Source organism: Pygocentrus nattereri, chromosome 3 (genome assembly GCF_015220715.1).
Source record: "Pygocentrus nattereri isolate fPygNat1 chromosome 3, fPygNat1.pri, whole genome shotgun sequence".
Classification (NCBI taxonomy): domain Eukaryota; kingdom Metazoa; phylum Chordata; class Actinopteri; order Characiformes; family Serrasalmidae; genus Pygocentrus; species Pygocentrus nattereri.
The window spans coordinates 45,081,669-45,370,026 of NC_051213.1; the positions used below are offsets into that span (position 1 = coordinate 45,081,669).

The 288,358-nt window shown below is 40.7% G+C and overlaps 2 protein-coding genes and 2 long non-coding RNA genes across 11 annotated transcripts; 2 read left to right on the forward strand and 2 right to left on the reverse strand.

Annotated features, from left to right (window-relative positions):
• Positions 1 to 15,041: 15,041 nt before the first annotated feature.
• On the reverse strand, positions 15,042 to 220,533 carry LOC108413126. 7 transcript variants are annotated; one of them, XM_037537375.1, is made up of 8 exons: positions 219,681 to 220,533; positions 32,097 to 32,200; positions 18,588 to 18,718; positions 17,610 to 17,729; positions 17,182 to 17,200; positions 16,536 to 16,568; positions 15,710 to 15,788; positions 15,042 to 15,533 (listed from the first exon to the last, which is right to left on the reverse strand). In XM_037537375.1, the coding sequence occupies exons 2-8, from the start codon at positions 32,140 to 32,142 to the stop codon at positions 15,443 to 15,445; spliced, it is 519 nt and encodes a 172-aa protein (XP_037393272.1). In that variant the 5' UTR covers positions 32,143 to 32,200; positions 219,681 to 220,533; the 3' UTR covers positions 15,042 to 15,442. The 7 variants fall into 7 exon arrangements, 6 of the variants coding, with proteins under 6 accessions (XP_037393272.1, XP_037393271.1, XP_037393269.1 ...); XM_037537374.1 differs by lacking the exon at positions 219,681 to 220,533 and adding an exon at positions 32,294 to 32,350; XM_037537372.1 differs by lacking the exons at positions 15,042 to 15,533; positions 15,710 to 15,788; positions 16,536 to 16,568; ... (2 more) ...; positions 18,588 to 18,718; positions 32,097 to 32,200 and adding exons at positions 147,824 to 148,934; positions 149,695 to 149,784; positions 150,483 to 150,644; positions 150,746 to 151,674; positions 152,377 to 152,428 and having other exon boundaries at positions 219,681 to 220,133.
• LOC108414915 lies at positions 48,437 to 50,388 on the forward strand. Its single transcript, XR_001856939.2, has 5 exons — positions 48,437 to 48,503; positions 49,175 to 49,263; positions 49,350 to 49,460; positions 49,545 to 49,653; positions 50,095 to 50,388. It is a non-coding gene; the product is annotated as an uncharacterized LOC108414915 (long non-coding RNA).
• Positions 145,710 to 147,067, reverse strand: LOC119263128. The gene is made up of 2 exons (XR_005130140.1): positions 146,101 to 147,067; positions 145,710 to 145,992 (listed from the first exon to the last, which is right to left on the reverse strand). It is a non-coding gene; the product is annotated as an uncharacterized LOC119263128 (long non-coding RNA).
• On the forward strand, positions 155,845 to 163,587 carry LOC108413128. Of its 2 annotated transcripts, XM_017685498.2 has the most exons (9): positions 155,845 to 155,966; positions 157,669 to 157,716; positions 158,833 to 158,942; positions 159,082 to 159,198; positions 161,221 to 161,245; positions 161,835 to 161,885; positions 162,604 to 162,710; positions 163,164 to 163,206; positions 163,371 to 163,587. In XM_017685498.2, the coding sequence occupies exons 1-9, from the start codon at positions 155,870 to 155,872 to the stop codon at positions 163,373 to 163,375; spliced, it is 603 nt and encodes a 200-aa protein (XP_017540987.1). In that variant the 5' UTR covers positions 155,845 to 155,869; the 3' UTR covers positions 163,376 to 163,587. The 2 variants fall into 2 exon arrangements, with proteins under 2 accessions (XP_017540987.1, XP_017540986.1); XM_017685497.2 differs by having other exon boundaries at positions 163,164 to 163,587.
• Positions 220,534 to 288,358: the final 67,825 nt, after the last annotated feature.

The following is a 288,358-nucleotide window of genomic DNA, read 5'->3' on the forward strand; positions in this document are numbered from 1 at the left end:
TCCAAAACTGCTTTCTCAACTGCTTCATGTCTATTTCTATTAGCTCATTTCTAAATACATTCTAACATTTGGTTGTTGCACGACTAAGTTTGCCAAATTAAAAGTTGGAAACGTTCCATAGGAATTAACTGGAATAAACTAGAAATTTGCAAAGTTGTAGGTTAGCCTTTAACAGGGAACTTATATGTAGTTGAATTCCTCCCCTGCACTGGTCGTTCCTCTATCACATGCATCATTTCTACAATCCTGCTCACTACAATCAGAATACTGGACTTAATATATTTGATCTATGGCATTAAAGTTTAACCAGCAAAAATAACTCAATGTATTTATACCTAGGCTACCTAACAGAGATGTTAAATGAAAGCTAGCTAACGCCATTTTATTGACAGTTTGAGTCTGGTTCTGCTTGAGGTTTCTGCCTTCAAGGTTTGCACAACACTTTATTACATTTAATAAACATTAATTACAGTTAATTTATTTACATTGCAACAAACTCACACACATGCTCTGCTGCCTCCCTTGCCAGTGTTGTGCCAGTTCACAGCTTTTCTGAACTAGTTCAAGTTCAGTTCATACATGCTCAAAGTGAACAGTTCAAGTTCAAAGTTCACAATTTTAATTCTGAACTAGTTCAAAGTTCAGTTCATTTAACTTTTTTCGTGAGATATTCAAATAAATACTTTTTTCACACTACAAGCTAGAAATCACTATACGTTCTTTGAAACTGCTCATTGTAGACATTTGCTCATGACACTGCAATTGTGGGTTTCTTACCAGGTGATGAAACTTGCAGCAGTACAGAGTGTAAAATTGTTTTAAACGTTCATAAGGAGAATCGGTGTCTGTCTCCGTGCCATCACTTCCACTTTTTTTTTAATTGCAGCGCTCTCTCTCTCTCTCTCTCTCTCTCTCTCTCTCTCTCTCTCTCTCTCTCTCTCTCTCTCTCTCTCTCTCCTCCAGCCCTCCACGCTCTCGTCGTTGCCTGCTACGCGGCGTTACTATGCCTACCACGCTCTGCTGCAATTCATCACGGGTAACGTCGTGCAGAAGCCAGTATGTTAACTATTCTCAGCCGGACACTACATTGCCCGCAATGCATTGCGCACACAATGTCAAAACCATTTCTGTCTGGTGATACATGATTTAAGCGGCACCAGCGAGAAGACAGGAGGGAGGAACTTTCTCTCGCTGCGTTTCAAAAGAGAAAACAGATGTCACTCAGTTTTCAATGGAAAACTAATTCCAACGTTCATTTACAGTGATGTCTGCCGTTCATCACACAGAATGTGAACTAATTCACGTTCAAGTTCTTTATTAAAAAATGTGTTGCGTTCAGTTCAACGTTCACGAAAAAATGAGCGAGTTCAATGAGCGCGTTCTTTTGAACTCGTTCACGCACAACACTGTCCCTTGCACACTTTACTCATTTCATAACTACACCTGGAAGTGCTTGGTTGTGGATCTACAGCTTGCACTGGTGATAACTGGGGACTGTGTGGAGGGGTGATGAGGTGTTGTAGAGCTTCTTTCCTGTCCTTGATTCTATGGTATGTTTCTCTCCACTTTTTGTGTTTCCTCTCTCACTTAGGTCATTGATCCTTTTCTTCCTGCCTGATTCTACGTCCTCCCTGTATTCCCTGTAAGTGAAACTGTGAAACTGATTTAAATCTCAACAACTTCAGTAATTTCAACTGTAAAAGTTCAAAAAAGGTGAATAGCATTACATTGATCAATATTTACACTAATAAATTAATAAACCAGAGGTTTATTGTTACTGGCACTCAGTCCTGTTACTGTTTATATGAGTAACAGGACTGAAAGTAACAGGACTGAGTTTTTAGCATAGAATTAGCAAAAACATGAAATATAGCTACATGGCGGGTTATGCTAATAGTATGAAGACACTGAGCACATTCTAGTGATTTTCCCAAAATATGTACTTTAAAAATAAACAAATAACATCTAAGAATTAATTTAGGTAACAGGACAGAACGTTGAGATTGACCTCCTCAGTCATAGTTGCAATATGATCAAATATACAGAAAAATAAAGGAGGGAACTTACTTTTGGTCTTCCCATGGCCTTCAGAAGATCCAACTGATGCAACTTCCTGACTTGTGGAATGTTCCAGATTTTTCAGATGGGTTAATGTGTGTAAACCTAGGGACACAACTAAAATGTGTATTTTAACTTAGATATTATGGATTTCTTATGAAAAAAGTATTTTTGAAGCATAGATGGGATTTGGAGTCACACAACAATGCAAAAAAAATGACATCTCTGAAGGATTTTAATAATTATATTTCATGGTAAAGTGTATAGTAAGAGAGCGGGGACAGGTAACAAATGCTATTTTTTCAGGGTTCTTGGTAGTTTTTATTAATGTTTTTAATTATATAGCTTAAATTTGCAATTAGGTCCAATAAGTACAAGACACTATGCTTAATAATAAAATGTATTTTACAGTTATTTTTTGCACACATTTCGGCGGAATAGCTCTTCTCCCTCCGAGACACCTCCCTCCCAACTCCACCATGCAATCTGTACAAAACCATGCGCTCTGACGACAAACTCTCGCTAGAGACGCTCAAACCACGCGATAAGTCGAGTTTCTTAAAGGGCCGGTGTTCAATTACCCACCACGTTTACACTTACAGAAATGATGCTGATAACAAGAAGGATATTGTTATTTTCCTAACTGAAAGCTCTGAAATAACAATTTTATTTCCCACCTGGCTACATATGGGATTCACTGTATTACGTTAGCACCATGATAATGGGTTGCGATTGACATTTGAGACCAACTTTTAGAGCTTATAGGTTCTTGTAACAGGCATTCAGGCAAGATACATTTGATCGTTTGCACACAGCTCTTTTAAAGAGTCCTTCAGTTAAATCTTATGTTCTGCTCATGTTGCAGTTGATAAACTGTTCTGTTAGCTTGCTACAGCATTAGGTGCACATTAAAATGTACCCGTTTGAGAGGGATCTATAATGAGCTGGACAGCTTATTGTTTTCTGGCTGTGGCTGGAAGGAGCTCTAAAGTTAGCATGTTTTTTTTTTTTCTTTAATGAAGCCTTCATCCATTTTATGACCAGCCACTGCTGACACTGTCCAAAAATGTCTGAACACTTATTGAGACTTGTGAGTGATTGTGTGTTTGTCTGAGTTCATCAGTTGATCAAAAGACAGGACTCCCCACAGCTTCCAACAACGCTAAGCATCCTGCCATCTAGCATACTGCAGACGTTCGGTGTATTTTGCTAGGATAGCTAAGACCCCATGTGCCAGTTTACACAACCTGCATCCAACACCGACAGTACAGGTCAGTAGAGGTATAAATGACCCCAAACTTCTGATTATTGCAATGCTCTGCTTACTAGGCTTCCAAAGAAAAAACATTCATCCTGTACAATGTGTACAAATGCAGCAGCATGGACGCTAACAAAGGCTTTCTGAAAGATCTGCACTGATTACTTGTATGTTTTAAACGTTATTTTGTCTTTAAAGTGGACCCGTCGTGCTGTCAAACAGCCTTGATCAGCTTTTCTGCCGCTTCGTAAACATTCAGAACATAAACTCATTCCATATTTCACAGCACACTTCTAAAGAATCTGAGAACCCATAAAGTTTGATTCCTACATCTCCCAGAGTTCATTTGGACTGTTACAGCAGGTGGGGGTGTGGCTATATTGGCACTGCAGCACATTACCATGCCCCCTGTGTATTTCCCCTTCTCAACAGCAATCAGGTTTGGGCAGCAGGAGGCGGGCTTTACTGCTAGGGCGTGATGATTGATTGGCGAGCGGAGCAGCTCATTGGCTGTTCGCACTCACTGAAGTCATGAACATACATGAGGCGCTGTTTTAAACTTCTATAGCTTGAGTTTAATAAGCTCTTAAAAATATAACAGCAGTGTTAAAATGTTTACCTAGAGGTTTTATTTACGAGTATACCCGTGAATATGCACTACGGAGTGCTTCGATAAGGTAGCGCAGTTCGTCTGAGCAGCGGCTCAGCCTGCCATAGCTTCGAGGAGCTTTGTGACACCAAATTGATGTGCGGTAGCTTTAGCTTGCATGTAGCAATATTAGTATTATAGCTCTTTAGGACCTCTGGACCTTCCGAGAGGAATGTTAACAGGACTAAACGTATCGGGTTCTGAACATTTTTATTTAACACAGGGGGCGATAGAGGCGACTTTTTGAAAAACCCTGTTCATTCTGGCCATAGAGAAATGGGGCTTAGGCCCGGAGTTCCTAATATGGCCATAAGAACATGGCGCTGACTACACAATGATGACACGACTATAGTGAGCTATAAGGTTTGACGTGTGATGTCACTCAGCCCCCCATCAACGTCCCAACTGACCCAAAACTGTCTTATTCATTTGTGCTGTGTTTGTGCTGCTAAAATATATTTTGTGTTATTTTAATTCTTTAGTTATAGGATAAACAGTCCCTGCCGCTGTGCCTGATCACAGCAGCGTTATCTTTATCAGCTTTAATTATTCAGGTTCGTAACTTTTTTGTGAGATTGCACATAGTTTATGGAATAAAACATCAATGCTGGACTTTCAGTGAATCATATGTGCTCATGTTAATGCGTGAGTTCAACGAAAAATGTGCTGGAACCACCAAGAGCACGACAGATTTTAAAAGCGACAAGTGTGGGCTTTATCCTAACTGCTCTGGAATTTCTTGTGGATATTCCCATTTGGTTCCACACCAACCTCACTTTGACCTGTCCAGTCTCAAAGGCTTTCCATTTAAAAAAATAAAATAAAAATAATAATGAATGAAAAAGATTACACTTCAATTGAATCCTTGTAACCATACAAAATTCCAAAGCTGCGCTCCAAATAAGTTCAGTTATGATTCTTTGAAGTTTGCCAAACTCAATGACTCAAATTAGCTGTGTTAAATATAAAAAAAGAAATATCAAATAAAATATAATATAAACAATTCGATGGTTCGACGGAGTCTGAAGACTCTCTACAGCACCCTAACCCGGCACCCTGAGTCTCAACTGTCTGGGTTTTGCAATTGCAGCAGGGGTCTCTGGCACCTCACAATTCAATTCAATTGCGATTCAGGGGTCTGCCATGCGATTATATGCTGAGATTTAAGACGAACATTTGTTAGCAGCGCAGTTGGTTTCCTGGGACGTTAAATCTGCAACAAGAGACTGTCAAACCCTAAAAAGTCACAAAGCAGAAGTCGCCTCGCGCTCAAACTGTCCCGTTCTGCCTTAAATAGTGCTGCATTGACATTCTGGCGCCTCAGGCACAATTTAGTGGAACGGGAAACATCGAACAAGAAGCTGGTGAATGAGAAACGATTTCAGCCTCGTAAAACAGCCGAACATTGAGAGACATTTTACAGGAAACTGATCTAAGTTAGAGGAAAAGGTTTCTGGCGGAGACGGGAGGAAAGCTTAAGGATAGCTGAGCTAAAGCTTAAAGCAGAGCAAAGTAAATCGGTGTTTTCGTTTATATTTTTTTAGCCTTTACTAGGACATCAGCACACACCGAGACATACTGGACATTAAATGTTATGGCTCCCAAGGTGGCTTGACCGTTGAAAGGACAAAATAGCTCGTCTGAACATTTGGGTTGTGACTCCTGATCTAACCTGGCTTTAACGTAGAGCCAGTCAGATTTCTCGCTCATCCAGTTGTGTTCACACTGTCCGGTGTTGCACTTCCGTACTCCCAAGTTCTGCCTTTTACGTTCTATCAACATTGCGGTATACATTTTTAGAAAATCGATTTTTCACACTTATGAATCGATTCAGAATCGTTCACGTCCGCATCGCGATGCATCTAAGAATCGACACCCCTAAATCGCAGTGTGATGTTTTTTGTGGTTGTGATCTCCAGTGAAGGTAAGTAATTTAGTAACTGCTCCTGCTGACTTGAGCCAACGATTTTTTTTTCTCCTCTATGTGTCAGCGGGGAAACTCTATGGACACACATGTGCAAAAACAAGAAAACAGAGAAAGGGGCAGAGAATCAAACTGCTCGACAGTTTATTCAAGCTTTGTTTAATGAATTCGTCACACTAGACACATGCATCGTTTAAAAAAAAAAAAAAACATAAAATGTGCATGCATACAAAGAAATATGAATATATGTGTTTTAATATGCCGTCCGGCCTGGATGTGACGCCTTTTAACGTACCCTTTATAGTAGCAGATTTCTGCACAAGTAAACCAGAGAAATTTCTTTGGCTCCTACTCCTTCTGTCCTATCTGAAGGTTATAAAGCTTACATTAGTCCTTAACTCAGTTAGCATAAGATTACAGAAAGTACCAGGAATTAAAGATAGGTTGATATCAGAAAATGAATCTGATCTAAATCCTGAAACATTAGGATATGACTGCTCCTAACTACCATGCAAGTTTATGAACATGATATTAAACAACAGCAACATGCTCTGTAACTGATGTAATGTTAGTCTAAGATATGCCAACAAAGCAAGTAACGCTGGCTGTTTAATCCACAAATCGTAGTGAATTGTCCTTAAAAAAAAAAGAAGTTGTATAATGTGCTATAGACATGTTGTAAATAAATGCATTTATTGTTTCTAAATAGTCCACCTAATAAAGTGGTTGGGATAGTGTAGTGGTTAACACTGTAGACTGGGGTTCAGTGCCCCGCCTGGGTAAACACCCTACACTATACCAATAAGAGTCCTTGGGCAAGACTCCTAACACCGCCTTGGCCCACCTGTGTAAAATGATCAAATTGTAAGTCTCTCTGGATAAAAGCGTCAGCCAAATGCCGTAAATGTAATAAAGTGGCCAGTGAGTGTTTGTTATAAGGAAGGAAAATGCATTCTTATTTCCCAATCAGGTGGACGTCAAACATGTTTCTGGTAGGGATGCACTGACAGCCACTGAAACGTCGCCAACAATGGTTGAAATGGCACTTTTGGTTTTCGGTTTTATGAGTTTTTTTCTAGTTTTTAGGAAAACAAATGTATTTTTTTATATATCTAACGGAAATAGCTTTGATCAGTGGGATGCAAACACAGTTACATTTTGACAACGTTGTGACAACCTACTGTTTTTGTGCCCACAACATTGTCACCAGGGGCAATTCCAAGATCAAAGCCTTAGGTGTGCTGAGCACCCAATGAGACCAGCACACATTACTCAATAATGCGGTTGGGGGGGGGGGCGCTAGTGAGCACCAGATGGAGTAGACACGTTTTTCTGAGCTCCTGTCCGTATCATAATATAATTGGATATTTAATCAAAAATTTGTCAGTTTACCCGACCCTTTTGTTGATTTAAGCGATTATTAAGAGAAATAGGATGGGAAAATCGAAGGCAGAACGTGGAAAGCAGGATAAAGTTGAGTCGGCAACCCGTGCTTCACCAGAGCTAGCGGGCGCCGAGGGCCTCGCGGACTCCGGAGATACTGATGCAGACGCTAGCAGCATACTTTTGGCAATACAGAGCATGAACAAAACGATGACTGACAGATTTGATGCATTAGAGGCAACCTTGGCATCCACTCAAGCATCTTTGGTGAGTCTTGGTCAAAGAGTAGCCACAATCGAGGAGGCTAATTCCAGTCAAGACATTCGCATCACAAAAGTTGAACAAACTTGCATGGAATTGCAGAAAGAAAACCGCGCATTGCACGCCAAAGTAATCGATCTGGAAGCTCGCTCTAGACGTCAAAATATTAAAATTGTAGGCCTACCTGAGAAAATCGAGGGAGTGCGCCCTGTGGATTTTTTGGAGAAGTTTATCTCTGAACTGTTAGGCGCCAGTAATTTTCCAAAGCCTGTTGTGGTGGATCGTGCGCATCGCTTGGGGAATAGATCTAACGAGGACAGCGAGGCACGGCCGCGCGTCATGATAGCCAAGATCCACCATTTCCAAGTCAAGGAGAAAATACTGCGACTATCTCATCAACAGTTTCCTTTGACATACAAAGGGAGGGCAATTCATATTTTCCCCGATTATCCTGCGGAGGTGATCAAGCAACGCCAGGCGTTTGAAGGAGTTCGTGACAGGCTGAAGCTGGCTGGCGCCAAGGTCGGTTTTCGCTACCCAGCCCGGCTCAGGGTCACAGTGGGTACATCAGAGCAGTTTTCTCCACACCGCAAGAAGCCGAGCAGTTCGCATTGACATTGGCTTGAGTGTATGTGCAGTTCACGCTTTGAATTGATACATTTTCTGGTATGTAGCCTTTTACAATTACAGGTCGGGACAATATTTTTTTTTCTTTTCTCCTAATGGACGCTATTAGATCATTGTTTTTTTGGAGAGAGGGCTTGGGGCTCTTTACTTACGCTAAACTTTTATTTGCAATGGCCCGGCAGCCTCGGTGTTTATTTGAAGGGAACGTGTTTTCACTTTGTTTGGGAAAGTGGAACGAGGGGAGGGGGTGTATACTTGTGTGGTTTTTACATAGTTTGTTTTTATGTTGTGTTCAGTGTTTAAGGGCGCCACTTGTACATTTTACTGTGTTTAGACATACATAGCTCTACTTTAAGAGGTGGTGGCACCGGGATTACTTTTACTAGTTGGAATGTTCGTGGATTGGGGCATGCCATTAAAAGAGCAAAAGTGTTTGTCCTTAGCTGCAGACATTGTGTTTCTGCAGGAAACTCATATAAAGCCAACTAGAGCAAATTTGCTTAAGTGTAGATGGGTCAATCAAATTTTTCAGTCCACATTTTCTAGTAAAGCTCGTGGAGTGGCCATCCTAATTAGTAAAAGTATTCCATTTAGGCATGTTTCCACTATTTGTGACCCTAATGGTAGATTTCTCTTGGTGACAGGACACATTTACACACACCATGTTACACTTTTAAATATATACGGTCCCAACTTTGACAACCCAAATTTCTTTAGCAAGGTCTTTGATTTGCTGCCTAATCTCTCAGACACAAATGTAATTGTTGGGGGTGATTTCAACTGTGTGATTGATAATTATCTGGACAGATCTTCCCAACCAACCCAGTTACCTTCTGCTGCTTCAGCAACTGTAAACAATTTGATGTTATCTACTCATCTAGTTGATATATGGAGACTTCAGCACCCTACAGATAGGGATTATTCTTTTTTCTCACAGCGGCACAAATCTTACTCTAGAATTGACTATTTTTCTGCTTGATTCAAACCTGATATCAAATGTGATCTCCACCAAATATCACAATATACTAATTTCAGATCATTCCCCAACATCATTGGTACTTGACCTCAATCATATGAAACGACAGTATAGTTGGTGCTTCCATCCTTCACTTCTCTCTGACCCCTATTTTTCCCAGACTATCTCTTCTAAAATATCTGAATTTTTGGAAACAAATGATAACCATGAGGTTACAGACTCAACTTTATGGGAAGCTTTCAAGGCTGTGATTAGAGGGCACATTATTTCTTTTGAAAACTCCATGAGAAAAGAAAAGAAACGCCATGCTTTCAGCACTATTACTGGGCTGCAAACCTTAGACCTCTTGCTTATTGGGTTGAAGGTTACAATCCTGGTGTCTCAGCAGAAACTCCAGCCTGGGTGGCCATTGAAAAGGCTGGTGTTAAAAACACTTCACTCCCAGCTCTTCTTTTCTCAACACCTAGTCTTCTCAACTTAAAAGTGAATAACCAAATAATTCGCAACTGTTTGAGAATATGACAGCAAATTAAGAAGTGTTGTGAACTACCTGGTACCTCTGTTTATGCTCCTGTGTGTCATAATCATGCGTTTCCACCCTCACTGTCTGATGCAACTTTTCACAGTTGGAAACTAAAAGGCATAGTTGCTTTAAAAGATTTGTACCTTAATAAGCATTTTGCCTCATTTACTCAACTGCAACATAAGTTCTCCCTCCCAGCAACACATTTCTTCAGGTACTTGCAAGTTAGGAACTATGTACGCCAAAACATACATAATTTTGAAACTCTTCCTGAGGAAAGTAAGATTTATAATCTTTTGCTTGGCCCACCGGATTCAAGACACCTGATTTCAAATTTTGTTAAAATATTTTCTGAACAAGTGGACTGTGCCACCCAGTCTTTGAAGAGTGCCTGGGAAGAAGAGTTGGGTATCCAGATTGATGATATTGTCTGGGGGGAAGGTCTCAGTAGAATACAATATTGCTCCATCAACACTAGACATCACCTTATTCAGTTCAAGGTCATGCATAGGCTCCACTACTCTAAAACTAAACTGCATAAAATATATCCAACTGTCTCCCCTTTGTGCCAGAGATGCAAGTCTGTAGATGGTACCTTAGCCCACCTTTTCTGGTCATGTCCAAAACTGTATGACTTTTGGTGCAGTGTATTCCAATGGTTCTCTGAGATGTACAATTGTGTTTTCAAGCCTGACCCACAGGTGGCACAATTTTTGGGTACTCAATGGTTCTGTTGCCGCAAAGTAAGCGTGTACAACACACCATAATGTACGGAATGGTTGTTGCAAAAAGACTCATTTTAATGCTTTGGAAGTCAGAGGCAGTGCCCCTTTTCAAGATGTGGCTATCTGAGCTAACATCTCTATTGCACATGGAGAAAATCAGGTACAATCTGTCTAATAATCTCAGAGAATTTTATAAGATATGGCGGCCATTCTTGGACCATCTCGAAGAGTTTGATGGAGACCTTGAAACAATGTGATAGGCTAACCGCCTCTTTCCTTTTTTTTTAAATTTTTTTCTGTTAATGCTGGCTTTGCACTAGTGAAGATAAGTCATTGCCTTAGTTTGTACGCCCTGTCTGTTTTGTTTTTGTGTGCGTTTTCACATTTTAAATCTTCTTGTCATTCCTTTTTCTTAAGCATAATGTATAATTTTTTCTGTTGTTTACCTGTCTAGTTGTACATAACACTTTTGAAAAATTGTAATAAACATATTGTTCAAAAAAAATAAAAATGCGGTTGGGACAACGTTGTTCAGGCAACGTAAACAGCACCATCTTTTGATAATGTTGTAGCGTTGTTATAAGCAGTGGTGGACAGTAACTCAGTAAATGTAATTAGTTTCTGTACTTTAGTATTTTTTCGTGTATCTGTACTGAAGTTTTTTCATTCTGGGCGACTTTTTCCTTTCACTCCACTACATTTCAGAGTCTAATATCCGACTTTTTCCTCCTACATTTTGAGAAATCTGTCGTTCCTTTTGGTTTCTGTGTGTATAAAAACGTAACATGTCAAAACGAAAGAAGCGCAAAGCAAGAGCACCAATCAGGGCCCAGCGGTCACTTTGTTTAGAGCTGGTTTTGACCTGTTGGTCATACCGACCCAGTGCAGCACGCGGTTCAACGTCAGCGCAGCAGCGTAAAACTTTGGGAGAGTCTGTTCAACATAACCCTTCCTGGATCAGGGCCTTGTCGTGGCGGAAGGGCTTGTGTGGTCTAGGGATCTTCAGAGCTAAGTCGTCGGGAGCAATATGCTCCTGGTAGGGTCTCCCAGGGCGAACAGGTCTGGAGTGAAGACCCAGACTAACACGATCCAAAGTTTATTCTCCATGAATATGGTACATAAAAAATTGTGTACCCTGCCCGGGAAAGGGTCACCGGGACCTACCCCTGGAGCCAGGCCTGGGGGTAGAGTTCCACGGCGAGCGCCTGGTGGCCGGGCAGCCCACGTAATCCGGCCGGGCTCAGCCTGAAGAGGCAACGTGGGGAGGCCATGTGGGCCCACCTCCCGCAAGGTCCAGCATGGGGGAGCGGTGCAGTGCCATATTGGCAGTGGGAGATGGCGGGGAGGCCCTAGTTGGCCTAGGCCCCTGCAGCAGAAACTAGCTCTTGGTACATGGAACGTAACCTCACTGGGGGGGAAGGAGCCGGAACTTGTGCAGGAGGTTGAGAGGTACCAACTAGATATAGTTGGGCTCACCTCCACCCACAGTGTCGGCTCTGGAACCAAACTCCTGGATAGGGGTTGGTCTCTCTCCTACTCAGGGGTTGCACAGGGTGAGAGGCGCCGGGCGGGTGTGGGGATACTCACAAGTCCCCGGCTGGTGACCAGGCAGTTGGAGTTTGTCCTGGTGGACAAGAGGGTCGCCTCAATGCGAATTAAAATTGCAGAGAGGAAAACTTTGACTGTTGTCTGTGCGTATGCACCAAACAACAGGTCAGAGTATTCGGCCTTCCTGGAGCGAGTGGGCGGGGTTCTGGAAAGGGTCCCGCCTACAGACTCCATAGTCCTACTGGGAGAATTCAATGCACACGTTGGCAATGACTGGGAGACCTGGAGAGGCGTGATTGGGAAGAACGGCCTGCCCGATCTAAACCCGAATGGTGAGTTGTTATTGGACTTCTGTGCCAGACATGGATTGTCCATAACGAACACCAAGTTCGAACACAAGGATGTTCTTAAGTGTACATGGTACCAGAGCTCCTTGGGTCAAAGGTCAATGATCGACTTTGTTGTCGTTTCATCTGACTTGGGACCATATGTTCTGGACACTAGGGTGAAGAGAGGTGCTGAGCTGTCAACTGATCACCATCTGGTGGTGAGTTGGATCAGATGGCAGGGAAGACTGATGGTCAGACCCGGTAGGCCCAAGCGAATAGTGAGGGTGTGCTGGGAACGACTTTCAGAGGCCCCTGTTCGGAATGATTTCAACTCCCACCTCCGGGAGAGCTTTTCTCACGTCCCGGAGGAGGTAGGGGACATGGAGTCTGAATGGACCCTGCTCAAAACCTCCATTGTGGAAGCTGCCAGGCGTAGCTGTGGCCAAAAGCTTGTGGGTGCCTGTCGGGGCGGTAACCCAAGAACCTCCTGGTGGACACCGGTGGTGAGGGAGGCCGTCAAGCTGAAGAAAGAGGCCTTTAGGGACTGGTTGGCCCGAAGGACTCCTGATTCAGCAGATAGGTACCGACAGGCAAAAAAGGTGGCAGCTGCAACTGTGGCAGAAGCAAAATCCAGGGCATGGGAGGAGTTTGGTGAGGCCTTGGAAAAAGACTTTCGTTCGGCCTCAAAGAGGTTCTGGACAACTGTCCGGCGACTCAGGAGGGGTCGGGGTGGCTGCGCCCAAGCTGTATTCGGCAAGGGTGGAGAAACTCTGACTTCAAATGAGGATATTGTCGGTCGGTGGAAGGAGCACTTTGAGGAACTTCTTAATCCGGGAGACGTGCCTCCCTCACGGGAGTCAGGGCCAGAGGCTTCTGGGGTGTCAAGTTCCATTTCCCTGGTGGAGATCACTGAGGTAGTTGGTAAGCTCCTCAGTGGTAAGGCACCGGGGGTGGATGAGATTCGTCCAGAAATGCTTAAGGCTCTGGATATTGTGGGGCTGTCATGGCTAACACGCCTTTGCAATATTGCATGGACCTCGGGAACAGTACCCTTGGACTGGCAGACTGGGGTGGTGGTCCCTATTTTTAAAAAGGGGGACCGGAGGGTGTGTGCCAATTATCGGGGTATCACACTGCTCAGCCTCCCTGGGAAAGTCTATGCAAAGGTGCTGGAAAGGAGACTCCGACCGATAGTTGAACCTCAGATTGAGGAGGAACAATGTGGATTCCGTCCTGGCTGTGGAACAATGGATCAGCTTTTCACCCTCTCACAGATTGTTGAGGGGGCATGGGAGTTTGCCAACCCAGTCTACATGTGTTTTGTGGACTTGGAGAAGGCTTATGACCGTGTTCCTCGAGATATCTTGTGGGAGGTCCTCTGGGAGTATGGGGTGCCGGGGCTACTACTCTGGGCTGTCCAATCTCTGTACTCCCGGAGTGAGAGCTGTGTCCGTATGCTCGGCATTAAGTCAGACTCTTTCAGGGTTAGCGTTGGACTTTGCCAGGGTTGTGCTCTGTTTCCACTCTTGTTCGTGATATTCATGGACAGAGTGTCCGGGCGTAGCCGGGGTCAGGAGGGCATTATGTGTGGAGGCCGGAGGGTGGCGTCTCTGCTATTTGCAGATGATGTTGTTCTTTTGGCGGAATCACATGGATGCCTCCAACGCTCGCTGGAGCGGTTTGCAGCTGAGTGTGAAGCGGTTGGTATGCGGATCAGCACCTCCAAGTCTGAGTCCATGGTCTTGGCCCGGAAAAGGATGGCATGCCCACTCCAGGTAAGGGGAAAGGACCTGCCCCAGGTGGAGGAGTTTCAGTATCTTGGGGTCTTGTTCACGAGTGACGGGAAGAGGGATCGTGAGATCGGCCGTAGGCTGGGACAGGCGGCAGCAGTAATGCGGTCACTGTACCAGACTATATTGGTGAAGAGGGAGTTGAGCCAAAAGGCTAAGCTCTCTGTTTACCGGTCGATCTACATCCCAACCCTCACCTATGGTCATGAGCTGTGGGTAATGACTGAAAGAACAAGATCGCGAGTACAAGCGGCGGAAATGAGCTTTCTTCATCGGGTGGCGGGCTACACGCGCTGCGATAGAGTGAGAAGCTCGGTCATCCGGAAGGAGCTCAGAGTAGAGCCGCTACTCCTCCGCATTGAGAGGAGCCAGTTGAGGTGGTTCGGGCATCTGATCCGGATGCCCCCTGGACGCCTCCCGGTGGGGGTGTTCCAGGCACGGCCTACCGGGACAAGACCCCGGGGCCGCCCTAGGACCCGCTGGAGAGATTATGTTGGCCTGGGAGCGGCTTGGGGTCCCCGGGAATGAGCTGGAGGAAGTTGCGGGGGACAGGGTCATCTGGGATTCTCTGCTCTCCCAACTGCTACCGCGACCCTGTTTGGACTAAGCGGGCAACGATGATGATGATGATGATGATGTTCAACATAAATGATGAACTAACCTAACTTTGTGTAAATAGAGCACAATATAGAAATATGTCCACATATGCAGTCGAGACTGACGCGGCTTTTTTCTGAATTTCTACAAACACCATTTCATTTTATAGTAAATTAGTTTGGGCTGGTTTATGTTTATGAACAGAGGCCTACAGATCAACATAGTAAAGGGGCTCATCTGTGATCCTGAGTTTAAAGCCAGTTTTTATTCAGCTTAAACTTGGAACTAAGTTGCATTAAGTTATTTGATCTTTTAGTACTTTTACTTTATACTTAAGTACATCTGAAGGCAAATACTTTGTACTTTTTCACAAGTGGAGGTCTAAAGGGAGGAACTTCTACCGTTACTGGATGAATATTTTACTTTGGGTGTCTCTACTTTAGCTCAAGTACATGATCTGTGTATTTTGTCCACCACTGGTTATAAGAAAGCAGACAACGTTTTGACAATGTTATGTGTCTGCTGGGATTACTGCTCCTGAGCGCTGACTGGTTGATGAAGGTCTTGTTAAAAAGTCCTATAACTTGATTTGAAAAAAGAATTAAAAATATGGCTGCAGGACTGCAACATTTCATGGTGTGCTGAGAAAAGGAGCACATTTGCGTGTTGAAACAAAACGATTAGTCCAAATGTGCGTGGAATGTCTTTTTTTGGCATATTGGTATAGACGTAGTCAAACATCCTAATTCTAATGCGTAGCAACACAACAATGCTTTGCAAGTCGACGCCAAGCACTAGCTAACATTAGAACATTTCTCTTTCATCTTCATGAGCATTTTGGTGTAGGGTTGCTTCTGGCAGGTTCCCCTCCTACACTGGAACCATCTGCACACACAAAATGAGAAGATTTGGCTGAACCCAGAATGTTCATAGATCCACCACTGAGCCAGCAAGAATTAGTGCTACAACAAATGATCATATTTGCAAATGAAGGGAAACTGACTGTGCTGGGCACGACTAGATATTAAGATAATAAGTGACTGTTGTGACTTCAGACTTACACTTTAATCTCCAAGCCAAGAAGATGAACATGATGACCAGCACCAGAACAGCGCCAAAAACAGCAGTGAGCAGAGAGGCCTACAAGACAAGACACAAATTTCACATCAATAAAAAGAAATATATACTGGTATAGGGAGCATCATAAACAAACAACTGACAGAAGAAGCATCCCAGACATAGGCTCATATAAGCCATTAGACATCTCTTGTTTGCCAATCCCCCCCCCCCCCCCCAATCAAGGTCCACTCAAAAATTGTGTGTGGATTTATTTACCAAAAAATAATTCATAATTCATTTTTCAAACCTCTCTTTATCCCTTAAGATGTTACTGTGCCAGTAACACTGACATAAATGGCCTCATTTAAAAAAAGCACCCTGAGCTGAAACACTCCTTATAACTTCAGTGAGTGGGTGGAGCTAAACTGCTATATGGGGTGGATATATGTAAATGAGTTCTTGTGACATCACAAAAGCAATTAATTCAAAACAGATGGTGTTTTTGCAGCGTAGTTGGGTAGAGAATGGTACTTTTTTTAAGACAAGACAAAACATCTCATTTATGGTTAGTGGTTAAAATGCAAGTTTGATTGGTCAATGGCAAAAATGTGAAAAGAAATTTAGCAAGTTCATTGTGTTCTGTGGCGTATTTAAAAGTAAGATTTTAATATTGAAAATGTTTGAAGTTCTTATCAACAGTCATTTTGGGTTGGCCTAGGCTTACTCATACTGGTCAAAGGCCTCACTCGGAAGCAGTTGCTATGCATCATATAAATATACCGCATTAATATCTGAACTTCGTTAAAACACAATAATGTTCACTTTTACCGAAAGAGCTCCAGGGGCTTTGGCAGTAGGTATCTGTTGGACAGAAAAAAAAGAATTGATCTCTGGTTACTATGAAGACAATCATGCGTTGCCTATATGGACGGCTGAACATTCTGATTAAATTTCCACATTAACTTTAATATATGTCAATAAATAGTCATCACTAAGGAGGGGCATTTGGGGCATTTGGGACCCTCCTCCACTGCAGTCCCCAAAGGACTCTCTGATAAAGTGGATTTATTTTTCAAAGAAATATAAACATTTAATGGATAAAATCATTTCATTTTCACTCATGTTGTCACGCTTCCGGGTTCTCCTCCCTTGCCTAGCACGCTCCAGGACTCCATTTCCCATGATTCCAATCCTGATGATGTCACCTTTTCCTCCAATCACACGTATCTGCCTCATTACATCATTTACAACCCCAATTCCAAAAACACTGTCCTGTCTTTGTACTGCTTTTGTTTAAATAGAGGTCAAAATATTTGCCTGTCCCACCTGTTTTCAGGAATTGGGTTTGTAATTTATCATAATTTCTCTGAGCAATATCGGTCTTGCTATTTACGTAACAACTGTTTGATTTTTAACGACTTTGCACATAGTTAATTAAAATTGAACAGATTATTTTAAATTGGATTTTACTCACAGGAGCAGTTGGTCAGTACCTGGAGATAAAAACAGAGGTTATAGCTTCACAGATCTCCAAACCACAAGCCTGATACAAAGAGAGTACAGAGGCTTTACATCAGTGCTTCCTAATTCTAGCCTGGTCCAAAAAATGGGAAGTACTAATAATCAAGTATGATAAAGTAGGTTTCAGACATATCATCAGTAATAAACACCTTAAATGGCCAAAGATTTATTACACAATTCTATAACTATAAGTAGCTCAACCACTTTGCATTGTAGTCCGTGGAGTAAAACAATAAGCTGTAGTATGTAATAAGCCTGGGATTTTAAGGGGTTAAAGAACAATGAAGTTCTTCATTCATCATAAATAAAAAAGAAATTTACAGCTTGTAAACAACAACAACGACCAGTATTTGTTTAGTAAATTACAGGTTCGTTACTTACCCCTTTACAGACATTCTTATGTGTAACGTCTTTATGACAGCCAGTCAAAGTGATCCTTTGAAACTGACACTTTAACACAAGGCTTCGGTTCAAGCTTGCTTCATAGGCCACCACAGTACCCTAAAAATACACAGACACCATACAACACTGTTTGAATTTAACTTTGTATGAATAAAATTCCAGATCTGTTCCACCTGTTCCAGCACCTTCCCTCAGGCCAGCACTTCAGCCAGATGAGGATCAGGTGGCACTACATTAAAAACAGACATGACTCTGTAGTGAAAAGCATTGCATAGACTCAGGAACACTTCCAGAAACCTCTGTCTGTGAACACAGTTTGTTGCTGCCACCACAAATGCAAGTTAAACTCTTCCATGCAGAGAAGAAACCATATGCATACACATAATCCAGAAATGCTACTGCCTTCTCCGGGCCTGAGCTCATTTAAAATGGACTGAGTTAAAGTGGAACAGCATCCTGCACTTCAACAAGTAAACATTTGAAATTCTTTTTGAAAATCACGGATGCCGTGCCCTCGGGGCTAAAGAGGAGAGGGACCATCTGGCTTGTTATCCGTGCACGATTCAAAAGCCAGCATCCGTGATTATGCAGGGGTGCATCAGTTCGCATGGCATGGGTGACTTGAACATCTGTGAAGGCACCATTAATGCTGAATGATATATACAGATTTTGGAGCAACATATGCTGCCATCCAGATGACGTCTTTTTCAGGGAAGGTGTTGCTTATTTCGGCAAGACAATGACAAACCACATTCTGCATGTATTACAACATTATTATTAGTATATATTATTATATGATTATATAATATAATAATTAATATAATTAACTGTGACTGATAAAGGACTAGAGAATAAACAACACAAACTGTCCATCAACAGAACAATCATGTCTAACTTTACATCTAGTAGGAGAACCAAATACTATCAATAACGTTTACAGACAAAACAAATACTCACATTGACACACCAATAATACATCTTACACTCGGGAATGCTCTCATCCAGGATGTAAGTAGTGCCATTGGAATGTTCCTCAGCACGGCAAAGAGCTTCAACCCCACATGACTTCAGCAAGGCGATGCTGATGACTGTGTAATACAAAGATCACAGTACAAACGTGGTGCTCAGTCCACAATAAAAACATCCTGACAAATTATGATGACCCAAAGCCCCAAGACAATCAGGAGACAAGTTTCTGAGTATCAACAGCTGGGCTCAAAGGACAACACCGTAACACCGGTTGAAATAAGAAAGGCCCAGGCCCAATCCCATTTCTTATTTTTACCCATATGCCTTGTTTTCGAGTGTCTGTTTGCCCCTTGGAATTACAAGGGGTGGTGGTTGAAATGTTCCCCTTAAATAAAAACAGCATCACTTCATTATCAGCTACTAGCGCTGCTCTGTAGGCGACCCTGCCCATCTGCAGTGACAGCAGAGGAGGGTGAAGTTCAGCTCCACACTGCTGGGCTTTAGTTACATTTAGGGCATCATGTGCCTTCAAAGAGGGGGGCAATTATTTATTATCACCCACCCCTAATTCTTCAGTGATGTGAAGCTGAATTTTCGCAATGCATCTTAAGTGGAGCAGCAGTTCTGATGCCTGAGTTGCCAGAATCTAACTAGTTAGCTGCTGAGACATGAGCATACAACTAGTGATTCTTTAAAGCTTCTTATAAAGAAAACAACTATAATACACTGCAATTACATTAACCTAAGTGTGTGTAACTCGTGTGTGTGTGTGTGTGTATATATATATATTATACACATATTAATATATGCTCCGCATATTAAATGTGGTAGTAACTTCAGGCTGCAGGTGGCATTACACAAGGATGATTGGGCTGTAAACACCAGCTGGACATGCAACAGGATTCATACATTGAGTAGAGGTGATACAGTGCAGTGAACATGGCCTGTGCACTCATTGTGGAAAATGGGTTACCAGTTGGAAAAAAGGAGTCACCACATTTAGCCGTGCCAAAAGCTGCAGGTTTCAAAAGCTGCAGGCACTCTTGCATGAAAGATTTGAGCAGTTCGCCAGATTTAGTGGATGCCTTCCCTGGCATCTTACCCATTGTTCCAAGTCGTCCCACAGACTTTTAAAAGAATTTGAATCTGGGGATTTGCGGGCTAGTCCAGATGTGTGAACGCTCTTTAATGTTCACCATGCCGATCAGTCACATCTGCAGCCCTGTAAACGTGAGAACAATCATCTTGGAACACAGTATAGAAATGTTATGTTCCTGTAAAATCATGAGCAAAAGGCAAAACCTGGGTGGTCAGCAGCTCAATGTAGACACTGTGGTTCAAAATGACAGTGACCCTAAGCAAAGCTGAAGGATGTGTCACAAGAATAGTGTTTCTGATGGAGGCTAATCACTTTAGTTTTGTTAACCCTGTTTGGGTCACTCACTCACTCACTACATCTTTGACTCACTCACTCACTCACTACATCTTTGACTCACTCACTCACTCACTCACTACATCTTTGACTCACTCACTCACTCACTACATCTTTGACTCACTCACTCACTCACTACATCTTTGACTCACTCACTTACTCACTCACTCCCTACATCTTTGACTCACTCGCTACATCTTTGACGCACTCACTACATCTTTGACTCACTCACTACATCTTTGACGCACTCACTACATCTTTGACTCACTCACTACATCTTTGACGCACTCACTACATCTTTGACTCACTCACTTACTCACTCACTCTCTACATCTTTGACTCACTCACTCACTCACTCACTACATCTTTGACTCACTCACTACATCTTTGACTCACTCACTACATCTTTGACGCACTCACTTACTCACTATATCTTTCACTAACTATGTCTTTCACTCACTTACTCACTATATCTTTCACTAACTATGTCTTTCACTCACTTACTCACTATATCTTTCACTAACTATGTCTTTCACTCACTCACTCACTATATCTTTCACTAACTATGTCTTTCACTCACTCACTCACTCACTATATCTTTCACTATGTCTTTCACTCACTCACTCACTATGTCTTTCACTAACTATATCTTTCACTCACTCACTCACTATATCTTTCACTCACTCACTCACTCACTCACTCACTCACTATATCTTTCACTAACTATGTCTTTCACTCACTCACTCACTCACTCACTATATCTTTCACTCACTCACTATGTCTTTCACTCACTCACTCACTCACTCACTCACTCACTCACTCACTCACTCACTATGTCTTTCACTCACTCACTCACTCACTCACTATATCTTTCACTCACTCACTCACTCACTATATCTTTCACTAACTATGTCTTTCACTCACTCACTAACTATATCTTTCACTTACTAACTATATCTTTCACTAACTATATCATTCACTCACTCACTCACTCACTCACTATGTCTTTTGTCCCATTCCTCATCGCAGCTGTGAGATGATGGTGGCTTTTTTTTGCATGTCATCTCAGTGGGATTAAGATCTGGGTTTTCAGCCAGTCCTTGGTGGATTTACTGGTATGTTCATGTTTCTCTTAGAGAGCATCTCCCATGAAAGTTAAACGTGTGCAGTCTTTTTCTGATTGTAGACATGCACTTTCACATCAACAGCAGCAAGAGCCTGCTGTAGGTCCTGTGGTGACATTTGAGTCTTTTGAGACTTCTTTTAGCGTCTTGCTGCTCTCAGGGTGAACTTGCTTGGATGCCCAGACCTGGGCATGTTGGCAGTTGTTAATTTATTCCTCACCAGAAATAGCATTTTTTTTTTAATGACACTTTACATGTTTTAAAAAACATTTCTTCATTTTTAATTGTTTAGTTGCATCACTCAAATATCTCAATATTGTTAATGTCCAAATATGTAAAAAAAGGCTTTCAATGGGTTTTCCTAATTTTTTCACATGACTGTATAAACCCCTTTGTTTGGCCTCTGTGCTTTGCAAAGTCTCCATGTTGTTTACTTGAGTTCTAAACCAGTTTTCATTTCTTTTGTTCCTGTGTTTTGACCCTCTCTTTGCCTTCTAGTTTAGTGAATATAGATCTGTCTTTGCTATTGCTTGCTTGTGTTTTGACCCCTGCCTGTTGTATGGATTCTGAGTATTGACTGCTCCAAATAAAGCGTCTTCAAATTTGGAATCTGCTTCAGCCCCAATGTTACACAAGACTTCGCCAATTATGGCTGCAGCCAGAGCAGTGTTGGGACTTCATTGATGGGAGCCTCCCTTATTTGGTAGACTTTAGTGAGTCTTTTTCAATCTGAGGACTCTAAAGTGGCCTGTGTGGGTTTATTACTCTGAGGGCCTGCTACAGACCAGACAGGTCATGCTTGGATGTCCCTTAGCCAGATAGTTCACTCACTGGAGAAGTCCTGGAGCCTCTTCTGGAGGGGGTTGGATCTGTACCAGAACACAGCTGCTGTGTTCCGGCGCCAGCTTCCCAAATGGGCTCCACTTCCAGCCTCCCAGGGCCCTACTCAGACAGTCCAATTGCCATTATTATAATGTTTATTTGTTTGAAAGCAAGTATAAACTGAAGTTCAAGGAAAGGTAGACGTGTGCTTATCTTGAAATTAGTCTGAAAGGTCAGATGGCACCAGCCACCTAAAATAGCCTAATAAAGGCTCTGATAACACTGACTATATTTGAGATATAAAATGCACATAGACCTAAATGCAAATGTATATGTAAATATAAAAAACACTGACAAAAATAAGAGAACCCTGTCATTGACCCTACTGTTAATTAAAAATAGTTGATTTCCATTCCACACTCTCAGAAAAAACCATCACTAAACGGTCACTGGGGTGGTACCTTCAATCTAGTTAGGAAATAATTGTACCACATTCCATTAAAACCATGTTGTATTTATATTGTTTTGGCTCCACATACACAGACTTTATTTCATTGTTCTGTTTTAAAACATTAGGCTATGAGAAACTACGATTATGTATCTGCTGACTTGAAACAACTGCGTGTTTGAGGAGGAAACTGTGCAGGACTCTGGATCTCCAAGTTTCCACTGCTCAGTTAGAGGATTCACACAGCTTGTGTAAATACACTAAGGCCCACACACTCACTGCCAGAGTTCCTCAGGGGACTGCGGAAAAAGGCACACATTTTTCATAGGACAGAGGGTGTGGGGGGAGCCGCAGGAAGGCTTCAGGGTCAGTGCGAGAGCAGAATGAAGGAGGTGACGACTTCAATTTGGCTGGGAACTTTTTGGACAATCTGGCTACAGAAAACTCCAGATTTATGCATACAGTAATACAGGGCAGGGAAGAAGGAGGAATGACATGCATTTATAATAGTGACTTTAACTGCAAAATTACTATTGTAGGTGAATTTATGTCTTAGTATGTTGCGACCAACCTTTTTAGCAACACTACTGTCATTAATTATAATGTATAGACCTCCTAAATGAAATAGTATGTGACTGAAGTGCCCTTGAGCAAGGCACCTAACCCCCAACTGCTCCCCGGGTGCTGTGGATAGGGCTGCCCACCACTCTGGGCGAGTGTGCTCACTGCCCCCTTGTGTCGTCACTAGTGTGTATGTGATGTGGTGTTTCACTGTTCCTCAGAGATTTTGGTTGGTTATTTGAGTTCCTGTTGCATTTCTATCATCTGGAACCAGTCACTTAAACCACCACCAAAGTGGGGATCCCAAAATCATACATCATACAGTCATCTTGCTGTACATTAAAGCTGTGGAATATTTTGAAATAAAATGAATCCACATCTAACGCTCCACACTAGCTTTTGATCAGATGCAAAGAAATATGAGATTAAAAGTCATTGACTTGTCAGTTTTCAAGTGTTGCTTTGTTATGTAAGCTGTTGTAGCCCAACTGGTAGCCATTCACACTGAACAGGTCTTGAATTTGTCTGCTGAATACAAAATTCTTTCCACCCTGGCTGCTGGCCTGCTTACACCCCCTCCCCTTCCCTCCACACCCTTTGCCCAGAATTAGGGACGTGACTTTGAACATGTTGTCGGTGTCGGTGCCAGACGGGCTGGTCTGAGTATTTCAGAAACGGCTGATCTGCTGGGATTTTCACACACAACCATCTCTAGGGTTCACAGAGAACGAAAAAGAGGAAATATCCAGTGAGTGGTCAGTTGTGTGCATGAAAATGCCTTGTTGATGTGAGAGGTCAGAGGAGAATGGGCAGACTGGTTCCAGATGATAGAAAGGCAGCAGTAACTCAAATAACCAACCAGAATCTCTGAGGAACGTTTCCAACACCTTGTTAAAAGTCTGCCATGAAGAATTAAAGCAGTTCTGAAGGCAAAAGGGGGTCCAACCTTTTACTAGCAAGGGGTACCTAATAAAGTGGCCGATGCGTGTAGAACCATACAATCTTAAAAAACATAGTTCTTCTTGGTGGCTTTAGTAAAGGGAAATGAATCTATTTAGAACAATGAGTTCTATATAGAAGCATCTCATGCTCAAATGGTTCTTTGCATGTTGAAATGATTCTTCTTACCATGTCAAACAGAACCCTTTAGTGCTATATAGAACCATTTTCAAAACCATGCATAAGCAGAGTTGAAATGTAATGGAACACAGTTATTCAGAACATGTATCAGAATACAGAAATTAAGTATCTGTATTCAATCCAAGTTACATTTTGTAATGGCAGTATTCAGAATACAGTTACCTTTTACATTTTTAGGGGAATACTTTTAGAATACGTCCTAAATTTGAAAAATATATACCATCTATAAAATCCCCATCAAACTTGTTTATTAACTACTTTAAAGTCTGTGCAGATTGTGTAGTCATTGGCTTAATTACAAAAACTAAAAAAGGTCATGCTAGAGCCTGAGTAGACTGATAAATCAATGTGATCAGTTATTAATCTCTTATCAGTCTACTCAGGCTTTAGCAGAGCTCAGTAACACTGAGATTAATAACTGATCACATTGATTTATCAGTCTACTCAGGCTTTAGCAGAGCTCAGTAACACTGAGATTAATAACTGATCACGTTGATTTATCAGTCTACTCAGGCTTTAGCAGAGCTCAGTAACTCTGAGATTAATAACTGATCCTCACATTGATTTATCAGTCTAATCAGGCTTTAGCAGAGCTCAGTAACACTGACATTAATAACTGATCACATTGATTTATCAGTCTACTCAGGCTTTAGCAGAGCTCAGTAACACTGAGATTAATAACTGATCACATTGATTTATCAGTCTACTCAGGCTTTAGCAGAGCTCAGTAACACCAACATTTTGGCTGGATTTGCCAGGTGGTGAGAGAGAAAAGAAAAAAAAGTTAGGAATTTTCAGAAAATTAATTTACATTAAAAGTGAATTTTTCTTTTTTTTTTGTAAATTACTTTTTATTGGGAAATTCTGTTCAAGACAAAGGAAATACAGTGACATTCAAACATTCATATATCCTAAATAATGATCAGATAGATAAATAAACAGCTAAAACAAATACAAATCTTATCAAGAATTAGACTTCCATGAGATCACATTTATTCCACAAAGTAACATTAAAGTCACTGATTTGTCCCTAAATTTAGTTCCCCTTTTAATAATTTATTATTATTTATTTAACAATTTTTTTGTTATTTATTTATTCTGAGGTAAAAACTATTTACATAAAGATGGGGAGGCTTACTCTTTAGTAAAAAGAAGAGAGAAGGACGGGAGGTCCTTATAGGGTGAGTAGGCGAGTTTCTCCATAATAAAAATGTCCCGGTTCCGTCGCGGTCCGGCAACGGCAGCTTAATTCGTCTTCCCCCCGACATTTTGGTAAAACAACCCCTAAAACAACAACGAATATCTATATTTAAGTGTATTTCCAAAATTATGCAAAAGGGGGCTGTAACGAGGCGTAGGACCGTCATGTCAACGACCGAGGGTGCCGAAGAGGCAACTGAGCAGCGACGTCGGAGCAGCTCTCCTAGGCAAGACCATGGCGAAGCCGAACCAGAGGTTAGCTTGCTAAGAATACTGAACGAGCTCAAGGACTTTAGACGTGATAATAAGCAACAGCTCGCTGACATAAAGCAAGAACTGAGCAGAACTAACACAAGACACATTGTGGAGCCGGTTCCAATCGTTCACTTCAAAGAGCCGGATCGTTCGCGAACGACACATCACTACATGTTTAAGTGTCAGTGGCGAAGCCCTTCACCGATTCGCTCCAAGAAGAGGTCCAACTTTTGGCGGAATGGCACGTGGTCACGCGACGCTCAGATCACCGGGGCCAGGTTGTGGCTAAAGCACCCACACAGGTAGAGAAGACTGTCTTACTGACGTAGAGCGTCTTCGGAGGATTGAAATATGAACAGACGTCTCGATTCAGTCACCGGGAGTAGATGAGTTGCCCGTATCTTCGGCTCATTATCATTATCGGTCATTTAAGATTTTACTTGCAGTAGAGTTGAGTTGAGTTCGCGACTTTCATAACAGTCAGGGGGACATGTAGGAGTTCAACTTTGAATCAGAGACGTGAGGAAATTTTGAGAAAGTGTGGTAATTATTGTACGAACCATGAACGACCAAGACCTTAAAGTAATTTCATTTAATGTAAACGGGATATTACACCCAGTAAAGAGAAGTAAGATTCTATTAAAGATGAAGAAAGAAAAAGGCACATATTGTTCTCTTGCAGGAAACACATCTCGGCTCCTCTGAACATGAGAAACTTAAAAGAATGGGTTTTTCAAAAATGTATTACTCATCTTATAAATCAGGCCGCAGGAGGGGGGTTGCAATATTATTATTAATATTTATCTCCAATAAAATACCGTTTGAACAAATATCTGAAACAAAAGATAAGGAGGGAAGATACATTTTGGTTTCAGGGCACTTTAATAACAGTATTGAATGTTTACGCTCCACCTGGTAGTGACTTGGCATTCTATAGAAAAATGTTTGATTTGATGGTAAAAGCGGGAGGTATATTAATTTGTGGGGGAGATTTGAATATTCGTCTTAATCCAAAGTTAGACTCTACAAAAGAAACCTCTGTGAAAGCACTACATAAAAAATTAAGTGTATTAATGATAGAGTTGGGCATAATAGATCTTTGGAGAGATTTTAATCCAACAAGACGTGACTACACATATTATTCTTCACCCCATAATGCTTACTCAAGAATTGATTATTTTTTCATATTTAAAAGGGACCGACATAGAATACGCCGTATTGATATAGGAATGATTGACCTGTCTGACCATGCACCCATTTCATTAGTTATGCAAATGAATAGAGCCCCTGTAAATACATTATGGAGGCTTAATTTGAATATTTAAATTTAAAACACAAATGGCTGAAGAAATAAAAATATTTATGCAACAGAATGACAATGGGGAAGTGGGCTCAGAGATAGTGTGGGACACATTGAAAGCGGTTATGCGGGGGAAAATAATAGCCCATTGCGCTTTTCAGACTAAAATAAGACAATCAAGATTGTTGGATTTAAATAAAGAATTAATAGAGCTTGAATTTGAACACAAAATCAAACAAAACCCAAATCTCATTTCAAAGATAAAGGCGATTAGGAATGAAATAGATCTAATATATACACAAGAAATTGAAAAAAAGATGTTATTCACAAAACAAAAATATTATGAGTCAGGGTCAAGAGCCACCAAACTACTGGCAAGAAGATTACAAAAACAGCAAACAGGAAACATGATTTACAAAATCAGAGATAAAGACTCTAACATTTTATTATATGATAGGGATGGAATACAAGAAGCTTTTAAAAAATACTATGAACATTTATACTCTCAGCCACACCTAGAGGACGATCAAAAAATTGATAGTTTTTTGGGATCTCTTCATTTGCCTGCCCTTTCAGAAGAGCAAAACAAAGAATTGACGGCGGAAATAACAGAAGAGGAATTGAACAAGGCCATTTCTAGGCTAAAGGCAAATAAGTCCCCGGGTACAGATGGTTTTCCTTCAGAATGGTACAGGACGTTTAGATCAGAATTAATACCGGGTCTTCTTCAAGCATGTAATACAGCTCTTTTGGAAGGGAAGATACCACCTTCATGGAGGGAGGCTATAATTTCTGTCATTCCCAAGGAAGGAAAGGATAAAACAGATTGTGCGTCATATAGACCCATTTCAGTTCTAAATGTAGATTATAAGCTGTACACAGCTATTCTTGCCAAAAGAAAGAAAGGTAGAAAGGTAGAAAGGTTCCTTCCTCAGCTCTTACACAATGATCAAACAGGATTTATCCCACAAAGACAAACTCATGATAATATTAGACACACACTACATATATTAAGCCATATTGAACAGTGTAATTTGGAAGCTTGCTTAGTGAGTTTGGACGCTGAAAAGGCTTTTGACTCTTAAGTTGGATCTTTCTATATAGAGTCCTTAAATGATTTGGGTTTCATGACCAATTCATTAAAGGAATTCAGACCTTATATGATAAACCAAAAGCACGAATAAAGGTAAACGGACATCTCTCAGACACGATCATATTAAAACGTGGTACAAGACAAGGGTGCTCAATTTCACCCCTGCTCTTTTCCCTCTATATAGAACCACTTGCTCAATGGATATGCCAAACAGATGAGATTAAAGGTGTCTCCATACAGGGGGAGCAACATAAGATTGCACTCTATGCAGATGATGTTTTGATGTATTTGGAAGAACCCTCAAACTCTTTTCCTAAACTTATGGAACTTTTGGATTGTTTTGGGAGATATTCTGGATATAAACTAAATGTACAAAAGACCCAAATACTGGCTTATAATTATACACCCCAAAGGATAATATTAGATAGTTTTAATTTGAATTGGAGCCAGAATTCATTAAAATATCTTGGAGTAAATTTACCAAGAGACATTTTGAGACTGGCAGAGATTAATTATGGACCCCTTTTAACAAAAGTTAAAGCAGATATACAGAGATGGAATTCAATCTCCTTTTTAAACCTTAGTCATAGAGTAGATTCCATAAAAATGAATATTCTTCCAAGATTCCTCTTTTTGTTCCAGGCTCTTCCAGTTGAAATTAATTCAAAACAATTTTCAGAATGGAATAAAATGATATCTAGATTTATATGGCAGGGGAAGAGACCCAGGATTAGATTAAAATCTTATAGATTACTTTTACACAGCCCAAATAAAATTCTTGATTAGTTTGTGTAATCCAGATTTTCATGCTAGATGGAAAGACATCGAATTGTCATTGATGAAAGATCCCCCTGTATATGCTGTATTAGGAGAAAATGACTGGAGAAGATATGTGGACAAAATTCAAAACCCATGGATGAAGGCAGAATTAAAAATTTGGTGTAAGGTTAAGGAGGAATACAAATTAAATGAAAAATTGAGAATATTTAGATGGTGTGCGTATGATAGAGATTTTAAGCCTAACGAGATGGATGATAGATTTAAAACCTGGATAGCTACAGGAGTAACAACATTCTATTCATTAACAGAAAAAGGTCAACTGCAAGATTTCCAGACCTTGAGAGAAAAGTATGGACTGGAAAAACAAGATTTTTTTAGATATCTTCAGATACGCCATTACTTTGACCACAAAATTAAACAGAAAAATTTAGACATGAATAAACCAATAATACAATTGCTGAAGCATACTTAACAGAACCAAGTAAAGGCATCATTTCTAGATTGTACAAGGGTTTTATAATGGAAAAATCTTATTCTACACAATATATTAAAAACAAATGGGAAAAAGAGGGTAATCTTGTTATCTCAGATGAGGAGTGGTCCAAAGTTTGTGATTTTCAGTGGAAATATATCAATTCATATGCATGGTGGGAGTTTGGATGGAAGTGCCTGATTTGTTTCTTTATTACTCCACAACAAAAGGTACACTTTACAGGGAATGTAGCAGAATGTTGGAGGTTATGTGGGAATCAAACAGCCATTCATTGGCATATATTCTGGAAGTGTCCAGTGATACAAAGCTACTGGTTGAAGGTTCATAAAGCATTGATGGAAATATTCCGTACCGAAATACCCTGTCAATTTGAAGTTTTGTACCTGGGGAATTGGAAATGGGAAGGGTCAGATAAATATTTATTTGGGGTTTTGATATCTGCTTGTAAAAAAAATATAACAAGGTGCTGGGGTACTCCGGAGCCTCCTATAATAGACAATTGGATAGATCTAGTGAATGAAATATATATTATGGAAAAAATAAATTTCTCACTCCGTTTGCAAATGAATAAATTTGTTAAGTCTTGGTCGAAGTGGGTTACTTATATAAAACCATTACGACCACATTTCATGGAAGTATCCAATGAGTAAGAATTACTGTTTATAATATTGTGTTGATAAATATATTTTGAAAGTCACCATATAATTTCATGTAAAGGTATCTACTTCTGACATTTGTTTATGTATGTATGTACTTCCCCACTCCCAACATGGACTGTATATTGCTCTCTGACTGAATGTACATAGTTGAAAGGTTTTTTTTTTATTTTTATTTTATTTTTTTATTTTCCCCTTCATTGTAGTTGACTGTGTTAAAAATGAAAAAAAAAGCTATTAAGAGACAAAATTGACCTGGAAAGTGGCTAAAAGTGGAAAAGTGATTGTCTCTCAAAATAAAGGATTTAAAAAATAATAATAAAAATGTCATAAACGACATCGTACCACTCTTGAATTTGGGGAGGTTCAGAGGACAACCATCTTCGAGTGATTGCCTTTTTACTTGTGGCTAACAAGGCACTCAGTAGTTTATCACTTTGACACATATCCAAAGAAAGATTTCCCAAATAGAGAAAAGTGAAGTCAAAAGGTATGTTTAGTTGGAATATCTTACAGACGGCCTGATGGATATCCCTAAAAAAAATCCAGACAGCGCAGTACATTCCCAAAAATGATGGAAATGGTTTGCGCCATCCGAGCCACACATTCTCCAGCAGCTAGACCCTGAGCCCTGATGCCGTTTCTGCACAGGGGTAATAAAAAATCTAAGAATATTTTTCCAACAAAATTCTTTCCATAGTAGAGAACTTGTTGTTGCCCACAAATATTTACATATTTCCCCCCCAATTATCCTCAGATAGTGACACATTCCCCTCTTTTTCCCATTTTTCTTTAATATATAATGTTTTATTGTGTATGTTTAATGTTCATCTCTTTAGAAAGCCTCGAAATGAGTTTAGGACATGAGCCTGTTTTAGTAGTGGCCCAAATAAATGGAAGAATTCATGTCTCATGGGCTTATGGGTTTACATGTCTAGACAGTTCGTTAAAATAGGATCGTACTTGAAAATATCTACAAAGATCCTTCTGTTCCAATCCGTATATTTCTTTTAGAGATTCCAATGATTGAAATACCCCCTTTTGTAAAAAGGTCAAATATGTTGTTAGACCCCTCTTAGCCCACCTTTTAAAAGTATTAGGGGAGAAGTCACTATCATAGGCACACCATCTCAACAATTTTACAGAATCATGTATCCCACTCAATGTAATGATCTTTTCCCAAATCTTCATAGTTAGGTTAATCCATGGATTCTCCATGTCCAAAAGGTGTTTCATTAATGTTCTATCAGCTATCATTGCTTCCCAGGGAAAATTTGCTGCCATTGCATCTTGCTGTATAATATTTATTGCACCAACATATTAAAGGTCTTATTTGGGAGGCATAAAAATAAACACGAAGGCAAGGGAGGGCAATTCCTCCATTCTCCTTTTCCTGCTGTAATGTGGTAGATCTTATTCTAGGTTTCCTTCCCTGCCATATAAGCCATTTGTCCTACTCCCCAAATTGTTGATCTGATATTTCTATTGGTAGGGTCTGAAAAAGATAGAGTAATCGTGGTAATACATTCATTTGAATTGTCTCTACTCTCTTCATTAGTGTGAGGCATGGGATATGATTCCATCTTTGCACATCTGCTTTTATTTTACCATTTAAGGGACCATAATTTACTTGAAATAGCTCAGACAGATCTTTTGGTAAAACCACTCCTAAGTATTTTATATTTTTTTGCCTGCCAATTAAATGGATATGCATCTGTGAGTGTTTTTGGTGGGTTATAATTTACTGTAATCACCTGGGTCTTTTGAATATTAAGTTTATATCCCGAAAGAAACCCAAATTCTTCCAGTGTGTTCCTCAGTGCCATGAATGAGTGAGTGGGTCGCCCTAAGTACATTAAAACATCATCTGCAAATAGTGCGATTTTTTGTTCAACACCATAGACCTCAGTTCCCTTAATATCTTGTTTTTGTCTAAAAGTGAATTTTTCATGAAACATATTTCAATATATCCAGTTTGCATTTCCAAGATGTGTTGTAATGGGACACATGCAGGGCGGTGTATTCAGTATTCAGCCATCACTACTTTGTAAAGTATTCTGCCCAACCCTGAACACATATTTAACCACGAGGTTCATTGTGTAGCTCATCCTATTCTGGTCAGGGAATCACTCTCCAGTCCCTGTTACAGAGGTCAGTGTCGTTAGGAAGCGTATAAAACACAAATGTACTTACACAACACTGCTACCGCCCGAGGAGCAGCACCAGCCTTCGGGTTCATGCTGAGGAGGCTGAGGAAGCTCGCCCAGACGCTGGTCAAACGTGGCTTTCTTGCTCGGCTGTAATATGACAATATGAAGAAAGAATACATTTAAATTGAAAACAGTAACACGAACAGAATAACCTCTACATTTCCAGCTCGTAAGACTCACCACAGCAGCGTCCACAACTGAGCACAAACTCAAACTACATGCTACAGCTTAAAATACCCTCTGCGCGGAATGATACACCGGCACGAGTTCCTTCATAGAGATGGACTCATATAAAACATCGGCCCACGCGCTCTTACCGGCTGATATTTTACCGTAGAGCATGTAGGTGTATTTGATGCTTTGAAAAAAAAAAATAACGTTTGCCAAAGCAAATTGCATAGGATCTATTTTTTTATGAGGAGGCATCCATTCTATGCTCCTAGTGCGGCTCTTTAGCCAGCCGTTCTTCTTCTTGAGGGAACTAATAAATATTCATAAAGCGCTAGACACGATTGGTCCAGCAGAGGCGAGCCCCTCCACTTTATTCCCGCATGATTCTTCTGGGATAGGCTATTTGTTGAATATTCATGACGTGCTTATTAGAATCAGGCGTCTGATTGGTCCAACCCAGTCGAGCCCATTTCAACTCACACGTGTGTGATTTTTTTTCCACCCGCAGAGGATGGAGGACGTCTGGAAAGTGACCGTGGTTCCAAAAAAAAAAAAAAAGAAATCGGCGTCGATGTCCAGGCTGCAGTTTTCCTGGCATTTATTCATTCGTTCATTTTTGCCACTGTGATTCTCTGATTCTCTCTCGATCTGCTGTTTGTGTTTATACGCAGGGTTTTCTCCACTGATTTAGCCTGCTAGCCACTTAAACTCTTGCCCACGTAATTATGCAGAAATTTGGAAAAAAATAAAGTCAAAATGGAATTTTTGGACCGAATCCCATTTCACCCATTTTTACATTTGACTATGTGAAATATGGGTTTAAATGCAGTTATTACAGAATGTGAAGTGGGTATTTGTCTCTGTTTTCCCCCAAATGTAAATGGAGATTTAAGCCAGTTTAAAAAGTTTTAAGAGATGAAAAGTATATTAAATGCGTTTATATAACAGTTCTGCCCACACAATCTATTAAAAAAGCCTTACATGTGTCTTTTTTATCTCACAGCATACTTTTCTTACAGTTGTGGTCAGTTTCCCTGGAAAGGGAGTGACTTCTGTTTTCCATTTAAAGGGAATTACATTCCAAACCTATTCTTAATCCCTCTCCGGGAAACCGTGTATGATTCTGCTGAACGCTGTTTGCTGGTAAAGGTAATAAAGATAATGTTTGCTTTACAGCTATAACTTGTCGTTAATAAACTATCCTTGACGTCACAGTCATGATGCTCTGCAACCCCAACAAACACCACGTGATTTTTCTCATTGTAAAGCATGAACCAGGCGCTAGCGCACTGTATGTGGGATGTAAATATATATATATAATAAGTGTTTAATGAAACATAAAAAGGTTTACACCGAAGTTTAGTTGAGTCACATGATTGTACAGGCTATGTCAGGTAAGGCGTAGTCCAGCGTAACTAATCTGTTTAGCCTGTTAGACTATATTATTATGCATATGTAATGTTCGTATAATTAGACTATACTGACATTGATTATCAGGGAAACAGGAAAAAGTACCGAATTTGCATCAGTGGCAGAACTGAAAAAAAAACGCCCCTACTGCAAGAAGACGACAATCTGCTCGGAAAGACATCTTTGGTCTAAACATTTGAGATTTGCCATATATTATGCAGATAAAAATGAAGGCAAGCATTGAATCACGTTTTTTTGTAATATTTACCTTTATATTGTTTGCTATGAGAGTTACATTAGAGAGGATCTCCAAACATGTAAACCGTTTTACGCCTCATGTTTACGTTGGTGTAAATTTGATTGGTTTATGTGTTAATACACTCTAAGAACAAATGTGTTATTTTTTCTACACATCTACTGTGTTGTGAGCACTGTAACACATTTTTGTGCCAATTCTGGATTCTTTTAACACACACTTGTGTAATATGACCCCTAGAAAATCCACACATTTATCTGTTAACCTCTGAGAAAATACATTTATACAGGAAAAATTGCAATTGAATTTTACTTAACCTCTTAACGTGCCTGCCTACGGGCCAGAAATAGGTCATAATTCATATTTGCCCGTTTGTATGGATAATTATAGGCTCAATATAGACACTCAATATGCCATATTAAAGCTTAGAATATCTGCTTTTCCGTTATCTAGCCAATTTAGCTATATTTCCTTTCAGAAAATAAACATTTAGGGCGAAATATACCTTTTTATTTAAAAATATGATTCCACATTTGCGTTTTTCTTACGTCCGTATTTTATCCAATGTGGGCAATACATTAATCAAACCGTCTGGCTCTCAGAATGACCATGTTGTAGGATGAACAGTTAGTGAATTAGAGCCAGAAGAGTGCGTTACTTCAAACAGGAGATTTTTTTTTGTGTGAGAACAAATTCATTTCGTAAAGGCTTCTAAGAAATGTTAATTCATAAAATTTCCTCTTATTTAATATGAGAGGAAAAAGCCTTAAAATGTGGGTATGTAATTTCAGGCGCAAATTGGTCAAATACATTTGTTTGTTGCATTACATGTAAGGGAAAAAAAATGACCAAGTCTATTCAGTACATTTTTTTTTCAAAGATTTGCCTCAGTCTATTATGCATTGGTGGTCAGGATGGAGGTTCCAGCAATACTGGTAGGCTTTTATTTATTTATTTATTTTTGATAATATGAACTTCTGGGATGAAACAAAAGTTTAATAAGTGGCTTATGTTAGCACCCATGCTTAGGTGAGGGCATTAAACGCTTTTAATGCTAACCTAACAATCTAGCTAATGTTTTAGCTGTACTAGGTTAGCTAACCTAGCTAGCTAACTAACTAACAAGTGCATCAATGCTAGCTAACCTAGGTCAGCTAACATTAAATTAGCCTTAATGCCAGAGTTGGATTATAAACTAGCGTTATATTGAGTTGTAAATTCATGTTAGCTAGCTAGTTAGCTATCCAAATAAGATAACCTAACTAACGCTAGTTAGTGTCACTTTAGCTCAACTGCATTGTTTAGTCAGGAAATGGCGCCAAAAAGATTGTCGTAGCTGCTGCCTCAGCAGCTTCAGCAAGGTGAGGTAAAAAGGGATAATGCTAGCTAGCAAGCTAACCTAGGTAAGATAGCTAACCTAGCTAGTTAGTGTAACTTTACCTCAACTCCATTGTTTAATCAGGAAATGGTGCTAAAAAGTGCCTCAGCAGCTACAGCAAGGTGAAGTAAAAAGGGTCTACTCCTGCACGTCTAACAGCTAAAATTAGCTAGTTTATTTACACCCTGCACAATTTGGCTGTTTTCTTAACATTAACTAGCTGGCTAAATGTGGTGCAGGACTAGTTAACCGCTAGCTAATCTAGGTTAACAGCTAACTAGCTTAGCTAAGTGCCCGGTAAACTCAATAGTTTAGTCCAAAATATTTTCCTATGAGTACTAAAATGCCTAGATAACCTAGCTAGTTGACCTAGTTAGCTAACTAGGTTAGCTATCTGTGAGAGTACAGTGGCGTGCTGGGGACAGAGAGTGGCGTAAGATTTCTCACGTTTCATTTTTTATTTTTTCTTCTCACATTTGTTTTCAGAACCAAGAATCTGCAAACATTTTTTTTTTCAAGTTCTTGCCACCATCTACAGGGATGAGAGAGAATATTCAAGGAAGATCTATGATGTTCGCAACACTGAGCATCTTATTGAAAAAGCATCGGCAGAACAACTTGGATATGTTGTGGTGAGAATTCTGAAATTCAACCCACAGTTTCGGGAATTAATTGACGTAGATAGCAATGTAGTAACTTTGTCATGCAAAGAGACTGAATCATCTCAGCCACTGAGATGGCCACTGCAGTCTGCCAAGCTCAGGTACTTACATTTATATTGTATTATATTTTTTTTGTTTGTTTGTGTTTTTTTAAGATTGTTGTCCGAATTTGTGATGGTAAAGTATATTAGTATATGCTGATTTTCTTTGTGCAGCATACTCAAGTTTCACAAGAGCATGAAAAACTGAGGTCCCTTTTGGAAAAGAAAGCACCAGAGACACTTGATGAACTCAAAACCAAAGGCACTGTGACAGAAAAAGCAAGAATAAAGCTTGTTAAAGTATGCATATCTGACCTGGTGGAAAAGCATGGATTGTGAGTAAAACAAACCACTTAACATATTCAAGAAAAAGTAAATAAAAAAATGCAGCAATTTATAGTGGCTTGTATTATACTGCTGAACTAGAGCAGAGCATATGCTTCATATTTCAGTTTTGACTTGGTTTTGTTGTTCTTCTATTAATTAGTTATCCAACAAGTACTGAAAAAGTGGCTCTAGCAAAGAACATCATCACTGTGTTCCCGTCCATGAGAGTCCAGGTAGATGGAAAAGGGGAAGGATTTGTAAGTACATGCTTTGGTTCTCAGTTGTAGATCGTACAGAGTCATATTAATTACAGGCCTGATAGTTTTCAGGCGCCACGCCGGAATTCCGGCGTACCGACGTGTCTGCGAGAAAGAAAAAAAAAAGGTTCTCCTAGTGCAGGGTCGGCCACCTTTTTGACTCAGAGAGCCATAAAAGCAAAATAATTGGAAATTTATTTCAGTGAGAGCCACATAATATATTAAAACGACGACGTCATCTCACTCTAGGGAACGTGGGGGGGCGGGGGCGGGTGACGACGCCGGATGTCAGTCAAGCGAACCGAAACTAAATACCGGTGTTCTGTCGAAAAGTAATTTGCATTTTAGACATTTGTTAACGCCGCAGAAATGTTAGAAAAGTATGGCACAAGTTTTACTGTTGAAATCATTAGGGTTAGCGCGTACAGTGACAGAAAGCGTAATAAAATAGTACTTACTTATGACATATCATTTATTTGTATTAATTTGTAACGAAGTAGGTGTTTTGAATAGTTTTATTTACTCTGCAATTTATCTGAATTTCTCCGACTTTGTTGTGGGGAGTAAAATCATTTTGCTTACCAACACTGTTCAAAATTATGCCATTTTCTTGTCGACACGACACAAGATGTTTTGATGTCTGTTAAATCAATAATCCTTTCTCATAAGTAACACTCATAATATGAAATGATATTATTTTATCCATGTGCACTGTAAGAACAAGTGGGGCATTGTTTTACAATCTGATATTCCATCTTTATTGAAAAAATACTGTTAGCTCTTTATTCCACTTACACTGTCAGAATAAGGGGAGCATGTTGTTAAACCTATAGTTAAAATCTTTATTAATGTAATCAGGGGTAGGCATATCAACAGATCCATAAAACATGTGTTTTGTAAAGTTCTCCCACCCATACTGTTTTAATTTCTTGCTTATTACATATTATTTCTTCATAAATACACTTAAGTCTGTTTTGAATAGTTTTGTTTACTTGTTTGTTTGTGTTTTACAGTGATGGAGGAGAAGTGGGAAAACGTCTACACACTTCTTTCTGTGGGTTTGTACCCAACAGGGTACAATAAATCACAAAGACAAAATCTTCGAAGATACGCCTCTAAATTTCATTTAAAAGGTTAAACTTTCAGGGATTACTTATTTCTCAGGCCACTAGTTTTGTTTTTTGTTGTTTTAGGTTGGTTTCTGATGTAAATGTGATAAACTTGACAGTTGGCTTTCAAATTACCCCAAAATCAGAGATACAAAGACCTAAGAATTTGATAATTAAGTTAATTAAGAGCTTAACATATATTGTTGCTAATTTATACTTGGATTTACCCTCAAGCTGGAATCATGTAGAGGAATATAACTACTTCATACATGCTTAACCTAAATATAATATTTTAATGAAATAATATAGACATCATCAGAGTAAATATAACACAAACTTTAGATTATATGACTTGGGTAAGCAAATGGGAGATGTAGACACCTCAGAATCATATCATATGCAGCATCACTTGATTGTACCCTTTCTGGTAATATGCATGGTAATATACACAAATTACAGTCACTGTTTACACAGTGTAATAGCAATGTAATTTTGCACATGTGTACATCAGTTACAGTACATGCGTTAACGCTGTCCTGCTGCGGATGCTCTCAATACCACTGATCTTAAAAAGCTTGAAGGAAACACCTGGCATAAAATTGCTGGCTCTGTAATCAGAACTCTCATAAATATGTTATCTGAATACATGCCATTAAAATGTTTTATTTGTCACTGCAGATGGAGAACTCTTTAATGGAAAGAGGAAAGCTATTAAAAACAAAGAGGAAGCCAAGAACTTGTTGAAGGAGTTTCATTCCTCTCCCATGGGTGGACATACTGGCATTATAAAGACGAGAAATGCCATATGTTCCAGATTTTACTGGCAGGGGATGTCAGTTGATATTGATAACTGGGTATGTGTTTCTGTATTTTTCAAACTAAATATAATACAATCTAATACATAATACAATACAATCTAATATAATACAATCTAAATATCTGACACTTGTCATAAAAGGTACTGGAGTGCGACAAATGTCAAAAAGTTGGCAAACCTTTGACTGCTGTTCAGCCATTGCAGTGTATTAAGGTAAACATATGAAACATTAGTTTTTAGCAACTGTACATAGAAAACTAAATACTGAAGGTATGTTTTTTATTTTGTAGGTGTCTGCTGTCTGGGAGCTTCTTGGAATTGACTTCACAGGACCATTACCAAAAACCACAAGTGGCTTCCAGTACATTCTCACAGTCACAGCTTACTTTTCAAAGTGGGTTGAAAGGGCCTTCCCTTTGAGATGTAAATGTGCGGCTGAGGTTGGAAAAAATCTCTGCTTAGTAATATACAGACATGGATGTCCCAAACGTATTCTCTCAGACCAAGGAAGAGAATTTGTTAATGAAGTAAGTGCATATTAATCATATTTTAGTTAGAAGTTAGAATGTTCATTACAAATTTTCATTACATCACTTTTTGTATTTCTTGAAATACTTGGTGTTCATTTCATGTTGTTTAATAAAATACATTTAGAAAGTAAAGATTTGTTGTTTTTTTTTAAGCTAAACCAGAGCCTTTGTGAGTTGCTATCTATTGAAAGAAGTGTGACAGCTGCTTATCATCCGCAAACAAATGGCCTCGATGAAAAGACCAATGACAACATAAAACGGTAACATTATTCATTTTCTTAATATTTACTATACATGAAATGGGAATATAAGTGTTAATAAATGTGTACATTGTAGAGCTCTGAAAAAAATGGTTAATGAGCAGCAAGACAACTGGGACATCTATCTGGATGCTACCTTATTTTCTCTGAGGTCAAAAGTCCACACTACTACAAAACACTCACCATTTCTTCTGATGTATGGAAGAGAAGCAGTTTTCCCAGCAGAAGTTCCTGTTGAGGTTCCAGTAAGTGATTTTGTTGCATGCATTAGCTTAATTTGGCATAGCTATACTTTTTTATGGATATAGTAAATGACTTTTGTAATGAATTTGTAAATTTGTAAATATGCTATATATTTTTTTCTGTTTAACCATCTTGCTACATTTCCATAAACATAAATGGTAGTCTTTAATATGTAAGGTGTTGCTCGAGTGTTGTATTCCTCATAAATAATGTTGTTTTATGATTTTATTAACTTAATGACACCATTCTATTTGAAGTACAATACATTATTTGTCTTATTTTAATGTTTTTGATCACAATAATTTATGCAGCATTTGATATTGTTTTCATTATAGATTTCCACCATTATTTTACCTACAGAATCTAGTTACAGTAAGTATCTAGATTCCAAAATGAAAATGATGGAGGAAATCAAGAAAACAACAGAAGACAACATTCACATGTCCCAGGAGAAACAAAAGGCAGCTTATGCCAGGAAAGTACAGAAGAAGTACTCAAACATTGTTTATAATGTTGGAGATGAAGTCCTTCTTTTAAATATGAGGAAACGTGGAAGAAAAGGAGGAAGAATTGAACCAGACTTCTTTGGACCTTATGTCATTCAAACAATAAGTGGGAAGCTTGTTACTCTTAAGAACACAGAAGGAACATCACTAAAAAATAAATACAATATTGACCACATCAAACCATACAGAAGAAGCTCTGACTCCCAATATTTATCGAGAAGCAAAGATATGCCCAAAGTGTTGAACGACAATCACCCAGTTCATACCCATGAGAAGCATTTAGCTGACAAGATTTCTTCAGATAACAGTAATCTGCAAACAGCCAGCGATAATGACAGTTCTCCACAGGTACCTTCCCATTCTGAAAAACAGAATCCAGTTTTGGAAAGGCCTTCTGTTATTCATTATGCAAAGGAGAAAACGGACCAGAAACATAAAATTGTAAAAGAATTAAACATAACCAAAAGAAACCAAACTGAAGACTCACTCCCCCCTGCCTACTGTTAAGAGAAGTCTACAAGAAGAAGGTTTTAAAGTTGTAATTCACATCATTTGACCGGTTGGTCAAGTTCTTGCCAGTTTAGCTTTTCTTTCCAGTTGGCCTGTTGGCCCTTTCATGTTGGCCCGTTGGCCTTTTCATGTTGGCCCGTTGGCCCTTTCGTGTTGGCCCGTTGGCCCTTTCTTGTTGGCCTGTTGGCCCTTTCTTGTTGGCCCGTTGGCCATACTTTGCACTATTGGACATAACTTTAAAACAGTTGTAATTAATTGATACAACAATCACAATAAACAAATTTATGTTTACTGCACAAAGAAATTGTCATAGTTTTAAAAATCTGGGACAAGAGAAACAGCTAGGCTGTATTACAGAAAGTTCTTGTGTATTCTAAATTAACTTTAAAATTGAATTTTAACACAAACAGCAAATGGAGGTTTGTGTCAGAAATGAACTCTTCAATAATCTTTGCTCACATTTTTAGTTATGTCCACATTCTTTGCTTCCACTTCATTGTTTGCATAATTTATATTAAATTCAGATATTATCTATACACTGTAAAAAATATTTGTTCTGTGTATTTAAAAATAAACATAGGCACAACATGAAATATAAAAATAGTTACCCCAAAAACAAAAAATAGGTTGTACCATCAGCTGCAGCATTTTTACCATGTAACATAGAATTTTATATTCAGTGAATGAACATTTCTGTTTTCAGTCAACATGTTAAGTCCAAAGAAAAAAACTGTTGGGTGAGCAACAGTGAAACTACTGCGCATGCGCACAAGAGGGATGTATTTCTGGCGCTTTCTAGACCAAAACGAAGACCCAGTATTTTACAACCAGCCCAGAAGACCCCAAAGTACCTTGAGAGAAGTTCATGTGAGTTTTATTAACCTAACACAACTAATTTATTGCTGTTTGTTGAGTTCGAACTTTGAATGAGGTTTTCAAACATACTTTCAAACGCAACTCCTATCAAAGCTAGTTAACTAACGTTGCACTCTCCGGACTAGTTCTAGCTAACCAGCCCCTCTGTTAGCTACTCTCCGGACTAGTTCTAGCTAACCAGCCCCTCTGTTAGCTACTCTCCGGACTAGTTCTAGCTAACCAGCCCCTCTGTTAGCTACTCTCCGGACTAGTTCTAGCTAACCAGCCCCCTCTGTTAGCTACTCTCCGGATTAGTTCTAGCTAACCAGCCCCTCTGTTAGCTACTCTAAGACTAGTTCTAGCAAGCCAGCTGTGGTGTGGGTTACTAAATTTATTTGTGTGAACTGTTCACTTCGATTTGAACTTAACACCACTTGGGCAAACTGTTAGAATGCAGACTAATGGTAGGTTGGCTTAGCTGGCTTGTTCTGTGTTTAAATTAAACATTTGTTTAATTATGTATAAATAAGTACTTGGGCTATAGATTGGAAGCATTTTTCAGATTTTTTTTTCAGCCATGTTTTTCTGTGTGCCAAAAAACTTTTGTATTCCCTATACAGACATTATTAACAAAATAATTTATTATTTATTTCCTCTTTATTGTTTGTCTTCATTCACAAGGTCGAAATCCAATGCAGTGCCGTTACTGTAAATTCGCTGCAGAGCAAGACATCCTGTTCAAGCACTACAGACTTCATCATTGGCAGACAGGTAGGGATTGTTTTCCTTGCTTATATCCAGATTGTGTTAATACGTTCAAAACGACAGGAGCATTAAAGACACACTTGTGGAGAATACATTCTAAATTAGACAAATTTAAAGAGAATGGCACATTTTGTTGTGAATTATGTGAATTCAAGGATGTTTGCTCCCAGGCAGCATTTCTTCGCCATTTAGGAAGACATCTTCAAAACCATGAGAGAGTTCAATGTCCATTTTCAAACTGTCTTTTTAGTAGTAACAGTAACGCCACCTTCAGAGCTCACAAGTCCAAAAAGCACCCACACCACACAGTACATGATTTCAAGACATCTGTCTGTACTGCAGGTAATGCAGGTAATACAGGCAATGAGATTGCTACAACTTCAACACAAAGTGTACAAAGTGATTCAGGAGAAATTCATGCTGAAAGGGGCATTTCAGACTTTGAAGCTGTTGATACTGATCAAATAGTTGAACACAAGCTTGCAGCCCTTTTCTTGTGTATGCAAACACAGTTGCATGTGTCCAAAAGTGCCGCTCAACACATAATTGACAGTGTGAATGATATTCTATCAATATCAAATGTAAACACATGTCGTGCAATTGAAGAAGTTCTGCGAAGACACAACTGCAATTTTGATCAGTCAGTTGTTTCAGACATTGGAGATGCTCTTCACATTTCGAATCCATTTTTGAGCAAAACCTCTGAAAATGGTCCTTTATCGACTGACTACAAGAGGAGCAATTACTTTAAATCCAATTTTGATGTGATTGAACCTGTTGAATATGTTTTTAACAGGGCAAAGTAACAGACATTTGTTTATGTCCCTGTTCTCAAGACATTGAAGAATCTTTTGAGTAAGCCTGAAGTACTCGAGAAGACGTTTCCAATCCAAGAGAGCACCCAAGGACTTTACACATCATGTTTTGATGGTAAGTATTTCAAAGAAAATACACTTCTTGGTGGGCAAGATTTCAAACTTTCACTTGGTTTATATATTGATGATTTTGAAGTAGCAAACCCTTTGGGCACCTCTCGAAAAATACACAAAATTACAGCTGTGTATTGGGTCATTTTGAATTGGGCCCCAGAGTTCCGTTCAAGTCTCAATTCGATTCAGTTGGCACTGCTTGGAAAAAGTGCTGAAGTCAAAATTTATGGCTATGAAGCATTTTTTGGACCACTTTTACATGATTTAAAGAGTCTTGAGAATGATGGGGTGTTTGTTGAACAAATGGGTGAGAGTGTTAAGGGAACAGTGCTCACTGTGTCTGCTGACAATCTTGGTGCCCATGGAGTTGCAGGGTTTCAGGAGAGTTTTCATGTGGAGAAATTTAGTAGATTTTGCCTAGCATCATTGAATGACATTCAGACCACAGCTGTGAGTGAGGGACTTTTTCAGCTTAGAAGTCCAGAACAACATAATGACTGCATTGTTGAGCTAGAAAGAAACAAAATATTGACCAATGTGAATGGGGTCACATCTGAATGTGTTCTACAGAAACACCTATCCTTTTTCCACACTATTACTGGCTTTCCTCCAGATTTGCTGCATGACCTCTTGGAAGGGATAGTGCCGTTTGAATTGGCTTTGTGTCTGCAGAAGCTGATTACTGAAAAATGCTTTACCCTTGATAAACTAAACAGCATAATTCAGTGTTTTCCATATCGCTTTTCTGATAGGGTTAACCGTCCTCAAAAAATCCCTAAAACATTCTTCTCAAAGAAAACAATTGGAGGAAATGGTCACGAAAATTGGACCCTCCTGAGATTGATTTCTCTTATGGTAGGGGGTATGGTGCCTGAGGGTGAAAAGGCATGGGAAGTAATTATGGACTTGAAAGACATTGTGGAGTTGGTGGTGTGCTCAAAGTTGTCACATGAGTCCATCTGTTACCTAGAGAGCAAGATTTCAGATCATCGCCAGTTGTTCTCTACGGTGTTTCCAAATGTTAGACTGAGACCAAAACACCATTTTCTTGAACATTATCCACATCTGATTCGTTGTTTCGGTCCATTAGTTGATCTGTGGACAATGCGCTTTGAGGCGAAGCACAGCTTTTTCAAGAAGGTTGTGCATGATGTTCACAATTTTAAAAACCCGCTCAAAACTTTAGCAAGTAAACACCAGCTAATGATTGCTTATGCTTTGGACTCACACAGGTTCTTCAAAGCATCTGTACAAGTTGAAAAGATGAAAGTTGCCAAGGTATCTTCTCTTGAACCAAGGATCCGAACTGTGGTTGAGAACAAATATGCAGATCAGAGTACTGTGTCACTGGCCACAGTTGCAACAATGAAAGGGACTTTATACAGTAGAGGAATGATTCTGTCTGTTGGTGACTGTTGTGGATTTCCAGAGTTTTGCAAAATTCATAGCATTATGATTGTTGGCACAGAGGTCACATTCCTTGTAGAGAAATGTTTCTCATGGTATGTGGAACATTTGCGGGCATATGAGATTGTTGGAAGTCCTTACAGTGATGTTGCCATTGTGAACCCCCAAGATCTCAATGATTTCTATCCTCTTGCAGACTACAAATTTGGAGAAAAAAGTATGGTGTCAGCTAAGAGATTTCTGCTTTGTTGATGTCCTTTTTTTCAGGTTGAAATGTTGCTCCGAGTCATTCTCTCACCTACTGATATCAGGAAGCTCTCTATATTAATCCCATCCTCAGTTGAGGAACTAGTCACCATTCTCTGTGACAAACTGCAAATAGAGAAGGGTTTCTTGATTCAGTATGAGGACCCAGACTTCAACTACGAACTTTGTAATTTGAATGACATCTCAGAGCTGCCACCAGACAAAGCTACTTTGAGACTCCATTGGGAAATAGTCTTAAGTGCAGCGCCATCAGATTCTGATTTGTCAAATTTTACTCTGGATACGGCAAGCAAGTCATCATCCACCCATTCATCTACCTCTGACTCAGCAACTGCCTTTGATTCAGAACAACTTTCTCCATGTACGTCTAGATCGGATCAGTGGCCAAGCCAGTTTCCAATTCCTTTATTTTCCTATGATGTTGAGCTAAGGCTACAGAAAGCCAATGAGGACTTCAAGAAGAATGGCACGACTTTAAATGTGACAAGAGACATTAAAATGCATGTCTTGGAAAAGTTGGCAGAAGCAGTATTCTCCTACAAAGCATACCCCAAGGACTGTGAACTTGAGAAAGTAGCATGTGCTTTGGTAGACAAACATCCCTGCCTTAAAGCTCCAGGAAGTAATGGTGGGTGGGAGGGTTGGAAGCTGAGTCTCAAGTTCAAAATGGCAAATTATCGTCAAAAACTCCGCTATGCTGGATGCCCCGAGATTACAGTGAATTTCAGACAAGGTTCATCTAGACCGTCCCTGAAGAGACCTCAGAAGTCTGAACTAAACTTCCTTCCTGACCATCCTGTTGGTTTCAGTGAAGAAGATCTTGAGAAAGAAAGAGCATTGATGGAGGAGGAGGTGAAGAAAAAAGACATGAGTCTGAGTGTCTTAAACTCAAAGATGGAAGTGACTTTCTCCTTGAGGAGAAAAGAGATTGTGGTGGACCAACCTCTGGTATCAACAGTTAAACAAAGATGGCCAGGACTCTTTATTGAGGAACAGGTGAGTATTTGTTTTAGACCCTTTTATAATGAATGTTTTAAACATAATTATGCTAACTAACTCTCTCTCTCTCTCTCTCTCTCTCTCTCTCTCTCTCTCTCTCTCTCTCTCTCTCTCTCTCTCTCTCTCAGGTGTATGCAGAGTTTCAACGCATTGACTGCATTGACCTTAAGTCAACATTCCTTACATCGTTGGACAATCACACCAGAGGCTTTCTGAAAATGTACAGAGCCAAAGCAAATCAGGGAAGAGGTAGTGACTTGGAGGTGCTTCTGGAGAAACTGGATTCTCAGGTAACTTACCAATTATTTTAGTAAATATAATGTTAGTAAATTTTTTTGCATAATCTGGAGGATTTTATGCAATTAGTTTTGGTCAACATCTTAAGTTGCCACTATTAACCACCTCTCCACTGTTTCTGTTTTTTAATTTATTATTTTGACACAGACCACAAACTTGACGGCACATAGAAGATATACTGTCCTCCGGGGTCTTCCGCTGTACATGAGGGAGAGGCCTTATATATATATACACATACACATATACATATATATACACATATACACACACGCACAGTTTAATCAAGTGATGCATGATATGAAAACATCAGTCAGTCAAGGTTTCTTGTGTTCCACAGGACACTGAAGCATTGGAGGACCACACAAAGAACATGAAAATGGGAATTCTTGAAGTGGTGAAGGAGAGTGCTGATCCGTCGCGATCACTGACCAGTGTGGTCAATGTTGCCGTTGTGCTTGAAGAGGAGGTAGTAATGGATAACCTGCCTGACTACACTAATGCCTTCATTCTGCTCTTTGGACTTTTGTATGCACTAAACATAGAATATCCAAAAGACTTAAAATATACATTTGAAGTGGTCCAAAAAGTGTTCCTCCATCTTGGAAACGAGTGCACAGCCAGAGTGCAGTCTCTATAGAACAAGTTAGTGCACATGTAATCACTACACGCATTTTTTTTGTTTGTTTGTTTGCTTTTTTTTGCGACAACACACAATGCGGTGCTTTTATTTTATGTTGTCCAAGTTCACCTCTGCTTGGAGCAGTTTGCTACTCATTTAAGAGTAACCATCTAAAATGTAGGCTGAGATGACTTGGTTTGATTTGGTTTTGTTCCACTTTAAAAAAAAAAAAGAGACTGTTTTAGTTCTTGTTCGTTCTTGTCTTTGTCGTAAATGCTGCAGTTTTTTTTTTAAACAGCATTGTCGTTGTTTCCTTCTTTGCTAGCTTCAGTGTTAAATATTCATTCCATTTTTAGAAATCGCACACACTTTATGTTCAGTTTTTCTGTTAGCGTAACCTAAAACTTTTGTTAAAATGCTTGCCTCCACCTTTTGCAATCTCTAAAGTACAAGGTATTGTACTAATTTCTGCATGAATGTCACAGATGTTTGACTGCTGTTCTAGCACTAGTGGCAACATTTGTCACAAATGTGTGTATTTAAAGTAAGAGTTTGTTTTATTACTACTTATTTTTGTAAAGTTTTGCTACCTATACCACTGAAATGGACATAAGTGCAATAATGCTGCTATAAAGGAACCATTTCATATTAAAAGTAATTTGTTAGTTTTAAAGTAGCTTTAATATGCCTAGTAGATGTTTTATCACTGTTAACTATAAAAATCTGATGTTTTTAATAATATTTTTGCAAATAAATGCATTTGTTAAAAAGTATGTTTAATTTTCAGTGTTTCCTTTAATTACATTTAGTACATTTTACATTTACTTGATGCAGCATAAAATTGGCAGTTTGGTCAATTTTGATAGTGCTTAATAATTAACTGAACTAAAGAAATGGAGCTGACACAATGCAAAATATGTAGTTGGACCAACTTAGGTGTATTTGGTTCACAGATAATATTTCATTGACTCAACTTATTTTCTTTAATTGGACCAAAATTCTAGGGTTGTCAGCAGAACTTAAAATATGCATCTCACAGAACATAAATTAGACCAACTAAAAAAAATAGGTGCAACGGGTCACTAGAAAATTTTAAGTTGGGGAGAGTTAAAATTTTTTACAGTGTACAGTACTTTACATTTGGCCTGCTGGCTTGTCTTCTAAGCTTATTATTATAATATAATTATTATTCTGTTATATGTACTATTTGTTTTCTAATTTATTTTCAGTAATGAAGCTCTGGTCTTTAAAGGATCATGGACAAGCAGTGGAAGCAGTTGTTAGTCCCTATAAATTATATGACACTTCTTTTCGGTCACTACAGGGAAATGGCTGGCTGTCAGATGAAGTAAGGGTGGCTGTAAGAAGAGTGAAGTAAGAAATTGGCTGTTTGTAATATACAGATTTACATCGATTAACATTTGTTTTAATGCAGGTCATAGATGCATACCTTCAGTCCCTCATTAAAGACAAACAGGCAAGTATAATGTTTTGATTTATGTGTTTACTGGTGTGTTGCTTTACACATGTACATATTATGTTTGTACTCTTGTTGACAGAAGTCTGTTCACCATATGGATGCTGTCATTGCTTCATCTTTGTTTGCTGGACAGTTTAGATGTCTTACAAAGGTAGTTATAATATACAAAAAAGTATTATTGCTGACTTGTAAAACAATCACTAACATGCTTTTAATGTTTTTCATACAGATGAAGTTTGCATTTGAGGACATTTGGTTGTGTCCTGTAAACACTGGTGCACACTGGATTCTAGTGGTGTGTCTGAACTAAGTATCTCTTTACTTACTATAATGTATGTATTGCAAATACTGTACAGTGCATATATAAAAACTTTAGACATTTTTAAGAGTACTTTTTTGTTTCTCAGCCTAAAATCAGTGCTCAATGAAAAATAACAAAATAAATTGTCTACCTTTCTTCAGATATTTGATTTTATTTTATGTAGTACTTGAGCCATTCTATGTATGTAACAAAAATATAGTAAATATAATAAAAAAAAGATTTAATAGCTTAATTTTTCCTGTGAAAATACTACAGATAACCGTAGTCAAATTTTATCCCATTATTTTCCAGGTTGATTCATTTTAATGCCATATGTCAATCTATGGGTTTTTTCCTATGCGAGGAAACAGATGAAGGTGTAATATAACCCATTTCATGTGGTCACTGCATCATCATTTCCCATTTCATTTAATGCTATATATTGGGTTACATTACATTTAACAAAAAAGCATAACTTCAATTACCTCTGTCTCATTAACAACAAATGATTATGCACTTCAAAAAAGTGTACTTTTTGGGCTCTCAGGATGCTTTCAGGGAGTCATTAACAATGTATAATAAATATGTAATAATCACGACAGGTGTGTAATTACATTTCATTTTCTGGGTATGAATTTTATACTCACACTAATTATTTACTCTAGATTATCGACATGTCAGCAAAAACTGTGGTGCTTATTGACCCTCTTGGAAATGAATGTTCATATGAGCGCAAGTTTCTGCGTAACTGGAGGTAACATTGTCACAACTGAAGCTTTATTCTTCTTGAAAATATTGTAATATTGTAAAGTATTGTGTCATGTGTCCATTAATAAACAGGAACTTTCTGAAGACAATGGCACATAACTCGCAGAGAGCTAAGTGGCAAATAAGACCATGCAGCACAACAGACAGAGGGATGGAAGTAGTTGTGGAGTTTTAGTACTGAAGGTTGAGGATTTTAAATGACTGTTTCCTCTGTATGGATTTTTCATGATGATTAATTAATCTTAGTAAGAAATATTTCTTTTATAGTTTGCAGAACATTTCCTTCTGACTGGTAGAATTGATGGAGTTGAAACCACATCGCTTGCTGTGAGTGCTGCACGGATGGACATTGCCTGTTCACTCCTTAAATGTCGAGGTGACTTTCTTAGGAAAACGATTTGTTTTAGTTTGTTTCCTGTCTTATACACACTCAAATTTAATTAGTAGCCGAAGCTCATGAGTACTACAGCAAAAAGTACTGTGATCACATGATTTACCTTGCACATTGTAAAACATCTTGTCTAAAATAATTAGTTGCATGGTGAACAGTGTAGGAATATTATAATCATTCATGTGTCTGAAAAAAATTGCTTTTAGTGAATGCAGAAGATTACTGTGTAATTTGCACGATGTTGCAAGGAGATGCCAACAAGAGCATGGTTGAAATAGTACGTATTAAATAAAATGGGCTTTAGTAAATGCATGGTAGTAAATGTAGAACTTCATATTTGAATGAAACGTAGTAGAAACAAATGTGCGACACTGCAGTATGGTTCATTGTTTTACATTTCTGATTACATTTTGCTTTCTCTTTTAGGTGCAGTGTGACCAGTGTAGTGGTCAAATTGATCGATTCAGTAGGAAATCCCGGGAAATACACGTGCGAATTTTTTTCAAGTGTCAACGCGAAACGTATAAACTCAGCCATGGAACACAACTATATTAGGCCTATATTAAGGGACTAATTCAAAAGCAAAAATTCTTTGACAGTAATGAAGATCAGGGTTATATGAGACGTATATCTGCGCCCAGGGGCCAACAAGTTATGTGTTAAGTGTGTCGCATACATAGCACCCCCACCCTGCTCACCTCCCGAGCAGAGAAAAAAAGTTCAGGCTCAGGAATTTTTCCCACTATCACCCCTGTAATTAATGAAGGAAAAAATGTTGTTTTTTTTACTACATAATATTTTTCATATTGTTTTTAAAATTGAACATGATTCTTGCACATGCATGTTATATTATTTATGTTGTGGTTAACTGATAAGCATCTGCTCAAATTTAAATAGTAATAAAACTGCTTCAGATGTTTTCTCATTTCAATTGTGTATTTGTGTAAATTAATTAAATTTAAAAACTAGACACTAAAATGCTTAAATAAAAAATCCTTAAAAACTTAAAAACTAACAAACGCAACAGTGTCCCTAGCATCTTTTTCAAATGCCTTTTTTTATTTCTTAATGTTGTACTGCAGTTAAATGCCAGAAGTAAAAAGTAATTGAAGTGGCATCTACTTATTTGTATTTTTAATGTGATTTGTTTCGTACATTTGTCTTTAGCTCTAGTATAACATTTTTTTAAAATATTTTTTTCCACAGATGTATGTTACTCTTATGTATCTTTTAACAACATTGTCTTACCAGTAGCTGCTATTACTGTTTTTTTTCTGTTATGCGTTTGACTTATTTTATGCCAGGAGCACTTTTACGATCCAGATTCTCATTCTGGATTTTTGGAAATGAGACTGCGCAACATTCGTCGAAAGCTAGAAGATGGTCAGCGGCGTTATAAGGCACACAAGCGACGCAGTGAAGATGGACCTAATTCAGACAAGGAGGAGGAAGATGGTAGTGGGACAACTGAGTGGATCAACTTGATGAAAAGGCTTAGGCCTTCTACAGACAACATTTCCTCGATCAAAGCAGCAATGCAGAAAACATTCACCTGGCGCAGATCATGGATAGCCAAACATTCCCCCTCCCTGTCTGAAATCTTTGAGGAATACCCACGCTTCTTGGATATGCCAACTCTGGTAGGTACAGTACAGTGCGTTTTGTCTCCTTACTTTTAAATGCTTTTTCAGTAGGGCTCACTGTCAGTTTTGTGCCATGTGTGATGTAAATAACTTAATAATATTATTAAGGGTTATTATATAACACAGCTTAGCTTAATACCATGTGCACTCATGGAGGTGATATGAATTTCTAGAAGTCGGTTAATTTAGTTAATTAACTGTTAGGAACTCAGTTGACCGTGTGTGTTATAGCTGGTAATATCATGTTACTTAAATTAAAATGTCTAATTTTTTTGTTTCCTAAAAGCTTGATACAGAGTTTGGTAAAATGTATGAGGAAAAGGGAGATTTGTTCTTAAGAAGATGGGAGGCTACCATCATTCCCAAGTTGAAGGCAATTGGCATCATGGAGACGGGTGATTTGGCGTGACGACGCCGACATGTCAGTCAAGCGAACCGAAACTAAATACCGGCCGTTTCTGATATTCCGCCCGAACATTTGTTTAAGTCTCAAAAATAATATACGTTAATTAAATTCATTATTTTCAAAAGCTGAGCCGCATCAGAGGGATCAAAGAGCCGCATGCGGCTCCGGAGCCGCGGGTTGCCGACCCCTGGCCTCGTGATCTGACCATAGGATCTGACGCTTCTCTTGATCTGACATGCGCAGGTTTCACTGTAACCAACACCAAGGCCGAGCCTACTAGCCATTAAGCCAGTCAGAAACAGGGGGGGCGGGACTTGCTTTGACCAAACAAATTGATAGATTCAGTAGGAAATCCCGGGAAATACACGTGCGAATTGTTTTCCACTGTCAACGCCAAACGCATAAACTCAGTATTTAAAATACTTAAAATATTTAAAATAAATGCTGCATAGTTTGCTATTATATTTTTAAAAGAAATGAATGTGTCCTTGTTCATGTCATTTAGTCAATGGTTAGGCTACTAATCAATTCCTAGTTTACTTTGGAGTATTGGAGTATTGTTATTGCCACCTGCTGACCGTTCTTGGTATGGCTGTAGTATCTGTAGTCTCCGATGCTGTAGAAGCAATAAGGTATGTGACTAGTTAAAAACAGGTATGGATTCCTGAACAGGCCTGCTAGTCCCAACAGTTCTGGTAATCTGCACAAGCTTCTGAAATATAGGCTTATATTGGGTTTGTTTATCTCATGTCTGAATGTTGTTCATGTATTTCAACAAAATTCAACACAATCTATCATTGAAGGGACTCATTCAAAAGCAAAAACTCTTTGACAGTAATGAAGATCAGGGTTATACATAGACGTATATCTGCGCCCAGGGGCCAACAAGTTATGTGTTAAGTGTGTCGCATGCATAGCACCCCCACCCTGCTCACCTCCCGAGCAGAGAAAAAAAGTTCAGGCTCAGGAATTTTTCCCACTATCACCCCTGATATTTACAGGGTGCCAATCCACCACTAAGGGCTGCAGAAAAGCAGGGACGCTACCGTGCTCGACGTGATGCTGACCCAGAGAGGAGAGAAAGATATTTAGAGAAGGAACGAGAAAAATACAGGGAGGACGTAGAATCAGGCAGGAAGAAAAGGATCAATGACCTAAGTGAGAGAGGAAAGCGCAGACGACACAAAAAGTGGAGAGAAACATACCATAGAATCAAGGACAGGAAAGAAGCTCTACAACACCTCATCACCCCTCCACACAGTCCCCAGTTATCACCAGTGCAAGCTGTAGATCCACAACCAAGCACTTCCAGGTGTAGTTATGAAATGGGTAAAGTGTGCAAGGGAGGCAGCAGAGCATGTGTGTGAGTTTGTTGCAATGTAATAAAGTGTTGTGCAAACCTTGAAGGCAGAAACCTCAAGCAGAACCAGACTCAAACTGTCAATAAAATGGCGTTGGCTAGCTTTCATTTAACATCTCTGTTAGGTAGCCTAGGTATAAATACATTGAGTTATTTTTGCTGGTTAAACTTTAATGCCATAGATCAAATATATTAAGGCCAGTATTCTGATTGTAGTGAGCAGGATTGTAGAAATGATGCATGTGATAGAGGAACGACCAGTGCAGGGAAGGAATTCAACTACATAGAAGTTCCCTGTTAAAGGCTAACCTACAACTTTGCAAATTTCTAGTTTATTCCAGTTAATTCCCATGGAACGTTTCCAACTTTTAATTTGGCAAACTTAGTCGTGCAACAACCAAATGTTAGAATGTATTTAGAAATTAGCTAATAGAAATAGACATGATTGCATTACAGTATGAAATTCTACTTACCAGGTCACAGAGATAGCGTAACAGTACATTTTAACAACTGCAATGTGTTAATTAATGTGATTCACATGTGTGTTTTAGCAACATAATCAAGGGCAGAGAAGAAGACGAAAAACACAAAAGAACCTTCAGAAGCAAATTCAAGAATTACAGGTTCTGTTAAAGAAACAAACCCAAAAAATAGAAAAGAACAAGAAACAAGTCCAGTGCATTAAAAAGAACAATGCTTCTCCACGCACAAAAGTAAAAAGGCAGATGAGACAGCTTCCACGTGCAACCATTCAGAAGACTCTTTTGTTTCATGAGGCTCTGGTAGAGGACATCCGAAACAAATCCAAAGCAGCACAGGGGGAAAGGGAAAGGCAAATAATTTCAAAAATAACAACAGGAAAAGTTCTGAAAAAGTACAGGCTGCAACAATTGGCTCAAAATTCATTGGGCTTTTCAAAGAAAAGTGAAAAATGAGAAGATTAACTGCACCTACCAGCGAAAGCAGAACAACAGGGTTAGAGATAGTTTGTTAAGCAGAGTGAGAGCTTTCTACTCGAGGGATGATGTGAGTCGCATCACAACTGGAAAGAGGCAGACCATCACTTGGAAGAAAAACAAAAAGCAAAAACAGTTCCTTTTGGATACCATGAAAAATTTGCACATGACGTTTTTGGCTGAAGAAGAAAGCTCTATCTCTTACTCACTCTTCTGTTTGCTTCGAACTTTTTGGGTTATTCATCCGACTCTGAGTGACCGGGACACATGCATGTGCAAGATGCATGAGAATCTGTGTTTTATTGTGCAGAAGCTGCACCACTTGAAAGTGATCAGCACAGTCAATCTGCCTGACCTTGTGAAAGTCATCACATGTGACACAGAAAACATTAGGTGCATGTACAGAGAATGTTCTGAATGCAAGGACCTTTCTTGCCCATTCTCCAACCAGTACAATGCAGAGAGTCAAGTGACTTATCTCCAGTGGGCAATAGTGGATAAGGAACACAAGAATGTCATAGCCATTACAGGGCACTGAGACATGGCTTGAAAGCACATGAATGTCTAATTCATGTTGACTTTTCCAAAAATTACCTCTGCAAGTATAGTACAGAAATATTGATATTAAAATATGCTTTATGTACATACATCCCCCCGCCAGATGTCCTTCTGTACAGTGTCCTCCTCAAGACAAAAGGGCCCACCAGCAATTTGGCAGCACTTGTCACCAGTGCTTAATTACGTGCAGAGTGCACATCCAGAGGTCTCCACAATCCATTTTTACAGCGATGGCCCATGCACTCAGTATAGACAGCGAGGGAATTTTTTCACGTTTTGTACTGAGCTGTTCAGACGAGGATTCACTGCTGGGACGTGGAACTTCTTTGAGGCGAGCCATGGGAAGGGTGCTCCAGATGGTGTGGGAGGAGCCCTGAAGAGGAGAGCTGACAGTCTGGTCAGCAAAGGGACAGACATTCCTAATGCTTCAGAGCTGTATGCTGTGTTGCAAAAGGCAGAAACAACAATCAAGTTGTTTTTTGTCACCGAGGAAGCAGTTGAGAAAGCAGTTTTGGAGATGCCCAGTGATGTGCCACCAATTCCATCCACCATGAGGATGCATCAGGCAGTGACCCTAGCCCAAGGAGAACTGACATACAGGGACATCAGCTGCTTGTGCACAACAAAGCAAAACCTGACCTGTGACTGCTTTAATGCAAAGCATTTCACGTTCAGTCATCAACAGACGGCTCCCACAGCCATGGAAGTTCAGTGGCAAAGTGCTGAAGTTGTTGGCAAACGGTGTGTGGTGAAGTATGAGGGTGACCTATACCCTGGCATCATCATAGATACAAGTGAAACACATGTTGAGGTCCGTTGCATGCACAAAATGGGGGTCAACAGATTTTTCTGGCCAGCACGTGAAGACTTGCTTTGGTACCTTTTGAGGATGTTTTGTGTATCATCCCACCCCTGAGGCCAGTCACAGGACGGCTATATGGAAATCGAAAAAGAGCTCTGGGCCACACTAGAGAAGATCTCTTAGAAAAGGCTTGACAAGTTTGTTTTCTCACACACACACACACGCACGCGCACACACACACACACGCACACACACAAGCACACATGTCTCTGTTACCGAGTGTTCAGTCCTGTTACCCATTGTTCAGTCCTGTTACCCATTGTTCATTCCTGTTACCCATTGTTCAGTCCTGTTACCCAGTGTTCATTCCTGTTACCCATTGTTCATTCCTGTTACCCATTATTCAGTCCTGTTACCCAGTGTTCATTCCTGTTACCCAGTGTTCAGTCCTGTTACATGATTATTTTTTCTATAAAAAAAAAACATAAACCACTTTTTCCCAATTATGTTTGGTCCATCATTTATCCATTTGTTTAATAAATTACATGACAAACAATTTGATCAATTTTAGGTTTGGGTCTTCTTGAAAAGATAAAAATGGCTTTGCATGTTTTAGAAAAATACAACGTGCATGCATATATAGTGATTTTTTAGTCATAAATATCAATTATTTGAACATGTAGTCAATCATTTCTTTAAAATAAACACTTTTTTGAGGGAAAAGCAAAGGAATTAGTTGCCAGTCTATTAAATATGCTTTTTAAATGTCACATGAGTTTTGGTAACAGGACTGAGAAAAATGTAACCATCTTCAGCTTAGAAACCTTGTAAAAAATTAAATAAAGCAGCCTGAGATTGACCAGTACATGTTTTGAATAGTTAAATGGTTTCTAACTTTCATTCTGTCTTTCTTTTTAAACAGAATGAGCAACAACTTGCTTTGACCAGTTTACATTTAGTGTTAGTCATTTCTATCAACATTCTTGACTGCAATAGTGCATAGTTATCTTTATAATGCACTTTATAAAGGCAGATGTGTTTTCTAATTCCATTTTAATGGAAATGTTTTTCCCCTCACACTTGGGAGTATTTAGGTCTGCAGATGCTGTGTGACTAAGCTATGTTGTGGAAATGTTTTTGGCAGTCGATTCTATGTGATTGTAAGAGTCACAGGGCTTATGGAGGAATGCTTCTGACTAGGGATAGACAAGTCACAGTCACAGTATGTTACAACATGCTTTTCTGAGCATAACATAGATATCATCATAAAGAACATAATAGGTGGATTTGGTGCACTGTTGTATGTGAAACATTAATCAGTTATATATATATATATATAGCTCCACCTTACAAGGCCGTGATATGCCAGCTGCCTGTACCAGTTAACCTAAGCTTTTATTTGTAATAATGTTGGACCGATTAAGTGAGGATTCTTGCGAGTCTCCATAAAGCTGCCGGCCTTGCATCCAATTCACGTTTCCCTTTAGAATTTGGACCCATGGGCATGACACACTGAACAGAAATAAATGGCAAGCAACACTGGACCTAGGGAAAGCGAAAAAGTTCAGGAAAGGTTAGTGTTAAATGGCCATTGTTACCGCCTGTGTCAGTCTTTCATCCATACAGACTTTCTCAAACTTTTTTCCCTCTTTCTGTAGTTCCAGCATTGCTTGCCTTTGATTTCTGTTCAGTGAGTTTGTGCAACTGAGTGTTCCATTTATAGGGAACATGAATTTGAGTGGGAACTGAATCGGATGTAACATCAGTAAGTGCAATTTAGGACCACTGCAGCAAATGCTGGCTGACCGGTGATGAAGCCTGCGACCTTGATGTCAAACTGAATGAAACAGAGTTCAAAGAAATCCACTTTATTTATTCGGAAGTCAGTGCATCTAAGAAATCAGGACATGGGTTATATTGAATATAGACCTGCTGAACAGATAATTCGATGCTAGCTGTCCTGTTTTTAGGGAATGTTCTACCGTTTGGATGCCTCTGCCACTCAATGCTCATTCTCTGGCACTACGTTAACTCTTCGGCGGCTTGAATCAGAGGCTCATACTGTTAAGCCTCAAGACACGCTGCCTAATCAGAAACACCTTCCCTCGTCGAAGATGGGGGTGGTAGTAGAGGAAAATCGTCAGCGTCGTAAGACTCTCAGCTGCACAAGTGCCATTTGATTCAGTCACTCTACATATTTTCTGGTAGCTAATGTCCGCTATCTCTAAAAACACATCTTCGTCCCCTCTCTCGTGGCTGATGTACTCCTCCTGCCGTCACTCGCATCCGAAGGTTGTGTGCCGTCTTCCACTCACTCGCCGCTCTCTCCTTGCCATCCTCGCTTGGGTTTGCCCTCACTTTTAGTTTGGACCCCACCACCCTGCCAGCTCTAGTGAGTGTCATCGGGCTCCGGGGGACCAGCGCATGCTGTAAGGGATCTGGGGATCTTGCCCTTCCAGCTATATGTTATTTAATGGTTTTAAAAAGAATCAGAAGGGAGTGACAAGGATGGACAAGATTAGAAATGAGCAGATCAGAGGGACAGTGAAGGTGGAGCAGTTTGGAGATAAAGCCAGAGAGGCCAGGTTGAGATGGTTTGGACATGTGTTGAGGAGGAATAGTGGATATATTGGTCAAAGAATGTTGGAGATGGAGCTGCCGGGCAGAAGGAGAAGAGGTAGACCTCAGAGAAGGTTTATGGATGTAGTGAAGGTGGACAAGGAGATGGTTGGTGTGAAAGTAGAGGAGTATAATCATTACAGGAGTTATTTTAAAATGTGCCACTGTGTGGGTTTAGAGTAGTTCTTCTGTGCCTAAAGCTTATCTGTGCAATGTTCAAGGCTGTTGGGCTCAAGGGGAAGATATCAGGACACACTTACACACACATACACACACACACACACACACATATATAAGATGCACAAAACCTACACACAAATAGATTAGAGGGGCGACTATCATTTCAATTGACGACATTTCAACGCTTATTGATGATGAGGGTCTGGGGGTTATAAAATTAGAGAGAGAGAGGGGAAGGGGGTGTGGCTTTGGAGAAGACACAGGACTCAGTTCTTATTGGGAGGAAAAGGCCATGGAAAGGATGGACAGATTGATAGCTCTCTCGATTCTGGGGTGATGGGCGCTCTAAAGGCTCCCAAGTCTTTTTTTATTATTATTTTATTTCACTTTTGTAAAACTTTTCATATTTAGCATGATTTTTCTGTGTTAATTTCTGTTTTTCATATTTCCTTCATTACCATAAAAATGGTTTCATCCTATAAACTGGCAAAACTCCTTTTGGACTCCTTTTGGTTGGGTTTTTTTACACCACAATGGACATTTTTTCCATTTCCGCAATCTTATAATGCCGTATGTGTATTTTCTTTTTAGTGATATATGACCTATTAAATGTGTGTCTTGTCTTGTAGGCCTCTCTGGTTCTGCTGTCGCTTCATTTGTTGGTGCTGTTCTGGTGCTGGTCATTTTTCTGATCATCTTCATTGCCTTGTGTAACTGGAGGAAGCTTAAACGGTAAGTCTGCAGTCACTGTTAGTCACTGTTAGACAACGGTCACTTAATTATCTGAGCCATGTCCAGCACAGTCAGTTTCCGTTCATTTGTGGTCAATTTTTGTAACGTTTATTTTTTGCTGACTCATAAGTGGACCTGTAAATATTCTGGGTTCTTCTCACTTTGTGTGTGCAGATGGTTCCAGGGTAGGAGGGGAACTATGGAGTCAAATTAGGGTCTTTAATGGTGACGAGAAAAAAATATATCGCAAATATAAGATTAGCATTTTGCATTTTACGTTCCTATTTTGTTTTTGCAATACTTTCCCTCTTTTGCGTTTCTTTCTTTTGTTTGCGCGTCTCGCGTTTTACGTTCCTCATTTTTTTTCGCGCTTCTCTCTTTTCTTTGCTCCGGTTTTAACCTCTGTGTGGGGGCGGGGAAAGAGGCGTGGCCAAGATCGAAAGGCGTGCCGTGAACGTTCCGCGTCATCAGTTGGAGCCACCGTCACACAGCACGGCAATTCGGTTTACTGGTATCATGGCAGACGGTCGCCCAGCTGGACCACAGCTATATACACTGATATATACACAGGTATATACACTGATATATATACAGCTATATACACTGATATATATATATACAGGTATATACACTGATATATATACAGCTATATACACTGATATATATACAGGTATGATTGTGACGTTCATTACAAAAGGGATAATGCACACTAAAATAGGGTAATATAAAATTACCCTTTAATCATCGACTACGCCACCCAAGGAATTTCACCTCGGGAAATAATTAGTAATTCTAGCCACAAGAAAAACTCAGGTTCCTTTGTCTAAGACAGAGACATGTTTTCCACAAGTCAGTTTTTTTTTTATGTTCAGAAAATACTTTTATTTCATGTCAACATTCATTTCAAAAACTCCAATAGCTATCTAAAACTATAAAAATACTTAGCTGCAGCTGTTAAATTAAATCAACACTTGTCTAAAAAAGCATGGAAAATGATCCCATATTAGGGACTGGAAACTAGAAAGTTAGCTACCACCGCAATTTATTGAAAAAGAAAAAGCATAGAGAGATTCCTAAACAAAAAAAAACAAAACCAATTAGAGTCACAAGAAAACAGAATAACTAAATAAACAAACCCAAAACTGAAAACATACGCAAATAAACCACTCACATAAGAAAAATAAACTTAAACAGTAGGAAAAACGATACAAATAAGAGCTACAAGCCAAACCAAAATAAGGCCTGCGCTTCAAAGAAAATAAAGAATAATTAAACTAAAAAAAATACACAGATAAATAAAGAAATAATTAACTAAACTAAGCCCAAAATATTAACAAAAATATAATCTAACGAATTTCGAAAAATAGAAACAAAAAACCCAACACAAGAGTCAGAAAAAATAAATAAATAACCTTAACACAAAAAAAACCGGAAATCTCCAAAGGAGATAACCCGCGTCTGGGCAAAAAAAAAAAAAAACAAAAAAAAAAGTAAATAAACAACTACCCAAAAACAAATAAATAACCAAGGGAATAGCAAATTAACAACTAGTCTTCAAGTAGCACCTTAAAAAGATATACCGCTTCCCCAAAATATGGAGCAGAGGAGAAAAAAACGAAACCAAAAACATAAGAAAAACAGCAGCAGAGGGACATTAACCTCCCTTACCCGAGATTTACTCGGCCCACATCAATGATATGAAGCGACATCAATCAAAGAATAGGAGCAGCGGCTGCGGGACAATTCTGAGGTAAAGCCGTGAAACAGCAAAATAGTGGAGATGTAAGGCAACAGAGCAATGAAGAGGCAGAGTAAAAACTAAATGGAGGCCTTGGACCACAGCACCACACCAACACTGCAATCACTGACTTGAATAAAACATGCCAATTGTTGCAGTTGTGCCTCACTGCACCACGTCAAACCACGCAGCAACCCACGGGCCAAACCGACCGGAAGGTCAAATTCACCGGCAAAAAGAGGGGGGGAGGGGCAAGCAGGGCAGAGGACTCCCTAAGCCCTCCTTTTTATAGGGTCACAGTGACGTCCCAATATTAACCCATACCAGTAGTATTAAATGAGAATAAGTGAACAAGAACACCATCTGCCACATTCTGCCCCCATTTCTTTAAATCGGCGCCTGACGATTAGCCGCTAAACTGTTAGTTCCATGGCCTGAAGAGGGTAGACCCCTCACTAGGCACCACTCTTACTAAATTATTAGACCCTGTGCCCGATGGACCCACAGATCTAGGAAGGTGGTGAATATTAGGGTGCTGTCCAGCTGTGGTACGTGTAGTACGCCGCGAAGCCAGCAAACTAAAAGGTTGTTCCCTTGAAGAGGACATGACTGGGAGGGAGCTAGTCACCCCTTGGTCCAACCTTGGTCCAGAAACCACATCTTCACCAACTAACCCCATCTCCACATTGAGGTTTGGTGCAGAGCCTATTGGTGACCCACTCGGGACTGCAGAGACAGCACAAGGAGGAGCCTTAGAAACCCACACACACAAGTCATCATCATCACTGACTGAATCGCCTTCCACTACCACTGGAGTGGGTGAAGGCCCACCCGATGGGGCAGGCAAGGGCACTGAGTGTACCCTGGCCTGTAGCATGCTTCTATGTACATGTCTTACCTGCTGCGGATGTTCCACCGATGCTATGGTATACACAGCCCCCTCCCCAGCTGGTGCCTTCAACACCCGATAGACAACAGAACTCCAAATGTCTTGAATTTTATGACGACCTCTCCAGCTATTATGCCTCAAGTACACCAACTGACCAACCTGCAGGGGTGCCTCACGCACCCTCTGATCATAACGTTCCTTTCGACGTCCAGCTGCTTGCAACAATCTGTCCCGGGCACCCTCAAAGGCAACTTTAAGGTGGGCCTGATGCTCTGACACCCAATCATGCACATCTCCATACACAGGCTCCGACACTCGACCGAGGAGAAAATCCACTGGGAGTCTAGCCTCCCTGCCAAACATTAAAAAGAAGGGTGATTCACCCGTACCCTGGTGAGGAGTGGTATTATAGCAAAAGAGAACTTGAGGTAAACAAGAAGGCCAATCCCGCTTCCTTGTGACAGGGAGGGTGCGCAACAGATTGTGAAGAGTCCTATTGAACCGCTCACACTGCCCATTCCCAGCAGGGTGATATGGGGTAGTCCGGGACTTCTCCACTCCATATAAACTACAAACCTGCTGGATTACAGAGTTCTCAAAACTCTTACCTTGGTCAGAGTGAATCCGACTGGGTATCCCGAATTTGTAAAACCATTCGGCTAAAAGAACCTGCCCCACTGTAGTGGCCCGCTGATCCCGAGTAGGGACTGCCACGGTGTACTTGCTGAACACATCAGTAAGTACCAACACATTCTCCAGACCATTTGCTGCCGGCTCTAAGATGGTAAAATCTATCGCCACAATTTCATTGGGTTTAGAAGCCAACAAATGCCCCATAAAACTATGTGGTCCTGACCCAGAATCCTTAGCCACTTGGCAGCGCTCACATTCTTGACACCACTGCTTCACATCTGAAGCCATTCCAGGCCAGTAACAGCGCTCCCTAACCAATTCCGAGGTCCGCTCTACACCCTGGTGGCCATGCTCCTGGTGTAAGGAGGTCAAAATATCCCCCTTGAGGGCTGCAGGCAGGAGAAGCTGCAAATTCTCCTCACCTCCCTCAGGACGGAACACCCGGCGGAACAATACCCCATCTTGTTCGACCAGACGATCCCACTGACGCAAAAGGGCCAACACTGGCCGAGAAAGCTGTCGTCTCTCTTCTGGAGTGGGTTGCCTTTGTTCCTTCCAGAAGTGCCAGAGGTCCCTCAATACAGGATCTGCCCCTTGAAGTTGGCAAAGGTCTGATGGAGAGGAGCCAGGGAACACTGAAACTAAGGACTGGATGACAGGCACTCTATCCAAACCTGATACCTGCTGCAAAGAGGCCGGGATGACAGTGCCTGGCAAGATCTGCTCCGTCCAATTAGACCCCGGAGCATACTGCCGCGAAAGAGCATCAGCATTCCGGTTACTCCGACCTGACCGATACTTAATTTCAAAGTTAAAAGCAGCGAGCTGAGCCGCCCAACGGTGCTCCATAGCCCCCAATTTCGCGGTTTGAAGATAACTCAAGGGGTTGTTATCCGTAAACACAACACAGCGATGACCCAACAAATACTCCCGAAATTTTTCGGTCATGGCCCACTTCAGAGCCAGAAATTCTAATTTCATGGAGCTATAATTAGTCATGTTGCGCTCTGTAGGACGAAGGCCACGGCTGGCATAGGCCACCGGCCTAAGGCGACCATCCTGTTCCTGGGAAAGGACTGCCCCTAAACCGCTGTAACTAGCATCCACCTCCAAAATAAAGGGACGTGAAAAGTCTGCATAAGCCAACACGGGGGCAGAAACCAATTTTGCCCTCAAGGCCTCAAAGCTTTGCTCACACTCAGGCGTCCAAGCCTCACCCACAGTTTGACCAGACCCCTTCTTGGACTTGGTGCCAGCCAGTTTTGCCACCAATCTATGGAGAGGGCCAGCCAACTGGGCAAAACCCTCCACAAAACGCCGATAATAGCTGGCGAATCCCAGGAAAGAGCGTAACTCTGACACGGTTTGAGGCCGCCGCCACTGAGCCACGGCCTCAACCTTAGCAGGGTCAGTGGAAACCCCCTTGGCAGAAATAACATGCCCCAAATAACTAACCTCCTGCTGAAAGAAGGCACACTTCTCTAATTTAGCTTTTAATCCTTCCCTCTGGAGTCGGTCGAGAACAACCTCCAAACGCTGAATATGTTGAGAGACGGATGAGGAAAATACCACAATATCATCGAGGTACAAAAGCAATGACTGACACTGTTGGTCGCCAAACATCCTCTGCATGAGCCGTTGGAACGTGCTTGGGGCATTACAGAGACCAAAGGGCATACGATTCCACTCAAACAAACCAAAGGGAGTGCAGAAAGCTGTTTTGGGTTTATCCCTCTCAGTCACCGGGACCTGGTTATAGCCACTGGCCAAATCCAGAGTAGAAAACCACCGAGATCCGGACAAGGCATCCAGACTCTCCTCAATACGAGGCAGGGGGAAAGCATCCTTCCTAGTTTTACTATTCAGCTGGCGATAGTCCACGCACATACGCATACTCCCATCCTTCTTCTGTACCAGAACAATGGGAGATGCATATGGGCTACTGCTCTCCCGGATAATCTGAGCCTCAAGCAGCTGATTAATATGGGCTTTCACTACCTCATATTCTGATGGGGGAACCCGCTGATAACGCTGTCGCACTGGAACCTCATCCAGTAAAGGGATATCATGAGAGATGAGATTTGTGCAACCCAGGTCACTCTCATGAGCAGAAAACACTGTCTGAAACTTCTGTAGCAGAGACACAACCTCACTTCGTTCCTTCTCTGACAGCATAGACAAATCCAACGACTCAAGTTGTGTCTGTACAGAACTAGCAACCGCCTGTGAAGACATAGTTGCAGTAGCAAACCTCTGTTCCTCAACCCCAGAAGGAAGGTTAATTACATAGGCAAGACTCAAAGAGCCTAACTGAACACAGGGATGCAGCAGCATCTCTGTGGTGCCTACATTGACCACAGGAACATAAACAGTACCTCTGACCACTGGCAGCAAACAAGGGGAAACCAGCAACCCTGCTGGTAACCCACTCTCAGGGGGTTCCAGCAATACCACCTCACCAGAGAAGTGCTCTGGACAAGTACTGGGCACCAGCTTCATAACACCACCTGGCACACGGATTGCACGGGCACCACGGACCCTGGCTTGGCCAGAAGGATTCCTGGAATTCTGAAAAACAGAGGAATGACATTGTTGCAGTGCATCCAAGACTGGACCTGGGGCCTGAGACACTGAAGGCAAACTGAACATAGAAGAACCATGCACCCCAAACAACTCCTGGTAGCAGCGACTGATAACATTCATGCCCAAAATACCAGGAGCTAACGAAGATGCCCCAGGTGGATCCTTAACCACCAAAATACCACACTGAGGGACAACTTTACCACACAAAACTACATCAAGCTCAAGATAGCCAATATAGGGGATATCAAGCCCATTGGCAGCTCGAAGACGCAGCCAGTGGCAAGACTGAAGACGATCAGGACCCCAAGACTGAAACTGCTCCAAAAATAAACTCTCTGTTATGGTGGACACCATGGACCCAGTATCCACCAAGCAAGTCACAGCTATCCCCCCAATAAAAACTGTAATATTAGGACAGAATGACATCAACCGGTGCACATTGTCCGCCTTTGAGCCCGAAAATGCCCCCTCTGAGCTTTGGCTCCGCAACTCAGTGGGCTTTAGTTTTCCTGCTGTGCAGCAGAAGGAAGTCTAGCCCTATTAAAACGAGCGCCAGATGGAATACTACTACGGGAGCTAACACGCTCCCCCTCACACTCCCTCGCCAAATGGCCAGGCTGTTGGCACCTATGACATACAACACGACCAGAAGGGGGTCGATTAAATCTGGACGATTGCTGCAAGGAAGTAAGGGCTTGAGTCAGCTGATCAATCTGACCTTGCTGCCGCTTCAGAAGTTCCTTCAGTTCCCCTAACTCAGATGCTCGAGGGGTTACTACTGGGGTTGGAGAGATCCCCTGCACACCATACTGCACCCCGTAAGCTGACGGCAAAGAAAAACTACGTCCCCTGGTTCCCCCGGGCAACCCCTCCCTCTCCCAGCGCATAGCCTCCCCTCGCACCTCCAACAAGGTAGCACCAGGGTGCCGACGAACAAACTGTTTAAGTTCCCGACGAAGGGAGACATCCAGCACATGCTCAATAAACTGGTCTCGGAGCAATACTCCGACATCAAGGGTGCCAGCAGGTGCCTGTTGTTCAACCTGCTCCATTAAAGCCATTAAAGCTAAGGAAAACTCCAATAATGTCTCGCCCTCCTGCTGCCGTCTAGAGAAGAAGGCCTGCTGGAGTGTGACATAAGATGAGGCACAACCATACAGCTCTTTTAAAATATCAAATATTATGGTGGGATCACTTCGCTCTGCACTACTCCGATACTTTATCTCTCTACGTGCTTCTCCCTCTAAATGATCAAAGATAAAATATGCTTGGTCAAGAACTGACAGATGTCGAGCCCGCATACATGCCTGTATTTCCTCTATCCATTCAATTACGCTGATGCCGGACTTACCAGCAAACATAGGGCACTTCCTATCCCTAGGAACGACAACCAGTCGTTCAGTAGCAACAGGGCTAGCAACTGCAGAAGGCTCATTAACTAGAGAAGCTGGTAAGCTGACACCTGCCACCAAGGCACCCTTCTCCTGAAGGAGACGCTGGTTATCAGCCTGAAGCTGTGCTACAAGCTCCCGAAGCTGTTGAATTTCCTCGGCCATAACTAACAAAGTGCTTACTCCAAACTACCAGAGGTAGAAGAAAAACTAACCCCACCCACCAAAATATTCAAATCCTTATCTGTGGTGCTGCTGCTTTTTCTCCACCTATACTCAAAAGAAAAAAGAAAAGGAAGAGAATATATTAATAAAAATACAGAGCAACAACAACAAAAATGGAACCACAAGTCTCTGTCAACACAACAAATCCTGCCGACTACGCCAGATTGTGACGTTCATTACAAAAGGGATAATGCACACTAAAATAGGGTTATATAAAATTACCCTTTAATCATCGACTACGCCACCCAAGGAATTTCACCTCGGGAAATAATTAGTAATTCTAGCCACAAGAAAAACTCAGGTTCCTTTGTCTAAGACAGAGACATGTTTTCCACAAGTCAGTTTTTTTTTTTATGTTCAGAAAATACTTTTATTTCATGTCAACATTCATTTCAAAAACTCCAATAGCTATCTAAAACTATAAAAATACTTAGCTGCAGCTGTTAAATTAAATCAACACTTGTCTAAAAAAGCATGGAAAATGATCCCATATTAGGGACTGGAAACTAGAAAGTTAGCTACCACCGCAATTTATTGAAAAAGAAAAAGCATAGAGAGATTCCTAAACAAAAAAAAACAAAACCAATTAGAGTCACAAGAAAACAGAATAACTAAATAAACAAACCCAAAACTGAAAACATACGCAAATAAACCACTCACATAAGAAAAATAAACTTAAACAGTAGGAAAAACGATACAAATAAGAGCTACAAGCCAAACCAAAATAAGGCCTGCGCTTCAAAGAAAATAAAGAATAATTAAACTAAAAAAAATACACAGATAAATAAAGAAATAATTAACTAAACTAAGCCCAAAATATTAACAAAAATATAATCTAACGAATTTCGAAAAATAGAAACAAAAAACCCAACACAAGAGTCAGAAAAAATAAATAAATAACCTTAACACAAAAAAAACCGGAAATCTCCAAAGGAGATAACCCGCCTCTGGGCAAAAAAAACAAAAAACAAAAAAAAAAGTAAATAAACAACTACCCAAAAACAAATAAATAACCAAGGGAATAGCAAATTAACAACTAGTCTTCAAGTAGCACCTTAAAAAGATATACCGCTTCCCCAAAATATGGAGCAGAGGAGAAAAAAACGAAACCAAAAACATAAGAAAAACAGCAGCAGAGGGACATTAACCTCCCTTACCCGAGATTTACTCGGCCCACATCAATGATATGAAGCGACATCAATCAAAGAATAGGAGCAGCGGCTGCGGGACAATTCTGAGGTAAAGCCGTGAAACAGCAAAATAGTGGAGATGTAAGGCAACAGAGCAATGAAGAGGCAGAGTAAAAACTAAATGGAGGCCTTGGACCACAGCACCACACCAACACTGCAATCACTGACTTGAATAAAACATGCCAATTGTTGCAGTTGTGCCTCACTGCACCACGTCAAACCACGCAGCAACCCACGGGCCAAACCGACCGGAAGGTCAAATTCACCGGCAAAAAGAGGGGGGGAGGGGCAAGCAGGGCAGAGGACTCCCTAAGCCCTCCTTTTTATAGGGTCACAGTGACGTCCCAATATTAACCCATACCAGTAGTATTAAATGAGAATAAGTGAACAAGAACACCATCTGCCACATATACACTGATATATATACAGCTATATACACTGATATATATACAGCTATATACACTGATATATATACAGCTATATACACTGATATATATACAGGTATATACAAGCTGAGGGAACTACTGAGGACAAGTTGTAAGCCTTCTGTGCCGAACCATGTCTAGGTAGAAAGTGGTAAATCTGCACGTTCTGGTGTCTCCTTCTGCATCACACACACACACACACACAGTAGTAGGTCAGTAGGTCAGTTGGCAGTAGGTCATCAGGATTGGAGCTGAAAACTACTGGTCTACTGAATCAGGCCAGTGGTTCCCAATCCTGGTCCTGGAGTACTCCTGTCTTGCACATGTTGGTGTTTTGTCAGCACCCGAACTAATTAGATGGTCATGAAGCCTTTACTGTGTTCAAGTGTGTGTGTGTGTGTGTGTGATGCAGAAGGAGACACCAGAACATGCAGATTCCCCCACACCAAAATGAAGATGCACTATAAAAGAGAAAGGTGCTAATGTTAGCTAATGCTTGTAGTCGACTTGCAGTGCTACGCTTTATTGCCAAGCTTTAGAACTGGACTCTTCCACTACATTTATTACAATATGCAGAAATGGAAAACAGCCACTCAGCTCTCAGAAGTAGTAATATCAGCATTCTACTGTTCAAATATTGTGCTGTAGAAATTCAGGATTCATTGAAAATAAGGTTTTTATTTATTTTATTTTATACATGTAAATTACACGAGGCTTTTGCATGAATATGAAAATTCTTGTTTGAAAGCAAAAAATTACCAGACTGCTTCTCATTTTCATTAGCCATCAAATATTTTTAAGCATTAGTTTTATGGCAGAAATGTTGCCTTTATTCTTCTTTTCCAAACAGAGAAAAGCTAAAGGGAAAACAAAAACAAAATGTGCCAATTTTTTACCTAATATTTTCAGTCTTATGTGGGCATTAACTGGATAGGAGATCCAGGTTGACTCAGTGAGTGAAGCTGTTTATAATGAAAGGTTATGGATTGTTGGCTTTCCCGTTATTCTTGTCTTTTATGTGGATCCAAACATCCCATCATCTCTCAAGCTCCTAATTATAAAACCTTTGCTGTGGTCACAGTGGAGGGAAAAGCAACAATAAAGATTCTGTTTAATCATTGTTTTCTATCATATTAACTTACATAACGTTAACATATGCGATAAATCCAGGCCAACTTACAGTGTGATCATGGTGCAGACGTGGGTGAACGTCAGTGTTAGCACTGCCTGGTGGGCCCTGAAGACCAGAGTGGGAACCTGAGGGTTGGCGTGAAGTAACTGTACATATAGGAAATCAAACCACAGTTTGCTGAACGGCAGCTGAGTCACACGGCTGGGTCTCGGGCCATGTCCTAGATGTGTGACTATGAAGTCTCGTGGTCTTGTTTTGGTCTCATGGCTGAGGAAAACGTCTTACCAAACTTACCAAAAATATTTTTCAAGGTGGCAAATGTGTCGGCCACAGGCACAACCACTGGACCCCTTGTAGCTCCACCTTGCTGGTCTACAGCTAGAGCAGAGAGGTACCGTCAGGGCCCTCTACACCCTTGGAGAGGGTCTAAGATATTCTCAAAATGATATTTTAAAATTGAGCAGTTCTAGTTTTATCTGATCATATTTTGACAATCAGCTTCTAAACAAATTACAAATCTAAGTAAATAAATCCTTCAAACCTGCCTATTCAAATTGTGTTGGAATGTGAAGGGTTAAATTAGAGAAGCCCCTTTGTGTTTGCCCCTTTGAACTTTGCTGTATAATAATAATAATAATAATACATTTTATTTAGTAATGGCGCCTTTCAAAGCACTCAAGGACACCTTACAACGGTTAAAAGAAGAATGGTAGAGTATAAAAGAGGATAAAAAACAAATAAACAGATAAACAAATCAACATACATTCAAATACTTTCAACCAGACGAGAAACAAGACAAACAGAGAAAAGTGAAGATGAGGAATCAGGAGTATGCAAGTGTGAATAGATGGGTTTTAAGCCGAGATTTGAAGGTAGTTAGACAATCAATATTGCGAATTTGGGTAGGAAGGGTGTTCCAGAGAGATGGGGCAGAGTGGCTGAAGGCTCTAGTTCCCACGGTGGACAAGCAGACTGGAGGGAGAGTGAGCTGGCCAGCTGACGAGGATCGGAGGGTGCGAGCAGGACTGTATGTCTTAAGGAGATCAGAGATATAAGAGGGAGCAAGTCCATGTAGAGCTTTGAATGTAGTTAGTAAGATTTTATACTGGATCCGGTAGTTGACAGGGAGCCAGTGGAACTCTTTAAGGACAGGGGTGATATGTTCGGTTACAGGCGACCTGGAGATGATCCTAGCTGCTGAATTTTGAACTAACTGGAGTCTATGTAAGTGTTTCTGAGGTAAGCCGAAAAGAATAGAATTACAGTAGTCTAGTCTCGATGTTACTAATGCATGGACCAGAATAGCTGTGCAGGATTGGCTGAGGAATGGACGCAGTCTGTTAATGTTCCTAAGATGGAAGTAGGCTGAGCGTGTAATATTGGAAATGTGTGTTTTGAAGGAGAGATGGCTATCAAGAACAACTCCCAGACTTGTAACCTGGGAGGACGGAGAGACAGTGGAATGATCAAGATTCAGAGTGAAAGACTGACTTTTTGCAAGGATGTTCTTTGTTCCTACTAGGAGAATTTCAGTTTTATTGGTGTTTAGCTGTAGAAAGTTTTCGGAGAACCATTTTTTTGCCTGATCTAAACATTTTAACAGAGAGGAGGGTGGGAAAGTATCGTTGGGTTTAGTGGAGAGGTAAAGCTGGGTGTCGTCAGCATAACAATGAAAATGTATTTTAAATTTCCTAAATATTTGGCCAATTGGGAGAAGATAAATTATGAATAGGAGAGGTCCAAGAACAGACCCCTACAGAATGCCACAAATGACTTTGGACATAGATGACTGGCAGTTCTTGAGGCGGATGAACTGGGAGCGATCATTGATATAGGCAATAAAGGCACTTAAGCACAGTATCGGTGAGCCCAATAGATTTTAGACGATCAAGTAGTATTGGGTGGGAGATAGTGTCGAACGCAGCTTTTAGATCTAAGAGGATGAGAATCGTAAGCCGGCCTGAATCAGCTGCCACTAGAAGATCGTTGGTCACTTTCAGGAGAGCGGTTTCTGTGCTGTGGAGAGGACGAAAGCCAGATTGAAAGGTTTCATATAGGTTATTGTTACTAAGGTAAGTATGAATCTGAGTGTAGACAGTGTTCTCTAAAATTTTTGAAATAAATGGTAGACTTGAAATTGGCCGGAAGTTATTAAAATCAGTCTGATCTAATCCAGGTTTCTTAAGTATGGGAGTAATCATGGCCAGTTTGAGAGAGGCAGGGACAAGACCAGTTGAAAGAGAAGACTGAATGATAGCAGTAATAGGCGCACTTAGAGAGGAAGAGCAAGCTTTGACAAGATTTGTTGGAAGAGGGTCTAGAATACAGGTTGTAGACTTAGCTTTCTTAATAAGATGAGCTATTTCAATAGTTGTAGGGAGTGTAAAAGTAGATAAAGAAGAAGAAGAGCATAGCAGTAGATCGGGAGTACACTTAGGGGTAGCATTAGCTGTGTGGGAAGAGGTTATCTGTTGATGGATGTTTTGGATTTTTGAGTCAAAAAATGACATAAACATATTGCATAGATCAACAGAGTGCATTTGAGTAGATGATGTGGCCGGTGATTGCAGCATATTGTTTACAGAACAGAAAAGGGCACGGGTGTTGCCCTCAGAAGCCATGAACAATGTCCGGTAGTAAGCAGATTTTGCAGCAAAGATAGCTTCCTTGTAGTGCGTTAAGTGGCTGTTGTACATTTCCCTGTGTACTGTAAGTCCACTTTTCTTGAGCAAGCGCTCGAGCTGTCGTCCCCTGGATTTTAGGTGGCGCAATTCGGCGGTGTACCATGGCGCACTACGAGCAAATGAAACTGTCCTTGTTTTTAGTGGGGCGAGTTTATCCATTAGGTCGTGTAGCTCCGTGTTATACTGGGATAAGAGAGTCTCTGGGGAAACAGATCCTGAGTTCCATTGTAGAGAACTCACTTCAGATGATAATAGAGTCTGATCAATGTTCTTTATATTACGGAATGAAATGACTCGGGAACTAGTTTCCACAGCAGGTAGTGTTGCAGTGAATGAAATCAGATGGTGGTCAGAGATGGGAAGTTCCGTGGCTGTACAGTTCGAAGCAGTGATCCCAGAACAGCAGATGAGATCAAGAGTATGCCCTTTGCAGTGGGTTGGAAAATCCACAAGCTGTTGCAGGCCAAATGTGTCGATGCATGACAAAAAGTCCTTGGTAGTTGTATTATCTTTATTATCCATGTGGATATTAAAGTCTCCCAGGACTATTAGGTTCTGAGACATAGAGCAGATAGATGTTAAAAACGTAGAGAAATCATTTAAAAAGGCAGCATTGAACTTTGGTGGACGATAGATTGTGGTTAGGATGGTAGGAGTAGGTCCATTGATTTGGATTGTAGCAGATTCGAAGGAGGGCTGATGAGTTACAGACAGTCTGGACACTCTCCACTTCTCATTATAGAGAATAGCGATACCGCCCCCTCTCCCTGTGACGCGGGCTTCACTGGTAAACACAAACCCGGAAGGGATGCACTGATTTAACTGATAAAACTCACCGGGTTGCTGCCATGTCTCCGTTAAACAGAGAAAATCAAAGTTATGGTCGTGAGTAGATCAGAAACCAGAGGGCTCTTATCAGAGAGAGAGAGCGGATTTTCAGCATTCCGATGTTGACGCGGTTCCCGCTGTGGACGCTGTTAGCTGACCTAGCCAAGGCAGCCAACACGTCCCGGTTAATAGACCGGGCACAGCGGCCACTTACTGGTCGCGGTAAAGAAGTCCACAGAGATCGTATCGGCTTGCTGTCATCGAATGTAAATCTGCGACGAGATCCACGGTGGACATATTTACGGTGTGGGAGACAGGAAATATCCCGATGGAGAGACGGTGGTAGTTCTAAGGACTGAGCCCGAAAGCGTAGCCGTAGAAGTTCTTGAGCTGTATATTTGAAAGTGGGCATATACGTCGCACTAAGCATTGCACTGGATAGAATAAAAGAAAAACAATAAAACGAAAAACAATACACGAAGATTCGATAGAAACACGGTAATGGTAGCGGCAGCCAAACGCGCCAGCGTGCACCACGCATGCTCCTGTATGTATCTGCTGTTGCTGGAAAGAACGTTGGTGACCGGTGGTCCAGCTAGAAATTTGCAGTGGGCCAAGCAATTGTAATTCAGTGAGACAATTTCACATGACAGTAAATTTGACCAATCATATCGTCCCTCTACGGGGGGTGGGCTTTGTTATCGCTAATTTTATGACAAGTTCCGCCCGCTGTGGGGACACGCAGGCTCTGTGGACGAATCTACGTTGTTGGTTCATGATGGAAGCTGAGAGTATCATTACTGCTAGTGAGGAGGACATTGTTACGAATTTATCATCCATACTGTTTTTTGATTAACTTTTAATGAGAAGTTGGAGTTAATCGGTAAAGCACAAACTACATCGGAGCTTAATCTGGTGCAAAAATGCTTTTGAGAGGCATTTCAACTCCAGTAATCACAACGATCAGGCATAACATCATGACCACCACCTTGTTTCTACGCTCATATCAGTTCCACTTACTGTATGGCTGCACTTTGTAGTTCTACAGTTACAGACTGTAGTCCATCTGTTTCTCTGATACTCTGTTACCCTGTTCTTCAGTGGTCAGGACCCCCCATGGACCCTCACAAAGGAGGTACTATTTGGGTGGTGGATCATTCTCAGCACTGCAGTAACACTGATGTGGTGGTGGTGTGTTTGTATGTTGTGCTGGTCTGAGTGGATCAGACACAGCAGTGCTGCTGGAGTTTTTAAACACTGTGTCCACTCACTGTCCACTCTATTAGACACTCCTACCTTGTCAGTCCACCTTGTAGATGTAAAGACAGAGACGATAGCTCATCTGCTGCTGCACAGTTTGTGTTGGCCATCCTCTAGTCCTTCATCAGTGGTCATAGGACGCTGCCCACAGCACACTGTTGGCTGGATATTTTTGGTTGGTGGACTATTCTCAGTCCAGCAGGGACACTGAGGTGTGAGGTACTGCTCCTTCGTGTAAAATGTTTACATAAATGATACAATAACTAATCATTTCTGAAACTTCAGTACATTTAACTGGATAGAAATATATCAAAGATTCCACCTTATAATCATGAGTTTAATGAGGGGTGAAACTCCTCTAAACTTTCTACACTGGTCACACAATGATTAGCGCCAGCTACCAACTAAGCTTTATGAAATCTGGCAAAAATGAGTAAAAGACTTGACAGGAAATGCTGGCTGGCTCTGATTTTTAGACTGCATGGTGTCCCACGATTGGTTCCTGTCTGCTTTCTGACAGGGCAGAAGGACAGAGCCTCACTGAGCACTCACACTAAAAAGTCTTCAACCCCAGAACACTTTTTTTTATTACAATGTCCAGTGTCGTGGTCTCAGAGTAATGTCTGCAGAAACTCAGCAGTCTGTATTCCTGGGACCTTTAACACTCTGTTAGACAGGAAAAGCCATTCACATCTGTGGCAAAATTCACGAGAGGAATATTACGGAGTCTCAAACAGCACACTGACAGATCCAGATGAAGCCTCAATGACTCAGTGAGCTCTGTGTACAGTCAGTTCACCGCTTCCTGTTTTCCTGTCATTACCGTTTGACATTCTGGTTCGGGGGATCCGGCCTGTCCTTCCTCCCACGATGGGCGCGTGGGAGAGGTGGTGAGTCGTATGCCTGGCGGCTCTCTCCGTGGAGGATATTGAGGACGTGTACCTAATCGGAACCATGATCACAGGTGTTTTACTGATTGGAGTAGGCATTGCCCTGGTGTATCGCAAAATTCACGGAATGAGGGCAGCTGTCCACAGCCCCTTAAAGCTGCCTGAGATGATTGATGTGGTGGGCAGAGCTGTCAACACTCAGACTATGACCGTAAGTCGTACCCTGGATAACATCATGGAGAAGTTGGCGGCTTTGCAAGGAAAATGGATCGTTTGAGTGACCAAAATGGACTTGGTGAGCTGCCATAAAGAATACGGCTACTCGCCCGAAGCGTGCAACCCTTTTCTTAATCTGCTTTCGGCTCCCCATATCAGCACTGGCCTTGGTACATCACATCTCCCCCAGACGAACACTGCAGTGAGATGCTCTTTTATCCCTTCCCCCACTTCCCTGGATTCCTGCTGATTGTTGACTCTGTGACCCGATTAAGGTTGTCTCCATGGCAATTTGCTGTGTTATCGCCATTCCACCCTGCGAACTGAGATAACCAGACTGGGATGCCAAGCAGGGCGCCTTCTTCAGGCCCCCCCGCCACCTCACTCCCTCCCGTCCCCCTTCTCAACGCCTTCGCCGCTTTTGCCCCCCCGGTGTGGCATTACGGGTCTGTGATCAGCGCCGAATTATGGCTGCAGAACCGGATGGCCACTTGCTGTGCTGGATTTGTCTGCACCCCTCGCCCCCATCCCCGTTGCAAGTGGGGAGGGGGTTGTCTCCTCCCTTTCCCCATGTATTCTGTTTCTCTGTATTTTCCATCATTCCTGTCTACCTGTCCTGCCCACCCCCCTTGTCATATTGTATGTGCTCGGACGGGTTGATCATAATTTCGCTGGTTACTCTGGTGACTATGTGACAATAAAGGCTTCATATCATATCATATCATCATATCATATATCACATCTTAATATCTGACCCCTTTGCTGATGAGGTGAATTTTAATTACGTTATCCACACTTGTCCATCACACTTGGGCATCAGTTTCTACACTGATTTACCAGTTTTCTGTCCGTTTAGTACAAAGAAAAAGGCAGCCAGCCAAAGGCTACCACACACTGCTTGAGAAGCTTTCCCAGAGCAAAGAAATATTCTAAATGAGATCTCATTTTGATCTCAGGATCTTCTCCAGAAAACAGCTTTGAAATCAGAGTGAGACCAGTTTCTCCTGTTTCTGAAATTTGGCTCCTGAGAAATAACCCTCAGATTCTCACTATCATCAAATTGCTATCACAAGTGACTCAACTCTCACTTATCTCACCCCAGTCTGAGCTGAATAAAATTTCCATAAGAAAAGTGTAAGACCTCGTTTTCTTATACTGATCTGTTCCATATTACAGTGCAGCAGGAGAATTCAGGCTTTTCTCCTTCATCACCAGAACGTCTCACAGAGAAATGCTGAGGTTACTCTCCTTATTCCTCCTAAGGGAGTTTAGGAGAATTCAGAAATCAGACACACAGACTCCACACTGAAAGGACCTGGTCGTCCGGCCAGGAATCGAACCCAGGCCCTTCTTGCTGTGAGGCAACAGCGCCACCCATTGTGCCATGTGAAAACACGTAAATGCTACATGTCTGTTTATCTGAAAGACTCAAATGTCTCAGCATTTCAGATATCAAAAACGGACTGAAATTAAGCATGAAAAACAACTAAAAACGTGGTGCTCTGTTTAATCATTTGTTAGCTACTTCGTAGCTTCTTCCACAGCATGTTTTAGCACGCGTGCTAGCAGAATGAGTGGTTTCTGCTTATATTATTACTCTCAAGATTGTGATTCTGTATACATGAGACATTTGGGGGTGTGCGCCACCAAGTCACCAAGTGAAAAGTTAAAATTCGTGTTTTTTTTCCAAGACCCATGATGTTTCTATAAAGTCTGAGTTTCTGCTTGTGAAAGCCAACAACTAGAAAATAACTTCAGTCAACTTGAAATAACTGTAATAATTGGCCAACTGGGAATATGTCCCGCAAAGCAGTGCTGAATTCATGGTGCCTTGTCTCTCTGCCACCATGACTCACACTTTTGCGTTGACCTCTCTAAACCACAACCAATTTTGTGTGCAGGACCAGCTGACGTTGATAGTGCAGCTTCAGTGAAATTGTGCAATTCAAGCAAAGATTAATGTCTCATTGTGTAACATTGCTTAGTGCAAACCTCAGCTGGCCAGTTTATGAAAGTGGTGGCTATTTCCTTACGTTTCCCGTAAACCTGTGTGTGTCGTGTCCAGTGCTGTCAGCATTGGTACAGTATTGCTGCAAAGTAAGTGCACTAAAAGTGCAATTTATGCACTGTGTACATGAAAAATGTGCATCATATATGATGTTACTGTCCACAAAAAAACTCCAAAGTGGTAGCTTTTACAGGAGAAGCAAAAATGCTCTTACCTGTTAATGTAAGTTGGGTAGCGAGAGTGCATTCAAAGTCATTTTGGGCCATCTATATTGGTCTGCTCTTCATTAAGTGTTCACACTGGGCAGCTCTTTTGGCTCTTTCATTGGGAAAGAACTCGATTTAATTATTTACAATCTTTTCATCACTGAACTGAAATTTCTTTTGGTGCAGTTAGTAGGTGGTCCAATGCACAGTTTACATGCTAGCCATAAAATTAGCAAATGCATTAAGTAAGTTGGCTTGACAAAGCCGAAGATATATTCAAAGATTATTTTTCCCATAGGAAGTGGGGGAATGTTTGTCATTCTGAAACTGAAGCATTCTTGCTTTATAAATGTCTTATTTCACCGCAGTCATTGTATGATACCCTAGGACACAAATACAATAGGAATAGCAAAGCAACCACCTGGGATACAAAAGAAACCACTTAGCAATATCCTGGCAGACCATGCCTTCAACATGTGGTGGTAGTATGAGGGAGAAGTGATTGAGGGAGTGGGGGAGAACTCTTGAGAACATGGGGTGGAACTCTGGGCAGCTTCTAACTGTAGCTAGAAGGCCAGATCCCCTCCTCATAGGTCGAGTAGGACTGAGGCAGGACTGAGGAATGGGGAGGAGATGGGGTGGTCAACCACTAATGTAGATCTGTGCACTCCACTATTCGACCCAGCACAAACTCTTTCTTTCTTGCGGTCTCCATTTTATTTTGGACTACAGCTGGATAACCACCATGCATTTCTCTCTCTCTCAGCGGCCCACATGCATAGTGCATTGGGCCCTCCTGATGGCATGTGAATTCCTGTAATGTAAAAGACATAATTTTTTTTCTTAAAAATAAAACAAGACTAAACACAGCCATAATTTTCGACTAGAAAAGACATCACAGCATACCTGTGTTATCGCCAATGACGATGCTTGTGATGGGGCGTCATAGTAGCCAACTCCAGCGCTCCTCCTCTACAAAATACAGCAAGCCATCAGTTAAGTTCTGCCAGGTTCCAGTCTGAGAAATCAAAACTAAACTAGTGTGCCTTAGTTTTATGAGTATTTGTCAAAAAATGTGCGTTTAAACTCAGTACAGTGATTCCTAAAGCTGCTTGTTAAAATACTATATAACACTAAAATAAATACAAATTAACAAAGTACAGTAAGTTTGAAAACTTCGTTGTTTGAAAAATACAGTCAGAAGACGTTTAGTTACTGACTTCTCATGCTCATGTTTAGTGTCCAAATTTTGCTTCTTTGGTTTAGCACTGGAGCTAATGTGGCTAACAAACACAAAGTCAATAGTCACCCAGATCTTTTCTTCAAATTCATCCACCAAAATGTCTCTCAACTCACCTTAACCAGCTCCTGGTCTTCATTAAGGCCACTCAGAATCATGTGGAGTAGATTATGACTGGGATTTCTGTCGTTTGAGTTTATAATTATAATTTGTAAATCTTCCAAATGTTGGCTCAGCTGCAGCTGTCCGTCTCAATATTTTGATTGGACTGCTTCCAGACCTTTATGCTCACACCAACATTTTCTGTGGCTTCCAACATCTGGTTATGAAAGGTCTGTTTGACCTTAGCTAATTTAATGAGTATGTGAGAATGGAAAAAGAGGCATTTTGCTGACGCTGGTTTGGCAGACTCGTCCACACCCTTTGCTACACATGAAAGTTGATGTGTGTCTTGGAACCCAAACTGTTGTGTCAAGATGTGGAGCAAAAGGCAACTGGCATGCAAGTCTGTGCATAAGTCAATAGTCACCCAGATCTTTTCTTCAAATTCATCCTCCAAAACGCCTCTCAACTCTACCCACATCTAGGTTTTAAGGCCGCTCAGAGTCTGACTCCCCTTCGCGTGCGTGCACGAGGAGTAGATTATGTTTGGGATTTCTGTTGTTTCTGTTTATAAACACATATCTTCAGCTCAAATATTCAGAATTAGCTATTTATAACAAAGATATGTAGCATCCATGTGCATGCATGGGATGGTGCTCGTGTTAAGAGAACAGCTGATCATTCAAAGGAATTGACCTGCAGGCACAAAAAGGCCTCAACAACATGCAGAGCAACCAAAACCTCGAGACGTACATGCAACATTGACTGAAGATTCAGCTGCTGATTTTGCTTTTCGTTATACAGGCCTTCATAAAACCCACCAGGTGTTTAGACAACAGTGCTGGGAACAGTGGCGTAGGCAGAAATACATTTTTGGGTAGGCCTGTCATAAAGTGGGAGGGCTAAGTTGGTAGATACAACCTGCAAACGTGCTGATGCCCCTTAGTGCATCCATCAGCTTCTGCGCCCTGTGGTAATATGTAACACTACGGCTCTCCTGTGGTAATATCACCATATTTTATCAATCAACCTTAATGCGACATTCACAGCAGCACAACCAACACTGCAGGTGTTGAGACAAATAAGGATCTTGGTGGAGAATGTAATCATTTGATCAGTCATAATAAAATGACAGCACTCCCAAAAAATCAACTGGCAGTATCTTGAAAACTGAAAACTATTCTGTGACCAGGTCATTAAGGAGGCCTTAGGGTTGCACTTTATTGACATAAACTGAGGTGTTCGATAAAGCTTTCTACGGAGCCCCGCTGGCAACATCCTGTATAAATAAAAATCATGTGTGGCCACAACTTAGTAAGGCGTGGAAATGAGATGATTAAATCAGGGCCACAGCTTAGTAAAGCATGGGAGCGAGATCCTAATGCCTAATTCCAATGCCTTACTAAGTCATGACCACGACTTAATCATCTCATTCCCATGCCTTACTAAGTAGTGGCCATGCATTACTTTTATTCATATAGGATGTTTCCAACGGGGCTCCGTAGCTTTCAGATATCATGATGATATAAGAGGTAAATTCCTATTAAAATAATGTGTCTCTGGCTGGATGTTACAGAGACCCTAAGAAGTCATGGTTAAAAAAAGCGAATGATATTTCATTCCCTCAGAAATGTTTATTCAGCAGTTGTTCTCTGCAGTGTCTGTAAACGTAGCTTTTACTGTACGAGGACACTCAATGTCTTAGTTGCGCTGTTTTGAGAAGCGACACAATGTCTTTATATTTCAATCCAAGGTCAACGTAAAATTCAATGAGCTGCTTCATGTCGGAACACAATAGTCACATTTACATGCAACCTAATAATCCATTAATAACCTGACTAATAGCTCAATCGGAATAAAATATGTCCATGTAAACGCCTCAATTGGAATAGACTAATCCGATTGAGGCCATTCGGAATACAATTTCTATCCGATTGAATGAGATGGGTAAGCTTCTAAATAATCCGTTAAATAGAAGAATAATATCCGTGTAAACGCCTGATTCCGATTACACTCCAATTGGAACGTGTAAATACGTTCTGCGCATGGGCGCCACGCCATAGCGAAAGATTTATAACGTTCAGTATGGCGGGGCAGAAACTGGTCTGCAGAGGAGACGAAGTTCATGCTCTATAAGCTTTAAAAGACGGTGGTGGGACGGACGTCCAGCTTATGTGTCTCAGAACACAAAGTCTTCCTCTCACCACTTCCTTTATAAGTACATGTTAAGGGTGTTTTTCTGAGTCTGACATCAGTTTAAAGCAGTTAAAAACACAAGCACTGCTCACTGCTGCTCATCTCACTCTGACCGGACCTCACGTGATGCTTGCTGTCATGGTAACGTTGACTCTAAGCGCTGCTCCAGGAAAACAGTGGCCTAAGCAGTCTGTGTGCTTGGCTGGGCTGATTCCCTGGAAACGTGATGTAAATATGATGAGGGAGAGTCTGATATCGACTATTCACTGAACTGTACACGTTCATGAAAGAGCTTTTATGGTTGGTGGTAAGTGGGTAACACCTCTACCTTCTATGCTGTAGACTGGGGTTCAATCTCCCACCTGGGTAACCACCATACACTATACCAATAAGAGTCCTTCGGCAAGACTCCTAACACGACCTTCACCTGCCTGTGTAAAATAATCAAATTGTAAGTCACTCTGGATAAGAGCATCTAATAAAAGAGCATTTTATTAAAAATGTGAGCTGTATTAAAAATATTTCTGGTAACCTGTTTCGATCAATGTTCTAATAAACTAGTCATTTATTAGATAGTTTAGTAGTATTATTAGATAGTTTTGTAGTGTTATTAGATAGATAGTTTAGTAGTACTATTAGATAGTTTAGTAGTATTAGATAGTTTAGTAGTATTATTAGATAGATAGTTTAGTAGTACTATTAGATAGATACTTTAGTAGTACTATTAGATAGTTTAGTAGTATTAGATACTTTAGTAGTATTATTAGATATAGTTTAGTAGTATTATTAGATAGATTAGTAGTACTATTAGATAGTTTAGTAGTACTATTAGATAGTTTAGTAGTATTAGATAGTTTAGTACTATTATTAGATAGTTTAGTAGTACTATTAGATAGATAGTTTAGTAGTACTATTAGATAGTTTAGTAGTATTAGATAGTTTAGTAGTAGTATTAGATATAGTTTAGTAGTACTATTAGATAGTTTAGTAGTATTATTAGATAGATAGTTTAGTAGTATTATTAGATATAGTTTAGTAGTATTAGATAGTTTAGTAGTATTATTAGATAGATAGTTTAGTAGTATTATTAGTTTAGTAGTACTATTAGATAGTTTAGTAGTATTATTAGATAGTTTAGTAGTACTATTAGATAGTTTAGTAGTATTATTAGATATAGTTTAGTAGTATTAGATAGTTTAGTAGTATTATTAGATAGATCGTTTAGTAGTATTATTAGTTTAGTAGTACTATTAGATAGTTTAGTAGTATTATTAGATAGTTTAGTAGTATTATTCTTAGATAGATCGTTTAGTAGTATTATTAGTTTTTTAGTTCTATTAGATAGTTTAGTAGTATTATTAGATAGTTTAGTAGTACTATTAGATATAGTTTTGTAGTATTATTAGATAATTTTGTAGTATTATTAGATTGTTTAGTAGTATTATTAGATAGTTTAGTAGTACTATCAGATAGATAGTTTAGTAGTATTATTAGATAGTTTAGTAGTATTATTAGATAATTTTGTAGTATTATTAGATAGTTTAGTAGTATTATTAGATAATTTTGTAGTATTATTAAATATAGTTTAGTAGTATTATTAGATAGAGTCTGCCTATATTAACTCTTTCAAATCTGTGGCCACACAGGTCTCCACACTTACTGTAACAATTTACTGTACTTTTACTTTTGGCACTTAAAGCTACACTATGTAAAATTGTACATAGGAAGAAGTCAAAGAGAACTCAGTCAAAACTTGGTGAAGGCCATGTCTTCTGAGGATGAACTGTCTTCTTGTGTCATCATATCTTCATCTGTCAGGGTGATTAAAAAAGATTCATCCCATTTCAAAATGATTTATTTCACTTGTAAATTGTTACAGAACAGTGCAGTAAACTGTAAACCGTTTAAATGAGCGCAAAGTTTATTATGTGATTGTACAAGTGCTCAATATGAACCTCCTCCAGCTGTATGGACAACATCAGCGCTATAATCAAATTCATCCCATACTCAATGTTGGGTGTCGCTGCACTCACGGCTCTTTCAGTGCTATTTCAGAGATCATCCAGTGTATTGGAACCAGCGACGACCACTCTGGGCTGTTGGAAATTCACTGCCCACAAAAATCACGTTGTGCAGTTATGACGGATTCACTCTTATTGCAGATTGTCACATCGCCTCACAGACTGAAGGGAGCCATCTTCCACTGACAGTCAGAAACTCTATGACTCCCTGTTTCAATTGGATTATGATTGGTTCCTAGGCACCTCACGGTTGTAAAAATATGGCGCTTTGAAATCTGATTAATCTTATAGAATCACCATGTATATTGTTGATTTTGCATGTTTAACTCAAGTAGAAATACATCAAGGACTTCTTCTTTTACTCAGGCTATATTCTGGCAATATACTTTGTACACCCCTGCTGCAGGCCATGCAGGAAGCCAGAGATGGGGACTCGAGTTTGGGACTCGTACTCGAGTCGCACTTAAGTCGCATATACAGTGACTTCAGACTCGACTTAGACTTGCATTCAAAAGACTTCCAACTCGACTTGGACTCGTGATTTGAGACTCGTGAACAATCTTTTATTTGTAATGTTCTTTTGTGTTTCATTTGACAATCTCTTCTCCGCCTGTCTGTATGCTTTTCACTTCCCGCTGACGTAACGTTACATGACTCAAATGCGCGCGCCGCAAACCATCGCAATCATGACGGCGCCGGTGAGGACGCTTGCTTCTGCTCCTCCTTTTATAATACGTTTTGGGTACAACAACTTCGCACAAGTGGAAAATAAAAGAGCAGCAAACTGCAGCGTCTGTGGAATTAAAATACAGGACGCTGGTTCCACCACATCGAATTTTATTCGCCACCTGAAAACCCACCCGGAAAGGTGAGTCACTGCCTGAAATGTTATTAGCATCTGCTACAAACAAGCTTAGCGTCACAGTTAGTGTGTTACTTATAACAGCCGAATGTTTACGCAGTTAGCTTGGTATTGACTGGAAAAGGAGAGGCATTTAATGTAATGTTTTGGCCTCTACATTCAGATAAAAATAAGCTGTAACGTGCAGTATTTTAAGCTATTCATGTCTGACTAATTTGTTTATCAAGGCTAAGTTGGTACACATTACAAACTAATAAATTTGAGAAGCCTAATTACTATTCCAAATAGATATCCATGTTCATCTACAGGTTTTCTGAATTCTGTAAAGCAAAAAAAATTGGCAAGTGGAGAGGGACAGAGCAGCATTGACTCTTTTCTGACTCACTCAAAAGGAGTGCAAGTGTACAGCCAGGGACATCCCAGACATAAGGCCATCACTGAATCAATAATCCAGGACCTTATTATTTCTTGCAACCTCCCCTTGTCTTTGATTGACAAGCCCAGCTTTATGGCAGTGGTAGAGGAGAAATACTGCCCACCAAGTCGCAGCACAGTAACCAGGCATCTAAGTGAGCTTGCAGCAGACAAAATGTCCAAGATAAAATCCAAGTTAGAGAAGACAGACACTGTTTCTGTGACTGTGGATATCTGGACTGACAGGAGCATGCGTGGCTTTTTAGGTATAACATCTCATTTTATGGAACTTGAGAAGAATGGCCCAAGACTACAGTCAGTCCTTTTAAGTTGTGAGCGTTTCACAGGGTCACACACTGGACAAAGGATAAGTGAAAAGTTTGAAGAGATATGTGACAACTTTAACATAAAACACAAATTAGATTACATCATCTCTGATAATGCTGCTAATATGAAAAAAACTTTCACAGTTTGTTTCCCCTCTACTGTGACTGATCGTGAAGATGGTGACAATGATCTGGAAAATGGCAACTTATGGGAGGAAACGAGTTCCAGGATGATGTGGAATCCATCCAGAGAAATTGCCGGCAGCAGCGCTTACAGTGTTTTGCACATTCCCTGCAACTTGTTGTGCGAGATGGACTGAAAGAAACAAAATGTATAAACAATGCAATGGCAAAATTGACAAAATTTTGCAGTTTGCTGCATTCTACATGTAGCATGAAGGAAGCATTTGAGGCTCAATATGGAGCCAATCACAGCATCCCATCTGCTGTGTCAACAAGATGGAACTCAATGCTTCGCCTTGTGGAGGCAGTCACTGATCTGGATCTCCAAAATCTAAATTTTTTCATTTACCAGTTTAAGCTATTATACATCAGAAGTGTCATAACAGACCATTACAACTATAAAGTGATTTGCGACTGCAGTGTCATTCTAATATTTGGGACTTGACTTGGACTTGAGATCAAAGACTTGAGACTTGACTTGGACTTGAGATCAAAGACTTGAGACTTGACTTGGACTTGAGATCAAAGACTTGAGACTTGACTTGGACTTGCAAAAAATGACTTGTGAGCATCTCTGCAGGAAGCAGCTCACCCTCCCACATATCCACTGTAGGAGAAATTTGGTGGAGTACCACCATCCACGCTCTATTTCTGGACAATAATGAATAGCAGCTGATGAGTCAAATCTACATGGCGCCAAAGTAAGAAAGAGGGTTGCCAAGCAAAGCTGGTCTGCTCTGAGTTTTTTATTTCAAGGCGTCCCATTTGCAACCATGAGTGGTTCCTGTCTGTTTCTCCTCATAAACTAAATGGTGTGTTATCCTTGGATGTTTCACACTGTGTTGGACAGTAGAAACTATTCACTTCTGTAAAGCAGTTCATAGGCGGAACATGCTTATAAACTATATACTATATACAAGCTTTAAACGCTGGAGGCAACAAGCTACAATCCACGTCACTACAGCGGAGCCATTAAGACATGATGAATGGGTTCTGTGGTTTCTTTGGTGGAGGATATGAGAGAAAAATTACTGCAATGTAGCTACTTAACAAATCAAACTACATTCCCTTAAAAGCCGCATCTCTATAAGTATATTGTCACCATTTGATTGGGTAGGCCTGTCTACCTGTGGCTTTGCCCATGCCTAAAATCAGACATTAGATGCTTTTGCTGAGATCCTCAAAGTGGTGAGACAAATTTTATTCCAGAATGAGACCAGGAACATCCATGAATCGACCATGAAGTCGACTTCAACTCGGGCTGAATCAGAAACGCTTATAATGACTTGAATGACGCTTGTAGTTACTCAGGCTTGTAATGAATCAAACAGGTTTAAATTATAATCACAAGCCACATGTGGGCCAAGTGAGAGGTCATTAGAGGAGATGATGAAGTTGTATAAGAACTGGGCAGTAGGAACAGACTCTGAGACAGAGATAAAAGGTGTATTATTAAAGAATGTATGGTACTGATTCCAATACCAATACCTACTAAATCTGTTTCTTTTCATTATCGTATCATCTGTAATGGCCTGCTTTGTGACATTGCGTCCTAGAGTGACTTAACCATTTCAAAAATTGAAAGTAGTAAAACTCAATATGTCTTTCTAAAAGTGAGGATACTGTACAATCCCTTCTATGATTCGTCGTTTTTCTAATATAATATTCCAAAAGGTAGTAGTAGGGACTCTGTATCATTAATAAACGATAAGTCAGTGATTGGCCTATTGACCGCCTACGACATAGGGCCAGGGGTGGCAGGGTGGCACGGTGGCGTGGTGGGTAGCGCTGTCGCCTCACAGTGAGGAGGGCCTGGGGTCGATTCCCCGGCCGGGTGACCAGGGTCCTCTCTGTGTGGAGTTTGCATGTTCTCCCTGTGTCTGCGTGGGTTTCCTCCCAAAGACATGCAGTCAGGATGGATGGACATAGGGCTGGGCATTCAGTCACATTTCACTTTTGATTTGGCTTACGATTATGAAATCAAAGAAAAAAATTTATATTGTTCCATATTTTGCCTTATAATAATGTCTTGTGTTATAGAGCCAGTTCACCCATTTCCTTTGTTTTTATTTTATATTTTTCATTTGAATTCTATTAAATGTCGAGCAAATCCACTGTTCAACACAAGCTTTTTAAAAATTCAATAAATGCATGTTTCCAACGTCAATGAGTAATCGGGTTAAATAAATATTATTTATTAAATATTATTTATTAAATATTATTCATAATATTAATATTGACCACAATAATCGTGATTATGGTTTTTGCCATAATCGAGCAGCCCTACACAACAACTACAGCCTCACTATGTATATTTCACTATATATATATATATATATATATGTGTGTGTGTGTGTGTGTGTGTGTGTGTGTGTGTGTGTGTGTGTGTGTGTGTGTGTAACTTCCTAATTCGTGGCCCCCTTGTAACCTTCGGGACAAGAACCCCTTGTAACCCCCTGGTTGCAGGTCCTTCAGTAAATCACACTTCACGACAAGTTGGTTCTGAGATTTTACTGGAGCTACCACATCCCTTCAGTGGCAGAACCGAACTGAACCAGATACGGTAGGGGGCTGCTTTATAGGATACGCAATACTCTCTCCAACCAGCGAGTGTCGCTGTTTACTCATAGAACAATACATATATACGCACACTCACTCACACACACACACACACACACACACACATATATATATATATATTTATATATGCACGAGTCGTTCATTTATTTGAATCGGTTCTTTTCAGTAACTCGAATCGAGAGTCTAACTCAATCGCTCTTTTTTCAGAGTCGCTATATAAAGTCGGTGTCTCAGGCTGAAGCGCTCGAATGAAACAGTCGAGTCGTTTTATGCTTTAACAGCATTAAATCTCAACAGCACATCGGGCACTGAAACGCAACTCCTATTAACCCACTAAGAAAGGCCTGTTTTGAATCGGCGCGTAGTTTCTCACTGTGAACTGCTGCGTTTAGAGAGGCAGTATCGCATCTGCTATTGAGAAGAACTAACGGGTTTAAGACCCGCACAAAAAATGAGAACGAATTTGACTTGACTCGAGAAAAAAAAACGAATCGCCGAATTTCAAAGTTGGGGACTTTCGAATCGTTTAACGGGCGCCTCGCCTAAAACGCTCAAAGGTATCGGTTCGTTGAATTGAATCAAACAGAACGCTAAGCTCGGGGGCTCGTCGCTCTCTGTCCCGTTTCGGTGAGGATGGAAACGATGGCGAATTCCAGCTTCTCTCACATAGCGACTGCTGTGGCTGTCGCTTGTATCTGGGCTCCGGTGTGCGCAGAAGGTGAGGATTCGAGGTTTGTGGTTTAACTGCTGGCTAGTTGTGTCTACCACCGTCCCGCCGAGCCTTCAGTGGGCTGTGTTATCGCAGGTGCGAGCCGTTGGTAACTCGGGATAAATGACTTGTCCTTTGCGGTTTGCCCGGTGAAGTAAACGTGGGAGAGTTTGGGCTGGAAGCGCGGCTGTCGGCTGCTTCCGAGCGGTGAACACGAATGAATGAAGAGCTTTAAACAGGAAGCGGTGCGAAATGTTCGCCAGTTTAAAGCTAGAAAAGAGGTTTTAGCCCGTTTAAGCCCGTTTTAGGCTGTTTTCGGCACTTCGCCGGGGTTGACAGGCACAGAATGCGGCTGGGCTGCTGAAGCTAAACGCTACAGACCCCCTCCTGAAAACACGAGGTCTCTTTGGTGAAAGTGCCGTTAAACTACAATTAAAGGAAGCGCGCGCTCCTGCTGTGTCTCGCGAGGAACGCCTGCGTCACCGTGTCTGATGAGATGAGTATTTCTGCGTGGATTCCACCCAAATCATCTCATCAGATGATATTACCAGTATTAAAACTACAGATAGGAGGTTTTTATAGCCCAAATCATCTCATCAGATAATATTACCAGTATTAAAACTACAGATAGGAGGTTTTTATGGCCCAAATCATCTCATCAGAAAGTATTACCAGCATTAAAACTACAGATAGGAGGTTTTTATGGCCCAAATCATCTCATCAGAAAGTATTACCAGCATTAAAACTACAGATAGGAGGTTTTTATGGCCCAAATCATCTCATCAGAAAATATTACCAGCATTTAAAACTACAGATAGGAGGTTTTTATGGCCCAAATCATCTCATCAGAAAATATTACCAGCATTAAAACTACAGATAGGAGGTTTTTATGGCCCAAATCATCTCATCAGAAAATATTACCAGCATTAAAACTACAGATAGGAGGTTTTTATGGCCCAAATCATCTCATCAGAAAGTATTACCAGCATTAAAACTACAGATAGGAGGTTTTTATGGCCCAAATCATCTCATCAGAAAGTATTACCAGCATTAAAACTACAGATAGGAGGTTTTTATGGCCCAAATCATCTCATCAGAAATTATTACCAGCATTAAAACTACAGATAGGAGGTTTTTATGGCCCAAATCATCTCATCAGATAATATTACCAGCATTAAAACTACAGATAGGAGGTTTTTATGGCCCAAATCATCTCATCAGAAAGTATTACCAGCATTAAAACTACAGATAGGAGGTTTTTATGGCCCAAATCATCTCATCAGAAAATATTACCAGCATTAAAACTACAGATAGGAGGTTTTTATGGCCCAAATCATCTCATCAGAAAGTATTACCAGCATTAAAACTACAGATAGGAGGTTTTTATGGCCCAAATCATCTCATCAGAAAATATTACCAGCATTAAAACTACAGATAGGAGGTTTTTATGACCCAAATCATCTCATCAGAAATATTCCAGCATTAAAACTACAGATAGGAGGTTTTATGGCCCAAATCATCTCATCAGAAAATATTACCAGCATTAAAACTACAGATAGGAGGTTTTTTTATGGCCCAAATCATCTCATCAGAAAATATTACCAGCATTAAAACTACAGATAGGAGGTTTTTATGGCCCAAATCATCTCATCAGAAAGTATTACCAGCATTAAAACTACAGATAGGAGGTTTTTATGGCCCAAATCATCTCATCAGAAAGTATTACCAGCATTAAAACTACAGATAGGAGGTTTTTATGGCCCAAATCATCTCATCAGAAAATATTACCAGCATTAAAACTACAGATAGGAGGTTTTTATGCCCAAATCATCTCATCAGAAAATATTACCAGCATTAAAACTACAGATAGGAGGTTTTTATGGCCCAATCATCTCATCAGAAAATATTACCAGCATTAAAACTACAGATAGGAGGTTTTTATGGCCCAAATCATCTCATCAGAAAATATTACCAGCATTAAAACTACAGATAGGAGGTTTTTATGACCCAAATCATCTCATCAGAAAATATTTCCAGCATTAAAACTACAGATAGGAGGTTTTTATGGCCCAAATCATCTCATCAGAAAATATTACCAGCATTAAAACTACAGATAGGAGGTTTTTATGGCCCAAATCATCTCATCAGAAAATATTACCAGCATTAAAACTACAGATAGGAGGTTTTTATGGCCCAAATCATCTCATCAGAAAATATTACCAGCATTAAAACTACAGATAGGAGGTTTTTATGGCCCAAATCATCTCATCAGAAATATTACCAGCATTAAAACTACAGATAGGAGGTTTTTATGGCCCAAATCATCTCATCAGAAAATATTACCAGCATTAAAACTACAGATAGGAGGTTTTTATGGCCCAAATCATCTCATCAGAAAATATTACCAGCATTAAAACTACAGATAGGAGGTTTTTATGGCCCAAATCATCTCATCAGAAAATATTACCAGCATTAAAACTACAGATAGGAGGTTTTTATGGCCCAAATCATCTCATCAGAAAATATTACCAGCATTAAAACTACAGATAGGAGGTTTTTATGGCCCAAATCATCTCATCAGAAAATATTACCAGCATTAAAACTACAGATAGGAGGTTTTTTATGGCCCAAATCATCTCATCAGAAAGTATTACCAGCATTAAAACTACAGATAGGAGGTTTTTATGGCCCAAATCATCTCATCAGAAATATTACCAGCATTAAAACTACAGATAGGAGGTTTTTATGGCCCAAATCATCTCATCAGAAAATATTACCAGCATTAAAACTACAGATAGGAGGTTTTTATGGCCCAAATCATCTCATCAGAAAAGTATTACCAGCATTAAAACTACAGATAGGAGGTTTTTATGGCCCAAATCATCTCATCAGAAAATATTACCAGCATTAAAACTACAGATAGGAGGTTTTTATGGCCCAAATCATCTCATCAGAAAATATTACCAGCATTAAAACTACAGATAGGAGGTTTTTATGGCCCAAATCATCTCATCAGAAAATATTACCAGCATTAAAACTACAGATAGGAGGTTTTTATGGCCCAAATCATCTCATCAGAAAATATTACCAGCATTAAAACTACAGATAGGAGGTTTTTATGGCCCAAATCATCTCATCAGAAAATATTACCAGCATTAAAACTACAGATAGGAGGTTTTTATGGCCCAAATCATCTCATCAGAAAATATTACCAGCATTAAAACTACAGATAGGAGGTTTTTATGGCCCAAATCATCTCATCAGAAAATATTACCAGCATTAAAACTACAGATAGGAGGTTTTTATGGCCCAAATCATCTCATCAGAAAATATTACCAGCATTAAAACTACAGATAGGAGGTTTTTATGGCCCAAATCATCTCATCAGAAAATATTACCAGCATTAAAACTACAGATAGGAGGTTTTTATGGCCCAAATCATCTCATCAGAAAATATTACCAGCATTAAAACTACAGATAGGAGGTTTTTATGGCCCAAATCATCTCATCAGAAAATATTACCAGCATTAAAACTACAGATAGGAGGTTTTTATGGCCCAAATCATCTCATCAGAAAATATTACCAGCATTAAAACTACAGATAGGAGGTTTTTATGGCCCAAATCATCTCATCAGAAATATTACCAGCATTAAAACTACAGATAGGAGGTTTTTATGGCCCAAATCATCTCATCAGAAAATATTACCAGCATTAAAACTACAGATAGGAGGTTTTTATGGCCCAAATCATCTCATCAGAAAATATTACCAGCATTAAAACTACAGATAGGAGGTTTTTATGGCCCAAATCATCTCATCAGAAAATATTACCAGCATTAAAACTACAGATAGGAGGTTTTTATGGCCCAAATCATCTCATCAGAAAATATTACCAGCATTAAAACTACAGATAGGAGGTTTTTATGGCCCAAATCATCTCATCAGAAAATATTACCAGCATTAAAACTACAGATAGGAGGTTTTTATGGCCCAAATCATCTCATCAGAAAATATTACCAGCATTAAAACTACAGATAGGAGGTTTTTATGGCCCAAATCATCTCATCAGAAAATATTACCAGCATTAAAACTACAGATAGGAGGTTTTTATGGCCCAAATCATCTCATCAGAAAATATTACCAGCATTAAAACTACAGATAGGAGGTTTTTATGGCCCAAATCATCTCATCAGAAAATATTACCAGCATTAAAACTACAGATAGGAGGTTTTTTATGGCCCAAATCATCTCATCAGAAAATATTACCAGCATTAAAACTACAGATAGGAGGTTTTTATGGCCCAAATCATCTCATCAGAAATATTACCAGCATTAAAACTACAGATAGGAGGTTTTTATGGCCCAAATCATCTCATCAGAAAAGTATTACCAGCATTAAAACTACAGATAGGAGGTTTTTATGGCCCAAATCATCTCATCAGAAAATATTACCAGCATTAAAACTACAGATAGGAGGTTTTTATGGCCCAAATCATCTCATCAGAAAATATTACCAGCATTAAAACTACAGATAGGAGGTTTTTATGGCCCAAATCATCTCATCAGAAAATATTACCAGCATTAAAACTACAGATAGGAGGTTTTTATGGCCCAAATCATCTCATCAGAAAATATTACCAGCATTAAAACTACAGATAGGAGGTTTTTATGGCCCAAATCATCTCATCAGAAAATATTACCAGCATTAAAACTACAGATAGGAGGTTTTTATGGCCCAAATCATCTCATCAGAAAATATTACCAGCATTAAAACTACAGATAGGAGGTTTTTATGGCCCAAATCATCTCATCAGAAAATATTACCAGCATTAAAACTACAGATAGGAGGTTTTTATGGCCCAAATCATCTCATCAGAAAATATTACCAGCATTAAAACTACAGATAGGAGGTTTTTATGGCCCAAATCATCTCATCAGAAAATATTACCAGCATTAAAACTACAGATAGGAGGTTTTTATGGCCCAAATCATCTCATCAGAAAATATTACCAGCATTAAAACTACAGATAGGAGGTTTTTATGGCCCAAATCATCTCATCAGAAAATATTACCAGCATTAAAACTACAGATAGGAGGTTTCTATGGCCCAAATCATCTCATCAGAAAATATTACCAGCATTAAAACTACAGATAGGAGGTTTCTATGGCCCAAATCATCTCATCAGAAAATATTACCAGCATTAAAACTACAGATAGGAGGTTTCTATGGCCCAAATCATCTCATCAGAAAATATTACCAGCATTAAAACTACAGATAGGAGGTTTTTATGGCCCAAATCATCTCATCAGAAAATATTACCAGCATTAAAACTACAGATAGGAGGTTTTTATGGCCCAAATCATCTCATCAGAAAATATTACCAGCATTAAAACTACAGATAGGAGGTTTTTATGGCCCAAATCATCTCATCAGAAAATATTACCAGCATTAAAACTACAGATAGGAGGTTTTTATGGCCCAAATCATCTCATCAGAAAATATTACCAGCATTAAAACTACAGATAGGAGGTTTTTATGGCCCAAATCATCTCATCAGAAAATATTACCAGCATTAAAACTACAGATAGGAGGTTTTTATGGCCCAAATCATCTCATCAGAAAATATTGCCAGCATTAAAACTACAGATAGGAGGTTTTTATGGCCCAAATCATCTCATCAGAAAATATTGCCAGCATTAAAACTACAGATAGGAGGTTTTTATGGCCCAAATCATCTCAGCAGAAAATATTGCCAGCATTAAAACTACAGATAGGAGGTTTTTATGGCCCAAATCATCTCAGCAGAAAATATTGCCAGCATTAAAACTACAGATAGGAGGTTTTTATGGCCCACATCATCTCATCAGAAAATATTACCAGCATTAAAACTACAGATAGGAGGTTTTTATGGCCCACATCATCTCATCAGAAAATATTACCAGCATTAAAACTACAGATTGGAGGTTTTTATGGCCCACATCATCTCATCAGAAAATATTACCAGCATTAAAACTACAGATAGGAGGTTTTTATGGCCCAAATCATCTCATCAGAAAATATTACCAGCATTAAAACTACAGATAGGAGGTTTTTATGGCCCAAATCATCTCATCAGAAAATATTACCAGCATTAAAACTACAGATAGGAGGTTTTTATGGCCCAAATCATCTCATCAGAAAATATTACCAGCATTAAAACTACAGATAGGAGGTTTTTATGGCCCAAATCATCTCATCAGAAAATATTACCAGCATTAAAACTACAGATAGGAGGTTTTTATGGCCCAAATCATCTCATCAGATAATATTACCAGCATTAAAACTACAGATAGGAGGTTTTTATGGCCCAAATCATCTCATCAGACAGTATTACCAGCTTTAAAAATAAAGATAGGAGGTTTTTTGGCCCAAATCATGTCATCAGACAGTATTACCAGTTTTAAAAATAAAGATAGGAGGTTTTTTGGCCCAAATCATGTCATCAGACAGTATTACCAGTTTTAAAAATAAAGATAGGAGGTTTTTATAGCCTAACTCATCTCATGAGAAAATAATACTAGTATTAAAGTATAGATAAAAGGTTTTTATAGCCTTTTATCAGAGAATATTGCCAGTATTAAAAGTTTAAGTAGGAGTTATGACATTTGATACACAATAAAACATGTCATGGGTCTTCCCACTCCCTGCATAGTGCACCAAGTAGGTCTTAAAATGATCACCTGTTGTTGTCACTGGCACCTGATGTAATTATCTTTCAATGAGCTGTTTGTGATTCAGATACAGGTCCCTCCTGGACACATAATGCACCGTTTGGGTGTACAAGGCAAAATTGGGGCAAATTATTAGAACAGCAGTCTTGGGTTCACAATGTTGTAGGGTGTTTCTAACCTGACCCAAGTCATAGCATCAGCAACTAAAAGAACGGGTTTGGCCCTCTATCAGGGATGGGTTGTTTATCAGGCCAATGGGGCCTACCAGAGTCACTCTTGTTTTGTGCCCCTGTAGAGGGTTTGTTATCTGTTTTTCACACAGAAAATCAACCAAAAATATTGCCAGCATTAAAACTACAGATAGGACGTTTTTATGGCCCAAATCATCTCATCAGAAAATATTACCAGCATTAAAACTACAGATAGGAGGTTTTTATGGCCCAAATCATCTCATCAGAAAATATTGCCAGCATTAAAACTACAGATAGGAGGTTTTTATGGCCCAAATCATCTCATCAGAAAATATTACCAGCATTAAAACTACAGATAGGAGGTTTTTATGGCCCAAATCATCTCATCAGAAAATATTGCCAGCATTAAAACTACAGATAGGAGGTTTTTATGGCCCAAATCATCTCATCAGAAAATATTGCCAGCATTAAAACTACAGATAGGAGGTTTTTATGGCCCAAATCATCTCATCAGAAAATATTGCCAGCATTAAAACTACAGATAGGAGGTTTTTATGGCCCAAATCATCTCATCAGAAAATATTGCCAGCATTAAAACTACAGATAGGAGGTTTTTATGGCCCAAATCATCTCATCAGAAAATATTGCCAGCATTAAAACTACAGATAGGAGGTTTTTATGGCCCAAATCATCTCATCAGAAAATATTACCAGCATTAAAACTACAGATAGGAGGTTTTTATGGCCCAAATCATCTCATCAGAAAATATTGCCAGCATTAAAACTACAGATAGGAGGTTTTTATGGCCCAAATCATCTCATCAGAAAATATTGCCAGCATTAAAACTACAGATAGGAGGTTTTTATGGCCCAAATCATCTCAGCAGAAAATATTACCAGCATTAAAACTACAGATAGGAGGTTTTTATGGCCCACATCATCTCATCAGAAAATATTACCAGCATTAAAACTACAGATAGGAGGTTTTTATGGCCCACATCATCTCATCAGAAAATATTACCAGCATTAAAACTACAGATAGGAGGTTTTTATGGCCCAAATCATCTCATCAGAAAATATTACCAGCATTAAAACTACAGATAGGAGGTTTTTATGGCCCAAATCATCTCATCAGAAAATATTACCAGCATTAAAACTACAGATAGGAGGTTTTTATGGCCCAAATCATCTCATCAGAAAATATTACCAGCATTAAAACTACAGATAGGAGGTTTTTATGGCCCAAATCATCTCATCAGAAAATATTACCAGCATTAAAACTACAGATAGGAGGTTTTTATGGCCCAAATCATCTCATCAGATAATATTACCAGCATTAAAACTACAGATAGGAGGTTTTTATGGCCCAAATCATCTCATCAGACAGTATTACCAGCTTTAAAAATAAAGATAGGAGGTTTTTTGGCCCAAATCATGTCATCAGACAGTATTACCAGTTTTAAAAATAAAGATAGGAGGTTTTTATGGCCCAAATCATCTCATCAGACAGTATTACCAGCATTAAAAATAAAGATAGGAGGTTTTTATAGCCTAAATCATCTCATGAGAAAATAATACTAGTATTAAAGTATAGATAAAAGGTTTTTATAGCCTTTTATCAGAGAATATTGCCAGTATTAAAAGTTTAAGTAGGAGTTATGACATTTGATACACAATAAAACATGTCATGGGTCTTCCCACTCCCTGCATAGTGCACCAAGTAGGTCTTAAAATGATCACCTGTTGTTGTCACTGGCACCTGATGTAATTATCTTTCAATGAGCTGTTTGTGATTCAGATACAGGTCCCTCCTGGACACATAATGCACCGTTTGGGTGTACAAGGCAAAATTGGGGCAAATTATTAGAACAGCAGTCTTGGGTTCACAATGTTGTAGGGTGTTTCTAACCTGACCCAAGTCATAGCATCAGCAACTAAAAGAACGGGTTTGGCCCTCTATCAGGGATGGGTTGTTTATCAGGCCAATGGGGCCTACCAGAGTCACTCTTGTTTTGTGCCCCTGTAGAGGGTTTGTTATCTGTTTTTCACACAGAAAATCAACCAAAAATATTGCCAGCATTAAAACTACAGATAGGACGTTTTTATGGCCCAAATCATCTCATCAGAAAATATTGCCAGCATTAAAACTACAGATAGGAGGTTTTTATGGCCCAAATCATCTCATCAGAAAATATTACCAGCATTAAAACTACAGATAGGAGGTTTTTATGGCCCAAATCATCTCATCAGAAAATATTGCCAGCATTAAAACTACAGATAGGAGGTTTTTATGGCCCAAATCATCTCATCAGAAAATATTACCAGCATTAAAACTACAGATAGGAGGTTTTTATGGCCCAAATCATCTCAGCAGAAAATATTACCAGCATTAAAACTACAGATAGGAGGTTTTTATGGCCCACATCATCTCATCAGAAAATATTACCAGCATTAAAACTACAGATAGGAGGTTTTTATGGCCCACATCATCTCATCAGAAAATATTACCAGCATTAAAACTACAGATAGGAGGTTTTTATGGCCCACATCATCTCATCAGAAAATATTACCAGCATTAAAACTACAGATAGGAGGTTTTTATGGCCCAAATCATCTCATCAGAAAATATTACCAGCATTAAAACTACAGATAGGAGGTTTTTATGGCCCAAATCATCTCATCAGAAAATATTACCAGCATTAAAACTACAGATAGGAGGTTTTTATGGCCCAAATCATCTCATCAGATAATATTACCAGCATTAAAACTACAGATAGGAGGTTTTTATGGCCCAAATCATCTCATCAGACAGTATTACCAGTTTTAAAAATAAAGATAGGAGGTTTTTTGGCCCAAATCATGTCATCAGACAGTATTACCAGTTTTAAAAATAAAGATAGGAGGTTTTTTGGCCCAAATCATGTCATCAGACAGTATTACCAGTTTTAAAAATAAAGATAGGAGGTTTTTATAGCCTAACTCATCTCATGAGAAAATAATACTAGTATTAAAGTATAGATAAAAGGTTTTTATAGCCTTTTATCAGAGAATATTGCCAGTATTAAAAGTTTAAGTAGGAGTTATGACATTTGATACACAATAAAACATGTCATGGGTCTTCCCACTCCCTGCATAGTGCACCAAGTAGGTCTTAAAATGATCACCTGTTGTTGTCACTGGCACCTGATGTAATTATCTTTCAATGAGCTGTTTGTGATTCAGATACAGGTCCCTCCTGGACACATAATGCACCGTTTGGGTGTACAAGGCAAAATTGGGGCAAATTATTAGAACAGCAGTCTTGGGTTCACAATGTTGTAGGGTGTTTCTAACCTGACCCAAGTCATAGCATCAGCAACTAAAAGAACGGGTTTGGCCCTCTATCAGGGATGGGTTGTTTATCAGGCCAATGGGGCCTACCAGAGTCACTCTTGTTTTGTGCCCCTGTAGAGGGTTTGTTATCTGTTTTTCACACAGAAAATCAACCAAAAATGTTGACCGAGGTGTTCAAACATGCGCATATGACTGTAGCTTGCAAAATGCATAACATTTTAAACTGAAAATAATATTTTATGAGAGTCAAACGTGAGCAAGTCAGTCAAATTCAGTTAGTCATCATTATATAATATGATAACATGATTCTTATAATTATTTTACTCATTTGACAGCTCTGTTAAAGAATCAGAACAGGATATTTAGGCCTTTTACCTTTTCTAATGAAAGTGTTTAGAGTTCTGGGTTGGAGAATTCTGCCATAGCCTTACTTAGTGCTAATGAGGTGAACCATGATTATCCTTGAGTGTGGAACTGTGTGATTTGTAGCTTGCTCCGTGTTTTTCAACGCTACTTGTGAGAATGGCACCGCCACGCTGGACACTACCATGAACATCACAGAGGACCTGAACGACTGCGAGGGAGGGTTGTATAATATGGTGAATACATTTATGTTCTTATGCGTTCTATGCTGAGATAAATGAGAAGCTGAGACATATAGATTGTTTCCTTTAGATTTTAGTGAGCGTGTTGGATGATGTACTGGCCGCCTGCACTCATTTATGTATTTCTCATCCTGCTGGTCTTGATTTATAGAGTGGAGTGTTGCTTTCTGATGCTTCACCTTTTGGCAAGGCCAAAACGTCGGTGCTAATAAAGAAGGTGACCTTTTGGAACCTGACCATCACATCCTGTCCATCTGAAATTCACTGGAATATAAGCTGTAACACCCCGAAGGTAAGTAGAAAAGTGTGTGTTTGAGTGTACCTATGTTAGTACAGTATTCAGAGACTACCATTTATTTTCCTATCAAAATATCATGACAGAAACTGTGAAAAGCTTTTAAAGTATCATAGTGATGTATTTTCACCCACCCCTAATATACACACTTTCTGTAGTTATGCAACACTTAGTTCCGGCCACGCAAGCTGATTGGTTGAGAGGCGTTCTAAGCATTTTTCACAAACACTGTATCACTCCGCTGAGACACCGTTGCTAAGCAACGACTTTGACAGCTGTAGGAGGCGCTCAAGCCATTTAAACGTTTTTACTTCTTACTTTGCCACAAACAGAAAACGGACACTTTAAAGATCACATTTGACCGACAGCTGATTTGGTCCGACTCAGAAGATGAGACAACATTAAATTCCCAAACTGTCGTCACCCCTGAGCAGCTTTTCAGTCGGCAGCTGTGACAGAAGAACAGCTAAACAACCTGGAATCAGCCAGAAATGAACCCAACACCATTCGCCAAACTAAACGGGCTGTAAGAAGCTTTACAGACCGGCTGGAACAAAACAACATTAATACTGATCTGGACAAACTGACAAAACTGAGCTGAACCTGATATTGCAGCGGTTTTATGGCTCAGTCCCATCTTCAAAAGACGAACAATAAAACATATTAAACGCCACGTTCACAGCCCAATTTAGTTATCTCTTGCTTTATTTATTGAACTGCTGTATAAAAGCAATAGAACACTCAAGGTTGTGTTATCGCAAAATAACATCCGACCAAATCACAGCCGTAGTAACACACTCGCTCTCGTGGTCTGTGACTTAATCATTTCTGCTTTTTGCCATCTATTTGTTTACTTTTGTACACAAGCCTGATAAGCCTGTATCGGTGTTGCTTCACAGCACCTTATATGTTTCTGTTTCAGTATTATACAGTTACGTCCTGTTACAGAAGTAAGTGCTGCTCTTTCTCTTTCATTGTCTTTGATGCACAGTTTAGGGATGAGACAGTGTTTTTCATACGTAGGTGTGTTTTTAGTCTTGCAAAATGATTATTAATTATTTGTTTTTCTGTAGTTACTGAAGAAACCAGCCCTGAACACATTGCACAGCCAAATGATGAAGCGTGTAAGTAGAATCGCACAATTACAGCTTGAATCAAATAATTCATTAAGTAACTTAGTAATTTACAAGATGCAGCTTGCATGAAATTACATAAAAATAGGCAACTGACTTTTTTTTATCTTAAATATATTTAGCACTTTGTGACTTACTTTTTTTAGTTTTTTTTTTTTGTTTGCATGCTCTGACAGCTAACCAAAGACATCGGTTGCTCGTGGTGGTTCCCCTGGCAGTGTTTATGGTTGTGGTGATCGTGATTGGGGGCACTCTGGCAAGAGATGCAAAAAATGTAAGTAAAAAAAGTGTAATTTTATTAGGGATGCTCTGAAATTTCAGCCACTGAAAAATTTCAGCTAAAATTGGTCAAGCAAGGCACTTTTATCTAACACTTAACAAATACTTTGAATAGCATTGAAATGGACAAATAGTCAATAAAAGTACTGTGAGCTTTCTTTGCTTTCCAGCACCAGTCAGCACAAATGTGTTCAAATGGTTTGAGCAGCAGCAGATCAACACTGAAACACAAACACTGTCCACTGCAGAAAGAAAATTCCACTGATGTTTTGATGTTTTGAAATGTTTAAGGTATTAACAAAGTCATTCTGAGTGGTTTGGCATGAAATGCTCCATTCTAGAGAAACATACCCAGTCAGAACTGTTCACAGTGGTGGTGACGGGTACCAGATGTCTGACATGCTTAATGCCTCTAAAACCTTCCTCACAAAAAGTTGTTACATGAATTGGTTATGATTTCATTGCCTGATGTCTGAGACATCAGAGGCTGTTTATGCAGTTTATGATGTCGTTGTGTTATTTCCTTACAGCAAGATGTCTGTACAAGAAACAAAGGTAAGTATATTTATAATACAAATAATTGTTGTGCATCTTATTCTTTTGATTATGTTAAGCCATAAAAATCTTTTTGAAACACAAGTTCTTACTGGAGCTTTAAATTCACTGTAGTTTCTATGTGAATTTCACCAACATTAAGTTTTGTCACATGCAATAATCATTTATGCTCACCAGTTAAATGTTTTACAATTTCAGTTGTTATTGTTACAGCAACAACAATAAAATAATTATAATAGCAATATATAAATACTACATCAGCTGTTAAATTAAGAAACAATATTAACATTTCAGATTTTTCGATTTTATTATCATATCAGAGCTTAGTAAACTGTGAAAGCAGGTAATTTTAATAAAAGTTTTATGTTCCTATGTAATATTTTTAATGTTAAACTGCCTTTTTCAGAAATTCTTAATAATCAATGACTAGAGATGATTGACGTTTTTTTAACATAAGGTGGGCTTCTTACCCCACATGGGCAGGGGGGGGGCATGTTGTCCTGAAAGTGCTTCAAGATGTCCTTTTACTAGACTTTCTATTTTGTGCTCTAAGTTGCTCTTTCAGTTTATTTACATTAAGTGTATGGTGCTTTATGCATCATCATCCTGGACATGATAAATTCATATACAGACAAATGAATTTATAATATATAGCTTTGTAGTAAATGGTCATTTTTCATATGGGGGCGTCCCCTATTTTCTACTTAACAAAATATATGGAATGTAAATAAAACAAGCATTTAGTTAATGTATGAAAGGCATTCGTAGAAAAAGGTTAAAAAACTACTTTTTCCTTTTCTTATTTGATTTTTTAAGTGTGAAGATTTGCCCGCTGGAATGGATTCACCATCACTGCCACTGTCTGTCATTCCTGCATTCTTGTACCATGCTGGAACACACACACACACACACACACACACATCCCCTATATATACACTATACACTTTATTAGAAACCCATCCACCTGTTAGTAGCTCCACCTTGCTGGTGTACAGTTAGAGACAGTTAGAGACTATGCAAACAAGGGTCCTGTGGTGAAGAATGGACCAATGATGAGTGGGGTAGAATGAGCTTTTAGCAGAAACAGAAACTGATAAGCTAAAATGTAAATGTACAGCTATGCATTGGGCCTATATAACAACTTTGGTGTAGCTGAAAGTAATACCTACAGTTTGATTAAGTAGCAAATGCAAGACTCTAAAACCTAAAGAATATTAAAATTCATACACCATAGGCCCAACATAGTGAACATATATAAATACACACTTCTGTTTATACCGCAGCACATTTCTGCAAACCTTAATGCACATTTACTGTAAATTTGCTAAATTTAACATAAACACAAAATATGCCCAGTGTGTAAGTTATGCTACATTTAATATTGGTTGTTTAATTACTTTATTTATTTATTAAGTTCCCTACAGGGCATGCATTAAGTTAATTTTAGCTTTAAGTTCTTTTCCTAAAACGTACACTTCGGCTTACGACTCTGTAAGCATGTATGCATATAATGTGTGTAAATGAAGTTCACTTTGCCTTTATGCTGTTGGTTTGGGAGATAGCATGACTCTGATTAATATCACTGAAAATATCATCCTGTAATTTATTCAAAAAATGAACTATTTTTTACATTATTTACATTATTTTATTTTATTTTTTTACAAAATAACACCAGCTGGCCTTAACATTCTGCAGACAGTTCATGACAAATGCATTAAAAGAAATGGTCAAAGAATGACTTAAAACCATTTTACGTGAATGAAGCTATGAATGTTTGAGGTTTTAATATGATAGCAATAATTTGCATTCAGAATTTACTTTACGAGGTTTTTTCAATGCCACTAATCTGCTTTTGCAATTGTAATTTCTATTGCTTCCTGTTTTTTATCGACCTTCTTTTTTCTTATATATATATATATATATATATATATATATATATATATATATATATATATATATACATGTACTTGAATAAAGTCTGAAACTTGTATGATTTGGTTTCACCTTATAAAAGGAGTGTTTAAAACACTTTTAGCTTGCACGGCAAACAGTGACAGTAAACGTTGCCTGTTAGCATCCGAGGTTGTTGACAGAGGAATGTGAAATTATCAGTGGGCCGTTTTACTGTGTAATAGCATTTGTAAATCCTCAGTATCATTTTGTAGGTGGTAACACAGAATAGTCTTGAACTATGTACAAGGCATTGTTGCATCACCAAATAACACCCAGCTACAGGCAACCGTAGGCCGGTTACACCTCACCATAAGAAAAAAAAACCTGAATCAATGTCGGTGCCTAAGGGACGTCCCCTGTGCTCACAATATCCCCCAAGTCCAGGTGGGTAAAATGAAAAACATGTTGCAAACATGTTTTGCACAACTAATCCGCTGCAGAGGGGAATTCCAGTTGGCTCAATACTAAAATGGGTTAAGCTTTGTAGAGATTGGTAGGTTTACGCTTGTGCCATTTACTATCTAAGCTGGTGCCTATTTATCAAAACCCAGAGAACCCCCTCAAAACCCACCACAGGAGAGAAAGAGAAATTTTCCAATGTTCTTAGCTAGTTAGCCAGCACTATTAGCTAATGTTTAGCTCTTTTGTTTCTTGGGGTGAACATACACATGCTTCATACTTTCTTATAGACATGGATGTCCGTGAAAATGGTTAAGGAGGCTGGTATTAGGAAATCAAATAACGTAAGAGCCGGGAAAACACCCAAAATATCCAGTGCAGCGTGGCTCCACACACTTGAATAGTGTTGCTTAAGCAGGGGAATCACCACCTATCAGCTAAACTCGCCTTTCACCTTGCTTTCTTGAAAACAATCACATTCTATGTTGTTGCTTTCAGTTTGTTAGATCTGAGATGCTTTGTCATCCACTGGATATATTTATTAGAATAAATACAAATAACATTAATACACAAAAAGGAATGATTTTATGTGCCAGTGTGTTCATTTATAACCATTTCCAAACCGCTCCTCAAGGAACCCCGGTATCAGCTGCACACTAAATTAGCTGTATTTTATTGTGAAATCAACTTAAGTTCATTTCTGCAATTACACAGCAAATTTCATCTGTACCTCAAAGCGTGCGAGCTTTTAAAAAATTGTATTGTTTATTTAATACTGCCAAGTGTGAGTTTTTGGACATGCTTGTGCAAATTATAAGCAAATTTGCAATGTATGTATAGAATGTATTTTGCACAGAGATATTTATTGCATACAGTCGTGTGCAAAAGTTTGGGTACCCCTGGTCAAGTGACGCTTTGTTCACTTTCTAAGTGTAACTAGGTTAACATCCTCTACAGAGATAACATATCTGCACATTTCAATGCACAATTTCTGTTCGTTTGCTAAATTGAACACACTGGAAAAAAACCCTGTGCAAAAGGTATAGCACATTTTATATTTTGTGTTTTTTCCCCAATATGTTAAACTAAGTAAATAAGAACTGTGCACTAAAATTAGCACGAAAATGGATATTTAAGTTTGTTCTCTGTAGCCTTGCTAATTAGTAGATGAGCTCAATCAGGTGTGTTTAATGAGGCAGCGTGCTGAAGTGAATTGGGAGGTGTCTTTTATGCACTTTTGTTCCATCACACAAAGGCATCTTGATGAAAAACAGAAAATAGCTGCTATTTTTTATCACCTTTGTATGAAGAATCTGAGTACATGTATTAATAGGCCGAAAAACATAATAATTAATAAAAAAACTAAATGTAAGTGTCAATCCAGAGGGGTAGCCACACGACTACAAGTGGTGGGCCTTTTGTCCCAAAAAGTGGACCATATCATAGAAAATGAATTTTCCTCACTTTTTTGCAAATAAAGGAGTTTGAAGTCATATTTAAAAGTTGGTAAAGCTTAAAAATGTACCGATCGCTACCCAGTGTTAAATTGAATTTAAAAAACTAAAAACATGTGTGTGTAAAATGTTCAGAAGCGTCTAATCTGTAGAGGATTTTTACAATTGTGCACACAACTGCATATGAAATAGTCATCACTGAAACAGTTCATTCAAAATGGGCTAATTTTGCAGCATAACTTCAAGTGTTCTGAACATTTAAATGCATTTTTACTGTTAATTTGTTAATTTAACATATTGAAAAACAAAGCAAAATGTAGCCTCTGCAAAAGTTAAGGCACATTTTTTATATATATTTATTTATTTATTTATTTATTTATTTATTTGTGACAATTTGGTTCGAAATGGCTCCGAAATCTCTTGTCCGTGGCTACATCTTGGCATTCGAATCCTCAAAGAAAAAAGAAATGACTCGGAGACTTGTTGAAATTGAGAATATGCTACAAATATTAGAACAGAAATATAAGTCTTCCCTTTCAATTTCAGATTATAATAAAATTTTACAATTTAGGTATGAATATAATACTATTCACAGTCAGAGAGTTGAACACCTTTTACTTAAACTTAAGAGGAAACAATTTGAGTTAGGAGACAAACCAGAGGGTCTTTTGGCAAGGCAGCTTAGAGGAATTTGTGCGAAACAAGTCATTCATAGGATTCAGTCAAGATCAGGGGATTTAATTACGGATCATAAGGAGATCAATAATAGATTTAGAGATTTTCACCCAGAATTGTACTCTGCCAAATTCTCGGCTTCAGAATCTGATCTGGATTCTTTCTTTAAAGAACTTGCCTTGCCGAGGCTATCTGACTCAGCTAGAGAGTCACTGGATTCCCCTGTTACTCAGTCTGAGATCTTTGAGACCATTAAAAGCTTCCCTTTGGTAAAGCGTCTGTGCCCGATGGTTTTGGCTGTGAATTTTATAATTTTTTTTTTCTTCCAAGCTCTGCCCGTTTCTGCTGAGAATGTTTGACGGAACATGGCCCATTCTGAGTCAATGTCCCCCACCTCCCCCGATATCTGGTCAAAGTTCTGACGGAGGTGTGAGTTGAAGATCAATCTGACAGGTTCTTCTGCCAGACGTTCCCAGCAAACCCTCACTATACGTTTGGGTTTGCCTGGTCTGACTGGCATCTTCCCCCAACACCTGATCCAACTCACCACCAGGTGGTGATCAGTTGACAGCTCAGCTCCTCTCTTTACCCGCGTGTCCAGTACACATGGCCGCAAGTCCGCTGACATGACTACAAAGTCAATCATTGAACTGCGGCCTAGGGTGTCCTGGTGCCATGTGCACTTATGGACATCCTTGTGTTCAAACATGGTGTTCGTTATGGACAAACTGTGGTTTGCACAGAAGTCCAAAAACTGAACACCACTCGGGTTCAGATCAGAGAGGCCATTCCTCCCAATCACACCCCTCCAGGTCTTACTGTCATTGCCCACGTGAGTGTTGAAGTCCCCCAGTAGGACAATCGAGTCTCCAGGAGGAGCACTTTCAAGCACCCCTTCCAAGGACTCTATGAAGGCTGGGTATTCTGAACTGCTGTTCGGTGCATAAGCACAGACAACAGTCAGGACCCGTTCCCCAACCCGAAGGCGTAGGGAAGCTACCCTCTCGTCCACCGGGGAAAACCCCAACATACAGGCGCCGAGTCGAGGGGCTATGAGAAAGCCCACACCTGCCCGCCGCCTCTCACCATGGGCAACTCCAGAAAAGAAAAAAGTCCAGCCCCTCTCAAGGAGATTGGACCCAGAGCCCAAGCTGTGTGTTGAGGTGAGCCCGACTATATCTAGCCGGTATCTCTCAACCTCGCGCACCAACTCAGGCTCCTTCCCCGCCCCGTTCCAAGTTCCAAAAGCCAGTTTCAGCAACCGAGGATCAGAACGCCAAGGCCCACGCCTTCGGACATTGCCCGATACACAATGCACCGCACCCCTACTACTGCCCCTCCCATCGGTGGTGGGTCGATGGGAGGGGGGACTCATGTAGCTCCTTCGGCCTGGCTCCAGGGTGGGGCCCCGGTAACCCTGATCCGGGCAGGGTACACAAGTCCTGCTTTGTTGTCCTCATAGGGGTGGTTATGGATCACACTTTGTCCTCCATTGTTGAAGTGGCTGACTGTAGCTATGGCCGCAATGTAGTTGGTGCCTGTCAGGGCGGTAATCCTCGAACCCGGTGGTGGACACCCCAGGTGAGAGATGCCGTCAAGCTGAAGAAGGAGTCCTACCGGACATGGTTGGCCTGTAGGACACCAGAGCCAGCTGGCAGGTATCGACAGGCCAAGCGATCTGCGGCTTCAATCGTTGCCAAGGCAAAAACCCGAGTGTGGGAAGAGTTCGGTGAGGCCTTGGAAAGTGACTTTAAGTCGGCTCCGAAAAGATTCTGGCAAACCGTCAGGCGACTCAGAAGGGGAAAGCAGTGTGCCACTAGCACTGTATATAGTGGAGATGGTGTGCTGCTGACTTCGACTGAAGACTTCATTGGGCGGTGGAAGGAATAATTTGAGGACCTTCTCAATCCCACCAACACGTTCTCCAGTGAGGAGGCAGAGTCTGGGGACACGGGAATAGGCTTGTCCATTACTGAGGCCGAAGTCGCTAAGGTAGTTAAAAAGCTCCTTGGCGGCAAGGCTCCAGGGGTGGATGAGATCCGTCCCGAGTTCCTCAAGGCTCTGGATGTTGGGGGGCTGTTTTGGCTGACACGCCTTTTCAACATTGCGTGGACATCGGGGGTGGTGCCACTCAATTGGCAGACTGGGGTGGTGGTGCCTCTTTTTAAAAAGGGGGACCGGAGGGTGTGTTCCAACTACAGGGGAATCACACTCCTCAGCCTCCCTGGTAAAGTCTATGCAGGTGTACTGGAGAAGAGAGTCCGGCTTATTGTCGAACCTCGGATTCAGGAGGAGCAGTGCGGGTTCCGCCCTGGTCGTGGAACACTGGACCAACTCTTTACCCTCTCCAGGATTCTGGAGGGTTCATGGGAGTTTGCCCAACCAGTCCACATGTGCTTTGTGGATTTGGAGAAGGCATTCGACTGTGTTCCCCGAGGTATTCTGTGGGAGGTGCTTCGGGAGCACGGGGTACATGGCTCTTTGCTACGAGCCATTCAGGCCTTGTACAAACAAAGCAGGAGTTTGGTTCGCATGGCCGGCAGTAAGTCACTTTTTCCCAGTGAGAGTTGGACTCCGTCAGGGCTGCCCTTTGTCACCGATTCTATTCATAATTTTTATGGATAGAATTTCTAGGCGCAGTCAGGGGATGGAGGGTGTCCGGTTTGGTGACCTCAGGGTCACATCGCTGCTGTTTGCAGATGATGTGGTCCTATTGGGGACATCAGGCCGTGAACTTCAGCTTTCACTGGATCGGTTTGCAGCCGAGTGTGAAGCGGCCGGGATGAGGATCAGTACCCCCAAATCTGAGGCCATGGTTCTCATGCGGGAAAGGGTGGAGAGCCCTCTCTGGGTCGGGGATGAGCTCTTGCCTCAAGTGGAGGAGTTTAAGTATCTTGGGGTCTTGTTCACGAGTGATGGTACAAGGGAGCGGGAGATTGACAGGCGGATTGGTGCTGGGTCAGCAGTGATGCGGGCTCTTTACCGGTCTGTTGTGGTAAAGAAAGAGCTGAGCCATAAGGCAAGGCTCTCGATTTACTGGTCGATCTACGTTCCCACCCTCACCTATGGTCATAAGCTTTGGGTAATGACCGAAAGAACGAGATCGCGAATACAAGCGGCCGAAATGAGTTTCCTCCGCAGGGTGGCTGGACTCTCCCTTAGAGATAGGGTGAGAAGTTCGGTCATCCGGGAAGGACTCGGAGTAGAGCCGCTGCTTCTTCACGTCGAGAGGAGCCAGTTGAGGTGGTTCGGGCATCTTGTTAGGATGCCTCCTGGACGCCTCCCTTGGGAGGTGTCACAGGCAAGTCCACCGGGGAGGAGACCCCGGGGAAGACCCGTGACTATATCGCCCAGCTGGCCTGGGAGCGCCTCAGAATCCCTCCCAGGGAGCTAGTGGAAGTGGCTGGGGAAAGGGAGGTCTGGGCTTCATTGCTCAGGATGCTGCCCCCGCGACCCCGGAGAAGCGGAAGATGATGGATGGATGGATGGATGGATGGATGGATGGATGTTTGACGGATCTATTGTAAAAAAAACAATTCCCTGATTCCTTATATCATGCCAACATTTGTCTTTTGCTGAAAAAGGGGAAGGATGATATAGACCCATTGCCCTGCTTAATTTTGATCAAAAAATAATATATAAGATAATGGCCAACCGATTAGCTAAACACATATCCGAGATCATTCACCCTGATCAGACAGGGTTTATTCCTGGTAGATTTTCCTTTTGTCATGCATGTGGCACAAAAAAGCAATTCTACTGTGCCTGTTGTTTCACTTGATGCACAAAGAGCCCTTGACCAAGTGGAATGTCCCTATATGCTTTATACATTGAGGCAATTTGGATTTGGGGACTTTTTTATTGATCTGGTTAAGGCCACATATTTGCATCCATCATCTTCTATGTTAACCAATGCTGACCGTTCAACTCCTTTCTCACTTCGGCGAAGACAAGGGGATCCCCTCGCCCCACTTCTTTTCAATATTGCATTAGAGCCTCTTGCATTGGGAATACGGAAACATCCAGATATTCGTGGTATTAAAATGTGAGATTTGGAGGCTCTAGTCATTCTTTATGCAGATGATTTGCTCCTATGCATCTCAGATCCTGTATCTTCTATTCCCTCTCTCCTGGAATATCTAAAATTATTTGGTCAGCTGTCAGGATATTCAGTTAACTGGAATAAAAGCGAATTGATGCCACTCTCTCAAAATTTTGATCCAAATCTTTTGGCCTCCTTTCCCTTTAAGCTGGCCAGGGAACACTTAATTTATCTTGGGCTTCAGATTTCCAGCTATCCAAAAACAATATTTAGGCTAAACTTTCAAGCTGCGTTAGAAAAGTTAAGAACAGACGTTGAAAGGTGGAAATTGCTCCCCTTCTCTTTGATTGGTAGAATACATGCAGTTAAAATGATTACACTCCCAAGAATTTGATGTATTTTTCAAAATCTTCTAACTCCTTTTTTCAACAACTGGATGCAATTGTCTCATCCGTTGTCTGGGCTCAGAAGACCCCACGTATTTCCAAAATTCATTTACAGAAAGCTTCAGTCGATGGTGGACTAGGCCTGCCCAACTTTAAACATTATTACTGGGCTGCAAACACCAGAGCAGTTTCCTTTTGGCAACTGGGATCACGTGAGGGACTCATTTTGGATTCTACACCACTGTGGGTTAAATATGAGGCTGTGGGTTACAAAGACATCCTTACCGGTTTTTCTGTTTTCTAAGGTGTCACCTAGCAATACTTTAATAAATAATAATTTCATTATTAAAAACTCACTTAAGATCTTAAACCAGATTAAAAGCTTTACTAATGTACCACTAACTTCGGTTCATACTCCAATTATGTGTAATCATTTTTTTCTACCTGCTAAGATGGATAAAGCCTTTTCTGTTTTCGAAGGCAAAGGACTAAGAACTATAGAGGACTTATATGTAGATGGGACCTTTTATTTCATTTAATCAATTCAAAGATAAATTTAACCTTTCTCATATACATTTTTTCCGTTATTTACAGCTTTGGCATTATGTAAGACAAAATATTTCTCACTTTGAATCAAAGCCAAGTGATCACACATTATTCCGTTTTTTTACGCACAGACCCCACATCTAAACAATTGATTTCACATTTTATTACTGCTCCAGACACAACTAAATTTAGAGAGGCTTGGGCGAGAGAGATTGGTAGCGAAACTACAGAAGAGATGTGGGTGGAGAGTTTGTCTCAGGTATTATGCTGCTCTGTAAACTCTCGATACAGGCTGATTCAGTTTAAGGTGCTTCACCGGCTGCATTATTCCAGGACTAAATTACATAAGATTTTTGAATCCATCTCACCTCTTTGTGAAAGATGCAAACTCTTTAACTCATCTGTTTATAACCTGCCCTGTGCTGCAGACCTTCTGGTCAAGAATTTCTGATTGGCTTTCCAAAATCCTTGAAATAAAATTAGACTTTGATCCCATAATGGTAATATGCGGGTGTTCTGCATTATTATTTACCTTCCCTTACAAGATACAACAGGTGGTGATGGCTGCTATGATTGCGGCTAAGAAGCTGCTTCTTTTAAATTGGAAATCGCCTTCAGCTCCATCGTTCAAGCATTGGCTAGCTGAGATGCTTAATTTTGCTTCTATGGAGCGTTTATGTAGCCGTGGACCAAGTGCACAGAAGTACATTAACCAGATTTGGAATCCAATAATCAGTTATTTTAAGTAAATGTAAGACCACAAATGTAAGTAAATGTAAATGTAAGACCATCATTTGCCTGCCCTTTTTTTTTCTTCTTCTTCTTCAATGCTGCTACTGCTGATGTTACTGTCACTGTTGTTGTTATTTTTATTATTATCACAATATTATTCTGTTGGTTTTATTATTTTTAGTTTTTTGAATGTGCTTGATAGGAGGGGGTTGGGTTAGATTGTCTGATATGTACATTTTTTGTTTGTTTGAACTGATTATACAACCAAAATAAAGTATTCAAAAAAAAAAGTTTACAGAAGAAAATGTTACTTGGTTCTTTTATTTGACACACCTCATCTGGTATCTGCCACATTATTGGCTTATTAATGTGAATAATAATACTCTACAGCTTACAAAATAAGTGTTAGAATCACTCACTTTTTTCATCAAGTATGTTACACATACTTGATAATTGTTAATAAATATAATAAAAATTAAATGACTTTTTCTGCTAATTTTGGCACATAGGTTTAACATATTGTAAAAGAAAATAACATAACATATAAAATGTGCCATATTTAAAGATGTATTTTTTGCAATATGTTAAATTCAGGAATTAAACAGTAATTGTGCAGTAAAACATAAGTTGTGTTGATTAAAAACCTGTAGAGATTGTGTTAACTTATTTTTAAAATCAGCCAAACATTTTATTTTTCCAGGGGTACCCTAACATTTGCATATGACTGTAAGTAGCTCCCTAAATAAAGCTATAGGTAGAATATTTTGATAGCCTAATCACCTCATCAGAAAGCACTACCAGCTTTAAAACTATAGGTACAAGCTTTTGATAGCCCAAATAGTCTTATCAGAGGGTAAACAAACAATCAGTAAGCCAAGTCTATATACTAAACTTGGATTAAGGCTGAATTAACAATAAAACACAATAAAGCATTAGAAAAACTAAGTTACTGTGCAATTATAAAGATATGCTCATACTTTCTAGTGAGGTGATATCAGCTATCAAAATATTCTATAGTTTTAATGCTGGTAGCATTTTTAAAAGGTAATTACCAAACTATCCTGCCTGTAGTTTTAATGCTAGTAGTATTTTCTGGTAGTCTAAATAATGTTATCAGAACCTCCTACATACAGCTTTAATAATAATCTTATTTTCTTAGAAATGGAGTGGAAACCACACCCACGCTGAGTGTGCACACACAGTAAAAGGAAGTGGACGCTACTTCACTGGAGAGAGTGCAGAACGCATGACTTCAGCTTACACACTACCTTCCACTCTTCACCGGGGCCAGATTAGTGTGGGATGAATATGATTTGTAAGTATGTACTTTTTTACCCTTTGTGCTTTGTTCCACCTCCGTCCAGCTGTCTTGTGTCGTTTATGACAATGATAAGGTAGCGGATGGTTAGATACAGTGAGTGTCTCTGTGTGCGCGGATTTCCACATGTTCACCAGCTGATGAGGAAGTCTCTGCTCTGTCGCTGATCTGACAGCATGTTTTATGGTTCAGGAATGTTCCACTTACCAATTCAGTGGTTTTTGGTTTCCACTTGGTACTTTATGATTGCCATTGAGTGCGTATACATGCACTTAATAATCCAGTCATAATTGGATATCTGCAGTTATCTGATTATTCAAATGGTCGTGTAAACACCATACACACCTGATGTAGAACTCTGATTAAGAAATCCAATAAAGAGGCTGGATTTTAGCTCGGTAATCAGACTTCTCAGTGCACGTGAACTCTTACTCTGATTTCTTTCAGATTTCTCAATGCGTGTGAACGCTTACTCTGATTTCTTTCGGAATTCTGTCTGCACATGTACGAGATCAGACGGTGAATGTCCCGAGACGCAGCAAAACACCGTTAGAGCAGCAATGAAAGCAAACACGAAATAAAGAATTTGAATATTCTTCATCTTGTAGATGATGTCAATTCATATTTTCTGGTAAATTGGCGTTATGTTTTAAAAAGCTGCAGTATGAAGTTTGAGATTTACATAATGTTTACGTCACATCTTCTGTGAGTCTATTGGCTGGTTGCAAAGCAGAAATCTGGTTACTGTCTGATTCATATAGACCCAGAGTTTCCCCATTATCTGATTATTTAAGTGCATGTAAACATGTTGATCGGACTACTGCCAAAATTTCATTTAGCAGTTTTCAGATTATTGAGTGCATGTAAACAGATCTTAATCAATAGTCATAATGGTACAAATTTCATACCAAATGAAAGAACATAGTCTCAGACATGTATTCTGCATTCATTATATTTTCATCATTTATTTCAGTACAGAGATATACAAGCAAAAATAAATTGAGTGTACACTTGTGACATGTTACTTGTGGTAAGTTGTCACACTTTGTGAAGTAAGATGTCACGCTGGAATTTGTAACAAATACAAGTGATCAGTTCGTTGTTGTTTTTACCTCAAATGAACTTAATTTTTTACCTTAAACAAAAATACCACAATTTTTAAATTATATATTTATTTATTTATTAACTTATTTTCCATAAATTTATGCTTCCATTTGGCTGTAATCTCTTTTCTCGGCTGGCTTTGTCCTTTCGCTAATAGAAATGTTAACTCCAGCACTACAAACTTGTCCTTGCACGTATGCATATTATTTTATTCCGACTGCGTAACATTGGTATTAAAACTGCTTCTTATTTACTGACCAGCTGTTTGTTTTTAAGATATTTCACAGTATGTGTATTAAAAATATTTTACCTAACTGATTCAAAGTCAGCTGAAAACTGTTAACTGAATTGGGTGTTAGACTAAATAATTTTGCATTATTATGTTCCATTTTGTCACTAACAAAACACAACACTGGCAAAACTTTACCGAATGTTTCCGTAGTGACAGTTTTAGCTAATTTTGAGTAGAATTCAAAAACACTAGCCAGTACAAGAGAAGCGAACACAGTTTTCAAACAGTTTTCAACCCCTCTTGTCACTCGAGTGGGACCCTCAAGGTTACATCTCAGTACCTTTAGTCAGGGACCATAACTGAACTGTAATCAATTGAAATGATCATTTCTAAGCTGTATTGACTCCACACACCCCGTCTCGTCTCCAGGCTTTTTATTTTACTGTTCTTTTTTAAAACATTTGGTTATGAAAAGGTACAAATATGTACTTTTCACCTGGAAAAACTTATTTAAGGTTCAGATTCAGACCTTAAAACCACTGTTGTACCTTTTCAGGGCACATTTACATTGTTTGTGCCTTGGTAAATGAAAAATGTACCTGCACAGAAACTTTATTCCTAACAGTGTCCACGCATAAGTCATCATGTTTTTCATTAAAACACTAAAAGGTTTACTTAACTGCAGAAATAGTAGTTCAACTTTGGGATAAATTTACTTCAGAACAGTGGGATCTAACTGCTCACCATGAGGCCATGAGGGACAGGCATGCAGTCTCACTTGCATGGCTAAAATAAGGCTCTGCCTACAGACTACAACTTTTGGTAGAACTTTTACTTTTACTTAGAAACTCATCATAAATGTAAAAATATATATAAATATATATATCACTACTGTTGGAACAAAACAAAGTATCTCCAAAAGGTAACTTTACAGGAGCAGGAAAAAAACCTACTTTACTTTTAATGTAAGTCATTAACTAATGTAACTAATTTGGTAGAAAGCTCCTTATAGATCTCTGTATGCCCTTGCCTTTTCTTCTGCATATATGGGCTGTTCTCCATTTGGAGTGGGAATTCAGGTGGATACATTTTTTAAAAATTTCTTTCACCCCAAAACTAAATAATCTTAAAATGTCCATTAAACTCTCCTATTATCATACATGCAAAAGGGTCAAACCTGTGTGTGCTAGTGGCCAGGAGCATTGCAGCTGGTACAGAAATATTCAGTAGTCTTTTCATTACTTAATTTAGAAAGAAATAGTTAATCACAATAAATGCCATTCAAAATGCAAATTAAGGTCATCTGTAGTGGTTTGAGATGAAAGGTTCCGCTCTCCTGAAACTCCTGCTGACTCAGAATTGTTCACAGGGGTGGTGAATTGAAAATGTCTGTAAATGCTCCCTCACAGAAAATTATTTTTAAAATGGTATTACATTAAACTATTAAATATGTTGCCTGAGGCTCAGGTCATTGTTTTATAATAGTTTTGAGGTAAAAAAAAAAAAGTCTAGAACTTATTATTTCATGATAATTTTGAGGTAAAAAAGTCTACTTACTGTTTTATGATAGTTTTGAGATAAAAAAAGAATCTAGAACTTATTAAATAAGAACTTACTAAATAACCTTAAAATGTCAGTTAAACTCTTCTATTATCATGTATGCTAAAACGAGAGATTATTTCAAAAAATATTTTACAGTCACCAGTGTTGATGAATACACTGTATGAATACGGTGACTCCAGTGACGTTCTGGTTAAAACCGAGAATTTTGTAAATTGTCTGACTCATTGGTGGTTCAGGTGAGATTGCGTGTTTTGAGAAAAAAGTCTAGACCTTATGGTTTTATGATAATTCTGAGGTAAAAAAAGTTTAAAACTTATTGTTTTATGACAGGTTTGAGATAAAAAAGTCTAGAACTTATTAAATAAGAACTTACTAAATAATCTTAAAACGTCAGTTAAACTCTCCTATTATCATGCATGCAAAAAGGAGAGCTTATTTCCAAACATATTTTACAGTCACCAGTGTTCTATGAATATGGTGTAACGCCAGTGACGGTGACTCCAGTGACGTTCTGGTTAAAACTGAGAGTTTTGTAAATCATCTGAACTCATTGGTGGTTCAGGTGAGATTGCGTGTTTTGAGAAAAAAGTCTAGACCTTATGGTTTTATGATAGTTCTGAGGTAAAAAAAAGTCTAAAATTTATTGTTTTATGACAGGTTTGAGATAAAAATGTCTAGAACTCATTGTTTTATGATAGTTCTGACATAAAAAAAAATCTAGAACTTATTGTTTTATGAGAACTTATTGAAATTATAGGACATCTATGGCTTCACATTGGGCCTGTATTGTTTTTAAATGATTGTTTTTATGCATACCAAGTTATACAAAGCTGGGGTGAATTACCATCACTCAAAACAAGTAATGATGAACGCTGCGGCCAGAGTCCTCACAAGAACCAAAAAATTTGACCATATTAGCCCAGTTTTATCAGCCCTGCACTGGTTACCAGTTAAATTTCGCATTGACTACAAAATTCTATGACTGACCAATAAAGCTCTAAACTGACTCGCCCCTCAGTACCTGAGTGAACTTCTCTCCTACTATGAACCATCACGCCTACTTAGATCACAAGGTGCTGGCTCACTACTTGTACCTAGAATTAATAAAGCTACATAAGGGGGGAGAGTTTTCTCATACAAAGCCCCCCAGCTCTGGAATAATCTTCCTGTTAATGTTCAGGATTCAGACACAGCCTCAGTTTTTAAGTCTAGGCTAAAAACTTACTTGTATAGTCAAAGCCTTTGGTAATTAGTCTTCCCTGTCAGATCTAGACCTGCCAGAGTCTCTGCTGCTCTTTTATACTGTAATCTGTGGTCAACCACTCTTTACTTTCTCTACCACTCTTTAATTTCATAGTAACAATGTTTGCTATCCGGTGTCAACCAGAGGAGGATGGGTTCCCCTTCTGAGTCTTGGTTCCTCTCAAGGTTTCCTCCACTTTTAGGGAGTTTTTCCTTGCCACCGTTGCCGCTGGCTTGCTCATGGGGGCTTGGACCCAGATTTTTCTTTTCTTTTCTTGTAATACTGATTGTTCTGTAAAGCTGCTTTGTGACAACACCTGTTGTAAAAAATGCTATATAAATAAACTTTGCTTGCTTTCTTGATGTACAGTCATATTAAATTTTATATTTAAAATAATAAAAAAAAGACATTTGGCATAATTCAGAAAAAGTTTTAATTACCCGGCCAATGGAGCACATAACCTCTGTGTGTCGCTGGTGTTATGGTATCAATTAATGAAATATAGTGAGCAAGTGTGGACTCACCTTCTCATGCCTTGAGATGTTTCCTCTCTGATGAGCCTCGACCTAAGAAGCAGTTTAATAGAGCTGAAAATACTGTTAAAATGTAATAATTGTAATAGAATTATAATTATAACAAGTGTCCTGATAACACCAGCGACCAAAAGCTCTGTGACAGATGAATTTTTAAATAAACTACATATTTGTTGAAATGTAGTATGAGGTTAAGGATATAAAAGGTAAACATGAATGTTTTATACAAATTCCTAAGGTAAACCTCTTAGAAATATTGTTTCATATTAAAAATGGTTTCTCAAATGTTGGTTTTGTGATGAGCTGTTTTATAGATGCAGAGCTGCTACGAAACAGGATAAAAAAGAAAAATCAGAAATGTGTTATTTATTCTTAGGTCAACTGTGTAAATGTACATACTGATTTTTGAAGCCATGCCTAATATTTTAAGCATCTTTTTAAGCCTTGCACTCTCTGTGACATGGTTTGCCACTACAAATGGAGAATGACCCATATAGTGTTTCTACAGAGAAATGACCTGAGCCTGATCACATGAATTTCAATGTACAAATGTCACAAAAAGGCCCTCTGAAATCGTAACGTAGGCTTTTGCAGTATCTGTTTTACTTCAAAAACAGAATAAATCACTTTTCCTAGAAGCCTAGGCTGATTACCACATGACTGTTCTCGTAACAGAGTCGGCAGTTTCAGTTTATTGAGGAGTGAGGGGAATCAGGACTGGTGTTACCATCTGAAAGTTACCATGGCCTTTTTCGTTCTGAGCCCTATCTAGCAGTTAGTTTGGTTTGGCAGGCTTCCACCACAATTACCTTCCTGTCTTGTGCGCTTGCTTCTCGTACACCGCATTGCTTTAAGCGTTAAAATTAGGGTCAAACCAACGTGTGCAAGTAGCCACGAGTGCTGCAGTTGTTTTAAAAGCAAGGGGGTGAGGAAGTCAGTGGTCAGCATGTTCATATCCATGTTCCACCTAGAAAGTACAGGAAAAATTCACTAGTTATTTTAGTACTTAATTAGAAAGAAACAGTTCATGCTTTTTAAAATGTAAATGAAAGTCATCTGTGGTTGGAAAAGGTGAAATGTTTTATTCTCCAGAAACCTGCTGACTAGTTTGCAGGGGTGGTGAAGGGAAAATGTCAGTTAACACCTCCAAATGCTTTTTTAAGCTATTAAAAATGGTATTACATTATTGAGTATGTTGTCTGAGGCTCAAGACATTGTTTGATGATAGTTCTGAGGTTAAAAAAGTCTAGAACGTATTGTTTTATGATGGGTTTGAGAGAAAAAATTTCTAGAACTTGTTTTTAGATTGTGTTGAGAAACAAATCTAGAACTTATTGTTTTATGGTAGTTCTAAGATAGAAAAAAAGTCTAGAACTTATTGTTTTTAGATAGTGTTGAGAAACAAATCTAGAACTTATTGTTTTATGATGGTTCTAAGGTAAAAAAAAAAAGTCTAGAACTTATTGTTTTATGATAGTTCTGAGACAGAAAAAAAGTCTAGAACTTGTTTTATGATAGTTCTGAGACAGAAAAAAAGGCTAGAACTAGAGAGATAAAAAACATCTAGAACTGATTGTTTTATGATAGGTTTGAGATAAAAAACGTCAGGAACTTATTGACATTATAGGACATCTATGGCTTCACATTAGGTCAGTATTGTTTTTAAATGATCGTTTTTTTATGCATACCAAGGTATCACTCAAAACAAGTAATGATGTACAGTCATATGCAAAAGTTTGATCACCCCTGGTCAAACTACGTAAGTACTAAGGGTAAATAAGTTAACACGTCTTACAGGCATTTAATGTTAATACGGCATTTGTCTGCCATATTTGGTTTACGGGACAATTTTCTGTTTATTTACAGAGTTTAACATTAAACAGTAAAAATGTTGCACATTTAATGTTTTATTTGTCCACAATATGTTAAATTCATTAAATAAGCAGTAATTATGCCTAAGATGTACAGAATTGTGTTCTCTGTACAGGACGTGTCACTTGCATACGGTGTATTTTGTGTATTGTCTAAATTATTTGTACAGTGTTGTCTATTGCATTTAATACAGAGACACCAATGGCTAGAACCAAATTCTTTGTGTGTGTCAACATACTTGGCCAACAAATCTGATTCCGATTCTGACTTAGAAAATCAACCAAACATGTCATTTAAACAGGTGTGCCCAAACTTTTGCATCATACAACTGTATGTACCTGAAGAAAAGAACACTAAAAAGAAGGAACGAATTGAATGAATGCATTTGATTACTTTCTGTCTGACTTACTGACCAAAACTGGCTCATTTCCCCATTTCATAGTCTTCATCATGTTCCTGTGGAGGCTCCTCATGACTGAGGCAGCTCTCACCTGCCAGCAGCTCAACGATGGCACTCTGTACTTTATTGTGAACGACAACCAAACATGTGAAGAGTACAGCTGGAAGATTAACGTGAGTATTTTGCTACATTGCCAATTGCTGCTAGGACTTTTTTATGGTAACATACTGTGTTCACATCATTTTATTGTGAGAACAATTTAAGATCTATTCTGTTATGTCAGCATTATGGGATATGGCAGCAACTGAGAACTAAAAAGGCATAAACATTTTAGGAAAAATAAACAAAGTTTTAAGACGATTCAAGTTTTTGTATTTGTAAGACTTTTAATTTGTCTGTTAATGCTGAAACACTGCTATACAAAAATATTTGTATATGAATACAATATTTTCTTTATAGATATTACCAAATGTGAGGATATAATTATTTGCTTCTGTTTGTGTAAAATTACAATTCAACATATGCATATGGTGAATAAATATGTTAATTGATAGTTTTACTATTCATCTTTTTAAAAATTGTCAAATCAAAAGTCAATTGTAAATGTAAATTAGTGGCTACTGAGTTGTATCAGATTTACAGTAGTTATGTAAAAGTACAGGAGATGACTATTGGAATTATAGCTTATTAATGTAAGTGTACAGTAGATTACAGTAATCTTGTGGTGCAGGTGAGTGTGGAGTAACAGTATACAACTGCTGTTCAACTATTATTTGGCACTAATAGTACTAAATAATAATTCACATTATTCTATTAATACAGTTACTGTGAACGTAATGCTACTTCAGGGGCATCACTAGAGGTTTATGGATGGGCTTTACTGGAGAGTTTTTTTAATGTGCCCAGAACGTCTGTTCATCATTTTGGAGAAATAATAGGCATAAAATTTGATCATTTGGTGAAGTTCACAGGAGATTTGGCTCTTCATAGTTTAAATTAAACACAAATCTAATAGGATTTAAATGCTAATCATCCACTTAATACAGGAATAAGCCATGCATCAGTATTGAAGTCTAGCAATGCTGTCTTCTCTCTGTTATTTAAATAACATGTTATACCTCTATATGTTATTTATATAACTATATGTAGAATATCTCTATTCTTTGAAAATAGACTATAGATTAGAACCTGGTCAGACCTGCTGCTTCAGCTCTATCGATTTCCTTCAGCTTCCTTCTTTCCCGTTCCTCGCCGGTGCTTTAGTGTCACCTTATTTAATGGAGTTTTAATGTGAGGTCATTTTCTTTTTTTTTATCTAAACAGGCAAAAAAACCTCTCATCTGACTGTCCCTCAGTGGAGCTGCTACTTAAATTTCTTAAAGAAGTTTAGAATTTCAATTGCATTGTGATCAACACCATGCGACCTTTTCACTGACGTCAGCTAACAGCGTTTCAAATGCTGAAGAGAAACGTGAAAGTGAAGAATTTACAAAGCTTTTTTATTAACATCATTTGTCGTTCACAATCTCACTATCTGTGAAGTTTCTAAGAAAATCACGCTTAGACTAAAATAGTCAGCTTACGAAGCTAACCTTAAATAAATTTAATGCATGGCCACAACTTAGTAAGGCATGGGAATGCGATAATTAAGTCGCGGCCATAACTTGAGAACAAGATACTCAGGCTTTGACCACAGCTCATTCCCATGCCTTACTAAGTCATGGCCATGACTTAATGATCTCATTCCCACACCTTACTAAGGCCACACGTTATTTTTATTTATATGGGATGTCACTGGCAGGGCTCAGTATTAGCTTGCTCAACAGTTAGTTCACAATGGTGTTACGTAACCTGTCCCCCTTTTCTTTATCGCATGTGAACCTAAAGTTAGCTAGCTAACAAGAAACCAGGTAAAGACTCGAAAGCCAGCTGTACTTACCATAATTTAATATAATATCATAACTCCATTGTGTGTTACTGTGGAACTACTTACTGTTTTACTCTGTAAAAGCAACATACACACCTCTGCTACAAATAAAAACCTTTCTTTTGTTTCCAGTACAACTGGAAGCAGAATAAGTGCAAGGCAGGGTTAACTGGTAGAGGCTCAGGTTGTAATTCAAGATAATTCTATGTTGTTTGAACCAGATGAGCTTTCTAACAATGTATATTTCTTGTGAAATACTGTTGACTGTTTTGAATTTATATGGGAGGATATGGATTTCTTTCATTGTTTACTTTTAGAGGCTTAGTTGTAATACTGTGTTAAAACTAACCCCCTCGTGTGGAGGCTGCACTTTAGACTGGTGCAGTATTACAGACACCAATAAAGTGATGTAAATAATATGCATATGAATTCTGTGACTTCTCTTTAGTGTAAATCTTGGGGAATATTTGTCCAAAGTTAGCAGCTGATGTTGTAAAATAAGTAAAATAAGATGCATGTTTTACTTTTTAACTTTTTACCTCCATAACTTATCCATTTTCCTCCATGTTAATTAGTGTGAGGCTCCCCCCACATAGTCATTTTACAAGATGTGTGTAAAATGAAAGTTGCCAAGTCTTATTTGTATATTCCACTTGCAGGGCAATGTACTATTACTGTAATGCTGTACTTTATCTGTGTTATTAAGGGCAAAGTGGTAGCACATGACCGAGATGTCAACGAGACCTTGGTACTGAACCGTGGGCCATACAACATTAGTTTTAGGACCTGTTTAACAAATGTCACATTTACTTGCAACAAGGTGAGTAATAACATATCAGCAGCTGTTTGAATTAAATGAAACTTTCATTAAGATGGGGAACAGGAGGTCGGCATAACTTGCCTTCAAAAGTACGTAGGGCTGTCCTGATACATGTATAGCATTATAGAATAAAAAAGGGCACCACTGTAAAAAGACACTATATGGCTAAAAGTGTGTGGACACGTGACCACTGCACCAATTTGAGCTTGTTAGACATCCCATTCCAAAGCCGTGGGCATTAATATGGAGCTGTTTCCGTCTTTGTGGCTATAATAGCCTCCACTCTCCTGGGAAGCTTTCCACAAGACTTTAGAGAGTGTCTGTTGGAATGTATGCCTATTCAGTCGAAAGAGCATTTGTGAGGATTGACATCACACTTCACTGGAGTTGGGCTCAACCTTGAAAAACATCCCCAGACCATTATCCCTCCTCCACCAAACTTTATTGTTGGCATTCTGGAATGTAGCATTCTCCAGGCATTTGTCCCCCCAATTTTTACAAGGCTCTTCCATTTCATAATAATAGCACTTACAGTTGTCAATGTAGTGAAGGTGGACATGGAGATGGTTGGTGTGAAAGTAGAGGAGGCAATGGATAGGGCAAGATGGAGGCAGATGATCCGCTGTGGCAACCCCTAAAGGGAGGAGCCGAAAGAAGAAGAAGAAGAAGAAGAAGAAGAAGCACTTACAGTTGTCTGGGGCAGATCTAGCAGGGCAGAAATTTCACAAACTGACTGAAAAAAAAAGTAGCTGAGCTCAATAATTAGGAGGGGTATCTGCATACTTTTGGCCATGCAGAGTATGCTTCATGCATGTGGTATTCAAGTGTTTTCTTTTTCTACAGGACACAAGAGCCATATGTGCCATCTGTAAGTCACTTCCAACATTATTATGTGAAGTTATTGATTCAGTTACTGATGTTTATTATTAGGTTTTATTATTATGTTACTATTAGGCTTTTACTCTCGTAAATCTTTACTGATTCTCCAAAACTGTCATAACCTATTCAATTTTTTTTTCTTTTCTATATTACAGATGACTGCAGCACAAAACATCTTATTTCAGGTGAGCAAAAATGACAGTCCCAGCTGGTGTCGAAACCATTTGCAAGCTGTGATAACTGTCAAAGGGGGTGTTAATAAGTACTTATTTAATTCATCACATATAAATTAACAGTGCATTAACATTTGTAATTTTGCCAACTGCATCATATATACAATGTGTTATGTTCCTTTCTTCTTTTTCTTTTTGGTTATACATGCAGATAAACTCCTTGAAGAAACTGTTGCCATAGTTGGTGGGTTTCTGGCTGTCATCTTTATCTTCATAATCATCATTTCTTGGTGGAAAAGGAATAAGCTTAAAGAGTAAGAGTCTCCAATATTTCTCTAATTGATTATAAATTTTCTGATTCTCCAGTAACACTAAGCACTAAGCAGAATCCATTTACATTATTAACATCTACAAATACACAAAAAAAAGCAAAATATGTATTTTTAGGAATTCTTGGACTGTATCCTTTGTGTGCACAGATGCTGCCAGCCTGAAAGAGATTCTCCCATACAAATACAAGCCAACAAAGCAACTTAAATGAGCAAGAGACATTGCCTCTCTTTCTGAAGCCCACCATGAAGAGGTAACGGTGGAACAGGCGTGATCAGCACAAATGCAGTGGAATGCTGTTTAGGTCACTTTGACAGATGCAGGATGTTATGACTGTGGTGGCAGACAGAGCTAGTGTAGAGTGGAGATTTAACGATGACCAGGAGCCGGTCACACCAACAGGTCTTAACTGAGATGGTCTTAAGTCAGTCGTAGCTAAGACCAGTTATCAGAGAGCACCAACCAAAGTTACACCTAAGCACAACCTAAGACTGGTGCACATTCATCTGAAAACATATGTAACAATGGTTGCTTTACACCAACAGTGAAATTTGCATATTGATTAAAATATATAGTCTGCTTAAAGTCACAGTGATGAATAAACATAGTAGAAAATGTCAGCATGGGAGGGTTTGGGAGAAGAGTGTTCACTAGAATAGCATTTCTCAACCTTTTCAAGCCATGACCCTCCAGATACATATTTTAGGGTTGGTGACCATAGATATACATAGGCTGCATAGATGTTGCATTGTCTGTTGTTCTCAATGTGAGGCAATATGCCATGTTGGAGCAGTCAGGATTCACTTGTAAACAAATACTTTACAAGGTCTTAAAATCACATCTAAAAAAATCACAACCGACTTAGCTTGCAACCAGGCATAAATCCTGTTGATGTAACTGGCTCCTTGTGATCAAAATGTGTAAATACAGTAGTTTGCGATCATAAATGCTAGTACACTACATTTAAATTAAAGTTTCCACCTTTCACTGTGTAAGCAAGGGTTATTAACCCTTTGATGTCTATCAAACCTATGTGGTAATGTAAAACAATTCCATCAGCATCTTTAATCATTCAGGCTGTAAACCTTTAATTAAAACTATCCTCGGTAGTTTGACTTGAGGAGGAGCCTTAGTGGTTCCTGGGAGCCTGGGGGTTTTTACATTCATGTTAAAACTCTGTCTTTACTGGAATTCTGTGAAGCTGCTTTGTGATAAAATCAGTTGTAAAAAGTGCTACAAATAAATAAATCGACAGATTCAAAATGGGCATATATATGTAAAAAAACAATAAAATGTCTAATCTGATATTTTGTCTTTGTTCTATTTTCAGTTAAATATAGGGTTTAAATTATTTTCACATTATTGCATTCTGACTGTAGCCTGAAAAAAATCTGACAAACCCAACTGTAGCCCGACAAAATTCTGTCTGGATGGGACTGTTGCCCACTAAAATTCTGTCTGGACGCAACTGTAGCCTATCAAAAATTCTGTCTGGACGGGACTGTAGCCCACTAAAATTCTGTCTGGACACGACTGTAGCCTATCAAAAATTCTGTCTGGACGGGACTGTAGCCCACTAAAATTCTGTCTGGATGGGACTGTAGACCACTAAAATTCTGTCTGGGCGCGACCTTAGCCACTAAAATTCTGTCTGGACGCGACCGTAGCCCACTAAAATTCTGTCTGGACGCGACCTTAGCCACTAAAATTCTGTCTGGACGCGACCGTAGCCCACTAAAATTCTGTCTGGACGCGACCGTAGCCCACTAAAATTCTGTCTGGACGCGACCGTAGCCCACTAAAATTCTGTCTGGACGTGACCGTAGCCCACTAAAATTCTGTCTGGACATGACTGTAGCCCACTAAAATTCTGTCTGAAACCGACTGTAGCCCACTAAAATTCTGTCTGGACGCGACTGTAGCCCACTAAAATTCTGTCTGAAACCGACTGTAGCCCACTAAAATTCTGTCTAAACGTGACTGTAGCCCACTAAAATTCTGTCTGAAACCGACTGTAGCCCACTAAAATTCTGTCTGGACGCGACTGTAGCCCACTAAAATTCTGTCTGGATGCGACTGTAGCCCACTAAATTTCTGTCTGGACGCAACTGTAGCCCACTAAATTTCTGTCTGGACGCAACTGTAGCCCACTAAAATTCTGTCTGGACGTGACTGTAGCTCACAAAAATTCTGTCTGGACGCGACCGTAGCCCAATAAAATTCTGTCTGGACGCGACCGTAGCCCACTAAAATTCTGTCTGGACGCGACCATAGCCCACTAAAATTCTGTCTGGACGTGACTGTAGCTCACTAAAATTCTGTCTGGACGCGACCGTAGCCCACTAAAATTCTGTCTGGATGGGACTGTAGCCCTCTAAAATTCTGTCTGGACGCGACTGTAGCCCACTAAAATTCTGTCTGGACGCGACTGTAGCCCACTAAAATTCTGTCTGGACGCAACCGTAGCCCACTAAAATTCTGTCTGGATGGGACTGTAGCCCTCTAAAATTCTGTCTGGACGCGACTGTAGCCCACTAAAATTCTGTCTGGATGGGACTGTAGCCCACTAAAATTCTGTCTGGACGGGACTGTTGCCCACTAAAATTCTGTCTGGATGGGACTGTAGCCCACTAAAATTCTGTCTGGACGCGACTGTTGCCCACTAAAATTCTGTCTGGATGGGACTGTAGCCCACTAAAATTCTGTCTGGACGTGACTGTAGCCCATTAAAATTCTGTCTGGACGCGACTGTAGCCCACTAAAATTCTGTCTGGACGCGACTGTAGCCCACTAAAATTCTGTCTGGACGCGACTGTAGCCCACTAAAACTCTGTCTGGACGTGACCGTAGCCCACTAAAATTCTGTCTGGACGCGACTGTAGCCCACTAAAATTCTGCCTGGACGCAACTGTAGCCCACTAAAATTCTGTCTGGATGGGACTGTAGCCCTCTAAAATTCTGTCTGGACACGACTGTAGCGCACTAAAATTCTGTCTGGACGCGACTGTAGCCCACTGAAATTCTGCCTGAATGCGACTGTAACCTGACAAAATTTTGTGTCTGGCTGAAACATTACTTTATCTGCTGTACACAGTTGGGCTGAACAGTTCAGGAAAAGTATCCAATTGCAATTTTTCTAAGCAATATTGTGACTGCAGTTGAATTTACTTCCTTTAAATCAGTGGTCACTTTGCCCAAGATGACCAGAATACACATTTTTTTCTGACTTGAGGCCTGGATAAAGTACACTAGTCTGCTACCTATTTTACTATGATAACAAAATTCAACACAATAAAATAAAATATGGTCATATTGTTCCCCTCTATATGGGTATGTGGTTGTTTTTGTTTGGCCTAACTCATTAACAGGCAGATCAACAAGTCCATGTTTTTTAAAGCTTAAAACCCAATAATCAATAACAATGTCAATAATATAGGCTACAATTAAAATTCCAGCTCTTTATTTAATAATTCCACTTTATTAAACTGCGATTCGCAGTTCTTAGAGGTTGTGTGGGCGATGGTTGAGAGAAAGTTGAGACAGATCATGTTAAATCAAAGGAGTGCTGCTGTAGTGTAGTGGTTAACACTTCTGCCTTTAACATTGTAGACTGGGGTTCAGTCCTCACCTGAGTAAGCACCCTACACTACACCAATAAGAGTCCTTGGGCAAGACTCCTAACGCCGCCTTGGCCTTCCTGTGTAAAATGATCAAATTGTAAGTCGCTCTGGATAAGAGCGTCTGCCAAATGCCATAAATGTAAATGAATGCTAAAAAACCACAAAGTTGTGAAACTAGACAGAAGTGTAGTCTGGAACAGAATATTGACATGGCTGAAAAGGTCCAGGACATAATACATAATGGTCTAACCTCCAAAATAATCCCATAGTTCTGTACTAACCAGATAAAACGGTCTAATTTATCTCCAGAATAATCCCCAAGTTATATTTTAACCAGACCAGAACAGTCTAACCTACAAAACCATACCAGAGTTCCATAACGAACAGTCTAATTAACATCTAGTCTGATCCCACAATGCCATGTTAACCAAACCTAAACAACCTAATCAACCTACAAAATAATCCCAAAGTTGTATACTAACCAGACTAAAATAGTCTTATTAACCTACACAATAATGTTTTAACAAGACTAAACAGCCTAATTAACATCCAAAATAATATCAAACTTCTATACTAACCAGACAAAACAGTTTAATTAACCTACAGAATAATCTCATAGAGCTATACTGACCAGACCAGTGACCTCACTCATCTAGCGGTCAAGCTATCTTGGAGGAATTCTTCCCATAAGTGTATCCTGTATCCACTTCCATTCATTCCTTCCTTTATTCTCATATCATTTTCTTCCCACTCTGCCTCTATAACACAGTTTCCACTGCTTTGTTTTAGTCCACAGGGAGTGAGAGGGAAAAAAACTTTCTTGTTTGCTCTTGTTTTTCTTTTCCCAGATGTGAAAGGGCTGGAATGTGTGGGGCATACATAGTATTTTTGGCACCCTCAGTAAAGATCAGCTAAAACTGCCCATGATAAATGCATTTCTTGTTCGTTTGACAAATGTCTTTGTTGCTCAAACTCACAATGAACATATTTGAAAAACCTAACCATCACAACTTCTTGGCCTTCTTACCAATCTTGACCACTGCATCAATTGACTTTTTACACCAGACCTCCAGTGTTTGCCAGAATGTTCTTTTTTTTTGCCTCATCTCACAAGAGAATCTAGTTCCAGTCCATGTTCTAATAGTGAAATCCTTTTTTTATGGATGAATAATTGCAGACCGCTTGCTGGCAGAGAGGTACTGTAGCAGATTTGGCTGCAACACTTTAATTTATATATAATTTATATCTGATATCAAAGAAAAATGGTGCTGGTGTCCAGCACAGCTTAGAGGTTTCAAAAAGCTTAGAGGACCAAAAACATGAAAAGTAATGTTGGGGAGTCAAAAAAAGCAAAGAGAGGAAAGGCAACTGGAAGGCAGCTTGCAAATGCTTTAAGGATGCTAAGTTAATATGAGAATGTGTTAGCAGGCCAGACTTGCTCTCTGAGCAGGCTAGCTAGCTTGCATCATAGCTAGCCACCAGCTAGAATTATGGTAGCCAACTCCAGTCCAAAAGGCCGGCTAGAAGAATAGAAATCAAAGGAAATGTTGACTAATGTGGCACGTAAAGTCGAGGAACCAAAAAACAGAGGGAGGGGAAAAAATCCATGTAAATGACCATGAACAGAAACCTTCACAATGTAGAGATACAATGGATTGAAGACTAACATCAGAGAAGGGAATTTAGCATATGGTGCTGTAATGCATGGTCAGTGACTGTATATAATAATTTGGATGTGTTTTATCGTGCACACCCCTCTGACTCTACACTCAGAAGCCAAAGTCAAGAGACCACAGCTGGCAAGAGGAAAGGATAGGGCCCATTTAGAAGTGGAAGACTTGGAGGAAAATCAAAGCACAGTCCAGCCTGCTGAACCAGTGAAGGCCTGGTCATACTCACACTGAAGAGCACCGCTCAGCAACTTCCTGTGGGGAATTCCCTGAGGCACACGGAGCTGTTCGGAGAGGCCTTGCAGACAGGGAGCGTAGGGATTCCCCTGATAGAAAGCCTAACGAAAGCTGTTAATATGAAATAATATCCAATACGTTCCAAAAAATGTGTTGCATTTACATTAGCTTAAGCTCTAGCTTTCCTGTATGGGGAAAACTGAAGGGAGTTTTTGATACTATTTGCTACTAACATTGTGGTCTTTCAGCAGCTAAAACACAGTCCTACATTCATGCTTGCAAGCCGACTCTCCTGCAACATCATGCATTTCTAATCGATCTGCTAACTGCTCACTTTCATCTCTTACACTTTACCTTCTCCAGTCATCCTCTTTCCTTTGGAACTTTAACCTCACTCACTTTAGATGTATATTAAGAGAGTGAGGTTATATAAACTTATATATATATATATATATATATATATATATATATATATATATATATATATATATATACATAGTCACTTTAGTTTGCACATTTTCTATGTGGTTTCATTACTAAAGTACAGTTGGTAATTATCGGTGCACTGATAAAACCATGCACAGCTATCACTGACTGCGGACAAACTGCTGGTCTATTTTCTCTATTGTCTATTCTCTATGGGCTAAATGGTTATATACACTGTTCAGGCATAACATTATGCCTACCTCCTTGTTTCTACACTCATTGTCCATTATCAGCTCCAATGACCATCACTGCTGTGTCTGATCCACTCAGACCAGCGCAACACACACTAACACACCACCACCACGTCAGTGTTACTGCATTGCTGAGAATGATCCACCACCCAAATGGTACCTGCCCTTTGAGGGTCCATGGAGGTCCTGACCACTGAAAAACAGGGTAACAGAGTATCAGAGAAAAAGATGGACTACAGTCTATAACTGTAGAACTACAAAGTGCAACTATACAGTAAGTGGAGCTGATAAGATGGAGAAAGAGTGTATTTGTAGGTATTAACAAATGAATCGCCATTGCAAAAAAGTGTTAATTTATGGATCAAAAGCTGTAATCTGACACACGTTTAAATGGGCCTATATTATGGGGAAAGAATTCCTGGTATTATGGTATTTATGCTGTAATCCTACAGAAATATGTAAGAAATGAATAAGAAAACATTATAGTACAGCGTCATTTCCATAAGAAATCTTTGCATTTTCGGAATGATGACTTATAAAAGAGGATAAAAATCATTAACTTTAATATACAATAATGTAACCAGATCTTAATCTTAGTAACTCTTCACCATTTCTATTAGTCAGTTTATCGTGAAATGTCCCAACAATATAAAAGACACCAAACATTTTCAAATGGTGAGAAAAAAAGATTTAATGCAGCTTTGATATGGCGATGATGATGTATAGTGTATGTATATGTACTTAATTTTGACTTTCTGAAAATGTCAAGTCTGATTTTTTTTATACTTCTTTGGAAGATGCATGTAAATATAAGCAAGACCTGAATCAGAACTAGGTCAAAATCATAATGGAACCGTCTAAGGAATGACTGGCAGAAGAGACCTTCAAAATTTTCAAATCCATTTTACTCAAAAAGTGGGTAACTGTTGACATATAGATCCTTCAAACACTGACTTTTTATGATGAGATAACACAATCAAATCAAATTTATTTGTAGCGCTTTTTACAACTGATGTTGTCACAAAGCAGCTTCTCAGAATTCCAGTAAAGACAAAGTTTTAACATGAATATAAAACCCCCAGGTGAGCAAACCAGGGGCGACAGGGGCAAGGAAAAACTCCCTCAGAGCTGAGGAAGAAACCTTGGGAGGAACCAAGGCTCACAAGGGGTGACCCATCCTCCTCTGGTCAAACTATTATACTACTAATATTAATAGCAATATTAATAGTAGTAGTAATGGTAGTAGTAATAGCTAGGAGTCCATGAGAAATGTCAATATAGGATGGGCAGCTAGTCCAAAGTAAGTGGCGGTAGCTGTGGTGTGGGCAGCTGGTCAGACTAAAACTGGTTAAACTTAAGGTTTTGTTCAGATTGTCTTTACATCATGATGATGTTTGCGTAACAACACTGGACAGTGGATCTGAGTCTCACTATTCTCATGCCAGATTCCGATTATTGGTAATGATGTGGGTGTTTTGCTTTGCAGAAATACATACCAAAAAGTAAGTAGTTCTTTCAGAGATGATCTTTCAAATCTTGTGTTGACTTCATGTTCTTCCTAGCGTCCATTACTTAATGGCATTTCAGAGAGTGGAAATTGGAAGTCGGAGTTATTTAGATATCTTTTATAGTCTTCTCTTGCTTTGCAAGTGTCGGTTATCCCAGTTCCTCAGTCAGTAGAAGTTTTAAAGGATCACAGAATACATTACACTCTGGAAACCAATTCCAGACTGTAATTAAATTCTTTAATCCAAGTCTCCAGCCGACTTGGGTTAAAGAATAATTAGTCAAATAAGCTCTGAAAGGGTGCCTGACCTTATGCACAGGCCAAATTTTATGTTTTATTTTTATGTTAAATTCAGCCAACAAATAATAATTAGAAATCAAATTTCGTAGAAACATATGATACTTAAGTTTGTTCCATGCAGAGGTGGTTTTAACTTCTTTTCACTTAGAAAATCAACAAAATGTGTAATTTGACCAGTGGTGTCCAAACTTTCTCATACTACTGTACATCTGAAGACATTAAGGGAAATAAGATACATAGGAATACTGTACACTGTATATTGCTGCTGTGGTTGCTACCAGAGTGACTGCTATGCTCATATATGCTAGGGTATCTGCTAAGCTGCAAATATGGCATAGTATGTTACATCCTTCTTTGCACAGCTCCACACACTCTCAGTAGCCTATACTGCCTGTATTTATTCTAAGTCTTTCATATTTATTTACTGTACTGTATTGTCTGCACTGTGTTTATTGTATTATCTCACGCTTGTGTTCCTGTGTTGGTCCTGGAGGAACGTTGTTTTCGTTTCTCTGTGTACTTGTATACAGCTGAAATGACAATAATGCTTGACTTGACTTGAACTTTTGTAAGCATGCACCAATGTATGGCTGGTGTTTTAGATGTTTTACAGAATAAAAATATGTTTATCTTTAACTGTTTAAACTGCAGTAGATTATGACTACTATCTAACACCTGCCCATATTTAGTTGTTTAGTGGAAAAACCTGTTAATGGGGCAGGCACAATGGGTAGCACTGTTGCCTCACAGCAAGAAGGGCCTGGGTTTGATTCCCCTGTAATTGCCCCAGTGATTTCTTTGGCTGGTTTCCCAGACCCTGGCTTAGACTAAACAAGCAGAACACAATTGGAAATGCTTTTTATGTCCAAGAAACCAGCCTCCTGAGTTACACTATCCAAGCTGCAGACTACTAGGCTACTTCAAAGGTGTAAGATATAGATGTACTAAAGTCAAAACCAGAATAAATGTCTTTAAAAGTTTGAACTTCACAGATTCTAAAAGTGTACGTAATCAAGTAAAATGCAAACGTTTGAAAAGCTGAGTATTTGTTGCCACAGTTCCGTCTGTGTGGCTCTAAAAGTAGACAAAACGTCCTGAACTTCTAACGGCACCTCTCAAACATTCAGGTGCCTGAATATTTCAAAGAAAGTATGTGTCTATGTGTGGCAGTCTTCCAACGCTCCAGTGGGGAATCCCAGATTGATCAATATTGAAGTCTGTCTGGATCAGTACATTTCAGCTCTGAAAGATCTATTACTCTACAGTTAGAACATGCACACTTACAGTCTATGATCACAGGCTGTGGCTGAGCTTCACGCTGTAGGAACAGGGTCCTCATGATGTGTTGTGGCAAAGACTACATGATGTTAAGAAAATCAGTGATTTTGTCTACTAAGCACTTTGATGTTTTTTGGTGTTTTGACTGGGTTTAAAGACACAGACAGGACTAGTACAACCGATATTCAGGTATACACCAGTTTGCACTTGGTTACTTAGATTGCTGAAGTCTTGAAGTTCAAACACTACTTTTGACCTTATTCATATCAGGCTTTGTTACACTGATGAGCTCAAGAACGTGTAGAAATACTGTATGTAATATCTTAGCTCCAAGCTTCACTTTACGAGAGCTATAGGTTCTTTGAGTAGGATTGTATCTTAAATTATTCTCCTTATCCAAACCCACTTAACAATTTTTCACTTGTCTCTTTTTTAAAAGTTGGATAAGCTGAAAGAGGAAAAACCGGCCTTTTTACATCTGATACCTACATATATTTGTACTGAGAATATGTGCTCTTATGACCATGAGGTCTGAATCTAAGATTCTAAGGTCTGCCTCGCATGATCAGCCTTAAAGTTCAAGGTGTATTGTATGAGAAATCATTTTATATCATCTTCCAGGTGATATCTAAGCTCATCAGTGCACGGTTTTCAGTCATTTGACTCAAGTGGATCAGGAAAGCCTGATAACACCACAAGCGTACATGATCAAATATGGATCACAGGATTTTAATAATCACCTCTGTGACCCAGTCTAAAATAAAACATGAATTTAATGAGCTTCTCACAGCATTTTGGAAGCAGTTTGTATCCAAGACAACTGCACACGTCTTTAAAACAGTATAAGATATGATCCCCTGGCAGTCATTAACTGCACAGTTCTTGTTGTGGAAAGCACCTTTAGAGCTGCCATCTGAAGATATTAATTTGTCAAGCAGCCTCCTTTGAGCTCCTCTTCAGCAAGAGGTTTTAAAATGCTGCTGAGTAATCACGCAGCAATGAAGGCACCGAAGTTGGCAGGATATTAACATGGCAGAAATCCTAGCAGAGGAAAGGAAATTTTGCCGAGTACTTTTCTTGTATCCTTCTTCGTTATTAATACTGAGTCAATGTGAATGAGAAAAAAACAAGATAAAAACATAATAAAACAGCTTAAAATCGCTTGTCAGACCGGAGAAATGTCTGAGTGTGGACCTAACATTATGAGCATGAGGACCTGAACAACCTGTCCAGGGTGTATCCTGCTTTATGCCCAATGACCGCTTGGATAGGCTGTAGCACCCGTTCCCCATCCAGTATGAAGCTGCGGTGTAGTTTTACAGTCTGACGGTAATAATTATGGAGCGATTTTAATCCAGTATGAATCTGCTTTTTCAAACACAAGAAAGGCTGAACCTTCGACTTCCACATCAATACGTATACTGTCAACCTCTAGTGACACGAACAAGCCAGAAGGAAAGAAGTCAGTTTTCATGAGTTCTAATCATTATTCCCAGTGTCCACATAGACTATTTCTCAAACAGCGCAAAGGTGCTTCCAGAGGTGGACGAAGTACACAAATCATGTACTTGAGTTAAAGTAGAGATACCCAAGGTAAAATATTACTCCAGTAAAAGTAGAAGTTCCTCCCTTCAGACCTCCAGAATAAAAAGAAAATCATGACGCGGTTTTCTGCAGTTTGATACTGTATATTTATTTAGAGATTCTCATGTCAATTATTTGTGCTGTTATGGTCAAACATGACAGTCACTTCTACAGTAACTTACACTGCTGCCACTTTTCTTGACAAAGAGCTAATAGAATAGTGTGTAGATAACTAGAAACAGTTGCTGTGGCATGAGGGGTGTGAGCTGAGTCGTTATTGGGGGGTTGCGAAGTGGTTGCTAGTTGTTGTTGAAAATGAATGGGGCTGTATGGGAGGAACCATGGATGAAGATTATAGCTTGGGGTCCTGCCCTTGGTGAGTACATGCAGTTTAATGGCGGTCGGTCAAAGGAAAGTATATGGCTTCTTTGTGGGCGAAAATGAATGGGAGTCTATGGGAGAAAAGAGGGATTACAAAACAACATATAGAGGAGTGCGGGTCTGTATGACTGGACTAGAACAAAATGATCCAATTGTAAGTCGCTCTGGATAAGAGCGTCTGCCAAGTGCCATAAATGTAAATGTAGAACTTGGGGAACTGCCCTGAGTGAGTACATGCAGTTTGGTGGCTGTCGGGCAAAGAAATGGACTTGTGAGAGGGCAAAAATGAATGGGGGTCTAGGGGAGAAAAGAGGGATGAGGGAAAAAAAAGACAAACAGATGAGTGCGGGTCAGAATAATATTGAAATCCTGCTTGCAGGCCTGCCCTGAGATAGTATTTGCGAAACAGTGTTTTTCGGTTGAGAAAAAGTACAGCACATGGAGGTGCAGGTCTTAACCTATTCATTCCTATGGGGAAAAAAATCAGAATTTAATGATGTTTGTACCAAAACTGTATGTCAGATCAAAACGTGGTGTACAACCTAACCATTGCCGATCAGACCGAACATTCTGAAGTTGGAACAGTGTCAATATCTCAAAAACTGTGGGACGAGTTCCAGACCAAAATCGGGCAAAAAAATAATAAGAAGAATACAAATCTGAGAACAACAGCTGATGCGCCATTGACCACTTCAAATCCATGATCAACTGGTCAGCCCTGATGAGCATAGAGGGCTGTGAGTGTCTGTACTTGAGGTATGATCTATGACATATAAAATGACCATAACTATGTGTTATAAATATATATAATCAAGTATAATAAAAATACAGGTATCAAAAATCCGGTGGGGCGTGCCCTGCCAGCTTGAATGGGCAGGACGCCCCTGTATTCTCAAGCTTTGGCAATACAAGTGCTCACATTTGTCATGTTACAGAGATGCGCTTCTCCATGAACTTGTTGTTCTAGATGAGTGAGACATCAATTAGGTGTGCAGTTTAAAGCTTAACCTACACATAACAGCCATCATTTCACTATAGTAACAATTTTATTTCAGTTTGGCTTTAGACCACCTGTGGTCTCGTAGTAGGCCTTTGACATAAAAACATGAGCTGATTCATTTAAGGCTGAACCATAAAACCACATCACACCTCATTTATGTGAAGCTCCCCAGGGGCAGAGAAATCTTTCCACCGCAGACAGGCGGGTTGTTTTACCACTGAATCAATACTCTTTAAAAAGATGGTTCTTCAAGTGTTTGTAAGTAAAGAAAAGGGTTCTACATAGAGCCATGAACACTTAAAGAACCCTTATGCAAGATTAAAAGTTTTTTGCATCATGAAAGTGTGGCCTTGTCTACTTATCGAGCCATGTCAAGCAGATTTACATTATTAACGCCTTTTAATGCAGTACATCTTTATGTCCATTCCAATAATAATTCTGGTATACAGTGGTATACTTATGTACTACTGGTGCACAGTATTACATTTTCTACTTCAGCACTGTAAGCAAGGATTATTTAACCCTTTGAAGTCACAGTTATTGCAAGCGATGAAAAAACAGTCTTAGCTTTGAACATGTAGATTCTAATCTTGCAGCTGTTAGACTTTTATGTTTGTAAGTAAAAGAAGTAATTTATTAGGCGTTTTGATAAAGTTATCATGCCTGGTTTTGTGGACAGAAAAACATTTGTTACATTGCTCCATGTATTTGTCATTGCTTGAGATTCCATTCGTGTGATTGGCTAAATGCCTTGCTAAGATACTAAAACAATGCATCAAAACTTTAGAATTACCAGTCATAATTTTATGCATTTTGTGTGTTTTATGTACTATATATTTACAGTTATCTGCCTTGAGAGTTGATCGCCACTTTTCAGAAACAAGGGCCTCTACATCAATCATCTACAGATGTTCATCCTTCATTTCTATGGCTTCACTTCAAGCCACTCTGAATGACTCTGTTTATGACTGAATGACTGAATGTCAGCCTCATGAGCGTTCCCCATATCGACTTTCATTCCTTCCTTATTGTTACTCTTTCCTTTTCCTCACAAACCCAGTTTCCTTTTTAACACAGTTCCTCTGCCATATGTTTAGAACATGCACCAGTGAGTGAATAAAGGCTCTCTTGTTTCCTGCGTCTGATAAATGTCTTTGTTGGTTGAGCTCGCACTGAGTGCGTTCACATGCACTTCATGTAGAAAATCAGATTTTGTCAGCAATCTGTTCAACGTGTTTACATGCGCTTGACTAATCAGATAATGGGCAAACTCTGGGCCTACATGAGTCAGATAGTAATCAGATTTGACAGTAGCTTTGCAACCAGCCAATAAACTCACGGAAGAGTTTATTGGCTGGTTACATAAAAGAGTTGACATAAAAGTATTGTTATGCTGTGGTTTTTTTTTTTTACATTGAGAAACCTTACAGGAAAACATATATATATATATATATATATATATATATATATATATATATATATATACACACTCACAGGCAATTGCTTGTTACATGGCTGCAACTCAATGCATTTAGGCATGTAGAGGTGGTCAAGACAACTTGCTGAAGTGCAGACCGAGCATCAGAACGGGGAAGAAAGGGGATTTAAGTGGCTTTGAACGTGGCATGGTTGTTGGTGCCAGACGGGCTGGTCTGAGTATTTCAGAAACTGCTGATCTGCTGGGATTTTCACACACAACCATCTCTAGGGTTTACAGAGAACGGTCAGGAAAAGAGGGAATATCCAGTGAGCGGTCAGTTGTGTGGACGAAAATGCCTTGTTGATGTGAGAGGTCAGAGGAGAATGGGCAGACTGGTTCCAGATGATAGAAAGGCAACAGTAACTCAAATAACCAACCAAAATCTCTGAGGTACGTTTCCAACTCCTTGTTGAAAGTCTGCCACAAAGAATTAAGGCAGTTCTGAAGGCAAAAGGGGGTCCAACCTTTTACTAGCAAGGTGTACCTAATAAAGTGGCTGGTGAATGTGTATATTTATAAGATGAAGAATACTCACATTCTTCATTTCATCAAGCATATAATTTGTTTCAGCATAGCTCCAAAAGTGTTGTCATCTAGCGAAAGTTGCATTAAATGCTGCTTGCTGTTTTCGCACATGCGCAGGCTGAGAAAAACGAAAGAAATTAGTGTAAGGGTATACGTGCACTGATAAGCCTGGTTACTGAACTAAAATCAAGATCTCTATCGGCTTTACCCGATAACTGCTGAAATCTGTTGATCACATTATTGTGGTGCATAAATACATCTCAATGAAAATATTCATTCAGTATTTCAGTCATTCCTCATCAGATCCAAGTCAGCAAACTGCCACATAACAACCAATAATTTACTTTTCAGCTACTAGTAAATGTGTAATGTCATCATCACTGTTTATCTGGGCTGTAAGTATTCGTTAATTAAAAGAAAAACAGTCAAATTAGAATATATACAGATAATAACACTGTAATATTGTTGTGTGAGTGTTAGCCTAAATGCTTCTAAAGCTCTTCTGGAGGAAGCCCAGTATCTAATAAATTCTTCATTAAATTAAATACATGTAATGGATGGAGTGCAGCATGAATTCAGAGACCAGAACTGTCTTCTGACCTACATATTTCAAACATTAAAAAAAGCCAACAAAAACAGGATATAAACAAGCTTCTAGCTGTCCAAAGTGTCATGAAGAAATGACACTGTGGATGGAACTGTGGATGTCAAGGTAAGAGGTGAAAGGCAAAGAAAACTTTCAGGTAGAGCTCCTCATTTGGTGGCCAGAAAGGCAAAGCAAAACCCCCATATGACAGCAAACAATCTGAGGTAAGGTCTAACACACAGGAGTGGTGGTGCACTAGGTTACTGTGCAATGTTGCTTGCACAAACATGATCTTCATGGAAGAGTCATCACAAAGACTCTTACCTCTGACCTCAACACAAAAGTTCTTCTGACTATAAAACAACAACATCTAGATAAGCCAAAGGCAATTTAGAAACAAGTGCTGGGGTAAAAATGGAACACTTTGATCACAACAAGAATTTGATGAAAAGAACACTTTGCAAGCTGATAAGCAAGGGGGTGGATCTAGAATGCTCTGGGGTTGCGTCAACAAAGCACAGGTAGATGGATGAATCTATTCCACTGTTTTTTTTTTTAAACTAATAAATACTTACTGACCAGATAAATAGTGATGATGACATTACACATATACTAGTAGCTGAAAAGCAAATAACTGGTAGTCATTATCTGACGTGACAGTTTCCCAACTTGGAGCTGATGAGGAATGTTTGAAAACACAATGAGGATCCTTTATAGGAGGTTGTCAATTAGAGCTCTGAGTCACTGGAGGACGGGTTTTGCTTGTGAGGGAAGTCAACGTCATCTGGGCCCATAAATCAGAACAAGGATGGTGAGTGTTTTTTAGCTGTTGGGGGGAAAATCCATCAGCATGTCTATATGTGCTGGCTTTGATGGCCCTGAATCTTCTACCAGATGGAAGTGGCTGGATGATTCCAGGATAAGGATTGTTAGCTTGCTTGCAGCATGCATGTAGCATTATTTGTATTTGCTAAATGACCTCAAAATTCAGTGGATCCTTGGTGGAAATGTGTACACAAGGCAAAATGCTTTAAAAAAAGTGCTGTTACAGAGAAAAAGGAGCAAGAAACACTAACATTGTTTTAAACTGTGCTGAAAGCGTTTTGAGCCTGGATTTCAAAGTGTCCAGTGTCAGGGCTCTTCTAATGCTCTCTGTCAACTGGTTCCATTTAATAGCAGCATAGCAGCCAAACGCTGCTTCACCATGTTTAGTCCTCACCTTCAGCAGGACTAACTGACCAGTTCCTAATGACCTGAGAGGTCTGCTCGGCTCATATCGCTGCAATATATGAAAAAGGCTAATATGGGCAAGATGCCGAATACAGAGCAAAGCATGATGTCAGAGATCTGTATGAGCTAACATTGAAACTGACCACTCAAAAGTGGACAAAAAGTTTGTTTTAGTATCTGCTTTTCATTTTCGAAGGGTCAAAACTGAAGAATACTAGCAAAATGAAGAAAATTGAAACTGAATTTAGCATCCATAAAAAAGGAGGCGCTCCCCCTTTGTTGGGGCACAAATGATACAGTCCACATTTTCATTAGATTAGGTAGCTAATCATGGTGGCTGCTAGGCATGAAAAGAAGGAAAGAGGAAAGTTAAGCAATGCAAATGCGTTAGTAGGTCAGACTTGCTGTCTAAGCAGGCTAGATAGCCTGCAGCTACTAGCTAGAGTTGTGGTAGCCAGCTCCAGTCCAGAAGGCCAGTTAGAAGAATAGAAAGCAAAGGAAATGTTGAGCAAATTGGAGGATCCAAGAAAAGATAGGGGAGGGAAAAATCCATGGAAGCGACCTGAACAAGCTTCCAGAAAGCAAGGTCATGTATATTTATGCATCATTTGGATGTGTTTCATTGTGCTTGGAAAAGACCAGAGAACCCTGTGACTCAGAACACACTTGTAGAAGCCAATGGGCAGATGAATTCTGTCAGCCAAGGTGTAATCAAAAACGCCTGAAAGCCAACAAGCTACCATATAGAGAGCTACACCACCACAGAAGAAAACAGGTAAAGTGTGGTGAAACGGCTGTTAGGGCTCATTTAGAAGCAGTGATGGATGGGAAATTATAGTGTGGTTTAACAAGCTGTATAAGTGGCTCAGTCACACTCAGGAGAACGTGCATAAGGCCTTCCCTGTGCCTTTCTATGTAATTATCCTAGAATTTTATGGGGTTTCAGGCTGATGTCAGTCTTCAGTTTTATCTCCACATCTGGACTGCTAAACGAGCAGTTTATTTCTTACTTATGTCTTTGTTTCCCATTTAGTTTAGAGCTGGAGCTGTGATGCTGACTATGCTAACAATGTCAGTAGGCATTCAAATCTTTTCTCCAAATACATCCCCAAAACTTCTCTTAGGGCGTTTTCACACTAGAGTTTTTTCCAAACCCAGGCTTGCTTGGCGAGTTTGGTACGCTTGGTCAAGTGTGAAAGCTGTTTTCAAGGCCGGGAGCAGTCCAGAGAACTCTGGACCTCTGGCCGTCCTGAACTGGGGGGTCACCTTCAGTGAACTCTGGTGTGGTCCTCTGCACTTCTGGAAGCTGTTCGTTATTCCACAAAGCAGGATTTCTCAGTTTAGCTAGATAACTCTAGCTGAAGTCAAGCCTGACCAATAGGAACAGAGCTGAGGGACATTCCCATTGGATAGTCCTCATCTCCGGGCTTAAGTTGTCTGGCTAACTGAGAAATCCTGCTTTGTGCAATACCTGCCCAGTCTTCAGGTCACAACAACTTTTCAAAGTCAAAACAAGGATAGGTGTCTTTAAACTGAAGATGTTTTTAACCTGAATTTCAAAGTTTCGTGAAGTGTATGTATGAGCGAATAAAAAGGAAAATAGAAACATTTGAATAGCTGAGTATCTTAATCCTAATCTAGACAAAACATCCAAAACATTCTTTTGTGTGAGCCTGTACTTTGGGGGGGTGTTTGTGTGGGTGTGTGTCTCAGACTCTCCTTTCACAGGTGTACCTATCTTGCCATCAGTTATGTGAGGAGGACCACTGACCAATCAGAGACCTGGCTTGTGTAGTTGGGGGAGGAGCCTAAACCTTAAAAAGAGGACTTTAAGGTGGCTGGAGATAGGGAACTGATCATGTGTGTTGTGTGGTTCTTTTAACTTTGTTTTACAAGAATTTGATTATTTGTACCATATGGGGTTTCAAACAAGTAAGAGTGGGGGGTACCTATACATTTGCACCATGCAGAAATCTACTCTGTCTGGTTCCCTAGGTCAGAGGACAGGCACTGGCACTGGCGCATGTGCTTTTGTAGTTTCACTAAGTACGTTTGTTTCAGAGGCAAGTGTGGTTAGGTTTTGTTTTCTTCTTTGCCCTGTTTGACTCCTCCAGTGTGATCCTAGGTATCATAGTGCACCATTTTATTGTGGTTAATTTAAATAAAATGGCTTCAAAAGCTCTATTGGTCAGTTCCTCAAGCTTTTTTTTCCTCAATCATGACCATTTCAGTCTTCTAATGCCACACGTTGATGTTCCCACAGCGCCATAGACAAAACAAGAGGTCGCAACATCTAATGACCCCTCTCAAGCTCTCAAGTACCAAAATAGTTCAAAGGTGTCTGTGTGGCACTCTCACTGCACCAGTGGGGAATCCCAGATTGCTCAATACTGGTGTCTATTTATGGTTCTGTCTGCTCAGGCATATGAACACTGCAAAAGAACAGGCTTGGTGTAACACAAATTGCTGTAAAAGAGGTCCAACAAGACCAAAGCTAAAGGGTGTAGTCAGGGCTTCCTCACAAAAGCCTGTGTTAAAGTTGGCATGCCCACAAAGAGTTGTGCCTTGTGGGCAGCCTCAACATTTTAGATGTTGTATTTGAAGGTTTGAGGTAATTATATTGTATGTTCTATGTATATTACTTATGATTATCAGAAGTCATCAGGGCACATATTTTAGGCTTTTCATCTAAATGGTCGAGAATGGGATACTTGGACACTAACAAATGACCACAGGATTTGAGTCTGGGCCCGTTATGCAGTCTAAACTGAAGAGTCTTCCCAAAGCCTTTTAGAAGCAGCTTGTGTAAAACCTGGACGTAAGCAACAGACGAAAGTAACCCCTAATTAATTAAAGATTTGTTGACGGCAGGGGTGCACAGCTCTGGTCCTGGAGGGCCAGTGTTCAGCACAGTTTGGTGATGTACCTGTTCCAACACACCTGATTACACTCATCTGTTAATTGTCAGGTTAAGTGGGTGGGTTTGAGCCAGGAAACCTCCAAACTGGATGCTGGTCCTCCATGACTGGAGTTGTGCACCCCTGGTTTACAGCAAGAAAAAAAACAATGGATTCATTAAAACCACATGTCCACTGCCAGCATGATGTTATCTCATGTTATCTATTGGAAAACCAATAAATCTGCCATCTGAGAATTTTTAACAGGCTCCTCTGAGCCTTTTCAGGCACACAATCCTCTGGCTGATTCATATTGTTGAAGTGTGAAAGTAACCCACTCAAGTGCTGCAAGGACCTGAGCAGTTAGAGGAGGCAATCTGCACATTAACCACATCAGAGAACAAGTGGGATGATAATGACAGCCTCAGCCACAGATCCCACTCTCTGGGAAGCAGTGTTATTGCTGAATATGAAAAACCTCTGCCCTGACTGTGTTTTGTGCTGCTTTAAATGAAACAGAATAGTTTTGTACTGCACAAATTGCTAATACCTTTTGATATTTCCTGTTGTTATTCTTTTTATTGCTATTATAGATACTGATAATAGTGATGGCTAATTTCAGGTTGTTACACTCCACCTACCAGACTTAACATTGAGCAGGTTCTGGTTGTGTGGTTTGCATACGTTTATTTTTTGGGCATATCTTACCGTACACAGCTTTGATGTACAGAACCCAATGTCTTTTGACGCTGTGCTTACAAATCTATAAAAACTGTGGGTTCAGAAACATGAACGAGCATAAGTTTAAATGGTGTACTTAGACACCACAAATGAATAATAACAGTGGCATTTTGTTGTAAAGCCGTTGTTGATGATTACAGCTTTTAGATGTTCTTTAGTTCCCCAGAGTTCTAGATCTTCAGTTCCCCAAAGGTCCCTCTAAATCGCAATTCAAAATCCTCTATAAATGTTCAATGGCATTTAAGTCAGGAGACTGGCTAGGCCATACAAGGCCCTTCACCTTCTTTAGAAACCAGCCTTGAGTTATTATATTGGCTGTACATTTGGGGCCACTGTATTCGTGAAACACCCATCTGACCTGATGAAGTTGGCCCCTAATATCTCCTGATACAATGCTCCATTCATGTTTCCTTCAATAACAGGTAATGCCTCAGTGCCATAACATGATGCTGCCACCACCATGTTTTATACTGTTTCATGTAGAGTATTTGTTAGTTTATTTTCATGTCAAAAATCTACAAAACATTTTACTGGGGATGCTCAAACTTTTGCATGCATCCATTTTATTAGTTATTCAGTGGCATGTAGTCATTTCCAACTCCTGGGGCCTCATTTATAAAGCGTGCGTACGCACAAAAACGGGTCTGAAATGTGCGCACGCAACATCTTGCGCAAAAACTGTGATTTATAAAAAAGTACGTGGCGTAAAAACGTGCGTAGTTTTAAGCAAACTCTAGAGCTGCCGTAAACCTGTAAAACATTGCGGAGAGAGAGATAGAGAGAGTGGGGAAATAGTGACATCATCTGGTTAAATAGAGAATTGCAAGTAAATGCGCAAACCATCCTCACGCATCAGTTAATCCCGAATAGATCAAGATTAAGAACAGAAGGATTAACAAAGATTAACAAACACATATTAATTAATTATTAATTAATTTGCAGTCATTATTTTTTGTCTGTATGTTTAAGGTTTTAGTGCATGCTGTATCTTATTCGACTTTATTTGTAGTACTATTTTATTCTAGCTGGTTTTATTTCACTCTGCATTTTAATTAAGGTTGATTTAATTCTACATATTGTTTTATTTCGCACTTTTAAACACGTTTTAAAAGGGTACTTAATAAAACGTATTTTATTATCATCATCATCATCATCATGACGACAGCAAATGGAACTAATAATAAAGCAATAAAGATACAGTAAAGGGAAATTGGTTGTTAATATTTTGAGATAATTAACAGCTGTAACTATTTGCAGTAAATCACAGCTATATAAATAGACAAGATCGACTGATGCGCTGTCTGTCATAATGGCTTTTTTGGCATTACTCGAAGACCTAGCGAGCCGCCAAATAAGGCGACAACGTATTTTTCGAGATCATGAAGATTTTTTTGCAAACGATGATGACTGGTTAATGAGCCGATTTAGGTTTCCAAGAGCAATTCTCTTGACACTGTGTGCTGAGTTGGGTCCAGATTTGGAGAGACCAACACTACGAAATCGGGCAATACCTGTCCATTTACAGGTGTTAACAACCCTTGGATTCCTGGCAACTGGTTGCTTTCAGAGGGAATTAGCAGACAGGTCGGGGATATCTCAACCATCCTTAAGCTCCATAATGTCAGGCGTATTATCTGGCATAATAAAACTGACAGGTCGGTACATCAGGTTTCCTTACACTTTGAGTGAACAGGCTGACATTAAAGTGCAATTCGCAGCAGTGGCCGGTTTCCCAAATGTAATCGGAGCAATTGACTGCACTCATGTTGCCATAAGAGCACCAAGCCAGAATGAAGCTGCTTTCATCAACAGAAAGCAAATTCATTCTATAAACGTACAGGTCATATGCGATGCTACAATGACCTTAACCAACGTAGTTGCTCGATGGCCTGGTTCTACTCATGACTCATTTATTCTGAGGAACAGCAGTGTAGGAACCCGTCTTGAAAATGGAGCTGTACGGGATGGTTGGCTTCTTGGTAAGTTTAAAATGTATTATTATTATTTTAATTTAAGCAGTTGCCCTAGCAGTAAATGCAACATTATCTCTGATTCATTTCTTTAGGTGATAGTGGCTACCCGCTCAAGCGCTGGCTCCTCACTCCATTTCCAAACCCACAGAGCACCGAGGAGAGACGCTACAATGACGTGCACACTCTGACACGCTCTGTTGTAGAACGCACCATCGGGCTGCTAAAAGGCCGATGGCGCTGTTTAGATGCATCAGGTGGGAGACTGCTTTACAACCCAGAAAAAGTCTGCCGGATAGTGAGAGCATGTGCCGTGCTACACAACATGGCACAGCAGAATGGTCTCCCCCTGATAATGACCGACCAACAAGCAAATGACCCTGAACCAGACCCACATGTTTACCCACCTGACGCACGTAATATTCAAGCAGTCAGACTGCGCGAGGACGTGAAGAGTCGATTATAAATAATTGGAGAGAAACGCAAAGGTATTTTTTAACAAGTTCTTTTAATGTACTTGACATTTCAGACAGTATCCCCTTAATCTCTTTAAGCTCATTTGTTAAATTGTCAATTGCTGTAATTGTGTTTATTTGTGTTTGTAAAACAGCCTCAGTCAGAACACGACCTCCGCTTAAAGCACGTGGTGCACCGCTGGAGGCATCCGGGGCACCGGAGACACCGCTGGAGGCAACCGGGGCACCGGAGACACCGTTGGGGCCGGGTTGGCAGTCTTCAGCTGAATGACTGCTGTCCACTCCCACAGTCCTCTCTAAAAAACAGTGATGGTTAAATAATTTAATAAACCATTCTAGGAAAAAAAGTCTGATTATTGCGTCTTTATTAAAACTATGTACGATTATGGATAATTTGTTTTTACCTGGTTCACCAGTGATGGGTTCATCAGCCAAGTCTGTATCGCCCTCCTTTTCAGTCACCACGCCACTTAACAGGGGTTCCCCAATTAAACATGCCATCCTCTCATGAAAAGGAGACGGAGAAAGTGTGGCCTTTCCCCCACCAGTAGCACTTGCACTCTTCCTGTGCAAAGAAATCCGTTTCTTTGCATCTACTTTCAAGTCCGACCATTTCTTTTTTACTTCTGCAACAGTGCGGCTTGTAGAGCTTACATTGTTAACAGCTGCAGCCACATGTTGCCACTCAACAAACTTGCGTTTGTTTGTCACTCCACTACTAAGGCTCCCAAACAACATTTTTCCTTGCCTCGACCTCTGAAACAAGGACTTCCACTTCACATTCTCCAAATTTTCGTTTTTTGGTCTTTTTCTCATCCATTATTCCGCTTCAAAAAGAATGGGGCAAGCTGCCATTTAAATATTTGAGTGATTTGCATTGACCATTTATGGGTAAAAGTGGGCGGGGCGGAGGCGGAACGTGCGGCTGATTCAGCTACGCTCAGTTTGAAGATGGTTGTGATTTATAAAGAGGAAACAACGTGCAGGTGTGCGTACGCAGGGTTTTATAAATCAGATTTTTTTGGTGCGCACGCAATTTCCTGGTTTTGAGCGCACGTACATTTTCAATCCAGATTCCACGCAAAGTTTTATAAATGAGGCCCCTGGTGACCACATGTAGGTTAGTGTTCCTCCAGAATATCCGGTCTTCTGTTTGGGTCTTTGGCTGCTGCACGGCTTGTTTGTGATTTCCATGATTGTATCGATTCGTCGCATAGCTGGTCATCCTCTTCCTTTTTTAGTATCCACGCTAATTCATCTCAAAGGTGTTCTGTCGGGTTGAGGTCAGGACTCTGCAGGCCAGTCAAGTTCCTCCACACCAAACTGGCTCATCCATGTCTTTATGGACCTGCTTTGTGCACTGGTGTGCAGTCATGTTGGAACAGGAAGGGGCCAAACTCCCCAAACTGTTCCCACAAAGTTGGGAACATGAAATTGTCAAGTCTCTTGGTGCTGAAGCTTTAGGAGTTCCTTACACTGGAACTAAGGGGCCGAGCCCAACTCCTGAAATACCACCCCACACTATAATCCCCCCTCCACCAAACTTTACACTAGGCACAATGCAGTAAGACTAGTACCGTTCTCCTGGCAACCGCCAAACCCAGACTCGTCCATCGGATTTCCAGACGGAAAAGCAGGATTGGTCACTCGAGAGAACACGTCTCCACTGCTGTAGAGTCCAGTGGCGGCGCTTTACACCACTGCATTCCACGCTTTGCGTTGCGCTTGGTGATGTACGGCTTGGATGCAACTGCTCTGCCATGGAAACTCATTCCATGAAGCTCTCTACGCTGTTCTTGAGCTGATCTGAAGGCCACATGAAGTTTGGAGGTCTGCAGTGATTGACTCTGCAGAAAGTCTCCGTTGACCCCTCTGTCATTTTACGTGGCTGACCACTTCGCGGCCGAGTTGCTGTCGTTCCCAATCGCTTCCACTTTGTTATAATCCCACTGACAGTTGACTGTGGAATATTTAGTAGTGAGGAAATTTCACGACTGGACTTGTTACACAGGTGGTGTCCGATCATGGTACCATGATGGAATTCACTGAGCTCCTGAGAGCGACCCATTCTTTCACTAATGTCTGTAGAAGCAGTCTGCAGGCCTAGGCGCTTGGCTTTATACACCTGTGGCCGTGGAAGTGATTGGAACACCTGAACTCAATGATTCGGATGGGTGAGTGAATACTTTTGGCAACATAGTGTATATTATACATATTAGTGGTAGATTACTTTAATATAAATATAGGATTCACATAGTAAAACTAATCTTAAATGTGAAAAGCGTAAGTGATTTCAGCTGTGAAGTCGGGTGAATAGTATTATATTAACGAATGGCCACGTTGATAAATCAATAAACCAGAGGACGCTACCTCACTCCTGTTACTGTTACTCAGGCCTGTAACTTTTATGAGTAACAGGACTAAAAGTATGAGCTTCTAGCAGAGAATGAGGAATTTCAATAAAGATGATGCCACATTCTAGTTATTTACCAACAACCGTTTACCAATAACTAGCGTTTTTTTCAAATAAACAAATAACATCTACACTGTAAACAATTATATCAGCTTCAACTTAAAAACTTAAGTTCAAAAGCTGCCATAAAGTTTTAAGTTAAATGAAATCATTATTACCATTTACTTCCAACTCAAGACTTAAAGTTTAGTTTGGCTTTGAATTCCTTCCTGCAAGTTGATTAGACTGTCTAGTGCTTGTTGTTTCAACTTCCTATGCTTCCTATTGTTTCACAATCCTATGAACTTTGGTCCAGACTTTCAGGTGCAAAAACGCTCCAAATGGCCAGAGACTTCAACCAACCGACTAAATGTACACAATCTAACAAAAATATGAACCTTGGTCCAGGCTTTGGTCCAGACTTTCAGGTGCAAAAATGCTCCAGAGACTTTACAGTTTGTACTTTAACAGTTTGTTTCTCAGCCCGTGTATTCGTGCAGAAGCTTGGTCTGGTTTGACCTTCATCACCACTCGCTGCAAAAACTCAAAGGAATACTTCATAGCTTGTGGATATTCAAGATTCACACAGTATATGATGCCCATAAGCATGGCAAAGCTGCATGCCACATCTTTGAGTTTGTAGTAGTGTAGTACAATGGTCTCCTCCACCACAACTGCCACACTGAAGATATCCCAAGGAAAGGCATCCTGTAGAGCACCTTCATGGCCTATTAGGAGGCCAACTTGCATCCCCTTCATAGCCACATCCAATGTCTCACCATGAGCCTTCAAAATCAGAAAAATAAAATGATCACCTTTTGTAGCTACAACCCATAACACTATTGGGGCAATTCAAATAAAGCAATGTTACCAAACTGATGTCAACTCTTGCTGGAAAATTAAATCTGCATCTCCATGAAGCTTGTCAAAAGACAAAGTGCTCCATACATCCTGGTAGATACTGCATAGTCCTGATATGACAGTGGACCAACACCAGCAGACAACATGATTGTCCAAACCATCACTGACCATCAGTAAATTTAACATTTCATTTGTAAATGAAGGGAGCAGAGTCTGGAGGAAGAGTGGAGAGACACACGGTTCAGGCTGCTCGAGGTCTAGTGTGAAGTTTCACCAATCAGTGATGGTTTGGAGAGTCATGTGATCTGCTGGTGTTGGTCCACTGTGTTATATCAAGTCCAAAGTCAGTGCAGTGTCTACCAGGAAATTTTAAAGCACTTTATGCTCCCCTCTGCTGACAAGCTTTATGGAGATAGAGATTTAATTTGGCACCTGTCCACACAGCAAAAAATACCAATTGATCATAATCTAAGTTTCTGACATACTATATTTTGTGTTTTCATTAGCTGTAAGCCATAATCAACAGTACAAATAAATAAGCGCTCAAAATAAATTATTCTGTGTATTTGATATTTAAGAGTTTCACTTGAATTGAATTATTGAAATAAAATTTGATAATATTCAAATGTTTTGAGATGCACCTGTATGAATGCAGTCAGTATAGAATATAAATTTATATTCTTACATCACAAATCCTGATGACATCTGCTGGATCTTCTGATAGGTAGTGGGGCAGACCAAGCAATGCTGCAGTTCGTTTCCTCTCATTTGTGTTCTATAGGATACATAAATTATATGAGATACAGTTGCAATCAAAATTATATAAGCCCTGGGCAAACTATGTTTATTAACATAACATGGTTTTCTGACAACATCAAAGAACACTTTAAATAGCTCAACACAATTGTGTAAAAAGTATGTTTTCCAAATTCAACACAAAATGGTAATTGTTGACAAATACAGTGTTAGAATTATTTAACCCCTTCATGACAAGTTTATTTAGTACTAAAAAAAGAAAAGCACCCTTTTTCTATTATGACCAACTGCAAAATGTGACACCAGCATCTGGCAGCTTTCCTGAACAACCCTAGCAGCCCTTTGTTCATGGGCAATTGTCTCCAATTATTCATGGGTTTACAATATTTAAATCCCAGCAAAGGATTTTTAAGCATCAGGAAATGGCAGATTCCTAAGGAATGCTGCAAGAAGGTGGCATCACATTTTGTCCCAACAAATGGATGCTGTTAAAATTGCGGCAGTCATTAAAAGTGTCATTTTGTCTAAAATTTGGAGAAAACACTTGCTCATTTAGTGGTTCTGGGCTATTTAAATTGATCTTGCTTGTTTGGTTTATTGCAAATAGCTGATAATTGTTATATTTTTCTAATAAACACAGCAACCATGGCAACCGTATGTTGTGAGAAACAAGATGCGTGATACGACACATTGGCTGTCATCATATCCTGCACTTACATCTTTCTCAAGGCAGTCCAAAATGCCTTTGAGTGCTTGCTTCTTTCCAGACAGTACTGCTGCTTTGTACACCTCCAGCAGTCTTGGGACCAGATGATCAAGTCCGTCGAGAAAAGACTGGAAAAGGCTGGTGGTGACAATTCTTTTGAACTCTGCCTCTATCTGGAGGAGATACAGACAAACAGCAAATAATAACTACACATTGCTCTTCTGAATAGAACATTTAGTTTAAAATATCTGACATGATTTGTGTGACAAATTACCTGTCTCTCAGAGAACAGAGCAGGCCATCTGTTGATTACGTCTGCAACAAGTGGCTCATCCCCTATGATTTCTTGTCTGCGGCGTGAAAATGTAGCAGTCATTAGTTCATCCACAGACTGAAGATCAGGACTTTTCTTCTGCATTTCAGTGACCATCATCTTCCGTTTTTCCTCCTCAACTTCTGGACTTTGTCCATCAGGTGATTCTGGCAAGTAGTTCACCCTTTTTTGATTTCTTCACTCGCTTCACCTTTGCATCACCTGCTTTTCTTTTGTTGACAACCACCTCTGGGCATCCTGCTGCAGCCAGTTTTTGCCGATAGTTTCCAAGCTTAAATTTAAGGCCGTGAAACCAGGAATACCATCCCTTTTCAGACCCTGGCTCCTTAAGACAGGGATGCTTCTCAATGAGGGCTTTGGCAACAATCTCAAAGTGATGTTTTTCAGGATAGGCACTGATCTTTGACATGTTGTCTGCCAGTGTGTCAAGGATATCGGTCTTCATAGCTTTTGGAATGATCATCACAGATTCATCCTTAGCATACCTACAATTTGCTTCTTTCAGCTGTAGTTCCACATCATGTGAGAACACTGGAATCGTGAAAGGGTCGGGCCATTCCACAGAACTCGCACTACTGGGAGAGGATAGGCTGCACGTGTCCAAGGTTGAATCAGAGAGAACAGCATCAGCTGTGAACACTTTTAATGTTGCCCGTTCCGCAGGAATGTCTTTAATATCAGCCACATTGCACAACTGATTATTGAATTCTGGATCTTCAAACTGTGAAATAAATCTGCCTCGAAGTCCCAGGGTTGTTCTTAACACTTGGCACAGCTCCTCAACACTTGTGGGAACATGTTCAATTGTGAGTCGCCGGATATCACTTTCTGATATGATGACCCGAAGCAACATTGTTGATCACTTTTAGCTGAAAAGGAGAGAATTTGTGCAAACAGAAAAAAACATCAGTACATACTGTCATTGTCAGACAAAAACCTTGCATCTCCAATGCAACTTTACAAGAAGATTTTATTCCAAGTAAATTTAGAGTTTTTCTGTTGATCCTTTTATCATGAAATTTGCCATAATATATAGAACAACTATCAAAGTAACAAACATGCGCCCCTGAACAAGGTATGACACAAGTGGCAGGTAGTCATTGAGATCCTCTGGTTTTACCAAAAGACATTCAGCAGTTTCCTTCACAAGGTGGTAACTCCGCAAATGTTCCACAAAGTATGCAGTAAAAGGCTTGACAATGAAGCAAATCTGCATATCCAGCACAATACATATTTCCAGAACTTTACCAAAGTCTGGAAGTCCACTTGTGCTCCCAACAGAGAGAATCATTCCTTTTGAATACTTTGTTCCATTTAGGATAACACTTTGAGCCAGTCCAACAGTGTCAACCTTACTGAATCTATTTAGGACTGCCTGTCTTACACCACTGTCCAAGATGTCCAGGCACACGTCAGACAATTTTTCCGTCTCAATCTCTGGCTTGAAAATGTTTGGCATTTCAAAATAATAAGCTAACATAAGATGATGCCTTGAGGCCAGAGTAAGCAGAATGTTCTTAAAATTGCATGCATCCCGCACCACCTTTCTGAAACAAAATTGCAAAACTTACAACTCCACTTCATCCACATTTGTAGTCCCTGGATTTAAAAATTTATTTGTACCTGTAAAACAGAAAATTACACATAAGAACTTCATACAGGAAACATTAATTCGGTCATATTAGCCACAAAAACAATGGAAAGAGTAAGAGTAAATTATTCTAAAGAAGAACAATCTTTAATTGACAGAAATACATGTAAGCTAACTCAGTACATAGCTAGCCAGCAGGTTCTCAAGCAAACTCAGTCATTGCTAACCAAAACCCAATAACAAATAACCATGATGAAGAGGTGGTCATCTCGGTCTAAATCTACTGCACCATGATTCGTTTTTTTCTAGAGTGCGAAAGCACATTTTCGGACTGTTCGGATTTTCGTAATAATTACAAGATGTTTAGGCAAGCTATTTTCGTTCATTCAGCAAGAAAACAATAAAAAGAGTAAAATAATAAAAGATGGTGGTTTTGCCGAAATACGCTGATTCACTCGCTACACCTGAGACTAAAATGGGCGGGAAGACATCCCACAGCTAGCTAAATGATCAGTCTACCTAGCTAGCGAATTAATTTGGCCAACAGTAAGTTAAGTTAGCCATTTGTACTGTATAGTTAAACTAACAAAACAGTCATCTTGTACATTTTATTACCTTAAGACCAATGTATATGTACAAGACCCCTGGAAAAAATGCTAATTATCAGTTTCGCTAGCTAGCCAGCACTAGCTAGTTTGCTACCTAACCTAGCTGAGAGACGTCGGCAAACCAAGCTAACGCTAACTACCTAGTTAACAGTTTTACTAGCCAATTAGCTAGCTTAGCTTGGTTTGCCGTCTTTTTAGCCAGCCATTAACTTGGTTAAGCTAGTGTTAATAAAACAGGCGTCTTGTAAACATTTCATCACCTTAAGACCAGTATATTGTATGTGTAAGTACAATAAACCTCACAAACCAAATTACCAGCTTCTCTAGCTAAAACACGTCGACAAACCAAGCTAACGCTAGTGCTAGCTAGCTAGAGAAGCTGATCATTTTTTAGAGGTCTTGTACATATACATTGGTCTTAAGGTTAATGAAATGTACAAGATGACAGTTTCATTAGTTTATCTAAGGAAACTGCGCAAAAGGTGGAACTGGCCGATGGGGTACGGCCGATACTAGCTTTGCTAGTTAGCGTTAGCTAGCTAACTAACTAGCTAGAGTTTGGTTTGCCCGACTTCATTTTAGCCAGCCATTTTCTACAACTTGGTTAAGCTAATAGGACAGGCGTCTTGTAAACATTTTATTGTATGTATAGGTGCAAGAAAACTCAATTATAAAACTGGTTTTCAACGTAACGGACAATTCACTGCTTCGATACTTACCTCACGCTGCTTTATGACGCGGCTGTGCTTGCCGCTCTACACATGTAATCATCCGCCGCCTAGATTAGTTCCCCAAGGTTAATAGTTGTTTAATATGCACATCCTCGATTTGTGATTTACTTCTTCTGTATTTTAAATTATTATTGCTTCTGGAATATTTGTAAGACAGGTACTGTCAAAAAGGACACTTACTTTTTTCAACCCAAAACGAAGTGCTTTTTCTGTGGCGCATTAATACAGTGACACCAAGACATAGCCAGAGAATCTCTGGCATAGTCATAACTCACAATATGAAGTTCATTTGACTCCTTAAAATATCTGCTTCATTAAATTAACTTAACAATACTTGTTGAAAGACTAAAAACTCACGAACTATAATTGAAATCCGAAAACTCAATATGAATAGTTAGGGTAACTAAAGAGTGTAAGTTATCATAACTTAAAGGCTAAATAATTTTTTACAGTGTGGCGATACTACCCCGATCTATAACCAACTACGCCACCCCTTAGTTTATACCTAGAGTGAAGGGGAACTCTGCACCAAATAGACACACAGATTCTTTTGTTAGAGAAAATAGATTGCTTTATTAAACGCTTGGTCACTCAATGTTCAGCTGACAGTTATAAAATAAAATAAGAAATCTATCTATCTATCTATCTATCTATCTATCTATCTATCTATCTATCTATCTATCTATCTATCTGTATACAAAAGAAGCTTTATGAAAATAGTTATAATAAAATAAAAACATTAAACAAAACAAACAAAAAGATCTACATATGTATAGCTGCCCACTAGAAACTTGCATCCAGCCTGAGAATAGAGGATGAACTATATAGTTCTATAATTTCCAATAAATAGCATGTGAATCACAACACCCTCAAATCAAATCAATTCGATAAAATGCAGAATAAGACTTTCACTACAAACGCCAATCAGTGAACACTACACCCCACTCAATAGCTCACTACAATGAATAGCCTTCCAATTATCCCAGCTGGATGATCTAACTACAATCACAGGCAGTAACACAAATTACTCATAACCCTAGGACAAAAAAAAGGGTAAGAGATAAAAATAAAAAAAATAAAAAAGGGGAAATATATAACTAAAAAATATATAACCAAACCGTAAATACTGGGAGTCAGAGTAGCATTTCCATAACGATCATCTAATACACAGTTTAAAACTGGGTCTTAATCAGAACATTTCTAAAATTAAAAAAAAGGGATAAAGAAAACAGCAGCTAGCAGCAGTTCACAGCTCTTATCACATTAACAGGCAGCAATTCTCCATAGCCCCCGCTTTCCAGCTTGGTTATAATGGCCTGCCGCTGTCCACAGCTGAGAGTAAAAACAGCGGTTATTTATCAAAGACCAACATTTCGGCCGTCAGGACCGCATCTTAAAACAAATAAAACTCCATACCGTTCATTAGTTTCCTTACATTCACCAGCACCAACGCCCGTTGCCTCACACTATAGCACAACCGGTCACGCTTAACTCAACAGCACGTCCGTATGTCTCTAAAATACACGCACAGACTTAGCGATATACTTAATTAAACTACATAATAGATAAATTAGGACGTGAACAATGAAACCTACCTTACTCTCACTACTGTGCACAATTCCACCGCTACAGCACATTTATGCCGGTGTGCATCTATCCGGACAGCGCATACGTCCAATCTAGTTACAAACGCGCGCGCACACACACAGGGACAAGCTAAGCTTTTACTTATATACACGCTAGAGACTACAATAGAACTACAATAAGAAGCGGAGGGAAAAAACCTACCATTTACTCTGCATTTACTGCTTCTCCTGCCGAAGACGCCGCTCCTGTGCATGCGGGCTAGCTGGGCTATCGCTAACTAGGACCCCTAGTCGCCCCTATATTTGCCCGTCTACAAACCCGCGGGGAGATCAGCCAATGCCAGATCACAACACTGAGTCATTAGGCACACAACAACCCCAAAAACGATCTCTGAAGGATTTTACTCATTATATTATTCATGGTTAACAACTATTAGGAGTGGTACGTTCTGGCGCGCTACGGGTCGGGCTACTGGTGGAACTATGGGTGGAGCTACGGGGTGGAACTAGTTTAAAGCTGAGCGCCTCGCGGGAGAAGACCGGCTACGATGGAGCGAGCGCGCGCCGGACTCACACCTGGTGTTATCCTGATCCTCTCCTTTATTTCGCTCCTGTCGTGGAGCTGCATAGCCGCTAATGGAGAAGGTGAGACTTTCCCCTCGTTTCCTCGCTCGGTTTGAAATGTTCGCTGTAAATCCCGCGTGTAAGTTTGAGCTGCTCCAGCCTCCGGGACTGGCCGACACCACCATGCCGCCGAGCTTGAATCCCCGCTGCTCCTGTCGCTCGACCGTCGGACCGGAAAAGCGTCCTGAGGCGTTTTAACTATTGGTTAGTCGTTTGTCGTTGGCCTGTCGGTCCTCGGTGCGCTCATGTGGCGGAACGCGGAGCTTCGCTCGTAAACACCCGAGGACGCTCAGGTGGAGTCCGACAGGTGAGCTCTGAACACCGCGTGAACTGTTCAGAGGCGCCACCGTCGCCGGTGCGTCGCAGACGGCCGGTGTTCTATCGATTTGTCCTACTTCGTCGAGACGTCCTACCATAGCGTATATTTATAGATCGTATCTATCGATATGTGCTACCGTGTCGAAAAATAATACCGCGACTAATTTGTGATATTAGGGGAAGCACATATCGATTTTATTACGCTTTCTGTCACCGTACGCGCTAAGCCTAACGATTTCAACAGTAAAACTTGTGCCATAGTTTTCTAACATTTCTGCGGCGTTAACAAATGTCTAAAATGCAAATTACTTTTGCGTTTACAGTAAATATACAGTAGTAAGTGTAAAGTATTAAATTAATTAAAAGCAATAAACACTCACCATTAATTACACACTTTCTAACCAAGGTAGCAAGAATTGATGAGCCTACCTACAAATTAGCTTAGAAAGCGATGTACGCATGCGCAGTAAATCGAAGTAGGACAGCTCGATGAGTAGCACAGTTCGACAGAACACCGGGATATATTGTAGCGAGCCGCTACTGAGCGTGGGCGCCACGGGCGAGACGTCGGAGCGTGAATAGGCTGCTGTGGGGATGTTATTAGGGCTGTGGGGCGGGTTAGGGGGGCTATGTGCCCACCGTAAGGGACGACTGTGTGGCTGTGATTGCCCGTTGTTACGTCACGGTCCACGAGGTTTGCAAAGTTACGCATGAAGTTAGGCCCCTCCCACTCGGAGCTTCTCCCATCAAGGCTTGTAATACGCTGTGCTGTACTACGCTGTGCTGTGTTGTGCTGTACCTTACAGCCTAATTTGTAACGTGCTGTTTTTTCATGTCAGTCCAGCCTTTTTTCAAGTGTATTATATAAACTCAGATTAATGTTACTGCTTACCTTGATTAAGTGATGCAGGCTCCTGCCTTAATAACCTGCCTGTAGTTTTAAAGCCGGTATAATTTTCTGATTATTCCAAAGTTTGCTTTTGTTCTAAACCAAAACACTTGTTGCTCAGATAAATACATTCGCATATCGCTGCTGTCAGAACAAAACCTTGTGTCTCCATTTGTGTCATTTTTCAGCGTTTGACATCATTCGAAAGTTTCATGATAAACTGAAAAAGAAATGGCCCAAAATGACATGGAAAACGTTCGGGCTCCACTGACTTGCTTTAAAAGTCAAGTAGCTTAGTGCGATTTACGCCCTGTTTCTTTTGCAGCTGAATGCTTTAAATCTTGTGCTGGTTTCAGCTTCAGGGTTTTGGGTCAGAGATTTTGTGCCCTTTGCAGTTCAAAGCTGTTTTTGTTTTCTTCCTTTCCCCTTTCATCCATCAGCATAATGGTTGTTACTATTTTATGAAAATGCACAAGTTTTTGCATGTTTCATTTTTTTCTCTTCATCTCATTGTAGGTGGTGGTGAGGGCAGCATTAATGTTTCACCTCAATGCGATAGAAAGAGTAAGTACATTTTATTCATATTATGTGACCCTTCCTATTGGGTGTTCGTCTGCCCTGGTCAGTGATGGACACTGGATTGGGATGATGCAGTTTTTATTTGCCTGTAATGAGTATGGCAACCACAGTATGGTCAGCGTATAACACGACAGCATGCAACCAATACTGCCGAGACTGCACCGACTCTTTATGGATGGATGGATGGATGGATGGATAGATGGATAGCCAGCCAGCCAGCCAGCCAGTTCGATCCCCTGAGCCGACAGCACATGACTGAGGTGTCCTTGAGCAAGACGCCTAACCCCCAACTGCTCCCCGGGCGCTACAGATTGGGCTGCCCACCACTCCGGACAAGTGTGCTCACTGCCCACTACTGTGTGTGTGGTGTTTCACTTCACGGATGGGTTAAATGCGGAGGTGAAATTTCCCCATTGTGGGACTAATAAGGGTCACTTAATCTTAACATGCATACATACAGAAACTGTAATATGCTGACCAACCAGCGGGTGGTGCCAAACCCATTTAGCAGGAATTTCATAGCATAACATTAATACAACTATTGTACACCGTTACAATTACACCAATTATACTTATTTTTGTACGAATGCTGGGTCATACAGCTGAGCTCAGTTTGAGGGGGATGCGAGGGGATACCGTCCTCTCGGTCAGAGATGATGAGCCAAAACGGGTATTGGATGGTGCCAACTAGTAATATTGGGTTGAAACGAGGAGCGGTTTGGAAATGGTTAAACAAACACTTGACACATGCAGAATCACTGCTTATAGTAACATTATTTGTATTTGTTCTGATATTACGCTAGTATTAATATCTCTACAGTCCATGTTAATAGCTTTTTAAATCCAGTTCTCTTCAGGGCCTTTTGCACAGTACTAAACTAATGTATCTGCACTGCACATTGAGTTTTTATCATGGCTTCTGATACACCAGGAGCCCTGCACAGTCCACCTTTTTACTCCAGCACAGCCAGATTTACGTGGTGGGCCACAGTCGTGCTGAAATGAAGTAAACGATAAGGACTGTCTGGACTGGATTGGGGAAACACTACTGTAACCTACTCGATGATTGAACTCATGAGTGTGGAACTGTTTGATTTTTAGATTGCACCAGTGTTCAGGGTTTTCCCTGTAAGAATGGCACCATCACATTTGCACTGAATCAGTGCATTACGGAGGAACACGAAGACTGCGAGGTTGGAATTTATGATAAGGTATATAGTTATTATTCTGCACTACATTTGTTTAATGGAATTAAGTAGTTTTTGTTTGATTTTGGGGGAAAGTTATCAATGATGTATTCGGGCCCCATTTTATTTACACTTTTCTCCTTGTGCTGGTCTTGATTTGTAGGACTGTGATAAACTTCTTGATAAGACTGATCTTTCAAGACTGTTGAAACATCAGAATGTGACCCTCAACTTCTGTCCTTCTGAATTTTGCCTGAAGTTGCAGTGCACCGACAAAAAGGTAAAGTGTGTGTGTGTGTGTGTGTGTGTGCCCTTCATTGACTTATTAACAGTGGTGGACAAAATATAATTCGTTTCTGTACTTAAGTATTTTTTTCTGTATCTGTACTGAAATTTTTCAATTCTGGGTGACTTTCTCCTTTCACTCCACTACATTTCAGAGTCTAATATCCGACTTTTTCCTCCACCACATTTTGAGAAATCTGTCGTTCCTTTTGGTTTCTGTGTGTATAAAAACGTAACGTCAAAAAAAAGAAGCGCAAAGCCAGAGCACCAATCAGGGCCCAGCGGTCACTTTGTTTAGAGCTGGTTTTGGTAACCTAACTTTGTGTAAATAGAGCACAATATAGAAATATGTCCACATATGCAGTCGAGACTGACGCGGCTTTTTTCTGAATTTCTACAAACACCATTTCATTTTATAGTAAATGAGTTTGGGCTGGTTTATGTTTATGAACAGACGCCTACAGATCAACATAGTAAAGGAGCTCATCTGTGATCCTGAGTTTAAAGCCAGTTTTTATTCAACTTAAACTTGGAACTAAGTTGTAAATAAATCTGAACCTGAAACTTTGCTTGTGTGTAAAAAGTGATTTCAGAGCCACTTGGTTCTCCCTGATGGAAACTGTTTACCTTCAGTGTTTTGTGCTTCTGATCATTTTAATAGACGTCAGCGTCACTAATTAATGACGTTCTATTAAAAGACTGGTTTACCAAGAGAGACGCTGGAGGACTTTCACCTGAAATGAGTTCATGAAGCCAGTCTGGTTATAAAAATGATAACAGGACATCAGAGCCAGAATTACTCTTTTAGTACTTTTACTTTATACTTAAGTACATTTGAAGGTAAATACTCTAGTACTTTTACTCAAGGGGAGGTCTAAAGGGAGGAACTTCTACTTTTACTGGAGTAATATTTCACTTTGAGCGTCTCTACTTTAACTCAAGTACATGATTTGTGTAGTTCGTCCACCTGCTTATTAAACAATTTCATGACCCTAAGCCTTATCCAGACAGGATAAATTTTACTTGAGGAGATGGGGTAATGTCATTTTCATCGCCATGCACTGTTCATTGTAAATAAACCATTTAAGTAGAACTTTCAGATCTTGTTAGAATTTGAGAAGTCTGTCTGCTGCCATAGATTTTAGTCAAGTCCGAATGCAGCATGTGGGTCATTTTTAAAAACTGCAGTAAAGATTCAGGCGCCTTGTGAATCGTCAGTAAAAACACCGTCATGAACAGTGGAAACAGTTTTTGAAGTGTGGAGGCTCGAATAAGCATTTACTTTTGTTGCTTGCAGCTAAAATCAAGCTGATGCTCAGTGTTACTGTCCCATCTCACTTTTACAACTCAGAACATGTAAAAACATGAAGTTTGAGACGTTTTGTTGACGTTGAGCTGTGAATTTCACAGCTAAAGACAGATGACTAGGGTTAACAAAATAATGGCATCTATACTTTGAACTCTTTTCTGGAGTAATGGTGGTGAGTAGCCACTCCTATCTCAGTCATTTATGCTGAGATTTCCTATCCCGTGTGAACTGGTCATAAATGTTACAGACGTCCTGTGGTAAGTGGGCCTTATCCCACCTCCCCATGGAAAACTAATCCAGTCCGAGTAGTGCCCTAGACTGTATTAAAAGGTGTGACGGCTTGAAGTGTTGAGGTGATTTTAATAAGATTTTCAGGTGAATGGAGTGAGTATCACAAGTGCTTATCCACTGTTACACTGTTAAAGGTTTGATTTAAACCTCAGTTCATAATCATTAGTTTGTAGACCTGTGGTTCTCAAACCAGCTGGTTAACACCTCTGCCTTCTACGCTGTAGACTGGGGTTCAATCCCCCACCTGGGTAAGCACCTTACACTATACCAATAAGAGTCCTTGGGCAAGACTCCTAACACTGCCTTCGCCTAATCGTGTAAAATGATCAAATTGTAAGTCGCTCTGGATACGAGCGTCAGCCAAATGCCATGAATGTAAATGTAAAACTAATGTCTTCTGTGTTTTCTGTTTTTCAGAACGACCTGGTGTTCTGTTTCAGAGGTGAGTGCCTCCTGCTGTTCCCTTCAAACATCTTATATTTTGGAGACTCCCGAGTGGCGCAACCGTCTAAGCGTTGACCCCGTCATCAGGAGATCGCGAGTTCGATCCCCGGTGATACTACAGCCGTCTGTAGCCGGGAGTCCAAGAGAGCACAATTGGCCTCGCTCTCTCTGGGTGGGTAGGATGGCCCCCTCTCTCCTCCCATCACTCAACATGATACTAGTCAGTGCAGGCGTCTGTTAGCTGACGTAACAGATCTGGTGGTCGGCGCTTTCCTCCGAGCGTGTTCGCCTGTCCTGTGTTGTTGCGTGAGCGTCAGTTCGAAAAGAAGCGGTGGCTGGTTTCACAGGTCTAGGAGGAAGCCTGTGCTGCCTTCACCCTCCTAGCACTGGTTGTATCATGTGACTGGGGGAGTCCTAGGTAGCGGGTGGAATTGAAGATGACTAAATAGGGGAGAGTTGGGTTAAAAAAAAAATTATATTTCATAAACAGTTTATTGGTGAGAATCATTGTCATATGGAAGGACTGTGTTTCAGGTCTTGGGAAAGCTTTATATGTTTTAGTGTAGCTCTTTTTTGTGTTTCTGTAGGGATCAATGACACCAGTCCTGACTCCCAATCACAGATGAGCAATGGTGCATGTAAGTACAGTATAATGAAATAATAGTATAATGATCATTATTGGATTTGGGCATCTGTCTGATTATTCATGTGGTCATGTAAGCGGTATACTCCAGTTTCTTAGATCAGGTTAAGGCTGTTATCGGATTTCAAAAATCCATTAAAAAGACCTGTATTTTTGCTCAGTCATTGGTTTTAACTGCATATGTATATGGATTATTATTATGCATCTAAACACACTCAGTTACAGCTTCTGTCATTAATTCATTTAGTTACCCACCAGATACGTTTCCTTAAATACGTTACATGGCCAGGACTATACTGTCAGAAATAAAGGTGTTGTGCAGGTGCATTTTTCATTCAAGGTACAATCTGTACCTTAGTGTTTCCCAGTAAAAAGTTCAGTTTAGTATCTTTTTCTTCTGACAGTAGAGGTGGGTGATGCAGCAAATATGTAATATAGAAAAGTTAGACTTTCATGATCCCTGATGTGTCACTTTGTTTGTTCGTTGGCTCTATGACCCTGGACTGTCTCGACTCTGACTTTCGATTTGCCCTTAATAAATCTTGCTTGTCTCTGCACTTGCGTCCACCTCATCATCGCTCCGCGTCACATCAGTGTCTTAGTTCTTTCAGTTTTAACCTCTTTTTCACATTTTTCCTATGATTGCTGAGAGAGGTCTTTAACATTTAATGTGTATTATTTTCTGTTTGTGTTTTTCTTACATGGTGTGATAGATGAACTTTGGCTGATTCCTCTGGCTGTAGGAGTGGTCTTCCTCGGGATCGTTGTGTGTTTCGTTGTGTGGCTTGTGAAGAAGTTTAGGTCCCAGAAAGGCAAAAAGGTGAGTATAAAATGTGATTTATATTGTTGTCGTTTTGATAATTTAAATGTAATTACATGATTAATGACTTACATAATACATTACATTTACATTCGTTTACATTCTGTCTGACTTTTGTAAAGAGTGAAAATGCAAAGATGTAAAGATTTTTTTCTCCATAAAACTAGACTATGCGCAACAAATCGTGATAATATAATGTTCTACTTCCAAACACAAATGTGTAACAGATTCAAAAGCTTAGCATCTGCACTTTCCTAACCACTTCTGACGAAAGCTGTGAGTGAGGAACATTTGAGAAAGTAAAGGGAATAAATGAGAAATGTCACCACACTTATCAGCAGCGATAACTTAAATGAACATTTAATAAAATTCCACATGATACAAAAACTTTAATTTTTGTGTGTATTATTTGGGTAGTTAAGATCATTTTTTTTTTTGTTTATTGCCTTACAGCAAAGTGTAGCGTTCTCTGAAGTGAACCAAGAAGATGAGCAAGGTGAGCATAGTTTTAAAATGTATTTGTTTTATTTTCGAGATGCGTAGCTACTTAAATGTGTTTTCTGTATATAATAATAATAATAATAATAATAATAATAATAATAATAAAAAACTTTGTACAGAGGGGAAAATAATTGTGTTTTTTTCTTTAATTGTCCAAAGTTTGACGAAGTTCCTACTGGAATGGATTGACCATCACTGCTTCTCTCCCTCATTCCTCCTTTCCTGTTTTCTTGTGCTGAATATTCTCAGTGTAGAAACTCATCCACCTGTTAGTAGCTCCACTTTCCTGGTGTACAGTTAGACACTGTAGCTCATCTGTTGATGTAGTTTGTGTTGGTCATTCATTAGACCTTCTTATTGGTCAGTTGGGGTCCCCCCTCCCCCCCAAAAAAAATTTCTCTCCAATTTTGTTCGTGTCCAGTTACACCCATTAGTCGGGTCTCCCCTAATCACACAATGCTACCAGTGCTAGGAGGTTGAAGTACCACCACATCCTTGTTCTTCGGACTCATCGTAGACCCGTAGAAGTGAACAGATGATCAGTGTTGAATAATCTGTAAAACAGAATTTAGACTGTTGGTCGCATCTAATTTGAAATTAATTTATTTTAATTATGTAATATTTTTGAAGATGCATATTTAATAATGCAGGCAGGACCCCAAGAAAAAAAACTGGGGGCAACATAAACAACTTGTCACCTGCTACCTGCTAGTGTGAATGCAGCATAGGACCCTCAGTCACGTATGGCTGTGGCATCACCAGGGATCAAACTCGCAATCTCTTAACGATAGTGTACATGAATTTTAAAATAAAGATTTTAAAGCATTAAGCTTTAGTTTATATATATGTATATAAATATATATATCAAAATATACTTAACGACATGTTATTTGCTTGTGATGCAAATAGATATTCTGAATGTTAAATATGGATCCAGTATATTTAAAATAATTGTGGTTTATCGTTTATTATGACATAGCTGAACCAGCTGTTTTGTGAAAAAATTAGCATGAGTTGGCAAACGGTGTCGGTGTCTGTGCAGGATTTTGTCGTTACACGACTCCACATCCAGACGCTCGGCACTTCTATAAATAAGTGAATAATAAATAATCTATAAATAATAAACTGTGTAACCTGCTAGGTTGTAAATGCTCAGTTGGATCAAAAAGCTGCACCAACAGTGGCACTTTTTCAACTACACTTAATCAGACAGCACAGACTGATGGCTCAGGGTTTTTGCCTGCTCAGGGTTTTTGCCAGTTTGTCTGTAAAGGCAAGTATTTGTAGTTGTGAAGCTGTGGAAGCTGATGCAATGAAATGCTGTGCCACTGTGTACACAATTATTCATTATTCAGTGCCATGTATCTGATTACTGGTTCAGAACTAAGTAGATTTTATATATATAATGTATGTATTAATTATCCAGGTATTTGCGAGCCATCACTGTTGTCCAGTCACCACATTACTTCAGCATTAAATATGTAAGTCGTGTGTTTTCAAACCAATACGACCATTTTACATAAAAGCGAAGTAGAAACTGTCTAGAATGTCTTAGTGTTGCTGTGGACCAAAGGAACGGTCACTTTATCAGGAAACATGCTGACCTTAATATTCTATGCACTTCAACAGATTCAAGAGTTTTAGTGTCATAGGCACAGCAGAAACAGGCAGTTACACTGTACAGTGAATTTCCTCCTTTGCTGTTCCTCCATTCACCAAATATAATCTTAAAATAGAAAAGACAAATAGGAAAAAAGAAATATAAGAATAACACTAAAAACAAAAGTAGTTATTATGCAAAGTAGAAAGACAATCAGTTCCATGTGCGTATGTGTGAGTGTTTAGGGCAGCGGTTCATAAAGTGTGTGGATTTCTGTATTTTGCTGTGGTTTTATTGGTCCAAGGAATGTAGAATTTAGCAATACCGTGTTTTTTTTTTTGTTTTTTTTGTTTTGTTTTTTTTGTTTATTTTAATGATGAAACAAGATCATGCTAGTTATTTTTACATTGCCCAGGCCTGGTTCAGTGTCACACTGTGCTGCTGGATGTTCTACCAGAATGAGATTTTCTGCAGCTGTTACTGTCGTTCATTTTACTGAACTGTGTGAATGAAATCGATGTACACTCAGGTGTAATTTCCTACATCATAATGATCAAATACTTGTATTTTCAGCACATCTACTGTCTAGATTATGGTGCTGATTGGGGGTTTAGGTTTGGTGGATGTGTTTTTTTTTTTTGTTTGTTTGTTTGTTTGTTTGTTTGTTTTTTTTTGTTTTTTAAGCCAAAAATGTCATTTCTATTTCTTTCTATTTTCTAGTGGAATGTAATAAAGCAGTGGTGAAAGATTGTCCTGGATTCAGTGTGTTTATGCTTGTAGTTCAGCCACAGTGCTTGCATGGCCTAATAGAGATGCTGTATCTGGTGTTATTGGGGTGATACAAGCAGAAAACGCTGGATCTGATCTCGCAGGAGATGAACGGATCTGATCGAGTTCTGCAACAAAGCCTAAAATATCACAGACTTTGTGTGGTGCCATGTCGGATAGCTAACAATAAAGCTAGTGTCACCTGCTGGTGTCCTATGGTGGATGTTAGCAGGGCTCCTTGGCTTCAAACGAGAACAGAGCGCCGTTTCACTTCAGTAGCTCTTGTGAATTTGGACGACGTCCAAAATCTAAAGTTTGGTCTTGTGTGAATGACCTAGACCTCAGATTACTACATCACCAGCCCTCAGGCCTGACCGGCTCATAAGGGCTTATTACAGTCTGTAAATCTGAGAATGAAGCACACACTGACAGACAGAAGACGCACAGCAGCACAGAGTACTCTGGGTCTGAGGGGGTCTGAGACTAGACGCAGTCAAAACATCAAGGTCAATAAAAACCATCGAGACAGAAACGTTTGGAAGAGTTCAGTCACCAGTACTGACTGGCTATGACTACTGAATGCCAGATTAAGGAATTAAAATGCTTGGAGTGCACAGTTCTGAACATGAAGGGTAGCGAACTGTTTACTCGAGCACGCTCACCTGCCAGAAAACGGTCATATCACAACCAGACAACTGAAAAAAAAAACTGTAGACAAAAGCCTAAAACGGAGCTTTTCCTGTCGTCAAATGATGTTACTGTTGCGCCGGCACCCATGGACAGTACCTCGTACAAGATAGGTGTCATCTGTGTGAGGGTCATAAAGCCGCCACTATACAGAGATTTATAAACGTGATGATGGAGAAATACACAATCAGGTATAACATCATGACCACCTCCTTGTTTCTACGCTCATTGTCCATTGTCAACTCAAGTTGAGAGGCGGTTGTCATTCCGTCTATGTACAGGTACACATTGGAGTGACATTACGTTCCTCCAGGAGCATCACGGTGCAACAAGGAACAAAAAGTACAAAGTGCGAACGTGCAGACAGTGTATGCAAACAAAAAATTAAACTAGACACAATAAATACGATAAATTAAACAGACAGACACAGTAAACAGACAGGATAGTGCAGCACTGACACTGCACTCATTCTGGACATGAGGCAGTGAGAATAAGGTGCAGAGATATTTAACATGCCGTGATCTGTGAGTCACGCAGTCAGGTGACCGACATAAACACAGCAGTTACTGAGGTAGAAAAACCTGAGTAAAACAGTGAAAACAGTGTAGCAGCAATGATCCAGATAGAGCCAGTAGAGCATCGAGTTGCTCTGTTGCTCTAGAGTTGTGTGTGTGGAGTATGTGTGTGACGGGGGGTGGGGTTAGCTCAGTCCTTGTGAGTTTAAGAACTGTTGCCGAGTCTGGCAGTGATGGCATCGATGCTCTGGTACCTTCTGCCAGATGGCAGCAGTGAAAAAAGTCAGCGTGAGGGATGGATGGGGGTCGTCCAAAATGCTAGTGGCTTTCCGGATACAACGTGTGGTGTAGATGTCCATGATGGAGGGGAGAGAGACGCCGATGATCTTCTCAGCTGTCCTCACAATACGCTGTAGGGTCTTGCGGTCTGAGGCGGTGCAATTCCCAAACCAAGCGATGATGCAGCTGCTCAGGATGCTCTCCACAGTCCCCCTGTAGAACATGTTGAGGATAGGAGGGGGGAGATGAGCCTTCTTCAGTCTCTGCAGGAAGTAGAGGCGCTGCTGGGCTCTCTTGGCTATGTAGTTGGTGTTGAGGGACCAGGTGAGGTTCTCTGTGATGTGGACACCGTGGAACTTGGTGCTCCTGACGATTTCCACAGCAGAGCCAGTGATGTTCAGTAAGGGGTGGTCACCTCGCACTCTTTGGAAGTCAACAACCATTAGTTTTGTCTACATTCAAAGACAGGTTGTTGGCTCCGCACCAGTCCGTTAGCCGCTGCACCTCCTCTCTGTATGCTGACTCATCGTTCTTGCTGATCAAACCCACCACAGTCGTGTCATCAGCGAACTTGTTGATATGGTTTGAGCAGTGGACTGATTTTATCAGCTCCACTTACTGTATAGCTGCACTTTGTAGTTCTACAGTTACAGACTGTAGTCCATCTGTTTCTCTGATACTCTGTTCTTCAGTGGTCAGGTCCCCCATGGAGCCTCACAGAGCAGGTACTATTTGGGTGTAAGTCAGTTCTGTTTGCCTTAAATAACTGACCAAATGAACACGTACCTGTCTCACAATGCATTGTAACCATAAGGCAGGAGTCTGCAGTAGTTCAACTGTGGAAGCTGATGCAACAAAAACACTGTGCCAGTGTGTAGATAATTCATGTATCAGTGATATCGCCTTGTGGTTTAAACCAAGCTCAAAAAGCCACATCCTTATGGAACCACATACCCACACATTAATAATTCATTAAATTATACTTTACGGTTACGCTATAGATATATGCATGAGTGTGTCATAATAAATGACCATGTACTGTACCGTCGTCATCATTAGACGCATTGTCAAGACACCCGCACAGACAAAGAAGTATTCGGCTTTCATTTTTTGCTCTGTCGCTCATAAATGCCTTCTCTCTTTCTGTACGAACCAGTCAAAATTGTAATAGACCAGTAGGAAAAAATGACTGGCTTGGCCTTATTAAATAACCAGTTCAGCAGAAGTATGCTTGCATGGCCAACCATGAAATCTGATTTTGTCTGTTACTATTCTATAATGATAATTATGAAAATCCTAGAAGTGTTGAAGGTTATTTAACCCTTTCGTGCCTGTGGACCGTTCATAACAGTTCTCTTTAAGGTATATGTCATGTATTGTGTCCTTCTCATCACTAGATGCTAGAGTCATAAGGCACATTGCTCCAATGTCGCAACAGACTTACAGCTACATTCCAGCCTGAACAGCTTTACTAACTTCTGTATTAATTGTATTGTTAAATGTCGCTTTCAGAATTTTTTTTTACAATATATTACAATTAAAACTTAATGACAGATCTAATGAAAAAAATAAACTGTATAATAATAAATCCCTTTTATTATAAAGTTATCGAACTGTCCTCATAGCATGTGGACATCATGCACTAGTGGAGTAAAACAAAGGAAGAATGAAACATTAAAAACGGTTTCTAATCATATTAGATAACGACTTTATTATCTTGAGATATCTCTTAGCATATAAGACAAGTACGGCGCCCCGGTGGTGACATCCTGTATAAATAAATATAAGGCGTGGTCATGACTTAATAAGGCATGGGAACAGGATCATAATGCGTGGCCATGACTTAGTAAGCCGTGATCTCATTCCCATGCCTTACTAAGTCGTGGCCACACATTAGGATCTCGTTCCCATGTGTTAATAAGGCATGGCCACACATTATTTTTAGTTATACAGGATGTCATTGGTGGGGCTTTGTAGATAAGAACATTTGTTATCTTAAGATGACAAGTTAATTATCTTGTGATCTCAAGAAAATAACTTTGTGGGATCACAAGATAATTAACTTGTTATCTTGAGATATCGAGTTAACTATCTAGTGATCTCAAGATAACAAACTTGTTTTCTTGAGATAAGTTAATTGTTATTGTATTGACATCAAGAAAAATTACTTGTTATCTCAAAATAACAATCCAGAAAATGATAGCAACAGCTCATGGCCTCTCTGAACTTAGAATTAACAATAAAAACACAATTTGAAACCTTAAAGCAAAGTATAGTAATGATACGCGCATGCTGAGTAGTGGTGGACAGTAACTCAGTAAATGTAATTAGTTACTGTACTTTAGTATTTTTGGTGTATCTGTACTGAAATTTCTCCGTTCTGGGCGACTTTTTCCTTTCACTCCACTACATTTCAGAGTCTAATATCCGACTTTTTCCTCCTACATTTTGAGAAATCTGTCGTTCCTTTTGGTTTCTGTGTGTATAAAAACGTAACGTCAAAACGAAAGAAGCGCAAAGCCAGAGCACCAATCAGGGCCCAGCGGTCACTTTGTTTAGAGCTGGTTTTGACCTGTTGGTCATACCGACCCAGTGCAGCACGCGGTTCAACGTCAGCGCAGCAGCGTAAAACTTTGGGAGAGTCTGTTCAACATAAATGATGAACTAACCTAACTTTGTGTAAATAGAGCACAATATAGAAATATGTCCACATATGCAGTCGTGACTGGCGCGTTTCTTTTTTTCTGAATTTCTACAAACACCATTTCATTTTATAGTAAATGAGTTTGGGCTGGTTTATGTTTATGAACAGACGCCTACAGATCAACATAGTAAAGGAGCTCATCTGTGATCCTGAGTTTAAAGCCAGTTTTTATTCAACTTAAACTTGGAACTAAGTTGTAAATAAATCTGAACCTGAAACTTTGCTTGTGTGTAAAAAGTGATTTCAGAGCCACTCGGTTCTCCCTGATGGAAACTGTTTACCTTCAGTGTTTTGTGCTTCTGATCATTTTAATAGACGTCAGCGTCACTAATTAATGACGTTCTATTAAAAGACTGGTTTACCAAGAGAGACGCTGGAGGACTTTCACCTGAAATGAGTTCATGAAGCCAGTCTGGTTATAAAAATGATAACAGGACCAGATCAGAGCCAGAATTACTCTTTTAGTACTTTTACTTTATACTGAAGTACATTTGAAGGTAAATACTTTAGTACTTTTACTCAAGTGGAGGTCTAAAGGGAGGAACTTCTACTTTTACTGGAGTAATATTTCACTTTGAGCGTCTCTACTTTAACTCAAGTACATGATCTGTGTACTTCGTCCAGCTCTGCTCAGTAGGAACACTGGAAGGGTAGGAGGAATAGTTCGGACACCCGTCAAATTAGAGCTGCTTTTACCCAAAAGGGGACGGGGACATTAGGAGAAAGTACCCGGACGCGTTTGCCTCATCTTCTGGCTCCTCTGAGACGTGAGGAGGCGTGCGCGAGGCGTGCAGGAGGCGTGCGCGAGGCGTGCGCGCTGTGACGTGCACTGAGCGCAGCACAGAGAGAGAGTAGACTGGTGAATCCGCGCGCGCAGCAGTCAGTGCGTGCGGGACAAAAGAAGCTTGAGTGTCGATCTTTTGACACGAGTATTCATCAACATCAATACCAGCGTTGGTTTCGATATTATCGATATTTGGATCGATCCGCCCGCCTCTATTGTCCTGTGAGGGGAACCGCGATGCTGAAGCTCGGCTGGATTTTGGCCTTGGCGTTATCGAGCTGCGCGGCTACAGATCTAAAAGGTAGTTTATAAAATGCCGATTAACTTTCCCGCCTTGAATAGGCTTTAAAATGACTCGAAACCGGACAGCACGTCTATTAAGATCCCCTAACGCTACCACTGACGCCCTAAAACCACTTTCCCGAGGCTGTAGTAGTTAACCTAGCGCCCTATCCGCCAGCTTCTCATTCGAAATTTCCCGTTCCACCTTAAATGGTACAGCCGGCGTCTGTAGTGACTCGTGACTGTAAAACTGAGCCACCTTTTGCTTTCAGCCCGTCTTCGGAGTGTCTCTAACTTACTCGAGCGAGCATTTCCCACGGCAGTAAACCACGGTTTTGTTCATAAACCCTCGAGGACAGTGGATTTAAGGTCGTCTGTTTCAGTGAATGGGGCGGTTGAGACTTCGCTCGAGTAGAAACGCCGTGTTCCAGGCTGAGAGCGCAGGGTGGCTCGCGTTTCACCACTTAAGGTGGAACTGTATCAACGTGGTAAATCACTTGCCCTCACGAGGCCGGTCAGCTTCCCATTCGCCGACTTCTTGTTCGAATTTCCTCGTTCCACCTTAAATGGCGCGGGCCTGCGGAGCCAGAATGTAACTGCTGCACCATTTAAGGTGGAACGGGGGAATTCGAACAAGAAGCTGGCGAATGGGCAGCCAACTTCAGCCTCGCCTTTTACCTGCCTGTCTGACTGGCGTCTCTACTCACACGAGGCCAGTGGATTTGGGGTCGAGTTACTTTGATGGAGTCTGATGGATAAAGGCTCCCAGTAGACCAGGACACACCGAATGGGTGTGAATGGAGCTCAACGGATAAAAAAGAAAAGCTGAAATAGTCTCTAATCACTCGCCCGGAACGTTTCTTTCATTTTAGAAAGTAGAAGGATGGATTTCACTAAAAAGCAAAGAAAACTAACCTGTATGTTTACTTATCTTCTTCTACAGCAAAAGGGTTTTTTGGGCAGCAGGGGCGGGCTTTGCTGTTACAGCGGGATGATTGACGGGCGAGCGGAGCAGCTCATTGGCTGTTCGCGCTCGCTGACGTTATGAACGTTCATGAGGCGCCGGTTTAAACTCCTATAACTCGAGTTTAAAAGCTCTTTCAAATATACCCGTTGGGTTAAAACGTTTTATGATACCCACGGTTCAGGAAATGATCGCATTCATTTACGTTAAAAATGTTTAAGCATTTATAAAGTATGATTATGATCAAGTGCTCCCTATCAACCCATTCATTTTGGACTCGCTCGGCAGCGCCCTCTAGCGTTTGAGAACCGGAGCACATTGTAGAGCGGGAATTCTCTACAAGTTCTCTGGCCATCTGAACGCCCGCCTCGTGTTTCGTAGCGTCCAATCGTTGCTTAGAACCGGTTGCTAGCCGCTTTTTAGCAACACGTGCGCATTTGTTTTGATCCGTCAGATTTGGGGTGTCAGATTTAACCGCTAAACGGGCCACATTAAACAGTCTCAACAAATCCGTGAGCCAGATGCTTTATTTTACGGCTTCTTAACATTTTGCCGCGACCCCAGCTGGCACTCAACACATGAACGATTCCAAAATAATTTAAAATTACAACAGATAGTTTTATATAAAACACTAGACTACATCATCCGCAGTTAAACCTCTAAACAGAAGCTGTTAAACCTCTTTAAATGTCTCTTTAAAGGTTTTTTAAAACTGCCTATTCGCTTGAACGAGACACCTGGGCCTTTTTTTTGTGGCGCTGTCTCAGAGAACGCTGTTGGGGAGGGGCGGGAACACACTTTACGTCGCAGTGCATGCTGGGGACTGTAGTGCAGCTCGGTGTGAACCGGGCCAAGGTTAATAGAAAATGTAAATCATCTTGTGGGCCAAGCAGGATTGTGCCACAGGGTTTGACACAAGTAATGACCTCAGTAAAATAAAAGTACTTAGTACTTCTAAAGACAAAAAAGGACTTACAAACGAGTAACTAAAGGTGGATTCTGTTCCTCATGAAAGAAAATAGTACCATGCAACATCCTTAAAACAGTTTATCTCCGCAGCAAGAGCGTTTTTGCCAGTTGTACATGCAAGATGGAAGAATGTGGATTAGTACAGCGCCATGTTCCTCACTTCTTGCTACACTCGCCGTTACCTGGACTTGTTCAACGGCTGAACCTCAGAAGGCTTCATGCTCCCTATCTAGTGTGCTATGAGAATTGTGGAATTTTGGCTTCTTCACCCAAATAGTGCGCTTAATGTCTGCATACGCATACCAAAAAACCTCAATGGCTGTTTGTTGATTGCATTTTGAGACGTACGTTGTGCGTTACGTAAGGAGTAGGGAGCTAGTTATGATCCCATGCAGTTATGCAGGGAATGTTAACTGTACAAAAACAGGGCTTTCTCGAGGAGAGCTTCGGAAATGGTTATGCTACACTCATACACAAAGCCATAACGTGTTGTTTATTTGTGTGTTTGTATTCATGTTCATGTGTTTGTTGAATAAATAAACACTCACTGCCCAAATAAACGTTGATAGACATTTGTGGCTTCAGTCTGGCAGATGATGTGGGCTAACTGGACTGGCTCGAGAAGCTCTACTGTATCTACTGTGTTATTGTTATTGCATTGGGAAACACTACTATAACCTTCGTGGTGATTACTTATGAGTGAAACTGCTTAATGTGTAGATTGCGCCGTGGCCAGCTGTAAGAATGGCACTGCCAGAATGGAGATAGACAGCAGCATAGCGAAGACGCACTCGAGCTGTGTTCACAGGCTGTATGATACGGTAAGTGCATTCATTGTATTCGGCACCATATATATTTGGGCGATTCTACAGAAACGTCCACTTTTTATTTTCATCTCTCCGTAGGAGTCACTGTTGTTACCGATCGTCATTGGTGTGACACATAAGAAAAGTGACACCAGTGACATTTTTAATGAAAGAATGCGTTTTTCAGACCGGCGGCTACAGAGCATCAAACTCCGTTCCCTCGGTCATGGAACATCCACTAAAATATGGAGTTTCTTCCATCTGTTTTCTGTTTTTTCACAATTACCTGGAGGGGGCTGGAGGTTAGGGAACTGGCCCTGTGACCGGAAGGTCGCCGGTTCGATCCCCAGCTCCGCCAGTCCATGACTGAGGTGTCCTTGGGCAAGACACCTGCTCCCCGGGCACCGTGGATAGGGCTGCCCACCGCTCTGGGCAAGTGTGCTCACTGCCCCCTAGTGTGTGTGTGTGTGTGTGTGTGTGCTCACTAGTGTGTATGTGGTGTTTCACTTCACGGATGGGTTAAATGCAGAGGTGGAATTTCCCCGTTTGTGGGATTAAAAAAGTATCACTTAACTTTTTATCTCAAAATATGCCTCTCAGCCTTTCCAGCTGGCTGGAGATGAACACTTCTGTGGTGCTTGGGATTTATTATATAAATTGATTTAAAAAATCAGTATTGCTAAATTGGGGCTCAAGAAGGTTTATTTGTTAAAAAAAAACATTGTTTTATTTTAAAATCTAAATAAACTAACCCTAACATGTTTTTAAGTGTAATATAGGGACAGAATAATGGACGTTTCTGTAGAACGACCCATTTAATCAACATAAGGCGAAACATGTAGCAGTTTTATGGTGGATACGAGTGAAATGTATTAGCGATGCTTTCGCTCTCTGCCTTCATTATCCCTTTCTCTTTCTGCTGTTCCCTAACTTGTAGGACGGTAATTTCATTGGTGATGCTGATGTATCAGGGGTGACGTATCACTCGTCTCTGCCTGTAATACAGTTGAGGATTTTATGTGACGACCAGACGGTAAAAGAAATGAAATTATACCTTCATTTGTATACAAACTGTCAATTAACAGTACTATCGGGATGGAGTTAGATCCATATGGGGAGCTAATGCCATGTTCCTGGCAGATGTGGATGGGATGAGGAATGTCAGTATACAATACAGATATGACGGCTGCTGCTCGATTTTCATACTTAAGAAAACTCCACCACAGCATATGACAGCATTTTTACCACACAGGCGTAATAATAATAATAATAATAATGAACTGGGGTTATTCCTGCAGTTTGTTTCATAGCATGTAAAAGTTGAGCATATCATCAGTATTTAAAGAACAGACCAACTGCCTGTTTTATTACAGAAAGAGCCTAAATGATCCCGATTTACTGCAACACAGTGGTTTAAATGTTCAGTGAGATTCATTGCTTCCAGAGTTATTGATGGTATTTAAATGTGTGTTGTGTCTGTGTGTCAGAGTATCATGGTACGTGTAGTGTGATATGATATAATAGTGACATTACCCCATATCCCCAAGTAAAACTAGCCCCATCCCAATAGTACTTAACACAGTGATGGAGTTTATAATCCTCTGTTTGTTTTTCAGAACAACCTGGTGTTCTGCTTTAAATGTGAGTGGCACCTGCTATTCCCTTCAAACATTTGTCGTCATATGGATGGGCCGCGTTTCAGATCTTAGGAAATGCAGCTTCTCGTGTTTTAGTGTAGCTCTTTTTTGTGTTTCTGTAGGTGTCAATGACACCGGTCCTGACTCCGAATCACAGTCGAGCGATGGTGCATGTAAGTACAGTATAATAAACTAACAGTATAGTGATCATTGTTGGATTTGGGCAGCTGTCTGATTATTCCTGTGGAACAGTATTTTTTAGCTCAGATTAAGAAATGCCTTAAAAAGACATGGATTTCAGCTGAGGAAACTGCTTTTACTGTGGTGATTGTCCGGTTATTAGATTATTAAGTGCATCTAAACACACCCAATTATAACTAATTCATTTACTAACCTGGCAGATACTTTTCCTACAACACATCAGACGGCCAGGCCGACACAGTCAGAAATAAAGGTGCTGTGCGGGTACATTTCTCATTAATCAGAGCAGAAATGATGTATATCTCAAGTTTTTTCCAGTGTAAAAGGAACATATTTATACTTGAGAAAAGTTTTGTATGAAAAAAAATCTGAAATATGCAATGGAACAATCCAATAATGGTACAATAATGTTCCCTCCTAAAGTACAGCTGATGTCCATTTTTAGTTCAGTTTAGTATCATTTTTTTTTTCTGACAGTCGAGGTGGGTGATGCAGCAAATATGTAATATCATAAAAGGTTAAGATTTTTTCATGACCCATGATGCGCCGCTCTTGTTTATTTTTTGACAAAATGGGCCAAAAAAAGAACCCGTGGTGCTAAATTAAAGAAAGTACTGCGAATATATGGATGAGATGATTAAGTCGTGGCCATGACTTAGTATGGCATGGGAACTAAGTTATGGCCAAGACTTAATCATCTCCTTCCCACGTGTTAATAAGGCGTGGCCACGTATTATTTTTATTTGCACAGGATGTCACCAGCGGGGCTCCGTACAAGTACAGATTACGGTCTTCTTAATTACAGATAATAAATAAAAAAACCCTAAATATACTGGGAAAATCATATTGTGACATACTTGTCCATAAATAATCACAGTAATGATAAATACTGTCGTCTAGGTTGGACAAAATTGTTTGTATAGATGGAATTCTGCCCTTTTAACCACTTTCAGTTTTTCCCCCTTTTCCTACACTTGATTAGAGATGTTTTTAGCATTTTAATGTGTGTTATTTTCTGCATCTGTGTTTTTTCTTGCATGGTTTGATAGCTAAACATCACCTACTTTGGCTGCTCTTCCTGATTCTTCCGGCTGCAGTAGCAGTAGCAGTAGTGATCTGGCTAGTGATTAGGTGCCAGAAAGGCAAAAACGTAAGTATACAATGTGTGATTTATATTGTTGCCGTTCTAAAATACAGTTTAAAAGTAGTTACATGATTAATGACATGACACATTCTGTTCTACTTACAAACAACCTCTCGTTTCTGTGAGCTGAGAGTGAAGAACATTTGAGACAGTAAAGGAAATAATTGAGATCAAATGGCACCAAATGGCTCAAGTGGCAGTATTGATATCATTTCACGTCATACAAACGTATTTAAGTGTTTTCCCTGTATTATTTGGCTGGTAAAGATGACCAATTTTATTTGTTTATTGCCTTACAGCAAAGAGCCCCTGAAGAGGTCCCAGAACGTAAGCATAATTATTATTGTAGTATGTTTATTTTTAAAATGCATAACTAGTTAAATGTGTTTTCTGTATTTCCATAAGTAGGAGTAGTAATAATAATAAAATCTAAATAATGATGATGATGATGATGATGATATTATTATTATTAATAATAATAATAATAATAATAATACATACATACTTTGTAAAGGAAAAAATAATAATTAAAATAATAAAAAGTATAAAAATAGTAAAAAAAAACAACAACAACAAAAAAAACCCTGAACTATCTAATTAAAGTAAAGAAAATTTCTGCTGTTTTTCTTTAAGTGTCCGTTATTTGACGAAGTTCCTACTGGAATGGATTCACCATCACTGCCTCTGTCCCTCACTCCTACTTTCCTGTTTGTTAGTCTCTAGACTTTCTTATTGGTCTGTTGTGCTTTTTTTTCTTTTGTTTTGTTTTTTTTCCCTGGTTTTTTTTAGGGGGAGGGGGGGGGGGGGGTTGAATCCTTGAAACCAAGCTTCTACTCTATGATCTTTTGGTTCCTCCCGGCATTTCGTTCCTATTCTCAACACTGTCTGTGTTTACATGAAGAGATTTCGCAAGTTGAATACATTCCGATTATAGATTAAGGTTCATATGCTCACTCTGCTCAATCCATTTGAAAATCTGCAATTTTGCTGCAAATTTGCTGACTACAAATGATGTGTTTAGTGTAGACGTTACCATGACAACAAGCATGAGTCCAGTCAGAGTGAGATGAGCAGCAGTGAGCAGTGCTTGAGTTTTTAATTGCTTTAATATGATGTCAGACTCAGAAAAACGTCCTTCACCTGTACTTATAAAGGAAGTGGTGAGAGGAAGACGTCGTGTTCTGAGACACACAAGCTGGACGTCCGTCCCACCGCTGTCTTTTAAAGATCAGAGGATAAACTTCGTCTCGTCTGCGGACCAGTTTCTGCTCTGCCATGTCCAACGGTATAAACACTCACTATGACGCGACGCGCATGCAGAACAGACTTAAACTTTCCGATAGAGAATGTAATCAGATAAAGGTGTTGACACGGATATTATTCTTCTATTTAACGGATTATTTACAGGATTACCCACCTCGTTCAATCAGGTAGAAATTGTATTCCAAATGGCCTCAATCGGACTAGTCTTGATTGAACTATTGGTCGGATTATTAATGGATTATTAAGGTGCATGTAGTGTGCTAATGTGGCGCCAATCATGGAAGAGAGACTTAACCGTTGTCCCTTCCTTTCCCATTCTGTATGTACAGTATTGATTCTAGCACAGATAAATACCAGCAGACTCGGGAGTCATAGTTAGGGGAAGTGGTCAGGTTATGCCTACTTCTTTCCTCAAAGTATATAACTGTCAGACAGGAATAGTGAATATTTAATAAACTGTAAAACACAATTTAGACGGTTAGTCACATCTAATATGAATTCATTTATTCTGGTTATGTAATTCATATTGTTAAAGCTTCAACCCCACAAAAGACAAACTTGGGGCGACAGCAAATACTTGTCGCCTGCTAGTGTGAACGCAGGGTACGACCTCCAGTCACGTATGGCTGTGGCATCCACCAGGGATCAAACTCACAATCTCCTAATGATAGTGTACATGAATTTTAATAACCCCAAGATTTTAAAGCATTAAACGATTGACCGAAACACATTAAGTGACTGAATTAAACATGAAAATTATATATTAAACATATTTGTGTGTGTGTGTGTATGTGTATATATATATATATATATATATATATATATATATATATATATATATATATATATATATATATATATATATATATATATATGAGATGAAATCATAACTCATAATAATTCATCATGCATATCAAAATATACTTAACAATATGTTATTTGCTTGTGATGCAAATAGATATTCTGAATGTTAAATATGGATCCAGTATATTTAAAATAATTGTGGTTTATCGTTTATTATGACATTGCTGAACCAGCTGTTTTGTGAAAAAATTAGCATGAGTTGGCAAACGGTGTCGGTGTCTGTGCAGGATTTTGTCGTTACACGACTCCACATCCAGACGCTCGGCACTTCTATAAATAAGTGAATAATAAATAATCTATAAATAATAAACTGTGTAACCTGCTAGGTTGTAAATGCTCAGTTGGATCAAAAAGCTGCACCAACAGTGGCACTTTTTCAACTACACTTAATCAGACAGCACAGACTGATGGCTCAGGGTTTTTGCCTGCTCAGGGTTTTTGCCAGTTTGTCTGTAAAGGCAAGTATTTGTAGTTGTGAAGCTGTGGAAGCTGATGCAATGAAATGCTGTGCCACTGTGTACACAATTATTCATTATTCAGTGCCATGTATCTGATTACTGGTTCAGAACTAAGTAGATTTTATATATATAATGTATGTATTAATTATCCAGGTATTTGCGAGCCATCACTGTTGTCCAGTCACCACATTACTTCAGCATTAAATATGTAAGTCGTGTGTTTTCAAACCAATACGACCATTTTACATAAAAGCAAAGTAGAAACTGTCTAGAATGTCTTAGTGTTGCTGTGGACCAAAGGAACGGTCACTTTATCAGGAAACATGCTGACCTTAATATTCTATGCACTTCAACAGATTCAAGAGTTTTAATGTCATAGGCACAGCAGAAACAGGCAGTTACACTGTACAGTGAAATTCTTCCTTTGCTGTTCCTCCATTCACCAAATATAGTCTTAAAATAGAAAAGACAAATAGGAAAAAAGAAATATAAGAATAACACTAAAAACAAAAGTAGTTATTATGCAAAATAGTTATGCAAAGTAGAAAGACAATCAGTTCCATGTGCGTATGTGTGAGTGTTTAGGGCAGCGGTTCATAAAGTGTGTGGATTTCTGTATTTTGCTCTGGTTTTATTGGTCCAAGGAATGTATAATTTAGCAATACCTTTTGGTTTTTTTGTTTTGTTTTGTTTGTTTTTTAATTTTATTTGTTTATTTTAATGATCAATCAAGATTGTTAGTTATTTTTACATTGCCCAGGCCTGGTTCAGTGTCACACTGTGCTGCTGGATGTTCTACCAGAATGAGATTTTCTGCAGCTGTTACTGTCGTTCATTTTACTGAACTGTGTGAATGAAATCGATGTACACTCAGGTGTAATTTCCTACATCATAATGATCAAATACTTGTATTTTCAGCACATCTACTGTCTAGATTATGGTGCTGATTGGGGGTTTAGGTTTGGTGGATGTGTTTTTTTTTTTTTTTGTTTGTTTGTTTGTTTTTTTTGTTTTTTAAGCCAAAAATGTCATTTCTATTTCTTTCTATTTTCTAGTGGAATGTAATAAAGCAGTGGTGAAAGATTGTCCTGGATTCAGTGTGTTTATGCTTGTAGTTCAGCCACAGTGCTTGCATGGCCTAATAGAGATGCTGTATCTGGTGATACAAGCAGAAAACGCTGGATCTGATCTCGCAGGAGATGAACGGATCTGATCGAGTTCTGCAACAAAGCCTAAAATATCACAGACTTTGTGTGGTGCCATGTCGGATAGCTAACAATAAAGCTAGTGTCACCTGCTGGTGTCCTATGGTGGATGTTAGCAGGGCTCCTCGGCTTCAAACGAGAACAGAGAGCCGTTTCACTTCAGTAGCTCTTGTGAATTTGGACGATGTCCAAAAACTAAAGTTTGGTCTTGTGTGAATGACCTAGACCTCAGATTACTACATCACCAGCCCTCAGGCCTGACCGGCTCATAAGGGCTTATTATAGTCTGTAAATCTGAGAATGAAGCACACACTGACAGACGGAAGACGCACAGCAGCACCGAGTGTTCTGGGTCTGAGGGGGTCTGAGACTAGACGCAGTCAAAACATCAAGGTCAATAAAAACCGTCGACAGAAACGTTTGGAAGAGTTCAATCACCAGTACTGACTTGCTATGACTACTGAATGCCAGATTAAGGAATTAAAATGCTTGGAGTGCACAGTTCTGAACATGAAGGGTAGCGAACTGTTTACTCGAGCACGCTCACCTGCCAGAAAACGGTCATATCACAACCAGACAACTGAAAAAAACTAGACAAAAGCCTAAAACAGAGCTTTTCCTGTCTCCAAATGATGTTACTGTTGTGCCGGCACCCATGGACAGTACCTCGTACAAGATAGGTGTCATCTGTGTGAGGGTCATAAAGCCGCCACTATACAGAGATTTATAAACGTGATGATAGAGAAATACACAATCAGGTATAACATCATGACCACCTCCTTGTTTCTACGCTCATTGTCCACTTTATCAGCTCCACTTACTGTATAGCTGCACTTTGTAGTTCTACAGTTACAGACTGTAGTCCATCTGTTTCTCTGATACTTTATTAGCCCCCTTTTACCCTGTTCTTCAGTGGTCAGGACCCCATGGACCCTCACAGAGCAGGTAGTATTTGGGTGGTGGATCATTCTCAGCACTGCAGTAACAGTGGCATGGTGGTGTGTTAGTGTGTTGTACTGGTACGAGTGGATCAGACACGAAAGGAATAATTGTAGAATGCTTTTTCCACCAGTATGAATCTACAGTGTGTGACTTCTACTGTAAATTGGGGACCTAACATCAATTGGATGCTTTCTGTCTGCCAAAATCAGTCGGAGAAGTCCTGCACATTACTTTACAGGAGCTCCTCTGGGTAATCGGCTTAATGTCAGCACAGCCTCTTTGAGCCAGAAGAGTCGATAATGGACCTTCATTATACAGTAAGAGGACTTTAATGAACAGCGAGGGGGAGAGAAAGTGTTTGCCTCATTGATTTTTTCAGCAGGGGCTGTATTTATCTTGCAGTAGCTACTGGGGCCTTTTCTTACACATTAAAACACAGCCTTCCCCTTGACTTCTCCCTGGTCCGGGAACCCCTTGTTATCTGCTCCACCTGCCTGTAGTTCCGCCCTCTAGCTCCCAGGTGTTCCTTGTTTTCCCTCAGTGTATTTCTACCCCTGTGCCTGTTCAGTTTCCTTGTCTTGCATTGTGGATGTTACCCTGTTTCCTGTTTTCAATGATCTTGTTGTTTGGTTTTGTTTCGTTTAATTTCATTATGGACTTAATCCGGGCTGAATCACACTTTTTGGGCGATCCTAAGCAGTATTTCTTTCTTTCTAGGCTCTCCCCCAGACCTACACAGCTAAAAACTAAAGGATAATGTTTAAAACTGATATTGTAATGTCACAAAACTGCAATTAACTGACTGATTTAAAACTTACTTTTGTCCTTAAGCTTCTTCACCTCACTCATTCTCTTCCTTTTTATCTCCAGATGTGTACGTTTGGTTTTGAGACGTGATCGCTGTTTTCACCTCACTCCAGTCTTTGACAACATAATGTTACAGTAAAGACCCCGAAGTTGTTGAAGGGTCCCACTGGTGGTTGCAAGGCCATAAGCAGCTGCTTATGTCGCTTATTAGTTAGAGCTAGCACTGAGGCTAATAAAATGGAAGTTTAGGTCTCCCAAAAAAATTTTGTTAAAAAGTGCGCAAATTTGACTTTTTTTTGTGAACCATTCATTTAAAACAGCACCACCCTGAGTCAGTTAAGAATGTTAAACATAGAGTTCCCTGTTTGAGGTTGAAGCATCTAAACAAGAACGTTTCCCTGAATTTGTATTTGAGTGTCTATTCTTCCCTAATGGACAGCATAACGTCATAATGACTTTATTTTCAGCGACCCTCCAGAATTTTGATTTTGAGACATTCAGGTGGTCCAAGACGTTAATTAGGGGGTCTCTGTATTGTGCACCTTGTCAGAAATGCTGTATGCTTTTTATTAGTGTAGTGAGACAGTTATGAAGGTGAGGCCTCTGATTAGCGTAGAACTGATACAAGAGAAAGTGTAGCAGACGGAAGTGAGAGAGCCTGTGTAAGCATAGGAGTGAGCGAGAGCCTGTTCGGCTGTTTGGCTAAAGTGTGTAATTTGGTGTGGGGGGTGTCGTTTGCTGCTGTTAGAGTGGCCAGTGCTAGGCGGGGAGGGACAATCGCCTGCTGTAGAGCCAAGGGATCAAGTGGCTCTTTATCCAGATCAGTCTAACTTCAAAGTGGAGGCTGGTGGAGCGTCGTTTCGGCCTCTTGAGATTTCCCAGGGAAGTCGGATGAAGCCATAAGCTCAGACTCAGGGGAAAACTCTTGGCAACAGGCAAGTTAAGTAGTTGATTTAATTGGTCTCATATGCTTTCTTTGTTGATAAGTGTTATTTAAACCCACTAAAATCCCAGACTTACATACTAAGGCCTATTATTTAGTAACTACTGGGAAATCAGTGCAAACTGGCTGAACTACTCTTAGGCTATAGAACCATGTGATACAACAGTGGGCCCACCGACAGGCCCTGGCCACGAAAGGGGTTAAATAGTGTAGAAGACTGAGGGAAGTAGATTAAGGAGCTAATAAGCCTGTGGGTGGTTTAAGGGACCTTTCTTATGCTTGGTTTCCTGTTTCTTAATTGTGGCTTCCTTGGGTAAGAATGAATGTTTATTAGGTAGTTGAGTGTGGTGGCTATTTTGGGTTAGCAGTGACCCATCTGAGTGGCTCTTTTGGTTAACTTGGCTAGTGCTTGTTTTCTTGAACAGTCAAAGATGAGCTGATTAACTTACTCCTATGTTTGTATGCTGTGGTGCTCAAGCCTCTGGTCCTAACTTCATAAGGTTAACCAAGGTGGTGGCATCATTATGCTACCTAGATCAATTCTGGGTTTAGAACAGGTTTTTACAGTTGACTCCAAAGTTATTGGCACCCCTCAAGAAACTGGGCAGAAGCAATCATGGAGAACAAGCAACATAAACAACCATTTACGGCATTTAGCAGATGCTCTTGTCCAGAGCAACCTACAAAAGTGCTTTGTTGTCCGCCCAGGGAATGTATACTAGCTAGTACAAATAGGTTAGAGTACAAACCACCCCTGAGCTTCAGGCACCCCTGAAGAATATTTAAATAAAACCAAAGAAATTTGCATTTCTGGTGGAAATGAAACTCTCTAGGAACTCTATTGTTGGCTATTGTTAGCTCTCTAGGAACTCTATTGTTGGCTATGACCAGTTCCTGTTTCTCTGGGAGCCAAATGAGACAGAAGGTTGTAGGTCCTCACAGATTATGATATGGATATAAATAAAGGAGAAATTTGGCGAAATTACCCTCAAAATCAGAGTTCTAAATTATGACACTTTGAAATTTATAATGAATTGGCCATTTGAAACTGCATAGCTCAGATGATTCTTGGGGTTTGCAAACTTGTCTGTACAACTCAGCCAAGCAAGAGATTAGAAATTACATTACAGAACTTCTTCTGGGAAAATCAGATTAGATCAACACCCTGCCAGAGTTTATCCATCCTCTTGTTCTCCTGTGGGCTCTAAATTAAGATCCTAAAGTAGTTTTAAAAGCATGGAACAGTTGAAAATTTGCCAAGAAGTGGATGCATGAGCATTCTGCCCCTTTATACAATGAGGAGATAAAGAGGAACCCAGAGATCACGGTATCTGCACAGTTGAGCTGAATCTTTGGGTTTTCATATTTCAAAATCTGAGCTCCACAAAAGAAGCTTCTACATAAGCGCAAGCCACCAATACCATGTGTGAACTCTGCAAAATGTCCTTGTAACTACAAATGAAACCATGTGATGTGGTCAGAGGAGAAAAAGTAGCCCACTCTCACTGTCAAGTATGGAGTTGGATCATCCATGCTTGGGGCCTGTTTTGGTGCCGGTGGTCCAGGGTCTCAGGTGACAGTCAATGGCAAAACGAATTCTACTAAATACCAGAAGATTTTAGCCCAAAATTCGTCTGCCTCTGCAGAAGGCTGAGACTTGGCAGGGAGTGGACTTTTCAGCAAGATAATGATCCCAAACACCCATCAAAATCCACACAAAAATGAATGTGGGAACACAGATTCAGAGAATTAGCGATGGCCATTTCAGCCCTCTCGGCCTCCAGATTGGAACCCAACTGACAAACCTGTGGTGTGGACTGAAGAGGACAGTCCACAAGTGAACTTCTGTATCAATATCAAGGAACTTCTGTATGTTCTACATGGAGTGTTCTCCAACCCTGTTAAACATTCCAGAAAGCATGTCAGTGCTGTTATTCTCACCATGGTAGGCTTTTGTTCCAAAAAGCCAGTTTAAAAACAAATTATGCACCTTACATATTTGTTTAAACCCTAAATATCATTGATTGTAGCTCATTTTCATGAAGGGTACCAATAGTACTGGAGCTGTCGGTAGCATAGAAAAAGCAGGGGTACATCTCCAGACCTCCATGGTGGGCTTATCTTTCAACAATCACTCAAGTGGAGTGAAGTCATGTTTACTAGTCAACCATCCAACCTTCTCATGAGCACGGCATTAGTAACTGAACTGAAAAATCCACTGACTCATAATTGTCCTAATATAAGCTTCTGCTGACACAAAGCACACATCTATAGGCTTCTGTTATGAGCAAGTTTTGAGTCTGTTCAGTGTGGCAAATAGATAATATCTCAAAAATTGCTGGAGTATTCTTTTAAATCGCATGATTTAAAGAGCTGTGCAAAGAAAGGGAGCAAACAAGGGCTTTTCTATGGCATCACTTCAAAAAACCCTTTAAGAGCTTTCAGTTTAAGAGCGATCACTGAGTATAAGTTATTAGTAAAATACTTGAGTAATGCAGTATTTGATGTTGTTGCATTATTTAAATGTGGATTTTAACCTCTTACATGATAAAGTTGTATTACATAACATCTGTAACTTAAGAAAAGCTAAACCAATTTGCATTGAAGTCCCTGCTGTTAATGAATAATAAGCCTATGTATGTCATAAGCCTGGCATTTTAATGGATTTCTCTAGGAGAAATGTGATACTTGTGGTCTTGCTGTTAGCACAGGTGAAAACTCAGGATTTTTGATTGTTTAAGCGAAAACACATCATGTGAGAGTGAGTCACATCCCTTATCTGGGCAAAGGCGTTGGGGGGGGTGGGGGGGTGGGTTGAGCAAGCCAGCAGCCAGAGCAGAAACCAAAACACTCCGCAGAGCAGAGAAGTTCAAGACGAGTTTAGTGTGACTGTCAAAGAGCTGAAAATAAGCTACCAGATGGGCTTCAATGGCTTACATAGTAAAGATATCTGTTGGAAAAATAAGTAATAAGTATTAAGTATTTACTGTTAAATAAAGTCAAGGAGGTTTCTTGCAAGCTTATTGTAAGCAATTGTATCCAATAAAATCCCGGTTTAAAGTACCCATTGATATAAGTTGTACTTTTTGTGGCCTAAGCCCAGAAACTCTTTGTCATCTGTTCGGGCTTTGTGATCAAAGACTACGGCAAAATATTCGCAGCTTTACTGTGGAGTTTATTTTCAGTACATTTGAACTTTACATAAAAAAGGTCATTCTGGTAATCTGTAAACCCAAATAAAACATTTTCAAAGTAATCTTCTTTTGCCATCTTAGTATTATGTTCATAAATATAAATGTAAGGTCACTATATCAAAGATACACACACTCATCGGCCACTTTATTAGGTACAGTTCAGTTGCTTGTTAACACAAATAGCTGATCAGCCAATCACACGGCCACAACTCACTGCATTTAGGCATGTAGAGGTGGTCAAGACAACTTGCTGAAGTGCAGACTGAGCATCAGAATGGGGAAGAAAGGGGATTTAAGGGGCTTTGAACGTGGTGTGGTTGTTGGTGCCAGACGGGCTGGTCTGAGTATTTCAGAAACTGCTGATCTACTGGGATTTTCACACACAACCATCTCTAGGGTTCACAGAGAACGGTCCGGAAAAGAGGAAATATCCAGTGGGCGGTCAGTTGTGTGGATGAAAATGCCTGGTTGATGTGAGAGGTCAGAGGAGAACGGGCAGACGATAGTTCCGGATGATAGAAAGGCAGCAGGAACTCAAATAACCAACCAGAATCTCTGAGGAACGTTTCCAACACCTTGTTGAAAGTGTGACATGAAGAATTAAAGCAGTTCTGAAGGCAAAAGGGGGTCCAAGCTTTTACTAGCAAGGGGGAGGGGGAGGGGGCGTGTCAGGGGTGAGGGGAACATGTCATTGGATGGGGGGCGTGTCCGCTGTGTTAACATGATGCAACTAGAAGCCGACAAAGTCGGGCAGCGGCGCTCGAGCATCTGAGGCAGCCGAGTCTTCAGTCGGAGGCAGCACAACTGGAGGCAGACTGCACCCGCGGCTTCGTCCGAAACGGCAGACATGGTGTCCAGCGTCGGGACTGCGGTCTGTAAGTGTTTCTTTCCTTTCTGTGAAGAACCGAGTGCCTTCGCAGGGCGAGACGCGTGGAGCGCAGGCACAGTCCGAGCCGCTGCTCTCATACCGCGCCTGCGCTGACGAGCTGGAGCCGCTGCCGGCGTCCGGCTCTCATGTCAGCTCGGTCTCGGCGTTTACACCTCCACACGTCTGTCTAGCAAGCGGAGCTAGAAGACGAGACGTTGGGGAGACTTTCTCTGCAGGTTTCAGTCTTTACCACCAAAGCTCGAAGTCTTCCTCGAGGCGTTTTAACTTTGTAAATCAGTGCTTTGGAGCTACTGAGTATGAATGGGGCGGGTCGATACTGAAATACCGATATTTGCGATTCTGGTGTTTCTTTTTAAGAATCGATCCTCAGACGATAATATCGATGTGTTTTCTACTGAGCCCTGCTGGTGACCACACATATAAATAATAATAATGCGTGGAAACGAGATCCTAATGCGTGGCAGTGACTTAGGGGGGTGTGGGAATGAGATCATTAAGTGGTGGCCACGACTTAGTAAGGTGTGGGAATGAGATCATGCATTAGAATCTCGTCCCTATGCCTAACTAAGTAGTGGCCATGCATTAGGTCCTCTTCCTCATGCCTTACTAAGTTGTGGTCATGCATTATCATCTCATCCCCATGCCTTACTAAGTTGTGGTCATGCATTATCATCTCATCCCCGTGCCTTACTAAGTTGTGGCCACACATCAGGATCTTGTGCCTCTGCCTTACTAAGTAGTGGCCATACATTAGCATCTCTTCCCCATGCTTTACTAAGTTGTGGCCCCACATCAGAATCTCATCCCCATGCCTTACTAAGTTGTGGCCGCACAGTAGGATCTCATCCCCATGGCTTAGAAATGTGGAACAAAACAATGGAGTTCCCTTCAGTGCAGCAACGAAGTGATAAATAAATCTCAGGGAAGTGAACATGGAGTGTTTCACTATTACAGAATGATGCCATCACTTCAGTGATTACATAGCATGTGTAAAAAACGAGACTTTAATATCAAAGGGCTTGACAAGAATTGTGGTCAGTCACCAGGCTTGGCTCAGATCCAAACCTGCAAAAAGGCAACCACAACCAGGGCAAAGACAAAAGGGAAAAACCACGGAAAAGGCCATCACAGACAACACAGGAGAAACGCTCAGTAGCTCTACAGGAGCAGGAACACCTCACAGTCTGGCGAAGCTGAAGCCCGGGCTTTAAACTAAACTGAACAAGTCATATGACATGGAGCACCGTGAAAGGAGTCAATACTCAGGCACACTCTGATTGGATGAATGAGGAAGTTCTGTCACATGATCTCGCAAGGGGTTCTGGGGGATGGAGTCCTTGTAAGAGTCGAGGCCAGAAGGACGTGTGACAGCCTGTATACGAGGAGAAAAGCGTTACGACAAGCTTTTGATAGATTTCACTGACAGGCTGTGTTACAAATGGTTTGTTATGAATCCGATTACAAATTAATTCATAACTTCCTGACCAAAATGTCGTTTTCACCCCTGTACATCTTAGTCGTCGTCATGGTGAAGCTGGTCATGACAGAAGCCAAACTGGCCTGTCGCCAGGACAGTGGCACGTTCTCCCTTCTTGTGACGGGGACTCAAAACTGTGAAGACAGCAGCTGGAAGGCTGGTGATGTAAGTATGTCTCTACTTAGTTTTTACATCGGTATACTGTCTTCTAGAGGACAGCTAGAGGACGGCTATGACAGGTCTTTCGTAAAAGATAAGCTGTATCATTATCATTTTATCAGCTCCACTTACTATATACTTATCTTCAGCAGTCAGGACCCCCATGGACCCTCACAGAGCAGGTACTATTTGGGTGGTGGATCTCAACGCTGCAGTAAGACTGATGTGGTGGTGGTGGTGTGTCAGTGTGTGTTGCGCTGGTCTGAGCGCAGCCAGCAGCATCCTGTGGCCACCGATGAAGGACTAGAGGATGACCAACACACCCACACAGTACCTGCTCTGTGAGGGTCCACAGGGGTCCTGACCACTGAAGAACAGGGTAACAGAGTATCAGAGGAACAGATGGACTACAGTCTGTAATTGTAGAACTACAAAGTGCAGCTATACAGTAAGTGGAGCTGATAAACTGAGCGTAGAAACAAGGAGGTGGTCATGATGTTACGCCTGATCGGTGTATATGGTAGGTGTTTCTGATAAAGTGGCCAGTGAGTGCAGATACAAGGCATACATTATAAACTCACTTTATGTAACATACAGCTTTATTTAGTTCAAAATGATGAACATAATCTTCAACATTGCGTGTGTTGTGCAGGGCACTGTGCTGGCATATGACGAAACTTACAACAAAACTGTGGTGCTGGGGACGGACCAGAGTCCAGGACACTACAGAATCACCTTCAGGACCTGCCTTCCGGATGTCACATTTACCTGCAACAAGGTCAGTAATTTAACGATGGTACATATTAGGGCACATACAGTAGTGTGCATAAGTCTGAGACTACTGGTCATTTATTTCATTTCCAGTCAAATTGGCCGCTACAAGGTTGGGTCACAGATCAGTGCTGTGTGATACTCAATAAATCGGTATCGATCCGATACCGATATACAGGGTCGGTATTGTCGATAGCAGTACTGATACTGATTCTTTTTACACTACTGATCCTATGTACCTTTATACATAAGGGGGCAGTCGTGGGCTGGAGGTTAGGGAACTGGCCCTGGGACCGGAAGGTTGCTAGTTCGATCCCCAGTGCTGACGGTCCATGACTGAGGTATCCTTGAGCAAGACGCCTAACACCTAACCCCCAACTGCTCCGGAGGTGGAGCGGAGGTGGAATTTCCCCGTTTGTGGGATTCAAAAAGTATCACTTAACTTATGTAGGGCAGAGCAGTGTGTCATAAGTTATGAGGTGAACCTGTCATTAATATGCTAAATCTATGCGCATGTTAAAAACCAGGACAGCAAAGTTTTTAGGCAAATCAAAAATTCCTCCCTTTTTTTAGGCTTTTTGTTAAATAAATTGAGTGCACAGTTATTACTGGACATCAAATGTTTTAAAACTCATTCTTTTTCCAGATAAATTATATTCCAGGGTGAGCAGAATGTGCCGTCAGAATATGCATGCAGTTATAATGCCGTAATGCTTCATGCGTGTTATTAAAAAGCTTTTCTTCCCGTCACAGGAGGCAGTCAGCTGTGAATGTGAGTGATGTCATTTTTTTTATCACGTCATGTCATAAATTCTCTAATTGTCTTTTATTCTTCAGATTAAAAAAAAAATCATTTTTATTTACGACCCCTAAACATAAACAGAACTTGTTTTTCCACCTTGCAGATACCTGCCCTGGACGATTTGATCCAAACCACGGTCCAGGTGAGTGATTTGCATGTGCTTTGTTTAGTCATCTGAGGTTAGCAGAAGTAAAAGTCTGTTATTCTGGGTGTTTATTTGCTCAGAAAAATCTTGTAATAAATACAAATACATTACAGCAACCACGGGCGTCGGACCTGCCGAACCAGAGCCCCCCATGAATGGTAGGGTAGTCCGAAAGCCTCGGAATTGATATTTGTTTCCAATTGTGATACTAACATATAAATAATATACATTTTCGATGACCATCTTTCGAGTTCTGCTGATCTGCCTGTTGTTTCTGTTATTACTGCTTTCAACATCTGTGCCTTTCATTCTATAGAGCTCTCTAGGGAACGTGTTGGTATCATAGGCAGTGCTCTGGTTGTCCTCCTCCTCATCATCATAATCATCATCAGTGCACTGAGGGCTAAGCATACAGAGTAAGAGTCGCACAGTCACTAATACGTTTCATTCGTTTTATGAATGTCCAGTCTTGTCCAGCTGAATCCATTTCCATCATTAACACATTCGCTGTGTGTTTAGTCGTTTTCAGGCTGAGGTGTAGTTACAGCAGCAAACCCAGACAACACTTGTGAATGCAGTCTGGACTGTGACCTTATTCTACGGACCGAAAGGTGGTCCATTGAGGATTCATTCATCCTGACGTCCCTCGTCCACTCCCTTTGCTGTGACCTTCATTAGGATTGTTTGAGAAGGATGGAATGATCTAGAACCTCCACGCATTTGACTGCCTGATGCATCAAATTGACATCCACTGCACACATGATGGTCCACGTTTGTCCACCGTATAGACGAAAAGATGGTCTTGTGGATATCGAAGAATGTGCTGGCCGGTTGTGGGCGATGTAGACAGAACCGAGCAGTTAGCACTGCCGTTCAGGTTCTGCCATTTGCTGGGGGGCAGGCCAAATCGCTAAGGTTATCTTGCTGTACGTTGGATGGAGGCCTGCAGTTGGATCATTGAATATCTGGGACTTCTTAAAGTTGCTAGATGTGAACAGAAGAAATATTTCCAGGTCACACTTTATATTTAAGCAAATTTGTGAACTTGAAGCTCGTGCGACTCTCGGACGACTCTCGGGTGGATCTGATGGACTCAACACAAACGTGTGGATGCCAGTTCATGTTCGCTAAAGCCAAAACCAAATACTAGGAAATTCTGAAATCAGTGCAGATCTTTGAAAGATTCACTCAGATTGATATTCTGATCATGTAACTAAACTGACAAACCCTGTAATAAACGACTAAAGAATGCATAATAGAAGCATTTTCATGTGTGGCCTCAGGTTTCTGGACCCCACTGTATGTACATATCAGACAAATTGCAATAAGCAAAGGCACGTTATGGAACGTTTCTATTGGCCTGTCTGTCATGAAATGAAATATTGGGTGGTTTTGACACGACGGTTCGGTTGTATATGAAGTGTGAGCACTGTATTATGCGCAGGTGGAAGACGCTGGTAAATAAACAATATTTTTCTCCTCGTCTGTGTTTTCTTTTACTTTGCAGTCCATTTTCTACACCAGCCCTAATATGTCAACTGTCTTCAAACCAGACTTGTTCAGTGCACCCGGGAGTCATCTCACTGTAACGGGAAGGAAGAATGTTGCATGGTCAGCAGCACAAATGCATACAGGCTGTCATAGTCAGACCTGCCGGAGTCGTTGGCCACACTCTGTAAATGTTTACATCCCCTGTTTTATGTACAGACAGAATAAAACTGATTCCCTCTGCCTGCCTTCTTTCTGAGTATACAATCGCCCACATGTCCGGCCGGACACTGAAGGACGACTGAGGGTCGAGCCCTCCTGCCACCCACTTCAGACCAGCTGCCCATGTCCCAGCTACCACCACCTGCCCTGGACAAGCTGCCCACCCTGCACTGATGTTCTCATAGACCATCAGCTATTCCTACTACTAATACCAATGCTTTTAATGTTAGTAGTGTAATCACTTGTAGGTAGGACAAGATGTCCAGCAGATGGCGATATCTCTACTCTCTCTCTCTCTGCTCTCTCTCTCTCTCTCGCCCGCTCACACACACATAGCAGCACACACGTGCCTGCACTTTCGCCATTTCGCATCATTTAACACCCATGTTATGGACACGCGTTGAGGAGCTGGAGGCCGGATCGCGGAGCTTCTCCTCTGACTCGGACTCGGTTCTACGCTGCTGGACTCGCGATGCTGTTCTGTGAGTAGCTCGTGTTCTTCTCTCCTTCATTCGAGCGAGCTTTGCTGAGCTGGCGTCCTGTGGAGGCTGCAGGTCGCCTGGCGCTGCTGTGCGGTGAGATGAGGGGCGGTTTAGCTGGTTGGCACTGCTGGAAGACTCATCTTCCATGATGCGCGCCGTGTAACTTCACGTGTGAAATGCAGCAGATACGGTTCATGCTCGACTTCTGCAGCTCGTCTCGTCAATCAAAGCGCGGCGTTAGACGTGTCAACGGGGAGCTGCGAGCTTTGGCGGCTACTTTCTCACGGCATCGAGGGGGTTTCTGAGAGCGGAGAACCCCGTGGCAGACGCGCGGGGTCATTACAGGTCGGACGAGCCGGCCAATAGGAGAGCAGTGGGCTGATGAGCCAAGGAGTCGGATCTTTGAGTCGACTCTTTGAAGTGAAGTTTTACTTGTTAGTCCCACAAACGGGGAAACGTGAGTCAAAGCACCACATACACACTAGTGAATAGACACACACACTAGGGGGCAGTGAGACACACACACTTGCCCGGAGCGGTGGGCAGCCCTATCCACCGCGCCCGGGGAGCAGTTGGGGGTTAGGCGTCTTGCTCAAGGACACCTCAGTCATGGACTGTCGGCTCTGGGGATCGAACCGAGATTTATTCCTATTTTTCTGCGTAGTATATTGTATAGTATATCGCTGTGGTCGGATCAAAACCTCGTATCACCAAAATTGTAGCAGGAGAAGTCAATGGAACCAGACTTTTTTCCACGTAATGTTAGGCCATTTTTCTTTGGTGCCATCATGATGGAATTTACACACTATATATCGGACTAAGGGTATTTTTCGATTTATGCCAAAAACTGAAAAATGACAAAACTGGAGATACGAGGTTTTGTTTTCCGACAGCAGTGATATCTCGGTGTATGTGCAGTTATATGTCCCTCCGGGATAAATAAAGATGGATTGATCTATCCAGCTATCTGTCTAGCTGTCGATCTAACTAACCTGTCCAACATAACTTTAAGGCAGAATGAGAGACGGTCATGGTGACCTTCCTTTCCCCATCTGTGCTACTACACTGTGCTAGGACTGGTGGGTGCTGCCCCTCCAGCTTTAGGTCCATAGGGCATTTATTTCTTAAAACCGTAGATGTGCATCATGGATCCGTTTGGTCAATAGCAGTAGTCTGTGCTACTTTAGCTTCAGTAGTGTGTTCCTGCTCGTATCCCAGCTGGGACAACACATGCATGTTCATGATATTCATGTGTCCATCTCTTTTAGAACTACCTCCAGTCAAATCATATCCAAGTCGTATCTCCAAAATGAGCACTTTACAGCAGAAGGAAAAAACCTACTTTACTTTTAATGGAAGTCAATGGAACCAGACGTTTTTCCGAGTCATTTTGGGTCGTTTCTTTTGGTCCATTCATCATGAAATTTACTCTCAATGTACAGGAGCATGAGAATTATTAGATTATGTCAAAAACTGAAAATCTCCAAAAAATCGAGGTTTTCTTCCGACAACAGCGATGTGTAAATATTCCGATATTCCGATATTCTGTGTTAAGTCTATTGTAAGTCGTAAATGCTGTTTTTTCCTGACGTCTGTACTTTATGCATGGTCTGCTGTAATCGTCATTTCTGTCCATGTAATGTTACACAGACGTCTGGATCCTCTTGCCTTATCCACTCGTGGCTGCTGCTGCTGGTGGTGGAGGTTGCCATGTAGAGCAAAATGGCACCAGGTTCATTCTGAAGGACACGGCACAAAAGTGTGCCATATACCATTGGCGTGATGGTGTGAGTATGTGATATATATAGGTATATTGTTTATATGTTAATGGTAGTGTGTCTTGTTGTGTGGTGACAAGAATGGCACCCAAGCATCTGTGACGCCATGGACTATTCATTTTTTATTGTTGTGTGTTCATTCATTCATTCATTCATTTATTTGTGTCTTTTAGGAAACTGTGGTTGCCAACGAACATCAGTCCAACACCTCGATTGTGCGGACATGGGGCAATTACAGCATCTTCTTTTTCTCTTGTCAAAACAATGTCAGATACAAGAGTAAATGTTCTGGGGTGAGTCATGATACGTTGCTTATCTGGTATCTTGTACTGGTATCGAGTTGATATCTGCAAAAAAAAAATGCTGTATTGGATATCGAAGGGAAATCAATCTGATCTGATTCTGTAGCAAATCTAGCCTGAACAGCACAAAATGACTTGTAGTGCAATGTAATACAAGCAGGTCGTGTGGGAACAGTTAGTATTTAGTCCAAACGTTGCACAAATATCAAATGTAATGACTTTTTCTTTTGTTGGGAAGAATTTTAAATAAATTCCAAAAGTTGTTATGTATTCCGGAGGGTGCACACGTGACGCCGGCTGTGTTTTCTTTTGTTAGGTCAGATAGCTAAACAGCAGAGTCGCTTTAGCGCCTTCACTAGATTTGTTCCCTTTTTACTGATATTAAACTGCGATGGGACACAGGATTTCAGTACGTTTAGAACTATGTTTGATTATAAGGGCTGGCTTTACACAGTGAAACGGTCATACAACAGTCTCATTTTGAACTATATATATATATATATATAAAATGGTAACTTTACAGGAGATGGAAAAAAACCTACTCTACTTTTAATGTACATTAATGGCACCAATTTTTTCCAAGTCATTTTGGGCCATTTCTTTCAGTCCCTTCATCATGAAACTTATATAAAGTGTAAATGACAACAGGCAATTTAAAAGTATGTCAAAAACTGAAAAATGTCAAGGTTTTCTTCCAACAACAGTGATATATATATATATATATATATATATATATATATATATATATATATATATATATATATATATATATATATATGACAGCAGAATAACAAGGTTTTGATTTGAGAAGTGATTTATTATTTGAAAATTAAATGTTTTTTTCTTTGTTTCTTTTTTTGTCTCCACAGAGCATCATCAACTGTTCCTGTGAGTGATATGCTAATGTGACCGTTTGAGCTAATTACATTTGCCAATTTTGATCAAAGTCAGCTAAAGCAGCCTCTATGACAGATGACGCCTGTTGTAATAAGCATTTATAAACGGCTATGTAGGGTTATGCCAGTTGTAATAACAACCTTATATAGGGGTTATGTGGCCTTATGAACAGCACCCTACAGTAAAGTGTTACCCAATAATCTCAGTCAAAGTTTATTAGCTTCAGCTTCATTTTTCGTTGGTGATACTATTGAAACAACATGGCGTTTTTTCTTCCCCCTGCAGACCCCTGCCCCGCCGAGAGTAAACTCACCACCACATCACCAGCTAAAGGTAATTTAAACAGCCCCTCCTCACGTCTGTCAGGTCCAGTAGGCCTTAGGCCAGATGCACCAGCTATGCTTAGGTTCATATGTAGGCTAACTGTAATGTATTTACGAAGTTCAGGTTTATGTTTTACTAAATCAGAACAAGATGCACCACTAACTAGTCTTAACATTGAGCTTAGTATTTGCTAAATATTACACCTCCCCACTGTGACAAACAAAAGGCAGCTGTTTTTGTTTAGCTTGCTTAATTGAGGTCAGCTCACTGAACACAGCCTCTCATGGCTTAATGCTTTAGTATGCCAGCGCTGCTCACTCTCCCCGTGGAGTTAGTCGTTCCCTGTTAAGTGCTGGAAGACCAGCAGGCAGGGCCTGTTTTGTTTTATTGCAATGCACAATCAGACCACTGAACAAACCACCCTGAGACCACCTTGGGCAGCGGTTTGAATTTGGTACACATGTGGGTTTGTTTGTAGAAGGTCTGGGTTTTCATGTGTTCACATATGACGAGAAAACAGAGACTCGGCAGTCTGACGCTGCTTGAAGTGCTGAAATGAATTTTCTTTAAGTCGCAAACATAGTCTTAACTCCAAACTGTCAATCAGAACTCTATCAGGACAGCGTGGACCTCTTAGTTACAGGTGACGGAAAAGCTGCATGTAACAGTTGCTGATGCCTTTTACACCGGTAACGTCCTAAAAGCTGATTCCGCAAGATTCCAAAAGTAAATTCCTTGGATTTGTGTATAAAGTGGGAAACAAAATATGATGCAAATGCTTTTGGCATATCATGACACACTGTTATCCATTTGAGTGGGCAAAATTTAAGCCTTCCAGATGGCCGCTACTCTTTTTAGCTATGAAGCATACTTTCATTCACTTTTAATGATAACAGTATGTTACAGTGCCAAACCTACTCAGGAGATCACAAATGCCTTGGATGTGTGTCTATTAATGCAAATGAAATTTCTATCTGCCTAACAAAGCTGCATTTATGTGGCCAGATGTAAATGAAATGAGGATACCGCTAATCTGGATGTCACCTGGCTAGGAGATACATGAAATATCAAGTGTAAATAGGCTGTTTAACCTCTTAAGAGGCCTGTCTGCCTGCCTGCCCGAATTGCTTGCTTGCCAAACTGCCTGCCTGCTGAACTGTCTGCTGAACTGCCTTGCCTGCCTTGCCTGCCTGGCTACCTGCCGAACTTTAATTTTAATGTAAATCAATGGAACTAGACTTTTTTTCCAAGTCATTTTGGGCCGTTTCTTTTCGTCTAATCATCATGAAATTTACACCCAATGTAAAGGGGAACAGGCATTTTTTCGAATTTGGTCAGAAACTGAAAAACATCAAAAATGGAGGTACGAGGTTTTGTTCTGACAGCAGCGATATATTAGCCAAAAATAACAATCAAAATGAAAATAGACAAAAATTAAGCAGAAATAAAACAGTAGACATAAGTTAAAGCGTGAGAGCAGGAATAGAAGTGTATCTATGTGCATATTTACACAGCATGTAGAACAGATGTGTTGCATTTCTATGAGATCAGGTATTGCACTGTGGTGTGGGGTAGTTCACAACACAATGTCACAGCATTTAACATGAAACGATGTCAAAGTGAAGTTGATCAAGCTAGAAATGTGTGTTTGTCCATTCCTACAGAGCGGTCACCTTTAAATCACGGTGCTGTTATTGGAGGCAGTACTGCCGTTGCCATTGTTCTCTGCGTTGCAGTCCTGATATTGGCCACGTCAGAGCGGCTTAGAACGTAAGAGCCGCACTCGCCCATCCTCTAAACATTCGGTCATCTGTTCTGAGAGTAAATCTTTGTATTTCTGTGTGCAGATGTATGCAGGCTAAGACAGCCGCCTGGTGCAGATGTGGCTACAGCGCAGCACAGTAGACCGTCCAGAGCGGCCTTGGTGCTCCACCACTTCCAGCTAGCCTATATGGTGGCCTTCATGTACTTATCACATACTGCAGCTGATCATTTAAGGCCATTTACAGCATTAAGCGCTGTTGGGACAGGGTTCGTTTCACATGGGGAGGTAATGCAACTTTACCACAGGACGTTTGGAATGTTTTTGAATGATTACAGAGATTTCCCACCTACATGCTACACACATGGCTTCTCTGTAGTAGAAAACATGTCCAGACATTAAGGCTCGATCCTGTCTCTTCTTTTTTTACCTCTACTGCTTGTTTTCAAGTGTTATCTTGTGCCTTAGTTTGGGCCACAGAAAGCACAATGCTTCCATGGTGCTATACTTAAGAACAAATGTGAAAACTCCTGGATACGATGGAGCATTGAGACCAAATTCACACAGGAACGCTACAGGTTGTTTCATAATAGTGGATGGAACCACAATCACTGAAGAAATACACGCAAAAATGACATGATCCCACCTCCCTGTGTCAAACCCATCCTGTCCGAATGGCGCATTAGTCACCATCAACTTTTTCAACTCTTCGTGCATTCCTGTGTAGATATTTCTGAGTTTTTAAGCCATATAGCACCTTTTTTTATCAGTCACTCTTTCACCTGTCCTTTTTAGTAGCCTGTTACTCTAATAACTGCTGTTCTATTCTTTCTTTCTGGTGTAGCTTCTATAAACTATATTATATTTTACTCTCCCTGCATTATATTTTACTGTAGCAAAGGGGGGAGGGTTCGCTTGGAATTTATGTTCAGCTTATTATAGAATGACTGGCATCACAAAGCTTTAAAGACATTTTATTACTAACATATTTATTTATAAATATTGTTTGTAAAATAGCTAGATGAAATATTAGCCTGTTACAAGCTTTAAAAAACAAATATAGAATGTATTTTATGCGCTTAATCATGAACACCCGGAAAGTGTTAATGTGCACCACCGTTAGCTTAACACTCACTTGCCATGGGAAATTCCATAGAGGCCAGCTTAAAGTTGCATTATTGTTTTTTTTCCCCTCATTTTTGGACTTGAGTTCTGATAAAGCCTAGCTCTGAAAATCATGGTCCACCCCAGTGTTGTGCTGAGTTTCGGTTATTTTCCCAGAATTAACAGTCCAGTACGCATACTATAGACAGTGTTGACCGCAGCACTCTGTACTGTGTTTGCACTCACATAGACATTTGAGCCTTTTAGAGATGTTCTTTGTAGGCTTAGTTCTCTTTGCCTCATTTCCGTCTCTTATTGACCGGGGTATATTTTGGTTTGTCCGTCTGAATTTTCGTGACCAAATCCTAAGGGCAGATTTTTCATGGGCTGCATTAAATGAATGTAAGTTTTTATTTTATTTTAATTTATTTATTTATTTTGAAAATAAAGCCCCCCTTAAATGAGCAGAACGTGTGTTTTATGATCTACACATATTTCTCTATACTTACAATTTACTGCTGAAAGCCAGAGATCTCCGACGCTCTTTGTGTTATTTTATAAAAGTCATGTTTGCAGAGCAGATCACTGAAGAGACGCTGTCTGTTTAGAGTTTATATATGGATTAACGTTTTTGTTGGATTAAATGCCAAATTATGACTTCTATTCATGGCCATTTCCCCTTGGGCGGAATCCCAGATGCCATCGTTTGTGTTGTTACATTACAGTGCTGGCACAAGTGAAACCTAATACGTGAGCCCTCAGGGGGGCGAGGGGTCGCGTGAACACTAGTGTCAACTCCAGCAGAAGAACTTAATCCTAGTAAATATCTAAGGTCTGAATAATTTTTTTAAATAGTTGTTTATTTTGGGACTGTGGCTTGGACTAATTCAGTAGAACGGTCCATACACACCTCCTTCTTTCTACACTCACTGTCCGTTTTATCAGCTCCACTTACTGTATAGCTGCACTCTGTAGTTCTACAGTTACAGACTGTAGTCCATCTGTTTCTCTGATACTCTGTTACCCTGTTCTTCAGTGGTCAGGACCCCCATGGACCCTCACAGAGCAGGTACTGTTTGGGTGGTGGATCATTCTCAGCACTGACATGGTGGTGGTGTTTTAGTGTGTTGTGCTGGTCTGAGAGGATCAGACACAGCAGTGCTGCTGGAGTTTTTAAAGACTGTGTCCACTCACTGTCCACTCTATTAGACACTCCTACCTTGTCAGTCCACCTTGTAGGTGTAAAGTCAGAGACGACAGCTCATCTGCTGCTGCACAGTTTGTGTTGGTCATCCTCTAGTCCTTCATCAGTGGTCTCAGGACGCTGTTGGCTGGATATTTTTGGTTGGTGTACTATTCTCAGTCCAGCAGCAACACTGAGGTGTATAAAAACTCTGACCAGCACAACACACACTAACACACCACCACCACATCAGTGCTACTGCAGAGTGAGAATGATGCACCGCCCAAATAGTACCTGCTCTGTGAGGGTCCATGGGGGTCCTGACCACTGAAGAACAGGGTAACAGAGTATCAGAGAAACAGACGGACTACAGTCTGTAACTGTAGAACTACAGAGAGCAGATATTTGTAGCTGAATAATACGTAATATTCATTAAATAACTCAAGATTAGTAACTGAACGATAAGCCTAGAGATCAGTGACCCTCCCCCTCTCTCAATAAAAATGGGGCATGATTAGAAACATGGCTGCCATGAGAAGACCTCAATCTTATATGATGGGAGGAAATAAGACATCTGCTTTGAGTTTTCTTTGAAGCTAAGGGTTTTTCCCATTAACCCATACAAAGGCCTTGCTGGCAGAGCTAATAAGCTAGCTTTTCCACTCTCCTGCAGACACAAAGTGGGTGTACAGCATTTATTCTGACCACAGGGTGACTGTGCAGAGTCATCTTTTAGTAAGGAGGTATTTGTGTTTTTTATTGCACATGATGAAGTAAAATTGATTTTACACCACGCATGGGATTTCCTTTTCCTCTGGAGAGATTACCTAGTCAATAGTGTTAAGTTAGCAATGTGGGCAAAGACCCTCTTCATTTATTGACCAGATTGGCCTATTTGCAAACTGAGGAAGCAGAAAGCCACATATAGATTTGATCTCTATCTAAAGGCAGACCCTCCAAATTTCCTCCTGAGAAGGTCTGGAACATCATAACATCTGAGCTGCGTCATGAATCAGCGCCATGTACTGTTTACTGAAGTAGCCGAGTAGGAATATCAACATCTTATACAGTCAACAGCTGAATATCAAACCAAATAAAAGTCCAATTCAGTGATATTTCAACATTTACTGTCAGTTTTCACTTTTTCTCTTTCCATAGTTTATCGTTTACAGGTCCAGGTCTGCAGAGGACAGTGTCTGGGTCCAGTCTCGGACCACGGTCCGCCTATTAGTGACCTCTTCTCTAAGTACTTCTAACTAATCTTTTTTTTTTCGCAAATTTTTTTTTCCTCATGCCCTGTGCATTTGAGTCCACAGTTTTTTTTATTAAAACATACGTGCCCACAGCTATAATAACCAAACAAAGAAAACAGATGTTGGCATATCTTCTGGCAGCTGCTGTGCATCCTGGGTTTGTTTACACCTAGCTTACCAAGTGGTCAGGTGAAATCCGAGCGTGAAGTGCCACCACAACAGGTGAATGTACTTGGAGGCGAACTCTAACTGCTAGTCCTGTTACATCAGCTCACAAGCACGTGTGCTGGCTAGCATCATGCTGAGTGCTAGGAGGAGAGGGAGGGTTATCCTACCCACCCAGTGACCCATCCAGAGAGAGTGAGACCAATTTTCCTCTGCCAGGTGGCCAGGAGTCCAAGAGAGGAAAATTAGGTGGGTGGGTGACTGGGTGGGTAGGTCGACGCTGGCCGGGGCTCACAATCTCCTGATGACAGGGCCACACTTAGAGGGTTGCACCACTCGGAAGCCATCAAAGGCCTTCTTGCTCAGCCTCTTGGGCTCATTAAAGTTGCCAAACCACGCTTGAGGATTCTTTGGGAGAAGGTAAGTGAAAGAAAACTGGGGACACATTTCAATGAAAAGCGTGAATGGAATCTGGCTGGATTGAATCCGGATACAATCCAGGCATGAAGCAAAGGTGGAAACAGGCTCACAGTTTGATGGTTGGAAAGATTCTGGTATCAGGACAGCTAGACCCGAATGCCTTGTGATCACAAACACGGTTACAACTGTGTATACAACATCCAGATTTTAATGGCATGGCCTAAATGACTTACAGGTCAAATGTTGTAGTGAAAAAGCGAGCAAGCATCATGGAACTGTCTCTGATTTGGAACTTGTCTCGTGGGGCCAGATGTGAGAAGGCCTGGGGACACTCATGACAAATGTTCGGCTAAATTTCAACAATTTGTGAAGGTGGAGCTCAAAGTAGGGGGCAATGGTGCCCATGTCAACACTGTCCGACAGACAACAAGTCTATTGCTAGAGCATAAATGTAACCATAAGATGAGCAAGTTGTCCCCAGACGTGCCCAGAGATCCCGTCTGGCCCTGTGAGACTAATTAAAACCAAACAAGCCTTTGCTCGGCATCTCTCTCCGCCGGTCTCGAGCCTCGTGCCAGGTCAAAGAACAGAGTGGGTCTCCTTATTGTTCTAGCAAACAACCTGACTGAAATGGTAGCTGACCTTAACATACCTTTTTATACTTAATTGTACGTGATTAGACCTCATACATCATGTTTAAAATTTTACTTTTAAAATATTACTTTGACTCTCCAACAATCTCTGTGATCAAAATCAATTCACGAGTCATTACGACATTTCACACCAGAGTTTCGCAACAGAAGTGGCAGGAAAACGAATGAATCTTCACGTGACTGTGCACAGATTTCCAGTAAGATCAGAGCTAAATTGACCGGAATCCTGCCCTCCAGCTCACACAAACAAACCAGCCATATTTAGCAATTTCTGGTTTGAAGTACTTTCTCATAAAGGAGTCATAAATGCAGTACTGGTATGCTAATAATAAGGGCAGTACAAACAGTGCAAACCATGCTAATGTTATCCTGCTTAGCTGAATGGCTGAGTCAGGGATGTTACACTCACATTTCAAATGAACGTAAAAACACAGCACACTCTCAATCACCTCCTGCTGTCGAGACCACTGCATCTAAAGTGGTCCACTTTGTTTTCAAGGCACTTGACTTATAGGACTAGCCAGTCTTTTGGGGTTAGGCTTAGCCTAATGTGGACACCAGTGTGATTGCGGTATTTTGTCTTGTCCTGCGTGAGGATGACACCATGGTTGAGGCCTTGTGCACGAAATAAACCGTAGAGCAGCTGGAACTGAAGCGTGAATGACTGTGATATTTTCCATATTCCAGCAGTGTCTGATGGCCGGAGGCTGGTATACAGCATGAATGCGGGACACATGTATGAGACAAATGACTTCAGAACGTGGACAGAGCTGAAGTTGCCTCCTTTTCGAATTTGTGTTCCCTCTTAAGTGGGACAGCAGCTACATTCAGTATTGGTGCCAGAATGTAACTGCTGCTCCTTCTACGCCAGAACGGGAAATTTGAGAAAAAGCTGCCGAATAAGAAGCCAAGCCGTTTTTGCCAGGCAATGTTGACCTAAGTTTATATATTCAGTTTTTTGCTATTTTGCACAATAATAATATTTCTGACTTTACTTCGATTGTTAAAAAGTGAAAAGAGATCCCAAATTAAAAAGCTATTGTTAACCTATAAGAAGCCTACTGGTGTTACTTGAACATCTGATTTTTATTTTTTGTTGTTGTTGTTAAAACAAGGTAACCCTACAGGGAATAAACCTAAAAATGTCAGTCTGATGGACAAGTCTAGCTGTGGTGAATGCCAGGAGAACATGACTACATTTCGAAAACTCTAAAGTTTGGTGGAGGAGGGATAATGCTGTGGGGTGATTTTTCAGGGGTTGGTCTCGGCTCCTTTGTTCCAGTGAAAGGAAATCTTAACGCTTCAGCAGACCAAGACATTTTGAACAACTTTGTGGGACCAGTTTGGGGAAGAACCTTCTTTGTTCCAGCATGACTGAGCCCCAGTGCACAAAGCAAGGCCCATAAGGCAAGCCTGGGTGAGTTTGGTGTGGAAGAACTTGACTGGCCCTCACAGAGGCCTGACCTCAACCTCACCAAACACCTTTGGGGTGAACTAAAATGGAATTTGCGAGCCAGGCATTTTCATCCAACGTCACTGCCTGACCTCACAAATGCTCTGCTGGATGAACAGACAAAGAATTCCCACAGACACATTCCGAAATCTTGTAGACAAATTCGCAGAAGAGCGGAAGCTGTTACAGCTACAAAGGGGGGCAACACTGTCCCAACACTTTTTCCTTATAGTGTACATATACACTCAGGGTATGAACAAAATGATGTATATACCATGTTATATATATCATATATCATTCATTCAATATATAGCACGTTCATTATGTATATATATATATATATATTAAAATTAATTTTACATAAACTAAACAATAATCAATTCATACTTATAATCATTCCTCCAGTGGCTGGGCAGGTCAAGCGGGGGGCGGGGCATGGGCGGGGCTTACTACGTCATTTACTGGAACCCAGTATAGGCAGTCCTCTGACAGCGCAGCGCTTCATACGCTCGGCGCTGTGATAGTAGACACTGAGTTGCAGGCGAGTTAAAGTCTGAGCGGTTTCTAAAAGCTCTGCGATTGAAATCATGGCACGGAACAAGACTCAAGTACATTTCGGTAAGACGTGTTTCTATACTTGTGCTACTTGAACTATATTTGTGCCGCGTCTCTTCTTACGTTCGAATTTGGCCGTTCCACCTTAAATGCGCCGCGGTTACATTGCTGCGCCTCAGCGCCACCGCTGGAACTGCTGCGCTATTTAAGGTGGAACGGCCAAATTCGACCAAGACGTCGTCGAATAGCCTCGTCCTGTTCCTTTGGTTTTCTCAGGACACTACGAACGCCAGGACGACAGCAAACCCGCTTTATTATTCGGGCACTGTGAGCTAGAGCACGAAAACGGCTGTTGACTCTCGACGTAGGTTTGTTGTTTTCCTCGTGAGCAGAGACTGGCTCGGGTTTCCTGGAGGCTTCGCTTCGGGGTGGAACAAGTGCCTGAAACTTGCACTGTATCTGTACTTGGGCTAATGTAAAGCATGTGAGCGGCTACACTTAATTCCTGGAGATAACACCTCAGCACCTCCTCCTCTTCAGAGAAAGGGAAGTGGGCAGCCTTAGTAATGACAGGTCACCTGCTCTGCTGAAAGGCATTTTTTCCCAGAGAAAACACCTGCATATGCAGTGGAGAGCAGAGGTTCTCTAGCTTTTCCACCTCAAGGCCCACCTGTTCTTCACTAGAAAGCAGGAAAGCCCATATGAAATCAAAACTACCATCAGCAGAGTGGACGCCTAAAAGGTCAGGTTTTTCTGGCAAAGGGCAATAAGCCAAAGCGCTGCTACTGCAGGACTTGTATTAACGTTGCTGCCTCTCTGAAGACATTTAATATGCTGTTTTATTGTTAAGTCAACTATTTTTCCACTTTGACTGATCTGTAGGCCCACTACAGATCACTGGCCCCCCTCCGTGTAGATCCAAGGTGCTTCCCGCAGCCCACTGGTTGGGAAACCCTGGTGTGGATCGCCACGTTTCGTGTCCTTATGCAGGCTGCTGACTTGCTCAAACATGGGATGAGTTTGTGTCATTGTGGAAAATGAATGGCATAAAAAATAATAATACTAATAATATTCACACCCTGTGGTGAGCAAACACGCTCCAAACCCTGGACATTCTGTCCCGTGGTTATGGGTCCTGGGGGTGGGCAGCATGTCCGAAATCATTAATGTGATAAATTACACCATAATGTGCTTTTCTATACTGGGTCTATTATGGATATCGTCTACAAACTGCATGTTTTATTGCAAAGAGAGTGTAATTAGTCCTGTTTCACTGGATTTAGTGCCGTGAAAAGCATTGAATAAAATCACTGTATTCACCGCGTTTTTCACTGTAGTTTTAAATGTACGTTTCCCATCTGCTCCAGCCTGAAACCGTGCGAAAAGCATCACAATTTTCGACCTTTTTGCCGTATCGTCCACTCCTGTTGTACGCTAGGACGTGCAGGGCTGTTGACCGAGCTCCCGGCACAGATGGGTGTTTTAAAAGACTTTGTGTGAAGCCAAACTAATGTGCTTCACCTCTATTATGTCACATCAGCTCCTCAAACGGTAGCACTTAAAAACCCCACAAGACCAAGCTTGGTGTGTTTTGGTGAGGTTGCCTGTCTTATAGTGTCAACTCAGTGTGCAGGAATGTTGTAGCAACATTAATATTCCCTTCATTATTCCGAGCACCTGTGTAGTGCCGTTTTGGCAAAAGTGTGTGTGGTCCACAGGGTGTGGCAGCAAGACTTGGCAACTAGAAAGTGACGACACAGCTACAGAAGGGCTGTGGCACCCCAGAGGTGGAATTTCCCCATTTGGGTTCCTGCTTCTTTCTTAGTGAAGGTGGTTTTTCTTAATAGACAAAGCCTATTATACTAACATGAGAGGGCTTGACCAAGACTTCTGACGCTGCGACTGTGAACCCATGTCATCTAATTTAACGCCTGGGGCTCACCAGCGGGTGCACGGTTATATTATTAGGTCAGCCTGTTTGCATTGAATAATAAGATTTGGTGTGTAATAAGCCAGAGATTTGGAGGGATAAATTGTAGGCCATTGTGGAGAAATGGCATAAATGTAGTGTCATCTAATGTAATGTTAGCCATGTGGTTACTCCTGAGGAGAAGTAGAGTGTCTGAGCATGACAGCCCACTTTGAGAACATCATTTGAGTGCAGTGCTTCAAATAAATCTAGTTCATTTTAAAGCTTTGCAGTTGATCGATACTGGCCGAGACTGGTGGGTTCGGTGTTGGAAATGAAGTGCCGTCTTGTTTGATGCTGCGTGACATTCGTCTATAATGGGTAGGAAAGTCATGAAATGGGCTGATAAGGTGAAGCGCCCTGTGTTTAATCTGCTATGGACAGAGTTGAAGATGATTCCATACGGTTACATTAACGTCAGGTGTGTGGCGGAGAAGCGGTCCTGAAACAAAAGAAACGTTTTTTGTGTAGTCTTGCGTTCTTGCATCGACCGCTTCAAGGTATCTGACTTGTTGAAGGCTGAAATGCCATCCGATACGGCTTTATAGGATGGTGTGTCCACTCAGCGGCCACGGAACAGTTATTTCCGCTCATACAAGTCCAGGGTTTTCTCTTTTTGGCTCGGAGAGAGAGTAACAAACCCCAAACCACAAACCCAGTGAATGTTTCAAAGCCAGGTAACGTTTCAGGGTCATTGAAATCAGTCAGTTTGGTTCAAACATCGCACAAAAGTGTTTTTTGAGCTCGTTCAACTTGTGCAAGTCGCCACATCGAGGAGTTCAACCAGTGACCGACCTCGAACGAGTGACCGACTGATATTTTTATAATGATCTCCATGACTCTTAACTGTTGTTTAAGTGACGTAGACGAGCCTGTTAGACCAAGCTTTGTATTTACCTATTTCAAAACACAGGCCTTTGAAATACGCCCTCAGCCTCTCGATATCCTGTTAGCATAGCAGTGCTTGTCACATAAGCACCTCCAGTGCGTTACATCACACCATCCTAAAAATCGATACCGATATCTCCAAAACGGTAACTTTGGGAGAAGAAAAATATTTACTTTTAATGGAAGTCAATGGAACCAGAATTTTTTCCAGGTAATTTTGGGCCGTTTCTTTTGGTCCATTCGTCATGAAATTGACACGTAATGTAAAGACTTGTTCAAATTATGACGAAATTAAAAAAACGACAAAAGTGGAGATGCAAGGTTTTCTTCCGACACCGGCGATATGTTTCGATTTTAGATTTTAATTTTATACCCCAACAATTTTAGTTAGACAAATGCTTCACTGACTGATATGACTGTCAGTTCTTCATGGCCAAACTTCTTAAACAACAGCAGTTTATATAGTGTATTATCGTCCCAGTGCTACCCAGAAGACGTTGCGCTGTGGGCTGCTATTTGTAACCTTTGTTCTTCTTAGTTTTGTAATGTGTGTGATGGTGTTCAGACTCACAGTTCGGCCTATATTGCTGTCCTATAGGTGAACAGCGAGTGCCTCACATTGGGCTGTTTTAGCGGAAAAAGCTGTTTGAGGTTTTGCCCCATCATTGATTTCGAATCCAAGTGGCTCCACAACCAAAAGAAAGTTCTATTTATCGCTGATATTATTTGCCAATACAGATAATATTGCAGCATGCTAATATTGGTCAGTATTATCAGCCAAACAATCCACCGGTCAGGCTTTTAATACGCCCTCTCTCTGTCTCTATCTTATGATTTTGTACACAACGCCCACGACACAAAAATGTTAAACTCACCAAATCTCTAAAACATCTAAAGACCTTGAGATCAGTTGTGTCAAACTGTATATACTGGCTGTTTTGGAAAAATGTGAATGCTTTTTTGCCATTTTACAGTACTTAATGGTCAGGAAACGGTCAGGATAGGCCATTCTTTGAATGTTTATCCACCCTTACTCCTGCACACACAGACTTTATACTCTGAAGCTTACAGATAGGAGTTTTTTAAAATGACAATATTTTATCATAGCATTATAAACTAGAAACGTGCATTTCCTGAAGGTTGCATTTGAATTCCCGGTTCCTGCTAGGTTGTTGCTAGGTGGTTACTGTGGTACCCCAGCTGGTTGATAAGGTGTTGCTAGGCAGTTGTTTTGGTATCCTATGCAGTTGCTAAATTGCTGCTATGCGGTTGCCATGGTGTATGGGGTGTTTATTTAGTTGCCAAGTGGTAGCTACATGTTGTCGAAAATGAATGGGAGGAATGAGGGATGAAAAAATGACACATAGAGGAATGTTGGTCAGTGTGGCTGTGGATTGGAGCTTGGGGACCTGGTGGATGTCAATCAAAGGACAGTATATGTCTAGTGTTGGGGGTGAAAATGAATGGGACTCTATGGGAAGAACGAGGGATGAACAATGACACATAGAGGAGTGCGGGTCAGTAAGACTGTGGATTAGAGCTTGGGGACCTGCCCTGATGAGTACATGCATTTTGGTGTCTGTTGAGCAAAGGAAAAAACAGGCCTGGGGTTTGGGCGAAAATTAATGCGTCTCTGGGAGGAACGAGAGATGAAAAAATGACATAGACGAGTGCAGGTTGGTATGGCTGTGCGGCAGAGTTTGAGGTCCTACCCTTATTGAGCGCCTGTAGTTTGGTAGCTGTTGGGCAGCGAAGTAGTAGAGTTTGTGTGGTGGTGAATGAATGAGACTCGAGGGATTAAAAAAACAAATGGGGTGGAAAAAATGACAAACAGATGAGTCATAAGGACACAATCTGTGCTCAGGGTCCTGCCGTGAGATGTGAAGAAGTAGGTCATGCAGTTTTTCACCCCACTCATTCCTATGGAAAAAAAATCTGAATTTAATGATGTTGATGAGGTGTTGATATCTCAGAAACTGAGTTGCATCATCTGCCAGTGTTTGGATGTTGTGGGGGAGGGTTCTCCAACCTGCAACACATTCTGGGTATTTCCAAAACGTGTATGCTTGAGACAATTGACTCCTTCCTAGTGGCGTGATGGGGGTGGTGTTTGTGAATGGTGGCGAAGATCAGACGATGTGAGGGGAAGTGGCATCATTTTGCAAGCTTGCCAAAATGTGCGTTGCCTAGTAACAGAGCAGAACTTACTCAGCTGGATGTCAGAGAAGAATGTGGGCCATATCGGTCTGCCACTGCGCCACAACCTGAAATCCAAGTCGTCTCGGCGTGTAACAGTTTCCCTCTCTCTGTGTTGCTCTTACGGACTACTTAACAGGTCAGCCCTGGTAAAAGTCTTGGACTGCATGATGACCAATGCCAGGCAGTCTTCCTGTACTAGTGTGTCCAGATGTAACTCATCAGTGTCTAATGCAATAATCCTGTTCTGTTGCATCAGCGTTTATAGCGGGGTTTCTGACCAAGGTCAGCTGAGGGGAGTGAAGCGTTTATAAGGAGAGAACAGCTTCTCGAGGCAGCACCACTGAAGGCATTCAATTTCTTTTACAATCAGAGCCAGCCTGCTGGGGATTTCCTGCTCATCGATATAACCACCTGATTCCCTTAAATCTGACGATTAGATTACTGTAAAGTACTACCCAGCACTGCCACATCAGAGTGATAGATAGCTGGCACGCTGTAGCGACTGTATCCATCAAATTAAAGGCGAATTCAGTGGTTTGGATGTAAACAGAGTCATACGGAGAGGGTTGGTGTGAAATGATTGGGATGTTTTTCTATGTAATGTTAATGATGGTAAAATAGTGGGGAATCTGAAAGCATGTGTTTTATGGCAAACTTGTCTTAAGCTATCAAATAGTGTCTCAGGCATCAGGCAGTGCGTTCATAACCGTTTCATGTTATAACTGTATGTGAGGGAGCTTTAAAACTTGCTCCTCAGACAATTGGTTCTTATCATCACCACCACTGTGAACATGAATTCTGATTTAAGTTTCTCTACAACTGAGCGTTTCACACCAAACCGCTCTGACTTTGTCTACATCTTCACAATCAGATTCCACTGGAAGGGCCCACATGTGGGTCCGTGTTTGATAACCCGAGTCTCATAAATGCACTTCTCTTTCTGTTGTTACTGAGTAATTCATAGTAAGTCGTTGGGGCAGCCGTGTGCTGGAGGTTAGGGAACCAGCGCTGTGACCGAAAGGTTGCTGGTTCGATCCCCTGAGCTGAGAGTACAAGACTGAGGTGTCCTTGAGCAAGACACCTAACCCCCAATTGCTCCCCGGGTGCCGTGGATAGGGCTGCCCACCGCTCCCAAGTGTGGTCACTGGCCCCGGTGGGTGTGTGTGTGTGTGTGTGTGTTCACTAGTGTGTATGTGGTGTCTGCACAGATGGGTCAGATGCGGAGGTGAAATTTCCCAGTTGTGGGACTAATAAGGGTCACTGAACAGTAGTTAGAGAATATTAAGATTTCAGATTCATAACTGAATAATAAAAGCATAGAGTGCAATGGGTCAACTTGGGGCAACCAACGTATTGCTACCTGACAGACCGATCGGAAAGTTTTTTGTTTTAATAGTCAGAATAGTCACTCCGTATTTAGTGCTGGAGCTACACAGCTAACGTCATTAACCACAGAAGTCATTAGTCACCCAAATTCTTTGTATGAGTGCACCCACATGCCATAGCTGGGTCTTCATTAATGTCTTCACGGAACGAGCAGGACGCCAGTTTTAACCCTTTTTTTTTCCGTTGTTGTTCATGTTTGGTTCGCAGTCAGTCAGCCTTTGATCTAGACCTCACTGATAAGCCTGCTCGACCTTAACGAAGACCTGGATGTGGTTTTATGCTGAGATTGTGGTATTTACAGAAAAGATTTGGGTGACTATTCTTGGATCAGATAACGGAAGGAAAAACGAACGAATGTGATTCGGTCCTGAAACGTTAGCCGTTCAGTTCTTCTTGTGGGGGTCAGTGGAGTGATTGCGCGGTTTCAGATTGATAGCCCCGTTTTAAAGCTTACTAGCTTTTCAAAGAAGAAATGCCCCATTGGTTGTACACGTTTTTCAGATTTTTACACTGTTACCATCAACATTATGTATGAAAACTCCAGAGACGTGTAGTTTCACTGGTGGTTTTGGATAGCAAATAAAATTGATATATTTGAGTTGTAGACGATCTGACCTCTGGTTCCATTCAGCACCATTGTAAAGAAATTTGAGTCAGCAAGTTTCTCTACAACGAACCATTTCATGTCAAACCACTATGATCACTCTGTTTACGTCTCAAGGACTGCGTTATTCAGAAATTGCAAAGAATTGATGGAATTCCCCAGGCCAGGGCCCAACGGCAGGCCCAGAATTATTACACGTTTCTGTAACGCAGGAACAGCTCAGCCAGTTTACATTGCTTAGTTCCTGAGTAATCAGCCTTAGTATGTAGTAAGCCTGAGATTTCAAGACGAACACGCTTAATTTTAAATAATTGAATTTTGCATTTCTCGTCCGCTTCAGTGGTTTCATAACAGAGCAGTAAGTACAGGGTGATTAGAAAAAAAGATGAATCCGATTTCAAAGCGAAATATTTTTATAACCGTGTGGCGCCATAGGAACCAATCGCATACCAATTATAAGAGGGGGTCATAGAGTTTCTGACCGTCAGCGGGAGACGGCTCCCGTCAGTCTGCGAGGAGATGCGAGCCCTGAGCAGAAATCGTTCTCCACTTCAATAAGAGTGAATCCGTCACAACTGTGCAACGTGATTTTTGTGCGCAGTGAAGCTCCAACAGCTCAGAGAATGTGTGGCTGTTTCCCCAACACTGGATGATCCCACCGAAAGAGCCGTGAGTGCAGCGACACCCGACAGGCTCAATCACGTATGGGATGAATTTGACTGCGGCGCTGGAGGAGGTTCATATTGAGCACTTTTACAATCAGATAATAAACTTTATGCGCATTTAAAGCATTTACAGTTTACTGCACTGATCTGTAATGATTAACAAGTGAAATAAATCTTTTTGAAGTCTTTTTGAATCACCCTGTTTATTCAGATGGCTATAAAAGTCTCCAATTGTGTATTCAGTTCTTTATCTATTTAGTATTTATAGCACATTGGGTAATTATGTCAATCGGTCAATGAAAGTTAAGGGTGCGTTATAAATGTGGGTATTCTTGTTTTATGGAAACCGCAGTTTGACTCTATTAGGCATTGAGTGCGCTCTACTCTGCTGTGTGCTCATTCTATTCATTCAGAATAGTTGTGGGCAGGTTTAACCACCGCTCGGTTTATTGCTTAAACAAATGTAATAAGCTGTGGGCAGAGTAGTCTGGTATGAATTTCAGTGCCTAGAGATTCACTTTTCCCTGCTTCATTTTCATTTTATTCAAAGAATCTGTACTGTTGGATTTTTCCAGAGATTCAAGTTGACGTAAAAATCTCTTATAAAAAGAGACATTTTTGAACTTTATGAATTTTGCTGCATATTCTACACATTTTCTTGTGTTGTTCCCCCCCCTTGAAGTCCACTTCTAATGCTTGTGTTGTTTCATTTCCATTCATTTTAATCCCTTAGAATTAAACAGGCTGTTGTATCTGTTACCACACCTTTTAAAATCGATGGAAATGACCTCTGTTTCGATGAATCAAGGTATTCAGGTCATCCACGAAATTCACATTATTGTGGTCGAAACAGTGCATGCCGTTATCAATAAGACAATACCGATTCACCAGTGCATTTTACTGGATTGCAAAGCATATCACAAAGTCTATACATTGCTAATGCTAACACTTCAATCTAAGAAGCCCTGAACTATCAACTATGAACTGATGTGCTTGAGTATTGCTAATTCCTTCCACCATAAAAAGTAGTACCCTTTCGTTTCGCACATAGAGCCACAAAACTGTGACAATATCAGGTTCAGCTCAGCTTTTTCAACATTGACCAGCTTAACCTGAATGTGGTTTTGTTCCAGTCAGTCTGTAACCCAATTCACAGCCCGTCTGAATTGTATTCAGGCTAAATTCAGTTTGCTTAGTTGTTCATTCAGACGTCTGGATCCTATCACCACCACTGTGAACGATTTCGCACCAGACCACTCTGAATGAAGCTCGCACAGCTCGTTATCAGCTTCTGGGCTCATCTTGTGGTTTCCTCTTCCGATTCACAGACTGACTGGAGTGCTGTATAGCGAGCTTGTCGGTACCTTTGGCAACGTCGGTGCCATTTTTATCACTATTATTTGTCTTGGAGGTCTTGCCTTTTGTATTCTCAGCCAGAGATACCTCAGGTAGTGTGTTAAGGTTCTGCACGTTCCACACGTACTACGACTTTCATGTAAACATAAAAATCAAAGCAGGACACATTTGAAAAGAGGCCTAATCAGATTGCACCCTCTTTGAGGCCAAATCAATAGTGAGCCTATTATGACTCTATGGAGTGGCCCAATAAAGTGTATAATTGCTGTGTGACTCTGACTGATAACAGTAGTTCTGCGTGGTTTTATGGGAAATGTAATCAGATTACATTTTCAGTGGCGTACTTCGTTTACTTTGCTGAAGTGATCTACCCGATACTGTTGGCAGGCTGTCCTCTTACAGCAAGACTCTCGTTTCCTTGTGAAGCTTTGGTTGGAAACAAAAGGGTTGAAATCCTGAAACAGCCAACAGAAAACACTCCAATTCAGTCAGTCGTTCAGTCAGCAGCTCAAAGCCAGGACTTTCATATATACATACGGTGTCTGTTACAAGCTTCGTGGCTTCGATTTGTCTCTTTAATTAATGGCCAGGGAATATATGGTCAAATGAGCAGAAATTAGCATTGAAATTGTGTGTTTGTCTTGTTTTTCCATGTAAGGCTTAGCTCTAATAACCACATTTCCCCACAGACAATTCAGTGTGACTGTATTACAGTGCAGTTTCATTAACAACCCCTTTCTGTTTATGTTTATAATCTAGCATAATGAAACTATTGTGTTCCTGAATTGGCTGAATAACTGTGATAATAATCATTATTACTATTTTATTCTACCTCGCGCCCCTAATGTGTGTTTCTTCTCTCTCAGCTGTCATCCTCCTACTGTGCATGGTCACCCTGGCTCTGGCCGCCCCTGCTGAATCCCAGTGTTTCGGGAAACTCGACAGTGGCCAGGTCCGCTTTGACCTGCCATCGCGCATCACCACCGTGATGAGTGACCCCACCTGCGACGCTGTTTGGAGTATTGATGTAAATGCTGATTTCTTCTGACCTCCCTTAACCTCTTTCCCAGCTCAGACAAGTTTGCTTCTTTAGTGTCTCACTGGAGCTATTCGCCTCTCTATTAGACTCCTTATGTGGTCCACTGTGTGACGTACTGTCATCGATTAAAAATGCTGCTACTGTTTTTAGCTGAGCTACATACTGTACTTGTCTCTGCATGGAAAGCTCCTTTAAATCCACTGCTCCTTTAAATCCACTGATATTATAAATAGCTTTGTCTACATTTCTCATGTTTCACCTCTTTTCTTTATTGCCATTGTTTTCTCTTTTTATCGTTTCATCAGGACGTGGTCGTGGTCTCTACCGAAGGCTTTATTCCTCCGGTCACCTCGGCCACCGCAGGAACAGTCTTCATGAACATCTGCCCTGCCGCGCTGATCTTCCATCTTAGTTGCCCCGACAGTGATGTATGTATCTCATGGCTGGTATAATTAGTTTGCTTGTTGTGATGACTATAGGCATGAAATTAAAGTTGAATTCCACAGATTTCAATAAAAATAATAATTTCAGTGGTTTAATATGCAATGTTGATGATGGTAAAATAGTGGAAAACCTGACAAAGTGGGCTGTATGAAAAAAATAGGTTTTAAAATCTACTCAAAACTTTCCTAAAAACTCTCTCAAAAAAACTCTCAGACCTCGGGTAGTATATTAATAACCATTTCTTTTCAAATGTATTTTATGTCAGATTTATTGGGCTACTACTATCATTATTAAATAAATTACTTCATTGTTTACCACAGTAAGCCTTGTAGTGTCAGTAGGTTTGATATTGTGAGGTCCAATAAGTTTAATAGATATTTTTGAGTCATTGTAAAATAAATTACTTCACTTTACTATTTACTGCCTTGACTACATGAGGTCTAATAATGAGAGTTTTCTAGATTAATTCTATATATATATATATAATATATCGCTGCGGTCGGGACAAAACCTTGTATCTCCAAAATAGTCATTTTACAGGAGAAGGAAAAAACATACTTTACTTGTAATTTTTTTTTTTCCCATGTCATTTTGGGTAATTTCTTTTAGGCCATTCATAATAAAAATTTACAAACAATGTAAAGAGTAAAAGAGTAACTTTCAAATTATGTCAAAAACTGGAAGATTTTATGGAAAATTTATGGAAAATTTTTTTTGGTGGGAGCTTCTAGAGGCGGATGTCTGGTTCCTACCACCACCACTGTGAACAATTCTGACTTGGTCCATTTTTCCAGAATGGAGCTTTTCACACCAAACCACTCTAAATGACTTTTTCAGCCCGTTTACATCGTCACTGCGCAGAAATTTGGAAAACGTGTGGAATTCCCCTTCAACTTTAGTAACTCTGTGTTAGTTGCCTTTCTGTGTTTTCTGTGTGTGACTGTCTCTTTTATATTGCAGTTTCATGAGAAGCTGCGGTGCTCATGTGAGTTTGCTTTTTTCGTTTGCATTATTTCTTTTTTTTATTTTTCATCGTGACTCCACTGAGGCTGCACAGCGCACGTCTTCTTTCAGAAATATGTTTTCACTGGAATATCTGCCTTTGTGACACTGATATCGCTTTCCAGCAACAAGTTGTTGGAAGTTGCCAACAAGTTATTTTTCCATTACCTTATAGGATTTCAAAGAAGTTTTAGAAAGGCAGCATGAATAGGAATATGCTCAGTAATGCATATTGACAGTAATTACAGTATTTGTAATCTACACCACAACAATAATAATAGTTAGTAGTAACAACAACAAAACAACACTAATAATGAAATTAGTAAGGAAAAACCAAGCAAGTTTATTTGTAGAACACATTTCGTACACAGGGGCAGTTAAAGTGCTTATTCCAATTAAAATAGCCTAATAAAAATGAAGAAAGGAGGTCGGCGAAAATAAATACAGATTAAAGGCAAAACGCAGCAAGAATTGTGCAAGTGCAACATTATGTCATAATAATAAGAAGAATAATTTCATGGTTTTATCCATTCAGGTGTTAAAAAGAAACCTGTCTTAATCTTTTCTTCTTCGTACAGAATATTAGAATATTCCAGATAAATAATCCAATAGAAAGTGTGAGAGTGAAAATGTTCAGTAGCAGCTTTTACTGTGGGGTGGCAGAGTGTTGGAGTGAGTTGAGCGCAATAGTGAAGTGCTCCACTTGTTTTTGAGAAAAATGAGCCCATCTATATCGGTCGCTTTCAGTGCTGACATCATGCCATCTGTACTTACAGTAACACAGTCAGAAACATTTTGAGGCTCATTTGCTTATTGCTGCTTTCTGCAGTATCAGTACTGCAGGCCAACATGAGAGTAATGATCACCACATGGTGTACTGTGCAGCCTCGGTCCCCGTCTCGCATCGTGACTCATCCTGTTATGATTCTTAGCTTGGATGTAAAAAGTCACAGCGACGTCCAGACGCTGCATTTTATCTGTTCGGTGAATCCTGGCCAGCGCAGAAAGTCTGACTGTACTGCCGAGGTTCATAACGAAACATCAGTCATAACAGATACTGACACTTGTTTGACTGTTATGAACACACACACACACACACACACACACACACTTTCTAAGCCACTTCTCCCTCAGGGTCGTGGGGGGTGCTGGAGCCAGTTCCATCGGGCAGAACACTGTTATGAACACCTGAGCCCTAAACATTGTATCACATGTTTAACCCCCTAAAATCCTTAAGACTTCTTACAAACTAGGGATTATTATTCAGTAGCTACAGGGGTTTCAGTTCCAACTGGCTGAGGTTATCAGAGGTTCAATTTCTGTACCTGATACGCTCAGTTGCTGTGAAAGGATGTGGTAATTAAAGAACAGCTGTTATTCTGCTTAGTTAACACCCTGAAAAATGCACAGGAAGTCCTCTGACTGCCTGTGAGGTTTGAGCAGTCATGATTTCTCCTCTTTAATGCAGCTAGAAGCAAACAGGTCATTCCTATAATTGCCATAATGTCCGTGCAGTCTGGCCAAAACAAATCCATTGATTGGAGTAGCCAGCCAACATGGGACACCCCCCCCCAAGATACTGAGGGCTGCTTCACACACACTGCATAACACCACATGAAATGTCCGAGAAGCTTGATAGAAAGTGGAACCGAGGGGAAAAGATGGACTATGAGAAGAATGTAGGATACAGGCTTTTTAAAACCAGTGTTCAGTTGGTAAACGGCTCGAACGTTCACTCGTCTAACGACTTTAATGTGTGTGTTGTGTTGTTGCAGGTCCAGGCGCAACAACAGGAGCGAAGTCACAGTCAGGTAAGGAGGGGTAAAATAAGCCCTTTTGCACTGGCCACATTATATCTCAGCATCTGAGCATGCCAGGAGCTCAGGGTTGCCAGACTGCTTCTACATTTACAGTATTTGGCAGACGCTCTTATCCAGAGCGACTTACAATTTGATTATTGCTACACAGGTAGGCCAAGGTGGTGTTAGGAGTCTTGCCCAAAGACCCTTATTGGTATAGTGTAGGGTGTTTGACCAGGTGGGGGTTGAGCCCCAGTCTACAGCGTAGAAGGCAGAGATGTTACCCACTACACTAACCAACCAAACTAACTACAATAACTGCTTCTACAGTTTCCACTCCGGGGGGAAAAAAAAAGTCCTATTTTAGAATCACATTTTATTCGTTTCATGAGAGAAATTTAGCAGATACACGCCGTTTAATGCGTCTCGTGCACAAGCAGGCTTACAGCTCCTGAAACTGTCGGAAGGGTCTTGATGTGTTTACATTCATGTGATGATGGACAGAGATGCTCATTAGGTCTGATTCTGATTTGGGGGCGTTGTGAGGGCACTAGCTCCCCTTCTGAAGGGGCTTCAGAATCAGCAACGGGATGCAGATTCATCGGTGCAGCCGGTTAACTACAACACAAGCCCTGACTGAACCGGGCTTTCTAACGGTCATATTCAACAGAGGTGAAGACACGGTTTGAGCTTTAAGGGATTTTATTTGTCGTATGAGCTGCTAAGCTGTATGTATGAGCGGCTAAGCTGTACCCGCTCCTCCTCGGTCAGCTCCTTCAGGTGGGCGATGTTTTGGCAGTGTTGTTTAGTTTTAAGCCAGTTGTCATTGCACGTCTCACGTTTATTTATTAGGTTTTTCGCTTTATCTGAAGTAAAATACAGCGGGACTTCAGTCATTCACCACAGAACGTCTCGCTCGCTTTACTGTGTCTGAAGGTCTTAAACTTTGGCGTCGCCTCTCGATTCTCAAACCGATGCTTTCTGGACCAATTTCCAGCTCTAGCACTGCCAAGGTCCTGCAGGGTTGCCAGATTGGGCAGATTCCCAGGGTTGGTTGGGAAATTTAGGCTGCTTTGTGACTATTTTGGCCGGTATTTAATATTTATTTAATAAACCGCATTACTGAAATTTTACCAGTCAGTTACCAAAACGTGATACTGACACACATTTTAGCCACTTCTGCTGAGAAGAGGCCGTTGCCTCGTCCATCTGTGTGGTTCATTATAGACATCAGTGCTTAATTTATCCCGTTCATTACTGATGCAGTGCAATACTGACTGTCCAGAGTTCTGGAAAACTGCAACACTGAGCGTAGAAAGGTAAACAAGTATTAAAATGCGGATGAGGAGTAGCTCTGCACAGAGCCCTGCTGGTGTCATCCCATATAAACAAAAGTTTGGAACGAGCTCCTGATGCCTGGGCACGGCTTAGTAAGGCATGTGAACGAGATAATTAAGTTGTGGCCACAACTTAGTGAGGCTTGGGACCGTGATCATGCCTTATTAAGCTGTGGTCACGGCTTAATTATCTCATTCTCAAATCTTACTAAGCCGTGGCCACGCGTTAGGATCTTGTTCTCACGGCTTACTACGTCGTGGCCACGTATTGGTTTTATTTATACATGATGTCATCAGCAGGGCTCCGCAGTTGTGCTTGCAGGATTATTGCTATTCATTTGCTATTCTGCCTACAGAGGCAATCTGGCAACCTGAGATTGCCTGAGATACAGTATAGAGACGGAGGGCTGCAAAAACACTCGCTTCTGCTAAAGCAGGTCAGAAAGCAACCACATCAAAACGTCCACAGCGCTTATCTTACCTTATTAAGCGTAGTATCTCGTGAAAAGGCTACTAATCCACACCCGCAGAGATGCTCCCCAGAAAACGGAGTAATCCACAGAAAAACGAATCAAATCTTGTCCGTTTTGGCGTAAAACCTGTATCTGAAATGTGCAAATGACCCACAAAACGGGTCTTACATAACACTATGCAAAAACAGCGAGCAGAGAACGAGATAAACAATCATTCCCAGCACGGTTTACGCGAAAATATCAACAAATGAGTTAAAGTAGCTCAGTTATTCCCAGTTTTCTTGCTGGATGGTAGTTAGAGCGTCAGGGTTCCCAGCTGACAGGGGTAAACAACTCTGCACACGGCACTGCGACCGAAAGATCGAGTGCATCGCAAGAGGCTGCCTGCTTAGGGAGCAGAGAGCCATTTGAGACGCAGCCCGCGTTTCGGGGCTCCTGCGCTGTGATTGGACAGTAGGGCGACCGAATTCACAAGCAGTTCGCCGATTGGTGGAGGAGTGTTGAGGCGGAGACGGTTCTGTTGGGCATCAGGACTAACTTGCACTAAGGTTCGGTTTACGGAGCAGGTAAAAGTGGCCCAAATCGGATTTTTTTTCCTCGTATGTGACGCAGATGTGCGCCTGTGTGTCAGTGTGAACGGCAAAAACGCGTTTAATCTGACATTTTAATTCCAATTTGAGACGCTTTCATATGTGGGAATGAAATCCGATGTGTATCTGATCTGCGGCAGTGCGACTCAGTCTGAACAGCCAGATCGGAATTGATAAGACTTTTACGTCAGTCCAACTCACGCTGCTAAGAGTCATAAACATTTAGGCTGATGTTTCTGTACCAGAAAATAGCGGAGGCTCATCGCAGAGAGGTTTCGAACGAAACGGCCGAGCGCAACCGAGCGCGGCCGGGGGAGCCCGAGCGCGGCCGGAGGAGCCCGAGCGCGGCCGGGGGAGCCCGAGCGCGGCCGGGGGAGCCCGAGCGCGGCCGGAGGAGCCCGAGCGCGGCCGGAGGAACCCGAGCGCGGCCGGAGGAGCGCCAGAGAACAGTTTAAACAATCCGAGGACCCGAACCAAAGAAGTGGACCGGGATCTGTTCAGAATGATGTCGCATTCAGACCAGATTTAAAAGACAGTGTGAACAGCCAAACAGAAAAATCCGATTTGGACCACTTTTACCTGCTTTGATGGTCTTCGAAGGTTGTTTAGTAAGGGGTTTAGAAACTGGACATCCATCCATCCATCCGTCCAATTTTGTTTTGATCAAAATTTTTCCAAACGCCTGTTTTTTACTTATTTTTGATCGTTTCTATTCAGAAAATCAATTCACAGCAGAAAGTTTTAGAACTGTGCTGATTCTTCATTACATGGCTTATTACTGTGACACAGTATATGAATAGCACCAGGTGGACTTATTTATCTTGATATTCTCACCTGTAGGACACATGCAGGTTGCTAAATACAGCAGTGTTCACGATCAGCTGCTTATAATAACAGTTACTCTTAAAGAGTCCTTTCAGAAATGATTACATAAATACTGGCTTATTTAGAAAACACACAACAAAGAACTACATACAAAAATGTAAACTTGAAATCTCATGGCGGTCACATCAGTCCAAAAAGACTCTGGGCGCCAAAGGACTCTGAAGGTGCACGAGCATCTCTTCAGTGTAGATGCGTGCGAAACGGTGTGAGAACAGTTTCAGAGCTGACTAATATTTTGAGTGGGCCTCAAAGGAAAAAAATGTCCTGTAAGCAAAAAAGACTTTTTTTCAGGTTTGTGGTTTTAGTGAAGAATCAGATATTTATGCCTAGATTAGCTGTGGAGTGGACGCTGTTGCAGCCAGACACTTAAATGGTTTTACGCCTTAATCCTTCTAAACCTAAACTAAAACGCATTAGTTCACTAACACAAAATCCCTGGATTATGTGCTTCCGAGAACGAGGACTGTGTGTCAGACAGAAGAGTTCAGAAATGTAAGTAGAAAGGCTTTGTGGCAGATTTACTAAGTACCAACAGGCACCCAACACTCTGCACTGGTTTTTACTTCAGCTTATTAACCAAGAACTTCCTGAGCAGCTTTTCAGTCGGCAGCTGTGGCAGAAGAACAGCTATGTGGAACCTGGAATCAGCCAGAAATGAACCCCGACACCATTCACCAAAATAAACGGGCTGTAAGAAGCTTCACAGACCGGCTGGAACAAAACAACATTAATACTGATCTGGGAAAACTGACAAAACTGAGCTGAACCTGATATTGGGTCAGTTTTATGGCTCAGTCCAGCTTGGTCAGACTCTGAAGATCAGACTACACGTCTGGCGAATGGTATTGGGTTCATTTCTGGCTGATGCCAGGTTCCACGTAGCTGTTCTTCTGCCACAGCTGCCGACTGAAAAGCTCTATACTCACGACCCAGTTTATTGATCTCTTACTGTATTTAATCTGCCTTTAAAACCAGTCATGTTTTCAGAATTTCTCTTTTCAGATGCTCTCAAAGGTGCTGATGCTCATACTGTTGTTTTCTTTGTCCTTTAGGATCGTCCTCAGGCGCTCACAAGCACACAGTGGCCTTCGGTGAGTCTGTTCAAGTCTGAAAGTGCTTGTCGTCTCTTCTTGTCATTGTTATGAGATGGCCTCATATTACTGAGGTGAAACAGAAGAAGTGCAGGACTGTTTCAATAAAACGAAATGCTCCTCTTTCCAGGGTGGCTGGTTACGGTCAGCATCATGTGGCTGCTCACCTTTTGAGGTATGCATATAGGTGGTGGTGGATATACATACTATGGAATATATATAATAAACAGACAAAATATGCCTGAAATGTGAGGCTTAAAAACTGCCAACAAAAACTATGAACGCAATAGTTCTTATTCAGCATTTCACACTCTGTGAATTAAACAGGAATCTTTATGCCCTCAATGTAATAAAATTTGCAGTTTCAGTTATTGTGAGTTTTTATTGGCAGTATGTACAGTATGCTCAGAAAAGCAAGAACGATAAGAAAAATGTCATGGAAACCTATAAAATATTGTCATATTGCCCACCCCTGTGTTTGTGTATGTACACACACACACACACACACACACACACACACACACACACATATATATATATATATATATATATATATATAAATAAAATGTTGTCAGAACAAAACCTCGTATCTTTGTTTTTGTCGTTTGTTTTAGTTTTTGACATGACTGGAAAGTACCTGTATTCCTATATATTGTGTGTAAATTTCATGATGAATGGACCAGCAGAAATCATCTAAAATTACTTGGAAAAACATCTGGTTCCATTGACTTACATTAACAGTAGAGTAAGTTTTTACCCTCTCCTGTAAAGTTAACATTTTTGAGATACGAGGTTTTGATCCAAAAGCGATATATATAGTGTTTATGCACGCACGCGCACACACACATACACACAAAAATATATATGTGTGTGTGTGTGTGTATGTATATATGTGTATATATATATATATATATATATATATATATATATATATATATATATATATATATATATATATATATAAAACTTACTGAGAATTTCACAAGAAAAACAATGGTGTGCTTGGTTTTAACGTAACTTTATTCTTTCATGAGTTATTTACAAGTTTCTAACTACTTATAAAATCTGTTCAAAGTGCTGCCCATTGTGTTGGATTGTCAATGCAGCCCTCTTCTCCCACTCTTCACACATTGAGAGCAACATCGCAGAAGAAATGCTGACACAGGCTTTCAGTATCCGGTATCTTCCAGCTTCCAAAGTGGATTGGTCGTCATGGGCCAGTTGCATGGCCCCCAGGGTCTCCCGATCTGACCCCCTTAGACTTTTATCTTTGGGGGTATCTGAAGGCAGTTGTCTATGCCGTGAAGATACGAGATGTGCAGCACCTGAAACTACGGATACTGGAAGCCTGTGCTGGCATTTCTTCTTGCATTGACAATCCAACACAATGGGCAGCAGTCTGAACACACACACACACACACACACACACACACACACACACACACACACACACACACACACACATATAATCACTGCTGTCAGAACAAAATCTAAATTTTTTTATGTTGTTTAGTTTTTGACAATTTGAAAATACCTGTTGTTCTGTATAGTGTGTGTAAATTTCATGATGAATGGACTAAAACAAATGACTGTTTACTAGTTTACGAGGTTATATTTGAAAGCATCCTATACAGAGAACACATTTCTGCACGTTTTAATGCACAGTTACTGTTTATTTGCTGAATTTAACATCTGGGAAAAATAAAACCTAAACTGTGGCCTCTGCGAAAGTTCTAGGACTTGTTTTTTACTCTGTAATTAAAATGTGTAGTCAAAACAAGCCAAAAGCTACTTTTGGTTCTGCAATACAACTAAAAGGAAGTTTCACTCTGTGTTCATAACAAACGCTCAGAGATGTGCGCCTGCTAATGTGCTAACATGGTAGCATGCTTTAGAAAACAGCTCAGGAGTGACTTTGGCTTCGGTTCTCAAGCCCACCTGTGATGAATTCTTGCAAATTCTGTGAACAGTCCCTTGCTGTTCTTACTATAAGCTGAAGTAAATGAATGTATTGTGTCTTTCCAGAGGAATGCTGAACCACAAAGAGGACAAAGAAAAGAGCAGCGATGGACATCGTCATCAATCGGATGAACGATTCCACAATAATGCCTTATTATGTGTGTATGTGTGTGTGTGTATATATATATATATATATATATATATATATATATATATATATATATAGTGATAATTCCTCTGTATTGTTATATTGATATCATTATATACGATTATATATATAGATTGAAGATGTAGATACGGTGAAAATCTACACTTTATTATACACAAATACTAGAAATGCTTAATAATGTTTTTAACTATATTATGTATAACATAAGGCATTATTATTATTATTATTATTGCAATACTGTGTGTGTGTGAGATATATATATATATATATATATATATATATATATATATATATATATATATATATATATATATATATACATACACACACACACACACACACACACACACACACACACACATCGCTGTTGTTGGAAGAAAACCTTGTATCTCCATTTTTAATGTTTTTCAGTTTTTGGCATAATTTGAAAATACCTGTGGTCCTTCACATTGTGTGTAAAGTTCATGATTAATGGACCAAAAGAAACAACCAAAAATGACTTGGAAAAAATTCTGGTTCCATTGACTTACATTAAAAGTAAAGTAGGTTTTTGCCTTCTCCTGTAAAGTTACCATTTTGGAGATACGAGGTTTTCTCCCGACAACAGCAATATATAGCCTTAATCAAGCTGGATTAGTTTTTTAGAGAAGCTCCAGTAACATAATTTGTTCTCAATTGTAAAATTTACCCAAATTACCCCAAATAGCCCAGATTGAAACCTCATCGTGCAGATGTTTACCTTGACGTTGTGCTACAGCTGTCAAACTTGCAACCAATCACAACAGGATGTGCGGCTAAAAGGCAAATATAGCCACAACGAAGAAAACAATGTGACACTGGGTGAGGGAGGAGACTTGGTGTGAAGTGATGCTTGTTATCAATGGCAAAATGATGGTGCATCATCATAGTAAATAGGACGGAATACATACAGAATTGTTGTGGATTTCAGTAGTCTTGTCATGACCTTGAGGATTAAGCGTCAAAACAAGCTCCTTTTAGCTGTTAGCTTTGTCTTCAGCTCACAAAGAGAGAACAAAAAGGGAGGCACCGTTTTCTATCACCTTATTTTTGTTATTACATTACTGTGACATGGATTCGAGCAGGACTACTATTACTGAGGAGCTCTGAGTTTAGCAAACTATAGAAGGTAATTCACTCTGGAGAAGGCTGTAATAACTACAGACATTGCAGTTTCATACTGCATTCAAATCACAGCTATTATCAGTAACAACTCAAATCACAGCACCTCTCTAGGTAAACTAATCCAGCTCCAATAGGGCTTATGATTATATATGTATATTTTATGAAGGGATACATTCTTCTGACCCATAGGTGGACTATGGATTTTTATCAAATGTGTATCGTTGCTGTCCAAAGAAAAACACGCATCTCCGTTTTTATTCATTTTTAGTTTTCGGCATCATTTGAACACAGTGGCTGTCTTTTGTCCTTTACGCTGTGTGAAAATTTCATGATAAAGGGTCTAATAGCAATGCTCTAAAATTATTTGGAACAAAATATTCTCACCTTGACTTTATTAAAAGTAACAAACGTTTTGGCGTTCTCCTGTAAAGTTACCGTTTTGGAGATGCTTGTTTTTCTTCGGACAGAGACGATCATTTTTATCTGCTTCAGCCTTTTTCCTGCATGTAAAATGTCCACACATGATGAGCGAAAGTGTAAGAAGGATAGGGAGAGGGACGAAGGACGCGTGAGCATGTACAAAGATCATGGGAATCTTGTGTGGAATGAGACTCTTCTGTGATTTTAAAAATTATTTAAATGAAATCAATAAACTACTTGCCACCGCTACAATCTGCCTTCCAGTGTGTTCTTCAGAAAGACATTTTGGGCTGGTCTGTGAAAAAGTGAGTAGGCCAACTTTGTAGATAACATCCAATTACCAGAATGCTGGATTCACATAAACACAACCAACATTGCAACACCCCTCACAATAAAGCATGCGTCCACTTCTGCCCAATGAAGAAAACATAACAGTTTAAATCAGACTGAGATGTACGGAAAGACAAGAAATAACAACATGACAAACTTAAAAACCTAAACTTGAAGCATCCTAGGCTAAACCCCACTGCTACAACGATCTGACCCAATGAAGACGACATAATCAAACTGAGATGCACAAACATGCAGAAGAGTAAAGTACATGTTTTCTCATATAAAATGTTTATGGACCATTTACATCTTACATTTGATGACTCGATGCATTAAAGCACTGACTTTGACACGTTTGTAATGTTAGTTTAAAAAAAAGCATTGTAAGACCAAAAGTAACTTTTTTTTATATACAATGTTTTTTAAATGTATAGAAAACAACACTATCAGGGGTAGGATCTCACTTTTTCACGCTCCCTAGGTAACATAAAAAACATTTGACCTCAACTGGAGCTTCAAATTCAAACACCACACTGATAATGAAGGCTTGCGGCAGTGGTGGGTAGCAACAGTTGCTAATCAGTGACAAAGGGCCTGAGGCAGAGCTTCCCCTGAAGGTGTAATGATTTTTTGGCTGTAATGACAGCTTTAAAGGAAACCAATCAAATGTCATCTTAAAAAGACCTTAATAAATTCCTGTCCCTATTTGACTAGGTACTCCTGAGATCGACCTGGGTAGGTTCAGGCCTATGCAGGCTTACCCATGGCTATGCTAACGTGTTTGTGGGAAAAATAATGTAGTATACATCTTCAATTTATTGTGCTTCAAAAAATGCAAAATGGACAAATACATACAACATACCGAATTTAAATAAACAAGTACATAAATAACACTATTGGTAGAAACAGTATATATTAAAGATAAATAAATAAATAAATCAAACCTCCTCCTCCCCCGCCCCCTCGACCGCCAACTCAGTAAGACTTTCAAAATAAGTAATGAAAGGCTGCCATGTCTCACAGAATATATGAACAGAACTCCTAAGGCCAAACAATCTTTTCCAGGCTAAGAAAGGAAATCACATCCTTTAACCACAATGAATATGACGGTGGGGCCGCCGACTTCCAACTTCCTCGATCTAGCAAGCAATAGAGTAAAGGCTAAAGCTCTATCCGCACACGCAGGAGTGACCTCAGTGACCCCAGAACTTATCTTGTTTTTTGCACGACCAGAACATGTGCATTAAGTCAGCCAGATCCGAGTCACACCGCAGACATGCCGCATCAGTACTTGAATAGATTTTTGCCAGTCTGGCCTTAGTATAATATGCCCTATGGACTAACTTCAACTGCATCAGGCCAAGTCTAGCACATGATGAGGAGGAGTTGGCCCTTGACAAGGCTCTCGACCACCAATCAACATCCAGCTCCTTCCCTAAATCAGCCTCCCATTTGGCCTTGAGCTTGAAATCAGCCTCCGAATGAACAATAATATAGTCATATATTTTTATATTAGGCCTTTTCCGCCTGGTTTTAAATTGCAAACCCCTCCCAGCATTTATCCTCAGGTTTGTAACGGAAAGAAGAAGCAAAAAGAGTTTGGGCGCAGTAGCGAACTTGTAGGTAGCTGAAAAAATTTGTGGGGGGGGCTTAAATTTCAAACTTAATTAAGGGATTGAGTCAACCCTCTAAACTGCGCCCAAATTCTCAGGGTTGACAAGAACACAGGATTGTCCGAATATGGCTCTCGGGGCAGGGGAAGAGTTGAAAAGACCAAAGCAGGCAAGGAGGTAGTATTACAGGACAGGGACTCTGCTCTACACCAATCCGTACCTGGGGAGTGTAGCCAAAAGCAAGTCTTCTGCACATTAACAGCCAAATAATAATAGAAAATATTAGGGAGTGCTAAACCACCATCAGCTCTAGGTTTCTGCAGAACAGATCTCCTGATCCGAGGAACCCTCCCTGACCATATAAAACTAGAAATAGTTTTGTCAACTTCTTTAAAAAGGATTTGGATGGGAAAACAGGAAGGCATTGAAACAAAAATAAAAATGTAGGTAAGATGTTCATTTTCACACATTGAACTCTACCGGCCAGTGAAAGTGGAAGACTATTCCATCTTTGGAAATAAGCTGCAACCAAAGGGGGGAAGTTTGCCTGCACAATGGAGGACATATTTTGGGTAATGTTAATGCCTAAATATCTAAAGCCATCAAATGATAGACGAAAAGGAATAGCAGCCTGAGGCAGGCAACAGGCTGCCTGATTCATCAGGAAGCATTCGCTCTTCTGAAAATTTTACTTGTATCCTGAAAAAGATCCAAATACTTTCAAAATAGATTCTGCTCCCGGGATTGTTTCCAGAGGATCTCGAAGGTACAGCAGCAGATCGTCTGCATAAAGAGAGACTTTACCGAGATTTTCAGAATTTCAGCTAAATTAGCCTCCAACACTAGCTACATTAACTTGCAGCCTGATAATCCGATAATAATCCGACTAATAGCTCAATCGGAATAGAAGACGTCCATGTGAACACCTCAATCGGAATAGTCTAGTCCGATTGCGGCCATTTGGAATACAATTTCTATCTGATTGAATGAGGTGGGTAGTCCTGTAAATAATAAATTAATTAGAAGAATAATATCCATGTAAATCCCTGTATCCGATTACATTCCCTATCGGAAAGTTTAAGTCAGTTCTGCATCTGCATCACATCATAGTGAAAGTTTATAACATTCAACATGGCAGAGCAGAAACGGGTCTGCAGAGGAGACAAAGTTTATGCTCTGTGTCTCAGATCACCTCTCGGCCTTCTTTAATAAGGACGTGAAAGACGTTTTTCTGGGTCTGACATCATTTTAAAGATATTAAAAATTCAAGCACTGGTCACTGCAGTTTACAACCCCTCCAGTAATCATAACCCCCAGTAATTATGATAATAACAATTTACATCTGTGTCACGCTTCCCCCTTGTTCCTGTGTCTGTTACTTGCTCTGTTTTGTAGCCATGTGCTTTTGTTTTTGTTTTGGTTCTTGTGCTCCGCCCTTTCCCCTGCCTTCCCCATTAGAATCCTCACCTGTCTGTAGACTCTGTCTCCTCCCCCTCCCAGGTGTTCCCGTTTGTTGTAGCCTTTATCTAAGCTCTTTGTTTATGCCAGTGTTTTTCTGGTCTACTCGTCTCTTTGTCCGATGTAATGGTTCTTTCCCTGCTCTTTTTGCTAGTTTGTTTGTTGCATTTATATCCAGCCTCCTTGCTCATGACAGAAAGCACATGGCTACAAAACAGAGCAAGTAACAGGCACACAATCAAGCGGAAACCGTGACAATTTGGCATAACGCTAACACCACATTCCACCATAAGAACATCATATCACCAGTGAAACATGGTGGTGGTAGTGTGATGGTCTGGGGCTGCTTTGCTTCCGCAGGACCTGCACGACCTGTCATAATTGATGGAACCATGAATTCTGCTCTCCATCAGAAAATCCTGAAGGAGAATATCCGCCTATCAGTTTGCGACCTAAAGCTCGAGCACAGTTGGGTCAGGGCAATGATCCACAAGTGAGTGGCTGAGTCCAAAGTCCTGGCTTGAACATTAAAGTAATTCTGGGCCAAACTTCCTCCGCAGCTTTTAAAGAGTTATCACAAATGTTTGATTGCAGGTGTTAATGCCAAAGGGGGCACAACCAGTTACTAGGTTTAGGGGAGCAATTGCTTTTTCACATGGGTGATGCAGGTTTTGAACAATCAGTCTTAAATAAAGGGAATGATCCTCAAAAAGTTGCATTTTGTGTTTGCTCTTGTTGTCTTTATCTTGTGTTAAAGTTAGCCAGATGATCTGGGACAGGTGGAAATTTGGTGGGGGCAAATACTTTTTCACAGCACTGCATATAAAACAATCTAAACTCGTCTATTTTTAGTTTTCCTCTTACAGCCCCGTTGCCCTACTGAGGGTAATTTTCCCACTGTGTCACCTACAGGTCATTTCGGTGACCACACTCACTGTAATTTCCTGCAAGTTGAAAAGGCCTGGTGTTCAGGAAGCTCTAACTGCAGGAGCAGCTAGGGTCTCTTTAAAAGTATATGAAATGTTAGTGCTGTGCCTTACAGCTTGAGCTGATTGATCACATTGATTGTCGACAAAACTTCATTCTAAAGCAGCGCAAGGCGGCACATTTTACCGCGGCTGTGCTTCTAACAGGCTAAAGCCGTGCTGCAGCCTTCCTGTGTTCAATAGCAAAACATGAGCCTGGGCTTAAATCATTTTTGTAAAATTGAGGGTATATTAAATTGATTATATACAAGTACTGTGTAATAAAAAATATTTTAACATAGTCCCATAAGAACCCAATAACAAAATAAGCCATTATATCAGTAATAAACCTAGTGTACATTACAGTGATTTACAGTAAACTGTAGGTTGTTGAAGACTGATTGATTAAACCTATAGCAAGACCTACCAAAGCATAGGAAAACTAAAGTTAGCCTGCAACACAAGCTTATATTCTCTGGAACGCGAAGGCTGTTGGATGGTGTGGAAAGACCTTTCTTAATTAATGAATGCAGGTGTTTCGGCCCCACCCATTGCTAACAGGTGTATAACATCAAGCTCCTTATTAATGGCCATGGCTGTTGAACAGGATGTCCAAGTAGCTCATATAGGAATGAAGGTTAGGTGTCCACATACTTTTGGCCATGTAGTATACATACATATCGACTTGCCATATTGGTCAGCATGTGAAAGCAAAGCGGCTCTCATTTGCCTGCTGTCACGCCTAATAAGTCATGATACCTTGTTGAAGGCTAGGTAGACAGTCTGGGTGGTGGTCTATTTAAAGCCTAGAGACTTATGTTTGATTTATTAGCCCTCTTTTGGCCCAGACTTCGATACCATGCTCTCATAATTACATAACTTACATATTAGTTTCATAGTAAAGAATAAACCCTAAACTTTTCTTTGTCTTGATTATGCTTCAGTAGCACAATACATCGTAAATAAGCATCATTACTATGACTATGAAGCGTTTACCAAAGCAACCAGTATATAGCGGCCACCTTTGTTTAATCTAATAGTGATAAAATGAACAGTTAACTATGAATCCGTGGGGGACCCTCAGGGCCTTGTAGACCTTCAGAGAAGGCCTAAAGATTTCTATGAAGTAAAAAAAAAATGTGTGTGTAGTTTTTAGTGTCATAAAAAGTGAATTTGTTACTAGTAAATCATTGCTTTGCATATTTATTCACATTTTTCCTACTGTCCGAAATGTTTTTGGAGCTGTTTTTGTACTTATAAGAGGATTTTCTTGTTTGAATGCCTGTCCAGACACTGATAACAGACAGGCAGCCCACCCACCTTTACAGAAAAGACAGTGGAGTTTCTCACATAAGAGGCTCAGACCGCAACCCAAACCACAACAGAGGCTGAGAAAGGACGTGTCACTTAATATCCTTAACCGCTGTGCTACTGAAAGAGAACGTTTAGCTTTCATTGATCCATCACTGGTGTCAGAAATGACGAGGAGGGAAACAACAGAAAACGTTCCATATTCAACATCATTCCTCAGTGGCGTGACTGGAATCTTATGGGTCCCAGAGTGAAAACAGTTAAAGCCCCCATGTCTCAGTTGAGTTGACGCTCTCAAGGCCGCTCCACCGGCTAGCATCTAATGCATTTGGTTTGTTGTGTAATAAATACAAATAAACACAAAAGAAATTATTTGGCAGTGATTTATTATGTAGGTTAGATGAACACAGTTAAAACACAGCTTTGTTCCCTGACTCCAGACATCATAGGGATTTGTGGATTTGTTCAAATCCATCAACAGATGTTGATTTAATTCAGTGAAGGACTGAATAGATAAACTAGGTATTGGAGGTATAGATATCCATCCATCCAATTTAACCCTGAAGGCTGGCGCACATCATAGCAGCGCAGACAACAGTCTTTCCTAGCTAGTAGCTAACGATAAGACAAAGATTTAAGACGAACATCAGTAATTTAGAGATGAATGGACTTACTTGCATTTACAAGCACTCAGCTGGTTTCGTTATATGTTTAATCTGCAAAGAAAAACGTCAAACACTAAAAAAGTCATGAAGCTAAAGTAAGATTCTCAGTCAAATTGTCCAGTTCCACCTTAAATGGTACTTCCTGGCGCCTCAGGCACCATTTAAGGTGGAACGAGAAAATTCAAACAAGATGCTGGCGAATGTGAAGCGACTCCAGTCTCGTAAAAAGTCAAACGTTGAGAGATTTTAAAAGAAACTTCTGCTTTTTTTTGAGGGAAAGTTTCCTGGTGGAGATGCGAGGAAAACGGCTAAAGCTTCTGTATTTGAACCCATACTAGTACATCATACATCACACACTGAGACATGTTTACAGCTCGTCAGTGAAAATAATGATCCATTCCATACAGCTGCTTTAAATAGTGAAGTTAAAGCTTCAGAAGCTTAAGAAGTTAATTTCTCTAAAAATATTGATTTAAAAATGACAACTTTAATCATTTGAGCTACGAAGGTAGGAAAGGGTTTCCATATGATTTGAAGACCGTTCTCTTGGGTTCTCATTGTGGGAAATCAATAAAATCGCTACGCTAGGAAGCCGAAACTGGACTACTTTTGTAAGTGACCGCTGAAAGTGCCGTGGTTACTAAAATTGGTTGGTCTGGAAATCAGTAAAAGAGGTCATCTCCATCTGTGGTGGATTAATGTGATATTTCCCGAGGATGGTAAACAGCCTAGCAGCAATAGCAGCTAGCTAAGTGGTCAGGTCAGAAGACTGACCTGTTGCTGAATTAGTTATTCTGAGGACACTTTATCTCTCAGCTGCACCTTCTCTCCTCTTATTCAGTTGTGAACACGAACTGTGATGCTGTTGGCTAGTTGTACTATACATCTCTGCTCTAATACCATTTTTATGCATAGACCATGTGCACTATGTAAGTTTTGGGGATTTGGAGACCCCTCTGGTGGAAACATGTAACTGCATGCTTCGGACCTTAGTGAGTGGATGAACCTGAAAAAGTTCGGGCGTGTTGAAAAGCATTTAAACGGAACCCAGTCTGAAAACGATGAAGGATGTGTCTTCCAAGAAAGTGAGTGAATTATTTACTACTTTCATTGTACCTTCGTCAATATAATGTTCATTTGATGCCTGAACATCACTCTTCGGGCCTGTGCATGTGACGTTTTACCCTGTTCTTCAGTGGTCAAGACCCCCCGTGGACTCTCACGGAGCAGGTACTAATGGCTCGTCTGCTGCTGCGCAGTTTGTGTTGGTCATCCTCTAGTCCTCATCAGTGGTCACAGGATGCTGCCCACAGGACAGGTTGGTGGACTATTCTCAGTCCAGCAATGACCCTGTCTATAAACTCCAGCAGCACTGCTGTGTCTGATGCACTCAGACCAGCGCAGCACACACTAAGGCACCACCATCACATCAGTGTTACTGCAGTGCTGAGAATGATCCACCACCCAAGTAGTACCTGCTCTGTGAGGGTCCACAGGGGTACTGACCACTGAAGAACAGGGTAACAGCCTATCAGAGAAACAGATGGACTACAGTCTGTACCTGTAGAACTACAAAGTGCAGCTATACAGTAAGTGGAGCTGATAAGATGGACAATGAGTCATAATGTTATGCCTGATTGGTGTAAATAAGAATAATAATTGGTGGCTGGTCGCCACTTGCCTGTCTTCACTGGGGCCCCAGTGTGACTGCCCACTTAGTAATAATTATCATACACCAGTAAGCAGGTACATTATAGTACATCAACATGGATTCAATTCAGTAAAATGACCTGCTATATTAAGCAGGAAGCTGCTGCAGACAGTGATTTCTCAATCCAAGAACACTGACGACCACAAATAAGTTGTTTTTTCCAGTACAATAAAACCATCGAAGCTGTACACTGCTCAACCGACAGCATGCAACTGCCTATAAATATGTCCTCAGTGTTGTGAGCAGTGCTGAAGGACGTGCGCACGCATGTGTGACCCTGAGGGAGAAGCTACGCTTGATATTTTGAGAGAAAAGCATTACTAAGTTAAGACACAATCAACTACTGTTGTAGTGCGCTTGCGTGTGGCGTGACTCATCGCCACAGCCATCTCCGCTTTGAGTCTGGCCTGACTTGGCCTCACACAGACTGACCTGTGCTGACCTTTTAACCGCGTAGGCGTTTTTCTCCAGGGATGAATTCCACAAACATATTCCAGTTCTTGAGGGCCTTCACTAAACCATACAATAGGCTAACTGATAAAAGCCTGTCTGAAGTCAACAACACCACCGATATGTTTATCCACTGGGGGTGTGGGGGGGTTGAGTTGGGTGTTTGCAATTATAATCCGATGTAATTCATTTTCATAATAATTGTTGGGGAGGAGCACATCTGTGGTGTTTCGGAACTCTAGATAATTGATTTAAAAGCCAATATTGCTAAACTGTTTGCTCAAGAAGGTGTAATTGATCAAATAACTACTGCTTGATTTTAAAATCCAAATCATTTGTAACATGTATACATGTTTATCACGTGTAATCTTATCTATATCTGTAAATCTGTTTCTGTTGAATGACCCAGATATGTTATGATACTAGTTATGGTGCCTTTTGATGTACTTAGCAGAGAGTTTGACATATTACTGAATAAAAAAAGTGTATAAACAAATATGCAATGCAAAGTGTTTGGCGTGCAGCCGCCCAGTAGTTGTTTAGAAAGTACATATCACTTTGTCTGAGGCTGAGCTTTGAAAATGCTAATTAAATAGTTTTTAGAAAGCGACCAGGTTCTGGTCCCGACATCTGATTGGCTGAGCCGCCGTTTGAAATCCATGAAATATGCACAACCACCGCCTCACAACAACTGAACTCCATATTACGAAACATCCTTGTGCTGTTAATGAAATAGTCTTTTACTCTTAATGCTGCTCGCATGGACCACCGATGAATAAGAACCCATTTCTATTAAAACTGAGGGGATTACAACTTGTTGTCTTAGCAGGGGTAAGGGCAAGGGCAAGGGCAGTTGTGGGCTGGAGTTTAGGGAATCAGCCCTGTGACCGAAAGGTTGCCGGTTTGATCCCGTCGGCTGACAGGCTGTGACTAAAGTAACTTTGAGCAAGGCACCTTACCCCCACAGGCGCCCTGGATAGGGCTGTGTGGATTTTTACATCTTTAGTAGAATACTTTTGAGCATTAATATTTGTAGTAGTATACTTTTGAGTATTAATGTTTGTAGTAGCATACATTTAAGCATTAATATCAGAAGGCATTAACTCGTGCTTAGCGTTAAAGAGTTATGACATTCGCATGGCAGGGCAGGCGACAACAGGCAGTATGTGACAAACATGCAGAGATGTACACAACAGGAAACTGGCCAAGGCCACAAACTGAAGTAGGTCTGCGCTTAACCGTTAAAACGTGAGGTTTTCGTTAGAACATGAGGTTTTCACATCCATATATGGTAAACCATATGTCCATTGCACCCACTAAACAGGAACATGTACACATTTAGGTTTAGCTTATACGCACACACATATTCAGCTTCAGGGTATAAAAGGAGTCAGAACACATTGGGAGGTCAGAGCTTACTTGGGAGATACATGATGCATGTTCTCTGTTTGTAACCTCTCCAGAATTCTGTAATAAAACTTTGTTTGTTTCACTTCAGTCTGATCTACTCGTCTCATTTGTTTTGCATCAACGAACACGCAGGACTGGTTTCGTCCACAATTTGGTGACCCCGACGTGATGCAAAGGAGACCATTGGAAAAACAGGCTTGATCTTTCTCCTCCATTACTCATCACAGGCGCGCCATTTACTCAGGTTGGCAGAAACCTATTTAAATAAATTCTGCATATTGACAACTGCTAAATTATGGATGGGTAAAAGAGGTTGGATCAAGTGATTAAATTTAAAGGACTGAATTGGAACAAACACAAGGTAAAAATATACTGAGTGATTAATAAGGTATTGGGTCTGTGGTGTTTTTTGCCGGGAATTGGTGAACCCCTCCTGTCATCTGACGAGTGATTGGGATAAGGACTGGGTTGAAAGCCCCTGGGATTGGCTCTCCCTAAAACAGGGTTGGAGTCCCTGAGGTTCAAGTCCTCTAAAGTACCAGGTTGGAGACCCTGAGGTTCAAGTCCTCTAAAAGTATCAGGTTGGAGTCCTTGAGGTTTGAGTCCTCTAAAGTACCGGGTTGGAGTCCCTGAGGGTGGTCCTCTAAAGCGCCCATTCGTGATAAGTTTGAAGTTCCTCACATGCAGCAAACCTAACGGTGATAACTGAGCATTGTGAGTTGAGCAAGTAAAACTTAGAAAACGTCTTGGTGAGTACCAGTTTTTTGATCAACATGGCTGAATACGGTAGAAAAAGATTTAGAGAAGGAATTGGATAACAAATTTGGAGTAGAGGCTTTCCCTACCGTGAGGGAAGACAGTAAATCAATCTGTACAATGTTGATCAATCACTGGATTCCCCAACACGGGTTTCCCAAAAGAATTCACTCAGATAATGGTACTCACTTAATAAGTAACGCCTTGGCATGGGTAGAACAATTATTAGGCCTATAGCTTCTTAAACGGTAAGATATCTGTAGATTAGTCACTGTGTGAAAATTGGCTTTGAGAAATAGTCGGATTTGGCTTGATAAAATTTGGGAACACCCTGGGCCCAGGGAATTTGGTAGATAAAGTTAATATAGAAAAGTGAATGGTGGTAAAAGCATGCTATAATAATGTATGAATGAGTCGACTTGAGTCGTTTTGTGTGTGTTGTAAAGTTTTTTGTTCTTAGACAAAAAAAGAAAAGAGAAGTTGGTCTCCCTCTCTCTCTCCCTCTCTGTGCATTGTGTGTGTCTCAGCTCGTTGTGTGTGTGTGTGTGTGTGTGTGTGTACACGAAGCTGGACTTCGTCTGTGTGTCAGCCCCTCCTTCTCTGAGTAAGACGTGTGTGCGCAGATTTGGGTCTGTGTGTGTGTCTGAGCGCCACCCCTCCCTCTTCTCTTTCTGTGGGTGAAGCGTTTATGTTCTCTGACCTGCTGTGTGTCTATAGAGTAACTTTATGAGATTTGGGGATGGACAAGGAATGATATTTGCTTTATATAGTTAAAACTTAAGGAGCCTTTGTAGGGGACTTTGCTGGAAAAAAATAAAAAATAAAAAATAAAAAAATTGATTGATTAAAGGTAAAATCACTAGTTAAAGTGAGTATGAGACCCACAAAGGACTTTGCTAGTTTAAGGGAAACATGTTATACTGAAGATATTAAATAATGTATATAAAATTTGAATATTATTAATGTGAGGAGGAAAAGTCATATAGATGAGGAGTTCTATGTTTTCTATGTTTTGTTTTACCTTTATATGGTTATAAACAACAATGAGTCTTCTTTGGGAGACAAAAGAGGACTTTTGAGTATATAGTGGACATCTAAGAGTTAAGTAAAATCTATGAACCTCTTTTCAGAGACGTTGCTAAAAATATATATATATAAATGAGATGAGCTCCTAAGAAAGGACAGAATAGTTGGTGAAGTAAATAACCAGTGTGCTGACAGATAAGTGTATAAATGTGTGCATTGTTAAAAGAATGGATTGGGATTAACTCTTTGTTGTGTCATATTCACTTTTGTTTGAATGAGCAGGAGAGAGCCAGATGACTGTGGGCGGAGAACCAGTGCATTACGTAACCTGAGCTCCATTGAAGACATCTGTGGGTGACTAAGAGGCTACTGTTTTATCCACAAACTCTTTCACAAACTTAGAAATTAGTATTTAGATGTAAGTGCATTTTATTCTAGCTAGCACTGTTTATAAGTGTGTGTTCATTTATTGATGAAGAAAGAAATTTTTAATTAACAATAAGGGTTAATAAGGGAACTGTTAAAAAGACAAAAAAGCAAACTAAGGTGTCAAATGTAATTACTCCGTTTGATGTTGTGCGGAAGATTTTATGGTGGGAACACACCCTGCCATAGGAGGTATCAGGAGACTTTTAGTTAATCTTCTAGGGGTTCCAGCCATGGACAGATTTTACAGAAAGCTGGACTAAATTGATATGTGGGGACTGCTGAGAATGATCCAGACCTGTTTGCTGCAGTTTGAGGTTGAATGTAGAGAGCATTGAGTGATACATTTCCGACAAATGCGTATCCTGATAATATTCTGATTGAGCCACTGGGACTGGAAGAAAACCCGAGAGCTTATGTGTCAAGAGCCCTTCGAGTGTGGACAGATTATATAGCCCACTAGGTGGGGCTTTACAGGAAAAAGGACCAAGACCAGAAAGAACAGGATCAAGAAATCCTCAGGAAACCGAAGCACATACAACTGGTGGATGACAAGAAGAAGGAGAAGAAGCAGGCTTTGGTTATATAGAGTCAGTCCCCGCTAAATCAGCTATCATCACAACAATAGCTGAGTCAGGTTCAGCTCTAACTATCTCAGCTATCATTGATACCTCCAGATGTTGCATGCTATGATGAAGCACATGGGTTAGCTCATGTTCCAAGAGGGGAAGTTAGAAGTAAAATCACAAAGGCGTCTGGGTTTTGGGCACCATACTTTCTTGAGCAGATTGACTATGTCATAGGTAGGTGCACAATCTGTTGGAGAAATAATGTTCGGAAGGGTATGATAGTTCCTCCTGGTCACATTCCGACTCCAAGGGGTCCTATGCATGAGTTGTTGTGGATTTTTGTTGACATGATAAAACCAGTTGAAGGGAAAACATATTTATTAGTGGTAGTAGACAGATTCTCGCGTTGGCCTGAGCCTCGTCTGACTAAGCGTAAAGACGCTTTATCGGTACCTAAATTTTTGTGTAAAGAAGTCATAGGTAGATGGGGACTTCCAGATTGGATCTCCTCAGATAATGGGAAAGAGTTTGTGGATAAGACAGTAAGACTGATTTTGCAAAAATTGGGGATCAGACAATGTTTTGGAGCAGTTTACCATCCATGAAGTCAAGGGATTTGTGAAAAAATGAATGCTAGTTTGAAAAATCGCATTGCCAAAATTTGTTAGCAGACAGGTTTAAATTGGGTAGCAGCACTCCCATTAACATTAATGACGAAGACGACGATGAGGTGGAAGAAGGTGAACTGGTGGAGGAATATTCTTTTTGAATATTTAACCATTATATATTTATTCTTAGTGGATCTCGCATTCTCATATGGAGTTGTGATTCGCATATGATGTGTCTGTTGTTTTTGCCAAAGATACTCGCTGTTGTTTTCTTTCCCTTTTAGAAAGAAAGGGGGGAGGTTTAGTGTTTGGAAATCGGGATGCGTTGAAGGGGTGCACACCTTCACGGATGGACAATAAACATGGACCGAGAAACTCTGAACAAGAAGATCTACACTCAACACCATCAACACAACTTGGGGAGTCGACATATGGAAGAGTTTCAGTCTGATACATTGATGTGTTTATATGTCTTTGCTTAGTATGTGAATTAATATTGATTGAGTACGTTGGGACCTCAGATGTGTTTTATTTTCTTTTCACGAGTTAGGGAAATGGGTTTTTAGGTTTGTTATCGGGTCCGATAGGTCGACTAGCCCGCTAACAAACATTATTTTAATTTGTTTATTTTTGGGGTTCCATATGTATTTGCTTAAATCAATTTCATACATGTTGAATTTTTTCTTTTAACGTTGGACTGGAGTTCCATAAAGGAGGTTGCTTGTGGCAGGAGAACCGTGAGAGAATTTTTCCTGTCTAAATTGTTTGATGGAAATTGCAGGAAAGTTGGCTGCCTGACAGGTTTTTTAGCTCTCACACTCCAGACAATGTGCAGTTGTTAAGAAAATGTAATGTGTTATATGTGTAAACGCACATATGTTCATCTTTTTTTTCGAAGCTCTGTATAGCCGCAAAGGGGGAATATGAGGTGTATAGACGATCAACTATGAACAAAGACCGTTGTATTAGTAGATATGGGGGAATAGAATTAGACTACACCCTAGGCAGCTCCACAGCATGGACATTTGATTTGTGTGACATTAACTGCGCAGGTCAGAATTCATCATACAGAGGTTACGATGAGTATAAGTTAACTGATCAAATAGCCGCAAGATTCAAAAATATTCCTATTATCTCGGCCCTCTTCCCTGTCACCCCCAACAAAAATGTAGATCGCATCAATTACGTTAATTACCAGGTCATGCACCTCGCCAATTTAACTAAGGTAGCCGTTGAGGGCCTCAGCGCACAGCTCTCAGCCACATCTTTGATGACTATACAAAATAGAATGGCCCTAGACATGCTTTTGGCGGAAACGGGAGCTGTCTGTCACATCTTTGGTGATATGTGTTGTACATTCATCCCCAACAACGCCGCCCCAGATGGGTCAGTTACTAAAGCCCTAGAAGGCCTCAAAGCTCTCTCCAAAGAAATGCAAATGGAAAGCTGTGTTTATTTCGCTATGCACGTTGATCGCCGTATTTTTGGCCATCCTCATTACATGTGGCTGTTGGTGTGTTCCCTGCATTAGGACGTTAGCAGAGAGATTCATCACCTCAATGTTTCACAAACAGGAACTAAAGGGGACTATTATAATGCTTCTACTGGGAAAGGGACATGATAGTGAGGATGAAGGCGACGACAATGATGAGGCAGCAGATATTACGCTTAACCTGGGGGGCACGGAATACGTGTGAGGATTGACCTTTCAGGGGAAAGGTCAAAAGGGGGAATTGTGGATTTTTACATCTTTAGTAGAATACTTTTGAGCATTAATATTTGTAGTAGTATACTTTTGAGTATTAATGTTTGTAGTAGCATACATTTAAGCATTAATATCAGAAGGCATTAACTCGTGCTTAGCGTTAAAGAGTTATGACATTCGCATGGCAGGGCAGGCGACAACAGGCAGTATGTGACAAACATGCAGAGATGTACACAACAGGAAACTGGCCAAGGCCACAAACTGAAGTAGGTCTGCGCTTAACCGTTAAAACGTGAGGTTTTCGTTAGAACATGAGGTTTTCACATCCATATATGGTAAACCATATGTCCATTGCACCCACTAAACAGGAACATGTACACATTTAGGTTTAGCTTATACGCACACACATATTCAGCTTCAGGGTATAAAAGGAGTCAGAACACATTGGGAGGTCAGAGCTTACTTGGGAGATACATGATGCATGTTCTCTGTTTGTAACCTCTCCAGAATTCTGTAATAAAACTTTGTTTGTTTCACTTCAGTCTGATCTACTCGTCTCATTTGTTTTGCATCAACGAACACGCAGGACTGGTTTCGTCCACAGCTGCCCACCGCTACGGGCAAGTGTGCTCACTGCCCCCTAGTCTGGGTGTTCACTAGTGTGCATGCATGTGGGTGTTTCACTGCACGGGTGGGTTAAATGTGGAGGTCTAATTCCACAGTGTGCGTTGGCAGTTGGCAGGTCAGCTAGCTAACAGGCTAAAAGATAGCAAACAGCCTAAACAGCTCCAACATTAGTAGCACAGGCTTGAATTAACGTACTCACCATATCATTCACAGTATAAACACTAAATGTCGCTTAAATGGTTCACACGCTTCCCATGTTCGTGTTTCAGTCAGAAGTAGCGTTAGCTTTAGCATCAAACCTCAGGCTCAGTCCCAATTGGCTCCCTGCTCCCTAAACAGTGTGCTAGCTAACGTTTTGAAATTGTAGTATTTACAGCCAAATAGTCATGTGACTATTCAGTATGGATGTGGCTGATTCCCAAAGGACTATTCCTTAGCCGTGTCATACACTGTTCGCGTACAGGAGCCAGTATTTACATATCTAGGTTAACTATCTAGTGCACTACGCAGGGAGCAGTGAACCGTTTGAGATTCAGCCCCAGCGTGGAAAAGGGGCGCTGTTAGCTTGGTGCTAAATAAGACTCGTAGTGGTAATTAAGCAGTTCATTAAATGAGTGCAATACACAGCGATGGGAGGTTATTGGTTGGTTATTTGAGTTCCTGTTGCCTTTCTGTCATCTGGAACCAGTCTGCCCATTCTCCTCTGACCTCTCACATCAACAAGGCATTTTCGTCCACACAACTGACCGCTCACTGGATATTTCCTCTTTTTCGGACCGTTCGCTGTAAACCCTAGAGATGGTTGTGTGTGAAGATCCCAGTAGATCAGCAGGTCGTGAAATACTCAGACCATGTTTTGGTCCACAAGAACTGAAGCCTGACATGTGCTTTAAATAACTTTATAGAAGAAGGTTAAAGTTCTCAACTATTCACTCTTCAATAATTTGGACCAATAATTCTTTGTTCTTAAGTTTTTTTGTACCAAAATGCTTAAATGATGCAATAATGTTTATAACTAGTCCACATATCGCTGCTGTCAGAACAAAACCTTGTATCTCCAAATTGGTAACTTTACAGGAGAAGGACAAAACTTACTTTAATTTCAATGTAAGTCAAAGGAACCAGACTTTTTTAAAAGTAATTTTTGCCCATTTATTTTGCTCCATCCTTCATGAAATGTACACACTATATATATATAGGCCAACATGCCTTTTCAAATTATGTCAAAAACAGACAATCGACAAAAATGGAGATGCAAGGATACAGCGATATATAACTGTATTTGTAACTAAACTAATACAGGTGAAACAACTTCTATATAGCTGGCCCAGCTTTGGTGATCAGTGCTCTTTTTTGCAGATGTAATTTCTGTTGCTTTAAATAAATAAATGATGGTGTGATGGAAGATGTGTCCCAGTCTGTCCTTATTAAAGCTGTGGGTAGTTCAACCACACAGTGCTTGCACGGCTATCAGAGGTGGCACCGACCCAGTACCGAGTATCCGGCTGATATAATTTAAAATCATTTTAAAAAAAGCAGCACAATTTAAAAAGCCCATGACCGAGCACTGAACAGTTAGCCATGCAGCAAATCATATGTGTGCTGTTATGCCTACTATGTGCAAATGCTTAGCAGTCAAGGAGAAGAGAAGCAAATCAAGTTTAATTTAAGGAATATTAAATAGATAAAATATCAGATTTGGTATGAGCCAAAACGTCGGTTTTCAGTACCAGGAAAGACACCATGGTATCACGTCAACTCAAAAGGTCAGAACTAAAGCTAATACTGTCTGTTGGCATCCTGTGCTAAAGTGTAAAAAGTCAGAGACCACCTTTCATTTCATGGTTCATAATGACCAATAGGTACACTGTAGTTCAGCATCAGGCAAGAAGCAGAGAGTTATACACCGTTAGAAGGTTCTTATCAAGGTACGGACGACGTTCAGGTTCCCTATTAGTGGTTTTACGGTCCAGTTGTGAACGTTAAATAGGAAAATCCCTTTAAATGATCAGCCTGAGGTCGCCGATGTCTTCGAAGTCTTTATTCTTGCTGCAAGGGAGCAGTGAGACACAGAGCGTCAGTCTAGATGCAAGTGCTCGAAGGATGCTTGCCGCATCTTGCTCATGTACCTTTAGCGGTTCGATTAACATTCCCCTCCAGTTGCCATTGTCTTGTGATACACCGGTGCATTTGTTTTGATTCCCTTAGGGCCCCTCTCAGCTCTCCTTGTCTTAATATATCATAAAAAGCGAGAAGCGTCTCATCAATATTCCTGTGTTAAAACATCAGAGAAGGAGAAGTGTACTGGGCGGCCAGGGCTGAGACCAAGTGTGCAGCTAGGATAGGGGTGCATAAAGACCATTATACTATAGTTAGTAAGTGGTTACAATATTGATATAATACTGATCATTAACACAGAATATAATACTGATTTTTCTAACATGCACCTTTTCATAACAGAATGTTTTAAAATAACAATAAAATAAAAAGCCTGGAGGCGAGGCGGGGTGTGTGGAGTCAGTACAACTTAGAACAGATCATTTCACTGGATTATGGTTCAGTTATGTTGCCAGAGTAAAGGCACCTTTGAGGGTCCCACCAAGGTAACAGTTTTTTCTGAGATTGTATAATATCAAATTTACTTTATTTAGTGTTTACGCTTTGCTTTTATCACAGCTTCCGACAGGCCAACAAGGCCCCTGAACTACAGACGGCAACAGAGAGCCATTCAGCGGAGCTTCAAATGAAATCTGACCTTGAATAGCGGTTTTCTATTGTGTGTAGCAATTCAATTCAATTCAATTCAGTCCAAGTTTATTTGTATAGCACTTTTTACAATGATGTTGCCACAAAGCAGCTTTACAGAAGTTTGAAAACATACAGTTACAACATGTATCCCCCAGTGAGCAAGCCAGAGGCGATGGTGGCAAGGAAAAACTGCCTCAGACTGGAGGAAGAAACCTTGGGAGTACCCGTCCTCCTCTGGTCAAACAGTGTTTACAATTTAATAAGCTAAATACCAAATAAAAGCTAAGAGGATCTCTGTTTGAAGTCTGGATGGTAAAGCTTTAGAAACGGCACTGGTAGAGGCGGTCTCTGACTGAGGCAGTCTCTGACTGAGGCAGTCTCTGACTGAGTCTTTATGAAAAGTGGGACTGAGCTGAAACAGGCTCTGTAGCACTGGCTCTAGAATACTACTCCACTGGCCCTCAGGCCCAAGAGGCTAATAAAGGTTTTCTTATGCCTTGTGAGCTGGCAGTTATTATGGCTTATCTAATCTGTACTGGCTTTGTGTTTGATTCAGAGAACCTCTGAAGGTTATTTAGCAGATGGTAAATGTGATCAAATATTATCTTAGGGCCTGAATTGACACAGAAGTTGTATAAAGAACATTCAAAGTTTTATGAATCCTAGAGTTCAATAGATGATTGAGAGTGTTACTGTTTAAACTGCAGTACATTTGGACGAACCAACACCTGCTGTCACTTATATTTGGGTGTTGAGTGTTACATTCAGTTGTATGGAAGAAAAATGTAATTAGATATCTAAGAAGGAAGCCCCCCTCTAAGCAAAAACAATAGCCGGATGTCTCCGCTACTGGCGTCACAATCGACCCCATGACCATAAAGCCAGCTCCTTCAGTAAAGTAAACCTGAGGGATAACAGAGAAATATGAAATACATCACTTCAATAAAGTGGTCCAAAGTCTTGACCTCTTCCTGCAGCTATGCAGCTTTGTAGACCATTCCACTGGATTAGTTCAAAGAGTGGTCACATACATTTACTGGACTACTATTACTGAGGAGCTCTGAGTTTAGCGAACTATAGGAGGTAATTCACTCTGGAGAAGGCTGTAATAACTACAGACGTTGCAGATTCGTACCGCACTAAAATCACCGCTGTCATCAGTAATAACTCAAATCACAGCACCTCCTTAGGTAAACTAATCCAGCTCCAATGGGGCTTATGATTATATATGTGTGTTTTATGAAGGGATGCATTCTTCTGACCCATAGGTGGACTATGGATTTTTATCAAATGTGTATCGTTGCTGTCCAAAGAAAAACACGCATCAGCCTACCAGAATGCTGGATTCACATAAACACAACCAACATTGCAACACCCCTCACAATAAAGCATGCGTCCACTTCTGCCCAATGAAGAAAACATAACAGTTTAAATCAGACTGAGATGTACGGAAAGACAAGAAATAACAACATGACAAACTTAAAAACCTAAACTTGAAGCATCCTAGGCTAAACCCCACTGCTACAACGATCTGACCCAATGAAGACGACGTAACCAAGTTGAAATCAAACTGAGATGCACAAACATGCAGAATAAGAACACAACACACTTTAAAAATCTAATTATCATGGGTTAAAGCACATATTCTCTTATGTAAAATGTTTATGGACCATTTATGTCTTACATTTGATGACTCGATGCATTAAAGCACTGACTTTGACACGTTTGTAATGTTAGTAAAAAAAGCATTGTAAGACCAAAAGTAACTTTTTTTTTAAATGTTTTTGGAAATGGTTGGAAAACAACACTATCAGGGGTGGGATTTCACACTCCCTGGGTAATGTTGCACCATTTGACCGCAACTGGAGCTTCAAAAATTCAAACACCGCACTGATAACAACAGCTTGCAGCAGTGGTGAGTAGCAACCGTTATTTAAGCAGTGACTACATGAGGATAGTGAGGATAGGAGGCAGAGCTTCCCATAAAGTTTAATGATTTTTTTGGCTGTGACAAAATGACAGCTTTAAAGGAAACTAATCAAATCACAGCTTAATAAATACCTGTCCCCATTTGACGGGGTACTCCTGAGATCAACCTGGGTAGCCCAGGCCTATGCAGGCTTTCCCATGGCTATGCTAATGCAAAAGTGCACTTGTCTTCAAAACATGTTCATTTTTTTCTTGGAACTTTTTTGGGAGCCAGTTAAGTCTGGAACTTTTGTGTGAGCTTTCTTGTACCGTTTAATATATGAAGTCATATAACAATACAATATAATAGCAGGATATTGTGGTGTGTACAAGGACACGTGGGAGGAAGACGAAGGCGGCGGAGAGGAGTGAAGCACAACCACAAGCACATTAAGCCTGTAATAATGTACTGTAGTATGCAAGGGGGGGAGTTGCTGTTTCAGCCGTCCCAGCAACCTATTTAGCTCTATCAAAGTCCCTGTAGTATACAGGAATGCAAACCGCAGGCAGGCAGGGCAGAAAGCTCACAGGGTCAAATCAGGTGCTGATCAGACGCTGCTGCCGTCACCTGTAGAAGCACCTGATTTGACCCTGTGAGCTTTCTGCCCTGCCTGCCTGCGGTTTGCATTCCTGTATAATAGAGGGACTTTGATAGAGCTAAATAGGTTGCTGGGACGGCTGAAACAGCAACTCCCCCCCTTGCATACTTACAGTACATTATTACAGGCTTAATGTGCTTGTGGTTGTGCTTCACGCTGTAGGAACAGGGGCTTTATGCTGTGTCGTGGCGAAGATTAAGTGATGTAGAGAAAATGTTTGGAGTTTTATTACACTAAGCAGCTGTTCTAGAGACACACAGACAAAACTAGCACTAGCACATGCTTGTTTACATTTAAGACTTTGTTAGCCCCTTTTACCCTGTTCTTCAGTGGTCAGGACCCCCATGGACCCTCACAGAGCAGGTGCTATTTGCTATTGTGGTGGGTCATTCTCAGCACTGCAGTAACACTGACGTGGTGGTGGTGTGTTAGTGTGTGTTGCGCTGGTCTGAGTGGATCAGACACAGCAGTGCTGCTGGAGTTTTTCAACTGAGTGTTGCTGCGGGACTGAGAACAGTCCACCAACCAAAAACACCCAGCCAACAGCGTCCTGTGGCCACCAATGAAGGACTAGAGGATGACCCACACAAACAGTGCAGTAGCAGATGAACTGTCGTCTCTGGCTTTACATCTACAAGGTGGACTGACCAGGTAGGAGTGTCCAGTAGAGTGGACAGTGAGTGGACACAGTGTTTAGAAACTCCAGCAGCTCTGCTGTGCCTGCTCTGGGTAAACAGATGGACTGCAGTCTGTAACTGTAGAACTCCAAAGTGCAGCTATACAGTAAGTGGAGCTGATATGAGATATATATTCGTCTTTTTTTCAGGCAGGTGGAATTTAAATGGTGCCATATCTCAAACAAATGTGTTCTTAGGACTTTATTACGGTCATTTCTGTCTTTTTTTAATTTTATAAGGTAGGTAAAGTGTCATTTCACTTTGGCCTGCTAACCTAGTGTAGCTTCTAAGCTTAGAAGAGTTTGAGCCCACTGTGATGACTAACCATTCCATGAAGCTCTCTACGCTGTTCTTGAGCTGATGTGAAGGCCACATGAAGTTTGGAGGTCTGTAGTGATTGACTCTGCAGAAAGTTGGTGACCTCTGCTCACTATGCCCCTCAGCATCCGCTGACCGCTCTGTCATTTTACGTGACCGACCACTTCGTGGCTGAGTTGCTGTCGTTCCCAATCGCTTCCACTTTGCTATAATCCCACTGACAGTTGACTGTGGAATATTTAGTAGTGAGGAAATTTCACGACTGGACTTGGCTTTATACACCTGTGGCCATGGAAGTGATTGGAACACCTGAATTCAATGATTTGGATGGGGGACTGAATACTTTTGGCAATATAGTGTATATCTCAAGCAGCGAAAAGGTGCTTCAGACAGCAAGAACACTAAAAAGAGAAGACTTCTTCTGCGTCCTCTCTCTTCAAGGACTAAGCAAAGACTTATAGTGTAAATTCCCACCAAACCACAGAGCCATTATGTCTAAGCAGGCAATCCTTAACACATAAACTGCTCCAGGTAGTATTACAACAGTCAAGTAGCAATGTTCTACCCCGCCAAATGGACTAGGACAGCATCACGAACAGCACTGCATTTACACAAAACAATATAATGATGCATTTACAACTCTACCATAAACGGTCCTTCCTTCCTTTGAAAATCTGCTCTGTCATACAGGGGCTTCCCCAGGAATTCTGCAGAATGGACAGAAGAGAGAGTGAGCACCTGTTTGTCCTGTTTGGTGTACAGCATTTGGGTCATTCTACAGAAACGCCCATTTAGTGTTTAGAGATACAGTATAATACGCTTAAACACGTGAGGGATGAATTTAGCAATAGTTTTTTAAATCAGTCATATAGAATTCCAAGCACCACAGAAGAGCTCATCCTTACAGTCACGTGTGAAGGGTGAGGTCATATTTTGGAAAATAAATAAATAAATCCTGCCATTTTAACTGCAATAATCTATGCATGACTATGAAATGTTTAATTTAAATCACATAAAGAAAACAGATGGCAAATGAATACCATAATATACAGTACTGTGTGAAAGTCTTAGGCACCCAAGACACATTTTCCAAATCTATTTGTTTGTGTAGTTTGTGTTTATTTGCTGAGAAAAGTGTTAATATTTGAATAAACAAAATATATAGAATATTAATTAATTATATATATATATATATATACATATATATATATATATATATATATATATATATATATATATATATATATAAATAATAACTAGTGATTTTCTGGATGTTTATGTTTTTGTTTACCCATTTCCAAGCCTCTCCTTGAGGAAGCTCAATATTATATGTACTTATAAAGCAGCTCCTCTTTTGACCAATCAGTGCTCAGTAAATTGAGCTCATGATGTCATTGATGATATTGTGGTCAGGTAGCGGCTCCCCAGTCAGAGTAGGAGGGGCCATGCAAATGTGGCTGTTGCCGTCTTCACCCTCTGGCAGAGGTGTAGCTAGTCTGATGGACTGGGCGCGGTTTTCCCAGTCAGGAATGTGGTTTCACTGTCCGGGCAGTTTGAGTTTCGCAGTTTCGCAGTGCTGCTGCGCCGCTGAGCGGAGCTGCTTTTTAGTTGACCAGCTCGCTTCACCAGCCAGCAGCAGAGCCGGAGGCAGTGTTTAACACCCAGACATGGCCGGGGCGCAGAACTGTGCCAGAAAAATGGTCTGTAAGTATTTCTCTCTCTCTCTATATATATATATCACACTTTCTCTCCCTCCTTTTATCTCTACTCTCCTTTTTCTCTTTCTTCCCTCTCTCTCTCTGTCTCTCACACACTTTCTCTCCCTCCTTTCTATCTCTACACTCCTTGGTCATGGTGTTACGCCTGATCAATGAATCTTGCTGAGATGTTTAAATTGGTGCAGTTTTATTTCAACAGCTGACAAAACCTTGCACATAATTCCCTGGTTATTTTTGTTAGGAAAAACCTGGAATGACTGACTTTGCATTTAGCCTTGATTTTTGTCAAAGGTGTCAAATTCAGGTCCAGAAAGTAAAAGTCCTTCCCAGGATTTTGCTCCAACAGGCTGGACAGCTCTACTGCTGGTGTGCTGGAACTAGATGTGTGTGCGAACACTAGGTGTGCTCATACTGGTGTGAACTAGCACACCAGCAGTAGAGCTGTCCAGCCTGTTGGAACAAAATCCTGGGAAGGACTTTTACTTTCTGGACCTGGATTTGACACCTCTGATTTTTGTTGGATGTCAATCCTGTTGTGACACATTTTGGTGGTCTTCTTGCACATTCACAGCTTTTCATTTGAGTGTTTCTTTCTGGCGCAGGATTAAATGCAGCGTCTTGTTCAGACTCTCAGTTGGTCTTGTTTGGTGTGTCAGGTGGAGATTCACAAACATTCTGACAATTTTGCTTTGAAAGTAGCTATCTTCAAATTTTTCAGTAGCTGTCCCAGCCCTGGACTCAATGAAGTGGCCCATTGGTGTTTCACACCTGATCTCTGTAATACAGCTTGAGTTGCTTGTAGAGATTCCAGCTCCACACGTGCTGGAGCAGAAGACGAATCAATCCAAAAGTACAGCAGCATAACCGAGATGTCGTCTTGGTTGTCATGCCAACGAAAGCTGTGTCACCAAGGCACTTCCCTCTTTTGGGGAGTTTGAAGACTTGTTTCATCATCTGAACAGGAACTGACCCCCATTATAACCATTAGTCTTAAAACCTAATGTTATTGCTTCGACATTGGCGTTGACTGAAAGGACACGTCGACCTGTTACGTCTGCATAATTAAGTTGTTTAGATGTAACCACAGCTATTTAGAGAGGTTTGGTGGAAAATGCTTCATTCTAGAGAAGCTTAGAGTCACAGTGGTGGTGACAGGAACCAGTTGTCTGGAGAGTTTCACTGCCTGATGCCTGAAACAACGTTGCTTTCAAATAGAAGGTTTTGGCCTAAAACATTACCCTTATTAGTCCCACAACAGGGAAATTTCACCTCCGCATTTAACCCATCCATGCAGTGAAACACCACATACACACTAGTGAATACACACACTAGGGGGCAGTGAGCACACTTGCCCGGAGCGGTGGGCAGCCTTATCCACAGCGCTCGGGGAGCAGTTGAGGGTTAGGTGTCTTGCTCAAGGACACCTCAGTCATGTACTGTCAACGCTGGGGATCGAACCGGCGCCCTTCCGGTCACAAGGCCGGTTCCCTAACCTCCAGCCCACGACTAATTTAAAGCCAGTTCAGGGCGCAGAGGCAAAATAGTACCCAAACCTTTTACCACTGTTATCACCGACAAAACACACACGTAAATAAAATGGATATATTTGTGTTGTGGACAAAATGACCCCTGGTTCCTATCACCATCACTGTAAAGAAATCCGAGCTGGTAAGTTTCTCTAGTTTGTGGACACCTCAATGATTGAATTTTGGTTTTTGGTTACCTTTAGAGGCCAATCGTTTCCTGAAGAACACACGTGGATCCCATCAAGGGCATTTTACAAGGTGATATCAACTCATCACAATGTCTAATCAGTAGGCACCATTACAAAACTACCAGAACGCAACAGAACCTTTAATAGGTTCTATGATCTGTTTAGCATGGCCATTGCCAGAGTTAAACGTACTACGTTTACATTTCCGGCATTTGGCTGACGCTCTAATCCAGAGCGACTTACAATTTGATCATTTTACACAGGTAGGCCAAGGCGGTGTTAGGAGTCTTGCCCAAGGACTCTTATTGGTATAGTGTAGGATGCTTGCCCTGGTGGGGATTGACCCCCAGTCTACAAGGCAGCGGTGTTAACCACTACACTATCCCAACCACCCACAGACAACTACCCCATGAGAAGTACTCCAGCCAGCAGTCTCACCTTAGCCTTACACAATCACTATTAAGGGAGTCAGATAACGACCGTGCACGGTCACTAACTAGCCACAGTGGACGTGCAGTGTTACATTTTAGGCCTGGACTGTGCTTTTAAAACCAGCACTTTTATCTTATTAGGCCTATGAGTTGGGGTGTTTCACCATCACTAAAACTAAGCATGGAAAACACTACAGGAAAATTCTGGGCTCGGTCTATGTTGACTTTTTATTTTTTTTGCTCCCACTTTATATTAAGTGTCTCTAATGACTGTGTAGTTACACATCAATAGCCTATTGAACAAACTGTAACTACTGATTTAATCAGTGTTACAGATGGATTACAGCAGTACAGCCTGTGTAATTACACATGTATATCTTTTTGATGGGCATTACATTTGGTCGATTCCCCGGCTGGGCGACCGGGGTCCTCTCTGTGTGGAGTTTGCATGTTCTCCCCGTGTCTGCGTGGGTTTCCTCCAGGTTCTCCGGTTTCCTCCCACAGTCCAAAGACATGCAGTCAGGCCGATTGGACATGCTAAATTGCCCCTAGGTGTGAGTGTGTGAGTGACTGTCTGTGTCTGTCTGTCTGCCCTGCGATGGACTGGCGACCTGTCCAGGGTGTATCCTGCCTTCCGCCCGAAGACTGCAGGGATAGGCTCCGGCACCCCCCCCGCAACCCTGACGGAGAAGCGGCTTAGAAACTGGATGGATGGATTACATTTGGTTCACACGATGACTGTGGAATGACTGTGTTGTAACAAGATCACATCACAATTGCCACAATTGCATCACATCACAATCACATCACAATCGCCAGTCTATAATTACCGCTCTGTCACTGCACTGCACCAAAATAACAACTGGAGTTGCTACACATGTGTAATTACATAAGATGTCCTGCTGTAATCCGTCTGTAACAGTGACTAAAACATTGTTGTTATATGTTCACATATAACTGCACAGTTATTAAGGACACTTACTATAAAGTGGGGCCTTTTTCTTAAATTCAAAACGACGTCCGAAGGAGATCTCGATTTAAACGGACTCTTTTTTGTCAGATCACGTTGTGGTCGTGCTCCTGCTGAAGCTGCACGTGACCGAGGGGAATTCTTGCTGTGGCCAGAAGAACGAGAACGGTACCTTGTCCTTCAGTGTGAGCAGCGGCCGAGAGTGTGATGAATACAGCTGGAAGATTAATGTGAGTGTTTGTCTGTTTAGCACTTCAGTCCATTGTAACAGTCCTTTAAAGCTGGTGAGTGATTTTCCTTAAACCCCGCTGTTGTCATTAAACATGACTCAGGTGATAAGATGATGGAGCTGTTGAGGGAGATTTGAATGAGAATGCATTATGCACACTGTTTTATTTCCCCTCATCGTTAATTCAGATGTTTCTGCTGGTACTGAGTTCAACTTTATACAACGTAATAATGTGATGTACAGGAACGTTAGCAGGTAGGAAAAATTCATTTATGGCAATGGAAGTGTGATGATACTACTACTACGACCAGATTCTAGATTCTAGATCAGGCATAACATTATGACCTTGTTTCTACACTCAGCTCCACTGACCATATAGCTGCACTCTGTAGTTCTACAGTTACAGACTGTAGTCCATCTGTTTCTCTGATACTCTGTTACCCTGTTCTTCAGTGGTCAGAGCCCCATGGACCCTCACAGAGCAGGTACTATTTGGGTGGTGGATCATTCTCAGCGCTGCAGTAACACTGACATGGTGGTGGTGTGTTAGTGTGTTTTGCGCTGGTCTGAGTGGATCAGACACAGCAGTGCTGCTGGAGTTTTTAAACACCTCTGACTCTGCTGGACTGAGAACAGTCCACCAACCAAAAACATGCATGCAGTCAAGCCAGTTGGACATGCTGAATTGCCCCTAGGTGTGAGGGAATGTGTATGTCTGTCTGTCTGGCTGCCCTGCGATGGACTGGCCTTCTGCCCAATGACTGCTGGGATGGGCCCAAGCTATATTGTAAAAAAACAAACAGACCCTTTTGAGAATTTTTAATAGTTTGCATAGAATAGAACAAGTTCTGTGCACATAACCATAAACAAACATACAGAGTAGAGGTAATGCAGCACAGCTGAGACGCCAGCATTTATGTTTACAGCTGACCATATTTTAGCTATATTGTTCTGGAAGGCAGCTTATATCCAAGTTCAGCATCAATCCAGCATATCATCCTGCCACGACACGGATATTTATCCAAACAAATACTAAACATGAATTGTAACATTGTGTATGTGCTGTATATGTGTGTGTTTTATAGGGCCGTGTGGAGGCGCATGACCAAAACTTTACCAAGACCTTGGTGCAGGAGTCCGGACGTTCTTACATCATTCTTAAGTCCTGCCAGATAAACGTGTCATACTTTTGTGACAAGGTAAGTACTGACATGAGCTTTCTTTCTCAGTCAGGTTTCAGTTATGGCTTTTAGTTTGGTGTCGAGAGGTCAGAACAGCATAACCTAGAACCTAGAACCATCATCGCGCAAAAAGGAACCTTCTATCCATGGAAATCTTCTGTTTTAGTGCAACATTGGTGTTTCGTTGCTGCGTTTAAAGCTGCACTATGTAAGATTTTTGTTCAAGTTTAACAAAATACTATTACTGATACTATTTAGTATTAAAAAGTATAAATAGTATTACCTGTACTCATAAGTCAAAGCACCGTTTTCAGTGTAGATAAGTGTAACGTCATTATGCCAGTTATAGTGAACTGGGCTGCCTCTCCCTTCATAATAGGAACGGGCCGTTAAAAGAGCAAGAAGATAAGACGCTCTGGGGTTTATCTTAAAGTTAGGACTAGTTAGGATGTTAATATAATTCTGTTTTCTTGTCTTGAGTGAATCGATTAGATTACGATCTTTAACATCTGTTGTTCGGTAAAAGCTTCTGTCCTAACTTAAAAGTTCAGTCCTAACTGAAGTTATCGTGGTGACCAAACATGAGGTTTCTTTATTATGGCCCCAGATTTGAAATGATTAAATAAAATCTAAACTATTCCATCACTTTGCATAGGCCATATTTTATGTGTTCTTTTTTCCAATTAGTACCTGTGCGTTAAAAAGCAGTGCGTTCTTTGTAGAGCATGCGTTCACTTAGAAAATCAACAAAATATAACTTGGCCAGGGTGCCCAAATTTTTGCATATGACTATATAACAGTAGAGAATAAAAGGCAAACACTTTCTTGGACCACCGTGTACGTATGTTATGTTTTTAACGCTTATTTTGTTATTCAGAAGTTTTTTCTCTTCACAGGACACGACAGTCAGCTGTGCTGGTAAGTCTCTAAAGTCTCTCTCACATTACTGGATCTGGATTTATCACTCTGCTGCTTTTTACTCCTCACGGTTTCTACTGTCGCCATTTCTGTAAGATCTTTTTCTGTATTGCAGATGTCTGTAAGCCCACTGATGCCCCCAATAACAGTGAGTGGCTTCCTGTCTCTTGCTCACGTCTCATTATTTACCACTGACCCTACAGTAGTACCACTTTACCACTTCATGCTCTAGGTCTTTAAAGTCAACCTGAAATCAAACACCTTGTTCTTTCAAGTTCAAGCCCATCATTTAAAGAGACTAGTGTGCGCCTTTTTACTGTTTCTGATTATTGGTTACACTATTGTGCACCAGCAGAGGTGGAAAAATGGTAATCAATTATGTGATATTTCACATTGGCCAAAAGTATGTGGACACCCGTTCTAATGATTGAGGTCAGGTTCTAATGATTGCTTACAGGACTGTGGAGGCCCAGTCTCATTCAACCCCTTGCCCCTAACACTTAGCCCTACCCCTCCGTTTTGCACGCTCACGTCTAGGGGTAGGGTTGTCCTGACTGTTGTTGAGATGGAGGGGTAGGGTGAAGCGTTGGGGCTCCATGGCCCTTCAAATGGAGATTTTTCAGAGGCGCACTACAAACGGAGAATGCCCTGCGAATCATCGGCAAGGTGGCATGTGATTATTTTCTCAGTTAAAAAGCCGCTGTATCGTAAGAACCATTGTAATGGCGTTTTATGGTCGTTTCCTTTATAACACGCATAAAACTCACTAGGAATACGCCGATGTCTCGGTCGCTACCTGGCGAAATTTCCCGTTCCACCTTAAATGGTGCAGCAACTATGTTCGGGTACCCGAGGTTGCTGCATCATTTAAGGTGGGATGGGGAAATTTAATCATGAAGCTGGCGATCAAAAAGATAAGTTCATCTTCATATCGACAAAGAATTCTTGGTGGCGATAATAAATAATTGCCCCCTCTTTTAAGGTGTTTTTTCTTTTAATATGATGCCGTAAATGTAACTAAAGCCCAGCAGTGAGGAGATGAACTTGCCTCTGCTGTCGCTGCAGGCTGGCAGGGTTGCCTACAGAGCAGCGCTAGTAGCTGTTAATGAGGTGATGTAGTTTTTGTTTGTGCTCTTTTTTATTCAGTGACTCGTTTGATTGATTGATGTGTAAAACTGAAGCTGTGAATGAATCGCGGGCGACCCTGCTTTCCAGTCTCCTTCGGATAAACGGCAAATAGTGCAATATACAATTATTACTATAGTCTGGAGACAAAGCAGGAAAACACATCCTGATTATTTTTTCCTGATTTTAAATATGAGTCACCTGTCCTGTCATGTGACACACAAGTAAGTTCACCACAGCTGGAGGCGGCCTATTGGAAATGGCCAGAAAACCTCGTCTCGTCTGTTTACGTAAAAGTCGCTGATGACAACTGATGACGTTTCCGGTTCTTAGTGGGGGGAAGGTTTCAACCACTACCCCTTGTAACTCAGTTTTAAGGGGGAGGGTTACACTCAAAAACAAGGGGTAGGGGTAAAAATAAGAAATGGGATTGGGCTGAAGTCAAGTACATAGCTATGCAGTCTCCATAGACGAGCACTGGCAGTAGAATGGGTCGTACTGAAGAGCTCAGTGACTTTAAACAAGGCACTGTTGTAGAACGGGACCTTTGCTACAAGTCAGTTCATGAAATTTCTGCCCTGCTAGATCTGCCACAGTCAACTGTAAGTGCTGTTATTATGAAATAGAAGCAACAGTAGCTCAGCCACAAAGCAGTAAACCACACAGATGCACAGAGTGAGGCTGCCAAGTACTAATGCACATAAAATTGCCCATCATTCAGTAACGAGTTCCCAACTGCCTCTGAGCAACATCAGCACAATAACTGTGACTCGGGAGCTTCATGAAATGGGTTTCCAGGGCCGAGCAGCTGCACACAAGCTTAAGATCGCTATGTGCCATGCCAAGCATTGGCTGGAGTGGTGTAAAGCACACCGCCACTGTACTCTGGGTTTGGCAAGTACCAATGATGAACTGGAACATCAACTGTGAGCCAGACCTTTCACAACGACTCTCGATTTCAGTTCTTTTGACTGAATGGGCACGAATTCCCACAGACACGCTCCAAAATCTTGTGGAAAGCATTTTCAGAAGAGTGAAAGCTGTTATAATCAAAAAGGAGGCAATTCCATATTACTGCCTTTGTTTTTGGAATGGGGGAAAACGCTCATATACATATGGTGGTTAGGTGTCCACATACCTTTGGCCATGGACCGAACGTTTGGAACTTTTCATCAGAGAAGATGGTTAACATTTTTATTTTGTCTTATAGAAATGATCCATGAGAAAAACACCACCGATGGTGCTGGTGATCTGCCTGTCATCACTGTCATTGCTACGGTAGCTGGTGTCATCATTACTGGCGTCATTGTCTTTATCGTTGTCAGGTGGAAGCTTAAAAAGTAAGAGTCATACAGTCAATAATACATTTCTGATTACTTTTTGATTATACAGTCATGCCAAGTAGGACCCATTTCCATTATTTACATCTACAAATGAATTGGGTCTTATAATAGATCTTGTAATATTTTTTGTCCTAAAAGAGACACTTTTGACTTTTGTGTGTACAGATGTCAGCCTGGGGACAATTCTGTATAATTACATTCCAGAAATGAAGCACGACACTGATGAAGTCAATGTAAGGCTTCTTGAGGCCTCTTAATCCAAGAGATAACGCTGGGATTGCAGTGATCTCAGTAAATGCAGTGAAGATGCAGTCCAGGCCACAGTGATGACCGTGGAACGTTTGACTGGCGTACGAAGAGGAACCCAGCACTCATGTGGAGCAGCCATGGCATAGCAAGACTTGTGTATATATATAATGTGTATATAATCTGATGCATTACCTGATGCTGCTGTTCCACTGCTTGGGATCGAACCTACTGTAGGTGGTCATTTCAACACTTGGAAATAAAAGTATACGGTAGTAACCAATTCAAATCCCAAGCTTATCACATACCAATGCTTATTATTCTGTAACTTCAATGCAAACGCGTGGAGCTAATCTTAGTTTACAGAAGTGTGTGTTACTGCCGGTGGACCCATGGCTGTGTAAGGAGTTTAGTCAAAGTTTTTAATGTCCACTTGTCAGTAGAATAGGTGAAATTGTTACGTTTTGACTAGGAGGAAAAGTTACTGTGTGTTAGAGGTGGGCAATATGACAAAAATGTAATATCACAATACTTCAAGACGTTTTCATAACACACAATACTCATAACTCACCGGTCACTTTATTAGGTGTTCAGTTGCTTGTTAACACAAATAGCTAATCAGCCAATCACACGGCCACAACTCAACGCATTTAGGCATGTAGAGGTGGTCAAGACAACTTGCTGAAGTGCAGACCGAGCATCAGAACGGGGGAAGAAAGGGGATTTAAGTGGCTTTGAACGTGGCGTGGTTGTTGGTGCCAGACGGGCTGGTCTGAGTATTTCAGAAACTGCTGATCTGGGGGCGCTATCGATCATCTATGGAGTAAGACGCAGTTTTGGTCGCTCCTGCCGATTTCGTAGATAATTATCGTTTAACTGCACATTCGAGTTCGTTTTTTCTGCTTTATTTTACCCCCGTAAGTTTATTGTGTTTCTTTTGTTGGAAAGCCTAACTTTCAGTGTCTGACATGGCTGCAAAAGATATTAAAACTCGCAGTACTGTGCAGACTCGATTGCGGCCTACTGCACAATCTCCGACCGCGACCTCAAGCGAGCCAGCGGTATCTGCTGTAGTCTCCTCAGCACACACCAGGCCTGACATCGCTACTCTCAAATTAGAGCTGCTGGCTTCACTGAGGAAAGACATCGCGGAGATTTTTAAAAGGGAGCTCCAGGAAACACTCGGAGATGTCCTGTCCTCTATAAAGTCGGACCTGAACGCGGTAAAGACACAGTTAGCTACTGATAAAGCTGCTATCGACGCCACTGTGTCTGACATTAAAAACACAGTCGGAGAGATGGAGCGCGCGCTCACCGTGTGCTCCGATGACATCTCGGAGATGAAGGCGTCTATAAAGTCTCTCACCGCACAGGTAAATAAACTAGAGGATAAATGTGAGGATTTGGAGTCCAGATCACGCCGCAATAACGTCCGGATAGTGGGGGTGCCAGAGGGCCCTGACACCTGTACCACTTCTGCTGTAGCCGTCATGCTAAAAGATGCGTTCGGTTTGGAAAAGGAGCCGCTATTGGACCGATCTCATCGAACCCTCCAACCCAAACCCAAGCCAGGTGATCGTCCACGAGCCATCGTGTGTAGGTTTCACTATCACAGTGATTGTGTGGACATTTTGCGCCGCGCCAGAGAGCTCCGACAAATTAAAGTTGGAGATTTAACTATCTCGGTCTTTCCTGACTACACTGCTAAGGTGGCTCGGGCTCGGGCTGCTTTTAATGATGTCAGACGGAAACTTCGGGACATTGACGGTGTTCGGTTTGGTCTAATTTATCCAGCGCGGCTCCGAATCTCACATAACGGTACTGAAAAGGATTTTGTTTCAGCGGAAGAAGCCAACAAGTATATTGAAACTTTGACCACTAGGTGAACTCCAACCTTTTCTGAGGTTAAAGTTATACTGTCCTTTTGATACACTGATGTTAACTGTGTTACTGTGGTTATACAGGTATTAGTTTCTTTTATTAATTAGATTTTTGCACTGTTGTTTCTTTTTGTATAACATATTTTCTCTTGTTAAAGTGTTCATCTCTTGGTTTGAACATAGGGGTTTTATTTTAATGTAATACATTATTGACTCGTTTTTAGTGCATAATGTTGTATTGTGGTAAAATCGGTGGGAATGTCCCTTTCTCTCTCTCTCTTCTTTTATCTCTCTTTTTCACTTCTTTTTCTGCATAGTCCCCGTGTTGCTTCACACTAGTGTGAACAGCGTTTCGTTACTGTGGGAAACACTGCTGTCTCCTTTGTTTTTTTTTTGTTTTTGTTCTATATATTTTTTTCTCTTTTTTGGGTTTATGGAGACTTTGGGTGTGTTTGTGCTTGGGGGTATTTTGGGGGGAGGGTGTCCCGTCTCTGCTCACCACGACCATTTGAGTTTTTGTTGTCTTATTTATTTAAATGGTTGATGGCAATAGTGGTCCCAGCGTAGCTGGGTCAGGCACACATCTCAGATTTATTAGTTGGAATGTTAGAGGTATGGGTAATCCTGTTAAACGATCCAGGGTCTTTGCACATTTAAAAAGACAAACTTCTGATGTAGTTTTTTTACAGGAGACTCACCTTCGCACTAAAGATCAACACAGGTTATATTGTCCTTGGGTAAGTCAGGTCTTCCATTCAAATTTTAATTCGAAGTCTAGGGGCGTTGCCATATTAATTAGTAAAAGATGTCAGTTTTCTGCCACCAATATTATTGCAGATAGAGATGGCCGATACCTCATAGTTGCTGGTACTGTCATGCAGACGAAGGTTTTGTTGGTAAATGTCTATGCTCCAAATTTTGATGATGTTGAATTTGTTAATAAGTTATTAAGTAATATCCCCTGTTTAAGTACACATCTGTTAATTCTCGGAGGGGATCTAAATTGTGTTTTCAATCCTACCTTAGATCGTTCTAATCCTCTTAATCTAACTCAATCTGCTATGTCTAGATCATTCATAGATTTTATGGAACAAAATGGACTTGTGGATCCATGGAGATCTCGTAACCCCTCTACTAAAAAGTTCTCTTTTTTTTCTCCAGTGCACCATTCATTTTCTAGAATTGACTATTTTTTAATTGACAGTGCACTTAATTCTTGTGTGAACTCTATTGACTATTTAGGTATTGTAATTTCAGATCATTCACCATTATTATTGGATATTCAAATATCTACTGCCAAACGTAACACATCACTTTGGAGATTTAACTCTCTTCTGTTAGCAGAAAGGGAATTTTGCAATTTTATTTCAAATACTGTTAATGACTTCTTGGCTTTTAATCAAACTGAATCTGTTTCATACTCACTGCTTTGGGAGACACTTAAATGCTACCTAAGAGGTCAAATCATTTCTTACTCTGCTTTTACTAACAAAAACAATAATGCTAGAATTAACAAACTTACATCTGTTATCAGGAATCTTGATCACTTGTATGCGTTGAGTCCTTCTCCAGAATTACTTAAACAGCGTATTGACTCTCAGGCGGAGTTTGACCGTATTACCACTAAAGAGGCAGAACGTTTATTATTGTGCAGTCGTAGCACATATTATGAACATGGTGACAAGGCAAGTCGTTTACTGGCGCATCAGCTGAAGCGCCAGGCCGCTTCACGTTTGATACCCAGTATCAGAAACGCTCATAACGTCATTACTACAGACCCCTCGGAGATTAATGCTACCTTTAAATCTTATTACTCCTCATTATATAAATCAGAATTTCCTATAGATAGCACTAGAATGGACAACTTTCTTGATGGTCTTTCAATCCCAGTGGTTGATGTTGATATCGCTAAGCAATTGGATTCTCCACTTTCTCTTGAGGAAGTACTGAATGCAATTAAAGCGATGCAATCTAACAAAGCCCCTGGCCCCGACGGCTTTCCAATTGAGTTTTTTAAGACATTCGCTGGTGCTTTGGCTCCATTACTTCTATCTGTGTTCAACGAATCCTTGGAAGGCGGTTCACTACCACCAACTCTGACACAGGCCACCATTGCACTTCTCCTCAAACAGGACAAGGATCCAGCCTCCTGTGGTTCATATAGACCACTATCTCTGCTTAATGCTGATGTAAAGGTGTTGGCTAAAATACTTGCATCCCGTTTGGAAAATGTGCTCCCTCGTATTATATCTGAGGAGCAAAATGGTTTCATAAAGGGGCGCCAATTGTTTTTTAATATTCGTACACTTTTTAATATAATTTACTCAAGGCAATCAGATGTACTTCCTGAAATTGTAATTTCTTTGGATGCGGAAAAGGCATTTGACAGGGTCGAGTGGGAGTACTTGTTTGCTGTTTTGAGGAAATTTGGCTTTGGTGATAAGTTTATTTCATGGATCCGCCTTCTTTATTCTTCCCCTAAAGCCAGTGTCCACACTAATGATGTTTATTCTGATTATTTTAATCTTGGTCGTGGAACTCGCCAAGGTTGCCCACTGTCACCTCTTCTTTTTGCCATCACAATTGAGCCTCTATCTATCGCACTGAAATCTTCCTCCTTATTCAAAGGAATCGTCCGTAATGATACTGAACATAAATTATCGTTATATGCGGATGATTTGTTACTGTATCTAACTAATCCTACATTGTCTGTCCCTGCTGTTTTAAGTATTCTGGAGAATTTTGGCACTTTCTCAGGTTATAAATTAAATTTGGCGAAAAGTGAGTGTTTTCCTATTAATGTTGCAGGCTGTCATCTTCAACAATTGGATTTGCCTTTTAAATTAAGTCATTCTGGGTTTAAATATCTAGGTATCAATGTGACTCGTTCATTATCTGGTCTTGCAGCTGCTAATTTTACTCCTCTTATTTCGAGGGTTACGTCTGATATTCAAAGATGGGGTAACCTTCCCCTGTCACTAATTGGTAGGATTAATGTTATTAAAATGAACATTTTGCCAAAATTTCTGTTCTTATTCCAGTCAATTCCTCTCTTTTTACCAAAACATTTCTTTGATTCATTAGATCAGATTATTTGTTCCTTTATTTGGGGAGGGAAACCACCTAGGCTCCGTAAAATTATGCTGCAGAGAAGTAGACTTAGCGGAGGACTTGCATTACCTAATTTTCAAGTTTATTATTGGTCTGCTCATATTCATAAGATTTGTTACTGGCTAGTGTCTCCTGGATCCTCTTGGTGTAAAATAGAAAGTTCATCGTGTAAAGGTTCTTCTCTATCTGCTCTACTTTATTCCTCTTTGCCCACAAAGCCTTCTCTGTACACAGATAATCAGGTGGTTCTTAACACACTAAAAATTTGGTATCAATTTAGGCGACATTTTAAATTTAATTCGGCTTCCTCTCTGAGTCCTTTACATAATAATCATTTGTTTCCTCCATCAATTTTGGATTCTGCTTTTTCACTATGGGCTGATAAAGGTATTACACAATGTAAACACTTGTATGTAGACGGTGTCTTTGACAGTTTTGCTAATTTGTCCTCCCGACATGGCCTTCCTGGCACTCATCTATTCCGCTATTTTCAAGTTCGCAATTTTGTGGCTAAATGTCTTCCTAGTTTTCCTTCATTACCTCTAGTACAGTGTTGGGAAACCATGCTTTCAATGGTTCCTCATCATAGAGGAGTTATCTCGAAATTGTATAATCTCATTATGTCTATTAGTGATTACTCTGATCTAAAATTGAAGGGTAAATGGGAGGAGGAACTAGGAATTCAAATGGAAGAAGGCATTTGGGAACAGGCCGTGGATGGTATACGCTCTACTACCTCTTGTGCACGACTTGGATTAATTCAGTTTAAGGTTTTATACAGGGCACACTTCTCTAAATCTAGGCTTTCTAAATTGTATCCAGAAGTGAAAGATGTGTGTGATAGATGCTATGGTTCCCCCTGTGACCTTAGCCACATGTTTTTTCTTTGTCCTGCACTAAAAGGTTTTTGGATGGGTTATTTTACTATAATGACCACTGTTCTTGGAGTTCAGGTACAACCTTGTGCACTAATTGCTATATTTGGGGTTTCAGACCGCTCTCTCGCACTTGGCACTATGCAAAGCGGCATTATAGCTTTTACATCCTTATTGGCAAGACGCTGCTTATTGTTACTATGGAAATCTACCAAGCCCCCTTCTATTTCTTGCTGGCTGAGGGATGTCATGCTTTTTTTAAAATTAGAGAAAATAAGGTACACACAAAGAGGGGGTACAGATAAATTTTTCCAGAAATGGCAGCCCTTTATATCATATTTCTCCAACCTAAAAGTATTACCTGGTTAAATGTGTGCTTCCATACAAGTGACGTGGCCTTTCTGTAGCTATCGCTATTCGCAATGTGCGTGTTGGGTGTGGTGAGCTGGGATGGGACATTTGGGGGTGGGGGTGTTGGGGTACATTTTTGTTTATGTGTGTGTTCTATTATAAAACCTGGTTGATGTGTGGTGGAAAAATGGGGAAAGTTGTGAAGGTATTCTGTATATAAAAGTGATGTTGTATTGGGCTTACTTTCACTTTCTCCTAATAAAAAGTTTTTGCAAAAAAAAAAAAGAAACTGCTGATCTACTGGGATCTTCACACACAACCATCTCTAGGGTTTACAGAGAACGGTCCCAAAAAGAGGAAATTTGAGCGGTCAGTTGTGTGGACGAAAATGCCTTGATGTGAGAGGTCAGAGGAGAATGGGCAGACTGGTTCCAGATGATAGAAAGGCAACAGGAACTCAAATAACCAACCAGAATCTCTGAGGAACGTTTCCAACACCTTGTTTGAAAGTCTGCCACGTTGAATTAAGGCAGTTCTGAAGGCAAAAGGGGGTCCAAGCTTTTACTAGCTAATAAAGTGGCCGGTGCGTGTATCTCACAATGTTTCATTTTTCTAACATCTGAAAAGTTGGAACAGACAAAATTGTGACCCATTTTTAAAAAACTATCAGAAGCTGGGAATGCCGTTACACACTGCAGTGCATTAAATCCTGTTAAACAGCATTACTTGTGCTGTCTTTGTAGAGAAATGTGTAGCTGGGAAATTCTTGGGCAAAGGACTGATGATATCCATAATTTGCTGATGAAAGTGGCATAATTTGTCCCACTAATGATAAATATTGTCGTATTGCCCAGCCCTACTGTACTTGTTAGTTTTTGTTTTTTTTTAATAAAAGTTTTTTATCTGCTCACATTCGAAAAGTATAAATTGTGTGTCATTGTATGTTCAATAGGGCAATAACATTCCAGTTTTTAGTTTAAAAAGAAATTTTTTAAAGTGGCTGCCCTGAGTAAGGCTGTGTTAATATCCTACAAATAAATGGGTATTTTCTGTTGGGACCTGTGAAGATGTGCTTTATAATGTGGTACAGCGTTTGACCAGTGGTCAGTATGTGACTCTTTTCCATACCAAGTAGCAAAAAATAACAATTCACTCCATGGTGTGTGGCTAGACCAGCTAGTCGTCTGGCTTTGTTTGCTTAATCTAGCTCATTGCTTTGTGGAATGCAGTGATTTACGATTACAGAGGCTGGGAAGTGGCTCCTCTGGCTTGTGTAAACCTTTACATAAATCATTCAGAGTGATTGTTCTGGCCTGATGAGCTGATGTAAATGCCAGCTCTCATGTATTTGAGTAGTTTCTGCTTTCAGTCATCTTTGTATGTAAGTTTATCATGTAAATTTAGCTTACATGTGACTGTTTTCATTATTAATATTTTTGCTTAAATTTATTTCTTACACTTTTCATTTACAAAGACAATATGCAAAAGATTTAGCTGCTGTTTATCACAGGCAAAAAATACAGGCAAAGTGGTAAATAACTGCAGTTAGACAATCAAGAACATATTCTATTGTGCAGTGTAACGCCGGGGAGCGATGATGAGGCGGATGCATGTGATGAGAGAAGTGAGATTTATTAGGGGCAAATGCAGAATCAGGGTCTAAACAGTCCAGGGTCAAAGAGCCAACACGGAGAGATGGAGGAACAGACATAACGAAAAGGAGCGCAGACTAAACATAAAAACAGAACAGAAAATCAAACACCATACAATACAGAGACCAGCAAACAACTAGGGAAAACCAAAGGGCTTAAACACAGGAACAGGTTAACAAGACACAGGTGGATAACAAGACGCGGGTGAGAATAATCAGGGTCTAGAAAATCAGAACCCTTTACTGATCCCAGAGGGAAATTGCAGTTGTTACAGTTGCAGCCATTTATGTAAAAGAATAAACACTTTAAAACAAAGATAAAGAGAAATTTGCAATATGTACATGAGATTTAAGTACTTATGAATACACTAAAGTGGCAGTGACTGTGATAGTAAATATGAAACATCTAGTATAAAGCAGTTCAAATGATTTAAATGATTAATGATTGAGCTTTGCGCAGATGAACCACACTTTGTGAAACACACACTGAGGGAGGAGCTATAGAGTTTGATGGCCACAGGTAAGAATGACCTCCTCTGTACAATGAGTCTTGCACTGGATGAGCTCCTGTATCTCATCACTGTGTCGTAGAGCGGGTGGTAGAACAGGGAAGAATCAAAACAAGAAACACATAGTAAGGCCCCCGGGAAAGTACCTAACAACCAGGGTGTGTAGTTCTCACAGCCACAGGCTGAAAAAGGGCAGGGCAAGGTAATGGCAGGGCCAGAAAGCCTTATCAGGTAAATATTCTTCATATGATGTAAAGAAGGTACAAAATACTTGAAGAGATCTGAAGATGTCTGTGAGACACTTTGGTTCAGTTGGAGGCCAATCAATACTTTTCTCTAAGGATATGGAGCATTACTCCTCTTCACAGCTCAATCAGGCCATACCTACGTATCTGCCCAAAAAGACTTGATATCATGCACAATGCTTTCCTTTCAGGTTTAGATAAACATCTCAAGGTCTGCTTGATTTCAAAAGGCTGCTGGTTGCAAAAAAAAAAAAAACAGCTCCTCCTTTGTGAGCACATGTCGGCAGTAAGTGTTTCTTACAGCTCCATTGTGTCCTGTTTTCCCATTATCAAAGTCATGCCAAAACCCGTTTTACCAGAATCAAAGTCATACATGGTCAGGTCTTTTGTTGTATTGCAGCATCGAGTGAGTCGGTTCATTGTTGTTTTTCCTCAATGAGATGGAAAATGATTTCAGACAGTCCCTGCAGTAAAAATAATAAAGCACATATGTTGCATTAGAATCTCTGAGAAACTCTGTGTGCCACCACTAGATTGTGTTTCAATTTGTAAAAATACTCCTCATGTGGTGAGGCTAAGGCTTGGCTAACCTAATCATGGAACTGAAGTAGAAAGTAATGAATGGCTGTTCTATCTTCATACACTGTGTGGACAAAAGTGTGTGGGCAATGACCATCACACCTATATAAGCTTTTTGGCCATCCCCTTTGCAACTGTAACTGCCTTCCCTCTTCTGGGAAGGCTTTCCCCAAGATTTTGAAGCATGCCTTTGGAAAACTTGTGCCTGTTAAGTCAAAAGAGAATTTGTTAGGCACTGACGATGGACAAGAAGGCCTGGCCTGCAAGCAGTGTTCCAGGTCATCGCAAAGGTCTTCAGTAAGGTTGAGTTCAGGCCTGCTGGAGTTCCACCACACCAAACGTGTCACCACATCTCTATGGACCTCTAGGGTGGCCGGACGTCCATCTTTAGGCCAGGTTTTTTTAGTTCCTTGTTCTTGGCCCTGTCCTGGACACACACTTAAGAATCCTCCTTTTTGAGCGAACTGGTCAAACTCTCGTTCGGTATTATTTCGTGTGTCACTGGCTCACGTACATGTCAAAAGAGATACTTTGCACTGTGTTTCATTTGTTTAACCGCATCGCCGTGTAGCCCAGCCTATTGCTGGGTCAGTTAGTAAGGTCTCACATTTGCCTCATGCAACACTGTAAGAACGACTTACAGTTTTAAATGGTCAGCACAACATGATTTCATTTTCAAGATGAATTTCATGCCTTTTTGTACACTATGCCACTGTGACGTAGACATTTGCGGCAAAGGAAAGGGTGCGATTAATTTGCATACTGATACAGACACAAGCAAAACGTGCGGAGTGAGGGTACATCCACTCGGGCATCGTCTGTTAGTGCTTTCCTAGTCACCACTGAATGAAAAAGTATCTGCAGCTGAACTTTGCAAAGAGTATTAGGAAGTGAGGAGTGGCATTAAAGTCAATAGAGAGATTTTACGATGACTCCTGTGCAATGACCTGTGGGAATGCTGGCATGTGGGAAAACCACATTAAAACCATTATAAAACCATAAAGCTCCATTTTCTGTCCAGACGCACGTGGACTACATAAAACAAAACAACCTGCCATTTTCGGTGACTACTAATGCTTCAAACAAAGCTGCAACAAGGTGATTTCCAGTTGTTCTCAGATACTTTAACATTGAGAACGTGGCGTAAAACCCGTTTGATGATTTTTAAACAGATAGTAATGAAATATCTGAAGCTATAACCAACAAGCTACTTTCCACGCTAGATCAGGCTGAGACAAAATCTCTGCGTACTCAGCAGACGATGCCAGAGCGAACAACGATGCCAAAGCACAACGCTGTGAATCAGTAACTGAAGTGCTTTACACCACTCCAGCCGACACTTGGAGTTGCACATAGCCATCTTCGGCTTGTGTGGAGCTGCTTGGCCTGGAAACTCGGCTGTTTTTACAATGCTCCCCACACACAGCGTTTGCACTGATGTTTCTTCCAGATGCAGATTTTGCACTATTTTACCACCATCAGAGTGACGTATAAACACCCAGAACTCATGTAGGTTCACTGGCGGTTTTGGATAGTAAGTAAAATCGCTGTATTTGCTACATCACAACCCCCAGTATCACATTTCACAACGTTGGACTGATATTCTTATCCAGAGTGACTTCCAACTTGATCATTTCTTACAGAGGTAGGCAAAGGTAGGGTTAGGGGCCTCGCCCAATGATTCATTCGTATGGTGGAGGTTTCCTGCACAGGCAGGGGATCGAACCCCAGTTAGCGGTATGGTCAGCAGAGATGTTACTGACTACACTATATCAACCACTAACATGTCAGTAAGTTTCTCTCATATTACCCATTTCACATTAAACCACTCTGAATGACTTTTATATCAGAACCTGAAAAGGATTATGACTATGTACTGCTGTTTCTTATTTCCGGTGGCAACCTCCGCAGGGTGTCCGGTTAGAACACGAGTCAAGTTATGTCTTTCAGAAAGAGATTTATTGAATCTTCACACCCACAACACAAAGGTAACAAGATGGTTATGCTATATCAGATAGCTGAAGAGTGCTCAGAATCTGCTCTACGATAGCTTGCGTGAATGGATATGTAGTAATGTGTTAGTGTGTGTGTGTGGTTCTGAAATGAGAGAAATGAAAAGGAAAAAATGGCTAGTGTATATCAATAAGCTTAACATAGCAATAGCAGCAATATACACATAGCGTAGCCATATCTTATCACACAATTTGCATTTAAATCACAGCCATACGTAGCTAGTCCGTAACTTAGCAAAATAAGGTAGATAGAACACAAATAAGCCTGAACTAAGCATGAACAAGCAGCGCTGAGGCTAACAATAAGCTAAATACAGTGTTAGCATGCTAATCGCGATTAGCATCGATTAGCATCTAGAAGCATCTAGTCAAACATCACACCTGACAGCAATAGGATTAGAACATCTAAATAACAGAAAGAATATTACACTAGAATCAATATAAATATACTTCTAGTGACTAAACTCACTGTTAAATGCACGCACACCACACTGTCTGAGTAGAGAGTCAGCCTGTTGCTACTCAACCTTGCCCCTTGCTGAACTGGCCATTAGAGGGCCTAGAGGGGCTTCAAACTGATTAACATAGGTGGCTAACCACCTGCCTGACTAAAACTCATAAATAGCATGACAAAACAATAACTATCACAGCTGGGCTTTTGTACAGCCGCCCCCAAATATGTTATGCATATTTGTATCTAAAAGACCGTCTACTCATGGTCATCTGGAAGTGCCTGAAGTGTGATTAATCTGGCCACTGGTCGAAGGTAGATGCGGTCCTTGACTAGCACCTCGGCTGTCCTCACTCTTCCGTCCGCCCCAGGGTGGACTGCCTTCACTCTGCCAATGAGCCACAGGGCCCTTGGTGTCTGGGGATCCACGATCAACACGACTGTGCCAACGGTAAGGTCTTGCCTCTCCTTCTGCCACTTCTGGCGGGTTTGTCGCGTTGGCAGGTACTCACGAATGAATCTGACCCAGAATTGATCAGCCAGAACTTGACTGTGTCTCCATCTCTTGCGGGTTAGGAGCTCCGACTCTGGATAAATCACTTGAGGCAGAGAGCCGTCTGGCCGCCCCATAAGAAGAGAATTTGGGGTCACAGGATCCGGATCAGAGATGTCTGAGGATACATAACCCAAAGGCTTGGAATTCAGTATGCCCTCAATCTCTATCAGAACTGTCCTGAGCACCTCCTCTGGCACTGCTTGTGCTCCGAGAACGGGGTAGAGTGCAGTTTTAACAGACCGTATTTCCCGTTCCCACGCTCCGCCAAAGTGGGGGGCACTAGGAGGGTTGTAATGGAACTCAATCTGTTGGGCACTCAATTGATCTTTCAAGGCTGGCTGGAGGGCCTGGAATGCTTCTTTCAATTCTGTGTCTCCACCCCTAAAGTTTGTCCCTCTGTCGCATAGGAGCTCTTGAGGCTTTCCCCTCCTTGAGATGAAACGACAAAGTGACAGGAGGAAGGAGTCCGAATCGATGCTGGAAAGGAGGTCTATGTAGACTGCCCTGGTAGTAAGACACTTGTACAATATGCCCCAGCGCTTTTCATTCCGCCTACCCACTTTGACTTGGAAAGGTCCGAAACAGTCTATTCCAGTGGAGTAAAAGGCGGGTTTGTAGAGCCTTAGACTGGAGAGGGGCAAATCAGCCATCCGTGGGATGTCAGGCGTTCCACGCCACTTCCGACATTCCGGACAATTGTTTTGAAACTTGCGGATTGCTTGCCTGCCTCTTAGAATCCAGTAGCGTCGTCTAATCTCTCCGAATACTCTCTCCGGACCTGGATGGTGCAGGTTGTTGTCATAGTACTTTATGATCAACGTGGTAAGGTGATGAGCAGGGTCAAGCACAATAGGGTGTTGCACTTCTGGACTTAGCTGCTCGCATTGACGCAGGCGACCTCCAACACGGATGAGCTGGGTGCTGCTATCAAGTTCAGGAGCTAGCGTAGCTAGTCTACTGTTTGCTGAAACTGGATTGCCCTTCTGTAGCTGAGTCATATCATCTGGAACTGTCAATCTGTGCTTGATGAAGGAGATTCAGTTCAGCGGTCTTAAAATCATCTGCTGATGGGCTGCTGGTATCTGAAGCCGCCCCATGTAGCGACTGTGCCACAGCTTCAAGGAGCTCTTGGAATGTATTGTATTGACTAATGTCCAGCAGAGGTAAGACTGTAGTCAAATTGGTAGCTCCACAGAATGTGTGCTTCCGCAGCTCCTCAGGAACAGGGGGTGCTTTATCAGATGGTTGCTCTGGCCACTCAGCCTCTGGCCGCGAAAGGAAGGCTGGGCCCTGAAACCAACGAGTGTCTTCAACCAGCTGTGACAACTTCTTCCCCCTGGTAATGTCATCCGCAGGGTTTCTCAGTGAGTCCACATAGCGCCAGGTCTCTGATTCAGTTAACTCCTGGATCTCGGCTATTCTAGTGCCGACAAAGACCTTGAATTTACAGGATTCCGATTGTAGCCAGGTAAGGACTGTCGTAGAATCGGTCCAGTAGATGTATCGATGGACATCTAGGGATAGCTCTCGTTTCAGGACTGATGCCAGCTGTGCACCTGTTAAAGCGGCAGAGAGCTCCAGCCGAGGAATGGACAGCTGACGCTTTGGGGCCACTCGTGAACGGGCAGTGATAAATGCAACTTGGGTGTGTCCACTACTGTCTTCAGTGCGCAGATATGCCACCGAACCATAGACCTGTTCGGATGCATCACAGAAGACATGGACGCTTCGGTTGCAGGTGCTGGTGTCCAGCTCTTCAGTAACGTAGCACCTTGGGACACTAATGTGGGATAACTGTGGTAGCTCTTCTACCCAGGAAAGCCATGCTTGGATTAGGTTGTCTGGCAGATCTGGATCATCCCATTCTCGTTTCTGGTCCCAAAGTCTCTGTACCAAGACCTTAGCCCTGGTGGTAAATGGTACAATGAAGCCAAGTGGGTCATATTGCTTGGCGAGTATCCGGTATATGCTGCGCATTGTGGGCTGCCTGTCGAGCTCGAGCTGGCCATGTTTGTAGCTGAGTGTGTCGGACTGGCAGTGCCATAACAGTCCAAGAGCACGCTCCTCTGGGTCTGTCGTGCCTTGGTTAAACCAGAGCTCGCTACTCTCAGACCTGGACTCAGTAGGCAGGTGGCTGATGACTCGAGGGCAGTTGCTGGCCCATTGTCGCAAGTCAAATCCACCTTGAGCCAGAAGGTGACGAAGGGTATCCACTAGGAGTCTTGCTTCTTCAGCTGATTGTAGACTCTGTAGATAGTTGTCTACATAGAAACACTGCTCCACTGCTGTGCGCAACCTGTCTCCAGGTTCAGTGCGGTCAGCCATGTGTTTTTGGAGAGCGAATGTGGCACAACAAGGGCTTGACGTGGTTCCAAAAGGCAGGACCTGCCACTGGTAGACATCAGGAGGATCAGTTCTCCTCATTTCTCTCCAAATGAACCTCAGGAGTGGTTGGTCCTCTGGGAGGAGGCGGACTTGATGGAACATGCCCTTTATATCAGAACTGATGGCAAAGGCGTGTTCCCGGAAGCGGAGGAGAGTCCCGAGCAACGTAGCACCCAGCACGGGTCCAGGAAGGAGATGATCATTCAAACTGACGCCCTTGTAGGAGAATGAACAATCAAACACAATTCTATACTTCCCATTATGCTGGACCATGTGGTGGGGAACGTACCACCCAGGACTTTCTCTTGTATGTTCCAGTGGGATTTTCTTGACATAGCCAGCATCGGCTAACTTGCTAATCTCTGTACTGTAGATGACAGCTTTATCAGGATCGCTTGCAAGTCTCTTCTCCATGCTGCGCAAAGGGGCCATGACCGCCTCTTTAGGAGCAACCAGGGGGGGTAAGCCCTTTTTCCACAGAAGTGGAGTAGCGTATCGCAGAACTCCATCCACTGAGACCCTAACAGTCTTCTGCTCCAGCATCTGGATGGCCTCTGTGTCTTGTCTCGATCGTGTCACGAGTTTCTCGTTCCGATAGGGCAAAGTATCTAACTGCCACAGCCTTTTGACATGACTGAGTAACTCTGAGGCATCCGAGGCAATGGTTGTCAGAAGGCACTGCTGAATGTTAAGGCTATGCTTCAGCAACTTAGATGGGCCTTGAAGTGACCATCCCAACTTGGTCCTAATTGCAGCTGGCCCTCCTGGTGGTCCCAGACGGACAGGCTCAACTGGTGTTATAAGGTGTGGATGGTCTGATCCTATGAGCAGAAGGGGTTGTGCGCAATCAATGGTCTGGAGTGGTAGACTATTCAGATGATGATATAGCCTCTTGAGAGCAACAACTGGATAAGTATGGGGTGCCAGGCCAAGCTCTTTAGCTGTGAATGCTCTGTGAATGTAGAACCTCTTACTTGGTTGGTGAGCAGGCGATACTGAGAATGACACTGTAGCTCCATGAATGACACGCACATCTTGGCGCACAGTCCGCAGGGATAGGTCCTCTGGAACTCCTTGAAGTCCAAGCTGTTGGGCTGCATCATACAGTAAGATAGTGCGCTCTGAGCCATCGTCTAGCAGCGCATAGGTATCTAGCGAAGTGTCGCCATGTCTCAGAATGACACGACTCATCTTCAGTAGCACTTTGCTGCTGCCAGTAGGTCTATCCACATAAAGGGTCTCAGCTGTAGACGTGGATGGTTTGGCACTCTCTGAGAGCCCAGCAGTGTTCTTTGTGAAGGTGGTAGTCTTGTCATTCTGCCTTGTGTTCACGTCATGAAGGACCTCTAGATGGCGCTTGTCGCATCTCTTACATTTAGCCTTCAAGGTGCACTCGGTTGACAAGTGTTCTCGTCCACACTTCCAACATCTCTGATTGGATCGAATCCATCTCGCGACTTGCTCCCTAGTTAGGATCTTGAAATTGACACACTGGTTGAGATAGTGTTGAGTGGTATTACAAAATGGACAGAATTTTTTGGGCCTTTCAGGTAGCCACTCTGCACTGTTTGACTGTGTTTCAGGCTTAGACGGGCAGACACTCGGTTCACCACTATGCAGAACTGTGGTGGACCTGATCTGGCGATTCTTGCGCTGTTCTTTGTGACTCTGGTGTCCCTTGCTGTGGTAAACACTGAGCTGAGCATCATCCACCTGCACTCTTACTTCATATTCCAGCCATGCAGCAAGATCTAGAAGAGTAGGAATGGGTGTTCTGATGGGATTCACATACCTCCTGAAACTTGCTCTCAAGTCGTGAGGCAGCTTGCCCAAGAGCCTTGAAACGTGTGATCCACACCATAGCTCAGTCTGTCCGCTGCTTCCCAGCTGCTCCAACATGCCGACTAAAGCGCGTACCTTCAATGCAAATTGACGAAAAGCCTTTGCATCACCAGCTATTACGTTAGGTTCCTCCATTAGCTTGGAGATGCGCTGAAGTGCAAGCTGGTGGGGCTGGCCATACACCTCAGTCAGAGCTTCCATAGTTTCTGTGTATGGATACCGGCTATTACTATATGAGTCAGCGATGAGCAATGCTTCTTCGAACTTGAGGTGGTCCATTAAAATCTGGAACTTAAAGCGTTCTGTGGAATCAACAGGAAGCAAATTATCAAGGGCGAATTTGAGTCTGGTAAACTCACGTGGATCTTCATGGATAAAGTCAGGAATCTTTGGCTTAGGTCCCCGGTAGGTGAACTCCCGCTCTGCTGGAAGATGCTGCTGATGGCGCTCAGGTGAGCTGAATGGCTCATAGCGACTGCGGCCCTTATAATGACTTGAGTCATGACCTCTTGGCATGTTGTATCTATACTGGCTTGAATGGTCATGAGGATAGTCAGCAGGTGTACTAGCATAATGATATGCATGGGACGGTGATGACCTGCGAGGATGATTCCGATGCCTGGCTGAAGCAGGAAGAGGGTCTTTATGTAAAGACAGGCCACATTGTGGAAGTAGTTCACGGCAGTGACTTGTCTCTCTGCTCTGGTCATAACTAGGCCAGTGCTCTAAGCTTTCGATGCCTTCAGTTATTTCTTTGATCTCAGCTTGTTCTGTTGCATGCTGCCCATTGCCCTGACCTGGCCGTGATACCGACGTAGGCTGTGTAGGACGCAGATCCAGCTGACCTCTTGAAAATGTATCCAGACACTGTGAAACAGGTGAGCTTGATCTGGAAGACGTGGCGGTGGCTCTGCGGCCATAAGAATGGGAATGTAGCATAGCTCTCCACTGATCCTGCTGCTCTTTCATTTCTTCTAAAGTGCGTCTCAGGAGTGTGTTCTCTTCAGCGAGAATATACATGCACTTCTCAACTCCTGATGACTTCGATCTATCTCCATCTGGTTCTTCATGTGTTGTGGGTGACTGACTAGGATTGGTATGACCACTGCTCTCATTCTTTCCTGTGGTCGGCATGGCTAAGCTGCAGAACTTGCCAGATCCGGCTCGAAGGACCATGAAAAGGATTATGACTATGTACTGCTGTTTCTTATTTCCGGTGGCAACCTCCGCAGGGTGTCCGGTTAGAACACGAGTCAAGTTATGTCTTTCAGAAAGAGATTTATTGAATCTTCACACCCACAACACAAAGGTAACAAGATGGTTATGCTATATCAGATAGCTGAAGAGTGCTCAGAATCTGCTCTACGATAGCTTGCGTGAATGGATATGTAGTAATGTGTTAGTGTGTGTGTGTGGTTCTGAAATGAGAGAAATGAAAAGGAAAAAATGGCTAGTGTATATCAATAAGCTTAACATAGCAATAGCAGCAATATACACATAGCGTAGCCATATCTTATCACACAATTTGCATATAAATCACAGCCATACGTAGCTAGTCCGTAACTTAGCAAAATAAGGTAGATAGAACACAAATAAGCCTGAACTAAGCATGAACAAGCAGCGCTGAGGCTAACAATAAGCTAAATACAGTGTTAGCATGCTAATCGCGATTAGCATCGATTAGCATCTAGAAGCATCTAGTCAAACATCACACCTGACAGCAATAGGATTAGAACATCTAAATAACAGAAAGAATATTACACTAGAATCAATATAAATATACTTCTAGTGACTAAACTCACTGTTAAATGCACGCACACCACACTGTCTGAGTAGAGAGTCAGCCTGCTGCTACTCAACCTTGCCCCTTGCTGAACTGGCCATTAGAGGGCCTAGAGGGGCTTCAAACTGATTAACATAGGTGGCTAACCACCTGCCTGACTAAAACTCATAAATAGCATGACAAAACAATAACTATCACAGCTGGGCTTTTGTACAGAACCAATGGATTATACGTTAAGTTCTCCCACTTAGAAATCATGATTCATTCATTCAGGGGTCTGAAATTTTCATCTTAGTTGCATGTCCACTGTGAGAGACATAATCCAAAAAAAAAAATCCGGAAATCACAATGTATGATTTTTAAAAATAATTTATTTGTGTGTTACTGCTGCAAATAAGTATTTGAACACCTGTCAATCAGCAAAAACTCTGGCCCTCAAAGACCTGTTAGTCCGCCTCTAAAAAGTCCACCTCCACTCCACTTATTATTCTAAATTAGAAGCACCTGTTTGAGGTCGTTAGCTGCATAGACACCTGTCCACCCCACACAATCAGTAAGACTCCAACTACTAACATGGCTAAGACCAAAGAGCTGCAACTTGGTGCAAAAAAGATTGGAGCAATTATTAGAAAATGGAAGAAGCTTAACATGCCTGTCAATCTCCCTCGTTACCAAAGTCTTTGCTTAGGTAACAAAAAAGCTACATGAGCCTACATATTTGGGATCTTTGGGGAATACCAACTAAGTCTGGGTATCCCCACTTAACTGGTTGTGCAACATCCACAGCCATGCCACAGCCACCCGTAATCAAGATACAGAACGTCAGCATGTGAGCTGGTTAAGTCTTGACTTAACTAAGAAGTTTAGTTTTGGGCGAACTCTAGTGTCCTTAAGGTAAGATAACTCAAAAAGCCATGTTATAAGCTACCTGATCATTTTACTGTACACCAGCAACAACAGCCAAGAAGCTGGATTCAAGTGACTGGAAATGATCTTCATTTCTTGAGAATTGTGTGCTGCTCCTGTCCACTGATGGGAAATGTGATAGAGTCTTCTGTTGAGCCCAAAATTTGTTGGATTGGTACGTTTTTTTATTATGGACTATGCTCAACGGCTGCTCTCCCAGGAAGTATGACTCATCAACTCACTGTCGTGCCTATGTGCGCTTTGTTTATGGTCTTCAACAGATACTCTGTCGCACCAGAAGACTCTGATTTGATCTCTTTGTAAACATATTAAAGTGATATGGCTATTATTATGCAGGGAGATTCACTTGAAAGAGGCCCCAAATATTCTGTTATAACTCTGGTTAGCATGAAGCGATCTGATCCAAAAAAATACACTACATACCTTGATGTATGTGTAATCGATCGCCATCATTCTGCCAGGCTGCCGGTGTGTGACACGTACGTCCATGTACCAGTGATTTAAGTAGTAGCCATTTCTAACAGTTATTTATAGTTCTCCATGTATTTGCAAGTACTACTGTACTCAGAGGTGGACGAAGTACACAAATCATGTACTTGAACTAAAGTTGAGATACCCAAGGTAAAATATTACTCCAGTAAAAGTAGAAGTCCTTACTCTAGACCTAAACTTGAGTAAAAGTACTAAAGTATTTACCTTCAAATGTACTTAAGTATAAAGTAAAAGTACTAAAAGAGTAATTCTGGCTCTGATCTGGTCCTGTTATCATTTTTATAACAAGACTGGCTTCATGAACTCATTTCAGGTGAAAGTCCTCCAGCGTCTCTCTTGGTAAACCAGTCTTTTAATAGAACGTCATTAATTAGTGACGCTGACGTCTATTAAAATGATCAGAAGCACAAAACACTGAAGGTAAACAGTTTCCATCAGGGAGAACCGAGTGGCTCTGAAATCACTTTTACACACAAGCAAAGTTTCAGTTTCAGATGACTTTGTAAATTAGTTACAAGTTGAATAAAAACTGGCTTTAAACTCAGGATCACAGATGAGCTCCTTTACTATGTTGATCTGTAGGCCTCTGTTCATAAACATAAACCAGCCCAAATTAATTTACTATCAAATGAACTGGTGTTTGTAGAAATTCAGAAAAAAGCCGCGTCAGTCTCGACTGCATATGTGGACATATTTCTATATTGAGCTCTATTTACACAAAGTTAGGTTAGTTCATCATTTATGTTGAACAGACTCTCCCAAAGTTTTACGCTGCTGCGCTGACGTTGAACCGTGTGCTGCACTGGGTCGGTATGACCAACAGGTCAAAACCAGCTCTAAACAAAGTGACCGCTGGGCCCTGATTGGTGCTCTGGCTTTGCGCTTCTTTTGTTTTGACATGTTACGTTTTTATACACACAGAAACTAAAAGGAACAACAGATTTCTCAAAATGTAGGAGGAAAAAGTCGGATATTAGACTCTGAAATGTAGTGGAGTGAAAGGAGAAAGTCGCCCAGAATGAAAAAACTTCAGTACAGATACACAAAAACTACTTAAGTACAGTAACAAACATTTACTCAGTTACTGTCCACCACTGACTGTACTTCAGCTCAAGTAGAGGGTAATAATGTTCTTCTTCCTCAGCTTTAGAGATCTAGAAATTCACACTGATTTATTTAGACCAATGTTTTAGACTAACATTAACCCTAAAAGAGAAGAAAAGTTTCAGTTCCTGTTTCTGATGTATGTACTAAAAGGTTTCACCGCGGTGGTTTGCATACATTACTTAGTACGGAAGTAGTTTTATCTGATTACTTCATTGAAGTATTGATGCTATTACTTAAGTTTAGGCTGACTGTCATCAAGACTAGCTGGCCAAACTCACTGTCATCACAACTAAGGCTACACACCAGAATAATCACCTCCTTCAAACCACATCAAACTGTTCAGTAACTAATAGACTTGCTTATCTGGTTTCTGTACACTGTACGACGTCCTGTTAGCGATAAAAAATGACAAAAGTGCAAAGCAGTAGCCGTATTGAAGCCTGGATTTTGCCCATTGTTATAGACATAACAGCATATCAGAAACTCAGCATAGTTTTAATGATTGAAGCTGTGGTTCCAGTAGTGACTAATAGGTCAGTGTTTCTCAGCCCTGGGTCTGGAGGCCCACTGTCCTGGTCATATGAATGTTTTCCCTGCTTCCCACCAACCGAATCCAACTAATCAGCTCATTAACAATGCATCACACATCTAATGCAATCTGAACACTTTATGCTTGCCTTCACTTGGGGCCAGTATAAGTTGGCTTAGTCAAACATTCTCCTAGCTCAAATTCTTTTAAAAAACTTCAAATTCTTCTTTGTTCAGGTAACCAAAAAGCTACATAAGGCAAAAAAATTTGGGATCTTTGGAGGATCCCAACTAAGTCTGGGGATTCCAACTTAGTTGGCGGTGCAACCAAGCATTCCCCTCGAACCTCAGCAGATCATTAATCTACAGTGATGCCACAGCCATCCGTAATCAAGATACAGAACTTTAGCATGTGAGTTGACAGGTTTTGACTTAACTAAGAAGTTAAGTCAAGAAGTTGGGTGAACTCTAGTGTCCTTAAGGTAAGGTACATGATATGAGCCTTCTGTTGAGGCCCAAATATGTTGGATTGGTACATTTTCTATTGTTCTCTATATGGCTACTCTTCCAGTAAGCACATACTTGGTATAACTCATTGACTCACTGTCATGCCTACGCATTCTTTGTTCCAAAGCTTGTTGCCAGCATTCCCCAACAACCAGTCTGCTTTAAATTGTTCCAGAATACATCAAGGCTTAAGGAGGAGCTACAAAGTAGATAAAAACTCTTAGTTTGCTATAACTTATGTTTCGATTAATTCTTGAGTTCTATCATTGATAATTGGTCATTACTAAAAAACAATATTTGATCAATTCCATAAGCCAATAAGTTTGGGATCCTTGGGGGATCCCAACTGAGTCTGGACATCAGCAGATCATTAACCTGCAGCGATGCCACAGCCATCCGTAATCAAGACACAGAACTTAAATGTTAACCTAACTAAGTTTTTGGGTGAGCTCTAATGTCCTTATGTCAAGGTAACTCAAAAAGTCATGTTATAAACTACCTTATCATTTTTATGAGCTGACTTCTTTTTAACTTTGTACCAGCCACAGCAGCCAGGAAGCTGGCTGCAAGCGACTAATTTCTTGAAAACGTTATGGTGCTGGTGTTTGCACATGTGTACTTGGTTGCATAACAGAAAACGTACCAATGCAACAAATTTGGCTTCAACTGAAGACTCCCTTATGTTTTCACTGCACGTCAAACAGTTAGCATGAGTCAACACATGCATGCACACTCACATCAGCCGAGAAGCAAGTGATGAGTTTCTTGAGAATTTTGTGGTGCTCTAGCTGTGTGAGTTCAGTTGAGGCCAATTTTGTTGCATTGGTACATTTTCTATTATGCAGTCAATATGATGTCACTTGTCACTCACAGTTGCAAAAAAAAAAAAAAAGTTCACTATCTAATGCTAGTAGTTCACCGGACCATACGTTCATTAATAGCCATACAAATTACTGTGATTAACAATTAATGTGTCTTCTTTGGTCGTTGTTTGTTTGTTGGAAAGTGGTTAATTGTAACTCTTGCATGCTTATTCTGTCTTGTCATATTAGAATGTTCTGTACTGTCCCCTCCTTTTTATCATGGGTCCAGAACCTTAGAAGGGGAAGACAGTTTGGGCCAATTGAGGGTGATAACACTCTGTACAACTGTTGTTTGTTCCCGCTCTCTGTTGGGAGAATGGACAAAAAAAAAATCACCCTAACATTCTCCACATAGGATGGCACCTCTGCCACAAGTCAGTGTGTGAAATTTCTAGAATTTCTGGAACATCAGCAAAAGAACAGCACATTAAAAGCCTCATGAAACAGGTTTGCATGGCTGAGCAGCTACATATAAAATGCCACTGGACTCTGAAGCAGGGGAAACACATTCGGCGGATTGATGAATCATGCTTCTCGGGCAGTCTGATGGACGAGTCTGAGTTTAGCGAATGCCAGGAGAACGTTACCTGCCTGACTGCATTGTGCCAACTGTAAAGTTTGGTGGAGGAGGGATAATGATATGGGGCTGTTTTTCAGGGGTTGGCTTAGACCCCTTAGTTCCAGTGAAGGGGAATTTTAACGCTTCAGCAGATCAAGACATTTTGGACAACTGCATGCTTCCAACTTAATGAGACCAGTTTGGGGAAGAACCTTTTCTGTTCCAGCATGACTGAGCCCCAGTGAACAAAGCAAGCTCCATAAAGTCATGGCTGGGTGAGTCTGGTGTGAATGAACCTGACTGGCCCTCACAGAGTCCTGATTTTAATCCCATCAAACACCTTTGGGAGGAACTAGAACAGAGATTGTGAGTCAGGCCCTGTCATCCAACATCAATGTCTGACCTCACAACTACTCTTCTGGATGAATGGACAAAAAATCCACACAGACACTCCAAAATTGTAGAAACCTTCCCAGACGAGAATGGCAAGACATAAAAGATCCTGTAGGTGTAATGTGTTGGTGTCCCAATACTTTTGTCCATATAGTGTGCATAGGTTTTCACTTGAAACCTGCTACACAACACTGACATAACCATTAACATGCCATGGCAGATGCTGTCACAACAGACTTATGTTCCGTCATATAACACTATAGACAATGTGTCATCTGTCTTAACAATTACTGCCGATGGTAACATGGTAACTTAGGACAGCAGAAAACATCCATCATGCCATGTTTATAACATAACTGTGTCAATGATAAGTAATGCTGACACAGGAAATGACCTAATTTTTTTTCTGAGAAGTGGTGCGAATGTGGTGCATGCATGTGCCCCCTTCACTTTGTTGTGGCGGGTATTTGACAATGTGAACTATTTTGAAATATGTAATGAAGTGAATCACAACTATTCTTAATAGTGTGTGTGTGTGTGTGTGTGTGTGTGTGTGTGTGTGTGTGTGTGTGTGTGTGTCTCTCTGTGAGCAGGTCAAAGACTGTGACTTAATGGGACACAGCTAGAGTCTGTTTATATCATGAGACATTAAAATTGTCATTAAGAAAAAGGGAAAAGTACATATGTGGCAGAAATAACCTAAAAAAACATATGAAGCCAGATATTATAAATGAAGCAAATAAAGTCTGAAGGCTTAGGCCTGAGAGAGGCCTCGGCCTGCCGTCATTTAAAAAATATACTATTTCTTGGTTTGGAAATATGGGCAGTCAAGATAGCTGTGAAGGGCAAGGAGGAGGCAAGTGTCGACCCCTCCTGACCAAAAGAAAGTTTAAAACCTGTATTTTTGGGGCCAACTTGGATTAACGCTTGATGCTGGTGAGCCTTAATTTTCTCTAAAACATCCTTTTCCTGCTGAGCATAGTACTTTGAGTTTATTTCCTGCTCTGGCTCCGATTTGAGTGTGCGCTGTGCGCGTTTTGTTTTTCTTGTGGTTGTTTTTCTTTCTTTTTTGCAGAAAATGTTGGTACAGATACTCTCCAGCATCAAAGGACTACCTCTATTCTCTCTCTGTTTTCTACTCGCAAGCTGAATGTTGCTTTGTAATAATGCCTATGACACACGTGCTTCTCACCTGCCCAAGCCCTCTTCCTCTTCTCCTGCACCATGACCCCAACTGTGGTGAGTGTGTTTTGTACCCTCTTGCTTCACTGCTGTTGGCAGTTTGTTCTGTGGTAAACTGCAGCATGTGCTTCTCACAGTGTTAGCTGGTGGTGTAATGGGTTTTGGAGCTTTGGCATGTTCACTCTCTCTTCTGGACGAAGTACACAAATCATGTACTTGAGTTAAAGTAGAGACACCCAAGGTGAAATATTACTCCAGTAAAAGTAGAAGTCCTTACTCTAGACCTCCACTTGAGTAAAAGTACTAAAGTATTTGCCTTCAAATGTACTTAAGTATAAAGTAAAAGTACTAAAAGAGTAATTCTGGCTCTGATCTGGTCCTGTTATCATTTTTATAACCAGACTGGCTTCATGAACTCATTTCAGGTGAAAGTCCTCCAGCGTCTCTCTTGGTAAACCAGTCTTTTAATAGAACGTCATTAATTAGTGACGCTGACGTCTATTAAAATGATCATAAGCACAAAACACTGAAGGTAAACAGTTTCCATCAGGGAGAACCGAGTGGCTCTGAAATCACTTTTTACACACAAGCAAAGTTTCAGTTTCAGATTTATTTACAACTTAGTTCCAAGTTTAAGTTGAATAAAAACTGGCTTTAAACTCAGGATCACAGATGAGCTCCTTTACTATGTTGATCTGTAGGCCTCTGTTCATAAACATAAACCAGCCCAAACTAATTTACTATAAAATGAAATGGTGTTTGTAGAAATTCAGAAAAAAGCTGCGTCAGTCTCGACTGCATATGTGGACGTATTTCTATATTGTGCTCTATTTACACAAAGTTAAGTTAGTTCATCTTTTAGGTGACGGATGTGCTCCCAGATCTTTACGCTGCTGCACTGACGTTGAACCGCGTGCTGCACTGGGTCGGTATGACCAACAGGTCAAAAAACCAGCTCAGAACAAAGTGACTGCTGGGCCCTGATTGGTGCTCTGGTTTTGCGCTTCTTTCATTTTGACATGTTATGTTTTTATACACACAGAAACCAAAAAAGGAGCGACAGATTTCTCAAAATGTAGGAGGAAAAAGTCAGACCATCTTAACGCACGATCCATAACCAATAAAGCATCGTGACTCAATGACCTCATCACCCAGAAAAAAGTGGATGTTTTTTCTTTCTGAAACCTGCCAACAACCGGGTGATTACTCATATTTAAACATGCTGACGTCCCCAGGTTACAGTAACCCTGACTGAAAGGGAGAGAAGGTGCTCTGGCTGTGGTTCATCATTCTGGTTTAACGGTCAAAGAACTTTCCCTATTCAGTACTACGACCTTTGAATATATTGCCTTGAAGGTTGTTTCCTCCTCACCTCTAATGTTCCTGTTAGTTTATCGCCCTCCCAAACCTGCTGCTAACTTCATGTCTGAACTTAATGAACTCCTCACAATCATCTCATCTCTTTGCTCTGCTGTAATTGTGCTTGGTGACTTCAATATCCATGTTGATACTGAATGCTCTTTCACATCTGAGTTCCTTTCAGCTTTAGAGTGTTTTAACTTGATGCAGCATGTTGATTTTCCAACTCACACTCATGGTCATACTCTTGATTTACTCTGTTCTACTGGTTTGAATGATATCTCTGTCCCTGGTTCAGTTTCTGGTGTCTCTGACCATAAACTCACTGAATGTAGTTGTCATATTTCTCCTCCTCCCCCCTGCGAAAAAATCTCTGTTGTCTATCGTGATATTAAGTCTGTCAGTCTCAAACTGTTTGCTGCTTCTCTTCAGTCTTCAGCCCTGTCTGACCTACATAACCTATCCTATGGTTTCCCTTTATAATGACACTATCTCTGGACTGCTTAATGATTTTGCCCCTTTTAAGTATAGACTTCTCCCTGCCACCCGCTCCTGTCCATGGTTCACCCTTGAACTAAGGGTACTGAAGACCATTGGTCAGCGTCTTGAGCGCCTTTATAAAAAAAAAGGCCTTACTGTCCACTCTCTACTTCACGGTCAACACACCCACAAATATAGGGATGCCCTTAATACTGCCCACTCCAACTACCACTCCTTGATCATAAATAATGCTAAGTCTAGGCCAAAAACTGGAGGTTAGGGATCCAGCCTCGTGACCGGAAGGTTGCCGGTTCGATCCCCAGAGCTGACAGCACATAACTGAGGTGTCCTTGAGCAAGACACCTAACCCCCAACTGCTCCCCAGGCGCCATGGATTGGGCTGCCCACCGCTCCGGGCAAGTGTGCTCACTGCCCCCTAGTGTGTGTGTATTCACTAGTGTGTATGTGGTGTTTCATTTCACGGATGGGTAAAATGCGGAGGTGGGATTACATTGTAATGGAACTGGGTACAGGATACTGTGTTATTAATATTTCGTGAATATTTGGTAACTCACCCCTGTACATATGTTCCTGTAGCTAATGTTTTGCTGGCAGGAGTGAAAGGTGCTGTAGTGAGGTCCTCGACTCTCTATCAAAGTGCTGTTAAAAGTATCTTCGTTAGCTCCCACGATTCCCTAAAGGCACAAATACAGACCCAAATGTCACATTCTTTATTTTTCTTTATCTAAACGCTGACATACGTATGTGTAACCTCAGTGAGTGTCAGTCAACTGAAAGTACTGGACTTCACGAATGGGTTAAATGCGGAAGTGAAATTTCCAAGTTGTAAGGGTCACTTAATCAAGATGAAAACTCTCTTTCAATCTGTTAACAAACTCCTCCATCCTCCCTCCTGTATCAACGTGCCCCCATTCAGCTGAGCAATGTCAGGCTTTTCTGCATTTTTTTGACAAGAAAATGAATCAGATCTACAGCCTCTTTCCTTCTACTTCTCAGTCATTCACCTTTACTGATTTTCCTACTTTGAACGCAAAGTTAACTTGTTTCAAACCTGTTGACTCCTTTTCTGTCTCTGAGCTCATCACTAAGTCTAACGCTTCCTCCTGTCAGCTTGATCCTGCCCACACCCCTCTACTCAAGGCCTAATCAACACCCCAATTGCTATAGTGATAAATCCATGTCTGTCTTCTGGTTCTGTTCCTACTGCCCTTAAAACTGCTGCAGTTACTCCGATACTTAAGAAACCTGAATTGGATCCGACTTCTCTTTCTCATTACAGACCCATCTCACACCTTCCCTCCTTAGCTAAAGTAATGGAAATAGTGGTCGCTTCCCAACTCCAGACATTTCTGAGTGATAATGCCCTCAATGAGCCATTTCAGTCTGCGAGTCGTTAATGATCTTCTTCAGTCTGCTGATAGTGGTTCTCTCAATATTCTCCTTCTCCTCGACTTAAGTGCAGCATTTGATACTGTTAATCATGATGTTCTCATTTCTCATCTTTTCTCTGTTGGTATCCCTGACACAGCCTTACAGTGGTTCAGGTTGTATCTTAGACAGACACCAGTTTATTACACTAGGCCCACAGAAGTCCTCCTCCTCTCCTGTCACACGTGGTGTCCCGCAGGGCTCGGTTCTTGGACCCCTACTTTTCTTAATTTACATTTCTGCCCTTGGGCAGATCATTCGTAGCCATGGCCTAAACTTCCATTGTTATGCTGATGATATTCAGTTATATCTCAGTACACACACACCCTCAGATTCCTCTCCCAGTACACTAATTGATTGTATTTCTGATTTAAAGCTCTGGATGCACAATAACTTTCTCATGCTAAACCCTGATAAGACTGAAGTCTTACTGGTTGGCCGTAAACATTTACTATCAAAGTCATCCAATTTTTCAGTTAGTATTGATGGCCTGCTCGCCAAGCCTGCACCTGTTGTTAGAAATCTTGGTGTTTTACTCGACCCATCACTTAATTTTGATTCTCACTAAGACTGCATTCTTTCACTCACATAACATTGCTTGTCTTCGACCGTTCCTGTCTGATAAAGATGCCAAAACTCTGGTTCATGCCTTCATTATGTCCCATATTGACTACTGTAACTCCCTCTTTGTTGGTCTCCCTGTAAGTCTAACCAAAAGCTACAGTACATTCAGAGCTCTGCGGCTGGAGTTCTCACCTACACTAAGCATTCAGCTCATATCACCCCTGTTCTCTCTCAGCTACACTGGCTACCGGTCACGTCCCGTATAAAGTTTAAAATTTTAGCACCCACTTTCAAAGCTTTGTGTAGCCTTGCTCCCCCTGCCTCAGAGAATTGCTGACCTCTTGCACTCCCTCTTGCTCTCTCAGGTCTTCTTGTAGTAACTTACTTGCTGTTCCACACACCAGACTTTCCACTTTGGGAGGGAGGTCCCTCAGTGCTATGGCCCCCAAACTCTGGAATTCTCTTCCTCAATCCCTCAGGGACTGCTCTTCTTTTCCCTCTTTTAAATCTGACTTAAAGACTTCTCTCTGTAATACACATTTTTCTTCCTCCTCCACTGCAGTTTTTTTTATTATTATTCTAAAAACCTTCAGTACAGATACACAAAAAAACTACCTAAGTACAGTAACCAATTACATTTACTTAGTTACTGTCCACTACTGCGCTTTAATTTGAGTGGTTCTTTTTGGATGAAACAAACACTCAACAGACTCAGTAAGATGTCAAAAACATATGAGGGTTAGGATTAGATTTTGGGTTAAGATTAGGGTTAGGATTAGGGCCATGGTGAGGGTTAGGATTAGGTTTTGGGTTAAAATTAGGGTTAGGATTAGGGCCAGGGTGAGGGTTAGGATTAGGTTTTGGGTTAAAATTAGGGTTAGGATTAGGGCCAGGGTGAGGGTTAGGATTAGGTTTTGGGTTTAGGTTCAGGTCCCTGTGAGATCTGTGTTGATTGTTCCATAAAATTATTTAAAAAACAAGCAAAATGAGAATTTGTTAGCCCATTTCCAAAAGGACACTTCTGCTTAGCTAAAAACTGACAATCAAGATTAAGTCAGCCACAGTTTTGCTGAATGTGTTTTAGCAGTCAAAGAAAAAACTGTAATTGTGGGTTGAGGCTACTCTTTGGTTAGTGCATGCCTTTGTGACCCAGTTGTTCAGCATCTTGCTTATGTGGTTTCTGACACTGTGTGACACACTGATATCTATAGTTGTCACTGCATGCTATACTGATGTCTGTATCTGTCATTGAATTGGAGAAGGCTCTTTGCACCACTAGTCAGCCTTGCAATATCAACATCGCTGGAAGTTTTCTGTGTGGCTGACCTTCCGTTTTGTGTTAGTAGCTGGTTTCTAGTTTTCAGAACTAATTTATTCATTGGAACATTTCATAATTCTGATTGGCTGGTCTTTATTTTCACTACAGCAGCTGGTAGCATGCAGCAGATGCCATCATATACCACGTGCTGTACTACAGACTCACATGACATGGGTCAGTCTGCCTTCCAGGCCTGCAGAGAAGTGCAAACATTACAGAGCTACACTTTGCTTCAATAGGATGGAAACTAAAAGTTTAAATTCTCTGACGTTGAATACGAGCAGTATCTTAACCACGACACAGCAGCGCAGCTCTACGCCAGAGCTCACCACTGAAAGAGTCACTGTGAAATTGCTACAAGGTAAACTTTAAGCTAATCTGTCTCTCACAAGCTTTAAGTAAAACAAGTTATGCCTTTTAGAAGCTACAGATTCCGTGTTTAATCTAGAACTTGCCTTTTTCTAGCTGTCCATCTCACCTTAAACAGTTGTAGCAGTTACAGTCAAGATTTCACACTTCTGCATGGGCAGGAAAACGATGTCATGAAGTGTGAATGTGAGCCGGACTAAACTGCATCCTTGTGACCACCTTTGGCAATCAATTACAATAACAGTGCAGCTGTTTTACAGATCATCTAACACAGAAAACGTACACTT

Coding starts and splice junctions, on each gene's coding strand:
- LOC108413126 (XM_037537373.1), bottom strand. CDS start 150,904: ATGATGGTCACTGAAATGCAGAAGAAAAGTCCTGATCTTCAGTCTGTG. Junction 150,645..150,745: donor CTCTGTTCTCTGAGAGACAG/GTAATTTGTCAC, acceptor TATCTCCTCCAG/ATAGAGGCAGAGTTCAAAAG. Junction 149,785..150,482: donor TGGACTGCCTTGAGAAAGAT/GTAAGTGCAGGA, acceptor TGTATCCTATAG/AACACAAATGAGAGGAAACG.
- LOC108413128 (XM_017685497.2), top strand. CDS start 155,870: ATGGAGCGAGCGCGCGCCGGACTCACACCTGGTGTTATCCTGATCCTC. Junction 158,943..159,081: donor AGGTTGGAATTTATGATAAG/GTATATAGTTAT, acceptor CTTGATTTGTAG/GACTGTGATAAACTTCTTGA. Junction 161,246..161,834: donor CCTGGTGTTCTGTTTCAGAG/GTGAGTGCCTCC, acceptor GTGTTTCTGTAG/GGATCAATGACACCAGTCCT.